Genomic DNA, 288,358 nt, shown 5'->3' on the forward strand with positions numbered 1-288,358 from the left:
AAAATGAATTAACTTTAAAAATAATTAAAATGTGCACTTCGAGGGGCCCCCTTTGGACTTTTGCACAGGGCTCCAACAGACTCTAGACTCGCTTCTGTCTATTTTGATGGTAAGGGGCTACTTTTGTCCTTTTAGAACTATTTTAAATGCAGAACTCTAAGAAATGCTTTTTTACGGTTGTACACTGAGGTAATGCTGTTTTTTCAGTACTACTTCCATCACTGGTCTCTGTTGAATTGTAACGCGCGCACACACACACACACACACACACACACACACACACACACACACACACACACACACACACACACACACACACACACACACACACACACACACACACATGCACACAGGACTGGACCACCCCGCCCCGGTCCCGCCCACAGCGGCCAGACCCCATGGAGAACAGACAGACCGGATCATGTGACAGCAACACTTTCTGAAGGGCTAAACCGGAGAGGGAGAGAGAGAGAGAGAGAGAGAGAGAGAGAGAGAGAGAGAGAGAGAGAGAGAGAGAGTTTCGTAACTTCGGGAAGTTTTGTGGAGCCATCGATCAGTGGAGCAGTCTTGTTTTCTCTGATGTCAGTGACACAGCGCAGCGCCGACCGTCGCCTGCGTCACCTTTTCACCGGAGTTGCCTAATTGAGTTTCCCACTGAGAGGAGCCTTTGAAACTGTCTTCCCTTCTGCTGGAATAGACCGTATACTCCACCTGAGAAGTAAGTTTCGCACCGTGATCTTCCTCTAATGTGACCCGGTCCGGCACGCTGCTCATATATCCTTTCGGATGTGCTGCGGTGAAGCTGTAATTGCTGCGTGGTCTTTTAAAAGGTAGATGTGTTGAAGCTGACTTTATGATAGGAAATAAAAGAAGTCCATGAATTCAAAGTTGTTTTGTTGTGAGATCAAGCTGCTCTTGCCTTGCCGATTCAATCGTATTAGACCTAGTTAATTACTCAAAGTTGTTTTCTTGATTTTTTTATTTATTTTTTGATAAATGGAGAAAATGTGCGTCATTTTAAAAAAATGTGTTGGCCTGGCGACTAATGGTCTGAACAGTGGCTGATCACTGATGCAACCCAGGCAGCAGAGGCTTTGCTATTTATAGCCTTGAGAGCCTTTTATAGAACAAAGTGTGGTTTAATTATTGAAAATAAAAAATAGTGGTCAAATGCAGGCTTGTGAGGGAGAAGGAGACTAACAGTGATGTATGTCTGTGCAGTTGGTTCCTCTCCTTTTTTTTTTTTTATTAATGACACATATATACATCCTGTTATTATACAGTGTAATATGTGGTTTTGGGCTGGTTAAAAATATCTATATTGAGAGATTTAATACAGATCAGTGTGATCAGTCAGGGCTCAGGTTTTTTTTTCAATTAAGACATTCATTATTCATTTTCAGAAATTAAAGAAAAGGGACGACTGCTTATTACAAGTTTTACTGAGAGCCCAATGACACGTGTCTTATTTTGTCCCACAATCTAAATTTACTCTAGTCAATGTAAAATAAAATAAAAACACAAAAGCAACAAAATGTCACTTTTGAGAAGCTAGAATCAGGGAGTATTTGCCTTTTTTTGTTGCTTGATTAAACAAATGAAGTGATTCATTGATTATCAAACCCCTCACAGGACTAAGTTATCAAGTCATTGCTTCAGCTGTAGATCTTATCAACACAGGCCGTCTGTAAAGGTTTAATCTGATGCTTTAAGTGTTGTGTGAGAGTGAGAGATGACCCCCAGAGTTGCTGCGTGGGGTCACAGCTGAGTGCAGTTACACACACACACACACACAGAGGAGCATTATGTGACAGGTGTGTGTGTGTGTGTGTGTGTGTGTGTTCTCAGTCACACCTGAGCGTCTTTGTCTTACCTCTGGTTTCACTACATCCTTCATAATACACACATCTCTCTCTGTTCCTCCGTCTCTGTCTCTCCCTGTTTCCTGTGCTTTGTTTCAAGGCTGAGGCTTGCGTCACACATTCCACTTGGCATATGAAGCTCTTATCCTGTTTAGAGCCCGGAGAGAGAGAGAGAGAGAAGGGAGGAGAGAGGAGAGAGGGATGTGGATGTGGGGGGTGGACGGGTGGAATGAGGGCGATCACTCCCTCTTTGCCTCTTTGTCTTACTTTACACTCTTCAATGTCTGTGGAAAAGTTTAAAAAGAAGATGAGTTCACTTCTCTTTTTATTCATTTCTTATTTATTTGGTCCTCATTAGAAAAACACCCCACCCACCCCCTACACCTTTTTTTTTTTCCTGAATCAACACGCTGATGTTATCTGGTGGAACAAAATGCGCACACACACTCACTGCTCAAAGGGCATGTCCGAGGGAACATTAGGGCTAAACATTAAGCTCCTGGATGCTGAACAGTTGGTGATTCTCCATTTGAAGTTAAGAGAATAAGGACACCGTTGTGAACAGACAACCATAAACATAAAAAGCTGTGACTCGTTACACAACTTTCACGTGCATGCCAGCGCACGCACGCACGCACACAGTCATGTAAAAGACACACTTGTGCAGTGTGTCTGTTAAACCACTGGATTGAGCCACTGTGACTGTGTGAGCTCTTTCTTACCCCCCTGCCCCCTCCCTGTGTTTGAGGTTCATTGAAATTTTGTCATATTTTGGTTGAAACCCACTTCTTTTTCTTCTCCGTTTCTGTCTCTGCCTTGTTCTTTCCACTTCCATTTTGACATAGTTTGGTCAGAGCGGCTGTTTTCTTTGCCCTTTCTCTCCTTCTATTCCCCCCTCTCTCCTCTCATTCTTTGGGTAGGGAGGTGCAGTGTTGGGAAGGAGGGGGGGTGTCAGACAGGAAACCGCAGGCCCCCCGCAGCATCACCCCCCATTTGGCTTCTCTCTCCTCCTCCTCCTCCTTCTCTTCTTTACACCCCCCGACCCATCATGCAGTGTGGAAATAATAACAGTCAGACTAAACTCTGAGAGCTTCCGCTTCTCCCTCTCCTTCTCTCTTTCTCTCTGGCAGCCTCTCTCCTTCTCTCTCTGTCCTCAGTTGTCTGGAAAGCCTCAAAAGTTTGCTCTCTTTGACATGTACGGCTTGAGGTGTGTGCATATGTGCGCGTGTGTGTGTGTGTGTGTGTGTGTGTGTGTGTGTGTGTGTGTGTGTGTGTGTGTGTGTGTGTGTGTGTGTGTGTGTGTGTGTGCGCCTTTGTCAGCACTGGAGTGTGTGATGATGGATCCTGTTTCCTCTCCCCTGCTGACGGCCCCCTCTGGCTTCCCCCCGAGGTCTGCAGGCCTGCAGCCCCACAGTTTGCTGGAGAGGAGCTGGGAGAGGGGCTACGTGTTAATGTGTATATATGTGTGTGTGTGTGTGTGTGTGTGTGTGTGTGTGTGTGTGTGTGTGTGTGTGTGTGTGTGTGTGTGTGTGTGTGTGTGTGTGTGTGTGTGTGTGTGTGTGTGTGTGTGTGTGTGTGTGTGTGTGTGTGTGTGTGTGTGTGCAGGGGTAAAAGGATGAGAGGACTGGGCAGCTCAAATGAGGGGATAGGAAGCCAAAATAAGAGGAGTGGGGGGCTTCAGCAGGGGCTGTTAAAGCGAGAGGAGTCAAAGTCAGGGCATATGAGGCGTTATCAGGGGAGGAGGAAGTGAGGTAAGGGGTTGAAATTAGGGGGCAGGGAGGTACAGTAGGGGGTGAGGGCTTGAAAGAAGGAGTACATTTGAGGGAGTCGAGGGCAACAGAAGGAGTAACTACATCATGAAGTGAGCTCAGAAAAAGGAAAAATTAAACACTGGAATATTAGCTCGTCACCTTGATGAGTCACATAACTTGGATCTTAAGTCAAGAACAATATGTGCGTTCTCTGAGGAGGGGGGTTGACAGGTAACAAGGTGAGAGTCAAGCTACGGTATGTACATGAAGTGGCACACTGCAGGCGATGAAGTGTGTCAATGCCTTAAGTCTTGCCTGAGTCAGGTGATCAAAGTGACAGTCATGGGGTATGATGGCAACCTGGGGTGAGACTGACAAGGTAAAAGAGGCGGGGAAGGAGCGCAAGAGTCAGGAGCAGGGAGCTGAAGGGTGTGTGTGTGTGCGTGTGTGTCTTGTGGCGTGTTCTTGGACAGAGCTGTTGTCTGGAGGTTTCTGGTCTCTCTGGTGATCTCATCATCTCCAGCCTGTTGCCATTAGTGTGTATGTGTGCGTGTGTTCATCCCTGTTTGTGTCTGTGTCTGGTTGAGCATGTGTGCGTGTCTGTAATAATTTAGTCCTTCAGTGATTTACTGTGTGTATTCTGTTGAGCTAGCAGAAACTTGGTGTGTGTGTGTGTGTGTGTGTGTGTGTGTGTGTGTGTGTGTGTGTGTGTGTGTGTGTGTGTGTGTGTGTGTGTGTGTGTGTGTGTGTGTGTGTGTGTGTGTGTGTTAGTGTGTGTGTGTGTGTGTGTGTGTGTGTGTGTGTGTGTGTGTGTGTGTGTGTGTGTGTGTGTGTGTGTGTGTGTGTGTGTGTGTGTGTGTGTGTGTGGTTGAGTCAGTAGCCAGGGACTCTAAGCCACAATATTTTCCCCTTCAGTCATGTTGTTTTATATCATTCATAGAGAGGGAGAGAAAAAGAGTGCGGGATGGTGTGCGGTTCAGATAAATACAGTCGTAAAGATGTGAGTGATTGCTGAAGAAGAGGCGTAGAAGAAGATCTGGAGGGTGAGTGCAGAGAGGGGGGGGTGTAGTGTTTGCTGAGTGGGTTGGCGTTGAGTACACAGTAGCTCTACTGACCTAGAAGGACAATATTTGCAGACCACACTTGACATGCACAAACACACACACCCACATGTAGAGCACACAGGGCCAAAATTCTCCTCAACATGTCCAGGTAGGGCTACTTATTTACCAAAAAGGTTCTTTCACGTCACATAAGTGTGTCCTCACGGAGCTGTAGTGCTTGGCAATGCTCTGATGAAACAGAGGTGCAACAGCCATCTGATTTCTATCCGACAGATAAGAGGCTGTTGTCCTCTGTTAGAAACTCAATCCATCAGAGAATCGACGCAACTGCAACTAACACTTTTTTCATTTCGTAATAGAATCAAACAGAAAGCCTTTATTGTCATTGGACAGAATACAACGACATTGCTACTTCCGATCAGCGCAATAGACAAAGGAAAAACACCCAACAACGAGCAAACAACAAACACCCACGGCCGACAACATAAACAAATAAGTAAAATAAATAAATAAATACATTGTAAATACATTGTAAATACATTGTAATTTTGCACTTAAATAAGAGATTGTATCATAACGATGAATGACAGTTTCCTGAAGCCGAATGCAATGTTTTCAGATGCCACCCAGCATTTCGGTATCCAAAGATATTCAATTTACTGTTACGCAAGACAGAGAAAAAGCGGCAAATCGTCACTTCAACTTTAACAAGAGAATTCTTTTTGCTTGGGAAAATTTACTAAAACGATTAATCCAAGTTGTTGCAGCTGATTTAATTTCTGTCAAGCCACTTAATGGATCACAACAAGCTGGAGCTGCAGATTGTCTTTCCCCTCCTGCGGCCTCCTGGTTTGTGTACTGAAGCGCACGCTGAACCGCTAAATTAAATTTCTTTCCTGTGATTGTCTGAACTTTCTGTGTGTCATCGTATTTATTCCGCTATGATACACCCCGAGGGAAAGTTTGTCTTTTTTCACACGGAAGGTCTCCCCTCTCACCATCCTGCTGTCCTATGTTTCCTGATAACCTCTGATCACTTCCCTGTGCGGTAAACCCAAACCACCCGGCACACACCTCCAGATTAAATCAACATGAATTATCTACTGCTGCTGCTGCTACTATGTGACCCAGATCACCATCAGCCTATGACAAGCACATTTAGCCCAGTAAACTACAAAGTACCTGTGTCTTAGACTACATTGATCCATGTGAGAGAGAATACTGTATGACAGGTGAACTCTTGAGTTTGAGAAGAATGGTATGTTTCCGTGGTCTTTCAAGGAACTGAATGTACGCCAAGTGCTGCAGGCGTTTGTTAGAAATCTTGTCTGTTCGTTATGCCGTTCTTGAACACGTGAACATTTACGTGCACAATACTGTAGAGGTACAAATGAGTGTTCACAGGTACACACACGTTACCTTGAATCTCCCTCCGGCTGAGCCCAGCCCTGTAGCGACAAGGTAATTTGCATGTCTTGTGTTTCAGAGTTGAATGGATGCGTGGATGTATGTTTGTTTTTGATGTATTTTAGAAGCACTGCGCCTTATTGAGCTGGCTTGTGACTCATTCATAAACTTACACAGTCACATTTCTGTGAATCAGGCTACACAAGGGAGGAGATGTTTGTTCATTTTCACATTAGTTCTTTGTTTTTTTGTTAGTTTTTAGTTTTTAAAATGCCAAAGTCACACAACAACACAAACTAATCGACAGAAGCAGCAGAGGCATTTTTTTACACTTATAGCAATTAATCAATATGAATGTTTCATAGCAGCCTTACATGTTGAATGTTGGGCTGGAAGCTGTGATTAATTCTAGTACTTGCTGCATCATTGTTTAATTAGCAGAGGGGGAACATTTATGAACATAGACAAAGGGTGTGGGGACTTCCAAAATAGCCACTGATTCTTCAAATATGCAAAACGTCTTTTGGACATTTGACGTTTAAATATCTCTACGCTGTAACAACAGGTCACTGTACTCTTACTCTTTCCTCCTTTTTCCTGTTTCAGGATCTATTTGTTTGTGCTTCATACCCGCTCTTATTGTCACCTCTGTGTGTGATTCACAACCACAAAAGAACAACAGCTTGACCTCTAGTTGAACTACAATACAATACAAAACCCATATTACAAAACACAAACTCCACCTGATTGCAGTCCCTTTGTTTCTATGGAGCCAGCTGAAGGGTGAGGCTTCATTCGTCATGTTCACACCCTTCCTGACCCAACAAGCCAGCATCCTGCTCTCCTATTGGTCTACTCCCCGTGCGTGCGTGCGTGCGTGCGTGCATGTGTGTGCGTGTGCGCGTGTGTGTGGGTGTGCGTGTGTGTGTTCGTGTTTGTGCATGCCCATTTGTTAATAATTAAAGGCTAACTTGTCTCCCGACTGTGGACTTTAATCAGGTCACACAAACACAGACTCCCTCGGGGTACATTCTTTGACAGTTCATGTTGCCTAAATGTACACACAGTCATGCTGATAAACACACTCTTTTAGGCACAAATACAGAGCCATCGCAGCTGCACCTGGCCATTCAAAGCCAAGGTAACTGGAACCAGCTTTGAAAAACGTGTGTGTGTGTGTGTGTGTGTGTGTGTGTGTGTGTGTGTGTGTGTGTGTGTGTGTGTGTGTGTGTGTGTGTGTGTGTGTGTGTGTGTGTGTGTGTGTGTGTGTGTGTGTGTGTGTGTGTGTGTGTGTGTGTGTGTGTGTGTGACACGAGTGAACGGGAAGAACTTCTGGTTTAGTTGCTGAGAGTGGAGAGGAGGAGAAGATGTGCTAAATCTTACACAAAAAAGATGTATGGTTATTGTCTGATGTCATTTACTGGAAGGAAGAATGAGAGTGCTCAGACATATTTCAAACACCTTAACTACAGACCTTGTCTAACGTTTCCCTCTAGTTTGGTGATTTACTTTCATTACTCCTCTGTGTGTGTGTGTGTTTGTGTGTGTGTGTGTGTGTGTGTGTGTGTGTGTGTGTGAGTGAGTCTACTTACTTAAAACTTCTCACATGGTTTCATTTAAACAACAGTTTAAACCGTTTTTTTAGGCCCAAAGAGGTAAAATATGGCCAATATACAACCATATTTTTCTTTCTTTTGACCCCATTAATCATCTCATGACCCCTGAGATTGATCTTGTGACCTTTTGGACTGTTCTTTTGCTGAAGTAAAGGATCTGAGTACTTCTTCAACCACGGGTTAGGGATCATTAATGGCTTCCATGCGAAGCCACACTGGATATAAAAGTTAATGATGTGATAGATGGGTGTGTAGATGCTTTGTCATGTATTAGATGTGTGTACTGATGGCTTTGTGTGCATTTTATTTTGTAGGAGATTGGCCTGTGCAGCCATGCTGATGTATGACTACCCTCTGAAGACAGACATGGAGACGGTAAGCTGTGTGTGTGTGTGTGTGTGTTTGTGTGAATGTTGCTTTGAGTGCTTGTACATGTGTTCCCATCATGCCCGAACATGTTTTTGATGCCATACAGTAACTCTGACCTACACATACTCCTGCTACGTGTCTAGACAAACTGGTTCCCGCATTCCAGCTCTTCCTGGACAAACGGGCTGCTCTACAGTGGACATTTGCATACAATGGTTACAAACACAGGCTAATGAACAGACACACACACACACACACACACACACACACACACACACACACACACACACACACACATACACACACAGTGTAATCTGAGACATAACAGTTATCCGCTTCCAAGCTGGGTTTAAAGTTTTGGCTGGCTGTAGTTGTTTGTGTGGTAGAAACATGTTTTCCGTGTTATTCAATGCAGAACGGAAATTTCTAACTGCTCTTTTGTTCTTCCTTCACTGCTTCCTTCTTCTGCATCCTCTCTTTCTCTCTCTCTCACAGTCATTCTTCTCTTCGTTAATGAAAACCCCGGAGCAATACGGAGTGATCTTCTCCCATTCCACCCACCTCTACCACCCAACGCAGATGCACACCTTCACCCAGTCCCACACCCCCAGCAACCCCACACACACCCAGCTGGAGCCCGTGGACCTGTCAGTCAGCAAGCGTTCCTCCTCCACCTCTTCTTCCTCCTCGCCTCCCTGCTCCTCCGCCTCCTCCCCAGCCTCCTCACGCAGCTCCCCGCCTTCCCCCTACAGCTTGGCGAGCCGCGCCTCCCCCCGCTGCTCCCCCCCATGCTCCCAGCTGCGCTCCTCGCCCTCCCATACTCTCCCGCCGCCCACCCCCTCACTTCCTTACCCAACCATGGTGGGTCCTCTGATCAGCTCGGGATCCGGAGTCATCCAGGGGTCAGGGGTCATGGTGTCTCCCGTCATGGTGCCTCTGTCCGTCCTCTACCCCTCACCTCTCCACCTGCATCAGTCAATAATGGTGAGCCCACCTGTCGCCAGTGACGGCGACCATCATCGAAGCAGGGAGCACAAAACAGGTGAAACCTTTTAATTCAGTCGATTTTGAGCTTCATTGTTTTTGTTATTTCTCATATTTGCTTTATGGCTTTTTATGTCCTAAAATTGTTTTTTTTTATCATTATCAGCTTATTTTTATTACTAGTATTATGCTATATATTTTTCTTTTGAGGATTTTATTATTGTATTGTTTGTTCCATTTTTAACAATACATTCAAGGTGCTATATAAATAGTGGTTATGGTTATTTTTACTATTATTAATATTATTATTTATTTATTTATTCATTTATGTAAGACCAGTATCCTATAATTTCTGAACTGGAGAAAAGTAAGCCAGCATTTTCCCTTGTACACTCATATATAACTCATATGCTCATGTCTGTCCTGTATGTTGCTGAAGTTTAAAAAAAAAAAAAAATGATGGAACAAACTATAATCAACGGTTTACAAAACAAACAAGTGGAACAAAAAAATCATTTTAAAAGATTAAATAAATAGAGGATCATAACAATAACATCAGTGTACTATTATAAATAAAAACAATGTGAACCAGTTTTTGTGAGAGAAAAACTTCCTCCTTAAATTAACATCTCTTTTATTGGAAATGAGGAAGTGCTTACCATTTCCTCTGTTTTAAGAATAGCAATTTCAGCAAATTCTTGTTTCTTAGGGAAGACATGTTTTTTGTTCTGTTTTCTGTGGTCAGATGGAGGTCACAGAGATTCACAGAGGTCACTGTCTCTGACTCTCCCATGTTTGATACACAAACAGATTGACAACACGCATACATAACTGACAGATACTTTTTATTAACATTGTTAGTTTGCAATCCGGCTGTTAAGTCTGACGTAACACCCTTTCAAAATAAGATTTCTGGGTCCAAATGCTCCGTTGAAACAAAACAGACACAAAGGTCAAACATGTGAACCATTACATGACCTCTTTCGTCTGTTAAACACCTTTTTAAATGATGAGAAAGAGGTAAAATGACAATTACGTTGTTTTTTAAAAACTCAGATCTGTTCAAACAACGGGGAACATGGCACTGCGGCGTTGTAGAAATAAAAGGCTTGGACCCGGGAATCATATTTTGAAAGGGCGTTACGTCACGACTTAACAGCCGGATGTCCTTCTATAGTAGCATAAAAATGATAAATATATTAATACAAATAATAGCGATTAGAAAAAGATAAAAAAAATGACATTCTGACCTTGCAGATTTAATCTTAATTGAATGTTTAAATATTAACCATACGTGAATGTGAATAAATCCTGATCCTACTGAATTACTATCTACACAGTTCACTGTGGTGACGCCCATGACCTGCACAAGCCAATCAAAACAGAGCCTCGCTCTGAGATCACTCATGACCTCCATAGCAGCCACGAGATGAAATCATCAGTCATCAGGATACCACACGAATACGGGTGAGTAACACTCATCCAAAGTTTCATAAGTGTCACTTTGTGCTGCTGCAGCGCTTCTCCTTTAACTTTATATGGAAGTCGTGTTCAGAGGATGCAACCGGATTCTCATTTTCACAGTCTGTATCAATGTCTCTATCACAAATATATCAAAGTAACACAATGGTGACTGATGAAAGCATGTGGGGGGGGGGGGGGGGGGGGGGGTACATGTTCTTGCACGCGAGGGGTCAACCCGCTCCGCAGCACCGCTCTGCAGCATCGCAGCTTGATGAGATTGTCACTAGCTGTTATCAATTTCTCTCCAATGACAAATAACTTAGGTTGCCTGCTCCCGGATTTAAGAATGGACCGACATGACAGCTAGTTTGGAAAATTTCTCTCTACAAAAATAGTTCACAAAAATGTGTTTCTGAAAACATTTTATTCAAGAAATAAGCTACGTAATCCCTGAATCTGTTTTCCTTTTGGATCAAAAACGGTGTGTTTAAAACAATTTATTGAATTTTGAGAGGCGCTGGACACCCCTGATTTGCATAAAGTAACCTGGACCTCAACTTGAGGAGCTGGTAACCCGACGCATCGTCTCTCGAAACTCGCCACCGTGCTACTGGAATGCGTTGTATGGCGGCTCACAGAATATGGATGGGAAGCGGGCAAGTGACGGTCCTTGTGGAAACGTACCTTCACTGACATTTGTGATATTTCACACAGGCGACACTGTTTGGATCTCTGGGAATAAAAATGCAAAAACAACTGCAATTACCACTTGTTGCCATTTGTGCCACCAAAGAGAACGCAACGGAGATCTTCAAGATCATAGCTTTACATCAGGAAATATCTATGAACTCTATAAGATTTTTAACAGTACATTTATTTCTCGTAACCACATAAGCATACAACTCTATATAACAGTCTCTGCGGTTTCCTCTTGTTGCTGCAGCACTGGGAATGTGGGTGAGCAGAAGTCAACGAAGAGCAGCTAAAAGACACTTGGAGATGAGTTTCTAATTCACACAGATAAGAGGACCAGTATAACAACTGTCATAAGCGATCCATGAACACACTGTACTGTGTGTTGGGTGTGTCTGATTCCCTCGTTCCACTGTGGCATCTTTTATTTTCTCATTCCCAGTCTCGTTGATCAGCCACACCTCTTATTACAGCTCCTTCTCCTTATCGCCTTCTAGTCAGCCACACAAGGTCAAAAACAGCCATCTTGATCTTCATCTTCCCTTTTCTTCCCCTCCTCTCCCTCGTTCGGCACTTCCTGTATTTTTTAGCTCTCATTGTCCGGCATCTCCCCCGCTCCTTCTTCCCCTCCTCATCCCTTCCTGTTCCTCCTCTCCTTCCTGTTTCCTCCATCGTCATCTGTTTTGCTTCCCAGTGGTTCTTCTTCTACAAAATAACAGCTTTTCCTCAAAGATATAATTGCATGTTGGTTATACATGTAATAGTCAGGGAATGCTGTGTGTGTGTGTGTGTGTGTGTGTGTGTGTGTGTGTGTGTGTGTGTGTGTGTGTGTGTGTGTGTGTGTGTGTGTGTGTGTGTGTGTGTGTGTGTGTGTGTGTGTGTGTGTGTGTGTGTGTGTGTGTGTGTGTGTGTGTGTGTGTCAGAGCGGTTGCCATCATAGGCCGTCGTTGTCCTTGATGATGGTGAAATAATTGAACCCTGAAGGAAAAAAAGCGGGCTGTCATCACGTTCCCTTTTAAAACGCATGAACAATGTAAATGTATGCAAACGGCAAATAGGTCAAGTTTGCTCAGTGTGTATAATAATGATGGGTTAGCCTAAGTGTGTGTATGTGTGTGTGTGTGTGTGTGTGTGTGTGTGTGTGTGTGTGTGTGTGTGTGTGTGTGTGTGTGTCTCAGGGGATTTTCTGCGCATTCCTTTACAAAGAACTGATCTGTGTGAGAGATTCATATTTCAACACTTGACACCTGCTCTCAACTGCCACTTACACACACACACACACACACACACACACACACACACAAACACACACACACACACACACACAATTTAATAGTAGTGCAGAAAGACAACTCCTTCCTGTTTTCTTTTTTGACTGTAAATCACTTGAACTCTATTGCCTTCTCTTCTGTTCTACTGTACTTTATTCTGTTGTCATTTGATGGACTTTAATTATGTACTTATGCACAGAAAAGCATGCACATGTGCACACACACACAGTGCAGAGTATTAGAAACATAATCTTCTTTGGCTCGTTGGAGTTGATACCACACTGGAAAGAGTACCAATCTCCTATTTCATAGTTTTTCAAGTTCTTGAGCTCATTTTTCTTATGGAAGCCGATTGATGCAAATGTGATGAAAATATAAAAGGATCCTGGAAGTCATTATAATAAGAAACTTAAATATGATTAATTTGAGATACTATTTTGTGGATTTGTTTAATTGCGAGGCAAAGTTTCCGTCTGTTTTTTCTTAGATTAGATAGCGCATCAAATTCCAGTGATTGAATGGTTGAATGGGTAAATGAAAACACGAGAGAGTTGAAAGGACAAAGCAAAGGTGTGGTTGACTGGAAAAGGGCGGGAGGTGTTTTCCAACTTCCTGGTAGAAGCTGTTATTGAATCGTAGAGTCCCTGCAACCAAACAAACTTGCCTTAGATTAGATTTCAACATCATGAAGGACATAGCTGTTACATGACACCGGCGCCCCCTCCTGGCTCAAATCACACAAAGACGGGTGAAGCAAGCAACTCTAACAAAATCCTCTCCTTTCTGTGTCTCTCTTAGGTGTAACAACCCATCTGTAATAGTTCATTCAGGCGTAAAGCATCCTCTCCCTGCTGAATCTCCCGACACACTGAAAAAGCGGCGAATTCATCGCTGCGACTTCAATGGCTGCAACAAAGTGTACACCAAGAGCTCCCACCTCAAAGCACACCGCAGGACACACACAGGTTAGACACTTGATTCATACCAAAGCTATACTTTAAACATTTATGTTGTCTATTATAAGCCTTCCTGTTGATCACCTTCTTATTTTTCTCCCTATGTGCAGGTGAGAAACCCTACAAGTGCATGTGGGAAGGCTGCACGTGGAAGTTTGCGCGTTCAGATGAGCTGACGAGACACTTCCGCAAACACACAGGCGTTAAACCGTTCCAGTGCCCAGACTGTGAACGCAGCTTCTCCCGTTCTGACCACCTGGCTTTGCACAAGAAACGGCATCTCCTGGTGTGAAACCCTCTGAAACCGGGCAGCTTGAAATAAACTTGGTGCTGGTTTCAACGTTGGGCTGTACCACTTTGACTTGAGGGGGGATTTTAAAGAGTTGGCCTTACATGTTTGACTCTGACAAGGAGCGGGCAAATGTTCCTCAGGGTGCAAGTTTAGACTCTTTCACCTCATTAGCCCCAAAAATGAGCTGGCGTCAGCCTATTAATCATCTAACTGTCACACCACCTGTTTGCAGATTTATCATCAGCTCATTTTGACATTATAATAGAAAACATCGTTGTACCAGACCTCTGTTCAGCTGTGGAAGGTCCAGACACTTTTTTTAAGAGGCTGCAGCATCTCAGCTGGCCTGAGAGCAGCGCCCTCTTGTGGCCGCAGAACCAAACTGCATCGACACCCACCACATGCAGCATGCTCAAGCTTATTTTTTGCAACATCAACTCTCATTTCTCTGCATGCATTCAAGTAAAGATTGTGGGGACACACACACACACACACACACACACACACACACACACACACACACACACACACACACACACACACACACACACACACACACACACACACACACATATAATGTGCTAGCTAAGCCAATATAATGTGAAACTTTCCAGAATGTATCATATCTCACCTACTGTGCATCATGCCATACATACTTTCTTTCCTGTGACATAACGCTAATGCTAATTCCTCCTTCATGGACCGCCACATCAAAACACCACACACCTCATCTGCCTCTACAAGCTTACATCATGAAGTGACTTAAAAAAAAAACAGGTAGCTATTGCTCGCTTTCTCTTGTACATACATGCACACGTTTAACTGCACACAGCAAGAAAACATGCACTTAATAAAAGCATCCTCGGCCTGGTGTGCTTTTGGTATTTGGGTTGGAAAAAAACGGGGGGACTCTTGGTCTCGTTCATTGAGTGAAGTGTTTTTTATATTTTCATTCAGAAATGTGAAAATTGCTGCACGGGCATTATTGTGTTAATGAGGAAAAGACACCACTCGATTGGTTTAAGGGTAGAAGCAATGAAATGTCTTATATCAACTTTATGTATCTATATGAACTATTGTTTGGTTTATGATGTGACACAATGGTAGCCTTTTTTATTGTATGACATGTTTATATGGGAAAAATACAAAGTGCAAAGCAGGGAAATTTGCTCTTTAAATTTTATTTTTCGGTAGCAGATGAGTTTTATTCCAGCCCACCACACATGATATGTTATTTTAAAGACATTTATTTCAACAGCTTTCTTAATAGAAGATCATAAGATACAGTATATTCGTCTTCTTCTTCTTCTACACCATCAATTGTTATAACACCATCCTCATTTTGGAGCACAACTTTCTACTTTTTTACAGCTTCAAAGTGGTTAGTTTATAGCTTCTTTGTACATATATATATATGTACAAAGAAGCTATAAACTAACTACTTTCCTATATATATATATATATATATATATATATATACATTCCCAGCCCTACGTTCTCTAATCACATCCGTTTTCTGTTGATACATCTGCTGGTCAGTTTGATCACAAACAACACAGGTGCTTTGGTTTGTCATTTTATAATCATTTATTGCCAGAATAAGGTGTGAGCCTTTCTTTTATTTAAAAACAAACACACACACACACACACACACACACAATGTAGCCGCTCATCTGATCTGCATTTTGTCCCTGAATATTCTTTGCGGTTTTGTACTTGTACATGTTTTTGTATTTCAGCAAATATAAGTTGTATTATATATATACTGTATATATATATATATTTTATAATTGATTATTAGACTGAAAGGGCAATTAAAGGTTTTTATTAAGCATGATTTTGATACTCTCATAATAATGGATATTATACATTTCTATAATGTTCTGTCTATAATAAACCCTATCTCTTTTTAATCTTAATGTTGGCAATTCAAAGGGAACATGTTAAACTGTGAACATATAACTGTACAGGTCTATCTGCAATTTTGCATTTATTTTAAGACAGAATATTCATACCACTTAATAAACTTATTGATAATATTTGCAGAATTGAATGCTGTGTCTTAATTTTTGTGTGTTGGTGCTAAAACTGTTAATGGAGGTGTTAAAAGATTAGCTGATTGATTTTCTTTTAATTAATCATTATTTATCAAGCAAAAATTAAATATGAATATTTCCTCTTTTTCCCAGTTTCATATCATTTTGAGTTAGATATCTAGGTTTTGCACTGAACTCATTTTTAACTTTAGTTTATTTATATATTTATATATTATCACCTTTATGATATTCTAAGAATAATTATTTCAACAGCAAAAACTATAGAACTGTAAATATTCAGCATTTTCTACTCGTGTATCATAACACAATTGTTGACTTATTTTATCCGTATCTCAGCAAAAAGCAACTTGAGAAATAGAATAGAAGAGAATAGATCTTTATTGTCCACCAGGGTGCAAATTTGTCTCCGGCTCATAGACTGTATTACATGACAAGAGAAATAACAGACTGCCAACTATTTTGCTTGCCACTGACACAGTTTTAGAAGGCTTATTCCTTGATCTACAGTTTAAATGACCGTACCATGCAGGAAGATGAAAAGTTAAAACGCTTTCAATGATAGCTTTGTACACAGTATGAGTAGAAGTCTAGAGTCTAGAGTCTGCTGATTGACACAGAGGCTGAGTTTCCTTATTAAAAGATATACCGTAAGCGCTGTGTGAGCATCTTTTGAACTTTTTTGCAGAAGCTCATCTGGGAGTCCAAAACTGTGCCAAGGTATTTAAAGTCATCCACAGAGTGACTTTAAGTTAATGACATGTTTGAAGAGACTATATTTTGAATATTTAATATTTAGGATATTTGTTTATTGATTGATATTTTGTATTTTCACTTCAAATGCGACACAACATTTCTCTCTGGATAAATTTTCAATAAATCTTATCCCATATATGTAAAAAGGTGGGCTCGTCCGGGATTTGAACCCGGGACCTCTCGCACCCTAAGCGAGAATCATACCCCTAGACCAACGAGCCGATGTACACTAACGGGGAAATACACATTAAAACAATTATCACACCGTACAGAAACGTCATTTATGTGTTGTATCTGGGTGGCTGTGTTATAATACATGCTTTATGGTTAGCTGTATTCTCTAACTCGACTCGAAATGCAGCGGCGCATAGACAAATAAACAGTATTTCCTAATATATGAGTATCCAAACGAAGCGAGATGGTTCACTCCTGCCAACTTCCGTCTTCGCTTAAAACCGCCTCTCGTGTTTTCACATCACATGTCAGAAAACCAGGATGAATTTAAAATGAATTAAATAGGGAACACAGTCAATTAAAAGACCATAGAGACCGTTTTAAGCCTGTGAAACCTAAGAAACACCACGTGGCAACAAAGTGTCTTAAATGAGCTTGTGTATGGCAAGTGGTTTTACCATTTCATAGAAACACACATCCGATCTGTATTTACATTTTAGATATCCATGACACCATTTCTCCTAATCAAAGTTTAAGATTTCAGATTCAATTCCAGACATCCACAAGGACCTTTTCCTGTCTACAACATTCATTTCAGATATCCACAACACGTAGTAAGAATTACATCACAGATATCGGATTTTTTCTTCTAGATATCTAAAATGTAATTGTGGAATTGAAAGCCCAATACTCATGAATGGCAAAAAATACGCAATTTGTACTAGTAAGCATTTCAATTCAATTTCAATTTCAATTCAATTCAATTTTATTTATAGTGCCAAATCATAACAAAAGTTATCTCAGGACACTTTACAGAGTAGGCATAGACCCAGCAATTCCCCCATAGAGTATGGTGGCAACGAAAACCTTCCCTTTAACAGGCAGGAACGTCGGACAGACCCAGCTCTGTGGAGGACGCACATCTGTCTTGACCGGTTGGGGAGGAAGAGAGAGAGAAAGAGAGAAACACAAAGACAGACAAAAGACAGAGAGACTGACACACTTCCAGAGATGCAAGCAGCCAGCGAGTAACAGTAACTATAACATTATCTATAGTAATTTGAACATGACCCATATGTTACGGCAGTCTGCATGGCAGAACAGCAGGAACACGCACATCCAGGGTGACAGAACATGAAAATGATAATAATTATGACAAACATGATCAATGATGAGTAGGGGCAATAGTAGCTACGATACAGCAAGACATACCACTGATGGTGTTTTTATGGCTACACATTTTATAATTTATAATTTGTAATTTATATTCCATTTCCTTTTGGATATCTGAAATGTTCTTTTTGACTAAGAACTGAATTACACATATCTGCAATACCTATCCAGTCTAGCTACTAAATGTTTAATTGAGTCGGTAGTTGTGTAGTAGAGGAGTCACAAACCAGAAACGTCAGCCAACAGTTGCTCCGGGGGCAGGGAACTTTCTTGTCCGCCGATATTCTTTGCCGCGGTCAGACAGCGTCCTGCCGACGTGGCGGGGCGGAAGAGGAGCCGCCGGCTGGCACCACACGGGTGAGCTGCACTGTCACTTTCACAAACACGAAACACTTTGAGCTTTATAACTTTCCTTTAATCTGGAATAACCGAAAGGCACAAATGGGCAATATAACAGTTTAAAGTTTTACTAATTTGTTTCACTGTTGTGAAAGATGTGTTTGTCTTGACCATAAACGTGCGAATAATAGTTTAATTGTCATACAAGCTTTCTAACAGAACAGTGGTCTTTGTTGAGTGTCTGCTTCACATTGTTGTGGATGTGGTCTCTGTGTAATAATGTGCTCAAACAATGTTAAGAGGAGCAGAAGACACTGATGTCATCAATTTTGTAAGATATAAGTTTGAGTAATTAGTCATAGGCTACAATTTGATATCTGCGTATTGTGTCAATAGTTTATGGATTAAGTACTAAAGTTGCATTCTTATTACTCCAGATCAGAAGAAAACTATTGTCACACACTTTGACTTATTGTCACTTGAAGTCTGTATTTTTTTTCTATAGACAAATGGTGGCTTTTATTATTGTGAACCGGTTTATTTACCATCTTACGCATACATTTTGTGAGTGATGTGTGTTAAATGCCATTTTGCTGCAAAGGAAACCGCCTTAAACAAACTTAACAGTGTTTGAAAACAGGGATGACAGCATAGACCGTATATATGTGGATAAGACAGCAATTGACCACTAGATGGTAATGTTGATGTGCTAAATCACAATGTTTCATTGTTCCATACTGTTAATTTTGCATGAATTATGCATCAAATTTATATATGTATATCTTTCAATATAAATTTTTGCAACTTGTTGTAAGACATCCTTTAGAAAACTTTCAATATAAATAATGTACTGTAGAGTCTGACTTTACACAAAATCTTAGACTGATACATGCAAAAATAATGATTGTAGCATAACGGATCAGTGTGCTTTCTCGGTTCTGTCTATGCCAAAGTTTGTGTTTTTATTTAAGACATTAAACATTAGTTATTTCTCTCTCCTGTGAGTTTAATTGTTGGAAAAGCCATCGGCAATGCTGAAATGCATGAAACATTAGAACCACATTTTACACAGAAGCCCAATGCAATATGGCAATTGGCAATTATGCTGCAATGGTGAGCATTTGAACTTTGTTCTAATGTGTGAGGGGTCAGACCATGTGATTTAGTGTTTTTTCCATTTGTTCGATGACATTTTGTGTTAAAAGTTAAGAACTCAGCTAGTCCGTTTAGCTCTTTGCATATGGAAATTAGAGCTTGTTATGGTGAGATGATTATGGGATTGGTTGATAGACAGACAAATAAAATCAGATAAGAATTTAAAAGTCCCTTTATTGTAAAAAAACAAACAAAAACAAAACAAGATTTGCAAACAGCCGTATTCAGAAACTGTGCCTTTTTTAATGATTAAGGACTTCTGTACAGTTGTGATGTGGCAAGTATAGAGCTTTTCTATGAATTTCCCTTGGTCCAACGTTTATTTTCACTCAGAGTTTTGTAGAGGCTTAATGAGACTCCCAACTTTGATATCATACTGTATATGCATTTTCACTTTTTATAGCTGTGTTTCCAATGGCTTTAACTTCCAGTCACCTGGTGTCATTCACATTCACTGCAACAGGAATCAAACTTGGACACATTTAGAACGTTTATGTGTACAACTTTGAAAAGGTCTATAGGTAGAAAGTGTGGTTACAGTTATTGGGCGATAGCACAGATGCAGAAGACCTGGAAACGCTGACCAATCAGGGCAGACTTTTTCAGGATGGGGTCTTAAAGAGACAGGCGCTAAGACAAACAATTCAGATAGAGGGTGAATACAGGTATATCCAGACAGTATGAGAAACATAATTAGTTGTTTTTTACCTTAAAACATGTAAGAATATTGTGGTAGAAACCCCAAATACAGGTATGAACCTGAAAATGAGCACAATATGGGACCTGTCAGCTATCAAGAGGGGTCTCTAACACGTCGTGACCCGTTTCTGAGCGGCTCACCAAAGATTTGTACATAAACTTGATAAGAGTCACTTGGTAAACCTGTTTACATTTCTAACCAATCAAATTACAGACATCATCAAATTACAGACATCCCACCTGTGAATTTGTTACAAAATAATTATTTGCCAATGATACACGTTATGTTGCTTCATGGTTGTTTCTCACAAAAAAAGTAGTTAGCTGGTTTTGGGTGTTTAGCTATGTTAATTAATATTAGTTGTAATATAAAACATGAGTAGCTGTCAGAGGAAATAAGGTTGGAGACCCCTGCTCTGGGTTCTAGCTTCTCCAATGAGAGAATCTGCTAGTTTCCTTCTGTTTTATTTCACTGTAAACTGCAAATGTTTGTTTTATTGGAGGGATAGTCGGATCAAACAGGTAAGGTTAATAAAGAAGCACAGATAAGCACTTTCTCAACTAAAACCACTAATATCAAAGATTTCTTCTCTTCCAGATCACCATGTCTCAGGCTGACGCAGACCCCTCCGCTGACATAACGGAGATCACCCCTCCACCAGCCCAGCACCTTCACACTGACCCTGACACCTGTCAGGATCTCCCAGCAGCCTTTGCTCCGTCTGCAGCACCTCTGCAGCCTCCTTTGATCCCTGACAGTTTCAACCTCCCACAGTCCGCCACCACCACAGAGGAGACCACCACCGATGAGACGACCGCAAAGACTAATGCTTCAGAGGGTCCGATTGACCAACCAGAGCCTGCTGCTGAGGGTCAGGTGATCATATGTGACCAACCAGTGAGCCTGGAGCCCAATGCAGAAGCTGCAGAGGAGGATGTGGAGGTTTGCCACACTAGTTTCTTCAGTTTCTTGACGTAGCCTACAGTCAGTGGCAGTGCATGATATAACCTGTACAATTCTGGATATTTGAGGCCATCACTGATTTTTGAGAGCATTTGGATATCAGTTTTTTCCAAGCAGCATCCTCCAGGCCTGAAAAATGAAGCCAACATGGAAGTGCTAAATGCTGCAATTCCTTGAGTGGCCACCTGAGGCTGGCTCCAAAAGGGAGTCAATCCCCCTCATGATAAAATGCTCAACGTTACAGCAGAAATAAACATCATTACATCTAAAGCCTTGTACTAAAAGCACTTTGTTCTCTTTAGTTAATTGCCGCCGTTCATGACAATTGTATGAGGGTGGGGGTGGGGGGGGGTTTGTTTTTATATAACTCACACGTTTAAATTATATTAAGGCTTAAAGTTATCAAAATTAAGGGAATGCAGCTTTGAGTGACAGGTAACTGGCATCACGGGAGACTGTAGGCTTAATTTGGCCCACCTCAGGGCCATGCGCCACCTCTTTGCCTATTTTTGGATCAGCTGGAAGTTAGGTGAGGATCAGAATGGCAACGGCTGCAGCCACTGGGACCCCTTCATATTATGGCTCTTATATTCCACTGAGCCTAAAGCCACTGTACTTGATATTCAGAACATTAATATAACAGCAAACAACTATTTTCTTTGTTAAAATATAGTGGAGCAGAGAATGAAGTCACTCTCCCTCTGTGTGTGTTGTAATCACGGTTTCTCTGTTGTTTGTTGTGATAGACTTCCAGCCGCGTGTTTATGATAGTGCATGTCGCTGTGAAAAAATGTCTGTTTTTCACGTATTGAGGTGAGAGCGTTTAGTGTTTCAGGTAAAGCATCTTTAATTAGCTTAATTCATTTATGACTTCACTCTGATTTAATTGATTTTAGAGTAAAAAATGTTTAATTATTCAAGCAAAAATGCCAAACATCTTCTCTGTAAAGCACAGAGATCAATACCAGTTGTTTTTAAATGTGCTCCCTAGAGACATTTGACCTGACTAGTTGTCTTCTCGGTTGTGGGGATTTGGTGCTTTTCATTGTCTTATGGTAGTAAGAGTTTAGTATGTTTAGCTTTGGAACTGTGAATCAAAATAAACAAGATGTCACCAGGAGCTTTGGTGAACTGTGATTGTCATGTTATAGACCAAAGGAATAATCGATCAACAGATCAGTTGGTTGCAGCCCTGACTAACTTCAACCTTTGAGGATAGTAAAAACAAATGCTGTATCTCTAGTCATTCTGAATAAAAATAATACAAACAAAAGTAATGTTTGATAACTATTAATGTAATGTTTATGTTTGTGTGCACAGAAATCATTTCCGGAGAAAGAAAAAGGTTGGGGAGGTTGGAGTTCATGGGGGAAATCTCTTCTGAGCAGTGCCACCTCCACAGTGGGTAGGTCCTCTGTTGTGTCTCATTCTTCTCTCTCTTGTCCTTACCGCTTTACACACTCTCCCTCCTGATCTCCTAACTCTTTACTGTATGTCTGTGTGTATAGGTCAGAGCCTGACCTCCGTTAAAACTAAGGCAGGAGAAGCTTTGCGTCTCCACAGGACCTCAGTGGGAGAGGAGGCGCACGAAGAGGAGGAGGAGGGAGAGGAGGAGAAGGAGGAGAAGAAGGAAGAGAAAGAGGGAGGAGGTGAAAGTGGAGAAACGGAGCTGTCCAGCTCTGGGGAGTCATCTGTTAGTGCGGCAGCTTCTGGCAGGGGCGTCTTCTCCACCATCACGCACGCTGTGCAGAACACAGTAAGTGCTTCTTGTTTATATTTACCCTGAGTATTTTTTGTTTGTTGTATTATTGTAAGTTAAAAAAAATATATATCTCCAAATTTTAAGGGCAAAAACAAGCCTCCATAGTTTGCATGAAGAGTAGATAAAGATGCTCATCAATTTTGTTATGTCTGCCATGATACTGTGCCAACAGGAGTTGCTACTAGCATAACATACAGTATCTATTGTTATTATAGATAGATAGATAGTAGATAAATCCACATTTAAAGATAGCATCTCATACATATAAATTCTGACAATTTATACTTTATTTTTTAATGTTTACAGAGGTATATGTCATCATTACATGTGAGATTATTTTGAGTATTATTATTTTTATAATTCCAATTTCTGTTTCTCCCTCTGTTTGTCCCTCGGTGTCTCTCTAGGGTAAGTCAGTGATCAGTGGAGGTCTAGATGCTTTGGAGTTCATTGGAAAGAAGACTATGACTGTTCTTGCTGAGAGTGACCCGGGTTTCAAAAAGACCAAGACTTTGATGCAGAAGACGGCATCACTGAGTCAGGCATGTAGACACACTCTCAGCTCACATACATATTCAGACAGAAAAGCAGAAATGACTCCTCCTATCATACATGATGCTAAACCAGTGTGTACATTGTGGTTTGTTATATTAAGGTTTCACTGTGATTTCTTCAGATGTTAAAGGAAGCCAAAGAGAAAGAGCGCGCCCGTCTGGGCAACCAGCCAATCAGTGCCCCCACAGCTCACTACGGTATTCTGTTTGACGACTACCAGGGCTTGTCGCATCTCGAGGCCCTGGAGATCCTGTCCAATGAGAGTGAGGCCAAGGTAAAGCACAAATGTGAGGAGTACTTTTCAGAAACAGTCTTTTTAGAGTCATACACTCTGTATCTGCTCCTACAGGTCCAAGCCTTCCTCTCCTCCCTGGAGGAAGAGGAGCAGGAAGAGGTGAAGAAGGAGCTGATTTTCATGAAGGAGATCTTCATAAGGCAAGAGGAAGAAGAGGAAGGAGAGGAAAAAGAAGAAGGAGAAGGAGAAGGAGGAGGACAGACGAAGGATAACGGTGATCTAAGTTCCCAATTACACTGTTCTACCCCCCTATGTGAGTGACCCAAACCAGCCGCCAGTCCTGCTGGAGGTAGAAGCGGACCCTGAGCACTGACCCAGGATCAGTTGGCCTTATTCACATTTCATGTTTGAACTCTGTCAGAGGGACATTAGTGCTGACATTAGATCAGATGGTCAGGAACAGAACTGATATTTCACTTTGGTTGAAGTAATGTTATCATCACATGCTACTTCATGAAGATCAGTTTACTCATGTGGAGTCTGAAAGTCAACAGTGTCTAATGAAAGACACTGTTGACTTGCATTATTGGAAGTGTAGGAGCCAGCGTTTTTGAGCTTGTCAAAACAATATATTTATTAATATATTTAAAGCAAACGTGAAAAGAATTATAAACAAAGCTGCATATAACTTTTTTTTAATTACTGTAACTAAATGAGTGAAGGAGAGAATATAAAAATATAAAATGTAAATCAGTGATGATGAACAAGTCAATAGACCCTCCCCAGCTCCCCTTAAAAAACTGCAGACGACCCATACTTCTGCCCCGAAAAAAAATCATACATGATCATTCAGCTTTTCTGTCCCCCTCTCTCGCCTTTAGCTCCTTTTGCTCAAGCTAATGAGCTTTCATAGGTAACTAACATGGGTGATAGAGTCTTGGCTGGGTCTCACAGTTAGTGCGCTGCAGCTGTCCGTCTTTAAAAATCCCAAATGTCTCCATCTGAACTAACAGCTGGAACTCAAACATATCTGTTTTTGACATTTTGTTGTGTTGGATTTATGTTAATTTGTGCAAGTGAAATCTTTTTTCGATAGTCCTCGTCCACAGGGGGCACGGAGCAGCCTCACAGCCAGCAGGGCTTCAGTTTCTTGGTGTCAATAATAGACTGTTAAGCATCCCAGGGTCTTTTTTGGTAAATTTAGTCATCAAATAAGTCATCCAGACAATTTCTGTGTATGAACGATTAACAGAGAAATCCGGTGGGGTCGCTAACAGCCGGACATGGCTAACCCTGAATAGATCGGGGCAGCACGGTGCAGACATTAATCTGATTCAATGTCAACATACACTAGGAAGGTTTTTGCAAAAGCCTCAAAAACCTTGGAACCTCATGGGAACGGATCTTGGGGGCGTTTTGTTCCCCATCTATTGTCATTGTCTCAGTTTTAAGGAGAAGAACATGTTCTGCCAAAGTGAAATTCAGTATCGAGGGGATATCATGTGATTCCAAGTTTTGTTTTTTATCATATCACACCAGCCACTTGTCACTTGACATTTTAAAGACTATTTGTAAACTCGTACTGTGAGATCGGTTCCCTCAGGTGACGTTACAACAGTGCATAGCTCAAAGCAGACTGGTGTCCTTTCACCTTGAGGGTTTTAACACTGTGCCTGATCCAGTGTTGGTGTTCAGGGATCACTGACACATTCACATCACATCACAGATTCAAACCATCTGCATGTGTGCCTTTCACATTAAGATCTAACTTATATGCAGAGTTTTAATTAATCTGGCACGAAAAACAAGAATCAGAAGTGCACCAAATCTCTGTTGTGCTGTTTAGCTGAAGGCGAACAAGAGTATATTATTTTTATGATCTCAGCATGGGGGAAATCATTGCACGTGCTACAAATCTGCTCTCATTTGACTACTGCATTTGTGTTTTGAAAAAATGCTGTGTAAAGTGAAGTATACTGACATGACATAGGTGAATGTTTGTCTTTGTGTATTTCTGCCAGGTGCCGATGGCGAGGAGTTTGTGAGCGTTCTCACTGAGCTGTTGTTTGAGCTTCATGTTGCTGCAACGCCAGACAAACTAAACAAGGTGTGTCGCACACACGCACATGCACACACACACACACACACACACACACACGCGCACACACACACGCACACACGCACACAGACACAGTCATTTTTAACATCCACTCTTTCCTGCTGTAGTCTTAGATGTAATATAAAAGTCACCTTTGAAGTCCTTCTGCTTATTCAAATTCACATACAGGTATATAGAACCCACATTAGCATATAATCGTGTATACGCATCTGATTAGCATACATCAGTATGGCGATCTCTCACCGCGCAGAACTGATGGGTTGTAATTATGCATCTCCAGGCTCGGATGAGGGCACATGATTGGGTGAATGAGGTGGAACAGCCTGTCACTACGGAGACAGTTGACAGGGAAACTCAGGACCAGCCGGCAGGAGAGGCAACACACGGAGAGAACGAAACGGAGGAGAAGAAAAAAGATGGAGAAGAGCATGAGGAGGGGTTTGAAGGAGGACAGGAGGAAAAGAAGGAGAGAGGGAACGACCCAAGATCTGTAGAGGTGAAGTCAACTCAATGTTATGTGACTCTAATTAGCAACAGTAGAGACATTTGTTTGTTATTGTTTGAATTTAACCACCGTCTCCATCCGGCTTTCACAGTTCTTTTTCTATTTTTGTGTTCATCTACCTCTCTCCAGGTTGTCTACCTGTCATCAGTTGGCAGTCTTGCAGAAGTGACAGCTCGCAGTATCGAGCAGCTCCACAAGGTGGCAGAGCTTATCCTCCACGGTCAGGACCTGGAGAAACCAGCCAGAGACCAGGCACACATCCTCACCAGGTGTGTGTGTCACTCTGAGATTAAACGGTTTTGGTACTAGGGAACAGGGAGGGTAAACACTGTTTGATGTCTGTTCCAACTGAATCAGATGTTAGTGTTCTCACATACAGCCCCTCCAAGTAATGTCTAGATAATTTGCAGTACATGTGTGAAATAAGCTAGAGTGAGACGGCACTTATGTGAGGGGAGTGTAAATGTTTTAAATTTACATTTTTATTCTAGGTTGACCTGTGCTATGTGCAAGGAGGTGGAGTGTTTGGCCAAGAAGTTCTCTGATACACTGCTTCTTGTTGGGGTAGGTGAGAGGGATTGTGTCTGTGTGTGTCACTATACCCTGACAGCTGCACATGCGACAGATAATCTGAGAATAAATCATGTTCCTCTGCCTCCATCTGGTGCTCCTAATGGCATCTGCAAAATTCCACTGCCTGATGGAAAACAACCAATCAGAGCTGAGCTGTCTCTAACGCAGTGACAGTGACTGCATGTGAACTACAATCAAGCTGTATAGCCTATTTCACGCCTCAAATGTTTTCAGAAACATATTTTAGTGCACTCCTTAACTGTAAAATGAGAACGTTTGTGACCCAGCTACCATGTTTAAAACAGTTGAGCCAAAACCTTAGTAAATTTTCTCATTTGACATATGACCAAGAAGGCATTGTAGCTACCATCTGCAGCCTTAAAGGAAAAGGGTGGTATTATTCTATGTTTTTTATTTTCAACAATTCCCATTAAAAGTGCAAAACCCAACAATGTATTAATCCATTCCTCAATATTTTCTTATATCCTTCTAGTCCCACTGAAGAAGTTAAGTTTTCACAAATAAATGAAAGTTTAATATCTAAAAAAAGAGGGCCTCCTAAAACAGCAGCAGAGTGTAGTTTTTACACAACATCCCTCAATCAGGAGTAAATAGCAGAACAGTATTTACAACAGCAGGGCGGCATAAAGGTGACAGGTAAAGGGTACACATATTCAGGGTGATGATCTGTGCCGTGCCCCAGGCCCGACCTGCATTCACATTACTTGAAAAGAATCGGCCTTGGCTCAATTTCTTCTTGCTCATCGCCATCACCCCGCGTTTTGTTCTGTCCAGCTGTTTTTTAATATTTTCATCTGATCAGATCTGCAGTAAAAAATCCACCTCTGCATCAGACCATCGCAAACACTTTTTAAATGTCCGTCACTGTGAACAGTTGCATATAAATAGTCTCAGGACTGCCGTAAATGCACATACTCGTGCTCGTACTTGTGCATCCGTGCTTTACTAAAGACCACCTCTCTCAACCGGGCCGTGGCCAGGAACAGTTGTACTCACATTTGTCAAACAAACCAGACTTTAGCTGTGAATTGCGCTCTGGCACGGTACGAATGGTAAGTGTGAGTAGTGACAGCCTTTAGTGTAGTGACAAAGATACAGTCATTGCTGTGTTTTCCCCACTCTGTAAAAACTTCATTGGAAGTTGACGAAAAAAAAGAGTCTTCCAGTCAGTCAGCTCATGTTTCCGAGTTGTTTTCCACATTTAGTCTGACATTTCTACTTGAATAGCTTGTTGGCTGGTAAAGTAGTGACAGCATATCTTCCATGGTAACGAGGCAAGATGCCACTTAGTGAAACGGTTTGGCTCATTTCTGTGTTATGAGTAGTTGTAGAATATAACAGGGGTCTTTGGCAGGGAGAAGCTACTGTGTATCACACCATCAGTACTTCTTCCTGGAATCGTATTGCCAGCTTTATCCTTAAATGCTTGTCTTAATATGCATTTTCCTGCTAAACTAATGATAAAGTATCATGATTGACCTCACATTTTTTTTGCTCTCTCATCTTTGTCTCTCAGGGCCAGAGGAAAGCAGAGCAGTTGAACCCGCTGGTAGATAATGTGCTGTTAGAGGTGAGATGCACAGATATGTCCTCAGATGACCTTGATTATAATCAAGTGACGATGAATGAAATGATTGAAGACGCAGCTCAGCATGATGACTGCCGTCAATATGCGTTAATAATCACTGTGACTGATGTGATAATTGCTCATGTTTGATTTGTTTATGGGGATGAGGTGGCCTTCATAAAATGTTTACAGATATGTTTATAAATGTAGAAACTGTGAGGTAGCCAAGGTGTTTAATATATTTAGTATGCTCAGAGTAAATTATGAAGTCATAGAAACCTCAAAAAACTCTCCTCCATGAATATCAAATCTATATGTTTTTATTTTCTGTATATTTTTAAATACACTTTTAAAATATAACCTACACAATTTCTTAAAAAGGTGAAATCATTTTATGTCCTTATAGAAGATGATGATGATCTTCTTAACAATGTTTACAAAACAAAAGAGAACCAGACAAGGTAGATAAAATGAGATAAAGGCAAAAGGTCATGAGCAAAGAGGAGGTAAAAACAATAAAATGGATAAGAGAGAGAAAGGGGTTGAGAAGAGATTTAAAAGAAACTAGAGACCTGAATCCTGCATTCAAATACCCATACTACCTTAATATTAGTATGCCAGAAGAAGAGTTTTGTAGTTTGCAAGCCAGCATGCTTTTTTGGCTCTTCTGACCCACAATCCTTTGCGCCGCATATATGAGCAAGAGGGGCTGAGTTATGAAAAAGCGGTATGTCCCAATTGATTAGGAGATGTAGCCTGAGTGTATCTGAGTTCTTTAGTGTGGGGGTGCTGAGAGCAAAAGCATAATCACCTTTTGTCATAAGTATGATGTTGTGATGATGTTCATGAGTCTCCTGTCTGCAGGGCTCCAATAGTACCAACTACATCGAGAACGCACTGCAGCTGCTGCTGCCTGTCCTGCAGATCTCCCATATCCAGAGCCAGCACTGTCGCCCCGCCACAGAACCAGCAGCACAGACACAACACTAACACACACATGCTACCTGCTCACCTGCTTGTCTTAATGTATCTATTGCTGTACAGAAAGGTATAAAAAATACAGATTAAGTGCTTAAATCTACAGTCTCTAGTGCCAAAGCAACATTCAGAAAATGTTATATATATATATAATCTTGAAGATAACATTTTATCAAATATATATGTGAAGAAATGACCCACATGCAGGTTGTATGTGTGACTCTTCCACGTTGTGTCTCTGATTGTTATTTTTGACTTAGTTGATATTTTGCTTTGGGGAACCAAACAGAGTTCAGAGCTGATTCAAGATCAGCTGTGACTCATTCTATCTGGCAAAAACAAACTTGAACCAAAAATTACCGATTGTGTTGAATGGACTCTAGGTTAATGTATATTAAGCTTTCTTTGCACTCCTATGGTCCTTTGTTATTTCAACAGGAAGAGCAATTACTAAAAGGATGTGTTTGATCGCAGGTGTGTTTATTTTTATTATACACAACAATTTTTGTTTTTTTATGTTAAATTATGTAAAGTAACACTACCTTATATTTCCCTCTCAGAAACAACTGATCTTCATACAAAATGTTTTGTTCCCCTTCACCCTTTTATGTACATTGAAGATGTACAGATCGTGACTTAATCTCTACAGTAATTCTGTTTTATTGTGCTGCTACATTTAAAAAAAATGTTAGACATTTTGGGTAATTTTCTTCCTCGCTGTCTTTTCGAGAGTTCAATGAGAAGATTGAGACCATGCTCTGATATATATGCTATGATAAATAACGGAACAGCCAGCAGCTGGTAAGCTTAGCTTAGCACAAAGACTTGAAACATAGAAACAGCTGGGGTCATCTCTATTCTCCCAGGGGCCTCATTGCAAGAGATTGGTAAACGCTACCTTTGCAAATGCAGCTTGAGGGGTGAAAATCCATCTAGCCACTATAGAGCTATCAATGTCTAAAGTCAAGAAAACTGTCTTTCCAAAAATGTAAGGGCTCTAGGTTTCAAGGAGTAACATCAGTAGGTAATTTCAACATATTGACCCGGAAAAACATACATTGAACATTTGATCGAGGGAAAAAAAAAACGTTGCTGAGAACATAATAGGTGATCATATTGAGTTGGAGAACATAGATATGATGAGAGAGAGAGAGATTCCTGGTTTTTATGCTAAGCTAAGTACAGAAATGATGGTGGTATTGATCTTCTGATATCACTCTTGGAAAGAAGGAAAAAGAAAATGTTGAACTTTGTCTTTAATAGCAAGATGATTTCATGCCCTCTGTTGGATCCTAATCCTCCTTGAATAATTTACATTTTATTTCTTCTTGCCCTCCTGAATACAGCCGTTTTATGCCGTTTCTGCCAGGTTCTAGATTTACACAGTTCTTGCTCCCCAGAAATGTATAAATCAATCTTTTCCCGCGTCATTATTTTTTTTTTCTCTTTCCTTCGACTACCTGTTGTGTTTCAGCAGCAATCCCAATGTGCTCACAGTGCATCTGTTTTTTAATATCCAGTTTTAAATTGGATTTTAGCTTCAAGCCAGCAGATCTCTGGAAGAGACTAAGTACTGTCTTTCCCTCCTACTGCTTCCCTTTTAGAGATAAATTGATGCAAGGAAAAATATATTAAGTAAAGAAGATATTAGTCTATCTGTCGTAATGTTTTGGCTCCTTTCAGCTGTATCCAGATTGGATAAGGCTGTTAATCAGCTGCACTTCTGCTGCCTTGGAATATAAAATGATTTGTAATGAGAAATGTTTGGAGGCAATTCATTTCTTCTCAGCTTTGGACAGTTTACTAATATATTATATTCCCTTCTAAAAAAGTGCCCTAAGACTGTTTGAGGAGGAGATGTCAAAATTAAACAAGTTTTAACCATCTTCATGTGTCATTTATTTCCAAAGGTTGGCAGGTAATTGAAGCAGTCGGTTTTTTTTTTTTAATCCAGTGCACTTTGAAGTCCATTTGTGTGCTCCTGCGGCAGCTCCACTGTCACCAGGACTCCTCCTCCGGGAAAGAGAAGGACGAGGGATGGATGCGATGATATAGATTTGCTAAAGATAGACAAGATAATAAACAAAATACAGTTAACAGACTGGAAATAGGCAGGGAAAAGAGTCAGGGCGGGACAATGTTAACTCTGCATAAAGTACATTTGATGTACAGTAAAGTCATTCAGGCTGCCTATTATATTTGAAACACTGAATTCTGTATAAATTACAGTATATTTTGGACCAGGTAGCATCTGTATGGAAAGTATCAGTGGTGGAAAGTAACTAAGTGGCCTGCTACTACTAAGTAGACTACTGAACAGTTTTCAAGTAGGCCTAGTCTATACTTTTAATTGCATTAATTTCTGCTACTCTACTTCTCCAGTGATTTACAACATTAATTGATTTAGTTAGGTTAAGTTGCTGATTTAGATTATTATAATAAATACAGTGAACAAATAAATTATGCAATTAGTAAACAGTATAGCCTACAAAAAATGATAATAATCAAATTAAGGATTACATCATTCTGAGTTAAGTTAGCATTATTATCCATGGGCATATTTAAAAAGATTGCATGTACCTTAATTGATCACTGCTCCGTCCGGCAAGAAAGCCCAGTGATGCAAATCAAACACACCTACTACACTGCGTCACCAACAGGTGATTTATGCTTCACTGAGGGACGTCTGACTTCAGTGTGGTGTGTGAAGACTTGCTGTTTGTCCTGTTCACAACTGCTTTATGCTCCATTCAGATTAAAACCTTTCACAGACTGACGTTCTGGCAGGTGAGTAGGCTACAACAGCCAAGGCAAAACTCTGCCACTCTCTTTTTGCTGTGTTTGTGGCTGCTGCATTGTCGATTAACCTGACGATCGTTTTCTCGATTAATCAATCTAGTCGTTTGGTCGGTAAAATGTCAGAAAATGGTGAAACATTTTGATCAGTGTTTCCAAAAGCCCAAGATGACTTCGCCCAATTGTTAAAAAAACGCTGCTAAAGTGCCCCCTGGGAGCCAAAACACAAAGTGCCCTCTTAGATAGATAGTTAAATAGATACGTAATAGTTGTTAAAAAAAGCCATTTTAATGCCTTCACCGTACTGCCCCAAGCTAATCAGTGTTAGACACGTCAGGCTGTTAGCTTCAGATTTCTCCGTTCATAGTTGTTAAATGAAAAAAACTGTCTCAATGGCTTATTTGATGTATGTAAGTGCCGTAAAAGACCATGGGAGGATTTTGCACCGGAATTACACTTTAAAGTTTGAATCTATAAGAATTGAGATACTTTGCTTCTAGTGGCTGCTTTGGCTGTAAGATGTAACTGCAGGCGCGCCTCTGGGGCCTCATCTCCCAGAGTTCCTTTGGAAACCAAATAGTGTCGACTGTATGACGTCAGTAGACTGGCAACTCTCACCTGCACTAAGTAGGAGTTCCGAAGAGAGAAGGAGAATAACGTAAAAGCGTTACTAACTGTTCAGTGCATTTGATTTTAGCGTGGGAAAGTCGCCACAGACACTCAGGTCGTATTTCTCGGCAAAGCGCATTCATTAGTGGGTCATATGATCAATCACCATTGTTTTAACTCACTCTTTGATAGATAGTAACTTATACAATAAACTAGATGAACATCATGCGGACTACAGCTTTAAGTAAAAGTTTGAATGCATATATGGTATTGCTACTTAAAGAACTGAGTAATATCTCACAATGGTCAACAGAAACAAATGAAGGAACAAAAAAACATACTAAAAGTAGCCTCTTTCAATTGCCATGTTTACCTGTGTAGCAGTGGTCAATATTTCCATCCAGCAGAGTGTCTGTGTCATCTGAAATATGCATGTGAAGTCTATAAACAAACAAAGTCCCGAATTTCTCTGAATTTGTTAAAGTGTGTGTTCACGATTTCTTACTTTGAGTGTCAACTTCTTGAATGGGTGGCAGTGCTGTCAATAAAAAAAAAGTTGTTTAAGGACTCAAGCAATGTATTTATCAAATTATTTTTATCCATACTGAGTTCATGCATTTAGAAACTGACCTGGCCGAGGTCTGGGCCCATTGGAGTGACGGACCATCCCTGTTGGATAATGAGAGCTCATTAGTGTCTAAATTATATCTTGATTAAAGTCATGCATAAAATATACCTTTTGTTTAATGAAGTATTACCATGAAATTTATCAAAATAATTTACCTTTGGAAATGATGATCTCTGTCTGCTTCTCACCATCTAGTTGAAAGATAATTAGAAACATACAGAATATCAGCATATTTATTATTATTTCATAAAAAAGTTAAGTGAACTTAGCTGAGTTTGTCCTGTTATAACATTTATTTTATAATTCCAACGTGCTTGTTTCTATGTGTGTGAAGTTAAGTATTTTAAATTGAATATTAAAAAACTTCATGTTAACTGTTAGATGACCTCTTGACCACAGTCTCTGAGAAAGAGAAGTGTGCTCTATAAGGTGTCCACGCACACTGTTATGAAGGAAAAATGTGTATTTAAGAAATTGTGTATTTTAAGAAAAGAAATAAGAAGAAACAAATTCACATTTACCATTCGACTGCTGGCCACTGACGTTGTTACCAGTATGGCGTAGCTTGGGATTTTCTGATAAAACAAGAAATATTTTTGGGTTAACTTCAAAAGATCAAACCAGCCGCATGCGTGCGTGCGTGCGTGCGTGCGTGCGTGCGTGCGTGCGTGCGTGCGTGCATGCGTGCGTGCCTGCATGCGTGTCTTACTGCATGAGCGGTTCCTCCAGTAGATTTGGCCGAGCACAGTTGTGACTATAGTGAGCATCACCACACACAGCAGAGCCAGCCAGAGCACCCTGAACAAACACCGCCACTCATCTGGAGGACAGAGAAGGTGGCAGATTGAGATCACAGAAAAGTTCCAGTCTTGCAACAATTACTTTCTTTGCAGATTAATCTGTCAACTCTTTATTTGATTTAACCATAACTTTTTAAGTCTATGCAGTGTCAGAAAACAGTAAATATGTCCGTCATGTCATGCCGTGGTGCGAGGTGTCCTGTCTTGGGGTTTTTGTCTTGTGAAATTCTTTTTTTATTTGAAAGATCAATCTTCCTCTGGTTTCAGGTCACTTGCCCTTCCTCCTGTGTCACCGGTCTTCCCCAGTCAGCTGTCAGATATGAGCGCCCTTAACCCCGAAATATGTCCCTGCCTGCCTGTAATCTTATGTGCCTTCATTTTATCAATGAACTCCCAAACTGTTCATGTCTTCCGGATTGCCTTCATTTGGGTGCTTTACCTTGTACAGTAGCTTCGTACTCACACACCTGACAGATGTAATTGGGGAGCAAGAAAGGGGAGAAAATAAACAGATTACATCCATCCGATGAAATATGCCAGAAATGAGAAGAAAATTAACAAATAATAGAGAGACAGCAAAAAATAGTACAAGCAGAAAGGCAAAGTATGGAAAAGTTTAGTGGAAAATTATGGTCAGATGGATATCCAGCTCACATTGGAAAATATGACTTAGTTGTAGCTTTAAGCTTGGGGGAGTGTTGGAGAGAGGAAGAGAAGGAGAGCAAGCCAGAATCAATGCAGCCTTGGAGATACAGTAAATTAAGATCTACTGTGAGTCTCTGATTACACAATACAGAGAGAGGAAGGGAAACAAAGTCACATAGCTGAGATTGAAGTCAAGAGAAGAGGAATTGAGGGAAATTTGTTCTATTGAAAAAAATGTCTACATTGTGGACAGAGAGAAGACGAGTTGGGATGAGATTGAATCAATTTAACCTAAAATGAAAACTGATGGGCCAATTTCTTTCCTCTCCTCTCATATATAAGAGTAAAGCCCCTCTGACCACTCAGGGAACAAAGGGCTCTCTCATCCTGACACCAACCTTTCTGTGTCTGTTTCCATGGCAGCTTTTCCTTTGCAGTTGCAATCAAAACTGTTTGATTGGTGAGCCAAAGGAGACAGTGGCTTTGATTGGCTGACTCCGAGGTGGACTGGACAGGGAGACAGCAGTAAAATGTATTCCCCTGTCCTCCGTCGTCGGTGTCCTCCTTCTCCTCTTCCTCGTCGTCATCCTCAGGTGGGTGAAGGTGTAAGATGCTGAGATTATTGCGGCCGTACAAGGTGAGATTCAGGGTCTCTGCATCTCTGAGTTGAACCTCCACTGACACCTCGAAATGTACTTTTAGAGCTGTGAATGGATAGATAAAATAATAGATTACAGGCATGCTAGGTACATTTTATGAAGAAAAAACAGCAATGTAGTTGAACACCTGCTTCGAATGTTATCAGCCAATTTAATGGACATTATCAGTTGTTATCAATACCATAGATATAAGGCGGTATGCCCTACTCTTTCCCCTAGCTGGCTCAGTAGGTCGTTATCTATTAGATGCTTAGAGCAACTGCTGAAAAACGGCGCTGTAATATCACATATGAAGAGCGACGATATAATGAGTAGTATACTTATGCAACAGTTTTAACTAACGCCGCAAATGTTAGTATTTTAACCCAAACCATGTTCTTTTTCTAAACCTTAACAAGGCATTTGTGTTGGCTAAATCTAACCAAGTAGCAGTCATGCTAGATGCTCTTTGTGGTTGTACTATTAGTGCTTAGGGTTAATTGTTAACATTAGCATGCTAACATGTTCACAGTGACAACGAAAAGGAAAAGTCAGATCACCAAAGGCAGTAGGATTCATCATCTGGGGACCATGAATGTCAGTTAAGTTGGTAATAGACCTTATCGCTGAGATATTTCAGTCTGAACGTCCAAAGACCGACTGACATCCCTATGGCCACATGACTAGCAGGGCTAAAAACAACCATAGACTGTCTAAAAGAAGTGGACGCAGCCACTGTGACGTCACCCCTTTGCTTTGTGGACCATCATTCTGAAGCCTGGAGTTTGATGTATTAGCCGTTGCCATTTTGGTTATTTGGCTGTCGCCATCTTGGTTTTCGGGCTCAATCCAAATGTCCGCACTTCACCACACTTGTTAGCTTTGCAGGCGTGTTCGCTTAAAGTCTGTGAGTGTTGAGTGATTTCCAACTCCACAATTCATCCAGTCCACAAGTGGGCCTCAAGTGATCATCGTGATTGTACCTGCCACTCAAATGTTTACACAGCAACAAGTAAAAAAAGACTTTAGGCCCATCTATCAGCGGCTTTGCAGTCTGTCGGCCTTGCAAACTTGACATGATGACAGTGAATACATATGTAAACAATACGTATGACTGAAGTCTGCAAAGGCACAGTCTGCAAGTCCAGCGGGTCAACATTTGGATTGAGCCATAGAGTTCAATATAATCAGACTTCTTTTTGCAACCAGTGGGGCTGCTCCCTGCCGGCCATCAGCCCCACTTCAGCGTAGGCTTCACTTCACAGACCTGGAGGTTGCCCCTTGAACATACCAAAAGCTTATCTTTAAAAACTGTGTAATACCTGAAGATGAGATGTTGCTATATAATTCTGCCATGTCCATATCTGTTTCACACATGAACCAGCTCTTTTCTCGGTCTTCACCACCTTTTCTGGAGTCTGACTCAGGATCTGTCGTGTTGCTCTGATGCTCTTGTGTGCAGTCCTGTTCCCAATTTTCACTTCCTGGAGTCTGTGAAGGGTCACACATATCCGTTCTTGTAATTTCAGCATCCCCAATCTTGCCATTTTCCCACTTTTTCACCAGATTGCCTCGCTCACAAGGTCGGTAGGGTAGACAGAGCAAGTTCACTTTTGATACTGAAAGGAGACAGAGAATGAAAAAGAGAAAATTGAGAACGATTTCTCGGCAGGAGCAGGCCTAGAGCGGAAAATACTGCTCTCAAATCAGAGCAAGATCTCAAAATGGAAGCTATTGCCTCCAGTTTATATCTGACACAGAAAGACACACAGGAGAGAAGGCTCAGACGCAGAGCAAAACCGTTGAGGGCAACACGTGCACGGGTACAAAGGCTAAAGCAAGCTGCTCTCAAAAAGCTTTACAAGGCAACACAATTTTTTTTTCAAAGAGGCTGTCAGTCACTGTTGTATGGCGCTATATTTATGAGTAGTTTTTGCTCAGAAAGATAGCGGTTGAATTAGACTGGGTCTACATGAAGAGGAAGAAGCGGGACTCAATAAAACAGTTTATTTCTTTTAAAGATAGACTTTTGGTATGAGGTTAAAACAAAACTGAGCCAACGCAAATACTTCCTTATTTTTTAATGCTTCAAATGATTATGAACTGATAGAGAAGCATTTGTGAAAGCATACAGATGAACAAACACACACACACACACACACACACACACACACACACACACACACACACACACACACACACACACACACACACACACACACACACACAGTCAATAAACCTCCATCTGAAAATGGTTTGGATGACCTACCTCTGTATAATGTAAAGAATTCTGGGAGACAGATGATGAAGGCGAGGATCACGAGGATAAGGAGTTTAGTCAGTGCCGCTCTTGTCATGGTTGCACCATAAGATCACACACACCTCTTCCTGCTGTTGGCATGACTTGTGGCTCGTGGTGGCTGCTTTTCTCCTTTCTTTACAAACATAGTCATTCACACCCTGCATCAGAGAAACCTTTTGTCATGGGTGGGAAGCACAGTTACGAAATTACTCTATAATTCTTGCAGAGGTAGGCGGCAATGCAACGAGACACATGTACGCAGCACTCAACTTCCCATAACACTTCCTGTAATATTCTCAGAAAGATTGAGAAATGGAACGCTGTAGATACAACAAAGCATTTCAATGTAAGTAGAAACATTGTGTCGGGGTGTGGATTATGGGAAGATGATCAGTCATGTGTTTATGTCTGTAAAGAGAGATCAGCTCATTGTTTAAATCTGTAAAACTGAGAAGGAAACAAGACTTTTCTTTATAACTTTGTGAAATAAACAGGGAGACCATGTGCGGTGTGAACGGTGTGACTGTGAACACTGTGTCAGTTGCTGATGTTAAAATGAAGAGGGAAACTACCCTCAATGTAACACTTTTTTACTCTTTTACAGAAACCCATTGCCATCATTATATGTTTTTCTTATAATTGTGACATAATTATCTTGTAAATGTGAAGAACTTTGGTATAATTGTGACTTTCTAAAAGTTATTTCTTAGTATCTGATAATTCCGAGTTTGACTCATATTAACGACTACGGGGGCCGAGATGTGTCGAACAAACTGCAAATCCAAAACATTTTACAAAGCACATTAACGGAAAACAACGAATGAAAAAGCCACAACACAAATGCATTTGGATTTTGTGTTTTATATTCTCAATAAATGCACTTGTTTTATAAATTATGACCCATATAATTACATTACGGGAACCATCAGGAATATCTATCTATCTATCTATCTATCTATCTATCTATCTATCTATCTATCTATCTATCTATCTATCTATCTATCTATCTATCTATCTATCTATCGTCCTGAGAAATTTTAGATAGATAGATAGATGGATTAGAACATTTTTTATAATAATGAAATTATAAATGTCTAATAATAAGTCAAATTTATGGGAACATTACATAACATACATAAGTCGTGTGTATGAGAAAGAGTTTCATAATTATGAAATGCTTAGTCATAATTATAAGATACTAATTGCTTTTAATTAACGTTAATGCAAAGAGCTGATAGGTGTTTCTGTTGCTGCCGAGAGGAAATTATTTTTATGTTTATCTTTTTCCATTTTACTCTGTTCCGAAAAAATGCGTTTTTCCTTTGCACCTTTTGACTTGATCTCTGTTGGGCGTTTAGTGTGGGTCAGATTTTTTCGGTTGGGTTCCTGTGAGCCACTTATCTAGGCAGACCTGGGACAGCAACACACTCACAGAGTCTTAGACAAACACAGTGATGAGCATGGCTGGCAGGTGGAGCCTTATCTCCACACCACAGCGGCGCGCCTCTCTCAGGGCTCAGTTGGCAGCTTAGAGCAGGATGGAAGCAGCCTTCATCTTTGATGTTGAGTCAAAGCTGCTTGACACTTGGAGTATTTCCAAATATTTTGAGTGTATGGCTGAAATGTATTTACTGTACCAGCATACTGCCTGTGATTGTTGATAGAGGTGTGTGTGTGTGTGTGTGTGTGTGTGTGTGTGTGTGTGTGTGTGTGTGTGTGTGTGTGTGTGTGTGTGTGTGTCCGTGTGTGTCCATGTGTGTGTGTGTGTGTGTGTGTGTGTGTGTGTGTGTGTGTTTGTGTGTGTGTGTATGTGTGTGTGTGTGTGTGTGTGTAGGGTATTGTGCTCCAAATAGATTTTCTGCTCACTGGCCAAGCCATCCAAACAATATATATCATATAAATATAAAATATAAATGTAGAGTTCTCAGTTCAACATGCCAAGATGTGAAATTTGTCAACAGGCAAGCAAATTTGTCAACATAAATAGTGAAAACAGTTTCCAATCATGACCTAATAATAAAGGCATATTTTCTTGGCTTTAAACTGAGCATCTCTTTCAAGGATATAGCTCTTTTGTGCATACTTAGGACCAAAGTACTGATTGGTTATTGGAAAGTGTTATGAAATAATTTGGAAATTACAGACCCTTAAAACAAAACTTCACTAAACATTTAGGAATCCTTCAACCTGGCTGGCTGTAGAGCTGAAATGGTAATTGATTCATTGAATAGTCGGAAAGCCGAATGTTAATCCACAACTATTTTGATGTAAAGCAAAACCATTAAATGGTTTCAGCTCCTCCAATTTGAGGGTTTGCTTCTTGTTCCTCTCTTTTTATAACTCTAAATAGAAAAGCTTGGTTTTGACTAAACAGGGCGTTTGAAGATGTCGCCTTTTACTAAGTGATCTATCACTTGAAGAGATATGTACCCATCGCGGCAAAACATGTCATCTGACGGATTTCTGCAGATCTCAGATGCTCTGTTCTGTGGGGATTTCCGTCACAGAGACAAGCCATACACTGTTCATTTGATCACAGTGCCCACATTGCCAGACCTGGATTGAAATGGGTAAAATATTTCACTTAAGTGGAAAAGTAATTTGATTATTCAATGAAAAAAAAAATCTTTAGTTGGATGATTATGAAACAGCACCCGATATTAGTTAACAACACGTCATGTTGATTTATTTTAGACATTTTTTTATGTAATCAAACTATAGAATATATCAAATATATTTAATAAAGGATTTGTCAGTGTCTTTCATGTTCTTGGAATTTGACCTTTGAATGAAACTGACTCAATACACATGTTTGAATGTCATTTAATGTTTGATGAAAACCTTCAGCTGAATTTATAGAAAAGATGTCTTTGTAAAGAGCTTCTATTTTATCTCAAAGCTCCACACGGGTGGAAGCTGAGAGTTAGAAGATAAGAGGATGGTGAAACGCCTGATCAGAAGAGTTTTATTGGCTGCAGTGAAATTGAAGTCTTCCACATTTTTCAGGGGACCAGCTGGAAACCCCTCCGGGATCCTCGAGAGTCCTTGAAACGTGGTAAGAAAACCACAGGTATGGACTCGCTCTTCTTTACTCATTGTGTTTGATTAGTGAAGTGCTCACTGATAAACCAGCACAAAAAGGAAAGAAAAATCCTTTTAGTCCCACACAGCATAAACCAAACTACAGAAATCTAATAAACCATAACTGGGGTTGATTTGGTGGAAGCTGCAGCAGATGGATTATAAATTCAAAACCTGACTGAAGATGCTTAGAAAAAGTCAGATCCTAAGAGGAAAGACAGGTGTCAAAAACGTTGTGATTTTTTTGATTAAAGGCTTTTTTCAGCAGGACAGCCTGTGTGTGGGGATGTCGGCTCACTGAAGTGTCTGCTGGTCAATACTAAACAAGATCTTGTCAAGTCGTGACCAGATTGTGATTACATTTTGTGTGTATTTACACACATATACTGTGTGTAATGTTGCATTAAGGAAATATATTGTGGAACTCCATCTAGCACCATCATCAGGTTCAGAATGTCCCCATCAATTACACTTTGGGCAAGCTTTTTCAAGAACTAATCGCCAGATTTTCATTAAAGTAGTAATTTTGGCTTATTCGCTTCCTTGCAGAGAGTGTGATGAGAAGATTTAAACCACTTTCATGTCTGTACGCTAAGTATAAAGTTAGAGCCACGATTGGACTGCAAGAAATCACCGTGCTCTGCCCAAAAAAGAGTCCTGTAGAAGTAATTTGTGTAAGACTTTGTTTTTTGTACGGATTAGATAAAAAAAAAAAAAATATATATATATATATATATATATATATATATATATATATATATATATATATATAAACATATATGTTAATTAATGAATATTAGAGGTGCTGGCAGCTTTTATGATTACCTTTGGACAGAGCCAGGCTTTCCCCCTGCTTTCTATTTCTATTTCTATTTCTATTTCTATTTCTATTTCTATTTCTTTAGGCTAGGTGAGTGCCTACCAACCCACCAACTGTGAAATAAGACAAACCAGTCAGTTTTCTGTGTGCTGCCTAGATCAGAAAACATAGGCTCCTGTTCTTGTGTCTTTACATTAAAGATGCATGTAAGATGTTCTAGCTTGCAGAAACACAAAATACAAGTATGAACTGTAAAATTAGTATAATATGTCTCCTCTATGACCCCCTGAAATACATCTTTATGTTTTGGGCCTTTCTTTTACGTAGATAGATAGATAGATAGATAGATAGATAGATAGATAGATAGATAGATAGATAGATAGATAGATAGATAGATAGATAGATAGATAGATAGATAGATATAGATAGGTAGATACTTTATTACATTACACTATTACAAATGTACATTATTACATTTTTCATTGTGCACAGGACATATCAAAAGCATTAAGTTAAAGATTTCACCCAATGGTCTTTACTCCATCCTGGCGCCATCCTGAAGATTTACATTTTTAGCTACTCTACTAGATGCCAAGAAAAGCAATATTTTGACTCAATCAAACAAGTGATTAGTTCAACGTTTTTGTGGCGCAGTCTTTCACTTATAGAGCCAAGGGTACGTACGCATCTATCAATTTTAATGTTGCTGTCAGAAGCTTAATGATGAACACATCAGTGCAGTATACTGCTGACTGGTGAGAGTGTGTTTTTGTGTTTCTGAGAGAAGATGGGTGTCCTTCTCAGCACTTAACTTTTCAAGACCCAGTAATTTGCTGAATATTATGAACATTAACCATAAATCCCGACCTGAAATCACTTGAGGGAAACTGAACGTGGACTATTTCTGGAGCTCTGCATTACTGCAGAATCTGATGTAGAGAGTTTAGAGACTGACTGTAACAGCATGATGAGATTAGGGATTTAGGTACACGAGAGGATATTTAACAACAGGCTAAGTGCAGGATGGTTTATGTATTTCAGGCATGATCTGCTGTAAATGGACACAATGATGCTCTCAGATATACCCTAGCATCAATAGCTGCAGTGATTTGAAATTCTCTTTCATCCTCTACATATTTTTGCGTTTGTGTTGAGAGAAAAGTGTATTTTGACCAGGGGAAGAGTTAAAATCATCCTACAGTTTCAAGGTTAACCTCTGCTTGTATATGTGTTTTGTTTTTTGCCGTCTAAAGTGGTCTAACATGCTCAGCAGAAAGAATTAGAGGTTCTTCTTTGCCCACGGTGGTGGAACCTTTGACTGGGGTCTGATACTTGCTTGTTTTCTGAGATGTGGGTTGTATTTTTGACATATTTTTAAGTTTTCCATTCATATGCGTTGCTACAACTGAATTTCACATGAATGGCCCATCACTTGAGATCGATTGTATTGACTACATTGTTTTAATTTAGTTGAATCTCAGGGCCCAGTATTTTGAAAGTAATCTAATTCAAATTTCGACTATCGGATTGGATCAAATCTTTAAAATTGGTTGTTCAAAAGAAAAAAAAGGATTCTGAAATCAGATTAGATAACAAAATCTCTATTTGTATTTGATCTGGATCAAACCTTCGGTATATGTTGTTAAAAATGTTAAGTAGGAATGGGATACATTTAATCCAAATAAAATGGGATGTCTATACCTGTGTCCACAAGAAAAATGATCAGGGTCTTGTGTGATTAAGAATGAAAGAGTCAGATAAATTGGGTTAACATTTGTGTTGTTGCACTGCTTCTTTAGTACAGACTTGCTCGGTCAATTTCCTTTCGAGTAGTAGTTTGTGTTTATTGAAATGGTGGCCCTTCAGTAGCGTACGTCAGTTCCTCTATGGCCAGGCAGCTTGAGAGACTATACAGCTAATGATGCACTGGGTGGTTGAGTTTTTCCTTGTCGGAGCCACATTTTACACAAGTCTCTGGATTTCTAATTAAAAGTGAGAGACTGCGGTGACACAATCCATTTATATTGCAACAATCTTGTATTAATGGACTGATATGAAAATGAGAAAACAAGACAACCCTTAACCTCAGATAAATATTTGATAAAAGATGTTTTATTTAATTCAGAAAGCTCGGTGTACAAACTTGGAACACACGTCACCAGTCTCTAACCTGAATGAGAGGAAAAGAACATTAGTCTAAGCTACATTTTATCAACATATCTTGTCCTGGTCCACTGGCTTGGGTGTCTATTGGCTGCCTTAAGTCTCCATGGGTTAAAGTTTGTAGCCCAGTCGGTCCATAACCAGCCCTCAAAGCTCTGGGGGGTGCAAAGTCACCAATGAAGGTCTTGATTTGCTGTTCAGAAGCAGTGTTTTAGGGAGCGTGGTATCGCTCATAGTGAACGTCTCATCTGTCACCTGCTCGTAGCTGCTACTTGACAGACTGTGCCTCGAGGAAACAGACTGGTCACAAATATGAAGTAGTAGTGATAAGGGCAACAGCTTCCAGCATGCTGAGGTTGGATGGTGAAACAGACTTTTCCATATAAGGAGGAGGTGGTGGAGGAGGACTCTCTCTTACCATGCTTCTGTAAATACCGAACAACTCTCCTACCTGGTACTCAGTGCAATAATGGACCCTGTGCAATTATGAACCTTATTCAATAACTGTCATGTTTCATTGGCCTTTTCTTATTTTTAGTATTTATTACATATTTTAAAATTGTGTGTGTGTGTGTGTGTGTACGCGCGCGTACAGAGGTCACATACCACTCTAACGTTTCACTTCAAGCTCTTTTAGGAACTGTTGTCTGTGTTGACATGGGATTCGAAGCAAAACACAGAATACATAAATATCACATAAAATGTTATAATACTGTAGGTTGTACAAACCTCTACACCAGAAGTTCAAAACTGACATAATTTTCAATTTCCAAGGTTATCAATACAAAATACTTGTGGATGCAATTGGATAGACCTACCACTTGGTCAGTGGGGTCACAGCCAAACAGTACACTAAAATGCATTTATGAAGGAAAACGATTTTGATTGTCTGCACAACGTCATGATGCTGGAAATCTGTCTGTATGGGAGAAGGGCCAGACCTTTCTGCCAGCACAAAAGAAAAGAGAGTGAATATTGGACTTACCAAGGCAACCAAATGAACTTAAAAGGTTATAATCAATGTTTGTACTGCCCCAGGGTGCCTGTTATTACCTGGTAACTCTCCTGGTAGTTCACCTGGTAGTTTACCTGGCATGCGTCCCGTATAAAAAGTCCTTACCACAGCGCCCCGTTTTTGACCCCGAACTACAGACCTTTGCTGCATTTCCTCCCTCCTCTCTCCCCCCTTTCCTGGCAATCTTCAGCTGCACTAAGAGAAGGTAAAAAAAGCCTCCCTAAAGTTTGTGCTGCCCCCAAGTGGCAAAAAAATCAGTTATTGCAGGTTTAATCTTAAGAGTACTAAGTCTTAAGTCTTAAGTCTTTTGATGCAAAATGTCCATTTTTAAATGGAGCTAATGCTGCACTGATAAACAGTGTACTGACTTTATTTTGAAATGATGACAAACAACTTAAAGGAGAGAAAAATGGAGGAGGAGGAGGAGGAGGAGGAGGAGGTGGAGGAGGGATAGCATGGTGATTTAGTGCTGTGTCAGCAGCAGTAAGGCGTCATCTGGCTCCCCAGAGAGGAAGCCACTGTGAAGCTTTATGACTCTTTATGGCAAAATTACGATGTTTCACAAAGAGATTATCGTTATGAGAGAACCCTTAAAGGTGATGAAGGTTTCCAGACTTATCTCCCTGATGGCTCTAATCTGTCTGTCTATCTAGGTGCCTGTCTATCTGAATCACTGCGCTTTATATTACTCGTGTGTGCTCTGAATGCAGTATGTCCTCAAGTCTTTGTCTTCTACCTGTCTCGGTGTTTTGTTCACCAGAAGAAATACGGTAGGGCCTCTTATGCCGTCTCTCTCAGAGTTTCAAGGTTTGTGTGTGTGTGTGTGTGTGTGTGTGTGTGTGTGCGTGTGTGTGTTGGGAAAAGCACTACTTCAAAGGATAGCGCACACTAAAGTGGGCTAAAGTGGGGGTGAATTTACAGGAGGAGGTGCAGAGCCATGATGGTGCTGCATCTCTTTTGTATCCCTTCATGTTTCACCTTGTCCCTCCCTCTCTTTTCTCCTCTGCTGTAACCTTTTCCGGTGAGAAAATGCCATGTCAATAAAAGCTTTTTAACATGAGGAAAAATCAATGTGCTCCAATTGCACCTTTTTTCAAGCCTGGCAACTGAACAGATGAGTGGTTCTGCTTCTGCACACATGGTGGTGGGTGGACAGAGATGCTGTTTCCTACCGTTCAATTTCTGTAGGTTTACATATTGAAATTGAAATTAAAATCCGTACTCTGTTTGAGGCCCTTAAAATCCTGTTTATGTTGACATAACTTCACATTAACACTTTACACTTTAAAGTGCTTTATTGGTCACAACTCGCACCATCAACTTTTATTGTCCTGAAAGGGAAAGCAGGTTTGCAGGCAGAGATGCAATAAAAATGCATCATAAAAACAATAAAAACACAATAGAAACACACAAACATAAGCTCTATAAAATGCATGATAAATAGACGCATTATATACCCACATCAGTTGTTAAGACCAGACAATCGATCTCGTTGAAAATTATAATCCAGAAGTCTTTGGAGTGATCCCTTAAGAATGATCAGATCCTCCATTGTGGCACTTACAATGTGTGCGACAGAAATAAATAAAACGAGGCATCTGACAAAAGTTCAGCCCAGTTAGGACATTCCGAAAACAATGTAATCAAAGTAATTTTGTCGCTGCCTCGAGTAGCGTGCTGTCAGGACACGGTGTGAAAGAAGCAATCGTGCCCTGGCCCGGATCTTTTAAAGCAGTGTGAACGGAGGCAGGGCCTGGCCAGCGGGGGAAGGGGGGGTTCAGGGTTAGGGTCAGAGTTTGTTAAACCTGCGTTCTGTAACAGGCCGCTGCTTGTCACATTGCTTTTTACCATGCATTTTTATTAATTGATATGTCAACAATCAAGCCACATTTTGTGTTCCAAGTATTTCATCACCACAGAGTAATATTCCACTACAGTCTGAAATGAGTCATTGTTGGTGGATTGAGAGGGTGAAGATGATTTAATGTTCAGACTGGTCTGCTTTGCTGCTGGTTTTGTGGAGATGTTATTTGTGCTGTGGTTGTGATGCTGCTATTCGTAGAGCTCTTTACCCATATACAGTAAGAGCTTGATAAAAGATGGACATAACATTTCTCTCTCTTTCTTGGTTTGTAAATTATTTCCAGAGCGGACTATTTGAGTCACGTCTTGTGGAGCAGCTTGTACAATGAGAATAAAATGAGCCTACTATCCAGCTCTAATGGAAAGCGGCACACACACAAGCAGAGTTTCTCATGCATGAGCGAATGTTATTTTAGGAATGTTATTTTAGGATAATGTGATTCATGAGTTTGGTAGAAAAGGAGCAAGCTGATGTTTTAGGAGAAAGCCAGCTGGTAGATTTGACATTTCAGTGACATTGGCTCTTGCATTTTCTATGAAATTCTGTTTTGTGCTATAGATAAAAAAAAAATATCCTTTCATTCTGAGGCCACAGGTTCATTCTGTATGGTTACTTGAACGAGCGTTTATATGTGGCGGCGTGGATATTTATAGTGATAACGTTCAGGCAGTTAGTGTGTTTGATTAACTTTACATCACCCATCTACTGTCTTCAGGGACACACGCCACACATCCCAAATGCTCTTCTGTCACAGAATGATTTCATTAATTCTCTTAATAAATCAGATGCATGCTAAAAGCTCCCTCGTGCTAAAATATTAAATACTGAGGGCGAGTTATGAGTTGATAAGCTGCAGCGTCAGCGTCCTTTAAATGCCCCCCCCCCCTCCCCCGTCTTCCGGTAATTACTGACAAGGCCTCCTGCCTGCCCCTCCTCTCCCATCGTTAAAGGCATAAGATGTAGAAAGTATTGTTTACTTGTTTGTTTATTGTAGGGAAGCATACAGCATTCAGAGTCAGCGCCTCCTCTCCTCCCCGCTCAATGGCCAGAGAGAGAGGTAGACCAGGCGTGCAGAGAGAGAGTTACCATGTTCAAAGCTTAAATGCACAAACCCGTTGGCAGGAGCTGCACTGTTGGGTTATGAATGAACGCAGAGCTTCATCCTGTCTGTGTGTGTGTGTGTGCTGGTAAAACAGACACACTGCAGCCTTGTGCCCTGCACGTTAATCTGAGATGCTGAGAGGGAAGGGCGTGACAAACATAGACTGTATAATAGAGATAGACGTAGCTACTGGGACGTCACCCATTTTGGCCGCCGCCGTCTTTGGTTTTTGAAACTGGACGTGACCATATTTGGACAAAAGGGTGGGGGCTGTGGAGAAGAGATAAGCAGCGTCAGGCTGCAGTCATTTCAATCAATCGACTTTATTTATATAGCACTTTTCATACTTTTACAGTAGCACAAAGTGCCTCACAGAAAATACAAGCATAGTAAAAAACAAAAACAAAGCAGGAACAAAGAAACACCATGAAAACCCAAACCTCCCACCCCCAAAAATATATACATAGAGATATACACAAAGACATACACACTCCCGCACATACACACCCACACACACAAACATAGTGCACACACACACACACACACACACACACACACAAACACACACACACACACACACACACACACACACACACACACACACACAAACATACAAACAGACACACACCCACACATATGCACTAGCTGTTGCTGAGGAGACATGGCTGGGCACCAAGAATCTACCTTTGGGGGCCGCACACACCGAGTGGAATCATGGTCCATGACTGCAGGGGGGGGGGTGCCACAGGGACCACCCAGTCCAGGCAGACAGGAGGCTCCACACCACGGTGTAGAGCTCTCAAGCCACCCAGGCCAGGGTTGTCCATGGAACAACACCCTCATCGATGGACCAGGAACAACTCCTGGTGTGGTAGGCCCCCAGGAGGAAACACCGGAAAACAGAGGGGCTAAAACATTAAAATAACATAAAATAAATAGAAGCTAAAACTGAGGGAATAAAAACAGTAAAATAGACCCAATAAATAAAACAATACAAAATAAAACAGGATAAGCTAAAATAAATAAAACAAAATAGAAGAATAATAAAAAATGTAAGAAGCATAAAAGGAACTAGAAAGAATTAAAGAAGTCAGTTAAAAGCCTGCTTAAAAAGGTGGGTTTTGAGCCTCTTTTTAAATTTTAGTGACGCTGCTCTAAGCTAAATGCTAAAAATGGAAACTGCCAGTTTTTCAACCGGTTGACAAGTGGACAATTGCTGGCGGGTGAGCTGGGAGCTCCGGTCGACGGCATCATTCGCTGTAGTAAGACGGAGCCTGTTGAAAATCGCCATTTTCCCTTAAGTTACCAACTAACACTAGCTAATGTTGGCTTTAATAGCAAGGGGCAACCGAACACTGATCAAGACAAGACAAGACCCAAAAACAAGTTCACAGTTCTTTTTATGTACACAGTGCCGTGTATGTGTAACGCAAAACCTCTGCCCTGTCACTAGCACAGCATCCTGTCAATCACAAGGTAGCCACGTCCAAACGCATCCCCTGCTTTATCATCTAATTATAATAATTCACAAAATGAACATCATGCTTTTATTGAAGAAGACTTGAAACTAGAGATTGAGATCATAAACTCATTAGGAAAATGTTTACTGGGGTAATAAATCAATTGGGAAGTAGGCTCCTAAGAAAGTGACTTCTTTTTGCAACCAGTGGAGTTGCCCCCTCCTGGAAATAAGAAAGAATGCAGGTTTGAGGCACTTGCTTCAGACCCCTAGCTCTGTCTATCTTTATCATACAGTCTATAACTGGGGATCAGTGGGCTGCTCACACTGTGTGCTGTTATTGGCTGAGGGTTAAACACCCATGTGGGCCAAGCGGACACCCAGAAACGTCCCTGTCTATCTCAAAATAAGAAAAGAGAAAATCCAGGCAGAAGGCTTGGTCTCTGCAGATGCAAACATCTACCACACACTTCTAGTGAAACAATATGTGATGATTGTGAGGGATTACCAGTATTAGTATTAGTTTATACATTGTTTTTAGGATTATACTGCATATTATACCTTTAACACAACTCTAATTCCTATAGTTGAAGCCATGTTCCTTTTATCCCGCACCATAACTCATATTTGGATGTTTTGACGGCAGAATAATTATTTCAAACAACATGTCAGAAACCGCCTTTAAATACTCTTTATAGGAAAAGTTAAATTCTTATAATTCTGACCATTCTGACTATGGGTCAGTCTAAACGAGTAGATCACAGCAAATGGGGAAAGCCTCCAAAAGCTTCCCATATAGACCTCAATTTGACCTTTCTGTTGCGTTTCTTTGCAGGACAGTCCTCTGCTGCCTTTCTTTGTCTTTCATCCTCTATTTCTGTTACCTCCTCTGAATGCTCTGATTTTAATATATAAAGTCATATAGTGTAATTCCTCATTGTTGTAATAGTCCACAGAACAACAAGCCATTTCACTTTGTTCGCTTTTTAAATTCCTTAGAGGACAATAACATAAACAAACATGATCTTGTTTGCTATAGCACACATACACGCTGCACCAACAGAGACCCTCAGCCTCACACATGTAAACAAACTAGTGTGTTCAGATTAACAGGCAAGCTGCAAGAATTGGTAATCCAGGGGGCTCATTTTTTGCGGTCTCACAGACAAGCATTTGAAATGATCTATGCAAAATGGGCTTTACAATGGAGGTGGGGAGTGGGAAATAGATGTGATTTGTCAAGAGGACACAATTATGTGATAATGTTTTTTGAGACAATTCATTCATTTTTTGGCAGCCCTTCTTTCCTCTCAGTCGGCCAATCATCTACGTCTGATCCAGTCATTTAGTGATTTGTGGTCTGCTGAGAATTTTACTCTGTATGAAAGAAATATGTAAAAGGAATCCGACATATCTGAAAGCATTTAAGAGACAGCTTTGCTTTTAAAGAATGCATTTTCAGATGTGTTTTTTGGTTATGATACCACACTGGTAATACAGATGTTATGGTATTGACAGCAGTAAAATAACTATTAATCAAAGATGCACTTGTTTCTGATGTTGGACTTGTGGAGGGGAGGGCAACCTCATGCCGACTGCTCCTTCTCTCCTCTATCTCTGTCTCTTTTCTTTTCTTCCTTAGAACGGCCAAAATAAAACACAGAGGCATCACTTTCAGACACTCGCACTAAGTGAGGAATTGATCCAGAATTGACTGAGTGTCGACTGGCTAACTAATTACTTTAGGATTGTGACTCGTGGGCTATGATTGGTTTGAGATTGGGCTGACATTCAGGTACAGAAGCAGCCAGCCCAGAACTGTACTGCATGTTTGATCACTATTATAATATTCATTGATGACATTTTAAGTCTCCTCTCTTATTTGATTTCTCTCTCTGTATATACCCGTTCTGTTGCCTCTGTGTCCCTCTGTTGTCTCATAGGTTTATGGATCAATGATCAGTGTGGGTGGAGGGAGGTTAAGGTGACCTTCCTTGGACCGACCAATCCGAGAGCTTGCTGGATAGAGCACTGCCTCATCCAAAGACGAAAAATGCCTCTCAGGCACTATCTATTTATTTCACACCAGGAGCAGAGTGGACCAAAGAAAACAGCACAGAGTGTGTGTGTGTGTGTGTGTGTGTGTGTGTGTGTGTGTGTGTCACACCGGGGATAAACCATGGAGTTACACAAGCTGATTAAAGATGGCTTTTCTAGTGGGGAAAAGCTGGTGTCCTCAATTGTTTTTACTAGGGCTGGGCGATAATTTTAATATTTGAATTTTTAATAATTTAAGTAGAATCGTATTGTGACAAAATTATATATAGAGATATCATGCTACACAATTATGTTATATAAATCGATTGATGATTGTAAGAACTTTTTCAGAAAATCTGATGGGAACTATTTGGAGTTGAGGTTTTGGACTAAAAAGTTCTCAATAAAATGAGAAAATTCATAGAAATATTTTTCCTTTTTCATGCATTTAATGCACACAGGAGTTGGCCATGTGGATATTTCATATAGACTATTTATTCATTGAATTACCAGAAAACACGCTATATCGTGATATCCATCATTATCTAGATATGAAATGATCGGGATAGAAGATTTTGGCCATATCGTCCAGCTCTAGTTTTCACTACAATTTCCTTCAGCACAAATTGGTTTCCGTATCCATTGGGGTCAAATTAATGGCTACATTAACTACGGAGCCTATGCACTTTACTGCAGTTGACGTGTGGCTCCTGAACAATGTAATAATAAGTCCGGCTATGATGGTACACAGAGGTACTGGCTGCTTTGATTTCTCCTACAAGTTTCTGTCTCCAGCAGAGATTGTTTATAGTGAAGACAAAGGCACTTTTCAGTAAGGCATATCTCACAAGTCATCTCCACTGCAAACCTTCTGCTCGCGGCGATCTCAGCTCTCAATCACAGTGAATGAAGGAACATTAACACGATCATTGTACCGAAGCGGTCTCCTATTGAATAATGAGACCAGGCGAAATACCTGTAAGTTATGTGGACGTGACTCCATTCTAAGTACTTGCATAGCCCACTGTCACAAAGTAAAGCCACAAGTGAAGTCAGTGCCAATAAGTCATCTGCCTCAGTAAACATGTAACTAATGAGTTTATGGTCCCAATTGCTCGTTTCAAGTATTTTTTAATACAGTAGTCCCAGCTCCACCCTCTCATTGAAATATGGCCACTTCTGGCTCCAAAAATCCAAGATGGCGTTGGCCAAAATTCTTTGAGGTTTCAAAATGGATGTCACTGCACCCAACTGGCCAAATATTCTGTAATTTGCAGTGCGTTAAGATCTCTTGTCCGCTCTTTAAATATATGTAAATATAAATCCAATCAAGTTGTCCATATTATAATTTCTCTGTCACATGCTCTCTCTCTCTCTGTCTAACCACTTGTGACTCTGATTTCTATGGGAACGATGGGCTGTGATGGGCTTGTGGCAGCAGGGCAGAGTAAATTATTAAGGCCTGCTCTTTATTTGGCTGTAACTGCTCCCTCTCTCTCTCTTTCCACATCTCCCTCGTGTTTTCCACTTCCTCTCCTCCCTCAGCACTCAGCCCATTTAGGAAGAGAGCGAACAGGATAACAAGGCACTGCAGCGTGGGGAGAAAAAGCAGAAAGGGAAAATAACACAGAGACTGGACTGGAATTGAGAAAGACTGTCAGTAAGAAAATGGGAAAAAGAGCTATGGAGCATTATAGAGAGAAAGAGGGAGGAGTGACAGAGGGGGAGTGCACAGCAAGCACTTTGCTTTCTTCCACCTGCCACCTGCCCTGCAGAGAGACCTGAGTGTACCATATAAGAGCAAACACACCTGCGTTATACCTAAGAATAGAGATAATTTGCTTGTGTGTTTGCAGTAGATGTGCGTGCAAGCAACACCAAAGAGAGACCAGTTGAGTGTCATTTGAGAGCTGCTAAACTGCTGAATGGGTGAGGGCGGAGAGAAAGGAAGTGAGAGAGAGAGGAAGAGAGACAGTTACTGACACAGAAAGAGACTAGAAAGAAAAAATAGAGTTGTTTTCATGTCCATCAATAATTCAGGATGTGTATTATCTCGTGTTGTGTGCATCGGCAAACTTCATGCCTCAGCGATTTTAGCAGCGGCAGACAACCCAACCTGTGCACGTACACACACACACACACACACACACACACACACACACACACACACACACACACACACAAACAACAGGATTAGTGATCGTTTTTGTCATTTTGCACACAGAGGTGTTATTTATGCAAATATGGGATTCTTGCTGGGAGACATTCTGTCTGCTGGAAATAAGTGGGTTGGTTATTAGTGTTCTTTTTATCTGTTGTTTTGTTTTTTTTAATCCACTAGCACCTACTGAGCATAACTCTACACTGCTGTTGCATAAAATATAATTTAATTACACCCTCTCTTTGTGCTGATAGCAGCTATCTTAATCTTCTGACTTTCTCACCTTCTGGTTATGACTTTGGTATTTAAAGCTGCTCTAATTAATATTTCCATAGTACCAGTGCATCATATGACTATGCCTAGTGTGACAGGGGTCGTTTGTACTGATAAACCCACCGAGAATTATTGTTTGAGGGCGGGTGGTGGGTTTTTGTTTACTTTCACTGTCCAGGCAGCTGTTTTGAATGAAAAATAGAAATAAAAGATAAACCCACTACAGCACCAAACAGCAGAGAGAGAAAATTAATTTGAACATAGCAGAGCATTTAGCAGCTAAAGAGCCAGACATTTTCTTCAAGAGTTTGTGGAGACCAAATTAGAGAAAGAGATTGAGTATTAGAGCCCGAATCTTAATGTCCTCACAGGAGTAATCCCAAAGGATCAATAAAGAGAAGTCTAAGTCTAAATAAATGCATTTTATGGCTCTGTGTCTGGACAATGTTTAAAAAGCAACTGTTTGTTAACAGACGTTGACCAAAGTACTGAATAATCTAAATACATTTAATTGATTAAAATAGTATGTGAATTGTGGTAAGTGTGATGTGAAGTTATGTGGTAATGGCTTTTAACAGCAGTTGTAAAAAGATACGTCTGATGATGGGATTTAAAGGAACTGATCAGAAGTCTGTGATATAAGATTTTGCTGATCACTGCAATGGTTTAAAACAAACTAAATATTTAAGTAAATTTCATATTTCACTGGTAAAAGATGACGGTATAGGAGATATTTCTTTTCTCATCTTGTTATCAGCGATACAGTCAGCAATAAAGATGTTTATTCATTAGCAGGACGGCATCCAAATTGGGAGTCATACTTTGCATTTTGGGGATCAACTGGAATTGTTAGAGCATGCTTTTCATGCTGTGTGGTTATTGTTGGATGGACTTGGATGGATGTTGGTAGCCATTGTTCAATTTGCTGTTGGTGCTGCTGCTGCTGCAGTGTGATTTGTCGGGGGTCATATAATCTCATAACATCTGCTCATAAACTTCTGTTTGTCCTGCAGCAGCAGAATTAAATGTCAGAGTTGAACAGGTGCACACAACAAGGCCAAATGTCAGACCCCTCCAGATCAATGGCTGCCTCTGCTCACAAAAGATGTATATGTCGGTGTGTGATTTTGCTGGGGCCGATATAACAAGGAGTATTATTTGACTGGATGAGAGCCAGTAGCCATTGCTTTTCAGCTGCGGCTGCTCCCATCATCACCATCGTCCTCCTCTGGAATTGTTCAACTGATGAACGGCTCAACAAATGTGGTTAAATTTGGCAGTTTGCATCCTGTTGTTTTTCTCTTCTCGGGCAATTAGTGGAACCAGAGCTAGCATGCCAGACCATAGCCACTGCACTGTATTTGTGTGTGCGCGTGCGTGTCCGTACCCAGGTGATGTGCTTTAAGGCAAAAACGGAAAAACTATTTTCTCTTCCCACAGCAACAGACATGGATAAAAGTAATTGGACGGATTGGTTCACACTCCAAAGCCTTGTGTGCATACTATAATGTGTGTGTGTTTTTTTTTTGTGTTTGTGTGTGCTTTCTCCTCCACCCACACCTGGTAGCATAATGCTTTCCATAAAGCTCACATCTTTTTAGCTACACACTCAATAACATCTTTTTCTCTCTACGTTTGTGTTGAATAAAACATGGCAGTAAAAGTGTGTCAAAGTCTCAGTGCAGAGAGGAGGTTTCTGCTCCAATATAAGATCAGATAGAAAGTACATGTGCCTCCCTCTGCCACAGCAAGGCTTAGATGTAATTGTGGGCACTGGGCAGTTTGGGTGTTTTGATCCTTGGCCGCTATTTCTCATCTCTCAGTTCACCCAGGCTTTCTTTTTTCCTCTCTCTGCCTCATTCTCTGTCTGTCTTTCTTTCTTGCTTTTCCTCCCACTCATTGCAATCTTCTGTATCCAAGCTCAAAACCCTCTACTAGTCGCACATACAAGACACCTAATTAACGCAGGACTTTCTCACACAGTAGATCCATCTTTTGAAGGGAGGAGGATAACAAAAGAAATGAGAGAACAAGGGTAATGGATGGGAGTGAAGTGGGGCAGGAAATTAAGTGGACAGAGGAGGTTATTACAGGATGTGATCAAAAAACGAACAGAAAAAAGTCGCTCCACTGAACAGCGGGCTCAGGCACCGTCCGCTCTGATTGTGGCAAGATTAAAACCTTCTCGTGAACTTTACTGCATATTTTTCTGCCTGATTACATGAATGTGATGAAAAAATAGAAGGCGGGAGGGGGAGGAGCAGCAAAGTGGGGAATATAAAATTTGCTGGACTAATGTCGACTTTCTTTCATCTTTCCTCCTATTAGTTACTTCCTGGGAAACTGGGATAACATAGTTCGTCTGAAGCTATAACACACACTCCCTGAATAGAGCCCAATACACGTACACACACAAACACACACACACACACACACACACACACACACACACACACACACACACACACACACACACACACACACACACACACACACACACACACACACACAAAGACCACAGAGAAAGCCGACCTTGATCTTTGTGGTTCTGCTATTGACTGATGTCATAGAGGATAAGAGGGAAATTACCAGCTGAAGGTGGTCTGCGTTTTATCCACATTAGACACACACAAAAGCAGTACTTCTATACTTGTGAGGACCCTCATTAATAATGCATTCCCTTGCTCCTATTCCTATCTTTGGGAGTCCTACTATGAGTTTGGAAAAAAGTTGTCCTTTGTCGGTAGGGATGCCACGGTGAGAAAATTTTCCAGACGCTTAATAAACTTGTAATAACACCAGCATTACCCCCAAAAAAGATATTCGTCGATGATGCTCAATATCTTTTTACTGCAGCTACAGCTTTTACAGCGTTCCGGCTGCAACACGACTGCCGTAGCTGATTGTGGCCACTCTAAACAAATGTTATATGCAGACGCTGCCACTTTGAGTGTTTACAGATTGTCTCATTAACATTATCAGGTTTCCCGTTAACATTGGGTTTATATTTGAAATTTTGCCAAATAGGCACTTTTGCTATCAGCTTTGACACCAAATCGGCGGACACTCACCCTACTCTCCGTCACGTGAAATCTGACTCCTCTTCTGATACTCTGTGCTAAGACCCTTAGTATTTAAAAATTCTACTATTCTGAGGATTTTTATTGGATGGACGTGGGCAGTGTTACGAGAAAATGAACTAAATGGGTTTTAATTATATATTTTTAAATAGCAAAACAATGGTGGGGGGGGGGGGGGCAAGAAAAGTAATTGCAGAGTAGCCTGACCATGATGTACCACTGACTACTGCGGCAAGCCTCATTGTGAGTAATGTAGGCACCAGGTTGCAACAAGGAGGAACAATGTATGGAATAAAAAACATCTCCAATGTTAGTGTTGTTAAAGGGTCTGTATTACTAAAAAGGTGGAGCACTCTCTAACCATTACAACTACCAAAATGTCCTAAAGGTCCCAAACTCAAATTGGTCCTCACAAAGATAGACATACAAGCAAACATAAACATAAACACACACACACACACACACACACACACACACACACACACACACACACACTTAAAAACACATGCTCAAACCCTGGGTCTCCCTCCACCCTGCAAGCCTCCTTGCCTGTATAAAATGAATTTACTATTCAATCTTATTGAAGATTGTGCCTTGAAATCAATTTAATTGCAATCACACACACTCCCTCCTTTTCGTTCATATGTTGGTAGGAGCCGGCGTGTGGAGAGGTAATTATTTGCTTGGCCAGTCTGAGCCTGCTCTGAGTCTCAAGGACAGACTCGCCTGCAGCTACAGTACTAACCAACACTGCCATTACACAACGGAAACAAGCAGTGTTGTGAGCGTGTGTGTAAAAGTGAGCACGTGTTTGTGTGTTTTTGTCTGTGTGTGATGAAGGGGCTGTGACTTGAATGAAAGTGTGTCCTTGTGTTTTTGTGTGTATGCATGCAGAATGCATAGCAGATATCGGGCTCATATTTTCCAGAGCTGTGTGTGTGTGTGTATGTGTGTGTGTGTGTGTGTGTGTGTGCGTGCGTGTGTGTGTGTGTGCGTGTGTATGTGTGTGTGTGTGTGTGTGGGTTTAAGTTTATGGCCATATGCAGGCGTTTGCACACAAGTCATGATGCATGTATGCCTGTGAGCATATATAGAGCAATGACTCTTTCCACCATCACACACACACACACACACACACACACACACACACACATTCCCCTGTGTGTCACATAGCACTGATGGGGAGCAGGAAATTGAGGTTTGGAAGGACATTTGGGAGGAAAGGAGGGAAGACAAGGTTTCAAAACAGAGCACCCAAAGTGAAGAAGAAGATAGAAAGGAGGAAGAAAGAGGAAAGATAAAAAGACACAGAAAAGAGATTGGAAGAAGGCCAATGGAGGATGAGCATCAGTCATGAGAGATGAGCTGATCATCACAGACGGGCCAGACAGATAATGTTTCACTTTCTGGCCCCATAAAATATTTTTTACGACAGCTCTCCCCAGATGACTGCTACCTGTTTTTATTTGCTGCTATTTGTGTGTGTGTGTGTGTGTGTGTGTGTGTGTGTGTGTGTGTGTGTGTGTGTGTGCGTATGCGCAGTTGAACGCTTATAAAGTACAAAGCGCGAATAAATGGGATTGCGTGCTGCCATTTGTGTGCGTGTTTGTGTGCATGTGTGAATGCACACAAACAGGATGAATATTGAGTGTGAAGTGTGTGTGAATGGGATTTCATGGTGTTTTTTTCTTTGGTGTGTGTTTGTGTTTATGTACATGTGTGTGTCCAGAGTGCTGTTGAAGTGTAAAGTAGTGCAGTGTTTTGAGTGATAGCCTTAGACTACCACAGCCAAGAGACCAATAACGGTAGGCGGCTCAAGGAGGCTTCTGCCAAGTGACCAATGATTAGATCCAACTGAAGGAGACCAGAGCTGAATGGCCCGTCATTCCTCAGCTTCATTCCCCCTCAGAGCCTCATACCCAGCCTCCCTTAGTAACAGGACGGCATTTCCAATGTAAGTGTTGCAGAAATGCATTGGTTTACTCTTTGGGTCCTTAGATTATTTTAGAGTTGCGGTCACTCTCTCTGTGCATGCTCTGTTTAGAAATAACAGAGTTTGTTCCATTCAGCCAGTTGGTGTTGTAACAAAAACCAAAACAGCTACACTGTTGTGAAGTCATGCTCCTGACTCCTCTGCTATGACCCTTTGTTTTTTCTTTGCCTTAACGATACTGCTGCCTGTCTTTCTGCCTCCTCGCAAACTCGGCTTGTGTGTGTATTGACTTATAGTATTGATCAGATGGCGCCACGGGGTGGTCCTGCACTTGGTTGTCAGTACATCCTAAAAACTGAAGAAAAGCCCTGTGTTGTCAGAGTCTGGCAAACAAAAGTTAAATTGGTAGTATTCATCAGCTCCGTTCAGTTATTTGAGTCCCCAGGCCTGGCTGTTAAGACTGCGTGGCCAATTTATGAGTAACACATCTTTCGTCTGTACAATTCACAAACTGACCTCGGCTGTCTGACTTATTGATTCCTGCTAGAGTGGGGCTCCTAAAGCATCCCTCCCCGTCCACGGCTGGAACTCCATCCAGAACACATGGACTGCGTTCCAAATTGGATGCTTTTTCTTTTTACTCTAAGCTGGTACTGCATCTGCCCAAGCATACAATTGGGACATACTACTTTACTTAATATTGCACCTTGAACTTTGACCCTCATTGTGGGCCATGAATAGCAAGAAAAAGCATGCTGGCTTCCATACTGCAAAATGCAATTGGATGCAGTAGGACATCCTGTTATTTTTGGCATAGTGTGTTCGACATACAATGTATTGGAACATGCTATATTCTTTTCTGGCATACTAAATAATATGGTAATATCCAGCGACTGTGTTCTGACTTTGTGGTTACGGCATAGCCTGTAGTTGTCCCCGGGTTACTGGAGAAGGTGAGGAAGGCTCTGGCTGGCTGGTCTGGGTGCCCGGGGCTTCTGGATGGTGATGGCTCCCACAGGACCGGCTACCACTGATCATTACTGTCTATGAATAGCTGCTGTAATGCAGATGGAGGGAAGAGAGGGAGGAGATGGATAGGTAGACAGGAAGGAATTAATGGGTGAAGAAGAGCAAATGGTTTGTGAAGAAACACAGAGGGGAATAAAGAGAAGTGTGTGTGTGTGTGTGTGTGTGTGTGTGTGTGTGTGTGTGTGTGTGTGTGTGTGTGTGTGTGTGTGTGTGTGTGTTTGTTTCCATGTGGGGAGAGCAGTTTCATTTTCAAGGACACTGAGGTCCCCCCACTGTGGTGATTCAAACGCAGACTATTTTCTGTTTTCAATATCTGTTGAGGAGCCTGGTTGCAATATGCTGCTGTGCCGATTTTGTTGTCGGAGCAAAGTGTGATTGTTAGGAGGCAATAAGATAGAGACAGAAAGGTGTGAGGAGAAGTGAGCGAAGACAGCCAGACAGGGTGGAAATTAAGATTATTAAGAGGATCTGTCCACTGCATCATTACATTTCATAGTCTGAATAACATGTAATAATTGCTGCTGCTTCACAAACCTGCATGGTCACTCGTTCTAGCATACAGGCACCCACACAGTCACAAAGAAATGTTTTTGTAAGGACGTTGCATTTATTTGTTACCTAATGTAGCCTACTTTTCGAGTTTATTCCCCATGTGATGTGAGCACATATATTACCTTTGTGAGTAAAACAGCTAGGGTTGCAGCTGCGGATTATTGTCATTGTTGATTAGGGTGATTCTTGATGAATCAGTTATAGTGCCATCTACGAGAGTAATAACCCCAACTGAAGCCCACAGATACTCAGTTTACAAAGGTATAAAGAAAAGCAACAAAGCTTCACGTTTGAGAAGCTTGATCCAGAGAATGTTGCAGAGTTTTTGTTTGAAATATAATAAATGTTGATCAATTATCAAAATAGTTGGCAAAAAAAGCTGAGACAATCTCAATTTTGAGATTGGATTTGCTGCTTTTCTATATAATTAAACTTCTTCATGATTTTTGGACTGTTGTCAAACAAAACAAGCAGTTTAAAGGCAGACTTGTCTGTAAGTTATGACAGCATTTTACACTATTTTACATTTAACTTTCTGACATTTCAAAGACCTTTCCTTTCCGCTCCAGACAACACATGAAGACTTGCACAGAGAAAAGAAAAGAGAAATGTCTTGCCCAACAGATTTTATGTTCCATCTATCCTGAGTAGTTATTATTGATCAATTGTCAGGCTGTTGAATAATTATGATGATGATAATGATCATTCCTCTCTGTTACTTCCTGTGGTCTGCATGGCAGAAATGTGACATTAATTTGTCCTTGTGGCAAATGTTTGTGGTTTGGTTTGTGCATGAAAAGTATCTCTCTCTCTCTCTGTCTCTCTCTTTCTCTCTCCATCCATACACTCCGCTACAATACGCTCACTACATTCAGTCGTGGTTAACGGGCGTGCGGTTGCCAGGAGAGACGCGCGTACCGTACAGTGTGCATTTTTAACGGCAGAGCGGCACGGGCTCTCCCCCGCCATTTCCTCGTGTCGAGCCCTGGAATGTCGAGTAGCGGCTCGGGCTCTTCCTCGCGGAAGGAGTTCGATGTGAAGCAGATCCTCAGGATCCGATGGAGGTGGTTCGGTCACCCCGCGGTCCCTCCGCCTCACTCCCCGCCGCTCGGAGACTACTTCGCTGGGCGAAGGACAGGCGGCAGTTCGGAAGACGGACCTTCAGTTAGCGGCTGTAGCACCTCAAATTCAGCCAGCGCAAACCCCAGCACCGGGGGTAACAGTGGACTGGTGGCCAGCGGCAGCGCCGGGTCTAACCTGTGTAACGGAAACAGAAAGTTTGCTGATCCGGCCGGGAGTCGGGTCGGTCCGGGAGGAGCGGCAGCTGGAGCAACGGGGAGCTCCTGCCCCCGCTCCTTAAGCCAGCCAGAGTGCAGGAGCTCCGCTGCGGGGCTGTCGTGGGTCTCCCCGCCGCCTCATCGTCGCTCCCGTCCCGCGACGAGCATGGAGCTCCCCGGCGGGGCACCAGTGCCCCAGCTGGTACCCGAGCCACCCGCTCATGTCGGGGTTGAGGAGGAGGCGGCAGCGGCACCAGGAGCGTCGGGCTCCGAGGACAATAACAACCTTCCGGAAACCGACTCCAGCTCCTGCAGGTAGGGATGACGAGGTCTGATGTTTGTTTTAGGACCTTGTGGGTAAAACTGAAGTTAGTCAGTGAAATTCACTAAACACACACACACACACACAAACTAAAAAAGTTAGGGCAAGTGTGGACTGGTTGAGTTAGCTTTTACAGTTACAGAAAATCAAATGTTGTATGTATAATTTGATGAATCAATTCTTCTTTATTTAACCACCTTTTTAACTGAAATCAGCATGTGGAAACTGTGAATATGCCCCTCCGGAATATAAGGAAATGGGGGGATAAGACAGTACAATATGCAACAGTGGACCTCCACTACCATATAAACAGAAAGAGGGAGAGAGAAATGAGGGCTGATACCTTTGGGACAGCATGTGGTCCACTGATTTCTCCCTCAACCTCCTAATGAGACTCCAGCAACCAGGCTCTGTTAGAAGACACAAACACACTCTCCTGTGAATATGGGATTGTAAGAGTCAAATTAACAATATGACTCCAGGGCTCAGCATGCAGCAACATACTGCACTTGACATTTATACTGTTTTGTCTTCAGCGACTGATTCTCTTTCACTCACAATCCTCAGTGCTCTGCATGTTTCTGTGCACATGCATGATAGTGTGTGTTGCATTGGTGTGGCCATCCAGCTGCTGTGCTGTGAAAGAAGATTTAATTAATAGTTGCCACGGAGACAGCAAAACAAAGCAATTAGGGCATCTTAACCCCTATCCCAGATTTATGTTTTTTTATGATGCAGTAATTGTGATGAAGTAAAGGGAGACATATATTTTGTGTGTGTGTGTGTTTTTTTACTATACTGGCATAATGATGCATCTGAAAGCCTCCTATTATACCCTGTTTTCCCAAGACACACATCAGAAAATATCAATGATTCATAGGACGCACACACACACTCACACTTAAAAACAGCTTTCAGTGGGAGCAAGAGCTGATGTAATTTTTAAATCGATTAATGTCTGATGTGCTTTCGTTCTATGCCTCATTTGTTTTCACCACAAATGTGTATGATTGTGTGTATGAGAGAGAGAGAGAGAGAGAGAGAGAGAGAGAATATGGTTTGCTGTCATATTTTCAGTGATGATGAGGAGTCTGGCAGCACTTAGACAGAAAATTACGTCTGCCTATTAGTAATGCACATGTATACACACACACGCACACACACACACACACACACACACACACACACACACACACACACAAACACACATAAACACACAGCAGCCTCGTTAGCATAGGTAAAGACAAAATAATAATCAGAGCACGAGTATGCATTGTGCATGGATACAGCCATGTGTCTGCACGTTATGGTTGCCATACCAACACAGCAATTATTTTTTGCAGCATATATGTGCAGCTCAAGGCATGTATGTTATGTGATTTGTATGTGTGTCATTCTGTATGCAATCCATCCTCTCTCTCTGAGAGCTCCTGAGTACAGTATGATACTCCAAGAACACAAGTGGCAGAATCCCAAGAGGGATCATGGGAAGGGATGCGTCCTGAATCCCAGAGTGGCTGAAGGCTCGGCTCGGCTCGACTCCACTGATATCCTCCTCTTCTTTTTTACTTTCTCACCCCGCCCAGCTTCTCCCCCCTTTAATCCTGGTGTGCCTCCTTTACTCTCTCTCTCTCTCTCTCTCCCTCTCTCCCTTCATCTCATGTTCATCTCTGCCCACCCTTGTCCATTCATTTGCCCTCTCTTTTTCACTCCTTTCTAATGTGTTGGGAAACAAAAGCGTTTGTATGTGTGTCACGGAGGCTGTAACATGTGACCAGGCAGGCACCGTGGCTGTATGATCACATAATATATATCAGCTAACAGAACCAAGTTTAATTTACATTAGCTGTTAGCCTACAAGCTAATCAAGCTAGATAGTTAATCATAAGGGAGTGTGCGTGCAAATGTGTGTGTGTGTAGGGGAGAGAGAGAGAGACGCACTGAATATCAGTGGTGTGAGTGTCCTTGCCTAGTGCAGGGGTTTAAAAAATTTGGCTGCATGCTGTTGATTCGCCCCAGACACCCTCTCTCTTTCTTCTCTCTCTCTGTTTCTCTCTCTGTCAATGTTGAGTGCCTGCCAGGCTCAATTAAGGGGACTGGAAGGCAGCGTTCCCCCACTTCAAAGCCATCTCCTTTGGCAGTATTTAGCCACGCCATTCGTGTACACACACACACACACACACACACACACACACACACACACACACACACACACACACACACACACACACACACACACACACATACACACACACACACTCAGACTAGAGGACAGGAAATATAGCCAAAAAGCCTCCTTTGGGGGTTAGATTGGGATATAGGGAAGAGAGGAAATTGAGGCAAAGATGGATGATGGGATGAGGTGGAATGAAGTGAGTGATGGATGATATTAGCTGAAGATATAAAAGTGAGGACAGGAGACATGTTTAGAGGACAGAGGCAGAGAGAGAGGCAAGATGAGTCCTGTTATAGTATATCAGCGGCAGCACACATACAGCCCTGAATGTGAATGGCACTTACTCCAGCCTTTTTAATAACTTTAGCCATTTCTGAGATTTAAACTCAAAGTCAATATCAATGTCTAAAGCCTCAAATCACTAATTTACCTCAGAGTTGTTTTACAGCAGCGGAAAGAGGCTATGAACTCAACACATCCGCAGACATAGGAAAACATTAGCATTTATTTGGAGTCGTGTTTCTGCATGGCTACCTAATGTGTAAATCCAATATTATTTTTAGCTCTGTTTTTTGGTCTTTATCAACTGCTGAGACAAATATATCAAGTCTGCTAAATCCTCCACTATGTTCACCAGCTGGTGCTGGGTATACAGCATACAGTGGTTTTATCAAAGCTTTTTTTGCATTAAAGCAGAACCAAAACAGTGAAGTTGCAGTTGTTGTCATGTGATCCATCATTGATAAAAATGATATAAATAAATAAAAATATTGATTAGAGTCGATATAAAATCTATAATCGCATAAGGAAAAACACAGAAAACTCCTTTGACTGGAAACCACAAAGCTAACAGAGGAGGAATCCTTTCCGGAGAAACAGAATGACAATATTTGGTAACTGAAGGGGAAATGTGTATGTGTGTAAAATGTGTGTAAAAAATATGGATCATCAGAGAAGATGGCGAGCAACTCCCAGGAGCTGCTAATAGGACCTGGACCAGAAAAATCCTTTTCCGTACCACAAAAACCAGACGACACATTTATAATCCTCTTTTAGATCATTGAGTATTTACATTTAAAATCCCATTTTGTACACAAGCCGCCTTTTCCGCTGTCTTCTCAGATTCTGCCTTGCTTTCTCTCTGTTAAGTGCTGAGAGAATATGCATGTGGAAAATTGTGATTTAGGACAGTTTGATTTGCAAAACCCCGCACACATCCACAGTATGAGCTCTCTTTAACTGTAGAGTTGGATCTTGGAGTAACAGTTCAGTTATCATTTACATCTCTGAGCTGTCGGGCCGGCTCTTCCATTTCTGCTGTAAAAGTAAAATGGAAGTACAGCCCTGGCTCTTCTAAATTAAATGCTGGTTTGGGAGCCATGATGGCTGATAATTCACAGGGTAGCTATACTTTGCTGCTTGTCTATGATAAGCACACATGCACACACAGACTCACACAATTAAACCTCATCAGCTCAGACTGGAAGAATAAGACATAGCAGCTCCTGGGCTACAACACTTTCACCAGTGAACAACGAATGTTGAAGTCTTCCTGGCCCCAAATTCTGCTTCATTTCTGGTTGTTGGTATAGATACAAGGAAACTGGCTCCATTTGGGAGTACCATTACAGAACATCCTATTGGCTTGTCTGCCATAGCTATTTAATTGGCAGCTTCTCTTTTAAGTGGGCTAAATTTATCTAGCCGTTTACTCCTAGTAATTGGACCATTAAAGAGCTTTTGTCTGCTTCTGGCGACATACAGTACAGCAACCCTGTTAAAGTGAAGGAGAGAGCGAATACGTTTGGCACAAAGAAAAAGATGGCACATGGATGACACAGAGCCGCTGGTGTAACTCTCCACACATCTGTCTCTTTGTCTTGAAGAAAAGAGAATCAGAACCAACACATGCACTCAAAGCTTCTGTCTTCTTCTCTTTTTGTCCATTTGTCCTTGTGTTTGTGTGAATGACTGTCTCCGTACAGGACTTCTAACAGCAGCGCCACGCTGTCCTCATGCGTGTCGATGGAGCCGTGCGCATGTCCTGAGGAGTGCATGTTCACCGCTCTCTCCCACGCCGACGTCACCTTCCGCAAGATGGAGGGTTACCTGAGGTCCCGACAGCTGTGTGATGTCATACTGGTGGCTGGAGAAAGGCGGATACCTGCACATAGGTAGGAGAAAAGAGACACTATGATATTACACAGACATGTTGAACAGATGTCTGCCATTTGGGCTGCAGATAATGGTTATTGTCATTATTGATCAGTTAGATTTTAGTTGTTTGGGTCAAAAAGAGTGAAAACCTTCCATTTTACGTATTTCTGAGAGCCAGGGTGATGTCGTGTTTTGTTGACCAGCAGTCCAAAACATAAAGATATTCCATTTATAATTGTAGAAAACCGAGAAAAGCACAAACCCCTTGCATTAGAAAAAGTTGCATCCAGTCACTGTCACTGTTGACTCGTCGTGTTAATTTATCAAAATGAATTTTTTCATATTCAATCAACTGCATATTTTAGCACTATACATGATGAATACCCTTCACCGCTGTGTAATACCTGTGTTATAGTGGTAGAATGAAAGATTAGAGACAATTGTTATCATGCAAAATGTCTTCTTACGTAATTTTGAGAAATGTAGGCGGACATGTTATTAGGAGTTTCAGTTTGATTTGATGATTTGGTATTGTACAAATGTTGTTTCTTTGGGGTGGATGTTACTTTTACCCACTTGGTTTGCTGGTTGCCCAACACTTGCTCTGTTATTTGTGAATCATACACATTATGACATATTCACACACACTGCTGTGCAACATGAATCCATCTTGAGCTAAATTAATTATCGAGAAGTCCATCAATAAAAAATGAATCTGCAACTATTTTGATCTTTGAATAATCGTTTTTAAACAAAAATGCCAAACATATATTGGTGTCAGCTTCTTTGAAAGTATATTTCCCTGTTAGTGGAAAAAATTAGTAACACAAAGACGTCACCTTGGGCTATTGTGGTGCAAAGTTCTCAATATTTGATGACATTTCAGACAAAACAATTCACAGATTAATCAGAATTTTTTGTTATTGATTTATCGAAATTAATTGTTGTTGCAGCCCGAAATCCAACAAACTTTTTATTAGATTTCACGATATGAGGAAAACATCTAAAAGTCATTAGTCTGTCTTACTACTGCTATTGCAATATTATTGTCGGTATTGGAGGGAAAGATAATTTTTGCATCATTGTTCTCATTTTTAATAAATAAATACTGTATATTAAAATAGTCGTTGCGAAATTCTGTACCAAACAAAGATTTTTTTCTGTCTGTAGAAAACAACTTGTTGGTCATCTCTGCAGTACCACAATATTTAATTCAGAATGGTATTTTAACACATCTTTTGCCTTTGACAAATATTGCGCCCCCCTACGAGTTAGCACTGTCGCCTCACAGCGAGAGGGTTCCTGGTTTGAATCCCGGCTGGGGCCCTTCTGTGTGTTTGCATGTTCTCCCCGTGTCTGCGTGGGTTTTCTCCGGGTTCTTCGACTTCCTCCCATAATCCAAAGACATGCACGTGTTAAGGTTAATTGATGACTCTAAAATTGCCCGTAGGTGTGAATGGTTGTCTGTCTCTGTTTGTCTCTGTGTGCCCTGCGATAAACTGGTGTCCTGTGTAGGGTGGACCCCGCCTCACGCCCGAAGTCAGCTGGGCTCGGCTCCAGCGACCCCGATAGGGACAAGCGGTTGAAGATGAATGAATGAATGAATGAATGAATGAATTACCGTATTTTTCGGATTAAAAGTTGCTCCGGAGTATAAGTCTCACCAGCCGAAAATGCATAATAAAGAAGGAAAAAAACATATATAAGTCGCACTAGAGTATAAGTCGCATTTTTGGGGGAAATTTATTTGATAAAATCCAACACCAAGAATAGACATTTCATCTTGAAAGACAATTTAAAATAAAAATAGAATAGAGAACAACAGGCTGAATGAGTGTACGTTATATGACGCATAAACAACGAACTGAGAACGTGCCTGGTATGTTAACGTAACATATTACGGTAAGAGTCATTCAAATAACTATAACATATAGAACATACTATACGTTTACCAAACAATCTGTCACTCCTAATCACTAAATCCAATGAACTCTTCTTCCTCTGTGTCACTTCTGAACAACTCCGCCAACTCATAGGTACGGAAGTAGCAGGTAGCTTACTGCTCTCACAAGACACTGTCTGGAAATAATCTTTTACACACAGCAGAACCACAGTCCCACTAATAGTCTCTCTGAACCACACATAGTCAGCTAAGCCTCTGAATCATCAAACCCACACACACACACACACACACACACACACACACACACACACACACACATACACATACATATGCACACATGCACACACGTGCTTGTCACCCACCTCAAAGCCCCCACTATGCTGCTCTGTCGCTGTTGCTCTCTGGGCATGTGGCCACGGGTGCAGCAGCAGGTTCCATCTGCACAAGGATGAGAAAGAAGAGCGGTTCTCCACCAGCAGAAAGCCTCCTTTTCTCTCCCTGCCTTCCTTCTCTGCCTCGTTTGATTTAGTCCTCCAGGCACAGATGGTGACAAACAAAAGACCCTGCTGTATGAGAATCCTAATGGTGTATGTGAATGAGTGTGTTGGCATCTGAAACTGTGTGTATGAGTTGTGTGTGTATGTGTGTGCGTGTACTAGCAAGGGGGTGGGAGTAAGTTCTTTGAAAGTGGGTGTTTTGTTTGCGATTGATTTATTGTATATGTAGGATAAAACACTTTTCTGGGAACAAAACATACACCCTATTTCACTCTGTGTTTCTTTGTCTTACATATACACACAAAGAAATGCACTGTACGTGCTGAATAGGCCACTTGTATTGTGTGTAGCTGCATATTTCTGGTGGAGTTTGTTGCAAGCAGCGCACTTTGAGCAAAACTCAAGCACCATAGTACTTTAAAAAGCAGAGCACAAAAAGCATTTGTCTCCAGGGCAGTGCCCTATACAATACATTATCTTGCAGAGCTATTTTTGTGCCCCTAAGTGGACACCTCTGTAAGAATGCTAACTCAACTGATTTGAGTTAAAATATCTTTAGTTCAGAAACATCTGTTTAGCATTGCTGTAGATTAATAGATATGCATCTGTGACCCATTATGTGCATATTATGGTTTTGTCTGTTTTTACTGTGTACTGAGGCACAGCAGTGCTTTGAGCTAAATGCTCGTCAGCATGTAAACAATGCTAACATGTTGATGTTCTGCAAATATAATGTCCATGTTCATCGTCCTAGTTTAGCATGTTAACATTTAGCATGTTAAATTAGCACAAAGTACAGCTGAGGCAGGTATTTGGTCATAAACCAAAATCTAGTTAGCACAATAATGCAAATTTGCCTCAAAGGCAATCAAAGCAGACAAACTCAACAGCATACAGCACCTACTCTCCAAGATTTGGATACGGAAAAACTACTCCAAAATGTGCTATTTTCATGTTCGGTCTATGACACAAAATACTTCAATAAATATCCCTCTTGTGAATTTTGAAGCCTCTATGTTTCTAAAAAAAGTCAGTTTCTAACAGGTGGCTGAAATAGACTACAATTGTCATCACGCCAAACACACAAAATCAGTTGGAAGTAGTAGCTAGTGGGGGTTAGGGATGTTTATTGTTAGGATTTTATCGAAACTGATAAAGATACTGTAACTGCTTATCAATACTGATACTTAATGATACTCTTATCGATTCTACTCCCAGCAATTTGGTGCAACAAATAAAGAAATGTAAAGATTTTAAAAGCGTCAACAGTTGGTCACACACACATACACTACAGTGCTACGTTCAAACCTTCTCTATTGATCACTCTTTTACATTACATACACATACGTTTGCATTACACCTAAAAGGAGTTTACTACTTATTTAACACATTTTAGTTTAAAAAACATTCCAGATGCTTAGACCCGTCGGGCGCCCCGGCTGCTAACATACACAGTTGGAAACACTGATCTTTTTAATTAATTATTATTACATAAATACAGATAGCAGCACGACTGCTGGCCAGTCAGGAACCAGTATCAATTAAATACTGGTTCTCTATACCCATCCCTAGTGGTGGTGACGTTGCTGTCATGCAACTTTGGTGTAGTTTGTTTATAGCCTAGCGTTAGCTTTTTACTAATGGCAATTGCATTTACGCTTCTAAAACCGTAATAGCGATTTTTATTTGTGAAGAAAAAAGTTTCAAACTTTGCCACAGATCTTATTTTCTGCAATAATCCAAAATCCAGTGGAACAATCCGGTTTTGCTTTTTGTCAAGGGAAGCAGGTCATTGCTACATTTTTGAGTATGTGTGGTGAAAAGTCAGAATAGTTGAGTAAGTCTCTCCTACCAGCCCTCCTGTTGTTTTCCCCTCTCTGTTTTCCACCCTGTGTCTCTGCACCAAGCAGCACATCAACACTCAAATACAAACAGACACAGTGTTCAGTTTCCAGCTCGCCCTCCTTTCCTGAGTCCAACTCGTCTGTTTCCTGCTTTCTTCACTCTGGCATTTTGTCTTCTCTGTGCTCTTTCCATTTCAGAGTGACACACTGCCTTCTACAAGGTGCATTTATGTATAAATAACCTGGTACTGTATACTATATACAGTAGCCTGTGTCGCTTACTGCAAGTTAGAGTGTGTGTGTGTGTGTGTGTGTGTGTGTGTGTGTGTGTGTGTGTGTGTGTGTGTGTGTGTGTGTGTGTGTGTGTGTGTGTGTGTGTGTGTGTGTGTGTGTGTGTGTGTGTGTGTGTGTGTGTGTCACTCACCACTCTTCTCTGCTTCAGGCTATCTTTCACGGTCCCCAGTGTCACTCAGTAATGAGACATAGCACACACAAATGTACACATTCAAGGCAGTTGACCATGCAGTCAGAAAACACACACAAGGACAACCAAATGCAAACAAAAGTGGAAGCAGAAAGATTTTAACATATGAAAATCTGTTCACATAGCTGTCACACAGAGCTATGTGGTGTGTATTTAACATTAAAGTGACATGAAGGGGTAATGGAGTTTTTACAAATGACCTCAAGATAATTCCTTTCTGTCGTCCTTGCTCTCCATTATGGCGCATGTCTTCTCTCTCACTCTCGCCTTTTGCATTGACCTTCCATTAAGAATATTCCTCTCTCTTTCCCTTTGAGCTGACTTGCTGTGATTGACACATGCAATGTTCTCTGACTGCAGGGATTGGCTTTGTATCTTTTACAGTGCATACCAGGACTTGATCTGGGTAGGGCTGTGTCTACGGATTGACCAATATGGTTTTTTAGGGCCGATGTCTGTAAATAATGCCGGGAAAGCTAATGCTGCATCGGCCGATACCATACCTACGCAAATATTGGCCAATGTGTCGGTTTATCACTAGTTTTGTCTTCTTTAATATTGTTTTGTGTGGATGCTTCTGTGTAAAACTATAGTAGTTTTTTGAAAATAATGAGCCATGTGTAAGTAACGAATTGACAAATATAGAAATAAAAATCATTTTTTTACATGCGATAGTCAGGCAGCATAACAGTTTATATAGACTGTAATAGTGAAATTACAGTACAGTACTGACCTTCAGGCAGCATGTCCTTATGTTATTTTCACCTATTGTTTTGCCTCTCGTAGTTTAATGTACGAGTTGTCATAGAATCTCACTGTATCAAGACAATAATTGGCTTCAATTTGCAACCTTGTAAAAAGCCAGGAGATGTGTGAAAGCATTGTTAAAGTGTGTTAAAGTCAGAGAACCTCCCGGCTCTTCATGGCATTTGTGTGTACATTCTTCTGCCAACATCGTTTCCAAATATCAGTTCTTTACTCTGATGTGGCACTGGTTTCAAAGATAAATAATCCTAAACGAATACATTAGTTTAGTCTCCTGTATGGCAGATATTAAAAGATATTTAAAAACTTGCTCACTGGGAGAAATTTGCTCTGCTGAATTTGACTATCAAGCATTTAAGCATCTGAGCTCTTTATCCTCAATATGCTCACGATGTACTAACATCTGGAGATGCCTTAGGCCCATGCCAGACTGTTGTTTGCACAGTTTTCTTTTACCTAATCACATCTCTTCAGAGAGACGAGTATACGATGATGGTGCCATTCGGAGGAGATTCATTTCAAGTGGTTTTAATATTAAATGCCCAAATGAGTGATTTTAATCCTTTGTAGAGCACAAACATACAGGGCTTCTTTCTGCCTATCACGGTAATAACAGTCCGATTAATCCTGGTCTTTTTCAGATTGCCATTGGGTACTTTTACGTTAAAGCTATCAGGGTGTTTTATGCAGACATGAGAATGACATGTTAAATTGGCATCAGATTGATGTAAAGGGGTCTGAAAGTCTCAATCCACATCTGTCAAGCAGTTTAGAATAGCAGTCGGTTAAAATCTTTGATTATTCTTTGATCATTTTTGTATGAGAAGAGTGGATAATATCAGCATGTTTCCTAGTTGTGTGAAGCCCCTCAGTTTTATGCTGTAAAAACCAAAGAACTTTGTGATGCGACATTATTCTTGATGTCCTGGTTACTTTTTTCGGCCTGAATTTGACATTTCTGCTATACTTTCCATGCTCATAATGCTCCACGCCCACCTCGTAAACCCACCTTCCTAAAACCATCCTAAGCTTGCCTGTGTATCTACTGTGATATACCGTATTTACAGAATGATAATGTTGTGCCTTGTTTCCAGGCATCTCTGTTCTGCATCTTTTCCCCGTCAGTCCAGCAAGTTCTGTCAGCAAGGTCAAAGTTCTTTGCCCCCATCACAGCTGTCCGACCTCTCTGACTGACGTCTGACACTCTCTCCGCTCTTAGACTGGTACTGTCATCCGTGTCGGACTACTTTGCGGCCATGTTCACCAGTGATGTGAGGGAGGCCAAGCAGGACGAGGTGAAAATGGAAGGAGTGGACCCTGATGCATTGTGGGTCTTGGTGCAGTATGCATACACAGGTATACTGAACACTTCCTTTGAAAAACATCAGTACGTACTGTCAGGCAAAAATCAATGATGTTATATGAAATGACTGCTTTTTTTAAAAAAAATAAGCATCTTCAGTGAGAACAAATGGCCACAGACAGGGTTGGAAGGTTTAAAAGTTTTGAAAGACTGATTAACGCATTGTTCCCATCAACATAACAGTAACTTTGTTATTGTTAACCTGGTTCCTAAGGGTCCTAGTTTCCGCGGCGTCACCCACAGGTTTTCCCAAAAATTGGCAAAGCGGTAGAGGGTGGATGAAGCTGAGGGTCAATGCTAGCCACCTGTGATGGAACCCACCTGTCATTCAAAGATCCAAGCCCTTAATTATGCATTCGAGCTTAGATACAGTATATAGATAGATAACTCTAATTATTGGAATTGACTCCCTTTGGGAGCCAGCCTCAAGTGGCCATTTGAGGAACTGCAGTTTTTGGCACTTCCATGTTGGCTTCATTTCTCAGCCCCGGAGGTTGCTGTTTTCCATACTTTATAAATGGATTCCTTTTCGTCTCAGGGCTATAAAATAAATGAGGGACTTTTATTGACTAGTTTCTTGAGTTGAGGGTTGTGTTACTCTTGATCTCAATAACCTTTTAAATTATAAATCTTAGACACTTATAATATTCACTTTTGTGATGTCTTCCTTCCTCTTTCACCTCTTTGTCTTCCAGGCCGTCTCGAGTTGAAGGAAGACACCATTGAGTCTCTGTTGTCAGCCTCCTGCCTGCTGCAGTTGTCATCAGTGGTTCAGGCCTGTTGTTCGTTCCTCATGAAGCAGCTCCACCCTTCCAACTGTCTGGGTATCCGGTCCTATGCCGACGCTCAGGGCTGCAATGACCTGCAGAGGGCTGCTCACGCCTACACCATGGTGGGTACACGGCCAGTTCATCTCTACAGTTCATCCAGCGATTGTAGAGCCACCACGAAAAAATTAAGGAAACAACTGCTTTGGAAAATGAGGATGTAGATTCAGGTAGATCACAGGTGGTGTTATGGTTTTAAAAATTAATTAGTCAAGTAAGAACAATAAACAGCTCTCTGCTTCACAACCCTCTATATAGTTTTATAGTCTTTGGTCATTTTCCAGCCTTGATGTTATTCTTGGTAACAAATTGGTTCCTGATTCGCAACGCACCACACATCATTATCGCCACAATAACTGTGTTCAGCACAGTGTTGCTATGGTGACTGTGAAATAGCTCCTCCATCGACTTGATTATTCTTTTTCTTTTCTTGTTCTCCTGCCTTAACGTGCCTTTTTTTCACCCTGCCTGCCTCCCTCTGTGTGTCTGTCAGTGTTACTGTTCCTCTCTTTCTTCCCTTCCCTCTAAGTGGATTATTGTTCAACTTTAATGTGTGGTAATTATGTCGTAGAGGTGGCTTTATCAGGGTGTGACTGTCTGTAATTCACTTACAAACACACTTATTCACACGCACATACACAGCTCACAGGATTATTACAGCCAACGTGTAAGAGCTTTACAAAAGACTGCATATAGTGAAGTCTAGAATGTTTTTAATTTATTTTTTATGTATTTAAAATGTTTTATTTGTGTGGGAATCAGGTCACTTTTACATGCTTTTCTTCCCGCGGAAAATACCTCCCTCAAACCACTCTCATCACATTCCTTATTGTCTCAGCTGACTGGTCTGACACTGAAGACATGTTTGTATTCTGACCTTTATGTTGAAGAATCTAGTTCTTGTTTCTATCTCATTTGCATTATTTTCATCCCATCTGCTGCTAAAACGATTAGTTGATTTTTCAGTAAAAACCCCACAGATTTGGAATACTCTCCCATCAGAATTAAAAACAATTACTAAATATAAAAGCTTTCAATACCAAGACAGATCTGTGATCCCTCTTCTCTGTCTGCCTTTGTCTATGTCTGTTTTCTTGTGAGTTTCTCTGCCTGTATTATACTGGTGTATTGTATTGTAAAGCCTAGCCAGACTGAAGCTCTGCAAATTAGCTATAGCTTGAAATTCCTATATATACTGCATATGTTGCACATTATTTAAATGTAACAATGTCTATTGTGTTGTCAAATCAATTAAAACTGTTTTTTTTAAATCGCCCAGTTGGTTGTCAGAAATTGAAATATGCAGATGAATTGTTAATGAAAATGATTGTTAGTTGCAGCCCTGCTCTCTAAATCTGAAGCGACCGCCTCATCTTTCCAACCTTTTCTCATCCAGACCCTTTTTTCTCTCCAGCTTTTCATCATCTTCCTCTGACCTTTCTCAAGCCCTCATTTCCTTCCTTTTTTTCTCTTTCCTTGCCTCCTTCCAACCCCTTGATCTATCTCCTCTCTCCACTCTTATCTTCATATTGTTTTTTCCTCTCATCCCTTTTTCCATCTGCAATCCATTAATCATTCAACCTTCTTCTTTTGAGACTAATTAGACCGTTTCCTTCTCGGCTCTTATAACATTTCATCCCTATGTCTACCAGGAGCACTTTTTAGAGGTGGTGGGAGGGCAGGAGTTCCTGTTGCTCCCAGTGGAGGAGATGCAGAGGCTGATCACATCTGATGACGTCAACGTGCATGACGAGGAAACTGTTGTAACCTCTTTGCTAACGTGGGTCCATCATGACGCCTCTACGCGACAACGTCACCTCCCCTTGCTGCTGGCTCACATCCGACTGCCACTGCTGCAGCCTCAGGTGAGAACTGCGAAGAACTCAGACTGTATATAAAGATGGACAACATGTCTCTGCTTCCTCCCACTGTACTAAAGTAGAGCCGAAATATCCCGGACACGGGCGCTGCCATCTTGTAGTTTTCGGACCAGAGTCTGTGCAGATGTGATTGGGTAGTGGAGTCGCTGTATCGAAGATCCATCCATACATGCTTTGGTTTACTATTTGTGCTCTCAAAACGTTACCACATAAATACGGTATTTGGAGCTTTGCCAGAGTTGTTCATGTCTTAATATCTCTTAAAGCAAAGTATGAGGCAAAAGTGATGTTGATGTCTTCCTCCTGCAGGTCTTTTTCCATGGCCAAATTTGTCTCGTGGTCTCTCCCTCCCTCTTCTTTTCTACCTCCTTCTGGCTCCAGTGTCTCTCTGTCTCTATCCTCCTTAGGCAATTAGAGGGACTATAATCATTACGCTAAGAGATTGTAGATCACAACCATTACTCTGTCACATGTGTGCTTGTGTTGGTTGTGTTTATGTGTGTTTAAGTGTGTGCAAGTATCTCCTCCTCTCTCCTCTTCCTAGCAGATTATCTTGACTGGTAATGTGATGCGGAGAAGTTTATATGCTAGGCAGAACCTCAGTTACTGCCTAGGGCGTTGGACACACACACACACACACACACGTTTTAAACCTTAATTAAGTGTGATATCTCTCTTAACTGCAGCTAAATTATCTGCTCTCTTCATCTCCCTCATCAGTCATTTCCCTTTGCTATTGTATACAGTATAAAGAAACTGTAAAGATAAGACTCCCCTTGTGGCCCCCCCTCCTCTTTTTCATCTTCTCTGCCTGTGTCTATACATCACATACAGTATGAACACCTCAGATATACGACTTTGCTCTGGTCAGCTGAAATCACAAGTAGCTGTAACATGTAATCAGACGAGGTTGATGGATGGCGGAGGAGAAAGCAGTAGTATAGCACTCGAGCCGAGAGAGCAAAAGTAAGGCAGACATAGAGCTCAGGGTTGATTCAAACAGCGTATATTATCACCACAACCACCACGCTAAACTGATTAACCTCATGAGCTGCAGCATAAAACCATGTATGAACCTCACACACACAACTGATCGATATTCATCAACCAATTAGTCAGCTCTCCATCGAGGCCGTCGTGCGATTACTCATCAAGAGGATGTCACTGCACCAAATTAATACCTTTTAATCCCTCCTCCCCATTACCACTGTCACACACGCACACACACACACACACACACACACACACACACACACACACACACGCACACACACACACACACACACACACACACACACACACTAGGTCTAATCTTCTCAGAGGACCATCTGTTGGCTGTAAATCGGACATTGTGCACCAGACAGTGTTAGTTGAGTTGAGTGTTTTCATCAACAATCAACATTGATTAATCTAATGATGAAACTCAGTTAAAATCTCAAAAATAGCAAAAAATAGTTAAAGAAAAATACTGGGGATGCACCAATCAGACTTTTTCAGTCCTGGTACTGATACCTGGGTTTTGGTACCGATTTGATACCAGCGTTTATTTCATAAGCTGTATGCTTCACTGTGTGGAAGCAGTGTTGGGGAGTAACTAGTTACATGTAACGGTGTTAAGTAATTTGATTACAAAATAAACATAATTATAATCAGTTTATTACTGGAGAAAACTGTGTAATTAAATAACATTTATTTATGATTACAATTTTAGTTACATCTGAACAATTCCTGCAAAAAGCTAAGGCTATGTTTCATTTTTGTCGCTTCGCAAGGTTTCCTTGTGCACTAGCATGTCTAAAAATGTGGGAATTGGTTATCAGTTGATAACATTGATTCAAAGGAAGTAGGAAGTAAGTTTAGAAAAGTAATAAAATGTAATTAGTTACATTACTTTGATAAAGTAATTGAAATAGTTAGACTACTGTTACAATTTCAAGAGGGTAATTGTTATTGTAACCAGTTTTTACAAAGTAATTTTCCCAACTATGTGTGGGGATCTGGGATCATTCATTTATGTGTAAGGCAACATCAGTGACATTTCCTAACGTTACAACTAAATATACACATACAAAAGTATTGAAGTGTTATTTAATATTAAAATAATACAAGTTGATTCCAGCTCTGCCCACTGACAGGCACCCCGTGCAGTTGGGGGTTCGGCACCTTGCTCAAGGATACCTTGGCAGTGCCCAGGAGGTGAACCCCCACCTCTCCGACCACCCCTCTTCCATGTTGCACCTTGGGGAAAGTGAGAGGACAAAAGTCAGGATGGTTCATGGGGAACAGGAATGTGAGCAAACGACGTTGCCATGCATCTAAATTGACTTAAATGATTAATGAACAATCACAATATTTGCAGATAATAACTAACTGCAATCAGTTGACTGAATAATAGCTCTTGTGTATAGTTGTGAGTAAAAAAAAATCATTGAACACTTGACCTGAAGCTTTTCATTCTAGGTCTTCACCCTGATAAATATTATTCACCATTCATTTAGAAAAATATTAAACAACACACTAGAAATAAAAATAACCTGGCATTAATGAAAGATATTGTTGCTAAATCTTTGTTTACTTTATGAAAAAACAGTTATCACACACTGGAAAAGATTACTTGCATTATCAAAGGTAAACAAAGGGTCCTTTTTGGTGAGGTGTAAATGTAGGTGGTGGTTTGCAGTTGCCTATTTGAACTTATCCTGTTCCATGTGAGCTGTGTATTTGAACTTGAAAAATAATGAAAGTATGACATGATTAGTATTATTATTATTATTATTATTATTATTATTATTATTATTACTACAACATGGGAACCTTTGAAGAACAGAGTATCTATTATTTTCTTTTCTTTCCTTATCATGATGATTTTTTTATTGTTGTTCACATTTTGTTCTCTCTTTGTTGTTGGAAGTAATTTAAAAATGGTGAATGAAGATATTGATGTTTAAAAATGTCCATCCTGAAACAGAGGAAGGACGACTTTCTCACTTCCCACTGTGTTGTGAAGAGAGACAGAGAGAAGAAGGTGGGACGCCTGCAGGATTTAGTCTTATCTCGCCTTCCACATTCAATCCTTCACCGCGGGATAGATAAATAGTACAGTAGAGGATAAACATGGTTTCTATCTGTGTCCTTCTTTATCACACACACACACATATGACTGCTGAAATAGGGTTCACACTAATTTGTCCCTCTGTGATTGTGTGCAATGCAAGCGTGGCTTCGCCCTGGCGTGTGAGCTGCTTATCCATTTACCATGCTTTATTTACGCTCTCCATGTCTTGCTGGGAAAATTGATTTTATATTCAGTGACAAAATTGAATTATTTCTGCCGAATTTTTCTTTTTGTGGCGACGAACAGTAAAGAGGAAAAATTGTGTTTAAAAAATAATTTTGCTTTTTTTTCTTCCCCCTTTTATTATACTTGTTTTCTGTGATTGAATCTTAGCAGCCCTGTCAGAATATCCCTACTGACTTATCTTCAGCCAACACACATAGTATATGTGTAGAGGTATGCACACAGTGTGGAAACGTCTAATCATTTTTCTAAAAAAAAAATAAATCTGGCTACTCTTCAAGCTCTGGAGAACTGCAGAGAACACACACGTAAACAAACACACACAAACACACTCCTATCTAAATGTAAATCATGTAATTCATGTCTTCAGGGAAAACTTTCTGCACACCACCCTGCTCCTCTCACACAGGCAGCGATTTCCTATGGATGTATTTTAAGGAACAGACGGGTGGATTGAAGTGCTTCTTGCTGCAGCTCCTGTGCGTGAACCTGTGCGTGTGTGTGTGTGCGTGTGTGTGTGTGTGTGTGTAATCATAGATGAGGTTAGAGGGCATGGGCTAGAGAGCTGATGAGATCTAGAGGACCGATTAGTCCTCTAGTGTGTCAGATGATCAGTCTGTGTGTGCGGTTGTGTGAGCACTAATGGCTGCTGGTCTATTCTAATCTCTCAATCAATGAGTGAACAGCTTTCTGTCGACCCTTAGATCTCCTCAATCAGTGATAACGTTGTAACCTACACATGCAGCAAACACGTCCCCCGCTTTTGTTTGACTGCCTATTGATAAGAGTTGTCACATGTCCTTGTATGTGTGTTTGTAGTTCTTGGCAGACCTGGAGTCCAACCCTCTGCTCCGGGACAGTATGGAGTGTCAGCGGCTGCTGATGGAGGGGATGAAGTATCACCTCTTGCCCCAGCGCCAGCCCCTGCTTCAGAGTCCCCGCACTCGGCCCCGCAAGGCCACTGTTGGGGCCATGTTTGCCGTAGGGGGCATGGACGCTACAAAAGGTAGAACAGTCACACATTACACGTATATACTATATATATATATATATATATATATATATATATATATATATATATATATATATATATATATGTATACACCTGTATATACCTGTATACCGTATATATGTTAGTTAGTGTTTGTATCCTTATTATTATCTGGTCTTTTATTCAATATTACACAGTAGAACGTTGACAAGAAATCTGTTTTGACAATCATTGATTACATTTTTCAAATTAAAAAAAATCACAAAATGATTTGGTTCCAGCTTTTCCTTCTTTTTTTGCTCTTCTTTGTCTTGTTGATGATAAACTAAATATCTTTGCATTTTGGACTGCTGGTCAAACAAAAAAAGTAATTTGAATAAGCCGCTTTCAGCTCTGGGAAGTCATTGATGGGCATCTTTCCACTATTCTGACATTTAACTGACAAACGATAACTGAGAAAATAATGGGCAGAGTAATGACATAAAATAATGAACCTGTTGCAGTGTTAATGTTAGACCCTTAGGCAGCTGGATGACCCAGCTCAATTCACAGACCTTTTCTCTTAATACTGGCTTGATGGAATAACTATCGTTTAAAATAATAAAATTATCGTGTTTACATTACAACGAAATTTGGAGTCTTTGTCTCTATGGCAAGAGTCTACTGTTGTTGGGGAGCAAATAAAAGTGTTATAGTCCTACCTTGACCTTACGTCTCCAGTGTCTGTATCCTGATCCGTTTCTTCAAAGGTGCAAACTTTGAGCACATCAAGGGCCGCGGTTTAATTTGACATGTTTTTCTGTTGTTTTCTCTAGGTGCTACCAGTATCGAGCAGTACTGTCTGCGTCGGGACACATGGAGGCAGGTGGCCACCATGAGTGGACGGAGACTACAGTTTGGTGTAGCTGTCCTCGACAGCCGTCTCTATGTGGTGGGCGGTCGAGATGGACTCAAGACCCTGAACACTGTGGAGTGTTACAATCCACACAGCAAGGCCTGGAGTGTCATGCCTCCTATGTCGACACACAGGCATGGCTTAGGTGGGACCATTTTTTTAATAGAAATGTAATGTATGTTCATTACAAGATGAAAAAGGCTTGGAATGGTCAATAAGGGCAGCTGTTTTTAAGAAGGAAAGATTATGGTTTGTTTGTTTTTTAATTTTGAGTCAGGTGATCCTTGTGAGGTCAAAGCTACAGCTTTCAGCTACACAGTAGCACCTCAACAGCAATCATTTTAGTGTACATGCTAAAAAGCTAACTTTTAGCTAGGCTAAAGATTCCTTTACCATTGCCAGTAGACGAGTATGTTTGTTTTTTGTTTTATTTCTAGTGTCACGTTTTGATGGCACAAACACACTGAGAAATATATGGTTAGTAAACAATATAAATCAGCATGGTGGCCAGTGACAATGTTATAGTGGATTTTTTTTATATCTGTTACTTATTTAGTCTCTCTTTCATTCTTGTTGCCGACTCATTTTGAACAATGTCTAATTGCTGCTTGCACAGAGACTGAAGGAATGTTTGACTTAGATGACCACAGAACTGGGGACAGCATTATAGCATTGAGTGAAAATTAGCGTGTCAACCCGGATGTCATGTTTCCGCCAGTGCAGAACGGAGCTGGAGCCGATAAATACCTACGACTAATGCAGAGTTATTTGTGCTGAAAAAGAATGTGGATTGTGACCTTTCGCACTTATGACAATAGCCAGATGTTAGTGGGTTTTTGTCCAGCACAAACGTATGTTCAGTCCAATGCTCAAGAGGACCTCAGGAGACTGAACCTGTGTATATTGTTCAAAGGACAGTCTCCCCACTCACTGTGCAAGCCAACTATTACTGTACAATGACAAAATGTGATAAGGCATGCTGTGCTGGTGCTTTATTCTTACCATAAACGTGTGTGTGTGTGTGTGTGTGTGTGTGTGTGTGTGTGTGTGTGTGTGTGTGTGTGTGTGTGTGTGTGTGTGTGTGTGTGTGTGTGTGTGTGTGTGTGTGTGTGTGTGTGTGTGTGTGTGTGTGTGTGTGTGTGTGTGTGTGTGTGTGTGTGTGTGTGTGTGTGTGCGCGTGTGTGCATGCATGTGGCACCACAGATGTTCTGGCATAAAATGTCTTGAGTACGGAGGAGTCAACATGCTGCTAACTCTGCATGCTTGATGTCCAGCACACAATGAGAAACTCACACTCCCGTCCTAAACGTGTGTGGTTTTATGAACTTGTCCAAGCTGATAGTGTTTTGGTAGCTTGCCATGATTAAATCATGCACATGGTTGTGTATCACAGGCGTAGCTGTCCTTGAGGGCCCCATGTACGCAGTAGGAGGACATGACGGCTGGAGTTACCTCAGCACAGTGGAAAGGTGAAAAGGATACTCCACACAGATGTCTTGTTCTCTGTTATTTACTCTGCTCGAAGGATCCGTTCACTCACTTTATACAATATATGCTGTAAATATTATATAATGTTCAGTATACATTATCTAGCCGTGCAGATCATTTAGTTTCTATTTAATCAGGTTTTGAGATATTCACTTTATCCAAATACAATGAGGTGACAGTTCATAACGTGGACTATTTCACAGAAAAATAGTTCAAATAAAAACTTTTGACTAGTAACATAGAAACCTCTTTTAGCTGCACTGTATATTACATCCATCTAACATTGTTGGAACATTTTTCAAAGTTCAGGTAACCCATTTTTTTTTTTGATGTGCAGAACTGAGAAGTCGTTTACATCCTTTTTTACCAGGTGGGACCCCCAAGCTCGCCAGTGGAGTTTTGTTGCAAGTATGGCTACACCCAGAAGCACAGTGGGAGTAGCTGTACTCAATGGCAAGTAAGTAAATCCACTCGCTACATCTTCACATCTTCATATATCCAAGAGTTAAATATTCAATCTAAGGACATGCACTGGTTGAGATACACTCCACAGGAGAGGAAAGAGGAGGAGGGGGCAAGATGAAGAACTTTTCCTACAACTGTGACATTGAACATGCTTTTAGTAGTTTATTTGGGTTATCTGTTTATTGACATCTTGCTCTTGCTATTATAGATGCCGTACACACTCATTGCAATGCTTTGGACAAAAGGGTCAGCCAAACTGATGTCATTTAATAGATTATTTACATTTTTAGTAGATGCCTTGCTGTACTTTACAAAAGACAGTGTACTACTATACTGTATACTGCATCACCCCACCTCATTAAAGTACATAGCCACGTTATGCCATAGAAAGTCAGTTAATAAGCTAAAGTCTAGTGCTCGTGGCTCGGAGAGCAGAAACCAATAGAGAACATTTTTTAAACAGGCTTGAGACCAAAAAACACTTGCAGGAGAAAAAATATGGCTTTGTTGTTTGAGAACATTCTTAGGGCTTCACACTCTAGTTGTTTGGAAGATAAAGGTAACAGAGGTAAGTTTATGTCAGTGTAACTGCTGTGCTTTCCTGCACCACAGTCCAGCATCAAACAGTGATTGAAATGGTTACATTACTCACAGTCCCACAGCACACATTGCACACAAATGTACATATGAATAGAGGGATTTGATAGGTTCGGGACTTGAATCTCCTCATTTGTCTCATTGGCAGCAGAAGTTCTAATTGCAGTGCCGCTACATAGAGACGCTACAGAGAAAGGCTCTTTAGATGCTAATTAATACAGAAACAACTGATTTGTGCTAAGCATACCTAGCAGGTGTGTGTGTGTGTGTGTGTGTGTGCGTGTGTTTGTACGTGTGTGCGTGTGCACACGTGTGTGTGACTGCCTACAATTGTATGTGTGGTGCACTCTCTGGATTATTTGCCTGATGGAGCTCATTTCTTGCTTGACTGGTTCTGGTGCACTTGTTTCTTTGCCCTACCAGCTCCACATCACTCACACACACACACACACACTCACACACACAGGGACACACATACACACACACACACACACACACTGACTGCTGGGAGCTGTGATGCCCCCAAGAGTTTTGGCTGATTGATTTCACATCACTTTGTCCTCAAATCCTTTAACACGCACGCGCACACACACACACACACACACACACACACACACACACACACACACACACACACACACACACACACACACACACACACACACATCCTTGTACCATCTGTTTCAATGTCACTAAATTTAAAAGGGTCCAGAAGAATCCAGAAATGTGTGCAGTGTTTTGTGTGCGTGTGTCCAACACCATCTTCCGTCTTCCTCAGGCTGTATGCAGTTGGAGGACGTGATGGCTCATCCTGCCTGCGTTCAGTGGAGTGTTTCGACCCCCACACCAACAGGTCAGAGACAGGGGTCATTTGACCAGCATTTATTTGTGTCTTCTGCTTTATTTCCTGTCTGCCATACTTTCTAGTGAAGCACCTCATTGCTTTTTCTAGGTTATTTACCCACAGATCAAAGGAGACCAATAACCCTCTCAGGATGATAGAATAGACCACTTTCAAACAACTTCTGTTTATCACTACAAGTGCTTTCATTAAGCCCAGGTCAGACCAAAAATTTGTGAGGAGACATTTTAGAATGTGACAGGTAAACGTTGCAACGGTGTGATTTGGCCCGTCTCATCTCCACTCGACGTGGCTAATGTTGTTCCCTACGCCTGTGACTCTGCTTGTCAAGTTGCCAGAAGCTGGTTTTAGAGCGTGAGGCACATCACCTATTTCAACAGCCAATCGGCTCGTAGCAAAGTCAGCTAGTCAGGTTTGTTAAAAGCTGTCAGCTGGTCAACATGGCAGTTTTGGACGGAGGCTCAACAAGCATGTGCAAGAGAAAGAGATGGAGAGAGAGGGCCGAGCAAGCAATAAAATAAATAAGAACCAGACATAAAAAACGAGAACAGTGAATCTGGGAAATAACAAGTTCTTTTCGCAGTTTCATCACTACTAGAAATGCAGGTGTAGTATCTTACTCTCTCCTCTCATTCATATTTTATGATGCTACAAATTACATCCAAAAAAAGACTGAAATGTCAGAAGATACTGTAGAACAGATGTAAAGAGAGGCGTTGCTATGCAGGCGATATATCGTGTCATCTCGCATTGGTGTGAACTGGCAGGTTTCAGAACTTTGCAGACCTGTGCATTGCAAGTAGTTGCAAGTTTGAACTCTTCTGAACTGGGCTTTAGTCTTCACTGGAAAGGCGGAAAATATAAGATAATAAAGATTTTGAGTTTGCCCAGTTTTTTGGTTTCTGTCACTGCTGGAGACCATGTGAAAGGTTACTTTTCTCTGTTTTTCTTCCTGATGCTTACAACATCCATCTACAGGTGGAATGGTTGTGCTCCTATGGCTAAAAGGCGTGGAGGTGTGGGTGTGGCCACATGGCATGGCTTCCTGTACGCCATCGGAGGTCATGATGCTCCGGCCTCGTCCCTTGCGTCTCGGCTGAGTGATTGTGTAGAGAGGTTAGTCTATATGATCTGAATGCGTGTGTGAGCAATGTAAACGTTTAGTGCACAATTGACTATGTGATGTAAAACAATGCATATAGTGTATTTTTTTCTGTCTTTTCTGTGATTTGTGTTGTATTTGATGTATTTTAGATGATGAATTATTATATATATATATATATATATATATATATATATATATATATTATTGTGTCCTTTAAATTGTTTTTTGTTTATAGAAAAAATGAGACGGTCCCAGTGAAAGTTAGCACAGTCTATGTGAAACTTTGTGTGCTGCTGTTTGTCACAGTGTTATTTTTATATTACCACTGGGGGGTGCCAATGTCTGATATTCAGTGAGAAATACGCTTATTTGACTTGTTTGCTCTCTTGCCAAGAGTTATATTGAGCTGTCAGGACATGATTAGCTTAGCCGGCTGCAGGAAACAGCTAGTCTGGCTCTGACCAAATTTCCAAGTTGTTATAGTTGCCACATGGCGGAAGAACAACTTCCGTGTCATGTGAGTCGCATTAGCACTACCCAAAGTCTGTGCGACCAACAGTGCAGTTGGAAGTAAGTTGAAGTAATGTCGATCATCCAAGAATTTTTTGTTGAACTATCTTTTGGCTTATTGCACCAATGAGCATCTTTAATATGAAAGAAGGGGAACCCGCATCGAACGTTGTATCCAGTTCTCTTTATACATCAACGGTGCCAGCTGTTAAACTTTACCCTATGATTTTACCCCTATCTGGCTGTTAGGTCGTGATGTAACGCCCTTTCAAAATGTGATGAAATGTGAAAATGTTGTTTGAACAAATCTGAGTTTTTAACAAACAACTCAATTGTCATTTAACCTCTTTCCTATCGATGAAAAAGGTGTGTCACTGAAGAAAGAGGTGATCGTATTTGTTCACCAGTTCGGCCTTGGTTGTCTGTTTTGTTTCAACAGAGCGTTTAGACCAGGAAATCATATTGAAAGGGTGTTACGTCAGACTTAACAGCTGGATAGAGCATGCAGTTATTTTCACACGTTTAGATAAACTTTCGATGTTGTCTACCACTGCACATTTAAAGAGCTGCGTCATAAGTCAGAGGCTAACCTTCTCTATGGACAAGAGAAAGAGATTCATGAATGTAAATCCGGAAACAGACTTTCTCTGTGCAAGAGTCTGATGGTGGGGAGGTTTGCGTCCTGACGGTTCATTATCTGACAGCGATCCATAGCCTCTGCAAAAAATGAGGCCGTCCCATCCCTGTGTTTTTATTTTGTTCTTCTTTATCTGCTGATCTTTATCTGTTCTGTATCTGCTGTTCACCTTGAAACCTCGTTAAAAAAATAGAAAGAAAGAGTATTACTAAATTATTTTATTGTTATTTTGTGAGTAGCATAAAAGGAATACAAAGACATTATACAACCATGTGTTGTAGAGTGATAAATAACTTTACCTTACCTTGTACCTTAAAAAATCAGTGCATTCTAGCGGCGTGCATTTTGGTGCCCGTGGTGGTTTTAGGTATGCGACCCCTGGCGGTTGGAGAGATACACCATGTTACCTAATAAGCTTAAGTGGTGCTTGGTGTGTTTTTGAAAATGCACTGATTGATATGAATTGAATATCATGTAACTCTTGGAAAGAAGGCGAGTAAGTGTATTTCTCAAAATGTTGATATATGGACCATGGTCTCTAACAAATCATATATATTTCAATGTATTTCTAACTTGTATGTTGTCTGCGGTGTCTGTGTACAGGTATGACCCTCAGACAGATGTGTGGACGGCAGTTGCCCCCATGAGCATCAGCAGAGATGCCGTTGGTGTTTGTCTCCTTGGCGACCGTCTCTACGCTGTGGGCGGTTATAACGGGCAGGCGTATCTCAACACTGTGGAAGCCTACGACCCTCAGACAAACGAGTGGACACAGGTACACATAAATGCAACACACACATAAATGCAGTTTATATGATTGGAAGTCTGTACTATATGTCATTAGAGCTTATTAAACTGTACACATGTATGCATGTATCCATGTATCCATTTGCTCATATGTACATAGACACATTGACTGTAGTTCAGTAAAACCACAAATAAATCATGATGTACACCAATACATTTTTTATATAAACATACACCAGTCCCAGTCTGACCTTCTTCCAGCTCCTCATGTGTCATGTGCCTAGGCACGTTTTCTTTGTTATGTAAATGTGTGTTTTCTTCATGCCGCAGCAGTAGGGTAAAGATTAGACTATTTTTTCAAAGTTGAACGATCTCACTCAACACAAGTCTATCACACTTCAGTTTATACCTCATCTCCTGCATAACTCCAGCGGATTACCAAGCTAAGTCACTGGAAATCTGCTGTTTTGGAGACATGCACCATGCTGAGAACAAGAGGGGTGTAGATGGGCAGATACAGAATATGAAGACTGACAAACTGAGATGTGAGGGGACATGTTGAGACTGTTAAACGTGTCCTCTGTTCATTGTCAGAAACTAAAACAAACAATCCAGTGGATGGATTGTCTTTCCTGTTTCTGTAGCACCAATTTTTGTGCTTGCCAAATCTGTCAATCCTTTTACCTTCAAGACGAGTAACGTGGGTGGTAGGTTTTTGAAATTAGATGACAGACAGACAGCTTTGACTATCAGTGTAGAAGCAGTGGCTACAAAGACTAACAGGACTAGACATTACAAAAGACACAAAGCTTTCCTTAGAGCCAAAGGATTATCATCACTCCCACTACCTGCTGTGCTGAGCTCTGTTTCCCTGTGGGGAGTGATGAGATCAGAGTCTACACACCAAATATTGGTATTGTAGATATACATTCATAGAATAATCCATCCCCTTCACTCACCTCAAGATCCATTTAGTGGTTGTTTTGGAGCTTCCCTAATATCACATGATCTTTATCAGCAGAAGTGGCCATGGAAATGTAGATTTTTGCAGGTACATTTTATGGGGCACTTTATGCCTGCAATAACAGCGGACACAAGCTGCAAACGCAAAACTCGCAGCTCCTTTTAGCCACATTTAAGTTAATATGTTGAACTTGTCAGTAAACAGTTGCTTATTTAAACATCAAGCAGACAAGCCGTAGACAGGCTAAATCGCAGTTACCGATTGGCCACTGTCAGCCCAGCAATCAGCGTCTGCTAATATATTTGCCTATAGCAGACCATTAAATTAGCAAAATAAAATGATCGCACAAAAAAACACAACCAGAAATGCTCTCAGCCATCGCCGAAATATTCGACCACTCGTCCAACAGTATTACGGAACATCACTGGCATACTGCATAGGCGTCAACATAGAGATGGTTATTGGAACCCTGCTACAATGTTACTTTGTGGTGAGGGAATATGAGGCCAGATGCAGCAATAATCTACCTGTATTATCTACCCTGTATTTTAACCTTAAGCCTTCATAGTTGTCTAGCTGCTAACTTAAGTGTAAACCCTGCGCAGTATGCCACTTACGTTTGGTAACCGTGTTTGGTAACGGTAGTCGTGTTTCTGGCCATCTGATGAATGTCAGTCCAGTAATAACAAAAAAAGCAGGTAGTGTATGGTTGTTTTTTGGATGGCTGGTTGTTTTTTTTCACTGAAAATACTAGAACAAAAGTGCACAAAAACAGTGAAGTTGCGGACCGGAAGAGTTAATGCGGGAACTGGCTATAAAGCAAGTCATTATTAATATAAAATATTAACTTTAATGACTTCTCATCTACGTTGGCTTACAAATTAGTATGCATCCAATAAGTTTACAAAAGATGGTGTAATGTGATGAAATAGAAGGAGCATGTACTCTTTTAATTCGACTGAAAACATGACATTACTTCAGGGGACTGTACTGATTTATAGATCTAGACAAACTCATTGCAGAACCTTTAGTATCCAGCTGTGACTGTTGTTTTTTCTTTTTCTATCTTTGCAGGTAGCATCTCTGTGTCTGGGCAGGGCAGGAGCATGTGTGGTGGCCACCAGACTGTGAAAACGCAAACGGCGGCATCCTATATGACGCACCGTGCATGTAGCCCAGATCCTCTGTGTTACATCTGACATGGTCTCTACAGTCCCACCGAAAAAACCATCTGCCTTGCCAGCATATGACAAACACCGGGAAATGAGAGACTCATTTTATGTTTATGGTTCCTGATAAAGTTTTCATATTTGAACAAATCCTGATAACTTCTGCCACAGAAGTGAACCGACACCAAGGAATCTGCAGTGTTTATCTGAGAATGACAGAACACCTGTCTTGCAGATTTTTTTTCTTGCCTATTATTTTGATCCTGTAGACAAGGTGGGACACACACACACACACAAAAATCTACATGGTTGCTTTCAGCTTCTATTTCTGCTGACAGAAAAGTGAGAGAGATTGTCAAGACTGTGCCTCATCACTTTAGGCTCTCGGTTCTCCTAACAGTATCAGATAGCATGTATTGATGCTATTTTAATATATCCCCTATTATTTTATGCTGCACTTGGCGAGTTTCTCTCCTCCTCCTCCTTTCCCTTTTCTCACCCGCTGACAGATAAAAGAAAGACTTTTGACATAATCAGCACAACCTTCTGAACAGCCATACTGTAAGAAACTCAAACATATCATCATGCTTTATCTAATATTTCTGTGTGTATGTCTCTCATGTTGCATCAGCTCTCATCTGAAGCACACTATACTGTGATGTGCAATTTATTATAGCTTTTTTTTTACAAGCTACAGAAGCAGGCAAATTACCCAACTGTGGGTAACTGTGGCCCTTTGTTGATCCCTGTAGGGAAATTTTGTTTTCAATTTCCCATAGCGCTCAGGGTCTGCTATTTACAGTGCAGTCTGCTGTTTCATACAGGGTCAGTTGAGCGTTTCTGTCCTGTCCCACTTTTCTCCGTTACAGATGTTTCCTCAGTGTTTGTGTGGGTGTTCAGAGATTGCAAGGAGTATATTTTTATCTCAAATGAGAATCTTCTCTCTTCCCCTCTCCACATCTTCAATTCCCTGCTGCTTTCTCTTCATCCCCATTTTCCCATTTCATCATCACACACACATACACACACACACCACTACGGTTTGCAGCAGAATAGGATACCCAGACAAAATGAACAACAGCCCATATAATGAGACCATGAATTTAATAACGTTGATTCAGCCGGTGCCGACATTTTGTTTGATGTTGAGTTCAAAGCGTTATTAGATTTGATGCCATTGCAGACAAAGTGCTATATGAGACATTAGCGGGAAATGAATCCCGTGAAACGGCCTCGTGTGTTGTATTTGCAGTCCTGTATAAGTAAACTTACATGCCAAAAAACTTCAAGAAGACAAAGAAGCTGACTGCAGGTTCAGTACTGACATGCCGCAGTCCTTTTTTGCTCTAGACTTAATTGTGTATTTCCCCTGTGTCTCCTGACAGTGAAAGGCATCCTGTCTGAACTGACAGATCTAGAGCTAATGTAGCCCCCAGGATGCACTTCACAACAAACACACACAGCCATATCACAACCACACTCTCTCTGTGTCACACACACACACACACACACACACACACACACACACACACACACACACACACACACACTTAACCATACAGCTGTAAGCCAAGTGCCCCAGGAGCCAGTGAAGATTGAAAAGTCTCCCAGATTCGTCTGCATGACATCTAAAAAGAGACAGTGCAGGCTAGTGATTTCCCCACAGCTGAGCGGATGTTTATTCAAGCCTAATGCACTGCTGCATTATTCTATTTTCTTTCCCTGTTTATTTAGAGAGTAATTCTTTTTAGATCAGAGCAGAAGTGTGTCACCTCCACTGTGAAGAGGTAGTCAGAGAGTTTGATTTCAGTCAGAGGTTAAAAACAAAAACAGACATTCCAAATCAAAAGAAATATTTTGTGCACATTATGTACATAAAAAAAATAAAATCCTTATGTAGTCTTATTGTGTTATGCTGTATATTATACAGTGCCCACTAAATCTACCATATGTTATTGTGCGTTTCTTTTTGTACCATGAATTAAAATGAAGAGGTGTAATAAAATGAGTAACAAATGGTACAGCTGCTCATCTCCTCTTTTTGTACCAGAATATTACACCTCCTCTTTTACAATATATAAATTATGTATGTAAAATATATGCTTCTGTAATATGCTGTCATGGGTCTTTTATACATTAAAGTCACAATGTGATTTAACGCTTGTTTCTGTTTTTTTTCCTCTTTGTAAAATATGAACGTACTGTACAAACAATTTAACAATAACAACTATATCATGTTTATGGTACAGATGTTTTTGTATTTTCCATTTGTCACAAAAGCAATATAAATGCCATTATGGTGTGAATATGTTTGATTATATGAGGTTCTTTTTTTCTAACAACATCCCCATCTGAGCAGCCCTAGTGATGGCCTTTGCAGTTCAAAGTTTTATGTGGGTTTAATGCAGATTTTTCTACTCTGAATTAATTTTCTGGACCTGAGGGTTAATATGAATCCTTTATTACTCTTTAGTGTGGAAGCCCTGACTTGAAAACTGCAGCCTGAGCCAGAGGCAGCAGTGGGTTGAGATTTTTAGACTGAAACAAGTGTATGAGGATGAGGAATGCTTACAATTTTCAGATACCTTAACCCTAGGACAGCAGCCAGTAGCCAACTGATTCACTCTGTTATTTATTGCAGGGGAAGCTTTTAATCATAACCAGCTCTGACAAACGGCTCCCGGTGGAGCTGAGAAATGACGCCGGTGACCTTGTCTTGCCGCCTTAAGAGCACCTGGGTCCATTATGCCTGACAGGAACGAGAAGGAGACAGAAAGTGTTGGACTGTCTAACCCCACATGTTCGACATCCAAATCTGAGGTTACCTGTCAACTGATCCGACCTGCAGCTGCACATCTGTCAGTGCTGTACACAGGTGTACACGTCTGCATTTATCAGACAGCTTAATTACCCCGCTTACCCCTCAGATTTGAATTACAAACTGATGCTGTGAAGACAAATCTAGTTAACACCCAAACAGCTTTAGTTGAAATTCTAGTTTCCAAACTTCTGTGTTTAAATGTGTATAAAATGATTGGTAAGACTTTTAGAAAATTTCCGTTTCATTGAATGCTACGGCCATAAATAACTGGGAGCCTTGGGTTTTAAAGGTCCCAAATTGTGCTCATTTTCAAGTACATATTTGTATTTTGGGTTTCTTCTAGAACTTGTTTACATGCTGTCTGTCTGAATAAACCTGGATCACCCTGTCTGAAACGCTCCATTTTATCACCTGTCTCTTTAAGCCCCCCTCCCGACAAAGCCCAGTCTGCTCTGGTTGGTCAGTATCTTTCTTATATCGTCGGGTCTACCGCATCTTCACTCTTGGCGTCTCTGCACCATAATTGCAGCCGGGGATCCTTTAAAGACAGTTGCTGAATACGGGCTGTATGCATTTTACTGTGGATTGAGTGATTTATATGGGTTATTAAGCCAGTTGTTGATACTGTAAATGCAAATTTACTCAACTGCAACACTGTTGTTTGGTCCCCAAGGAGACATAACTTTGGGGGATTCAGGCAGTTCCCATCATTGACCAGTCATCTATATATTCCAGAACATTTCTACAAAAGGGAGAAACCGTATGACATTACCCTAATGCCTGTATGTACGTATCATGTTTTATTTCCAGTCTTTAATTAGACCCATTGTATTGAGTCTTGTAGGGCTGTAATAAAATATATTGAATAAATTTGCATCTGGCTTCTTCCCATTGTTGGAAAGAATCATCTCCCATGTTTCTTTGCCAAGGGCACAGCCCAGTTCTTCTCCCCATATCATCAAAATGTTTTTACAACCATCATTATTTATAGTATTTATATTGTATTTAAAAATGACCGCTTCTTGTCACTCTGGTCATCAGAATCAGGACAACTGCAGTTTGCACACTAGAGTATTGTTGTGTTGCTCTGTTCTGGTTCTGCGGTATTACATGATGAGTTACTGTACAGTTTGAGTTAGCTGATTTAGCATTGCTGTATTTGTTTTCATTACCCTTTATTTACCCAGAAATATTCCCGTTTAAAATCTCTTTTCCAAAGGGAGTCCTGGCCAAGACAGCAGCATAAACATACATGTTTCACATTTAAAACAAAAACAACACCCAACTAAACATGACACATAACTTAAATGATAAATAAACAAAATAAAACAGCATTAAAATTTCAGTGCTCAGAGACAGTGCATGTGCAAATTGTATTTTAAAAGTCCTTAATCCTGCTTTTGAAATGACCCATGCTGATGAGGGATTCCAGTTTGAAATGATCCTGTAGTTTATTCCAAGATAGGGGTGCTAAATATTTAAAAGCACTTTCACCAAACACAGTGTTGATTTGAGGAACATTAAACATAATAAGGCTGCTGGAGCGGGTGGTGCAGGTTCTGGTGTTTCTGTATGTATAGTATTAAAGCTAATAAAATGATTTGCTCATCAACATATGCTTGAGATTTTCTTTCTAATTTCGGTAGCAATAATTAATCCAAAACAGGTACAGTACAGGACTTCTCAAAGTCCAAGTAGCCTTCATATGAGGCACATTGAGTTGTTGTTTAATTAGTAAAACATGAAAAATCAGAATCTGCTGATTCAGCACATACTGCAAAATGTCCTTCAGCAGTCCAATGGGAATTAACTCCCATACAAGAATCTTACAGGAGTTATGTCCTGTAGTACTGCCATCATCTACAGAATCCTGCAAGACAGTGAATGCTTCAGTAGGACTTTATAATACCTTCACAATACCTGTATAATTCCTACAGGACTGAATCAAAGGCCTATTCTTGTTGGACACACATTAAAGTTTGACTTCAACACATTGAATCTGATTACACAGCACATCACAAAGATTCATTGCAGGATTACAAGATGAATTGTATTAAATTCCTTTTCCTTATGTATTGCATGACACGATTTTTTAAATGCAATGTGCTGTATATGGCAAAAATATTAAGTCACTCTACTCCCCTGGGGTTTATTGTCTTACAGGCAAAACACTTTTCACAGCATTCATTTTTTTTTTATCTCATCTCTCTGGTCTAATTTTACCATTTTGCTTGGAAATCATACAGCGTTTCCCTTCAGTGCGTCCTAATGAGATCTGAGTCAACATGGTGCTTTCTGCGTCAGCATGCTGGAGCACGGTGAGGAATAATTGTGTCACACAGTTGGCATTTCATTTCTAGCTCACAGGTTTGTACAGCAAAAATAAGCTGTCACCCTTCCCATCAGTATATGGGAAAGTACAGAAGGTGCTGTGTCACTAGATTGTCTTCCTCTGCCTTTCATCAATAATGAAATAACACGAAAGACGCAGCAGTTGACCTTGATGTATTTCAGATGAACAGTAGGATAGCACTGTGAGCCTCGTCAGTGTCGGAGTTGGAGACACCGAATATGGTGTTTCCTCTCTCTCAAAGAATATCGTTGATTGCTCACAGGACATCAGAAAGATTAGATGGGACATAGCAGATGTTAGAGAACTGTAATAGTGGATGAAGTCTTAAAAATTGTGCAAGTTTGCCATCTACTGGATGTGAGGTGGAAGCACACAGTCTATTGAGAACAGAAGTGCTACGATGCTTCTGTAGTGTAACATCATGTTTTCATTTCCTATCTACCATGTAGGTTTAGCAGTGGTGGAAGAAGTAGGCCTCTTCAGATCTTCATGCATTCAAAGCTTTACTTTAGTAAGAGTACAATAGTATTTGCATTAAATGCACTTAATAAAGTACAAGTATTTATTTGGCAAAATGGCTCATGTCATAATAACATGCAGCTTTTTATACACATATGCTTGGATTATAATTATTGATACATTAATTTATAAGCACCACTTTTATGTTGCAGCTGGAAAAGGTAAGGCTATGTAGAATTACTTTCTATACTGCAGGGTAGCTCAAAGGTTGAATATGGAGAATAACAGAAAACCGCCATCTAGTGTCTCAAGATCGTAGTCGCAACAACAAAAAATAATGGTGGGTGTATTTTTTTGCTTTTATAAATACAGCTTTTAATGAAGATTCTACATATTCTACCTTTAAGTAATAATAATACTACAGTATAATGTAGTTTAGTATATCTTTATATATATATTAATATTCTGATGCTGTCATAATAAGTAACGGAGTTAAAAGTACAGTATTAAAAATAAATATAAAGTAACATGGGTGGGTAACTACTATTCTCTAACAAGCTATGAGACAAAATGTTAAAACTGAATGTTAAAGGTTTCTTAAATATATTTCATTCAATTTCATTGTTTTGACTCGGGCTCTGCTTTGGAGGCACCTCATTGGTTGACGGCTGTTGCTATGACATCGCCGTAGCTTCAGAGTGAAGCATTGTGGGATACACACAACAACAGTAGTGTTGAAGATGTTTTGAGCAGAAAATATTATTTTGAAGTTTAAATGATTTAAATGCGACCACGATGAAGGTTGGTACCGCCGAGTTGATTTTAAATGCCAACATTGCTTCTGGTTATTTTTAGCGTTGACTTTTATCACATGGACGCGCTTCAGGTAGCTAACGTTAGCTGCTAACGGTAGCGTTAATTATGGTTAGGCAACTGCTGTAAACCATCTTTCGTTAATGTAATGTTATCGTTTTACAGCGGGCCATGTTAGCTCGTTGGCTAAACCAGCTAATATGTTGGTTATAGCGTTAATGAAGTCAATTCCAGCCGCAACCTATTTAAACTTAAGAATGCAAATGATCCAAACGTCAGGGTGTTAAGGAAAGCATATTGTTAGTAATGACCAGAAAAATCACAACAGTGTACGGCAAGCGGTTTTAACGTTTAATCGAATCACACTCCTATCTGTAATTACATTTAACATATCCATTATACCATTTCTCATAGTCAAAGTTTCATTTTCACTAGTCAGAATAATAATTCTAGATATCCACTATTACATTGCAGATATCTCATTCTTATTATGGAAATTACAGTTGTTCATATCTGTAATTACATTTTTACTTGTCAGAATGTATTTTGCATAGTCAAAATTACATTATGGATTTCTGGAAGGTTTTTTTCATTTGGTATATCTGAAATTAAAGTTTTTCCTAGTAGGAATCCAGAAAGCTCATTCTGAATGTTAATCTGGATATCTAAAATTCAATTATGGATATCTAGAATTGAAAGTCCAATACATGAATGGCAAAAATTACATGATTTGTACTAGTGAGAATGTCTTTGTGGATATCTTAAATGCTCTTTTTGACTAGGAAGAACTGAATTACAGATATCTGCAATACATATCCAGTCTTGCTATTAAATGTTAAAACTGCTTGCCATGCACAGTGTGCTGAAGTGGCAAAGTTAGCTTTCATATTTCACACAGCTGTTAGCTGAGGGAGCTGTCTATAATTTGTCTGTGTAACATTTGAAGCAGCTTATATTTCAGCGGTTTTGGTCAAATATCAACTTCATAAATGACTGAAGACAGGTTTTGGCCAATTGAAGAATTATGTTTGTCACTCTGTTCATTATAATGAAAATTGCCTAGATCTATATACATTTTTCTGGACACCTGTTGCAGATAACACACATACTTTTGTGAGGGATGCCGCTAGCACTGTCAGCAAATGTTATATACATACACTGACTGTTTGACATTTCTATGGCTACCCTTACCCTACCCTTAATGAAACACACTATTTTATAAGACAGTCACAAACTGCCCAAAATTGAGTTAAGTTAGTGCACCTAGTCTGGAGTTTGGACACGAAAGCTTCTGCAGACCAGCTGTGTCAAGTTGTGGAGCAAGAGAGGCTGTGGTGCCCTGATTTTGAGTCTCTAGTATGGATCAAACTCCAACAAAGCTGAATCCTCAATTTTTGTCATAATACAAAATTTGATTGTTTTTTCATCAGATCTTTCCTGCAGAGAAAATGCCACACCTTTCAAACTCCAAGCTTCCAGTTTGTATTGTACTGCAGGCTCTCTGTTCATAACTTGCAGTTTCCTAGCCTAAACCAAGATTACTCAAGTGATGTCACTCTCAGACTTGACCCCCATGAGAACCAGACACTGCTGAGTAATGCTTCTTATAACTACTAAATTCCCTTTGACATGTAAAATTGGTGGAGTTACCTAGCAAAAAAACAGGGATAGAAAGAGTGCCCCCAAAACAAATCCGAAAAACGACAACAATTAGGTAATTTTCTGTTACTGCATTTAATGTGTTTACTCACACCTACACTTTCTATTAGTCATAGCTAACATTAAGTATTTTTTATGGTTAGGATGATTAAAACTATTGTTGAGTTTGGTACTTGTGTCAAACGTATCTGTAGAACACTATGAAAGAAAGAATTCCTTATGATACGTTTACTTTATTTTCAAGTATCTGCATGTCTTTTTCCAAATAAAACTTACTTAAAAAGTAATCTTTTTATCCACAGAGCGTTTTCATCCTCTCCGACAAAGCGTGGGCAGGTTCTAGCTTATTGTATAAGTGGCAGAAAACCCTTGGTAATTATATCGCTGTTGCAGGGTGAGTAAATCCCAAAGAAAACTGTGTATTCATGTTCTTTTCTTCATACTTTACACGATTTACATCAGCACAGTACCTAAAATGAGCATGATATTTCTAATCATACAGACAGGACAACTCTGTGAAAATATATGATCGACATGGACACAAGTGGACTGAACTCAGCCTTCCCGGGTAAGTGCAAGAACATCACTTTTTGGCTCCAGTTTTGTCTAATCAAAAAGGTTTAGGTGAATAAGTCTCGATGTTAAAAAGTATTTTACAGTAAATTCCTTTCAGCTTTCTCTTCTTTCTCCCACTCCCCTTAGGCGCTGTGTGGGGATGGACTGGGATAAAGACGGGGACATTTTGGCAGTAATAGCTGCAAAATCCAGCTCCATCTACCTCTGGGATGCTAGTGTCAATAAAACATCCCAGATAGAAAGCGGCATGAGGTATGACAAACGTGCATCACATTTCCAAAGATGGAGAAGTGTTGGATTCATCCTCTGCAAATCTGGTGCAAGTGTTACTGCATTAATAAGTGCAGCCTGTGTTTGTCTTTTTTTCATCAGTAGCTGTGAAATTATTGTTAATCACTCCTAATAATATCTGTCAATTGTTTCAACAGAGATCAGATGTCCTTCATCTTGTGGTCAAAGACAGGCCCATTGTTAGCAGCTGGGACAGTCAAAGGAAATCTGTTGATTTATAATCAACAGACCTCAAGGAAGATCCCTGTATTGGGTAACACACACAGAGACACACACACACACACACACACACACACACACACACACATACACATATACACGCACAGACACAACACAACAGCACAGATACTTGTTTATGGTTTATTCTCTGTTCTTTTATATTGATTGAATCCCCCTCTCCCACCACACATGCCAGGCAAACACACCAAGAAGATCACTTGCGGGTGCTGGAATACTCAGAATCTACTGGCTTTGGGAAGTGATGACAACACTCTGACTATCAGCAATCATGAGGGGGACACCATCAGACAGGTAGCCACACATATGCATGAGTGGTTTTAACACAAAGGAAACATCGCCCATAAATGCATATGTTTCTAGCTCCTTCATATTATAAACCACTGATAGTATGTGCTAAAAGTAATCCTACGGTGCTCATACTGTATGTGATAGAGAAGTACAAGCGAAACAAAATTTCAGCTGACATATTTTTGAAAGGTTACAGAACAGCACACTAGGTAACACCCAGTAGAGGAAGACGAATAAAAGAGAATAAAATATCTGGAGAATAAAAGGGTTCAGTTTATCATTCTATTCTTTTTTTCAGACAACACTTCGCGGTGAGCCTGCTGAGATGCACTTTTCAGTGATGAAGACGGATGAAAGGTCCGGTCAAGGAGAAAGCACTGTAAGTTTCTGTTTTTTCACGCAATCTTTTACTAACTTTAGTTGATCGACATTCTTCTATGGAATTTTTACTTTACACATCTGTTACTACATGTTTACATTTTAGTGAAGTTTCACCTGTTTGCTTGTGTCATACTGGGCCAAAATATTCATATTGGCTACTTTTGGTACTTTGAATGTGAAAACATGTTAAAACTGTTGAAATAAACAAAAAATAAAGTTTACAAACATGATGTAATTGTTTGCTTCCTACAAATATTGACCCTTCAGGTGAGTATGTCTGTGGACAAGAAGTATCTGATGCTCTTCAATATCAACGACCCTGATAACCGAATAGAGTTGAGCTTTCAGACCCACTACGGACACATTGTGTCCTACCGCTGGTACTGCACATGAACACACGCTTATGAAACACTGGTCCTGAATCATGGCAGTGAGATATTTGTGCTTAAGTTAGCTCTCTTCCTCTGCTTGTCTTTTCAAGGTACGGTGATGGGTATATACTGATTGGCTTCTCCCATGGGTACTTTGTGGTTATTTCCACTCATGTCAGGGAGATTGGGGTCGAGCTCTATCAGGCTCACAACCATAAAGATAGTCTCTACAGTGTGGCCATCTCGTCAGCATTAAACAAGGCCGCCTCCTGCGGTGACAACAGGTACTCTAAGGAGGCTTTCAAAAGAAAAAGCACAGCCAATCCTGTTTTTTTGTGAAAGTAAAAAACTAATGATCCATGTTTCTCTTTGCAGCATAAAGATCCACGAGTTATCTGAGCTCAAAGATATCAGCAATGTTGTTAAGCTGGATGATGAGACTAAAGGTGAGACAGAGTCCTCTTTTGCAGCTGTTCTGTCAGAAGCCCATCTTGAACGCACCACCCACTTCTCCTTCATCTGCCTCTTGCTCTCCTCCTCCAGGTCTGGACCAGCTGAACTGGACAGATGACGGCCAGCTGTTGGCTGTCTCTACGCAGAGGGGGACGCTCCATGTTTTTCTGACCAAGCTGCCCATCCTGGGTGGCAGCTATGGTACCCGGCTGGTCTACCTCACCTCCCTGCTGGAGGTCACTGTGTCCAACCAGGTGGAGGGGGTGAGAACACACTCCAATGCATACACTGTATTAAAAATAGTTTTACTGTACATTAAACCTCTACTTTATATATACAGTATATATATATATATATATATATATATATATATATGTATATATATATATATATTTATTTATTTTTTTATTACTATTATTTGTTTTAATTCTTTTTTTTAAGGAATCTTTTTTTATTTGATATTATTATGTATTGTTATCTAACAAGCCAGTAGTTTATTTTTGTCCATTTCATGTACATGTTAATATTTTGCCTGTGTGACATTTTGCACATGTTGATTTTACTTTTTTGTTGTTATTTCTAAAATAAAAGAATATCAAGATATATATATATATATATATATATATATATATATATATATATATATATATATATATATATATATAGTATTGCCATTCAGTTAAAGAATATCGAAATAGAGTTTTGGTCCATATCCCCCAGCCCTACCATGAACTTGCGTGGACCTCAGCACATCTGGGTCCATTCCCCCTGTTAAAATTAACAAGTGGTGTGTAAGACTGAGCCAGCAGTGTTACAGTTAGCAGTAAACCACCTTCAATCCCTCTTTGATGCACCATGTTTTTCAGGAGAGTCCTGTAGCCATAGAAGTGGAAGTTGAGCCTACTTTCATTGCGCTGGGACCATACCATGTGGCTGTTGGAATGAACAACAGAGCCTGGTTCTACGCCTTAGTAGACCAAGAACCCGGTGTGTGTGTGTGTGTGTGTGTGTGTGTGTGTGTGTGTGTGTGTGTGTGTGTGTGTGTGTGTGTGTGTGTGTGTGTGTGTGTGTGTGTGTGTGTGTGTGTGTGTGTGTGTGTGTGTGTGTGTGTGTGTGTGTGTGTGTGTGTGTGTGTGTGTGTGTGTGTGTGTGTGTGTGTGTGTGTGTGTGTGTGTGTGTGTGTTAACCATGTTGTCAATTAATATATGCTTAATAATGTAAGAGTGGGTGACAAAGAAAAATCAGTAAACAGTTTTGTTTGTCACTCAGGATTTAAAAAGCTGAAGGACATTGAGTATTTGGGGACGATAGCCAGCATGTGCCTTAACACCGACTACGCAGCAGCGCTGTTTGAGGGAAAAGTGCAGCTGCACATGGTGAGTCAGTGCTTGTTCCTCTATTTATCGAACCAATGATTGATTATTCAATCTTAGCCATTTTTTTCAGTGGGACTATACTAAAGGTCTGTGTATCCATGTTTAGATCGAAGGCAAAGACCAGGAGGAGAAGAAGCAGATGAAGTTGTTTCCAGATGATGACAGAAAAGGTCGGATCCTTTGCCACGCGCTCACCAATGACTTCCTCTACTACGGTACTGATGTAAGGCTCAGCACATCGTTACCTCAGTCATACCACCACATGTTTCCTCAAGATTTTTCTGCAGCCTTGTGAATGTAAGCTTGTGTCTCCTAAAGCCAGTTTACAATGAAGCTGCTCCACAAATAATGAACAGAAGCCTGACTCCCTCTAATGCTGCCTCTCTTTTAATAGATGTTATCATCTCTCTGTCTGTCAGTCAGGTAATGTGGTGTGTGTCTTGGTGGAGGGCTGGGAGACTGTGAGCAGCTACAGCCATTCGGTTGGTGTTAGGAAAGTGTTCCCAGACCTAAACGGCACACGGCTGGTTTTCATTGACGACAAGAATGGCGGCTTCTTGCACTCCCCGGCACAAGTCAGTACATCTGGTTGCTTGACAAATCTATGCATGCATAAAGCTAAACATACAGTACACATGCACAAGAAAAAAATCAGTATGATTACAAATATCAGATTAACAAGAGTCTAAATGTGTGTGCGTGTGTTTGTGTGTGCCTGTGTTTGTGTGTGTGTCCAATCCAGGCAACAGATTCCTGCTTAGAGCTCCCCAACTTCTCTCCCACCATCACAGGAGTGCTGTGGGACAACTGGCATGCTGACAGAGGAGTGTTTGTAGCTTATGATGATGACAAGGTCTATACCTATGCCCTGCACAAAACCACCATATATGGTAGGGTGACGCCACACCATCAGACCATAAACACAGACACACACACACACACACACACACACACACACACACACACACACACATCCACATCCACTAACTGTTTTTCCTCTCTGACATTTACCACTAGTGTATAAACCAAGTACTGGTCCTTGATTTTTCTTTCTTTTGCTTTTTTTTCTTTTCCTATCCAAACAGACTTGCAATAAATGCAACAGCGTACATTACATTACATCTAACAATACATAATGCAAAACACAATAGTCCTGTTCCCACATTAATACTCCTGTAATGTAAATGTAGGTGAGAGATAACAGGAATGTAATTAAACTTCTCTCTCACTTTCCACTCAGGCCCTCGAGTGGTGTTGGTGGGGAACACCCCACTCCTCTTTTCCCAGAAGCCTTTGCTTTTGCACAACGGGGAGCTGACATGTCAGACGGCGAGCGGCAAGACCAGTGAAGTGGCTCTGAGCACACACTCCTTCCTCAAGAACTCAACGACGGAAGTACCGCAGGAGCTCATCAAACCGCTCGCCCAGGCGCTGCTGCTCAAGAGGTCAGCCATGCTGGAAATACTGATGATGGACAAGCTTATCTTTTCTGTGTTTGGCAGTTTTGACAGTCCAATCTGTAGTTGTTATTAGGGTACGTATGGGTAAATTGAATCGTTACATATCAGGATAGATATTGAACAGCAAAATTATTAATTCTCCCTTAACAAGGTATGTCAAGATATAATCTAATGGTAAAAAGAAAAATGTAAAAACTACACAAAAACACAATAAAACACTGCACAGCCTATACCCACAGTATTTTGAATTGGGTAAGCCTGACAGGATTTGAGATAGCTCAGTATTATATAGTGCCGTTTTTATGCCTTACAGGTTCCATTTTAGTTTGTTGAGTTATTATATTTAAGAATAAGAATTATATTCAGAATAAGAATAATATTCATGAATGAATTAATGTAGTTTTCTAAATGAAATTTATTGTTACAATTATTGAATGAAACAACATAGTGGCGCCGGTTTTATTTGTGTTTAGAGGGGTTTGTCCAAATCTGTTTGCAAAAATCATATAACACTATAAAATTGTAGGGTAAAATACTCCTGTTCCTGTACCCCCCTTTTACACAGTAATTAGAGTATGTGCAACATGGTGGGTTTTACGTGTTCACACAGTAAATGAAAAATACAAGTGATAAATTGGTTTCTTCTGGACATATTTAAGAAGATGCCCTGATGCCGAAACAGGACTCGTTTTTATTTATTTTATTTTTATTTTTTTACAATGCTTTACTTGTCTTACTGTGCAGAACATTTGTTTTGTTTCATCCTACATTTCTCTCACAGCACAGCACAGCACCTCACCAACACCTTTACATTTTCTGTCTAAATTAATCAGTGAGATATTCTTCACTTATAAATTCTACACAAACATATGTATGTGTGTGTATGTGTGTGTGTATTCCTGCCCAGGTTCCATGAAGCCTGCGGACTGTGTAAGTCTGCGGGTAGTTCCACAGACTGGGCAGAGGTAGGCAAAGCCTGTCTGGTCCACATGGAGGTCGAGCTTGCCATCCAGGTCTACCGCATGAGTGGCAATGTGGGCATGGTTCTGTCACTGCAAGCCATCCAGGTACAACTCACACTAAACATGCTTCATATGTCACACCCTCTTGATGACAGTCTGACCATTGTGATACACCCACTCACCCCCTTCTCTCTCTCTCTCTCTCTCTTCTCTCTCTCTCTCTCTCTCTCTCTCTCTCTCTCTCTCTCTCTCTCTCTCTCTCTCTCTTTCTCTTTCTCTCTCTCTCTCTCTCTCTCTCTCTCTCTATTTGTCTCTTTGTCTCCCTCTGTCCAGGGTATAGAGGACATGAATTTGCGGGCAGGACATTTGGCCATGTATCTAGGTGACTACAACCTGGCCCAGGATCTGTATCTGTCCTCAGGCTGCCCAGTCGCTGCCCTAGAGGTATAAACGTGATTTAAGCCAAAACTGTCTGTGTATGTTTTTTTGTGTGATTTTGAGGTGTGTAAGAGACGAAGGGCCTGTTGCACAAAACCAAGATAAGGGATTAAGCTGGGATATGTTGGTTATTCTGGCTCAACTTTTCTGTGATCTGGTTGCACAAAAGCAGGATGATAAAAGTGGGATATTTTATGACATAATTTACCATGGAGATTTATTCTAAGGAGCTAGCCTGTTCCAGACCAGACTTAGTTCCAGGATCTATTTGATCTCATCCCTTATCTCAGTCAACAGTTACCACAGATGGAAACCAATATTAATTTCACTGCCCACTGCATATTGTTATCACTTTCAACTAGACCCATTGTCTATTTTTTTTTTTATCATGAAATCATTTGACAATTGGCTATTCATAAAATACACATCGCATATAAATATGCATACACATCAGAGATAACATGATGTTCCTTTATTGAATAAGGATAAATCAAAGCAAGTAAATCATCAGCTCCTTTCAAAACTGAAGTCACACAGTGCTCTACAAGATAGAAAGAATCAAAGCATATGATACAACACAAGAATAAATACACATTCACAAAGATCTGTATACTTGCATGTCTGCAGCAAATCCCTACACTACAAATGAATGTATACAGTATCCTCCCTGTAGGTCTGTATACACACACAGTATACAGCACAAAAAACATAATAGGCCCAATTTAACCTAAATTTTCTGGATGCATTTAACTGAAATAATCAGACCAGCCAGAGTGTTGTTATCTGGGAAATTGGCAGCTCCACGTGTGATGGCACTCTGGGGGCCCTCTCCTTCCTCAGGCAGGCTACATTGTAGAGGACCACACAGGCCAGTGATCTCACAGGCCCTGGGCTGACCCTGATCACAATCAAATGAATGATGAGAATGTGTGTGTGTGTGTCTGTTTTTGTTTTAGATGAGGAGAGACCTGTTGCATTGGGACAGCGCTCTTATGTTAGCCAAGAGGTTAGCAGAAGACCAAATTCCCTTTATATCCAAAGAATATGCTGTCCATCTGGAGTTTATGTAAGCACACACACACACACACACACACACACACACACACACAAAATTCAGTAGACCTGATCTATCTACACTGTATCTAAACCTCCCCCTCTCTCCCTTTGTAGCGGCGACTATGTGAATGCTCTAGCACACTATGAGAAAGGCATGACACACAATAATAAAGTAAGTGATAAAGTGGTGATATGCCTTCTTCTGAAAATATTTTTTCCGCTAATGCGGTTTAGTTTTCATAAACATTGTTGTTAGGATACCAAGCTGCTGTAGGACAAAGGATCAGAGCTTCACCGCTGATCATATACGGCTTATTTCTTTAGGCATCAGTTGAATCTATTATATTCTTTAATAATCAATGTCCAGTCCATGTTTAATGTCTGATGCTTTCTAGCTGAAAATGCCACATAGAGTCTTATCTACTTTTGTCCTTTACACTTTGTTTGTATTGACAAAGAACATGTAGAAAACAGGTAGATTTACTGTATGTCAGACTTAGATTCTACTCCTGTTAGTATTTGTGGTAATCTACAAATACGGTTTAAGTATGATCGGAAATCTCCTCTTTCCTCTGCCCTCTCCTTTCTCCCTGTCTCCCTCGCTGTGCAGTTCCAGGAGCATGACGAAGCGTGTAAAGCCGGTGTAGCCAGGATGTCTATCAGGATGGGTGACATCAGGAGAGGAGCCGCTCAGGCAATTCAGCACCCAAGCAGAGTCCTGAAGAAGGAATGTGGAGCCATACTGGAGAGCATGAAGGTAGAGGATCTGTTCTGCTAAATTCCCATATCACAGGTTAATGGTAAACCACAGTCATCTGATGGGTTTGTTTTTTTATACTGTGTGTTTCTAGAGCGAGGTTGCCAGTATATGAGCATGAATATCTTGTTGTTCATATTTTCTTGTGGTTTTCTTCTCTCTCTGGCAGCAATTCTCTGAAGCTGCTCAGCTCTATGAGAAAGGACAATATTATGACAAGGCTGCATCAGTCTTCATTCGTTGCAAGAACTGGTGAGACAAAGGGCAACACACTCAGACCTGCAAGATTCTCTCCTCCTTTATACAATTCTTTACTCTACTTTTATTCCATTCTCAGGGCGAAGGTCGGAGAGCTGCTCCCACATGTCTCTTCTCCTAAGATCCACCTGCAGTACGCCAAGGCCAAGGAGGCGGACGGAAAGTAGGTTCTTAGTTTGAATGTCCGCCACATTGGGGATAATGATATCGTTGAAGAAGTAGCCGAGGTAATGTGTACTGTGTTCCCCAGGTATAAGGACGCTGCCCAGGCCTTTGAGAGCGCGAAAGACTGGGATAACGTGATACGCGTGCTGCTCGACCACCTGAACAACCCTGAGGAGGCCGTACGCATCGTCAGGGAGACGCAGAGCATTGACGGAGCAAAGATGGTTGCCAGGTAGACAAACTTCTTTTTGTATTTTGTACTCCTAATTTGGCTTTTCTACACATCCCCTAAATGTAACCCATAACTTTAAATTGTCATGGAATAGGTACAACTGGTAAAAATGTTTGTTTTTTTATTATTGTTTTATTATTAATTATCTCTGTCCTCATTTAGTCTCCTTGATTCCACTGAATCTGTCCAAATGAAAGGGGATGCAAATGTTTTAACACATGCACCCTGTGCAACTAATTTGTTTAATCATTCTCAGTATGACATTTCAGATAATGAATATTGAACGAGTTACAGACATTACCATTTCTATTTTCGTCTACCATTTCACCAGCATATTAACATTCATTACTTTCTTACCACTTTGTAGTGCTGAGCGACTCGTGATTATTTCTACTACAAATTTATTTTTCAATTAATTGTTTAGGCTATAAAATGTCAAAAAAATGTGAAAATGCTCATCACATTTTCCCAGCTGTCTTCAAATTGCTTGTTTTTGTCAAACCAAAACTCCAAAACCCAACAGCCCAAACATATTTAGTGTTCATAACCCAAGCCCAAAGTATCTAAAGTCCAGATCTAAACCCCATAGAGAATCTCTGGAAAATCCTCTGCGACAAAGTAATGTTTAAGAAACCCACTACAGTTCCTGAACTGTGGAAGAGACTGCAAGAAGAATGGACCAAGATCAAACCAGAGAAACTAGTGATGTCATTCAAAGCTGTGGCCTCTACACTTTCTATTATGTTTTTAATCCCATAGCCCTAAGAAAACATTGTTTAAATATTCTCTTCTGACACTGTAGTTACTGGTGTTGTTTTTTTTTGCTCACTGCCTTTTACAAAAAATAAAGGTTTTTGTTGAAGTGCGTTGGTTATTTAAAAGAAACCATGCCAGTACAGCAGTGGTATAGCCACAGAGAATATTCTATCAAATTCTGAACAAAATTTCAGAATAAATCAAGAATTATGCTTCGTTCTCTAATTCTGATCTTCAGTGTAGAACCGAGACGAGATGCAAATCCTCCAGTTTTAGAAGCTGGAAGGAGCACATGTTGGCATTTTTGACTGAAAAATGACTTAAACTGTAATCGACCGTATTGTTGCCAGATAATTTTCTGCGGAACAATTAATCAACTATTTAATCTCAAATTATTCTTCCCATTTGTGTAATAAACCTTTAACATATGTTTGCGTGTCTCAGGTTCTTCCTGGGGTTAAACGACTACGGCTCAGCCATCCACTTTCTGGTGCTGTCCCAGTGCAACGATGAAGCTTTCCAGCTGGCACAGCAGCACGGACAAATGGAGGTCTATGCAGACATCATCGGTCAGTCTGTGTGAATTTTAAAATGGACCATTACACCATTTTAAAGTTTAATGGGGGCTACTTTATTTGCCTTGGCAGTATTTAGTAATCGTATTCTAGCACTGCAGTTCCAATAAAAACAGTCTGAAGGTTGAATACTAATGCACGACTTTGTTCATCAGGTCCTGAGGCGACGCAGGAGGACTACCAGAGCATCGCTCTCTACTTTGAGGGAGAGAAGAAACACCTGCAGGCTGGCAAGTTCTTCCAGAAGTGTGGGCAGTACAGCAGAGTAAGAACGCCTCCTTACTTGACAGACATAGACTCACTCTGACCCATCCAGCGGTTCAGACAGTTTGCCTGTCTCTTCTTTCTCTCAGGCCCTGAAGCACTTCCTGAAGTGTCCCAACTCTGATGACAACCTGGCTGTCGAGATGGCTATAGAGACGGTGAGAGCTGCTTGTTTCAGACTGAATATCCCAGTGCTTGTAGAAAATGATGTAACCATTCATCCATTAATTTAAGTGTGTGTGTGTGTGTGTGTGTGTGTGTGTGTGTGTGTGTGTGTGTGTGTGTGTGTGTGTGTGTGTGTGTGTGTGTGTGTGTGTGTGTGTGTGTGTGTGTGTGTGTGTGTGTGTGTGTGTGTGTGTGTGTGTTTCAGGTGGGTCAAGCCAGGGACAGTTCTCTGACCAATCAGCTGATAGATTACCTGATGGGAGAGAGCGACGGTATGCCCAAGGTAATCAATCACACTGGAGCCTTCTCTCTTGGCTTTGTGTCAGTGGATGTGACATTACAAGCAACTGATTTTCTCTTGATATATCCAGTTTACATCAGTTTTATTGTGTGGTTTTTTTTTTCATATTCATCACTGGTTGTCCCTCTCTGTGAGTTTGTGGGTCATGTTTTTGCACAGACACTGGAACTTGTTGATCAGCAGATATAACAAAGAAAAACACATCTGATAGCTTCTTTTCATTGGTGTGTCATCCTAAGAGAGGGTTTATTGTCAGTTGCTGTGTCTCAAGTCAAATAGCAATCTAAGTGACCAACCAACAGATGGTGGTTTAATAGGAGATCATTATTTATCACAAAATATATAAACACAAAACTGCTTTGCTCGTTCAATCTTGTTGTGCCTAAGATATGACCCGGAGAGACACTGTTAGTTATACTAGTGACGGTTAGTTGACCTTTCTTTCCTCTTCCCAGGATGCCAAGTACCTGTTTCGTCTGTATATGGCGCTGCAGCTGTACAGGGAGGCTGCTCGCACCGCCATCATCATTGCCAGAGAAGAGCAGTGTGCAGGTTCAAACGCTGCACCAATGACAATAAAACAGGCAGGTCATACAACTGTAATCATGCATGTATGTCAATGAGGTCATGCTTCTTGCTACTACTCCTACAGGGAACTATCGTAATGCCCACGACGTGCTGTTCAGCATGTACACAGAGCTGCAGGCCCAGAAGATTAAAATCCCTGCTGAGATGGCCACAAATCTGATGATCCTCCACTCCTACCTACTGGTCAAGGTCAGTACACACCTGTGATGTGTTAGCTCAGGGTACTTTTGCATGAATACATGTTTGATTAAAAGTGTACTATTACATGATAAAGGTTCTCAATCTTAACATTACATAAGTTCGTTGTGTTCCTGACTAAATTATGTAGGTCCATGTAAAGAGGGGAGACCACCTAAAAGGGGCACGCATGCTTATTAGGGTCAGCAACAACATCAGCAAGTTCCCTGCACGTGAGTCCAGGGAGAATGACCCTAACTTTACTTTACTGTCCATGAAAGAAAATCTAAGAGAAGCTTTAATGTCACTGAAATGTAAAACTTGTCCAAGTCTCATCAGTGTGTGTGTGTGTGTGTGTAGATGTTGTTCCTATTCTGACGTCAGCGGTCATCGAATGTCACCGTGCCGGACTGAAGAACTCGGCCTTCAGCTTTGCCGCCATGCTGATGAGACCAGAGTACCGGAACGAGATAGACCCAAAGTACAGGAAGAAGATCGAGGCTATGGTTCGGTGAGTGATGAAACTGTCCACACCTCCTGTTTTCTTGGTCAAAATCCCTCCACTGGGGCAACATGTGTAGATTCATGACCGAAACTAAGTACACACATGTTTTCGGCAGATTTATAAAGCTGCACGTCCGATTCTGTATCATAAATCATTGTGGGACTGGGCACACATGCAAAAGCCTTCTTTACACACCCACAGTTTACCACAAATGAAAGTAAAAATGCCAATTCCTGGCCTTTCGTTGCCATCTGTGGCAACTACTTTTTAATATATAAAGTTCAATTAACCCGTCAACAGCATAAAAAAATGTGCAAATGGATTCAACAGACAAAGAAGCAGATGAATCTGATTTTTGGGTCTTTTGTCACATTTTCATGATTAGGCTGACATATAACTGCATAGTGTCTTAATGACTCAAAATGTAAGGTCACAAAAAATGGCAAAACTTTCCAACCTCTTAAAAGTTAGTATTGAGCCCTGCATCTGTGGTGATGAAATGAATCTCTCATAAATAAAATTAAGTTTAAAAATTTGCATTTGATTGACATATTTGGCTGTGTAACATGCAAAATGAAATTGGTAAAACAATGTTAACTAATGTTATCTCAAATTATATTCAATCTAATCACACATCGTCCGCAGCATATCAGCTAAAACTGTGTATTGTGGTCTGAAGTGTGCGTGTTGTGCACAGCCACAGCACATTCTTCCTATATAAATACCAGTTTGTGAGGGAAAAGGCATGTGCATAGTTTTTGTGCGTACACATCGATGCATGTGTACTTTATAACGTCTGTCCTACTTCATCCTCTCTTCTCCTCCTCTATTGCAGACGTCCAGATACATCAGAGCTGGAGGAGGAAACCACTCCATGTCCCTTCTGTGGCTTTCAGCTGCCACAGAACGAACTGCTGTGCATCTCCTGCAAGAACAACCTGCCCTACTGCATCGCCACGGTACAAACACAGAATCGCTGACTTATTCATACACACACTGAACAAAATAGTTTTATCATTTGATCCCCACACCTTTTTCATTTTATCAGGGTCGTCATATGCTGAAAGAAGACTGGTCTGCATGTCCTCATTGTGAATTCCCCGCGCTCTACTCTCAGTTCATTCTGTAAGTGATGCATTGATTTTCATCCTTTTTTTAAAATGTCCAAATACAGATATATGAAAGGTTTAGGCACTTCTCTTAATTCAGAAAATAATTTTCCCCCCGCAAGACATTTTGGATGTCAGATTTTGAAAAGTGCTCAGCTGGTTTAATAAAAAATATATAAAATTAGACAATAGCAGTGTGCTTGTTTAGAGTATTGGCAGAAAAAGTAATAGTTTGACTTTTTGGGCTTTCTTGCAGAGTTGCATGAGAGGGTTGTAAAATCTTGACATTTTTATAGTTGAGGTTTTATAAAGATTAAACAGTGTGTTGATTAGAGGTGCTTTGCTGAGTTAAGCATCTCTTGGCTGTAGCTTCATATTTAATGAGTGTCATCGATCTTCTCATCTAACACTCTGCCAAAAAGCGAATAAGTGTATATCCCAAAATGTCAAACTATTCAGTATAAGCACTGGTGGGTGACTTCTCTGCTTCATTGTCACATTCACAAATCTACGCTGAACTGTTTGTGTCCAGGCTGCTGGAAACAGAGACGATGTGTCCCATGTGCTCCGAGACTCTGAGTGTCAAACAGTTAAAGAAGATTCCTGATTGTTCCAAATACCTTCAGACTGATGAACTGGATCAATGAAGAGAAAAACAACCAGATTAATTAATCACATGTATATAAATGTCATGTAATTTTCTATTGGTTTAAATACGTCAAATATATATTTTGGATGGATTGTATGCAGCGTTTAGTTTTGTATGACATGAAAATCATAGGAGTAACTGAATTTCAAAGATAGAGCTGAAATGTTCATATTTCTTTAGCTCGTGTTTTCTTTTTTAAATAACACTATTGTAAAAACAGATCTCAAGAGCCATTCTTGTCTTTTTTGCTCTGGATGTTGATGTAATATAATTATCTATAATATTCTGATTTTAAATATATTTTTTAGTGTTAATAAAAAAAAATCAATCACCAACACTTATGAGTGACATATTTCTCTATTAATCATGACATTTATTTATTTTTTTTTACAAAATTGCAATTTACAGGAACATCAGTGCTAACCGTAGAACTGAAGCATTTCTGTATTGTAGCAAAAAGAACAGTCTTGTACATTGGAGACACATTATTTACAGCCTCGATACAAACCACAAAGTGATGACGGAAGAAATGCACTCAACTCCTGAGAGACACGTTACTACAGTACAGAGGTGTACAGACATGATATGGATGGAAGAAGTGGATAGTATACATCATTTGTCAGGTATAGACACTCTGATGGAAACATGACAGGAAGTTAAAAAAGTGGAAAGACATTTCTTAGCTTGGTGTGGTTAGAGTGACGTGTTTGGATGAGGGACAGATGAGTTACCTGCAGAGGTTAAGACCAGTCTCGCTACTTTCTGATGCTCATTCAAGGGTTGTTACAAGTGCAGGGAAAGAATATTACAGTCTGAGGGAGGCAGACCAGGACAGTGCTCCTCCTCTGGTCATCTCATTTCTTGACCTTGCCTTTGCCTTTCCCCTTCCCAGAATCCTCCTTGCCTTTGCCTTTCCCCTTCCCAGAATCCTCCTTGCCTTTGCCTTTCCCCTTCCCAGAATCCTCCTTGCCTTTCCCCTTACCCTTCCCAGAATCATCCTTCTTCGACTCCTTGGTGGCTCTGGCCTTCTTCTGCTGCAGAGAGGGACAAGACAGACAAAATATAAACACAGTACGATATGTAGACAACCTCTGGCATTGAGTGTGCAGTTCACAGGATGAAATGGGTTTGCACGTAGTTTATCTGGTGATTAATGTTCTTACTTTGATCATGGCATCAGTTTTGAGGCCCTCGTCCTCAGACTCCACTTCGTTGTCCATGTCATCTCCTCCCAATTCTGACTCGCCTCCACCACCGCGACGGCCCTTCTTCACAGCTTGCAGAGAGTATGGCGTCAAGTGAACTTCTTTGTTGTAGGCCCTTGTGAATGCTGCTTTCACCTGCAAGAAATCAGACAGAGGTGTCAAAATTCACTGCAAGTTGCACTTTTAGATCCAATTTTATCAACAAGAAAACACTAATATTTCTTACAATGTGAAAATATTACTTTATTTTCATGTCTGATTTTTACCATAATCAAGTCACATTAGGGTCAAGTGACACCCATTTGAGCTACACCACGTACGAAACTCTGGAGCTGGTCATTAGTGAGAGTAGATCAGCATGTAAAGTTCAGTTTTCTCACAAAAAAAAAAAGATTGTAACTGTTGTGGTCAATATTTAGCATATCGACTTAAAGGGTGATCATGATCTTATTACACGACTTTGTTGAGTACTCAATTCTGATTGGTCAATTACATCTGAATAACAGACCGTTGCTATAGATGCAGTTCTGATCGTAGACTCTGAAAGGGCCAATTTAAAGTAAATTTTTTATGTCAAATTATTGATTTCTTTAGTTGGTAGCTGTGTGAAAGGCGTGATGTGGAGCGAGTGGGTCATTATTGTGAATGAAACTGTCAGGGTGATAAAAAAACAAACATTTTCAAATCCACAGCATTGTGCTGAAGAATTATGGGTATAATTGTGGAAATAAAGCAGAGATATAGTCAGAGATGCTGTAATGCTGAAAACACACCAAGCAGCGGTGAAGTGCAGCTGGCACTGAGCTGCCATCCAATGTCTATGAAAATCTGGGGCGGCCGCATCGGGCTCGGTTTGTTACGGTAAAGTGCAGCAAACAGTAGCTGCTGCTTGTTTTGTTTTTTTTGGCTGTTGTATAATTATGTGTACGTCACTTTCAACCACTGTTTCCAGTCCAGTCACCGAAACCTAAACTATACACGCCTCCTTCTGACCTTAGAGTCCAGTTTGGAGTAAGGGTCTGGTTGTCCACCCCAGATGCTGATCTCCATGATGCTGTCCACGTCCTCCTTAATGAGCTGGTAGTTGTCCAGCACCTGCACAGCTTCACCGGCGCCCTCTGCTCCGTGCCTCTGCAGCGGGCTCAGCAGCGCCTGCCGCAGGTAGTACAGGTAGTCCAGGTTCACCGCCTGTCTGCTGCTCATCGTCCTGCAGGAAACAAACAAATCAAACGTTCAGATACTCAAATGTGATTTTGTGTAAGGCAACTAAATACTTAAAGGACATTGATAAAGGCCTACTCACTTAAGACTCATGTGTGAGGCCAGCTCCTGGACGATGCGGGAATGTTTACTGGTGGAGGAGTTCTTTCCGAGCCAGCTGGGGAAGCTGGGGAACTGACTCATGTAGCCCTTCATGAGCTCCCCTGGTAACACACTGGCATAGATGGCCTACAAGCACATATACACAAACACGTGTGTATTTAATTTACTAGAATAATCTTGTGATAGATTGTGTGTTAACTGTAATTAAAAGATCAAAAAGCCAACATTACTGAGCTTTAACACAGATGTTTAGAGAACATGGTTAAAATGTCGAGGCGTTTTTTTTATTTTGTCTTGAGAAAAATATGGCATTAACCGGAAGACACTTGTTTATGCACATTACTGCTGTATACCTTACATGTAACTACACCGCAGTGCTAAAGCTGCTGCGGAGATACAGTACGGACACTGAGAGAACCTGTCTTTAACTGGCAACCAAGCTAAAGACAGAGTCGATGTTTGTCGGGTTGCTTTTTAGCCTTGTTAGGCCCTGAGACAGAGCGTGTTTTGCACGTTGCAAACGCAGGGCATATCACGCAGCGTTTTTTATTGAAGATGCCCCAGTCAGTCAAATCAGCAAAACTAGTTGCATTTTTAAAAAAAAAAGTTTTTATGCACCCACCGAATCATCTGTCCTCACCTGACCAATCTGTTGCTGTGACGTTTAATGACGTTGGGTGCTTTTCTGCTCCGAGTAGAATGAATGAAAGGATGTCAAATGTTTAATCTGAGTTAATAAATAAAGCACGTTGTGGCCTGATAATGTACTGCACATCTAGAGCTGTACCCAAATCAGATACAGCAGTGTGTGTTAGAGATAGCTAATTATTCGGCCAATATCTCTCCCATACCCCCAAACTGCAGCCAACAGCCACTATCGGAGCCAAGTTCCGCCAATTCCAATAGTTTGTAAAACGTCCTATCGGCACCTATTAATCGGCCAAAACGATTAATCGGTCAACCTCTAGTGTGTGTGTGTGTGTGTGCGTTACCTGGGTGGGCAGCAGGGACCAGTTCTGCCCAGAGCGGATCCGTCTGTCCACAAGGTCTCCGTCAGAGATGGAATCAGCTGTCTTGCTGAGCAACATCAGGTGGGACTTCAGGTCACTGCTGTAAGAAAGACATGGAAATACAGAAATAGTTTGACTTTGTAGCAAATATTTGTTTTGTTCACTTTTTCTTCACTCACTCGCTAGAGCCAGGAGGCGATTAGCTTAGCTTAGCAAAGAGACTGCAAACAGGTGGAAACAGCCAACGCCTCTCACCCCGCAGCCTTTGGTCGAACATGCAGGTAGTTCTCTTGCACAAATAGCGGCGCTAGCGAGTAGTCGTGGAAGAAGAGGTCAGACTTGTCGATGAGGCTCATGTGGGCAGTCTCCTCCCCTGCGGCAAACACCTTCCTACAAACATCAAATGGTCCAAGTTTCATGTCCTTGCGGGCGCTCGCTGCGTCAGACTTGCACTGGTCGTACGTCATCACCTTGTCTTTGGCCGACCACATGCTCAGGTTGTGGATCACCTGGAGAAAAAAATACAGCCAGCATGGTGAGAGCGGAGGTCGAGGGTGGCGAGTAAGGAAGACATAACTTCAGTGTGAATTTAATATGCGTTGTCTTCTTCACCTGTCGGACATCCTGATTGGAGGCTAGGATAATTTCGTTGAGAGCTGGGGGGGGGATCTTGATTCCCTCCTTGAAAGCCAGGGACATCATGGCTCCCTGGAAAATGAAAATGAAAAAAACAGAAGTGAAGAAGCAGGAAATATTAACATTTAAGAGCTCACTTTACTCACGCACTTATGTTTAACTGCTTATCCAGGGTCGGGTCCAAAACGTGGCCTCAGAAGATACGATCACAAAATCAAACATTAACCTTCGGCCTTCCCGGTTCTCTGATACTACGTACACTTATGAGCATCCTTATGTTTGAATATGGTGTTTGTTATAGACAATCCATGACTAGCACAGAAGTCAGACGAGGCAGTTCCTCTAAATCAAGCCTCTCCAGGTGTCTTCATCGTTTCCCACAAGTTGAAGTCTCCCAGCAGAACTATAGAGACCCCTACTCGACTCCATTCAGGGTCTCCAAGAAGGCCGAAGGACAGGACAGTCACACAACACAACAGTCAAAAAGCAGATGACAAGACAGACAGCAGTTACTGTTTACTACTGGTGTGTCATTATTAGCTTTTATTATTAGCTTGTTTACTAAGCTTACAATTTGACATTTACATGAAAGTGGTTGGATTCATTCAGCCTATCTGTGTGTCTTGTTTCCTGAAGTTTTCGACATTTTATTTTAACCCAACTTCTAGAAAACTACTCATTGTCAAATGTGGGACAGGGTGTGTGTTTACCTTGATTTGTTCCACTCGCGGCCTCTGGAAGCGTAGGTCGAAGCAGTAGTTGGCCAGTGACCGGATCTTCTGATGGTTACGATCATTGCACATGCAGATGATGGGAATCTTTGAATTTCTGATCAGGCCGATCATCTCCTGCAGGAGGCGACAGGTCAGAGTTCAGTAACAGGAAACACGATGTAGCTGTCCACCTTTTTATTCTCATTCTATCAATTGTTCACATAAATATGACGATTTGACAGCCATTATTTCTGTATGTTAATGTGTAAACAGATGCACCAATCTCATCTCAAATCAGTCATGTGAACCTCTGAACCTGAGGTTTTCCTTTAATCATCCGTATTTCTATTATTATTATTATTATTATAAAAGTTAAGAAGTATCACTGACCGCCTCTCTAACCTCTTCAAAATGTGAGAATCTGTTCAGACTATCAGAGAAACAGGTTTTGTTTTTTTGTTTTTTACCTGGATTCCTCCACGATCCTCATTGCCAGCCATGCCATCAACCTCATCCATGATCAGGACATGTTTACTACTCACTTTCTGAGACGTGCCTACAAAACACACACAGTTACAGTTACACATACAACACCGTATTCACCTCAGTTCTGGACGGATATTATCTAAGGTTAATTCTCCAAGAGAAAGTAATTTAACATCTGTAGAAATAAAAAAATAGAGTAATTACCTTTGTAGAAGCTCTCGATGCTGGTGTTGTTCAGCGACTCTGCAACAACTTCCTTCAGACTATTTTTGCTGCGAGTACAGCTGGCGTTCATCTCTACGTAACTGAAGCCCAACTCCTACGTGCCGACACACAAACACAGTGGAGAGGTGGAGTCAAAAAGAGTGAGATCAAAGCAAAATGATCAAGTTTAAGACACTATTTGTCCCATCTTGAAGTCACAGATGGAGCAGTACTTACAAATACCAGTGTGAGTAGATAGAAAATATGAAGAAAAGCACCGAACAACATGCCTGTGTGTTTTCGGACTGACCTCACAGACCAGAGCAGCGGTGGTGGTCTTCCCCACGCCAGGAGGTCCAGAGAGCAGGGCAGCTTTGAATCCTGATCCATCATCTTTCCCTCCTCCAAACTTACCAAATCTTGCAACTACACAGCACAAAGCAATTCAACACAGATCAGATTCACTGAAACAAAATGAGCTCTGGCATCCGTTTTTTTATCATTACTCTGTGTTTTGAGGTGTGTGGGCACAATTCAAAGAGAGATAAAACGTCTGCTACCTGGTGGCTTGGAAGAGCCCCCACCGTGGTGTTTGTACCAGTTCTGCAGCCAGCGGAGCAGCTTATTGGCACAGCTTTGCTCTCCCTGCTGGCCAATCACAGTCTTCAGAGAGCGCGGGCGGTACTTGTCCACCCACAGCAGACTGGCTTCGCCTGGCGCTGATGGGGACGGTGGTCCTGGGGCTGAAGATGAAGAAGTGGAGGAGGAAAGGCCCAGCTCCCTCCGGGCTGTGTGACCTGAGCCTCTACCTGGTGGAGTGCGGCCATCTTTGGCCCTGGCCCCGTGGCCTTGTGCCAGGCCGGTCTTTGACGGACTCGGGGTTTGAGGGGACCTTGAATTACCTTTGGAGGGAGACATCTTCTGGGCATTGGGGGTGCTCTTTGATGTCTTGTTGGGGGGAGTCCTCGTCTTTGAGGCTTTGCTCTAAAAAAAGAAAAAGAAAAAGAAAAATGAAAGAAAAAAAGAAAAAACATCCCAGATTAGGTACAGCTCGCCAAAATAAAATTCACTTATGTGCATGATATAATTGCAGTTAAAGACCATCTTAAATTACACTGCATGTTTCTGCTGCTACAGCATTTCTGATGCATCTTTCAGTGTTTTTTTCTTTTCTTTCTGCTTTTTTCAAGAATAAAAATAATAAAAAAGCAATGTGAAAATCACTTCTGCTGGGTTGAAATTATTCCACTGCTAATGAAATCACTTTGTAAAGAACATGATTCAAGTAAAAATGTGAGCGCTGACCTCAGCCTCTGCAGCGATTTCATACTTGGACTTCTTTCCTGGTTTGGTTCTGATCAGCTCCAACAGATCATCTTCATCCAGGATCTTGGTACCGAGACTCTCCGCCTGAGTAGAAAGACAATTGTACGAACATTCTCCATTATTAGATTGATGGAGGAAAGGGAAACAGTAAAGAAATGTGCTTTTCAGAGTGCAAACAAACAAAGTTCAACTTTTGGAACGCACTAGCACCTGACCCACACACCTCACATTTTATAGGCGGTAAAAGCCACAGCATGAGTACCACCCCAAAGGCAGAAAGTCTCAACTTAGTGAGATTGCTGCTACTTTAATACCTAAATGTGCCGTAAATCAATCATAAAGTAATTTGTCTCTGCACTTTTAAATTTACTTTGCATATTCAATGAACAATTCCTGAAAAACATGACACTTGGTTCACATCTCCCACAGTTTAAAGGTTAGAAAGAAGATCTGCATGTCAAACATTCGTAGTTGTGTGTTAAGTCTTTTCTTATTGATAACTATTATAGGTGTTGATTTTAGTTTTAAAATCAATCCCATACATCACCATTATATTTATAACAGCACCTAATTCCGTTGTTCTGTTGCATGTATGTTTAAGCTACCATTGCATCCATAACTCAACACATCAAGATTCATTCGTTTTCAGATGATTGTAAAGTCAAAACCATGCAAGTCAGCATCATGGTTTTCAGCGATCAGACACATTTTGTTCAGGAAAGGACTGGTTAGTCTGGACTCCTTGCGGGAGAATAAAAAGAAGTTTAAGTCGATCAAAACGGTCACCTTCTCTAGCTTCGAGACGCCGCTGTCTCTGCCCTGCACCAAGTAGGTGGTCTTTTTGCTGATGTTGCCCGTCACCTTCCCTCCGTAGCGCTCAATGAGGGTTTTGGCATCGTCCCTCTCCATGGACTCCATGACACCCGTCAGCACAAACACACAACCCTCCAAACAGTTCTCAGCGCCCTGGAAAACAAATACAGGCGTCAGTGATTGAGAAAAACACACAGGTAGTTCAAGGGAAGATCTGAAGGCTGGTGGGTGTGGGTGTGGGTGTGGGTGTGTGTGTGTATGTCACCTGTGGGATATCCTTGGAGCCCAGAGCTCGCGGTCCATCTCTGTTGAGAAAGTTCCTGTAAGCCACAGAGTTGACCTTCTTCTTCTCTGAGTCGTCAGGACTCAAACTCGTGCTCTGACAGGATTGAGAGAAAGAGAGGACATTTAACTTGTGCAATCATTTTTGCTTTGTACTTATATGATGCGTTTATGTACTTTGCGTTGACAGGAGGTAAATAAATTGATAGATAATCTACATAACATTGAGACTATGTATTTTAACTGACAGATAATGCATCTACCTTGCTGGGAGAGGTCTTAACTGTGGTGGGTGTGTTTCCAGTTTTGGGTGTGAACTTCTTGTCTGAGCTTGGCGAAGCGAGGGGCTCCTTTTTAGGAGAGATTTTTATTTTTGTGGGCGAAATTGGAGTTTTGCACTTTGGCTCTTCTTCCTTTTTCTTCATCATAGCCAGTTTGGAGCTGGCTTTGATGGGCCCGGGGTTCTTCTTAGGAGAGGGGCTTATCACATCCTCCGACATGCTGCCCCTTCGGTTGGTCTTTGACGAGCTGCTCGTGCTGCCAGCAGCAGAGTCTGTACTGGGCTTCTTGGGAACTGCAATAGCGGCTGGTTTTTCATCAGAGCCTTTACGAGCCTGGATGAGGACAAAATTATATTTAACAACCACTAAAATCCAAAGCGTATGTGCTTTATGTTGTTGTTTTTCTTTCATCACCTTCTTTGCTTGAGGCTCCTCGTCAAGCATGGCCAGAGTTCTGGCAAACTCCTCGTCCTCATGGACCAGCTTTTCCAGCTGAATGAAGTCGAAGCAAGAAAGTATGAGAATGAAAAAAATTAGACAAGCTTAACTTTAAATAACAACAGAACTAATACAGTTTCTGTGCTACTCCTGGGAATTTTTATATTTAAGTATTCAAGCAAACATTATATCATTATTTAGAATTTCAGTAATTTTTCAAAACATATTAATCTTTGTTCACTTTCGAAAACATATACAGGCCAAGGAGAAATAACGTTTAATGTCTTGGTTTTCTAAGACCGCACCAGTCTTCATACTCCTACATGCATGAACACTAAAATATTATACTATCACTTATTTCAATCCACTGATTGAGCCACTTCTTTTAAAGATTATTTGTTTCTCTCTTAAAATTCAAATTAAACAATATAAAAGAAAACAGAGAGAAAAATATGTATAAGTTCTCAAGGCCAAACATTACATGTTTAAATGGATAGTTTCATCCAACTAACAGTCTACAACCAAAAAATATTTAGTTTATAATTATATCAACTATCACTCCTTTTCTGTCAACCGACTGCTTGTTTCCAATTGTGTAATTACTCGTGCAGTGAACGAGCAGCTGTTGTGTTGCTCTACCTCCATGTCCTCATCCATCTGCAGTTGTTTGGCGATTTGCTCATCACTCATCACATCATCTGCGTCCTGAGTCGGCTGAGGAGAAGATGAGTTTTTACAAAGTAAGTTTGTTGTAGAAGGGTTCTTGTTTGATAAACTAATGAAAGGCTGAAAAAAAAGGTTTAGTGGGCCATGAATCTTGACAGTTTGGATGAAAAAGCATTAGAAGAATGAAGAGAAAACATAAAATAATTCACCAATACTCACAGCCTTTCGTTTGGTGCTGGCCACAAGCTTTTTATCAGAACGCTGAACAGACGCACTGCCGAAGTAGTCGAGTACTGAGGTGGAGGGTCGTTTGGGAGTAGAAGGCGGGGCTGACTTAGGGGTGACGGGCACAGGAGGAGACTTCACCGCAGATTTTCCCTGTGTGGAGGAGGGTTTGACAGGAGACTTCAGCCTCTCTGTGGCTGCTGGACGAGAACTGCGCGCATCTGACTTTGTCTGTTTGGCCGTGCCATTCTGCTTGGGTTTGGAGACCTTCTTCAAGGACTGAAAGTTGTCACTGTCCGAGTCTGCAACCAAAAAAAGAGAAATATCCTATAAAATACATTTTCCTTAACATGACGACATGAAAAGTTGTTGTGAAAAGTGTTACACTTATTTATTTTCTTTTTAACTGCAGAAATGTATTTTACATTTAAGTGGTCATCATGTGTTGTTTTACTGTATATGTGCTTGTTATTGTGTAGATTAATTGACAGACTCAACTTGACAAAGAATGAATTAGATAGTCATCGTGAGGATGGGAAAATCCTGAGTACAGGTGTATATAAAAACATATCTTCTCCGTTATTGTCAACATGGTAAATATGACAATTAATAACATCAATACCAGGTCATGTTGCACAGCTCAAGCATGTATGTCATATGATGATGAACCACAGAGACATTACCTGTTTCAGAGATATACTGCACAGGATCTTTTTTAGCAGGTGGCTCCGTTTTGCTCATCTTCTGTTTCTCTTTGGGGGATATCTTTGACTTCCTCACTGGCTCCTCATCCTCAGAGTCTGGACAGACAGAAAAACATGCTGCGCCATGAATGAAAGATGCAGGGAGGATGAAGAGCAATGTCTTAAGTCCCACATAGCAAAGCATCTATTTTTCTGAGAAATACATTCTTGGAAACACTAACTATAGTGAAGATATTTCTAGAATCCTCAAATACTCTTAAATCTGGCTAAAAATGTTATTTTGTCCACTTCAAAGATAGCTTCAAAATACCTTTTTCCTACAAAAAACAGATGCCTCGCTGAGTGACTCAAATTATAACAAATGAGAGGCACAAACTGCATCATGGTGTGGGGAGATTGTGTAGTAGTTAAAAAAAATCATACCTGATTCTATGACTGCCTGCTTCTTTCGTTTTTTCTCTCCATCCTTGCGTTTCTCCTCTGGTTTGGAGCTTTTCACCTGAAGCATATAAGCCACAATAAAATTGCGATGAATAGGATGATACTGATCACTACAAGAAAGAGGACAGAAGGTAACATTATTTCCTTGCCTTAGTGGTATCTTTCTTTTTCTTCTTCACTTCCTCGTCTGAAGATAGAGGATTTTTCTTCTTCTTCTCCTCTGTTTTGATGTTTGGAGACGGATTCTGCACCGCAGGCTTGGCTGAAGTCGGTGCAAAGAACCGCCTGATGTCCTGTGTGCACACACATCACATGTATGATATGGTAACCTAGCAACACAATTATGGACTACACAGATTACAGCACTACACTGTTATCTAACAATACATTACTTTACTGGATGCACTTTTTTTTTTTTTTTTAACTTACAGTTCTCAAAAAAGTACTTGTCAAAACGTTGGTAAATAACAACAGAATTCACAAACAGAAATGCAGGATATTAGTACAATAATAGAACATTTAAAATATATTTATATATAAAATGAAATATTAAAATATACAAAAATTTGAACAGTCATGAACACACACAAGGATTAACCTAATTCGTTATACAATTATAAGATTTGCATAAATGAATCGCTTGGTTACTTTTAAATTTGATATCGTTTCAAAATATAAATTCAGATCTGAATTTTTTGAAAGAGTTACAAAATTACAATTTCTTTAGATATTTATTTTTACTACTGGATGCACACTTACACAATTTTAACAAACAAAACAGCAGACAGTAAAGTGACCCGACCAATTTTATTGTATTTATTTAATATGAACTTAAAAGACTTTTCTTTGAATAATCTTTTTGCCGTCGACGCTACTTGTCTTAACATCGTATTATATTGTTATGTGTTTTGGTATACTATCTGGCTGTGTTAATAAAGATTAAATACAATAAAAGTAGCAGGCACATGTCAACTGTTACAAGACAACAGAGCCAAAGATGATATCATATATAACGTGTTCCTCGATTAATTTGCAACTTTAATCAGCGTTGATAGTGACTCGTTCTTCATCTTTAGCTGTAACTTAGCAACACTGCGCACTTGACTTGACATGTTTCTACAGCAGCGAGCGGATTGAACAAGACACCAGGATTATTTTAGCCTTTTATAACCTCTTTAATTGTGTAGACAGCTTGCAGACAGAGCGAATAAGTTGTTTCAAAGGGTAACGTACCATCGTGAACAGGCTTTCTCGCAGTTCAGTTGTCAGAGAAGTACTGAAATCCTTCAAGTGATTGGCGCGAAGTTGGATTCTGCTGTCGCCTGGAGATGACGCACTACCGGTAGTGGTTGGTGGGCGTCACTGAGCGTCCGTTTAGATTATTTCCTAATTATAAAACTTGGTTTAATAATTACATCATTCTGGTATCCTAACTGCTAAATGATAATGGACGGTTGCTGAATTCTTCTGAATTACTTCACACTTTTTTGCGTTCCTACCACTTCAAAAGGGTTTGCAATTGTTATGGATGCCTTCCCATCTGGTATTTTAACTCTCTTAAAAGGGACTAGAAAACCACAGTGTTTATCATTTTTGGACCCTAACTTGACAAGTTGTTGGAAATGTATGTTTCGCTACCTCAGGAGGAATAATTATCATAACATTCACTCTTTATTCCAGAGAGATGTCACAAGTATCCCTAATGTTGTCCCCTATTGGTCTAATTTTATTGATAACCTGAACTGGGGAAATATGTGGAACCTTCTATAAATACCTCCGTACGAACAAAGTAAGATACGTCTCTTTCACAATCATACATAGGTATTACCCTGCTAAGGAATATCTCCTGAGGTTTAAGTTGACATATGTGTGAACTGCTCTTTCTGTGGAATATGTCCAGAAACAAAGGGGCACCTGTTCTGGCAATGTCTCTACAGCTGGAAAGATCTGTCCCGATACATGTCTGATAAACTGGTTTCCATGACACCAAAAGTAAAAAACAGAAAGAATTATACATAATTTTATCGCTTTTAGTAAGAAAACTGAACAGTACATCAAAACCATCTATGACTCAAAAAATAAGAAAGCTGCTAGAACCATTCAGATATGCTCTATGTTTAATGTATATGTATTAATGACTGCTTGTTTGTTATTATTGTTTCGTATAAAAATAATTCAATAAAGACAAAAACAAAAAAATATATTTTTTCTAAATAGAAAATTAATTCATGCAAAAAACAAATTAATCAACAAAGAAATAAACCAAAACACAATGAAAAAAAAATAAAATGAACAGGAGCAAGGGGAAGTAAGTAGAGTCGTCAAGAGAATAAATATGAATATACTTAAAGGTAGAATATGTAGAATCTTCATTAAAAGCTCTATATATATGTATATATATATATGTATATATATATATATACATATATATATATGTATACACACCCACAGGGCGTTTTGATGGGTACAGAATAAAAACATTGCTTTTTCATAAAAACATATATTTAGTCTGAATTAATATTTTATTTTTGACTTTCTGTCACGTTCTGTTTACATTTTACCAGCCACTAGCGGCCGGCGTTGTGGGTTGCCAGGGTTGTCTGTTGTTGGGTGCAGCTACTGTAGGCTGGCACTGGGTGAAACCGAGTTTGCCAATCCTGCAGCTTTTGTCCCAGCAGCTAAGTGAGTAAGTAAGTAAAAACCAGAGTCAATGTAGGCCAAGCATTCACTCGATGTACTGAGATAGAGGAGTTCAACGGCATTAAAACACACGCTGAAATGGCTTCGTTTCTCCTTGATCTGTAAGCTAACTTTCATCTTTACTTAGCTGTAACAATAACAGTACCTGTCAGTCAAATCCTCTGCAATACTTGTTTTTATGATGCGATTTGCTGGAGGGGACTGGTTCAAACAGGCTCAAACAGACTCCTCCTGTAGGCTCCTGGGCCGGGTCTAAGGAACATGGAAACCCGACTGCTGGAATAATTTTTTGTTGTTGCGACTACGATCTTGACACACTAGATGGCGGTGTTCTGTTATTCTCCATATTCAACCTTTACATATAAAATGGATATATAATGGATATAATTCAAATATATTTATATAAGTTTTTCTATTCCAAAAGAATATGGGAAATCTTAACGAAACGCTCAGATATTAGTTAAATGAAGAGCCTGTGGTAAGAGGGCTCTCATGAGCTAAATATATATAACTTTATTTAACTTGTCAAGAAATATTTAACAGGGGTGTCCTGGCTAAGATAACATAAAGCTAGATAAAACATTAAGCTCAGATTACATGTTAAACAAACATATACTGAAATAGATCAAATATGAGAATAATTAAGTTTCACATAAACACATTAGATCAAAAGGATTATGTAATAATAATAATAATAACAATAATAATGGAGATTTAGATTATTAGAGAGTGAGTTTAGGTTATATTTGAAAAAGTGTATGCAATAGAGAAAAGGGGGAACTTTGTTTATGCATATGATAAGAAGTTGCATTAAGTGATATCGCATATTTACCGTTCAATGAGTCCTAATACAAGAATATTATCCTCTTTGTCAGTGTCAAGTGCATGGGACATGACCTCTGACTATTTTTATAACTGTCTGTTTATCCAGATGTTGACACTATAATATGTATATGTAATATTAATATGAGCACAAGAAAATGTCTGACACAGTCTTGCTTGCAAACGTGAAGGTCTCTACAGCATTTGGATGATCAAGGATTAATTGTGTTCCTTTTTATGTAAATGTTGTACCAGTTGCCCTGTGAAGCAAAACCACAACTTAAATATGTGCTTTGAGACGCTGTCAAGATGCAAAAAAGCTATACCTATAAAAAACAGTAGACTTCTGACAGATTCACAGAACAGTTCGTTTCAATGCTACAGCATTTTAATTTTACAATATAGACTATTCGCTCACTAGAATAAGGTGTAATCATTCATAATCATTCAAGCTTCTCTTCTTCAGCTTCTGTGTACATCACTTGTCTCATCTACCAAGTGTTTGTTTGGTGCACATATACTGAATATAATACAATAACATCTGTATACAGATGATGGTAGTGCATGCCTGCGTGTCAGTTCAGGAATCATTCAAGGGTTTTTGCACAGATTGATGGGAGGAGATTGTAACACAATGAGTCTTCCCAGCACTGTTCATCTGTAAACATAAAAAACACCGATATCAGGCAGCGATACACAAACTATAACCTGTAACTGTCTAAACAGAAACATGTAAGACACACATTTGTTCCGCAAACAGGATTACATTATAAGCAGAACTTGTTGGTTGTCATTATAATAGTGTGGTATTTGGAGCATATACGTTCATAAGTGCATAAATAATTTACTTATAATATAAACTCAACCAATATTTTATCACAGCAACTATCAAATACAAAAAGGCCTCCAGGTTTACTCTACAGAGATAAAATCTAGTTATAAAATTGATTAAAATGTGAAATCAAAATACGATCTGATTATTTACTCAAAAAGAGTTACCAAATATTTAATTTTGTAATATTTATTCTCTAAAATGAATCGCTTACTATTTTGCTATTTATGACATACACAAACTAATGGACACATTTAGCCAACACACCTACCTTTTGTCATTCATCCTCACAAGCTACATACTGTATCATAATTTACCTCTCGAAGAAATGTGTGAACAGCAATTTTTTTGGGGACTCTCTGGTTTTCCTGCACACCAGTATGTGAACTTGAACTTTGTTCCATCGCCCCAGAGCCAAGCATTTTCCTACAGTATAGAACAATACATTTGTAAATCTGCTAAGTACAGAGATAGGAATTAAAATGGAGCGTTGAAAGCGGAGCGTTGAACACAGGTCAGACAGTATGAGAAAAATAATGTGTTTATTGAACACAAATACAAAAATACAAGTATGAACCTGATAATGAAGATAATGTGGGACCTTTATGGCTGACCTTATGTATACTTGGGGTCATCCCTATGTTCCCCGGGTCCTATGTTTCCTGGTCGCTTAAGCCTAAGCTTTGCTGATTTAATTTGGCATTTTGTTAGGATTAGGGGTTACAGTTAGGGTCAGGATTAGGGTCAGGGTTAGAAAATTACAGACTGGGTAACAGAGGACCCTTTCTGTGAAAAGCGGGGAACATCGGACCCCTTTTTTTTTTTTAAAGGGTCCCATGTTCCCCGGTCACATACAAACATAGGACCAGGGGAACATTGGACACACTTCCAAACACTTCATGTGCCAATATACATTTCAGAAACATTTTTGAAATCCATTTGAATTAATTTAGGTTCACCTTTCAACATCTGAAAGAGTTAAATACTAGACTACATGTCTATAGTCAAGCCAGCAGCTCTGCAAGGTTGTGCTCAGGTACTAAACTATGTCACAATGACAATGCTTACATGCATTGCTGATTTAAGCACATTTAGGGTTTACCATGTTCATCATTTTATGTTTTTGCGTTATAAAGTTCACTTAGTTTTGCTAATTAGCATTTAACACAAACTATAGTTGATGTTTGAAGTTCTTACATTCCTTATCACCCATTACAATCATAGAGCACACAGATTGTCTGGTTTTATCAGACAATTTATGTTAATAAATTGGATTTTGGTGTTTGTGTCCTGCAGCCCTTAGCAGCTAAGGACGAAGCAAATATCATGCTGGGGGTGGATTTTCTACAACATGGCAACCCAAAAGATGTTTTTCGTTATAGCTTATACATGTCTAATCATTAGTAAACAATATTTATTGCTAATTAATAAAGCCAGCAGTTGCTCATAAAAGCTTTATTTGAAAGTGGTGCAAAATAAATGTATAAAAATACTTTTATTTTATAAGCACTATGAAACAGTGTGGTGATAAATTACCTCTTGGCAATCTGAGCCTCCAATCCATACTTTTTTCCCCTCAGTGCTGTTTAGTATAATCCCCCGAATCTCTGAGACTTCCTTAGAGCTGTGTATTGATGCAAGGTTTCCACCCTTGGATTGACAGTGTTTCTACATGGGGTAAACACAGAGACAGAGGGAGTGCTATTAGGAAATACATACAGACTCTCAGATGAAATTGCCATTAACCAAGTGTGCAAATCCTCCTGATTACCTGAGCCTTAGCCCAACTGAGTGTTGTCTCAACAAAGTGGAAACAGCGATTGTCGCTCTGAGTCCAATTGGTGGGACAAGTTATGTTGGCAGACAAGTTTTCTAAGGACAAACAGAAAAAAGAGGACATCAATCCCAAAGGCCCTTCTCATCAAGACCCTTTTCTTTATTACCTGCAGAGCGTAAGAACAACAATTATGCTCTACAAAGACAGAGAGCAGTAACTACAGAAGCAATGAGCTGAAAAATGGCTCAAAATGTTTAGACTTGACTGATAGAAACGATTTAATGCTGCATTTGAAGCCTGTTTATGCTGTTAAACCTACATGACAATAACTATCTTCAGGGACAACGCACAATCTACACAAAGTAGTGTTTTTTCAACCTTCTTTTCCATTTAGAAAAAATCTGTTTTATTTTAATTTGCAGTCCAAATAAAACACACTACTACACTACTATTAATATGTACAGTTCAATAAATCTAGAATGTAGAAGTATCAAGACTGATACCCACCGTCAACATTAGCTGTAGTCAGAGCCATCGTGGCACAAATGATTAGAGACACAGTCAGCATCCTCGTGGTGGACATGATGCAGATGAAGATGATTGATTTCCTTCAACAGAATACAGAAGTGAGAAATGATCACAAAGAAAAGTGATGTGAGCAGGGCAGCCACAGGGGCTGTGGTGCTCCAGAGAATAAAGAAGATGATGAAACAAAAGAGTAGGTTAAGAAAAGAGGCTGAGAGTAAACCTGCTGGAGAAATATCTTCTTTCAGTGTCAGCCTGTTGCCCCCTGTCTTCATATGTGGACCTGCGGGACCAGAGAAAGACCAGGACATCAGTTTGATTACACAAATCAAAGGGCACCACATTGCACTGTAGTTTGAAAAGTAAATATTTAATGGGAGGGACTTCCTGGCAGTCTATCGCCTGAGCAGAAAAGGTAATTTATATATATATATTATATATATATATAATACTCCCTCCTGTCTCCCTCCAGCCAGCTTTATTATGTACTTAAAGCATAGATTCATTAATATAAATGAGCATGATATAATTAGTTTGTTTGTATTTTACAAAAAGCTTCATAGTTCAAAGAATATTTTAATTTCCAAAATTTCTATTAGTTCATAGATTACAAATCTACAGGTCAGCGATGGATGGTTCTACATCCCTCCGTAAAATGTATTCATTGAACAACGTCATACGTCTCATAAACTACAACAGCCATCCTTCACGTAGGCGGACATAACAGCGCCTGTCTGTGAGCAGCACCAAAATAATGTTTCGTAATGATAATGCTTTAATAGGCTAATTTCAATGGATAAGTTCTAATTTTAGGGAAGAACAGCCAAAGCTAAATAAATAACGCAGCCCTTTTCAATGGAGTTCCATTGCTAGGCAACAGCCTCAATCCTTGTTAACTTCCTGTCATTCACATACACTACAACAGGAAATAAACTTTTAGACACATTTAGAATGTTAATGTTTACAACTTTGAAAAGGTCTATACATTACATAGGCTTCACTGTACAGTATGCAGTAGAACAGGGTTCTTTGACAAAGGGTCTATTGTCGAAGTTGATGAAAGATGAAAGGGTCTGCCACTTTGAAGATGATGCCAAGGCAATTTAAGGCGGTGTCGTTATGGTGATCGGCTGAGATTTCCACCTACACTGAGTGGGTAGGCTACTATTCGCAGTGGAAAACAAAAAAAGAGAAAAGCACCAAAAGTGAGCTGAGTCCAGTTAACTAGCAGCAGTGGAAATGAGGCAATACATGTCCATCACATTCAAACTGAGGTAACCCTGTTAACTTTACAGATACAAGCCTTTATGGTTAAAAAGTATGAGGCAGAAACTACTTTTTTGATTGCAGGAACTTTTCCAGGACTTTTTCATGAATCCACAGAAACAAGGCATGTTTATCTCACTGCTCCAGTAATCATGAAGCAGCCCTTTTCCACGATATGATTTCATTGAGGTTTTATCAACAAGAAAAGATGATCAATATTTTTAGAACAAGAGGACCACCTCTTCTCTCTCAAACTGTCTGAACACTTGGCATTTTCAGTAAGTCGGCTGGTCAGTGACACTGTCTTCAGTCAACATTGCATCACTGCCAGTAAACTTCAGGTGATTTTCGATAGCCCTGACCCTAAGCTAACAGTTTCACAATTTATCATCAGCACCCACGCAGTAAATAAAAAAAAAAATCAGCCTCTCCTCTCGCCTCCTATCACCCACATTCTCATTATTGCCATTACTGCAAGTGTTTGGACCTTCAGTTACATTTCTTTCCATTCACAAACTGGCCCTTTTCCTCATTCTCTGTGTTGCTACCCTCCACTTCCAACTTCACCTTCCACCAGAGGCCTTAAGCGTGACAGCTGGCGTGTTTCAGTCTGCCTTCCAGTATGACACTTCAGCACAACAACACTTAGGATTTGACACTTTGACACTTATGCTGATCCGTCGTATCTTAAAGAGCTCATAGTACCGTATGACCCGACTAGATCGCTGTGCTCTGAGAATGCAGGGCTACCCCTCGTTCCTAGAGTCTCCAAAAGTAGAATGGGAGGCAGAGCCTTCAGCTACCAAGCTCCTGTGGAACCAACTCCCAAGTGTTATTTGGGAGGCAGACACTGTCCCCATATTTAAGAGTAAACTTTAAACTTTCCTTTTTGTATAAAGCTCACTGCTAGAGCTTACAATCCCTTAACAATGTTGTAATTTTTTAGGCTGATTTTGTTCTGCTTAATAATGCTGCTATAGGCCTAGTCTGCCGGGGGATAATGCTTTTTCCAGATACTCTGAGCTTCTCTCCTCTCTGTCTGTATCATTAATGTCTCATCAATGCAGGTTACTAATTCAACTTCTTCCCTGGAGTTGTTTGTGCTTTGTCGTCTCGCAGGTCTCTGCTCACCGTGGTGGTGCCTGCTGCCGTGGTCGTTTGTGATGCCCATATTCACATTACTAAAGATATTACTGTAGGAACTGTTACTTTTGTGGTTGCTTGCATCTCTGAAAGTGTGTCTCTCTCTGTCTGTCTTTGTGTCTGTCTTTGTCTCTCTCTGTCCATCTAACTGCCTTTTCTCTCTTCTTTTCTTCCTCCAAAACAGGGGCAGACAGATGTCCGTCCTCCACAGAGCTGGGTCTGTTCCACGTTCCTGCCTGTATAGGGAAGGTTTTCGTTGCCACCGTACTCTATGGGGGAATTGTTTGGTCTATGTAAATCATAAATAAGTCATAAAGTGTGGTCTTAACCTACTCTGTAAAGTTTTCTGAGATAACCTTTGTTATGATTTGTCACTATTCATAAAATTGAATTGAATTGAATTGAATTGAATTGAACTGATTCCTAGTTTGGTTCGAGCATGGCATGGGCTGACATTAAACGGACTTCCATAGGGGACAGGACTCCTGCAGTGTGCTCTCCACAATTAGCTCCCTCCAGCCTCAGTGTTGCAATCCATAAAATCTGAGTCTGCACCAAAACTTACCCCAGTGGTGTATAAAGTACTGACATGATATGCTTAAGTAAAAGTAAAGATATCTTTGAAAATGACTTTGGTAAAATGTTAAATTACCCATAAGAAAATTACTTATTTGAAAGTCTTTAAGTAGCTTGCATCAAATGTACTTGAGTATCAAAACTATTTGTCAGGTATTGAACTGCACTTAAGTATCAACAGTGCACAAGTCTGCTGTTTATTTGAATCCGACACTGGGAGATTTAAAAAGGCTCCAGTCTGCAAGATGCCGTAGTACAGATGTTAGTCAGTTTGATCCATATAAGAACAGTTAATGTGTTTGGCAATACTCAAACATAACAAGATACTCTGGAGATCAAAATTAGAGAACAAAGTATTAATTCTTGATTTATTCTGAAATTCTGTGATTTTTTTTATTGTTCAGAATTTATTAGAATATCCTCTGTGGCTACACCACTGCTGTACTAGCATGTTTTTTTAAATAACCAAGGCACTTGGTTTGTTTTGTGGAAAAAAGCAGTGAGCAAAGTTAGAGAACAGTTACCATTGTGTCAGAAGATAAGATTTAAACAATGTTTCCTTAGGGCTGTAGGATTAAAAAATGAATAGGAATCGTAGAGGAACCTGCATTGAAGTGCACTTTGGACCAGTTCTCCTCTGTCCACACTACATGCTCCTCAGCAAAGGCCAGTCTAGACTTTTTATTCTTTCTGCTGTTGAGAGGTTTGGTCACTGCAGAGTGGGCATTCAGTCCATAAAGTCTTAAACAAAGACACACTGTGCGCTAGGACAGATCCTTGCCCTAAACTGGCGAGCAACTCCAACTGCAGTGTTGAACTGATTCCCCATTGAGAGGCTTTGCATATTCCTGTCCTCTCGTGCACTTGTTTCACTCGGACGACCGAATAAATCTGTGCCATTGTAAAGTTTCAATATTCTTGAAATCACAGTCTTGGAACGCCCAACCTCTCTCTGATGACTGAGAGGGTCATCCCTTTGGATGTAACCAGGAGAGCTAAATAGGGTGGGTCCAACAATTAAGTAAATAGTCACCAGGTGCCAGATTAACACCAATAACTGGGAGGTATCTGAGAGTGTTCTCTAATTTTGCCCACTTTCTTTCCCACACAATAATGGCTTTTGTTAAAGTGACTCGGTTATTTAAAGAACATGCTAGTACAGAAGTGGTATAGACACAGCTGATATTCTAACAAACTATGAACAATATAAAATAACAGTATTTTAGAATAAATCAAGTGTTTATAATTTGCTCTCTTATTTTGATCTTCACTGCATATATAGAGAATTCTGATCTAGGAAATAACAGACACGTGGGCTTGAATCAATGTGACTTTGACTTGAGTCGACTCAAGTCACTGTTTTGATGACATTCAACCTGACTTGAAGAAAGGTACAGTAAATGACTTGAGACTCTACTTGGACGTTAAAGCCAGATACGGTCAATTCTCTCACAACTCCTTAGCGTTAGTCTGATGATGATGATGATCTGATATCACTGATCGACCCAATCGCCAGAATAAAACAATGGCATTTTGATTAAGAAGAAATGAAGAAATAACATTTTATAGCCTTAAGTTATTTGATTACATTTATTTAATATATATTGCTACAAAACTTCTTAGGCGAGACAGGATTGTCAATCAATGAACAGGTTATGTATTCTTGCAAGAAGGAGCAGAGTTATCGCACATACAGTTATGTTCACAGCTCAGTAATGCTTGAAGCTTTCCTCTTGTAGCATTTTTATGCGTATAGTCAATACTCAATAATTTTAATACTAATTCATTTCATTGTCATTGTCTTTTTGAACAGGTTGGATAAATTGGCCAATAATATTATTGTTAAGACAGGTGCTAATATCTTGTCTTTGCTCTTTATAAGCTTTGGAGCATTATTTAGCGATGGTTGGTACCAGTGGGTTCATTAGATGTAGTTTCATGTGATACCAAAATCATCACCCTATCCCTAAAACTGAGCCTGCTGCAGTCTCTTAAAGAGAAAATACGGCCAAGGTTAATGCTCAGGTGAAAGCTTCCAGGAATTCACTCTTTTTTCATTTTAAATATTTACTTTGAAGGCACAGTGTATGGTGAACTTTGATTTGTTGACACGTTTCAAACTGATAACAGTGTCCACATTAAAAAATAAAAAAAAATCAATAAATGCATGAATGAATAACCTTGTGAAACGAGCGTGTATAAGAGCTGGTCTTTCTCTGGTCCAGCACATGAAGGCAGAGGAAACAGGCTGACACTGAAAGAAGAGATTCCTCAGGTTTGTTTTCAGCCTCCTTTTCCTTGCTCTTTTCTCTCATCATCTTCTTCATCCTGTGGAGTACCACGGTCACTGTGGCTGCCCTGCTCACATCACCTTTCTTTGTAATTGTTTGTAACTGTTGTGATTACATTTCCATATTTACAGCAACCAACCATCATCTTTAAAATCTACATAATATCCACCACAAGGATGCAGACTGTAACACTACTTGTTTGTGCCATGATGGCTCTGTCGAGAGCTAATGGGGACGGTGAGTATTACTTTTTGTGTAGTTATAAGCAAGCAGAATTTTATTCATGTGTGTTTTTTGCTTTACAGAAAAGCAAAAAATCACTGAAACCATACATATTTAACTAGTATTAAATGCATGGATACACAATGTGCTGACAAACATGAAATAAAAAACTAAATCAATTCTGTTCTACAACAAGAACACAGTAACTGAGAGAATTCAGATTGGTATCTTAATTGTTTCACAATATAAATGATACAAGTCCGATAATTACACATGTACATAGAAACAGCATGTTAAATGATCAGAGACTGACAGCTTAGCAGCTAAAGCAGGAGAGATCTTATCTAGTCTAAGCTAACACTAAATATACTTATTTATTTTGAGAAACCAACCTAATGATCAATTCAATAATTCAGTTTGAGTTTCAGTTACTTGTGGTAACTCTTCTCTGTTTGTCCTCAGAAGACACATCTGCCAACGCCACTGTGCATGTAGTACACGATGCAAACAACACTGTCCTATTTGCAGCGAAAGCTTGTCCGGGTGGATGGACTACATTTGAGGGTCGTTGCTTCTTTTATGAGACGACAAAAAGGAGCTGGGCTCAGGCTCAGGTAATCAGGATCATATGGATATATGGATTCAGATTGCTTTTAAACTGTTCTGGTGGTATTTGTCTGGAATGCCTGTGTAATTGACATCTCATTTGACTCTGCACGTCAGCTACACTGTCAGTCCCTGAGTGGAAACCTTGCATCCGTCCACAGCGCTGCTGAGTATAATCACCTTCAGCAGCGTACATCTGAAGTAGCGTGGATTGGAGGCTCGGATTGCCAGGAGGTAATATTTCACTACACATGGTTTTGATGGTGCTGACAGAATTGAGTCATTTTTTTTGCTATTTTTTTTTATTATACATATATATTTTCTTTTCTGTCTTCTAGGCAAGTGCTTGGTTCTGGGTTGACGGAACACCTTTGGATTATCCCATCTGGTGTCCATCGCAACCTGATAACACTAGAGAGGAGTGCTGTATGGCGATGAATACTGGAGGTAAAGTTAAAGACTTTTTTGTTAGTTAAATAAGTGACTGTCCTAAGAGATGTATGTACCTAAGAAAAAGTACTGGCATCTAGCTTAATCAATAATAACACATCATCATGTTTTTGTTGATTTTGGTCTACTTTGTATTAATAGTGTTACACTGGAAAATACCTAAAGTTATTAAATAAGTATTTCCCTTTGAGATGTAGTGGAAAATGGAAAAAATACTGAAGTAAAATACAAGTACCTCTAAAATATATATTTAAGTACAGTACTTTAGTAAATGTATTTAGTTACCTTTCCTCAGTGAACAACACACATGGCTCTGTTTAGAGTAATTATAATCTCATTGTTGGGATTCATCTTGAAATCAACTTTCTGATTTTCACATTTGAACCACTTTTGTTCTTCAGTTCATATGTAACTTTTTCTCTCATCAGTGTCTATTATATTATCATGACATGATCATGACAGTTTAAATTTTTCTGTTTTAATTGTGTGGTTCTGACTGACTTTTCTGTTTTTCATGTTTGCAGATGGCAAATGCTGGGATGACGTAAACTGTAGTAACCTGCACCCATCATTTTGTGCCAAGAATCCTTAAAACTTCCTGCCTGCACCACCATCAATCACACAAACACTTTGGTGGGCGTGTGATTGTGTGTACGTTTGCATACTCGTCTGTGTTGACAGCCTCATGTAGACCCTGATGGTTCACACATTTAATTATTTGCTGTTGTAAAATGAAAAGTGCTTATAAAGTATATGAGTGATGTTGACAGGAGCTGGAGACTTACTAAGTCCTTTTAAGGAAATTGCATTGTAATGAAAATTATGCTTTCACCATTATGGCAAATTAAAATCCTGCATTGAAAGAAACTGTCTTGAGTGTTGACCTACTTTCCTTTAACTGCACACTTAGAAGAATTACTTTATTGATCCTGCAACGGGGAAATTTAATTTTTTCACTCTTATTATTAATCATGTTACACACACAGGTCTGAAATACACACATGCACAAACAGGACCTATACATGCAATTAAGGAGAGATGTTAGAGTGAGGGGGCTGCCAGTGACCAGCGCCCTGAGCAGTTTGGGGTTTGGTGCCTTGCTCAACAGCACCTCGGTAGTGCCCAGGAGATGAACTGGCACCTCTCCAGCCACCAGTCCATGGCGAATTGATTATTGATCCATCATCCAAATGTGATGACTTTTTGCTGACATATTTTTGACCAACTACGTTATATACATTACTGCATACCAGGGACAAGGTTACTTGTGTAAAATACAAAATAACATTCCTTAAAAACGATGTATAGACCTCTTCAAAGTTGTAAACAAACATTGTATATCTGTCCAAGTTTATTTCCTGTTGCAGTGAATGACATCAACTGACAGGAAGTTGAAAAGGACTAGGGCTGTTGACTAGCAACTGAATTCTGTTAAAAAGCTCTATAATTCAATTCAATTTATTTACAGTGCTAAATCATAACAAAAGTTCTCTCAGGACACTTTGCAGAGTAGGTATAGACCACACTCTTTAGATGCCAAAAACACGTATACTTCCAAAATATCTGTCAGGAAAGAGTTCCCCCATTAAGAACAGTCAATTTATTGTTATAAAACAAACATTGGTTATAATTTTAGTGTGTACACAATAAACCAACACACTTGAGAGAAATACATTCTTATAATAGCTAATTTTGTTGAACATGAAAACATTGGCACCTGGAACGCAAAACTATAAATGAAAACTAAGGCCCACACTGACCTATTAATGGAGTATTTAGTTCATCTTTCAGGCTCATATTTGTATTTAAGGATGCCTTTTTCTAGAAAGCTCACTGGACATCTACAATAGCTAGACCATGGGTGTCAAACTGATCCAGTAAAGGGCCGTGTGACTGCAGGTTTTCATTCCGACCAAGCAAGAACACACCTGACTCGACTCAATCACCTGAACTGTCTTCACACAGTTGATTTGTTGGACCAGGTGTGTTTTTGATTGGTTGGAATGAAAACCTGCAGCCACACTGCCCTTTACTGGATCAGTTTGACACCCATGAGCTAGACAATCTAATGATTTGAGGAAATGATGCTAGCTTTGACATTCAGACAGCTTAAATCATGCCTCAATCTTCTGATCAGACAGTACATATACTTTTATTTTATACTTTAAACCCACTGTGGCCTGCAGGTCAACAAATCAAACGTGACCAAAAAAACAACAACAGAGGACAGTTGAATTGGAAAAGTTTGTATTTTTATTGGTCACAACAGGACATGATGAAAAATTACTCAGCTTCTTGCTCCACCACAGTGGTCTTCTCGCTGACGTATATGCCGTCCAGGAACTTCCTGATGTCCTTCTTCCTGACCGTGGTGGCCTGTTGGATCAAGGCCGCTGAAAAGAAACAAGAGCCGCATGTGAAGGGAGAGACCTGATCACATGCAACGATAGGCGGTTTACTGAAAACCTCAGTACCACAACAAATTTTGAATGTTGTATACTGAGGCCTGCTGGCCTGCAGAACATGAGCACTTCTGAAGAAGAGGTATTGTTTCTTCAGAAAACATCTAAGTAACTAGATGTAAGATGTAACTACAACGAGCATGCTGTTGATAATGACAAACTGAAGTCAAAAACAAAACACCTGGAGCAATAAAAACATTTGGCTGGGCAATAATGCCAATATTAGACTTTCAGTGAAACCCTTTTGTGGTGATAAAATGTTTCACTAAACTGTGGCCAAAATTATAAACGTATTGTTATAAACATGGGTTGCTAACTTACATGTAGACCTTTGATGTCAAGTATTGACGCCATTTACTGTACTTAAATCTCTTTGAATACACCTGACATGTTGGGATGCCATGTGTCATTACTGCAACAAGAAGTGAGCATTTAAGTTGATCCCTCCCAAAACAACTGTAGGTGTGTTATTATAGTAGTTAGTATAACTACTATTGTACCATTTCAGAAGTTACACAATTATACAAGTCAGTATCTCAGTTGAGATATGAATTGTATTTTCCAGATGCCAGGAAAATATCAATTAGAGCAGTCAGTTGCTTCAGTCATTTTACAACTATTGCTGCTCCTTCTCAATGTTATGTTTTTATGCTTTTCTGTGTCAGTTTTGTATTGTTTTAGTTACGAGGGCAATATTACAAACAATATATTTTACTTAATTCTTTTAAATAAAACAATTTGATATCTTTTTTAGAAAATAATCAGATAACTGGTTGAAAAACATTGTATTCTATACTGCCATGTCATAGTAACAATGAAATGTGTGTTTGCATTGCAAAAGAAAAAAAAAGCATGCAGAAATCTCTGAACAGAGACATTTAAGAAAAGAAACATCTTCCCCACCAAGACCGCACACAGTAAGCAACATGCAAAGAAAAGGAAAACGGAGAGGCTGCAAGGGAGGCTGCGACGGCATCATCTAACCTCAACAAGTGCAGTGGTATCTTTTATTGAGTTGATTCCACTACTGTTCCTTTCTCAGACACATAAATACCGTCCAAGAACTTTCGGATATCCTTATTTTTGACTGTTGTGGCCTGTTGGATCAGAGCAGCTGGAACACAGAAGGTTGGGATGATGAGCAACAACACACATGGGATCACAGTCATTACAGAGGAGGGTGGAGGAGAAAAAGATCAGACGAGGAATGGATATACACTAAGCTGGTTTTGGTTGTTTTGGCTCTGTACTGTTTCATTTTCAGCTTTAATTTAAAAAGGTGTTTACAACAACATATGAAGTGATTTTTATAGTAAAGCCCACACATTTTAGGGGACCAAAATGTATTTGACAGTACAAAAAAACTGTTTATTTGCCAGTACTGGTACTACTGCTACTACTACTTACTGCATTTGGTCTGGCTACAAGCTGCAAAACATCAGTTGACAATTTCTGCCCTGGCGATGCTTTGTCAGGCCTGTACAGCAGCCAGATTTACTTGCTGCTGTTTCATCAAGTAAAATGCATGCTCTGTTGGGACTGAGGTCAGGTGACTAAACCACTCAAGACCATTACACTGTAAACAAGTTTCTTTGTTTACAACTATTGTGTTGTTGGATTCATATACTGTAGACCAAAGCACCTATAAAGCTCAAAGTCCGCAGTCTGACTGTTAAATTATTACAAATCCAATGTTCTGAGCTAAAAAAACTAAAATGTGTCAGAGCTAAAAAAAACTAAAATGTGTCACAGTACTTACTTAAAAAAACACTAGTGTATACCAGTGCTCAGAGACTGGGTTCATGAGTCAGAGTGTAAGGGTGCTGTGATAGTATTCTGTTAAATACGTTTCAATGTAGAGAATAGAAGGGTGCTGGACATTGTTCTTGACATTATAGATAACTGAATTCAGTAATTGGCAAAGTATATCTGAGGCATTAGATCATGTATCATTTTTTAGCTTTTTTTTTTTTTACATTTAACTTTGCTTCTTCCTGGTTAAAACATTATTTTCCAGGATCAAAACATTATTCAAGTAACTTTTGCTCTTGGTGTTTACATGTCAGCACATATGTAACCCAGACTTTGCTTAACTGCAACATGCCAAAATAGTGTGGGAACCACTGCCTTCAGTCATCTGTGCATTAAAATAGTGCTCTGAAACTATTAATATAATTTTATCATATACATTTTACATAAATAATTGGCTGCAATGTGAGACTTCACAACGTGCATCAATGGTAAAATTATGACAGCACCTAAAATAGTAATACGAAGAGTACTTCTTAATATGTCAGGAAATTGTCAAATTCATGTTGAAAGTTAAGGGGAATATTCCATTTTGTCTGTAAAATGGAAGAAGGGGTTTTACATGAAAACAGGAGGTGACAGGATTGACTACAACACCATATGACTGATCTTGAACTAGCAGCACATAAATGTTTATAGATTTGGGGACAAGGTACCAGCCAATCTGCCAATACAAGGATTCTGTGTTTGAGTAATGCTACATTGAGCTTTAATACAGTATCAGTGAACTGAAATGATTATATCTGGAATCCCACGAATGAAATAAAAAACAATCCCCATCTTAGTTCAGAGTACAACTAGAAACGGAATATTTGGGTTGAAAACATTGGGAAGAGTCTCAGCGCGGGCAGTGTTATAAATCATTTCACTTCAATGTGTAGAAAAGCTTTGGAGAAAAAAAAAGGCACACTGTACCTGAGTTTGACACCAGCTCAATATCGTTACCCTCCAGCACCAGCTCGTCCTTCTGGGCAGCAGAGACGGCACAATTCACACCTGCGGAAGAAAGCGATTTCATTTTTTATTTGTACTATTGACAGACATGATACAATTACTGTCACACATTATCAAATCTAACAGGAAGTTTTAAAACAGGCTGCATTTCTACAGGGCGCTTTTAAACCTGAGGACAAGTCCATCACAATGTCTCATTTACCCACACAGATGGCGATGGGGATGCTGCATTTGGCATTTTTCCCCATTGTAATTCTGTTCTCCAGAATCTACCACATCACAGAAACTTCTACTTTCCCTAAAATATTTCAATATTCTTGGACCGCCCCCCACTACAATATTTCCATAACTTGCAGCAGACTCACCACCCCTCATTCTGACACGGCGGATGTACTTCTCTCCCAAGAAGTTCCTGATCTCCACCAGAGTTCCACTCTCCTGAATGACGACGTTGATGGGGAAATGGGCGTACACAGAACGCATTTTGTACCGGAAACCCTGCAGTCAGATTGAGATAGAGGCATTGAGCCAAAACATAAAAGGCAAACAAAAAAAATTGTTGAACCAAAAATAACCAGCCAGACAAAGGGAAACCATGACAACAACAAAAACTAATCCCTCCATAAAGGCTGGGCACAGATGTTAATGTAACAGTTCTGCAGCAGTACAATTAACCTTTGTCTAAACCGCAGACAAACTGAATTGAAACCTCACCAAAGTGACTCCCTTGATCATGTTCTGAACGTGGCTGCAGATGGTGCGGACTGTTGCCAGCTCCTTCCTGTTTCCCCACCATTTATCCACACGAAGCTGAGGAAACAGCAACTCACATCACTTTCATTGTCAACATCACTGAGACCTCTGGGATATTGCTGAGGCCATTTTAAACAAATTAGACATTTTTAGATAAAAATGGTCAGATGTACCTATTATTATCTGATAGAAAATAATCCTGGACTGCATTGAGCTGCCTTTTATAACCATTTAACGGCTGAATATTGTTATCCAACTTCCTATTGATTGTGTGAGTAGCAATTTTTCACTCTACAAAACATCACTTACAGTTCTGATTAGACTGTAATTGACAACCAGGACGAAGCTTAACTGAACATTCAATGAGCACATTAGCGGTTGTCTTTCTCACATCACGTCAGATTCATCAGGATTAAATAAACACAGAATCCCACAACTCACCCACTCCATTAGATTCATGCAAACTTTAGCTGCACCCTCTTTAGACAAAAGTATACATTGTAAACAAATGAATGAATACCATGCGAGCTGTGGTTTGAAACTAATATTTTCAAGGGCCTTAATTGTTGCTCTTTCAATACTTTAAGACACTGCTGACCCCCTGATATTAAAAGAGAACAACCCTTCATACCTTAGGACATAGACCAGTGCATTGTGCATCTGTTTGTTTATAATGAATAATTTTTCATGTGTTATTGTGGTGGTAGCAATATCTGATCTTGCCTAAGTATTGTAATACTTCAGTTTTACTTTATGAGTCACATGTGTGTTAACACAGGGTCAATGGTACAATGAAATGCACCAGATGAAAGAACACTCCATCAGTTTGAGCAAACAAGCCTCATTCCTCCTTACCTTCTTCTGTTTCTTGCCCAGCAGACTGAGCTCTAGGTTGATGTGGTTGAACTCCCTGACAAGTTTGCCACGGGGTCCCTTGACCGTCACCGTCCGGCCCTTCAAACTCACCACGACTACCAAAGAAAACACAAAAGGGTGAGAAGTCACACTCTAAACAGCTTAAATACCAGGTACATCACAATTATTCAGATAATGTGCATAAAATAAGTTTCTTACCATTGTCGGGGATGTCGACAGACTGACTGCTGAGAATGGTCTTCATTCTGTTAAAACAGACGGACAGGGTTTGTTTAATGCTCTGATGCTTGTTTGTTCCGCTTATTTGATATACAGAGCTAACGTTAAACTTCTGAAGTTGAGATTAAATGGTACAGAGTATCCAGTGATGACAGGTTGTACATCACACAACCACAGGATATTTAGTTTGATTTTAACAGATTTCTGACTAGAAACGGGTCACTTTTACGTTGAGCACTGAACCATTCAGTGTCTATCATGAGCCACTCTGCGTTATCTCAGCTAGCACTGGCGCTAACGGGAGGCTACAGCAGGCAGCTACACCGGTGACACCCATGTGTAACACTACACAGGAGCAGCTCTGCTACATTTTAACGGACGTAATAAACAGCTGAAACTACACCAATATTATCTTTTAAAAACAATAGCGTTGAACGCGCTGCGGCGCTTAACGCGTACACAGATACAACGCCAGGCCTCAGAAACAGCCCATCTATGGAAAAACAACCAACATATTTCTCGACAAACATAACGCAAAGTCAAAATACAGCTTTGGTTGTGTAACATAATACTGCCCGCATCTGGTAGATCAAAGTTAACCCAAATATATGTTTAATTGACACAGATGAAGTTAGATGAAACCTAGCAGCTATTTTTCAGCTATCCTCACCTCGCCGGTAGCAGAGGAAAGGAGGACGGAAGGACGTCACCACGCAATTGTAGCGCACGCACGTGCCGTCATCAGACATTACAAGTCAATCAAGGAGCTGCGTGATTATTTTCGTAGTAAATGTCGTTTATAATTATAACAGACATGTAGAAATGAGGAAAACACTGTAGCTCTTAAACCGGGAACACATCCCTGGTATACAGAAGATGGAGGACTAAACATGTCTAGATAAATAAATAAATTAAATAATAAATAAATGCATAAATGAATAAAATGATAGATAAATGCATAAAAACGAATAAATAAATGCATGAATAAACGTATGAATAAATGAATAAACAAATAAATGTATACATAAATAAATGAAATAATAAATAAATGCATACATAAATAAAATACCAAAATAAATGCATAAATAAATGAATAGATAAATTAATGCGTGAATAAATGTATAAATAAATAATAAATATATGCATAAATAAATGCATGAATAAATAAATAAACATGTAAATAAAATAATAAATAAATGCATGAAGAAATGTGTAAATAAATGAATTAAATAATAAATAAAGGCATAAATAAATGAATAGATAAATAAATGCATGAATGAATGTAGAAATAAATGAACAAGTAAATAAATGCATGAATAAATGCAGAAATAAAAACATTAAATAATAGATAAATGCATACATAAATGAATATATAAATGTATAAATGAATAAATTAAATAACAAATACATGCATAAATAAATGTATAAATAAACGAATAAGTAAATATTTGCATGGATACATGTATAAATAAATGAAAATAAATAAAAGAATAAATAAATAAATGCTTTACATTTATTCTCACATTTTTGTTCCCCTACATTTATTTATTTCTGTGTATGTATGTTAATGAGGTAGGAGGTCCCATTTATTCATGCGTTTATTTAACTATAAGTAAATAAATGCTTACTTATGCATGATTTGTATATATTTATACATTTATTTATGCATGTATTTATTGAGACTTAAGTCATGTTCAGTCCTCCATAACAGAAGATGGTTTAACGTCAGCGAGCTCTGCCGCGTTCAGGTCCGTTTGTAAATTACCGCTTTTACCATCAGCCAAGTTACACATTTCAAAATAGTCTTCTTTGCACAGGATATTTTTTACAACTGCGTTAGGGCTTATTGTGGGGTTTCTCTTGTTAAATAAACGTCTTTGAAAAAAAACAAAAACGAAGGATTCCCTTTCTTCCTAGTTTGCGTACATCTTCTGAATGCAGCACCAGACCAAAGCAGTCGCTCTTCGAGTGTGTTGCCAATGACAGTCAGCTGCTGGCTAAAGTCATGGCGCTGCTCAAACAAAGCTGCTGTGTTGCTGGACGTTTCTCCACAAACCATCTGTGGCTGAGTCCCAGATGCGTCTCACATGTGAGTATTTCCAACATTGAAATAATCTCAAACTAACAAACCCTGACAGTGTGGACAATCCAGGGCTAGCGTCTGTTGTGAGCCTGGTCACGGGCCTTGAATTGCGCATGTGTTGTTGTGACTCAGCTACAGGGACAGTTAGACTGTTTCTAACTCCCCAAATATGTGGTATGGTGCATGTACTCCTCGTAAACATCAATACAGTTTGTGATTGTACGAGGAGACTGACACCTGGACCGGCGAGTCTAGAGTCTGTTGGGGCCTGGGCAAAAACTCCCAGGGGCCCCTCGTTGGTTTTGAAGCGGCTTGAAGTGTGACGCAACAAGAAGCGACTGTTCAGTGTAAACAACGGCGGCTTCCGCGGATAAGATGAGAGCAGCTATCCAGCAAGCAGCTCACTAACACTTTTTCTCTTGGATCCCTCTGTTGGAATATGGACCGGGCACCTGCAAGTGTGCCTTTTATCCGTAAATTCACGTTACACAAGGGGCAAATATCCTTTACTGACATGTTGTGTACTTTCCCTTGACGCTCTGTTAGTACATCATACGCTTCGTTGATCTGATTGGTTGATTTTGCCTGTCTCTGACCAACATAGATGATAATTGATGATTATCCAATCAGCAATCAGTATTTCTGCCTCTTCCCAAAAGATCTCAAACCGAGAGTTCCCAGATGGATATGCTGAGCAAATGAGAATTATGCAAATCAATCCATCTGGCAGAGTCAGGTTACCTCGAAGCAGCTTTCATGGACATTATGTTATTATTAATCTGACACCAACAAGACAATTGTGAAATGTAAACTTTTTTTTATTTCAAAAGTGCACATTTTAGTTCTTTTTAAAGTTAGTTATTTCCAAAATCTGAATATAAACAATGAAGAAAAACGTTTATATATTTTGAATTAATATGAAGAACAGGTTAAAACAGGAAAGACAACTCGTGGGTGGAGTCAGGTCTCTTACTTTCATTGAAAACTTTGCACATTGTCACTGTTGTAGTTTAAAGTTTGTCCCCCTACTGACCTGAGGCCCCGAGCAGTTGCCTGCCTTGACTGCTGGCACGTGGCGACTCTGTCTAAACTAACCATCAGTCATCCTTCTGCAGGTTTACACCAGCAGTCTGACAACTGCGGCAAAATCCTCCCCAGACCGGGCTGACAGAAAGAAGGAGCTTCTGGGGGATGACGGGCCCGATCTACAAGACTTCATTTCAGGGGACTTATCGGAGAAAAGCAAGTGGGCCGAGTACAGAGGCAGGCTGAAGAGAGAGAAGGGAGAGAGGTGAGACAATGCAACTGTGGCAAACAAGAAGTTCCCTATTCTATCTGTGAGTGTTATCAGAAGGGTTCAAAGATTAGACTGCTGAAATTAATCAACTTGAGGTTTTTGCAAATGTCCTTGTTGTCATACTAGGGAAATTGTTAGAGATGGCATACTTACCAGTTTGATCCACGTCCATCTTTGCTGTGTGTAATAGTAGCAGTAATAACGGTGTTTGTTAGTTAAAGTGTAATACATTTGTGTGATGTTAATGGAGGTGGCTGCGATCTCAGACCAGCTGCAATAACCTCTTCTGCTGTAAAAGACTGCAGGACACCCTGCTTTTACATCTCTACTGTTGCACAGACTTCATTGATTCACTTGAGCCAAGAAGTAGTGGTGTTGTCGATGGTGTAACCACAACAACTGGTCAGTGTAAGAGACAAGTACAGTAAAAGTAAACACAAACAGTGACAAGACTGTTACAGAAACAGTAAACCGTGAAGAATGTATACTGCATGATGATTATAGCGTATGTACATTGTGTATTATTCCAGGTTTATAGTTAAAGTGAATTCCAGCATTAAACTTGTAAGTATATAAAAACATACTTTTTAAAATGGTGTTTTAAAAAAAGTATATTTAAACAGAATCACAATCGGCTTTATGCGCCAAGTATGTGTCAGCATACGAGGAATTTGACTCACACACTAGTCTCTTGTTGCCAGACCTTCAGTATCTCCACAGCGCTGTGTCAGTGGTCTCTCATTCTGCGATAGAGGAAAAAATGTTTTTACTCTTTTGCATTTCTCTAAAACACCCACAATCGTCTTGGGTAATGCTAAGCCCCCGATACAGCGACGGTACACTTGCAAAATAGCTAGCAAAGATAGCAGAAGGGGAGGAGAATACGGGCTGAAATAGGCAGCCAATGACATTGTTTATCCCAACAGTCTACATCTGGTGAGTAAGACTTGTTACACAATGAACAATTTACAGGAAGAGAGAAACAGACATACAGCTACAAACAAGGTAAACAGGCTGTAGCAAGATAGGTTCATTTTCCCCTACAACTGTACATTCAGGTGTTGTGTTGTGGGTGTGGGGTGTATCATGGTGATCAGATCTCATATAAGTCATGGATTTGATCTACACTTCACAGAGGATCTGCTAAAGTGTAGTTTTGGTTCTTAGATGAGATTGTGTTTTAATGAGATGGATAGTTAGCCGGCTGAGCAGCAATTTTTTATGATTGTTTACTCACCTTGAAGTTTTACTGCTTTATAGAAAGGGCAAAGCAAATCACTGTGAAGGTCGCGCTAAGGTCCCTTTTATGGTTGTTTTAGTCTACTTATGCAATGTTGCATTATACTCAGTAGGACTGCTTTGTGGTTAAATGGATACAAAAAGTATTTTTGAGCAATAAAAAATGCCTAATTGATTTACCTGTTGATGTTTCAGGTAGTATTCCCATGTGGTTATTATATCTAATGTATTTTCAGTTAAATTTTCACAAAAGTTCCTGTATCGTAGGGACATATACAGTGGAGGCACCTACATAGAGACAAGACCATTCTTCCACAGTCAGTGAACGGCTCTGCTTATGTTTTGTGATAGGCTGCGCCTTCCTCCATGGTTGAAGACGGAGATCCCCATCGGTAAAAACTACAACAGGCTGAAGAGTACACTGAGGGACCTCAACCTGCACACGGTAAGTTGTGAGGAGTTGTGTTGAAGGAACAGTCTGCGTAGGCCAGTGGAGAAGCGTAACGCGTGCAGATGCTTCAAACATGGTGGGAGGAACTGACACAACATGTGTGGGTCCACCTGTATCCTTTCATGAAAGGATCACAACAAACCAGTGCAAATTAGTTTTTTTAACATTTTGAACAAACTTTATTTACACGTATCGAGGCATATACATTAGAACATAATAATCGGTTAACTTGTCTGAAAGAAGAGGAAATTATTTCAACATTTCTGACATTGATAAAGAAAAACATGTAATGGTAGTTTATACTGAATTTGGACCTATGGCTGTTTTATTTAGCGAGAAGCAAAATAAGGTGACCCACTGACATCTTGAAACCGGTATGCAAAAAAAAAAAGAGGGATGAGTTTAATCTGGGGACGTGGGGTAAAATAGTCTTACTTCAGGACTTCTGTAATATAAATGGCTAACTTATAAGGATTAAGAAATCCCTGTATTCTTCCAGAGGTGGGAGATGTTACTCGATTTACACACTGCCGTCACCTCCTTGTCGCCATGTGCGTGCTACGTTAACTTCCTGATCTCACAAAATTAAGTAAACACCACATTCTATGATAGAATCAAGTACCTAAACAAAGTGATGAGTGCTTCTTCAAGCGCCTCCATGCTCAAAAAATATGTGGAACTACATATTAACAGGATATGACGCAATATCAATATATATGTTTTACAGAGTGTCGTATTCAGACAGGATTAGTTTACCTGAGGCAATTTTTTCCGGACCTTTTAACAGTAGGTGAAAATCAGCGTATTTTTTACTGACACTAATTACTGACATGGCGCATTCAGACACAAATAAAACCTCTGGTAAAAACGACCCTACCTCACGTCCCCACATTAATGTAATCCCATCCGAATAGGGCTTAATATGTCTGATAAATACTCCTGACACTGAATACAAGTCCAATAACCCTGTATCAGTCAGTTCTTGTGCATTTGAATACTCTAGTCTGTTTTATTCTCAGGTGTGTGAGGAGGCCAGGTGTCCTAACATCGGGGAATGCTGGGGAGGAGGAGAGTACGCCACAGCCACAGCTACCATCATGGTAGGTCTCCTGGCACACTGTGCTAAATGTTTAATAAAATGTATTTATTTTTCACAATAGAGAACATCTTAAGATATGATTATTTGCTCCAGTCCCACGACATTCATATAACAAAGGTTTTTTTCCCCATTCTCTTTGTTTATAGCTGATGGGGGACACATGTACTCGTGGGTGCAGGTTCTGCTCCATAAAGACAGCCCGTCAGCCTCCACCTCTTGACCCAAACGAGCCCTACAATACAGCCAAGGCCATCGCTGCCTGGGGGCTGGACTACGTGGTTCTTACCTCAGTCGACAGAGATGGTAATGGCTCCCTAACTCAGTGTATCGACCTGGCTAGCAATGAAACTTTAATTTTTAAAGTAACTTTTTAAAAAAAACACACACACACACACACACACACACACACACACACACACACACACACACACACACACACACACACACACACCTATAAAATTTTCCTCTTTTTGCAGATATTGCTGATGGAGGGGCAGAGCACTTTGCAAAGACCGTCTTCAACCTGAAGGAAAGGTATAATAGCTCATACCTTTTGGATTCCTCTGGCGTTAGTATCTTAATATCCGTGCACAATGAATAAATAAGCACTTTTGTCATCCTCATCTTAGGGACTCTCATATCCTGGTTGAGTGTCTGACCCCTGATTTTCGCGGTGACCTGGCAGCAGTAGAGAAGATCGCCCTGTCAGGGCTTGACGTGTATGCCCACAATGTGGAGACTGTGCGAGAGCTGCAAAGGTGCTAAAAGAGCCTCAACACAGTGCTTCTGTATTTACCAGCCCTTTATATATTTGTTAAATTGGTCATTTTGTATAAGATAACAACAAGCTAAAAAAGAACACGGTTTTTGATTACGTCTTTTGCCGAGGTATCAGTAAAAATGGCAGACAACAAACTGTTTCACTATTATAGGAAAATATGTTGAATGGTATGCAAGAGGGACTGACAAATGTGTCAAGCTGCTATCGAGCAAAGTTTTGAAAACACATGTTATAATTTAAATACACAGTTAACACAAGGCCCTTCCTGAGGAAACATGTCCTTCAAATCTAAGTCCAAAATGTACTTGAATTGCATTGACTTCCCTATTTCTTGTTTTTATGCTTGTTTTTATTTTTTTCTTACTGTTTTTAATTTGTATGTTACTCTTTAATGCTGTAATTTTGTTTTTCTTGTCTTTTTCATTTCTCCTTTTATGTAGAGCATTTTGTGGCTTTGTTTGAATAATAGTTATTATTGTCGGCAGGGGGACAGTAGTACACACATTGACCAGCAGGGGGCACATCAGAGCCATTTCTGTTAGTATAAATACTCGAACTGCAGAAGTGTAAAAACGGAGACATACCGTTGAAGGTTTAATTGTTTATTTTAATGTGGGTATCCATATTTACCTTTTATGATGATAAATCAGGATGTCCATCGGTCTCATCTGTTTGCAGGTTTGTGCGTGACCCCAGAGCCAACTTTGACCAGTCTTTGAGTGTCCTGAAGCACGCTAAAAAGGTCAACCCCACTGTGCTCACCAAAACTTCCATCATGCTTGGGCTGGGGGAGACTGACCAACAGATACTCAACACCTTGACTGGTGTGTACACACAGACATACTTCTATACCCCTGATGCAAGGTATCAACAATTTCCTGACCACAGTGTTCTGGTGATGTTGCAGAGTTGCGAGAGGCAGGAGTGGACTGTCTAACACTGGGCCAGTACATGCAGCCCACTAAACGCCACCTGAAGGTAAACACATTACACGTGATGCAGTAAGGCAACAGTATCAAACACAAATTCACATTTGGTAATTTAATGCACACTGTGAATGTGTGGGTTTGGGTTTAGGTGGAGGAATACGTCACTCCGGAGAGGTTTTCCCACTGGGAGAAAGCTGGGAATGATATGGGCTTTGTTTACACAGCCAGTGGGCCACTGGTGCGGTCCTCCTACAAAGCAGGTGAGAAACGTGCTCCGTCCTATATAGTTTTAACAAGCAGAGAGCCTGAATAGAGAGCCCATTTTCTCACTAACTTGCTAGTGGTATCTGGACATGTAGATGGATTTGGGTTGAGCTCTGTCTCTTAGACATAATACAATGGTGAGAAATTTACATTAGAAAATCCAGTAACAGTAAGTTTTTACACTTTTAAGTTTTCGCGCCCAAAGACTGTGGAAGTCCCTGCCTCTGGATATAAGAATGACCCTGGCTTTGTTATGACCTTAGTTTTTAAATCTAAATAAAGTGACCTTCACATTATTATTTTTTAATCCCTGGTGTTTATTATACTTAATTCTGAGGGCTTTTATTCTGTTTTTCAACATTTTGTTGTCCTTTTGTAATTGTTAGTCTTGTATAATTGATTTTATTATTGTCTGTTTTTCAACTCTGCTCTGTGAAGCACTTTGTATGAAAGTCGCTTTATAAATGAAGTTGAGTTGAATAATAATGATAAACCACAGAACACACTGTCAGCAGTTTACAGATAGACTGATTCTTCTTCGTGGTCTATCCAGAGAAATCCAGTGAAAAGGCCATTTCACTACTTTGAAACTTCGACAAATCAAAACATCAGCAATTAAAATGGGTTTGAAGGAAGTGTAGTTTTTGGTGAACTGACCCTTTAAACTCTTGTGCAAAGATCAAGGCTTTAGTTTTCGTACTCAATGCTCTTTCAAGCACATAATGATCATGTGAAACTAAGATAGGCTGGACAGGTTCTGGTCACTGCTGACAATCAGCTAGTGTAATATTTCCACAGTATAAATTCATCATTTATACTGTGGAAGAAAAAAGTACATGCATTTGTTAATATACAGTAGTTCATATGACTCATGCAGAATACACATTTTCTTTTGTCCTTTTCCAGGCGAGTTCTTCCTGAAGAATCTACTGAAGAAGAGAAAAGCTGAAGTCACTATGGCAGAATGAAAAGCACTAAACCAGCATCTTCTAGAGGCTTTCACCCTTTAGTTTCACCCCCACTTGCAGTAATTCGACCTATAACTTAACACATTTACAGTGACAAATCAGCTTTACTACTGCTGTACAATTATGCATAATTGTGAGCTTCAGCTCAGGAAACACTTTTAATGTACAAACAAGTTTAAAACGAACGGTATATAAGAGAACAGAAATGACCTCATAGACCTCATGTAAATACGGGGACCATTCTGTTCCTTTTCAGTGCACTTCTCGTCCTCTGCTGTTCACCTATGGTAACCCACAAGTAGGACGTTTTAGGGAAAGCACATCAAAGAGAAGACGCAGTAGTTACAGATATGCAGGCTGTCCATGTACCCGTCAGGAGAAAATACAGCCTGATGTTAGCAGTGGCTGTAATTTGCAACCCCTGCACCTCAGGGGTCCCTAAATCAGATTCCCCACGAGTCCCTCCCTCTTCAGGGGCCCTGGACTTCAGGTAGAGAGCTACTGATCTTTAACCCCCAGCTCTGTGTGAGCTCTTTGATGTCTGCTGCTTCAGGACTGATTTAATGAAGCGTTCAAGAGGTTTTTTGTTTTTTTTTGTCTGAGGATTCTTTTAGTGGCTCCATGATACAAAAACAAATCTTTGGTTGCTGAGGACTTGTAACACTGGTGAGCAGTTTTAAATTTAGATTACATTAGTGGAAGTAAAATTTGAGCCCGAATTTGCCTTTTGTCAGCTAAAGCTGCAATAATTAGTCAATCGACAGAAAAATAATCAGCAACTATTTGGATTTTCAATTAATCGAGATTTCCTGCTTTTCCCCTTTATATCATATTAATCTGACTATCTTTGACATTTAAATACATCACCTTTGACCCTGGGAAACTGGCAAGGACATTTGACTATTTTCTCACATTTTATAGAGCAAAATATTGATTACCGGTAATAGATTATGAAAATGATTATACGTTGCAGCCCTATCGTCAGGTACACAGGTATAAAAGGGTGTTAATGTTATCTGTATCTGATAAAGAGCAAATTTGGGCTTTGACTACATTATCTGACGTAAAAAAAACAAGATTTTGCACACTGAGTGTTTGCAATGTGACAAAACAAATCTTTAAAATGGACATTTATATTTAAAGAATTAAAACTCTTCAGTCCACATTTGCTTTTTGTGGTATTCTTCTTTCTATTGATTTGGAATAATCAACAGCCACAGATTACATGTGTCACATTTTATTGCATCATCATTTTTATCACAGTCACTGATACAGAGGAGGACTGATTATAAAAATATTTTTAGAAAATAGTAGAAAATTATATTGCAATTTAGCAACAATACTTAATTATATAGTAACTCCCGTAAGAAAGACTGTTCTTTTGAAATGGACGGCACATGTATGACTGCATTTTTAATGTTTGGTTGATAAATGCTATTCAACATTAAATGTATAAAATATACTGTTCAACGATGGTTTATCGCTTTCTTCCAAAGACTCAAACACATTCATGGATCACATTCACACAATTTTTGACTGAAGGCTCAACTTATTCCTCTCAGACGTACTGCAGGGCAGCAGTTAGTCACGCTCTTTGGCCTTTTGATCATTAGGCGTGTACCAACAACAGAGGGGGGTTGGACCAGAAATGAAATGTTTCACCAGCAATAAAAAGGTTGAGAGAGGAATGTGTTGCATGTCGTGTATGTGGAGATGAAGTGAGTTTTAGACTTTGGCCTTCTTGGTGGGAGGTTCACTGGCAGTGATGCGAGGACAAACAGCTGCCGGGGTGTAGGGGATACGTGTTGCGGTCACTTTCTTACCGATGGTCTCGATCTGCGGACAGAAAAGGCAGCGAAATTATAGAAGCTGAACAGAAGCCTGTTCTCCAACTTTCATTTCGATTTTGTACAGTGCATTTGTGGTGCGTTTTGTTTCTGCTCACCTGAAAGCCGATGTTCTGGAGGTGAGCGTGGAGGTGGTCCAGCACTCTGCGACCATCAAATATAAAGGCCGGCTTCAGCATCTTCTTGTAAATCTTCTCATAGTCCAGCTCCTACGGTGGGATCATAGTGGTACGATTATTTCAAGGTTGTCTGTTTTTCCCCGAGATTAAGCAATTTATAAGGTGGTATGAAAACAATGTGCGATTGAGACCTTAAACATGTCCCACTCGGTGCAGATGACCAGTGCATGTGCACTCTGGCATGCCTCGTAAGGGTCTGAGGTAACAGTCACTAGCTCCGACACTAAGAAGAAGAAGAAACAACAAGACTGTGAGCGAAGAGTTGCAGGTTCTCATCTCAGCTAGTGAGCCCTGCAGCGTAGCTTTCAAAAGAAAGAAGGAATTCTCTTTAAAAGAAAACATACAAAACAAAGCATTCAAATGTATCAGGAATAAGTGGGAACTACTCACGCAATCCTGTTTTAAATGTTCTTATGAGTTACCAGTAAATTACTTTATCAAAGAACATAATGTCTTGCATATCTTAAATAACCCCTAAGGCTGAGGTGTGCCACTAACTTATCGTATTAGTATTAATCTGTCTGTTCTTTCTTCGGTTTGTCTATTAAATGTTTAAAAATATGAAAACAAAACCCAAAGATATTAAACTGATTATCATAGAGTGCAGAGAAAACTAGATATAATTTTGTACACACCCAAATATTGTTGATATTTTATATTTGTACTTTTTCCTATTTTTTACTGCCCAACAATTTCCCTCAGGATAAATAAGGTTTTATCGTATCTTAAACTAGCATATACTGACCATTTTCTCCCTAAACATTACTTAAATATTAATTATCAAAATAGTTGATAATGTTTTTTTTGTGGGTTTTACTGAAAGCAGCCAAGGGGTTCAAGACACTGACCATGTAATCACAACTTTGAAGCTACTCTCTCCTCATTTCCTGTAAACTCTTCTGTATGTGACAAAAGAAGGCCGATACATTCCCAAAAATATTAAAATAAAAAAGCTTTCTAGAGCTGCATTTGATCCTTGGTAAAAACACACACCTCTTTCTGGGTTGTCCTCTGAGATGTTGGGCTGGGAGAGGTCATGTATGATTTGTTCCTTAAGGACTTTGGGGTCGTAGATGAACAGCTTGGCTCCCTCATCCATCAGGTACTTTGAGATGTAAATACTGGAAGACTCCCTGGAGTTGCGACACAAATACACACTCTTGTCTCAACTTTGATCAGGGCCACAGTTCACCACGGTATGTTGGCAGGTGACCGTGTGGAGTGAAGTGTAATCAAACAAACAAACCCAGGTTAATGAGTGACACAACAAAGCTGTTGGAAAGAAATATAAAAGAAAAAGAACTTGGAGGTGACAAATGTCTACAGGGGAGTGGAGGGGAATGAAAAAACAAACATGAAATGAGACTAACCTTGTGTCCCCTGTGTCTTTTTTGAAGGAAAAGCCCAGCAGAGCAAGCTTTTTACCAGTAACAGTGTTGAAGAGGCAGTCAATGATCCTGCAGGCAAACCGCCGCCTTTGGTACTCATTCATGTCGATCACCTGAGAACATCACAAGCGGAAGTTAGAGAATAAGGTAAATACAGCGAGCATAGAATAAGGTAATTAGGTGCTATGTGGTGTAGTTCTCACCTGCTGCCAGTAGGAGGCTACCTCAGGCAGGTTGAGGGCCTCGCACAGGTACACCAAATTCAGCACGTCCTTCTGGAAACAGCTTCCACCAAATCCTGTCCAGGGAGTCAGAGAAGCAAAGAGATAGAAGGCGACACTTAGTCTGTGTTTAAATTAACCAAACTTGACATAGATGCTCACTTCAAACATCTTTCGGACATGTTTCTTACCTACGCTGGCCTTAAGAAACTTGCTGCCTATTCTCTGGTCCATACCAATCGCTTTGGCAACCTCCTCCACATCAGCCCCGGTGGCCTCGCACAGAGCGCTGATACTGTTGATGCTGCTGATCCGCTGCGCCAGGAATGCATTGGCTGCCTACACAAGCACACACCATGTTTCTTTTAAGACTATATTTATAACAAACCACAAAATACATAGTAGAGGCCACTCAAAGGAACAAAAAAAAGGAAACACATAGTGATCAGATAGTCAAGAGAAAATTATTCTAATTATTTTAGTCAAAAGTGCCAAACATTTGCTGGTTCGAGCTTCTCAAATGTTTGATACTTTGTCATTTAAGATATCAAACTGAATATCTATATATCGCAACTGATTAAATTAAATGAAACAATAAAAATCATTAGTTTCCACCGTGCACTCACCAGTTTGGACAGCTCGGACGACCAAGTGTTGGTGGTGATGATGCGTGCTTTGGGGACCCAGTGTTCATAGACTGCACACAGCGCTCTGATTGCCCTTTGACCTTCGGCTGTTTCGTCTCCACCAATCAGGACGCGGTCTGGCTCCTTCAGATCTCGCACCGCTGTACCTTCTGCAAGGAACTCTGGGTTGGACAGCACCTAAAATCAGCAATACCACAACTTTTATTTAGAAGCGTGCAAAAAAAACAAACAGATATGAAGAGTTTCATTACAATAATACAAACATGTAGGTTGAGGCTGGGTTTGGTGTTGGCATCAAATATCCGTCTAATGCTCTCAGCAGCTCGAACAGGGACTGTGCTCTTCTCTGTGACGATCTTGTAGCCATCAGACACCTCCACAATCCGCCGAGCACAGGCCTCGATGAACTTTAGATCAGCCGCACGACCCTTCCCCATCCCATAGGTCTTGGTTGGAGTGTTCACCTGCGGGGGTGGAGGGGGTTTCACTTATGTGTCATAAATGTCAGATTTATTTCTAAAGCTACGTTTGTGTGTGTGCGGGAGTAAATGATGGACTTACAGAGATAAAGACGAGGTCTGCGTCCCTGATGGCTGAGTCTATGTCTGTGGAGAAAAACAAATTTCTCCCTCTGCATGATTCAACCACCTCTTTCAGACCCGGCTGAAGTGGGAACACGAGACAGGGAGGGTGTGTCAGTGAATGTGTGGGACAAACATGGCACAAACAGTAAGATGACTTCTCACTGACTGGTCATTAACTGCCCTTTACGCTAGTCATGATGATGTAATACCCTGTGGTCTCGGCTGACGTAGAGAAGTTGCGACACAGAGCAATCTGGAACTAATTTATGTTCCATTCTGCCCACGATGGAGTAATATTGTACAAAAACATCTGCTGGAGATGTTGCTTAGCTACATTTACTCTTTCAACACTGTTATTAAGTTTAACAAATGAAAGTGGAAACTCATGAAGATATACACCGCTCAAAACATAGATAAGAATGTAGGGGAAGAAACACTTATTCAAAAACTTTTATTAATCCTGTTCTGATACCTCAAGCTTTAATTACTAGATTGATATGATACCTCATATATGGGCAGAGTGTCCGAGTTCCAGGCTTTGATGCGGGACTCATTGACATCCACGACAGTCACTGTGATCTCTGGACACATGTGGGCGATCACGCTACATGTTGGGCCTCCTACATACCCAGCACCAATGCAGCAGATTCTCTTTATCTGAAACATCTGCAAACGGAGAGAGAGGGGGGGGGGGAGGGAGGAGAGAGAGGGGGGGGGAGAGAGAGAGAGAGAGAGAGAGAGAGAGAGAGAGAGAGAGAGAGAGAGAGAGAGAGAGAGAGAGAGAGAGAGAGAGATACAGGCAAGAACAGGAAGCATGAGTAGGTATACTTTTCACTACAGTAGAGTAGAGTTTTTGAATGACTTTCTGAATTATAGCCTGAGTGATAACGGGTTTCTGAGGTCAGTAGTGAATGCATGCATTATATTGTTTTTATTGTTTTGTTCATCATACCGAGTGAGACATTTCATAGTGTAAAAACCGAAGTGCCAGTGCGGTGGCCAAATGTTGTACTAGAGACACTGTTTCTAGATTACCTGAAACATAATTTAGCATTTCTGTACTGACATTTCTTACTGCCATATACACCCATAATGTAAATCTGCAATAAAATGATATCAGCTGGTGTATTCTGAATATACTGCCCTGTGCAGATAAACAACATTAAATTAAAATGTTGAGAAGGGGTCTGTGATGACAAACCACTGAATTTGCTACAAGATCTGCTCAAAACCTCTCACATTCATCAGATTTTATATTTTACAATGCTAAAAAGCGTCTCAATTTTAACAGCAAAAAGTTCATGGGGTGGTTTGCTGTAAAAGGTAAGACCCAATCGGAAACTTTTTTTTTAATCTAAGAATTAATATTCCTGCTCAAATCAAACAGCAAATCACTTGGCAAGATTTTACAATTTGGTCAATTGTTCAATTAATCATTTAGTTGGTCAACAGAAAAATGATTGGCAACTCTTTTGATTCAAACAAAAAAGGGCAAACATTTAGTTATTCCAGCTTGTCAATTATGATTATTTGTCTGCTTCCCTGTGTCTTATCATGACAGTTACCAATATAATTAGGTTTTGAATTGTTGGTGGGTCATGAGCTATTTGAAGACACCTTGGATTTTTTGATTGTGGCAGATTAATTGATAATAACAGTTAGCATTGGTTACAGCCCTATTCCACACTGAACACACACATTACCATTCATCTGTCCATATATTTCACTGTGCTAAAAAGTGTCTAAACTGTGATCTTTAAAGCTCCTGTTCAAGTCTTCACATGCAGGCTGCTGGTTCACCAGCTCACACAGGACCACAGTGCTACAGCACCGGTCGCACCGTTACAGCCTGGGAGGAAAGAAAGAGCCTTTCATTGCAGCTCAGCCACGTCTAACAGGGCTCACAAATCACCCTTTATCCCAGATACCTTTCAGCTAGTTCGCGTTAGCTGTGTTTTACAGCCAGTGTCGCTGTTTTTAGGATAACGTTACACATTAACGAGACCGTAGTTACGCGAACTAAACACACGACACAAATGAATGGACGTGAAACGTTAGCTGACGTCACATTACCTCTGCCAACGCGACAGTGGGTCAACTTCAGGAATGCGAAGATTAGGTTTCTCTTAAATGTGTCCAATGCGTCGCTTCCGGAGCCGGGTATCCCTTAAAAAAACGAGTATTGTCTTTAACTCAAATTAAAACCAGTGCTGGACGAAAAAACTCACACCATTTGTGCTTCTCTGACAACTTTGCCGCATTACCTTCCCCTAACTGAGGTACGTCTGTGGCCACAGTAACGTTACCAACCAGAGTAAAACAGTCCCACCTCAATGAACTGAGACCGAGCAGCCCACGACACACTTCCGGTGTGCTATTTTCAGAGTAAAAGCACTGCATTTTCCTTCTCTCGTTAAGAGAAAATTATAGAAACTACACACAAACACACATGTATATATATTGTGATATGCCTAAGTCATTCAAAGCAAGGCTCACTGAATACTATAGCCCCAAGAAAACATTGTTTAAATATTTTCTTCTGACACAACGGTTATTGTTCTCCAATTTTGCTCAATGCTTCTTTTTTTTTTTTTTTTTAACAAAATAAAGGCTTTTGTTGAAGTGACTTGGTTATTTAACAATCATGCAAGTATAGCGGTGGTATAGTCACAGCGGATATTCTTTCAAATTCCGAACAATAAAAAGTCAAAATATTTCAGAATAAATTAAGTAGAAATACTTTGTTCTCTAATTTTGATCTCCAGTGTATTTGCACAGACAGAGTTGATTTTCTTTCCTGTTTCATCTGTGCAGTCTGGGTTGAATTTCTGATTATAGATCTGCTTATCCATAAACAAATGTCTTAACAGCTCTGGCTCATTAACATAATTTGATTTTACTGTCTGAGTTGGAAATCCAGAATTATTCATTACTAAGTAGAAACCTGTTTGAAGTGTCACCCTCATTAGTTTATGGTGTTTGGATCCTTTAAGACATTCTCAAAGATTTTGGGCCTCATTCACCAAACAGTCTTCAGAAGAAATTTAAGAAAAAAACCTCAGTCATATATTAGTTAATGAGTCCCAAATATAAAGTAAATGTTTTGGATGATAGTAAAAACAGTGAAAATGAATAAAAACCCTGCAAATAAAAACAAACAAATTCACCAGATAAATCATGTTTAACATAAAATAAGTGCTGAGTATTAAATGGATCGGTTACTAACAATGATGATCTGGAGCCTCTTAAAGCTAAATACAAAAATAAACAGTGTGTGGAAAAAAAACAGCAGTTCAACAATAAACAGACCAATAATATCTTTTACATTAATATTCTTCTTATTGCTGTTTTACATTCAGATATTTCGGATCGGTATAATAGGGTTATAAAAGATCACCATATTTAGTTTCAGTATTTGTACTGACATGTCACTGTCAACCCAACTTTTTCCAACTATCTTATCATACTACAACATTTCATCAAAAAACAACAAACTAATACAAAACCTGACAAAAGTCTAACAGCTACCATCAACTGCTTAAAACATAACCTACAGCCTGAAATGTAACATATAACCCACTGATTTAAGGGTGGTATGGGATAATTCATGTTACATTCAAACATCATTTTCGAAATGGTATCGTTTTGTTCGGAGGGCTCCACGGAGGAGGTGGACTGTCTTGGAGTATCGCTTGCATTCGTCTTTCTTCTCTTCGTCTCTTCTCTTCCAGATGTTTCCGTACCTGTTTGAAAAAAAGAAAGTCAATAATCAGAAATATGAACCCTTTCACAGGTCTTCAATATGAACACTTGTTTGAGGATTGGCAGATCACAAAACTGTGACCGATGTGGCAGAAATTACCGCCAATAATGAGTGAGACCATTTGTTTAAAAAACAAATAAATAGCCTCCACATCTGCCGCCATTAATCACTGGTGCCACAAGTAATTCTCCTTACCAGCCAGTTTTCATACATCTCTAAAGCCATTTTATCTCTCTCTTCTTTCATGTAGCGTTCCTCCTCTGCTTTATTTTTTATTTCTTTGCGCTTCATCGTGTCTTTTTCATGGAGAACATCCTTCTTCTTTCCACTCCTTAAACATTTTAAGAAAAAAAAAAGTAACAAGTTAAGATGACAGAAATACAGCTTATGAAATGTGACTCAACATCAAGTTTTGGCTGCCATCTAGTGGTTGATTATTTTCACACCCAGACAGGTTTGAGTGTGATGGGACAGCTAGTTAAACAAACTGTTGATCGCCCTGTAGAGCTAAATCTCTATTTTTATTTTGTGAAGGTTTGAATGCTTAAAATGCTCCCAAATAAAATGCATTTATGTTAAATGCAGTTTTATGTTAAAAAGAAAATGCATGCAATCTTGCCATTAAATAAAGTAACATGTACATTTTGATTGTATTCTGGGTAGACTGTCAGACTCTATTGGCTCTACTGTTACAGTGAAAAAGTGATACACTCACCAGTCAGAAAAGGCAGATTTACTGTCTCTCTTTCTTTCTTCCTCCGTTTGTTGTTTTCTGAACTGAAGCTTACTTTCCGCTTCTTTTTGTTTCCTAAACTTTTCTTTGAGTAGATGATCATGCTCATGTTTCCATTTTTCAAACACCTGTAATGTTAAAAACATAACTGATTTGCATATGGTCACACAGAATTGCTTATTATAGCCTTCAGAATAATGCACAATAAATTAATCAATATACCTGTTTAGCAGATTGCTTTTTCTCTTCTTTCTCTTCAATTGCTCTTTGCTCTTTTGTGATTATGTCTTGCTTTTCTTTGGCTTTGGCTTTGAGACTCTCTGCTTTCTTTTCTTTCCAAGCCTCATATGATGAAACAGCATCTTCCTCTTTAGCCTCTTTTTCCTGCTAGAAGATGCATGTATGTTTTCATTGAATGATTTTAAACTCTATCAAGCCAAATTAAACAGGACGTCCCTTGAGATTAAAATCTCTTTTTCGAGGGAGACCTGGCCAGTACAGCACACCATTACAAAGAAAATAAATCAATGTCAAAATTGGACAAGGGACAACAGACAAAATAATACAAAATGCAGTTCAGGATAAGCTTTTGCACTCAGTTATATTTTTCAGTTTTTATAGTTATTATTCTATAACAGTGTGATCTGTATTTCCAATTTACAAAACAGATTATTCACCATTTTCTTTTTTTCTTTCAGGGTTTCCTCTTTCTTCTTTAGCTGCAAGTTCTCTCTTGATTTTTTCTTTTTCTTTTGAAGCCATTCCTGTTAGGAGTACATGTTAGAGGGCAGGGATTTTAGTTGATTTGAGGACTGAGGCTAAATAACAACACTAAGAATATTTAACAATAATAATAATTATTATTATTAGATTTAGAGTTATTAATATCTTACATAAATGATTTGATTAGGTTTATAAGAGTATGTCTGAGTCTGACGATTAGATGGAGCTCCTCTAGATAGTGCTAAGGACAACCACACTAATTACATATTAGCCTTCACCATAAAACACAGGAAAAACTATTTGGAAACCTAACACAGGCTCATTATGACACTGACCTGGTAAACTGCAGCTCTGAGTGAATCTGCTGCTGGAGGCTGAGACTCTTGTAGTGAGACTTTACGATCCAGGAGTTTGAGAGTTCCCAAATACTTTGATTCCACTTTACTGGAGCAAACACTCTGAGATCTCTGAGTGGTCATAGAATGAGAACTTGAAGGCCTAATTTAAATTAAAATGAGTAAATCATTTAAGTTACTGCACTGTTCAATCCACAAAAGAAGTATCTGCTGTTGCAGCTTGTTTACCAACCTGGTATCAAAGGATGTTTCATGGACATGAGAAAGCTGATGTGAGTAATCTCCTGAGTCTGCCTGAAATAAGACAGTGAACACATTTACTGACACCTGTGTTTTAAAGTACAAACCTGTATTGTTTTAAATGACTGAACAAGCACCAAAAGCATTATGAGGCACATCAAATTGTTTTGACACCTCTACTGCTTTTTCTACAGCTGCACTACCTCTTTGAGTGAGTGAGAATAAATAGCTGTGGATTTTTCCCCCAGAGGACAATATTTTATCAAAGAAAAAAAAATTAGACTAAACAAATAAATAAATTTAAAAATAAATTGATAAGATATATCCATTTCAAGCAAGTTTTAGGTGAGTTCTTATTATGGAAGCCAGGCCAAACATTTCTTGATCGGCAGCTGCAGCATCTGTAGGGTCCTAAAATACTGCTGGTTCTGTGGTGTTGAAATTTCATAAAATAGAAATGTTAAGAAAATGAATGGGGGTATCTGTATTATACATAAATGTTGCCTAAATAACGACATTTTCACAGACACATCAGCTAATGCACGTCAAATGAGGTGCATCAATTATGGCTTTCACTGGGTGAAGAATGATCAAAAGGCAGCGCATGTCTATCTAACTATCAAAGTCATACCTGATAATGAATGACTTACATTAAACTCTTTAAATGACGTGGAGTCATTTCTCTCCTGCTCTTTGCTGTCATCCGAAATAAAGCCATCTAAAAAAATAAAATCAATACCAAGAAAATTAACGAGTTAAAAATACAATAATAGTAATTTAAAAAAAGGTTATAGTGCTGTCAATTATTACCTCTGGATCCATATTCAACCATGGACTTGGTAGAGATCTGTGACTGCTCACTCTTACTTGAAAAGGATTTGCTGAGGCTGCATGAAACTGTGTGATCTCCATCTGTCCACTACGGTGAAACAACATAACAAACACATGCTCCAATGAGTGTTTCGACTTAAAATACTGAATAACTAAGCCACAAGACATGCATGTGGACAGCATCTTCTTACAGCAATGTTGCTGGATGTGTCAGTGGATAATGGAATGGATGCAGAGGATGTCTGCGGCCTGCTGAGATCCTGAGATTCAGCATCTTCAGCTATCTTCTCTGCAGTGTGTATGCTCAATCCAAGAGTCCTTTGCCTCGGTTTAGGCCTGGGTGGCTCCCTACTGGCATCTGAATAATGATAGTTTGTGGAAATATAGATTCAAAAACAAATAGCAAAAGTAACTCTTGTCCTTTGTGACTTCTACATGAAACGATGCAAACAGACCTGTTGAGGAAGCATGTTTGAGGTCAGCTGCTAATAACTGTGGAGTCTGGGAGCTTTCTTCCAGAACAGAGTTGCTCTGCTCCTCGGAACCTGGAGTTTCCGTCACACTGTTGTCAGATGGTAACGGCAATGGCATGTTCAGCAGGGTGTCATCTGATGTTTGGTACGACAGAGATTTACTTGAGCTCTCTCTTGTGATTTGAGGATCAGTGGACTCCACATCACTGCTTTGCAATCGTATGTCATCTTCACTGACGTTTGTTGAACGTTGCGAGGAAAATGAGCCATTATAATTGTTTTGCCGAACGGCGGAAGAGTCGGGCAGATCATTTTCATGCAACTCTGATGCCGTTGTGTCTTCTGAGGGAGAGCTGATTCTTTGGGTTTTCAGAAATGAAACCCTCTTTGTCCTGCTGTGTTTGTCGTCTGAAATCTCAAAGTCGTTGATTTTGGACTTACTCTTTCCAGCCTTAAATGCACCAGCCCTCTTTTTTCTTGATTTGAGGAGTTCATTTAAAAAATCTGTGAAATGACAGAACATGACAAGTCAATGACAAGAGGTCCACTTAGAAGAAGTTTTTTTTTCTGGAGCTTTCAACTGCATCTTAGCATCCTTTGTGTGGTCGATGGCTGCTGGCCAACTGAGAAAACTCCGTCAACTGAGCAAGATGTGGTTGGAAACGAGAGGAAAAAAAAATATAGAATGTAATGTTGAATTAAGGTTTTTCTGTCAATTAACTATTTCCAACTTTCAGACTGTAAATGCATCTATCAAAATTGAAGGTGTCTGACAGACAATAACACATCATATCCAAACCCTGACATCAGCTAGAGGAAGTGCAGTAACTGTGTCTTTTTTTTCTAGTTTTTAGAGGTAACTAAGTTTAGTTAAGGTTACATTTGAACTACAAATATATACTAAAATTATAAACAAAAGCACCAACGGGCCCTGCGTCTCGAGGATGCCACACACAACCCAGTTTTATCAAGATAGCTTGATGCTCTACCATCTTACCATCTTCATCATCATTGAAGTCATCAGAGTAGGAGTATTCATCTGTTTTCGTTTTGCTTGCCCTGGCAGAGACAGCAGCCTGAAGTTCATCCTGCAATTCATCATTTTGGATTGATTTGATTAGACTGACTTTATAGTCCTCCTCAGGGGAAATGTGTCTGCTCCCAATTATAAGGTAAGGACAAGGTAAATAAAAAATACACATGGCAAAGTTACTATTACTACATTTATTTGGCTACTTTAGTTACTTTACATATTTAGATTATAAATACAAAACAGTATCAACAAATGAAATAACATATTGTTAAAGATCAAGTTGCACAGCAGTAGACAGTAAGTAAATCACATTAGCCCCGCCTTTATCATCTGCAACATTAAAGTGATATTAACATTAATATATGAGTACGTTAATATAATATATTATAATGAGTACGTTTGTTTTTTGTACTTAAAGTACATTTTATTCAAATGCTTTTGTACTTTTACTGAAATAACATTTTGAATTCAGGACTTTTACTTGTTACAGAGTATTTCTACAGTGTAGTATTAGTACTTTTACTTAGCAAAAGATATGAGTACTTCCTCCACCACTGCAAATAACTAATAACGAAATATAGTAAGTTAACCATGGATTCGCTCATAGAAATAACATGACAGTTGATTTAACTAGTTTAACGAATCCATTGTTTTCTCATTTGGTAACGTTAGGATATCAACACTGCAAAGCTTTTACCTGAAATGTTGTTCTTCTCGATGTTTTAGGGCTTTTCGTGTAAGCCAGTGTCCTGACCGGCTGATTTGTCATTCTGAAAACTAGCAACAGTTTCCTCGGATCGCGTTCATTGAGATTAGCATGCTAGCTACTGCTCGCTACGTATTTTTGTATATACAGCTAAATTACCATTATGCTAAGTTTGAGAGCCACGGGGCTGTTGTCTGATTCAATAACATACTATGCTGGTTTCCATAAAGGATACAATCTCAATGCAACCTGACATAACGTTTAGCTAGCTACAGTGGGCTAACTGACTTGTTGATGGTAACCCTGGGAAACGTGGTAAGTTCCGTTTCACCACTGCGCATGCCCAGGGCCTATTCAAAACGCGCAAAGTTACTGGACAGGAGATCCAGGTCGGTACTCGTGGTTGGTATATCACATTTGAATCGCTGTGAGAAGAATAAGAAGCTCCAGAAGCTCCTGAAACCTGCGTGAAATGAGTAGCTCTGCCCAGAGGAAGACAACAGAAAGTCCTCTGGTGTCCAGACCCAGGACGAGAGCCGCTTACGCTAACAGAGCGGCTAGCAGAGCCGCTTACGCTAGCAGAGCGGCTAGCAGAGCAGCTAACGCTAACAGAGCGATTAGCAGAGCCGCTTATGCTAGCAGAGCGGCTAACGCTAACAGAACGGCTAACATGACGTCTGATGGTGACCCCGCCCCCCCGACAGAGACCATCGATGTGATGGACACCACAGATGACAGCGTGGGCGAGGTCGTGGATCTGACCAGCGAGGGATCAGAGGCCGCCGCTGCCGTGGTCGACCTGACCAACAACGACTCTGTCCTGCTGGAGAACGAAGGTCCACAAAACCGCAGAGTCGCCATAGCTGAGAGTTATGTCGTCAGCAGTGATGAAGACGACACCACGCTGCCTGTCAACCCCGCAATACTGCGCTCTAAAGAGAGCGCCGCAGCCAGGTCGATTTCGGGGACGTTCAGCTGTCCCGTTTGCCTCGACTCGTACTCTGAGATCATGGCCAACCGGTTGATTGTTTCCACCAACTGTGGTCACGTTTTCTGCAGCAAGTGTCTGAAAGCCGCTTTGTCGGTATCACCCACCTGTCCCGTCTGCAGGAAGAGGCTGACGCGCCGCCAATACCACCCGCTCTACTTCTGACTTTACTGTGACGTTGATATCTTTTTCTTTTCGATCGGAAACAAAGTACTTTGAGTTGCGTTTCAATTAAAGAGGGATTGATTTATATTGTTGATACAATGAAAATATTTGATTTTATATTATTGATACTTTATTCTTCGGGTTAATTTTTTCTTTGGGCTGTTTTTCTTTTGTGAGGGATGTCAAGTGGAAATAAATTTTGTTTGACATTTGAGTCGCTACGTTACATAACATGGATGTTTATTTAAAAGATTTTTAAAATAGATGATTGATTTATATATATATCAACTGGTGCGTCCAGTGTAAAGATATTATTATAAATTTTGATATTACATTAGATGGAAGTTTTGCAACCAAAATCCTGATTTTGGCTTCAATATATTAATATAAATGAAACAGAAGCAGCACTGAAATTCTTTATGCACAGGTTCAGTGTAGTGATGTATTGGTATTACATTTGAGTTGCTGGGACACGTTAAATTGAAGTTTAATCAGTTAATTTAAAAAGTGTATATATTTATATAAATGATAAAAATATGTAATAAGTGCATTTATATGTCCTTTATGTACAGGTTCAGTGTAGTGATGTCTTGGTATTACATTTGAGTCTCTGGGACACGTTACATGGAAGTTCAAGCGGTTAATTTAAAAAGTGTTTATATTTATATAAATAATAAAAATATGTAATAAGATCATCACAGGTTTCACCTCTAAAACCTAAATGAGCAAAGTAACAACTATCTGGAAAACGTAGTAGAGGAAAAAGTAATAAGTAAGTTTCCTAAAGCATGTGGTGTTCATAAAACTCAAACAGTACATCAAATTGTATTTTTTTAGTCACCACTATTTTTGCGTGTGTTTAAATAATATTTTCATTGACAACACAACAGATAGTTTAAATCTGCATTAGTAAATGTGGGAATGTAGAAACAAAACACAGGCAGTCAGTTAGACATAAGTCTTTATTTGTTTTGTTATAGGAAAAGTGCATAGTTGAAGCCCTTTTTCTTAGACAGAAACAGTGTGAATCAAGGTCTCCTGTGGTAGCAGATATTCCACTTGTTCATCCCAACAACTTCTGGTTTACTTAACCTTTGACATCTTTATCTCCTCCCTGCCATCTGCTTAGTCAAAAAAAAAAGTATTATTTTAGAGGGCATTATTTGCGGATATGGAAATCAAGAGTAGCTAACCACTTAAGACTGTTGGGAGGGACTCGGCCTAAAGTTGTTACAGATTATATCCAGGTCCTGAACTCTTACACAATGTATTTGAGAAAGACACTTCAATTTTAAGACTAATCCATGTAACTTCTGATATCACTAGTACTCATAACATAGGCCCCGATAGACTTTAATTTAGCCATGACAAGAGCACAACAAAGATACAGTCAGTGACAATATAAACAGGAAACCCCTGATCATGTACCGTAATCCAATAGCCAAGAATAGACATATACTTACTATACTAAAACACCTATTATAATGATAAATCTTTCTTGAGATTGTATCAAAGAGGGTTTATTCTCTTCTATAACATTGAGGCTTTAGTTTGTGGTGCTGTTGTAAATATCCACCCACATTTACATACATGGTTAAGGAACAACACAACATCCACCAGTACATTGTTCTGCATTAGGTTTCCATTTTTCTGGTCGATTATATTTCAACTTTTAATCTAGTTGACAAACCTTCTATAGCATTCATATTATACCATACTTTTTTTAGCAAGCTCTGGACTAAGATAAATCCTGTAAGAAAATAGTCCTGTAGTGTAAATCACAGTAATGAGACCATAACAGAAAACATATACTGCAGATCACCCCCTTGTCCTCTTATCTCAACTTAAAAAAAGTGCTCAAATATTGCTGTTCTTTAACAAGAAGTTGTTTACTTCATTAGCATTCAATGAACTTTAAATTGACATTGGCACAGCTTTGAAGTTTCCTTTTAATTGGTTTGACATTATTATAAAGAAGTTGCAGAAGTGGAAACTTTGGATGCTCCCGTTAATTTCACACTGCTGTGACCCTTGGTAAGAAAAGAAGGGGGCCCTCGTCATCTAGACAGCTGAATCAGTACAACACACCTTCATAAGGAAACGACATACCACAACAAAAATGCGAATAAAATATGATTCTCTGCTACTAATAACTGAGTATACACTTCAGATTTTTATCATTTAACCACAAAACAATTACAGTACACAGAATCATCTCAATATGATTAAAATGCATGTGCTGAATATATTATTTTACATCGACCACACTTAATACACCCTATCTGTGTGCCTGCAGTTCTGTAAAACCTTTCAGATCCATCACTGCCGACTTAATCACTTAAACTAAAGTAACCAACAGTTACTTAAAGGGACAGACATGTTCTTGGAAATATAGTTTATATAGCAGAACGCACTACTTGCAGGAATGTGTAATATAATTGAGGCCTGGATGTAAACACAAGAGGAATTCAATGTGCCATGTTATTGTAATCCTAATTCAGAATGCAATTCATCCATGTAAACCATAACATTTTAATCATATTGCTGGTTTATATTTGTGATTCACACTTCACATGATATGACATCATTACTGGCAGCGTTTATAGTTTAAAGTGGAAAGAGAGGAATGTTTCAGAGAGTCTGAAGAACCCGCCAGCTTTTATTACTCAGCATGCACCCGAAACATTTTAAATACCCCTCCCATCTCCACCAACACATGTGCCACATTCCTTCATTTTGAGTTCATGTAACTGCAGAACAGACAGCACCAGAGCTGGGATCAGGGACGCCTGCTGATTAAAGACTTGGTGAATACCAAAAAGAGCCCAACTGATGCAACATGCTGATAATGTCGGCCAATGTGATCAGCTGAAAATGTCTTGCATGTCTGCAGATATACAAAAAAAGACCAATTTCTCTTATTAACCTCTTATCTTGTGGTGTTTTTAGTGTAAAGTTTTAAATTGTGTTTTATGCATTACATTTCCCATGACATTTTCTGATCAATTATGTTAAGTTGTATGTTTATGTAAAAAAAAAAAAAAATCCCATTTTATCTGTATTGGCCTCATCAATCCAGTATCAACTGGGCTCTGGTAACAATAATTAAAGTCAGATATACCCCAAAACACAATGTCATTAAAACAAGAGAAAAGCAAAATATATTTGAATGAAGGGAAGATGGCGCTGTCCTGGTCACAGTCCATGGCTTACTGTGCAGCTCCAGCCAGAGCAGGTGTGTGAGTGCTGGTGCTCTCCACTGCTAATCAATAGGTGGTGCTGGAGGATCTCTTCTATCACTCTGCAGACCAAGACAAGAACATATGAAGTCGTTACAATAAAAAAGTGTTGACAGTGTCGATGATGCTATCAAGAAGCACTTCCTGAAACCAATACTGTCATGATGACAATAGTAATAATAATAATATGATGATGATGATGAATGAGCAACGATATGAATCATTTCTTCCTTTGGTAGATTGTTGCTTGCTGTAACTTGACTAAAGGTAGAAAAAATAAATATTGGAAAAGATTTGTCTAAAACCAATTCAAAAGTACACTATCCTACAAAACCAGAGCTCAATAAGGCAAACATTAATATAATGACAATATTGTAGCCGCCTATCTCTGATCAGGACAGCTGACATTTAAACTGCACAAAGAGATTTTCTGATGTTCAACGTGAACCAATAGGCCTTTTTATGGAAGACATTTTGATGTATGTTTCATATTCATTCATTCTCAACCGCTTGTCCCTGTCGGGGTCACGGGGGGGCTGGAGCCGAGCTGACATCGGGCGTGAGGCAGGGTAAACCCTGGACAGGACGCCAGTCTATCGCAGGGCACAAAGAGACGAACAGAGACAGCCAACCATTCACACCTACGGGCAATTCAGAGTCCTCAATTAACCCTCTTGTTGTGAGGCGACAGTACTGACCATCACAACACCATGTCGCCCAATGGCATATTCAGCCCATGAAAAACCATGATTCATATAATACATAATATAATTATAAAATATATGACATGGGATGTTTTATTTACAATAAGAACACGCTTGATCATATACTATTGTCTGTCACAAAGTAAGTGAAGTACATGCTGTGCGCAGAGGATTTTTTTTCTAACTATTTCAGTATTTCATCTTTGAAATCGAGGCAGTAAACCTTGGAAGAGATAGGCATAATAACCGACATGCAGCAAGTTAAGTACCAGCTTAGCGAATAACATTGTTTCTTTCTCATGTTCACTCATTTATATTTCTTAATCCAGGCTTATAGTTTTTATCAAATGGGGCCTCTGTAAATCCACATAGAGGCGTGCGTGCGTGCGTGCGTGCGTGCGTGCGTGTGAGAATATCAACAACCGTCCGCAAGAATCCCTAGTTCACTTCTATGGTGCGATATCCATGTGGTGCTTTGTCGTGAATTGCCGTAGTAAACAAAGGCAGAACTATACTGAACCTCCATTTAAAATATCATTTTGTAGGTAGAGTGTGATAATTACTGACATTGTGAGGTCCAGTAGGTTTGCCTGTGGGACGGGAACCCCTTAGACCGGATGGACGCAAAAGGAACAGGAGCAGAGCCACCACCGCCCATCCCATCAGAACCATCGGGAGGGTCAGGTCATCTCCTCCGCCGACTGAACCACTGGGACCGGGCACTGCAAACAAACACAACTTGGCACTTCCCATGTGTATTCTACGCAAACATTTGAGTGGAAAACATGATATGATCACATTATGAAAAAACACAAGGTCTAACGTGGTCATATTTACATTCCTGAGGGCAGCCTGTGTCTGTGCAGTAGGACTGAGATTGCCTGAGCTGAAAGAGAAATTACAGAATGAAGCTGAACAAAAGTCACATATTTTGCTCATTTTCAGGTTCATACCTGTTTTTCTACTAGAACATATTGACATTCTTTAATGTTCAAAAAACACATTATTTTTGTGTGGTCATACGGCCTGTCTGAATAAACCTTTATTCACCCCTTCTATAACTCCAGCCCCTGCAGTCTGGGAACTACTGCATTAGGCATACGAGCAAATGACCCACTCACATCTTACTGTTACCAGCCGCACATATTCACATGTGGATGGTGCAAAACAACCCTGTGAGCTCTGTTTGTCTCTCCTGAAATATACTGCACAGTTCTGACATGCAAATGCCATGTAGATTCTTTAGTTATTTGGGTAACACCCTTTCCTGCTGTGACCGAATCAGAAAGCCCCAGGGTGGATTCAAGCTCTGAGCCAACTGCAGCTCGCCATGCAAGCTACACCTGTGCACAAAGAGCCAATGACGTCACCTGGAAACTGATACAACATAATAATACAAGCTGTAGTTTATGTTTTTTTTAGTTTCTCAATAATTTTACCTCATCATTTTTCTAACAGACTTTTCCGTTAAGGTGAGCCGGAGACTATTTACAAGCACAAAACAAATGTAACAGTAAACAGTGCGACAGAGTGAAACTTCTATTTGTGGCAGAACTGAGAGGCTCTCAAGATAAACACTGAGCAGGAACCAGGATGTGTTGACTCAGTTTCAGCTGGTGGCATTTCATTTCCTTCTCTCTGGCGGAGACTTTCATTTACTCGCTAGTTGTTTTGAACTAGAATCTCTTTGCTGCCTCCGCTCGACTTCGGCAGGAGATATTTTTGCTTTACACTGCATACTTCGAATACTTTGACCTGTCCCTGCACCTCAACTCTGTTAAAAGCCTGCTACTGAAGATCCATGACTTACCAGGTTGATGAGGCGCCTCATAGCATACTCGTGTGTGCAGATGCACTCACACGGGTCGAAGCCCCCCTCTGCCATTTCTCACCAGATTGCGTCGCCTCTGGAACAAAAAGAAAGTACTGTACATGAACAAGTGAAAGAAACCTAATGCTCCCTCTTGTCAGTGCTGTGCTCTATTCACAGGCACACACACATTAGAGGGAGGAGACTGCTCCGTTAAGGACAGTCAGCAGACTCTGTGGCTGCAGGTAATCTAGGTCTTTGACAACATTAGGACTGTCAAAATTTACTTTTTATTTATGTTTGGAGTTTGGCAGGAAATGCCTCCTATGAACACTATGTTATTAGATTTTTCATTTTAACTTCACCCTTAAAAGTGAAAAGTAAAGCTAGGGAAGAAATAAAAGTGAACTCAGAAATGTGTGTGACTCCAAAGGTCCAGTTAGACCTTTATTAACAATGTACTGGTTATTTTATATGAGTTGGTTCTGGTTCCATGTTATTTCTGAGAAGATTGAACTGGTTTAAATTTAAAAGGTACACTTGTCTTTAACATAATAATAAGCAGGAGTCACATGGTAAGCCAAGAGCCGACCAATGAAAGCTTCTAAGCAAGAAATGAATATTCAGAAGAATAAAGATAGTTTTGCTGAAAACTAGCAACAAAAACTTGACGATAAAACATAAAGACGAAGCTTTCAGTAGTTGTAGGACAAATATATGGTCAAATGGACAGATGTCTGCTACAGGTGCCTAATCAAAGTTATCCGGGATTATACCGTGGCATTTTTAAGGGCTGATAACAGAGTTGTGATGGTTATATTTTCCATGATTTTTCTTAAGAAATCAGCACATGTGACATTAAGACAAAAACAGAAAACATTTAGGCCTCATACTCTTTAGGCTCTCAATAGGACGTGACAGCTGGACAAAGGCAAAACGTCATAAAGTAACAAAGAAAAGACAATTATATGAAAACTTAAGGGTAATTAAGGGCTGGGACTGCTTCCACACAGCTGTCACAGACCATTTTCCGAAACCTGAAATACAGACTTTCTGCACGCCCAGCTATCAAAACAAACAGAGAAACCAGCATAGATATAGTTTTTGTTTTTCCCCTGTAGCATAATTTATAAGAGAAGAAGTATTTGGATAGACTTCCAAAATCCTGACAGGCTCAAACAACAAGCGAGTTGGAGAACTTGGCTCGACGATGGGAACTTGAAACAGAATTCAAACAGAATTTGAAACTTGACAGTCCGCTAAACTTTCTGCTTTTTGTTTCATAATTTGATTTAGAGATGCACCGATCCTGTTTTTCCGATCCAATCTGATACCTGGGCTGAGTGTATTAACCGATACCCGATACTGATCCAATACTACTGTTGAATGAAGGAACTGTATACCTTGCCATTTGAGTGAAGGCATCAGGCTTGACATAAAACATTTAGCCTTGTTAAAATAAAAGGTAACAAATTAATATAGATATAAATGTACTTAATATTATTTATAAACAAATAACAAAGTGTACATTAGCAGCAAAAACAAATAAAGAACACTTCCGTGTAAAGTGCACTGCAAACAGTTATTTTAAAATGTAATATAAAACCCTAACTGGTGTGGAAACAGAATTAAAGTGACTTGATCACTGTAACTGTATTGCTGTGTATGATATTAATAAAAAAGAAATTACTGGATCGGCCTCATTCAGCTAATTAGTCAATATCGGAGCTGATATTCGATATCAGAAGAAAGTCTCACGGTTGTGATGTCATCAAGTATAAAGTGTGCAGCTGCTTCATAGACAATAAATTGGAGACTCATTTTTGAGTTTTAGTTTATTTTACCTCCAACTAAGCTTTATGCCGTCGTCAATTCTGAAACAGAAGATATACTAACGTTCCACACTTGATGGCATCACAAATTTGAGTTTTAGTCTCCTAGTTTTGGATTCGGGGTAGAGTTGTTCATGTCTACTAATATTTTGGGTCTGCCTTAGACCACAGGAATACCATGCATGAATATAGAAAATGGCTGTAGTTCCTCTTTCACAGAGTGATTGGTTTAAGTGTAATAAAATAGTCTTTTTGAGGATCTAAATGTTTACAGATGTTCATAAAAAATATTAATTGAATTGTTTCATCTTAATTTGAAAAATATTCAAATTTCATATTTTCCATGAGTGTCTTGCACATATATCTGTGGAGTGACAGTTTATCTCGGCCCTGCTGAAATCTACGGGCAGCTAACGGTACCATCACTTCTATTAGCGCTTACCCACCAATGATAGACAGGGTTTTGGTACCAGACCAGCCTTAGATTAGGGGTTTAACCTGCCTCTGACCAAAACCAATGCACTAAACGGTAAGGTATAGAGCTGTTACTTATGGGAACACACTCCCCCCACATTTAATCCTAATGGGAAATAGTTCAAGCTTCAAAAGGAAATTAAAAAATATGTTATAATTGAGCAGATTAGGTTAAAACCAGTTTGATTCTGTTATTCGTTTTTGTTGCCGTCTTCTTTTTTTACTATTCATTTTATGCCACCGTTATTGTTTTACTACATGAGAAACTGTGCAACTGTGCCTTTGTGTTATAAAATGCTACTAGGTTCCCATTGTTTTGATATAATAACAATATGTATGGTGCTTTATAATGTTTGTATGTTTGTCTTGTGTTGAGAAATGCTGCTACACTTTTAACACTTATCACTTAATGCTCCTTATCACTTATTTAGTTTGTACTTATTTTATTCAATATGCTGCTAAACTGCACGGTGCGTGTTGTTGTATATTGTATAAACCTACGTTTAACCACAATGTCTTTTGCACTCTGCCACATCTAGTTAATTGTTTGATTTATTTTATGTTAGCTTTATTTTTATTTGATTTATGTCAGCTTATTGTTACTCTGATCCTTTCCCACCTTTGTATCGAAACAGTTTTTTCCCTCGGGATAAATAAAGCTTCTTGAATCTTAAATCTTGAAAGAAAGGAAGATTAGTCTTCACTACGTTGATGACTAATGGGGATCCGTAAAAAACAAAAAACTTCTTAATAACCGGCCCCTGAGTTTTACATTCATATATTGTTGCTCTCGAACTAATGCAGCTAACCTTAGACTAGCTAACGCAGCCAGCTCACAGATAACCCAAAGAAAACAAAGAGCGGCGTCTTTTTGTCTGACTTTTAACAATGACGTGTTCATTATTAGAGGCAGGCGTGACAATATAATGCATCTAAACAGGACTTACTTGAGCCTGGAGGAGGTGAACCGGTCAGATGTTTGACAGAGGCCCGGGCTGCTGTGCTGCAGCTCTGCTTTTGTGCACAGAAACCATTAAACAGCAGACATGTGTCAACCTACCGTCTGTTGTGTTTGAGCACGTGACGCATTCTTCACGACACACATCCCGGAAGTGGACATAGACACTCACGGGGCGGTTTGTACGTCTCTCATTGGTCGATAAATGTGATGGGCGGGCCTTAGAGCCAATCACAGTACGAAAGGATTATAACAGTGATGCAATGTTTACTTAAAAATAACAACATCTTAAAGGTTGAATATTTAGCTTTTAATCTTTATTAAAAGCTATATATGTGTAAATAATAAATAAACAATACACCCACGGGGCGTTTTATGGGGTCAAAAATGAAAGTATTGCTTTTCCATAACATATGTATTTATATATTTAGTCTGAATTAATATTTTGAATTTTTTTGACGAGTTTGAAAATGACTTTTTGTCACGTTCTGCTTACGAGCCCTAAGCTTTGTTGTTATTAGCTTTCAATTTCTCTTAGAGCCTGAATGTACGGGGCCTAAGCTGATTTTGTTATGCTTACTTAATGATGCTGCTATAGGCCTAGTCTGCCTAAATATAATAATACTGATAATACTGTTCCAGATACTCTGGGCTTCTCTCCTCTGTATCCTCCATGTCTCATCAATGCAGTAATTCAACTTCTTCCCCGGAGTTGTTTGTGGTCTCTGCTGATCGTGGTGGTGCCTGCTGCCATGGTCCGGCATTACGCTTCCTGCTTCTATTATCACTATTACTCATATATACTATCATTAGTTTTATAAATTATACAATTTGTAGCCATAAAACACCATCAGTGGTATGTCTCACTGTATCACAGCTGTTATTGCCACTACTCATCATTGATCATGTTTGCCACCATAATTATTATCATTGTCTTATTCTGTCACCTTAGCTGTCCTTGTTTCAACTATTCTACTATATTAACTGTCATAACATAAAAGTCCTATTCACATTACTATAGATATTATCATAATTACTGTTTTTTTTGTGCTTGCATCTCTGGGACTGTCTTTGTGTCTCTCTGTCTATCTGTCCGTCTTTTCTCTCTTTCTCTCTCCTTTTCTTCCTCCAAAACCGGGGCAGACAGATGTCCGTCCTCCATAGAGCTGCGTCTGTCCGAAGTTCCTGCCTGTTATAGGGAAGGTTTTCGTTGCCACTGTGTACTCAAGCGGGGGATTTGTTGGGTCTATGTAAATCATAAATAAGTCATAGTGTGTGGTCTTTACCTACTCCTTATGTAAAGTGTCCTGAGATAACTTTTGTTATGAATTGGCACTGCAAATAAAAATGCATTGAAAATTGAAGTGAATTGTTTACATTGTACCAGCCATTAGCGGCCGGCACTGCGGGTTGCAAGGGTTGTCTGTTGTTGGTCGCAGATAGGTGGTTCAACTCTGTATTTGTCAGTTTACCCGTCTCTGTTTTTAATATCACCACACCACTGCCTGATTGTTATATTTGTGCAACCCTCAGTCTGCCTTCAGTCACTGCTGTGGAAGTTGCTGGTCTGTGCACGCCTACCAGGCTACAGAAACACAGATTCATTTGAGTTGAGGGCTAGCTAATCGATTACACACCACTCAAAGAAAGACTTCCTGTTGAAGATTAACGTTAAGTACTGTTGTAAAATTAATTGATTAGTCGTAATTAGTCGTTACCCTGTATGATTCATCACTTGACATGGCGCAGACAATAGTACGCTTTGTTCTGCTCATTCTCCATATTCAACATTTAACATTGTTCTCGAGTATTTAAATTGTATTCTACTTTCTAATTCTACTCAAAAATATCAGAGGGAAATATTTTACTTTTACGCCACTAAAAATATCTAAAAACTGCAGTTACTTGATTATTAACATTTAAAACCTGTGATCAGTTTATGCCCCGTCACTTATCAGTATATAAAGTAATTAATAGTCTTGCCTACATAAAAAAAACTGATTAGACAATAATCCATGAATAATAATAAATATCATATAATACATTAAAATATAAAACTAAGAAGGTTTTGAGATCAAAAAGATTTTGAATGCAGACCTTTGACTTATTATTTAAGGGAAGGTTCATTATGTTAAACTCTCGTCACAGTTTGCCCATCAGCTGGCTGTGGTTTTCTCCCTATTACACAGTTAAACATTTCTTACTTTATCTAATAGAATGGATAATTAATGAAAAAGTAAAGTCGTAGTTAAGTTAAAGTAGTAGTACCACCCTATATAAAAGCAGTAAAAAAAAAAATACTGATGATTTATGTGTAAATAGCATTTTACATTGTATCTGACCAAGAAGGAGTTAAGGCTGTTGGGTGGGTGTCATACTTTAGGAACATAATGTACGCTTTGTATATAAAAATCTGCAAAGTACTAAAGCAGTTAAGCTGTGAGCACTGGTGATAGTTGTGTGTGAAAATGTTTAATCTGGTATATTTATTATTATAACTTTTATATTTTCTCCATCATCCAAATATCAATAAAAAACAACAAAGTAAAATACCCATTTTCCGTCACAAACTGTGAAGTTTATTTCAGACTGACTTTCTTCAACAATAAGACCAAGCAACACTAACATATTAACAAATCATATCAGCGGTCTGAAGCAGGTGTAGGCTGAAGCTCTTGCTGTTAATGCCTACCCTTCAGGTGATTGTAAACAAACAAGAATAAACAAGACAAACAAAAGATCAGACCAGATCACATTGTACCTTTTTTTATTATTATTATTATTATTATTACTTTCAGCTCAAAACATTTTCATATTGTTTTAGTACATTATTTTAGTTTTTTATTTTTAAAGAATTTTTTTTTTTAACTAACTAAGTGTACAACATGTCTTCAATTCCTTGTGGCAGCTGCTCCATAGATTTACTTCAATAGGTGTTCACAGGTGAAGGAAGGTGCTAGAACTCAGATGTGTTCAGCACCACATGATGAGAAATGTTCCTGAAGGCAAGTCTGAAAAGAACATAAGCCCATGTGTGTACCAGAGGTCTCATTAATGAAACTTCCAGTGTCTACTCCATTTAGCTGCACTGTGTGTGTGTGTGTGTGTGTGTGTGTGTGTGTGTGAGTGAGTAAGTGAGAGAGTGAGCGAGAGAGAGAGAGAGGGAGAGATAGAGAGTGAGTGAGTGAGTGAGAGAGAGAGAGAGAGAGAGAGAGAGAGAGAGAGAGATCCACAAATATTGGTTGAGCTTTCCTAGGCCATGAGGATAATAATAATAATAATAATAAGGTTATATTAAACTAGAGATGCTCCGATATTGACTAATTAGCTGAATGAGGCAGATTTCTTTTTTTATTAATATCATACACAGCAATACAGTTACAGTGATCAAGTCACTCTAATTCTATGTTTCCACACCAGTTAGGGAATAATATTACATTTTAAAATATCTGTTTGCAGTGCACTTTACACGGAAGTGTTATTTATTTGTTTTTGCTGCTAATGTACACTTTTTTAATTTTTAATAAATAATAAAAGGTACATTTAGAGAGAGAGAGAGAGAGAGAGAGAGAGAGAGAGAGAGAGAGAGAGAGAGAGAGAGAGAGAGAGAGAGAGAGAGAGAGAGAGAGAGAGAGAGAGAGAGAGAGAGAGAGAGAGAGAGAGAGAGAGAGAGAGAGAGAGAGAGAGAGAGAGAGAGAGAGAGAGAGAGAGAGAGAGAGACCTCGGGTCTGGCTTGTAGGCAGCAGCAGTCCAGCAGACACAGTCATGGCGAACATTGCTGTCCAAAGGATCAAGCGGGAGTTCAAAGAAGTTCTCAAAAGCGAAGAGGTGCGGTAACGTTTCTGTCTTTTTAAACGTCAGCTCAGCTCCTCGTTTATCACTGTTGTCCACTTCATTATAATGTAAAGTGTCAGTAGCCTTCACGGCACAGAACAACATTGCCTAACCACAGTAGTTCAGGCCTGAAACAGCAGAACTTTAGCTATTAGCTTTAGCTTCCAACCCCTCCTGTGATGTCAGGTGGTGCGTTCAGGAAACACCGGGGATTCAGCGTTGTCAACTCACAGGCCCTCTGTTTTCTAACAAAACAGCACGCGCATACCTGTGGGTAATTACCTGACTTTTATAAACCATGTCAAAAATAATGAATAATAACACGCTTGTATGAGCAATAGTACACTCATATCATACAAGGTACCGTAGATGTTTACTAACCTGAATTAGTTGCTGACACTTCGGGTGTTTTTGACATCTCATCCACAGTTAGCATTATTAGCCTGTTAGTGTTATTATGATACAACGTTCAACAACTAATCACATTTGTTAATCAGCTGTTTGTTTCAACAGGGGGGGCTTTTTTAAAGGTTGCATTGTGTCATGCTGCTGCCTGTCGAGTCTTGTTATTGTGGGTTTGTAGTCATGTCAATGCTATCTGTGTTGCTAACGTGTTTATGTTTATGTGTGAACGGCTCCTGTTGACAGACTTTGTTTTTGTAGAAAATGTCAGTTGTTGTCGTTGTGCCTTTTTAAAAAACAAACATATGTTTAGTTTCACATTTGTTTGTACAAGTATGTGGTTTCATACTTACCAGACATGTCAAGACACAGACTGAGTATGGCAAGTGTTTTTTAACATTTAATAAAATCAGATTACAGATATCTGCAATACATATTCAGTCAAGCTATTAAAGGCTGAAACTGCATGCCACTGATTCCTTGAAACACCAGAAGAATTCATTGTGTCCCTCTCATTTGTCCCAACTCATAGACAAGTAAAAACCAGATAAAAGTAGATTTGGTGGATGAGAACTTCACAGAGCTGAGGGGGGAGATTGCTGGTCCTCCAGATACACCATATGAAGGTATTGTCACAGGCCTGCTTTAAGTACCTGACAAGATATTTGCCACAAGACTTTAATGTTATGATTCCTCGTGCTGAAACGTTTTGTTGTTTTTCTTTCTCACCAAGGTGGCAGATTTCAGCTTGAAATAAAAATCCCAGAAACCTATCCTTTTAACCCGCCAAAGGTACGTGCTTCAGTTGCTCCAAACGGATCTGGTACTTGCTGTCTGTCATGTCTGCACTATCATCCTGGTTAGCATCATGCTTATGGAGAAGAAATATTCTGTTTTTAAGAACTTTGATATGCTCTCAATCCTGTTTTGAGTAATCCAAAGATGCCAGCTGAAGTAGAGTGGCTTGAAAACATCTTATTCAGGGGCCGGTTTTACAAAAATAGACTTTGACTTTGGCATAGTTCTGACTGCTAGTTAGACTTTAGATATATGTCTAAATTCATCTGAATACCATGGGTCTAAGTCCACACAGTTAGCCTGGAAGCAAGGCAGCAAAAATGTCTAGACTAATATAGCAGCAAAATTACTGTAAGACTACAGACCAGTCTAAATATATGTGTGAAAAAGGCCCCAGGTTTCTGTTTTTGGCTTATCCAGTGAATTAAATACCTGAAAAATCAAGTATGTTGTCACATTGATGCAAAAATCATAAAGATTGGGGCTGGGCAATAAATCAATAGTGAGGTATTTGGTCCAAAATATTGTGATATTTTATTTTACTCTTTATCTCCCAGCCCTACTGCTCATTGATTTGTGACATTGCCCACAACAGCATAATTCACCCATATATCCTAAAGCAATAGTTATCACAGCATAAAGGGTGTAACAAAATCTGACAGTAGACTAATTTATATCGTTTTACGATGTATATCGTCATACTGCTCAACTCTACCCAAATATGATCAAAACAAGGATGACAGTCAAAAGCAGGATACTAGTGTTCATGTAAATGTACCCACTTGCCCCCTTTTTCTCTATAGTCAACCCATTTTTATACAGATAACCTCTCACACCTGTCTTTCTTAGGTGCGTTTCATCACTAGCATCTGGCACCCTAATATCAGTTCTGTGACAGGAGCAATATGTCTGGACATTTTAAAAGACCAGTGGTGAGTGAGACCTATCTGAACCTTGTGATCGACTTTGCTCAGTGTTCTGGTGTGCCCCTTGTCTCGAACACCCTCCGTTTATCTGCTCCAACTTTTTAATCTGTCTCACCCAGGGCAGCTGCTATGACTCTGCGGACGGTGTTGTTGTCTCTACAGGCTCTTCTTGCTGCAGCAGAACCGGATGATCCACAGGATGCAGTCGTAGCAAACCAGGTGAGAAACACACTGTCTGTTTCTCTCTCTACCATCCTACCTGTTTGCTAACTATTTTTTTAAATATTCCACCTCTGCGCTTTCTCTCTGTATCCACAGTACAAGCAGAATCCAGAAATGTTCAAACAGACTGCAAGGCTGTGGTCTCACGTCTATGCAGGTGCCCCTGTCTCCAGTCCCGACTACACACGCAAAATAGCCAAACTCTGTGCCATGGGCTTTGATAAGGTCAGAACAACTTTTCTGATTTCGTGTACCATAACATTTCTCCCCTCCCGCGTACAAGCAGCCAAAATGGGTTTCCTCAGGAGGGTGGCTGGAGTCTCCCTTAGAGATAGGGTGAGAAGTTCAGCCATCCGCGAGGAACTCGGAGTAGAGCCGCTGCTCCTTTGCGTTGAAAGGAGCCAGTTGAGGTGGTTCGGGCATCTAGTAAGGATGCCCCCTGGGCGCCTCCCTAGGGAGGGGTTTCAGGGGGCATCTAGTAAGGATGCCCCCTGGGCGCCTCCCTAGGGAGGGGTTTCAGGTACGTCCAGCTGGGAGGAGGCCTCGGGGAAGACCCAGGACCAGGTGGAGAGATTATATCTCCACACTGGCCTGGGAACGCCTCGGGATCCCCCAGTTAGAGCTGGTTAATGTGGCCCGGGAAAGGGAAGTTTGGGGTCCCTTGCTAGAGCTGCTGCCCCTGCGACCCGACCAAGGATAAGGGGTTGTAGACGAGTGAGTGATGAGTGATAACATTTCTACATTGAACAAAGGATGGTGTGGGTCAGGAGAGTTTGTTTGATAGTGAGTTGAAACGGTTAGTTGATTACTGGATTGTCAGAAAATGAATCGGCAACAACTGTGATAACCGATAATTGGTTTGGGCAATTTTTTTTTTCAACTTCTATTTTCTTGTTGATTTAATACCACAGAAGAGTATTTTCAGGTTTTGGACTATTGCTCCGACAAAACAAGACATTTGAATGCGTAACCTTGAACCCTAACAACTCTGGATAGGGATTTCTTTTACTGAATTCTGATATTATTTATGATAATTAAAATAGTCATTATAATTGTCAGTTACTGCCTTATTTGACAGCATGTTTGTCAGAGCATGCAGGGCTGTGAAGTTTCACTGTAGTAAATGTCAAATGATTTAGTCTTAATAAGACACAATTTATTCAAACTTTTTATATAATTTGAGTAAAAAAGCAGCTCAAAGGGTTGATATACATAATATCTTAAAACACACTTTAACTTTTTATTAACTTGATCTTGCAAATGTTGCACATTTTTACAATATTTCTTTTTAAATCCCCCTCTCATACAGACTGCAGTAATAGCGGCCTTGTCTTCAAAATCCTGGGATGTGGAAACGGCGACAGAGCTGCTCCTCAGCAACTGAAACACAGCCAGGTGTGAGGATCCCAAACTACCTTCACCATAGCATCAGCTCCTCCCTGGCATCCATTCCATCATTGCCTTTTGTTAAACAGACAACACCCCATTAACCACAGCAGTCTGAGCCTTCTTTTATAACAAGTTTGCCCAACACCGGTAGCACCACAATCACTGATATGCACACCATCCTGTTTACTGTCTCACCCCATCACTCTTCTGTCTTTACTTCCACCAACTCAAAGTATGTATATCCTTGTGATAAGCCACCAAAAACTTTCAATCTTGCATCTTGTCTTCCATGCCCTTTAATCACATTGGCTTTAAAACTTTTGTTTATTTGGCAATTCCTTGTTCCTTATTTTAAAGAATCAAATAACTGCCACTGCCTGGTGGATTTTCCGGGGTAAAATGTGAAGGAAATCCTGCATACAGCTCTCACATTACAACACTGTTTACTCTGTCTGATTATTCTTTTCCATGGACATTTAATATGATAAAGGTCCAGCTGGATTAGATTTACCCAACTGAATAGTGTCCTGCAATGAGCAGTTTCATGGATTTTTCCCGATCACTTTATCATAGATGCTTCAATCAAGTGCAGAATTTTTTTTTTTAGCTGTAGAATAAACATCTGCCACAGACAGACAGCTAAGGCCCCTGAAGGTCATTCATTACATGCCACCTTTTCTGCTCCACCCCAATCAGACCTTTTCTCGCCCTTGCATGTTCTATGCTGCCTTTAATTTTATTTGGTCGAATGATGTGGTGATGGGGGGCGTCTGTTTCGGTTTCAACATCTCTTCAGACTTATGGAACTTGCGAGACTCATCCGTGGAAAGAGACACCTGGATGCTCAGCAAGCCACTTAAGCACACACACACACACACACACGTCGGCGCGTAGGGAACCAAAGCCTTTTTCTGCAGAGTAAATTGCTGGAAATTTTCTCTCCTGTTCTTGCCCGGCACCAACGGGAAACAAACCTCAAGAAGAAATGAATGATTCTGAATGTCTTTAAGGTTTTTGAATTTGAAATGCTGTGGATTTGTTTTTATCTCATTTTTCAGAGCAATCACTTTTAACCATAAGGAACGTCACTGTCAGCCACGGATTGATGTATTCGCCCTCTTAGCCCTGATGTTGATCATTAAGAAGGGGAGCTTGACCACTGATTCAGTCAAGCAGTACTCAATCAGAACTTTGGCCATATATAAAGTGTATGGGTGACGTCCTCTATCCCCAAACATGCTTTACTACACAGCCAAATAAAATGCTCATTGAGGTCTTTGAGTGATGTTCTATGAGTAGTAAAAGAGGCTGGAACTCCTCTGAAGCAGATAGCAGGCCTGCACAGTGTTTTCACACACTTTAATTTGAGGTACATGGGCTGTAAAGAAATGCTTAGGTTATATAGAGAAGTGGAGTGTTGATGAATCCTCATACATGGCCTTTCTTTTAAAAACAAACTATCTTCCTTTTGCTTCCCCTCCAGCTCGTCCTGACCAACAGTGGCATATTACAGTACTACGTGGAGTTATTGTGTGCCCTCTAGACTGACAGTGAACTGTTTCCAACCAGAGCCACAAGAAAAAGAAAAAATAAGGTTCATGGTCAGAGGTAGAAGGCACGCACACTATCTCCTTTACTTGTAAATAATCCAGTTCTTGATAAAGAGCTGTGTCGTTATCACTAAAGTTCACCATTGATTGCTGGATCTATATTTTGTAAGAAAAAGAAGGGACAAAAGAGGCCCTTTCCTCCCATCTTCCTGGTGTTCTTACTATGTACAATATTGCACGATGACGCATAGAAAAGGGGCTGTTGCATCTTAGTTTCTCCGTTTGGATTGAGACTTATTTTACTCTTGTTTCCTTGGAAGCGAGCATCAGCAGTATAAAAAGTATAAAAAGCATGGTTATTTATTGTGACAGTGTCATGTTTGATTAAAAAAAAAGGTTGAAAATCAAGTTGAGCTTTTGTGGTGTCTCGGTTTCTGTAAACGACACTTGGTGATCAAGACAAATGCACTGCATGGTAACATCTAAAAAGCATTTATTTTCTGGAAAAAAAATTAAATATGATCATGAGAATAGGCATTCTTTAACTACATCAAAATTAAGTCATCAACACAACCCGCACAATTTTCCAATCACTCAATGCTTAAAAAGCAGGCTTTACCCAGCGAAATAACCAACAAAAGTACAAAAAATATTTAATTGTAAAAGATGAACAAAAACCTGAACACATACTTGTATAGTAATATATCATTTATGCATTCCAAAGTGAAGTATTGTTTCATACTTCTCCAGTAAAAAATCAAAACGGTAATTCAAACCCAGCTCAATTTCAGAGCCCCTGACCAGTCCAGGGGATGAGCTTTGAGCAAAGTATCAAGAAATATTTGAATGCTTAAATTTGTCCAATTACACACTGGAAATCAATTAAAAGGCCTTTAAAAGCATTACAGGTGGCAGTAAAGAGGCCACATAGTTTCTACTGGACCTTGTGACGCTATAAACAAGCTAAAGCACCTCAACATACATAGAAACCTAAACGTACCAAAGTTTATAAAATTTTGGTGTCGGTACATCTTTTAAAATGCACAAATCTTATGCTACGACGTTCCCATATTTCAGCCATTTGCTGCAATTTCTAACTGTCTTGGATATTCAAAAAGTTTCACTACAAAGTTGCACATTGGCATTTACAAAATACAACAGAGTAAAACTGGTGAGCTCAAAGTAAAGATAATGTGCAACGGAGACAAGGAGGAAGAGGTCAGGAGACATACGGTAGGATTTTTCCCAGGGAATTTAATAAGCAACAATCATAACCAGATTAAAATGTTTGTAAAATGTCCATCCTGTTTTTTTTTCTTAAAAATGGCTCCACAAAAGAAGCAAAGAGCAACAAACACAAAGGAAAAAAATAACATGTTTTTTGAGTAAGACCTACATATATAACTATAAGGTATTTTAAACCTTCTAGGATGTCAGTGGTTTGTGTCTGCATTTGTATGTGTTGTGTGTACATGTGTGTTTTAAGAAAGGTCCATAATGTGTCCAGGAAAGCTTTAGAGTCAGAGGAGCGTGTACGTAGGGTTGGGGAGGTGTGAGGAAAAGCCAGGCCCGTTCTCTACAGTCTTGATTTCACCTTCACTGGTTTCCTCTTTACCTGAAAGAGAACAAAGTCTGACTCAGTGTCACTGAACTCCATGCTCACTTATGTAATTATCTGTGGCTGGTTGCTTGCACAATAAGATGTTTCTTAAAACATAGAGGATTTCCTTAAAAGTAGTCAACTGTTGCAGACGTCCGTTGAAACTAAAACCAAAAGGAGAAATTTAACAGCTGCGTGGCTAAAGAGCTAAACAACATTCAAACGTACAATAATTACGGTGATATCCTCTGTGTGTGTTGACTGAACAAACTCAGGACTCCCTAAAACGTATCAGTATGTATACTATTATTAGTATTTCAACCAGATGGGCGTGGCTTTGCAGGACGTAGCAGTACACGTTTCAGTGAGACCCGTACCCGTCTCCCCCGTACGTTCGTACCACTTATAAGTGACGAACGTAAAGTAAGAAGGCAGAACTAAATTATTTTCATTTGCTATCAGTCAACTTCTCATTTTCATCAAAGTAGTTTCCCTTCTAAAGCTCGGAAAACTAGACTGAGCAATGCACGCTTACAATATGAGTTCTGTTTATTTAATGAATGTCAAGTATGAAGGCATATACGATTCATATTCTACTATAATTTGAATCTTTGTTCAGTTATCAGTAAGGGAATCAAAATCGCATCGATTCCCATCCCTAGTCTTGGGTACAGTGGCTACTTGGAGCAAAGAGTATCTTTGTAAATCCATGAAAACAAAATAATTAAATATCATCCCTGTTTGAAGTTACGATCAGGCATGAGGTTTCATGGACGTTCATTCTCGGGGTAGATAAGGTTAATTAACAACTTTTTAGGTGACGGTTTTGCTAGCTTATCCAAAAAGAGACAAGACGGCCCAATGCAAACTGACAAGAACATGCACCAGGTAAACTCTGTGTGACACAGGACACGAAGGCACCACCCCCGGGTGAAATACCAAGTTCTGCAAGGAGTCCAATACAAATACAAACAACAGCCATGAATGGTGAACTTCCTGGAGTTACTTTTCATCACCGTGAATTTGCCAGGCGTACACTCCAACCAACGTTTACTGATTATGTCTGGCAATCAGTGCTATACCTATTATTCATCAGGGAACAGTTACAGCGTGTAACAAATAGTTCATTTTTAAATTTGTGGGTTAAATACAAAAATAAATAGTATGTTAATTAGTGAGAGCTAGAGCCAGGATATCTGTGTCCAGTCTTAATGCTAAACTCGGCTAATCATCTCCTGGCTCCAGCTCCACTTTGTCCAAATGTTTCTTAAACAGAAAAATTTGTTGACTAAGATAGAAGAGACTTAAGACCCAGACAGTTATATTTTGACCTGTAGCAGGAAACACTGTGTTTAGATCCTGGACAAAACCAACTCACTGCCAGCCCACTATTGGGCTCTCCCTGCCTGCCAGAAGGAACTCCCTTCCTTGTAGACTTGGTATCTCCCTGGTTATACGTGTTGGACCAGGCTGCACAGCTGCTCTGCCCTTGTGCGAGGAGAGGTCTTTCTCTGTCCTTCCTGCCACAAACAACTCCCTCCGGGCTGGACTCCAGCTCCATCTCAGTGTCCCCCTCGCTGCCCAGGAGGAGGGCGACTGTCCCTAATGCTCTCCCTTTCTCCTCTCCAGACGCCAACTTTCTCACTTTTTCATTCTCTCTGCTTACATAGAGACAAAAGGAAAGAGTTTACATTGGAAGGATGGTGCGATTTCTGTACAATCTAAGGATTTGGGTTAGCTATCTGTGAAACTAGGGCTGGGTGATTCCATATGATTATGTATCGCCTTTCAATGGAATCGTATTGTGATGAAATAACATTGATGAATGATATCGTGATTACAAAATAACGTCATCTTAATTAATAATAAGCACATACAGACTCATAATTTTCTGAAAATCTGATGTAAATGATTGTGTTTATATTTTGCACTAAAGTTAAGTTCTTAATAAAATGAGAAAGTGCTCTAATTTTTAATTTGTTAGGTATTTCATTTTCATAGGAGTGAACAAAAATATATGTGATATATCATATAGACTAGTTATTGAATTACCATGAGAACATGCTATATCTTAATATATATCGTTATAGAGATATGAAATTATCGGGATACAAGATTTTGACCATTTCCTCCGGCCCTAGTTGAAACAGATAGACTGGGGAGATGATGTTAAAAGCAGCGCAGCCTTTTCTTGTTTAATCATTTATCTGCCAAAACTACAATAAGCTACTAATTTCCATCTCAAGTTACTTTCTGCTGCACCTTTCCTCTTTCCTCAACTCCTCTCTCACCTCTGCAAGTCGATCTGTCTCTTCGTCCCTTCGTCATTCTGCAGCTGCTGTTTTGACATCTTCATGTTGATTGACTCTGTCGATGGGTTGGAGTCAGCTGCTCTCTTCCTGCCTCTGCCAGCTCCACCTCCTGTTGGTGCCGCTGCTGCCTCTTTTTCAGCCGCCGCAGGAGCAGCAGCTGTTTTAGGTGGGCGACCTCGTCGTTTGACGGGCGACGCTTCTGTCTCAGTGTCAGGGGTCGCATTCTGACTCGGCTCCTCCTGAGAGAGACAGTTCGGAAAGCTCGGTCAAGATAATGTGCTGCAGCATGCGGTGTTCCTGCTGACGTCCGATTGTCCTCTCTGAGCTTACCTTCTTCCCCTCGTCATTCTTGATGACTGGGTTCTCGTTGTTTTCCTGCGCTTGGCTCTCTGATGACTCAGTGGCAGCATTGCTGTTACTATAAGACACATTCAAAAAATTGAAGGAAGCTTTATCGTTGATAATGTGTATGTGCGAGTGTGTGTCTACCTGTATACCTGTTCTTATTGACGGTCGAGGAGCTCAGTGGGGAAGAGTTGGTGCTGGTGTTACTGGCTGTGTCTGAGGCTACGTTGGTCTTGTTTAAAATCCTCCTCCCTGGTACGGTCAGAGGCTTGTTCACAGCTCCCAACACTGGAGCTGGTTTAGGCTATAAAGAGAAAGGGTGGGGTTAATTTTATTAGGCTGGTAAGCATTTGATAGTTTAGACCCCAGATGATTAAGTTGTGTGTAAAAATAATCAGCAATATGGCTTCTATTTATTACTCAATTATCCTCTGCTCACCTTTGCTACTATGTGTAGATCTTGTCCTTTTGTTCTTTAAAGTAATTTGATAAGGGCTAATAATCCAAGAATCATACTCGCATACTGAGAATACAAATATTTATATACAGATGTTTACTCACAATAAAATGACAAATCTTTTTTCCCTTCTCAGCTAAACAATTAACCCCAAAAAGTGTTCACAACCTCTTGTATTCTGCCCTGCCGCCCTTTTTAAATTATACTCTACTCATTACAGAGATAAGCATTACTACCTATAATGTGGATTGCTCAGGAAATAGGAGCAACATTGAGTGGTGCTCCTATTTACAGCATCAAATGTTTTGCATTTACCTTTCCAGTGAGCAGCACTTGTCTCATCTCCGTCGACAGATATTCTTTATCATTTTTGAAGTCCTGTTGAAATAAATGACAAAAGAAAACTTTGATTAGCACAAACTGCTAAACCACAAAGGTCATGATTTTGTCTTAAATCAAGTGTGCCCATATTCATCTACTATACCACTGAGTGGGTGTGAGTCATTTTAAAGAAGGTTTTGAAATGTCCCATCTCCGAGGAGAGGAAAAGATTGAATCCATGTTTCAGATCTCTGATACGTGTCCGTTTTGAATTGATTTTCCAATCCCAGAAGCATTAATACCTAAACTACATGCTTGCGTGCGAGTAAGTGTGTGCATGTATTGCCTTGTCCTGTATGAGGAAGAACTTGGAGGGTAGGACAGGGTCTTTCGGAGAGTCCAGGTGACATGCAGTGCTCTTGTTGGCAATAACGAAGAGAGCGACATCACAGACAATATACAGCTTCTGTAAACAAGAGACACACTGTTAGGATTGTTATGATAATAGGTGGCTCGTCCCTTGTTTGTTGTCGTTTGCTTGTGTTTGTGTACCTCGTTGGACTTTGTATCCTCAGGACACTGTGCATCCTTGGTCTGTTTAATGTTCTCTACCATCTTCCTTAGAAAGGCATGACTGTTGTTCTCATTCTTGGTCATCAGCACTTCCAGCATAAACCACAGGCACCTACATGCATAAAGTACATTAAAAACAATAAACACAATAACCTGTTACAGCGTCAGTCATCACAACTTGTATCTTATTAGCGTTATAAGTCAAGAGTATAAAATGTCTCAGCTGTTTCATCAGATTAAGAGATATTTTGTGACTCAAAACCAAAATATAGTACATCAACACTCACTCTTTGATGTCTTTGAGCTGTTCATATTCCTGTGGTTTTGTGAAGTCTGGGTCATGGGCCAACAGGTGGATCATATAGGGAACAACATACTCGGGAAGGAGCGAGACAAGTTTTTCTGTGGGAATAGAGAAAACTAATTTTAATGCCTTTAAGTGTCTTTCAAGCCAGTTGTTTTTGTACACAATTAGCAAGTAAAATAAAAATGGATATTTCGCGAAACAATCAATAATTTGCACTTGGCTGATCATGTTTAGCGCATAATTACAAACAGATCAGATTTTCAGAGTAAAGACCTCTGCCCAGGCATGCCCTATATCCCACAGTTAATGCAATGTGAATGTTCCCAGTCAAAAACTTAATGCACTACTTGTTTCACATTTTCAACATTGTTCACGTTCGTTTGAGGTTTCCCTGCTGTCCGCACCACATACTGTTGTCATCTATATATATATAACGGTAGTGGATGGAAACGGGCATTAATGAGGTTATTCTCTTTGCAGATTTTGTGGAAATTGGTTCAAAATTTCTGCAGAATTGGATGAAAACTTGGCTTATGTGATCTTTCATTGTCTAAAATGCTGTTCAATAAAGAACACATTTAAAGAACTATATTCACCAAAATCAAAAACAGCAGTTAATTTTGGAGCACCAAAAGTTTCAACATGAAAACATCAATAGGTTGAACACCCACCCTGAGCGAGTGGGTTTTGTTTGATGTACTCTCTGCGGACGGAGATGTTTTTGAGGAGGCACTGTCGGGCGTGGGCGCGGCGCTCCTTCACTGGGTCCTTGGCACACAGGGCGAAGACGGCGAGGTACTCAAGGGGCAGCATCAGTTTGACAAGAGCCACGTGCAACTTCTGAGCAAAGATTTGACGAACCTGGTAGCACTCGTCCTGTACGTAGGAAAGAACACTCTTAAATCAACCATACAACAGAGTGTAGAAGATTATTAATGAGAATGTTTTCTTATATTCATATAGTACATTGTGACTGAATTTACTAATGGGCATGACATTGTGCATATTATAAGAGGCCTTTTTCATAGCGGAAATTTTGACTTGTCAAAGTAGGAAAAGTACAGGTGTTACTAATGCCAATAATGACTGCCTTCTGACTGTAAAAAAGTCAAATGAAAAAGGAGGATTACAGAAAAGCTTTAAACTTAAATTATGACCAGTAGCATCATTTCAAATCTGTATTTCAGTAATAGTAATTTATTACACTGGGCATCGTACTGTAGGATATTTTAAAGTCACCTATGCACAACACAAGGGCGTAGCAGCTAAATAGCCATCACCGATTTGATTCACATTTACACTTGTGCTTCTCCTACCGTGACAGGTCAAAATTACTTCTTTCAAAAAGGCCTATAAAAAGTGATGTAAAGGTGAGACTGACATTGATAACGAGGCCGCAGAGCTGAAACTGTTCAGGTGTGATGATGTCATGGTAACAGGGCTCCTGGGCCAGCTTCATAATGGCTCCACCTGCGGCCAGCCTCAGACGAGACATGTCTGACTTACTATGAGGAGGAAGAAATAAGAAAAAGGGGAAGAAGGATAACTTTAAGAATAGGATAAGGATCATTTAAAAAAAACAAACAATTTATAACTGGCAATTTTCCCCTCCAACTGTACCCCTAAATCATTTGCCCTCACTACATCTTGACCCTCTATCAGATCTCCTGTGACATTCAAACCCTGAGTTACCTGATCTTCTTCTGCTCTGTGAGGTCTCCCTCACTGACCAGCATGGCTGACAGCAGACGCAGGGTGGAGTTCGCTGACTTGGATTGGTTATTTTTCATTCCTAGTAACCAGCGCACTAGCAGCTTGATTGCCTGAACCTGGATGAAAAGTGTGAATATTTGGACAAAGTGAGGTCCCTGAAACTTTAAAACATATCATCTAACAAAAAACAAATTGTTGTCGTCAACACAAGATGATGGATGTGCATGTCTGAAGTCAAAATGGAAATTTAATTTGCACTAGAAGTGAAATAAATACAACAGATGTGTTGGCCTCTTACCTTAGCTAGGACCTCAGGTGAAACTTCCTCATCAGTGGTCCACAGCTTCCCATTCTTGTTTCCCACTGACTGGAGACATAAATGGTAAATCACAGTCACATTGGAGTCACATTCATACTCTTTTGTTGATTATTAGCTGAAAGTTGTAATTTATAAAGCAGGTGTCAAAAAAATATTTTTAAAAAGTGTGCAATTATGTGTGCAACAGTTTCAGTACACAGTTGGATCTCCACGTACCCTGTCGTTCATGAGCAAATCCTTGACGATGAAGTTAGCCACGATGGACTTCATTGGTGAAGCAAACTGATCTGGGGCCAGCATGGAAATATGGCCCAGGGACACGAGGGGAGTAATGAGCTGCTCCGGGACATCGGCATTCAGACTACGGGACAGAGGCTGGGAGTGAAGGGATAAACTGTGTGAGTGCATCCCAACAAAGAAATGTCAGTTCAAGAAAAGATGACATACAAGACAGAAAAACCGGAGACAAGCGAATTATGTACAATGTGCGTGTCGTATATTTAAATCAGTAAGTTACGAGGTGGTACCCTACCTCAAATATCTGTGCCAGCTGCACTTCCTTGTTGTTAAAGATGGCGTGGATACAATGGACGGCCTGCTTGGCCTGGTGAGGTGTTCCCCGCTTGGCTTTCTGATGCAGGACAGGAATCAAAGTCCTGATGGACACATAGGAACAAACATTAGGAAGATTTACACAGACCAAATTCAAACCAGATGTGGAGCAGTATGGCAAATGCCAAAAGTGTGGACCCTTGGTCTGTAGAAGCATTAATCAACAGACTAATGTCCAATAGAACGTCCATTGAATGAACATATCATTTGTACTTATAAGTATCATGTCATGTCTCTCTTACGATCTTATCTGTTGTAGCTCTGTCTCAATCTTCTGCCCTGTGTTTCTGAAGATCTGAATGGCTGCCTCGGCCACTTTTTCATCTTCCATCTTCAAACACTGGAGCAGAGACTCGTAAGTTTCTGCTGAGTGGAACGCTAAGGGGTGGGTGAACGACAGAACCTAGCAGGAGTGAAAGATCCGAAATGATTTACTTTGAAAAATAATTTGTTGGAAAAAAGCACAATCTAGCCATAAAACCATAAAGCCATAAAGTAACCGGATTTTGCTACAAATCACACAGTCATACATTTTGGACATTGGCTTCCATTAATCACAGTGTGCTTGGCCATGTTATGTACCTTGAGTAGTTCTAAGCCAGAGCGGATGGCTGTATCAGGGGTAACGCCCTCCTCATCATCGTCAGCTGTGCCTTCAATGGACTTGTTCAGCAGCTTCACCAGAGCACTAAAAGAAAACAAATAGGCTATTACAATCCATTTGTCAAAATAATCTACATCCAGGAGGACAACAGGTTGTGTGAATTATCTGAATTAAGTGAAGTTGAGATGAACCACATTTTCTTCTGTATTGTCCTTAACATGGAGTAGTAGAGAATATGATATAATAATATTAATTAATTCATTATAATTACATATAATATGTTCAATCAAAAACTGTTTAGAATCCAGAACTATTTTGGTGCGCTGAGGATGACAGAATGCAAAGTTTTGAATTTCATTTAAATTCTTATACGTTGGCTATTTTTGTTTCTAAAGCTTGGAAAAAACGTTTGGTTTATTTGTTTAGTATTATTTGTAATTTATGTTGTTACTGGATTCTTTCTTCTTCTTTTTTTTTTTTTTAAATAATGGTGTCTTTTAAGCCTGCTTGGGCTGGACATATTATTTATGCACCACATAATAATAAAAATCCATCAACCAATCAATTATAAGGTAATTGCCGAAGTGAAGCACTTGTGGATGTCTTAAGTATTAAACATAACAGAAATTGTTGCACTGCCTAACCTATGCACTAGAAGTCATTTGGTATGTGTGATTCCTCTCTCATGGTGTTTTTCCATAAAGCAGAAAGGGTTAAAATCGTTCCCTATCTAAGGCCTGAAGGTACACGTCACCACCACTAGGTGTCTCAGTGAATGAGAAAAGCCTGTTAATGGTGTTACACAATGACACAGAGAGGCAGGGAGTACATGAAGCTCCCTGTCACTGAAGATAGGGAGGGCTGGCCTGTCGTTTTTGTGTATCACAGAAAAGGATTTATAATCCTCTTCCAATTTGAATCAAAATGTACTCTAATCCATTTTATTGGTATTATTAAAACATGACTGTGTTCTAATATGTTTGGTCTGTTGTGAAACTTAAAGAATAAAAAAACACTTTGTGTGTTGAAAGTGTCAGGCATTTTTCTGACCTGATGGCCTCAGAGTCGATGTGGACGGGGGCAATACGCTCCAGCAGGAACTTAACCATCTCAAGGAATGGGTTGGTGGGCTGTTTGGGGAACGTCAACTTCCGAGTGATCTCCCTCTGCACACAGTACAAACAGTACACTGTTAACACCAGCATTCATGAATCTGTGCTATATATATATATATATATATATATATATATATATATATATATATATATATATATATATGCATTTATGTCACATAAAGGTTAGTGTTTGTATCACTAAGTCTTGGACAACCTTCTTTAAGGGTTACTTTAATATTACAGCTTAATTTTTCATTAACCAAAACTCTATAATATAATACATTTATTTTCTTAATAACTGCACCTTGAAATAAAATTAAAAGGAATATTTTTCAGTAATAACCAAAATGCCGTTCTTTGTCTAAAACATGACACTGAACAACAGTCCCCAGGGATTCAAAGCTACCGTGAGTGATCTGTGACTGTGAGTGTAAATAGAGGCTCAAAAACATGCTCACAGCTCTGAGCTGAGAGCAAATCAGCCTGGAAGCCTGTCTGCGAGTGAGAGTGTATGTGTGTGTACTAAATGGATGAGTGTTCTTCTCACCACACAGATCTCAGCCTGTTTGCAGGAGCAGGTTGGGCTGATGAGCATCTCCAGCTGGACTCTGAGCTTCTCATCTTCACCCAGAACCTGGTTGAACCTCTTCATGAAGTCCTGGGCCTTTCCAGCATCTGGCAGATTCTCTGTGAACATAAAGAAAAGTTAAAATACAAGCTCAGCTACATTAAGTGGAATGGATCTTTACCACTGAGAAGAAACAAGTGTGTGGATTGAAAGTGTACTGTACATGTTTGTGAGGTTTCCAACAACTTACTGGCAATACTCATCAGCTTCCCAAACATGGCTGTGTTATTGGGCTCAGACTACCAGGGGAAAGGGAGAGAAATATGTCAAATGCTTTACATCTAAGACATGGACGACATAGTTATCCTTGTATATTTATGTGTGTGTCAACACACCACTGGCAGCTTGTGGAGATCAAGCAGCTCTTTGACGAGGCCTCTGAGCATGTTCTGACACTTCCACATCTCATTCAGGGCCCTGAAAGCAAAGAAGAGAGAGCAGAAACAGGTGAGAGGTGACAAAAAAAACAGAACGATCAATAAACTGTCCTTGTGAAAGGTACATGTTTAACTGTTAGTGTGTTGTTTGAAGATTCAGGTTTGCTTTTCATTGTGTAGTTGTTGTTTTTCTAAAGCACTGTGTTTATAACAAACATACAGGTCAGTATTTAGACAGTGTACAATCCGAAAAATGTGTTTTTGCTGAAAAGAGACAATATTACAGGTTTACTGACTTGACAGCGTTTGTGTCCAGGCAGGCATACAGGTAGTATAGACACTTCATCTTCTCCTCTGTGTCAAGACTGTGCGGGACCATGTACTGAGCAAAGATCTTCTCTACTAATAACCTGGAGAAAGGAGGGGAGGGTTTCTGTGAATTGTGTGAACACAGAGAGAACAGAAACCACAAAAATTGACTGTACTTATAAACTTTAATGCCGTGATCCTATTTAACTAGTGGTCTCATCCAGCCCACAAGCAGCCTCCTAGCGGCCCAGACATCAGGTAATTTTATATCATATATGTAAAACAGGTTAGTCTTCACAAAAGATTATTGGTATGTTTTCTTGCCAGAGAAATATCAACCAAAATCTGCAGGTTGCCAGCTAGCCAGGGAGCTTCTGGCTGCGGCGCCTCTGCCTCCTGTCTGCCCATACACTACATTTTGCTGCTCTTTGAGATTGAATTTGTAATTGAATAGCCTTACAGAAATCATTTATACACTGACAGAGCTCTGTACTCACATAACCCATTCAAAAGAACCATTTTGTTTCCTAATGTAACCTCACTATGAAACCCAAACGTTTTTTCACAGACACATGCACACATGGCCGGACCGTCTATCACAGCAAACAGAGAAACTCAGATTACAACACACACGCCATTACTCCACTATAGCTTTCATTAGAAAATAGTTTTCTAATGAATAGTAGTATGAATAGTAATTTGCTGCTATATTAAATGATCTGAATGTCAAGTACAGTGGCTTTAATCTATTCATACATCCATGTATATGCTCACTTGTCGTCAATGCTGTTCTGATAGTAGATGTGCAGCAGTTTGTCTTTGATCCAGCTGATCTTCAGGGCAGACTCTTTCCCAGCCTCATGGTGTAGACAGTATTTCTTAAAAAGCTGAGCAAGACCCATCATGGCCTCTTTACGCACACGCCACTATAGGGGGAGGGTAGAGTAGGGAAGAAAAAAAGATTAAGAAGGAAAGATTTTAATTAGAATGAGGACAGCCAATTTACATTTATTGACGTATGAATCAACTCACTGAACGTACACAATGTTAAAGTTGCGATAACAATTTGAATGAATGACCTGAAGATCACAAATTTGAAAACCAAATCAATACATCCAGATGCTACGAGTACCCAAAAGGCCATTTGACTCATTTGCTACATTTGCATAATAACATCTGCAGTACCGATGCACCGCATGCGAGTTCATATTTGTCTCACCCTCTTGTCTAAGGTCCTCTCTCGTACGAAGCCCAACAGCTGGTCATTGACCAAGTTGAGGTCTTTCTTCCCGGCGTTGATGATGGTGACAATGACATCGTGACGGATGGCTTCCTCTGGGTCATGGGAACGCACCTTCAAATACTCTGATTGATAATAAGGAGAAAAGCATGTAACCACATTTTTTGGCATAATGTGAAATACATGAATGAATTAAGAGGGGAGAGGAGAGTGAAGAAGACACTAACTCACCCGTCAGGTCTCTGGCCAGGTCTGGGTGGTTCATGAGGCAGTGGCTGGCAAACTTTACACACTCTAGCCTGACTGGAACATGGATGTCATTGAACCTGCAGAAAAACATCATGTAAACACAAAGAAATCAACTGGATTATGCATCATTCTCTGAGAGAGAAAGTGAGCAAGGCAGGGACATTTAAAAAAAATAAAAAATTGTCAATTCAGACAACTTATTTAAATGTTAACACTATCACTGATATTACTTTTTTATAACCTATGAATGAATGATCTATTTTCATGCTCATGGAGTATGATCTCTTGATTTTGTATGGCTTATCAATTGATATATATTATTTGTTTTAGATGTTTTTGGCAAATTTAGTTTTCTTTAATTATCTTTTTGTTAAATGTTATGCCTAATTTTGCTTATATTGGGTTATTTTTGTGTGTGGGACCCCCTAGAAGATGAGATGGTACATCTCAAAGGGTTATTCCTAATCAAGAAACCAACAACGTTCCAGCTATTTGCTTCGACAGACCTTTCCCTATCGATTTTAATTTCAGTGCTGTATAGAGCTGTTTCCGTTTCAGGAGTGCGGTTGCCATAGTGACTGCAGATGTTAAAAACAGGAAGAGAATGCATAGCGGTCTTTGCGGGTGACTCTTTTTTTGTTTATTTTTTCATGTCAATGTTAAACATAACATAACGTTTCCTACCTGATCCGTGTTTATAATTTTGTTTGAGTAAATGTGTCAGTTGCGTTATGTGCGTTGCTTGTTGTTACGGTAAACAGGAAGAGAGCCAGTATATATATATACATATATCTTTTAGTAATGGTGAGTAATAACGCAAAATTCGAATTATTTTTGGCAACATCTTTATTTTTTCTCCCCTCAAATTTTTTCTTATATCGGATTACTCGATTAATCAATGGAATAATCGTCAGCCCTAGCGCTGTACAGAAATGCCCCACCTTAACCACCTGATAAGAGTACAGATCAGATTCCCGTGCGCATTTTTCTTTGCCAAACCGTCTCCTGATCTTTACAACCATCAGCCTCACGACTCCACCAGGGGAAATTTCCCTCTGACTTCATGATTTTATACCTTTAAAAAATTATAACGAGGGAGTCTATTCACAAAAACCTTTTTTTACAACGTATAGTTTCTACTGAGAATTCCTCAACAAATAAATTATATCACTCATTGAACTGCAAAAGCTTAAAAAATCTCTTTGTGTGTGTGCATATGTGTGCATAGTGTTCTCGTAACTCACCGTCCTAAGAAGCACTGCCACAGAGGTCTGTTCTGTGATGCCAGCTCTGAGTCTTTGGCCCCAAACAACTTAGCTAGCAACCGCACAACAGCTAGACGCTCCTCGCCATCATTGCTCTGTAGACACAAAACAAAAACACAAAAGTTGCCCTTTTTGTACTAAACTTACTTTTGAAACTAATAATAAACTGTGAGAGCACTTTGGTTCTGGAAACTGCTCAGAGACCCCCTTACTGTCAGTATACCTAAGAAAGCCATCTGTCCTCTGAATGTTACAGGTATCTGGCTTGTGGTTGTAAAGTTTAATGAGGCTGTGGTTATCCTAGAGGTCAGGTCTCGAGGACAGTTTTATACAGTGAGCTCAAGTTTCAAAAAATGGTCTCACTACATTGAAATAACTGTATGAGGACTTACATCATCACACATGAATACAATTGAGGTCATTGAATGCTAAAGAGTCTCAGCTTTCCAGTCTTACCCAATTTATGCAATTCAACACTGTCTGCAGAAATATTCAAATAATTAATTTCAGAATAGGTTTAAAATTGATTGTGATGATTGTCTAGTTACATAAGACACCAATATCTTCACCCTCTCTGTAAGGGTGTGTGTGTGTGTGTGTGTGTGTGTGTGTGTGTGTTAACCTTAAGTTTGAATTCCAGCTGTGGCATGACAGAGGTAAGCAGCATCGGGTCGATGGCAAAAAGTTCCTGGATGAGGTCAAAGACATGCTCTGATAGGTCGCTGACTGATGATTTGCCCATCACTAAAACCTGATTGAAGAACTGAGGAAGGAAAAAGAACATTGTTTCACATCAATGCTTCATTTAACAAAATGTACTGTAGATACAGACAGCACTTTATGTATGAGTCTGAGGACAACAGTGAGAAAAACCATAACAAAAGTGGCAAACTAAATATAAATAAGTGAGGATTGCTACTCACGTTTGCAATACACGTCTCGATGGTCTGGACGGTCCTCTTCAGCAGAGTCTTGGCAAGATCGTACGCTTGCTTATTCAGATTCTGTTCCAAGGAATGTTAAACACTGATTAATTAGTTTAAACATCAAACATACACTGACACGCAGAACTTTAAGCTTGCCGAATATGATGTCAGCTGACAGGGGTTGAGAGACCTTGTTGAGAGGCTTGTATACTAAACTGTGCAATATCTCCTTGAGTAATACTGTGAATTAAACCAGTCAGTCTACTCAATATTTAGCTTTTTTCTGTTTTTCCTATTTATTATATCCTGCCTTTTTTGCGGATTCTTCTTGTTATTAAAAATATCCCCTTTGCTGCTGTAACTCTTTTTCTGATACCATTTTTATCTTCCCAATACTGATTCTGATACTTAACATTGCATCCCAGCTGATACAGAGTACTGATCAGATAACAGTACGTTAAAAAATATATATTATTAGTATTCTTAACAGCTGTTTTCTTCTAACCCTGTGTGGATGTGATATGATTTCTATCATTTGGCTCAGGTTGAACCCTTAACATGAACAAATACACACAGAGAATGAATGCCATAAAACTTTCTTTTACATGAGGGAAAAGGAACATGTATAAATTTCTTTTAAGTAGATTTTTTCCCCGGGCTAAATTACATGGTATCGAGCAGTGCATAGACTTGCATACTCGCTGATATGGATAACAGCATTTTAGGCATTTCTGACACTGGTATCTGTATCGGAACGTTTGTGTCCCACCTTGTGTGCAGGGATGAGGTTAATAAGAATTGTATCCAACAGCTCCTGTGTAACTCCATCGCCCTCCATGATGATGGAGCTCATCAGGTCTATCATATGCATCTGCACCTTCTGGTTATGGCTGTTACTGTGGAGGAATAAAAAAACAATAATAAATACAAAAACAAACAGTGTGTTTACATCCATATCAGTAACCCGAAAATGTCCTTACCCCAGACTAAGGAATGATCGGACTATTAAAGTTCCCCTCGTATGCATGAGAATGGGTTGAATGGGAAAATGACGGTGTAACTCGACCTCCGGTACAGTAGGTGGCGCTCCGCCAACATACAGCTGGACTGAATACGGCTTTTTCCCGGTTCACCTTTGGACAGAATTACGACCGAAACGGGTATTCTTGATAGTAATGTTACTTGACGTTGCAAAGTCCTCGCTTGGTTTAAAGGTAACGCTCTATTATTGTTGCTTCCAGGTTTATTTTATTTCCGGGTCAAAAGCCACTGCCGCGGAGTGGGGAGCATGCGCAAACATGAAACCTGATAATAATCAGGGAGCGCTGTTTACATGCGTGAATAATTGGGGGAACTAAAGGAGTTATATAGGTCTGTTAACCAGGGTATTTTAACCGCGATTTTAACCGGGGTACAGTGTTTACATGGTGTTTAAGAAACCAGGGTATGCCCTTAACCCGAATATAATCAGGTTTTTAAACTGCATGTAAAGGCACTGAAAGAGTGATTGCTTATTGTTACTCCCTCTACACTGAGTGTTAAAATGGCTCCTAGTGGTTATGGGCATATCTCAAAGTTCAACTGTATGAAATATGGATGTAGTGAATTCACCCATAGGTTTCTGAAGAGCCAAAATGAAGCCCAATACGGCTGGATACGGCCATTGCCCTCTTTGCAGTGCCAAACAGCAAGAGGTGGAGCATGTATGGAAATGGCTGAGTCAAGAGAATAAAGCCTACAGTCTATGCTAGCCACCTGTGACAGCACCAACCTGTTACTCAAAGCGGCCATACCTTTAATTATGCAGAACTTAAAGCCTTAATATAATTCCAACCGGTGAGTTATATTAAAATTCACCCCTTTGCAGTTGTCATGAACAAGAAAATCAGCTATAGAGACCTAAAGCAGGTCTTTATACCAGGCTGTTGACATGTTTATTTCTGCTGTAAAGTTAAGCTTTTTAACAAGAGGGTCTAAGGGGATTTGCTCTGTTTTGGAGCCAGCCTCAAGTGGCCATTCGAGGAACTGCAATCTTTGGCACTTCCATGCTTAATTTTTCAGCGGAGGTTGTCACTTTGATCATATTTATCAGTCTGCCGGTTTCTAGGTGAATGAAATGTGTTGAAAAGGGAGCAAAATGTGACCAATTCAAGGGCTACCAGTAGGACTGTGCTGGAATATGAAAAAGGTCTGATAAACGGGGATGTTAAGAATGGCTGGGACAAAAACAATGTAAAGTAATATGTTATAATATAATATAAACACCACAAAAAGATTTACACAAAAGGACACAGCAGCAGATAACAATGGCCTTACTTGATGACAGAGAAAAGACTTTTGAAAAGCTGGATGAAGATCTCGTTGCAGTCCTCCAGTTCAAAGCAAATGTTGTATGACTTCACCCACGCCAGGTTCTAGAGAAGCACATAAAACGCGCATTATTCCTTCATTGGCAGTTTGTTGTACTGTCCCTTGAACTAAAATCAACACAAGTTTAGTCCTTTGCGGTTTCTACCACATAAGCACTTTACCTCCAACAGGTAGAAGTATCTGTTGAACTGAGGGCTCTTTGTGTCTTCAAGTCCCTTTAGCTGTCTGGTGATAAACAGGAAGATTTCCTGGAGACAAGACAGGAAAACACTTTAGCATGTGATTGAGGTAATTCTTTTTATGTCAGTTTTAGTGAGTCCGCAAGTTTCGTGGCAAGTGGAAACCACTCAGAGCAGTAGAATTGAGAATTGAGTGAGAGCTAAACGCGATGGTTTGCAACGTCAGCTTACACTCACCTCAGGTAACGTTTGAATTCTCACAGTGATGTTCACTGTGGTTTTGCAGGAAACACTTGTTAGAGCTAGATAGTCCATTGATGTGGTAATCTTGCTGGAAACGTACCAATGTCTCTTAATGTACATTTTAATGTTGAGAGTTCACACCGAAAAACAACGAGATGAGTTTTAAACACATATTTTCTTCGAAATTGCCAAAAGATGAGCTTGAATGAATAGAAGACTAATGACTTGGAGGCAGTCGGGGATCTTTCACAGATTATTATTAGCATTATTCTGTAGCAATATACAGTTGCTTTTTATTCTAGTTTGCTCATGATCATGTTAGTCAACTGGACTGCTTTTAAAGCCATCCCCCTTGAGGATAATGTACAGGAACTTAATAGAGGATTTTATATCATTGTCAAGGGTCAGTTCCTAACCTTGAGTTTGTCGTGGGAGGTGTAGGGGGCCTCGGGAGCATAGATCCTGAAGATGTCAGCCAGACAGCAGGCCACCAGTAGCCTTACATCTTTATTGGGGTTCCTGAGGAAGAAATCTGAGGCGAGGTGAAGCGCCAGGCCAAGATACTGTTGCTTCTCCTCTTCAGAGTCTTGGTCCATGTCCATGTAGGTTTTAACCACCATCTGTGAAACAGAGTGATAAGGGAGGAGGCTGAGAAAGGAAACATCTTGGGCAGGTCACAATTACAATGAGTAAAGCAATATTTGAACGTTTGACAGTACTGTATTAAGAAAATATAGCCTGCATCACATCTTTTGTTTGAGGGTTTCCTGTAGTGCTTTGTATCGAGAAATCTAGACTAGGGTTCCAAAGGGTTGTAAAGTTTCAGCTAAATTTCCATGGCGTCTTATGTGTAGGCTGTAGTTGTCCTTCTTGTCATTGATCATGTTAAGCCTATATATTGCACTGTGTGCACTTCTACTAGTGTATATGGGCATGTGCAATTGATGGATGAATGTATTTGTTGTCGTCTTTACTGATCTTTTTTGCTGTGGGTTTAATACTAAATGTCCAAGGCAAATTTCTCACTGGGACAAGTATATCTCATATATCAAGTTCAAGTAGCTTTTGAGTCATTACATTGAATGTCAGACAACAATGTTATGAAGTTAGAGTGGCATTCCCTGAGGCATAAAAACACAATAATATTAAACAATTTAAAAGACAGTTAAAAGAACACACAGCAAATCTATCTTATGGTATGCAGGATTTCCCCTTTAATTGCACAGACTTGGCTTGTACTGCCGGGCCAATTGGAACCATGTCAGGTAAGAAAAAGCCAAAGTAATATCAATTCCAGTGTTTCACCTATCTTTCCACTGTGAGTCAATGAATGAAGAAAGGCAACTGTCTGTGATTAGATCATATGAAACAATAATAAAAATAATAATAAATAAAAAAAATAATAAAAGGACAGCAGAGTGTGTCATCTCAGGAAATACTAGGAGTAACAGGTAAACCAGTTCTAAAGGTGAGGTACCATTCTTTCTTTTTAAATAAGTGCTGTGTGGTGGATCTAATTCCTGTTGATATGAATTTGAAAAAATACCTGGAAAAGTAGTAAGTTGTAGCATTTGAGAACAGACTTGGAAGTGGTGGTAACTGTGGCTATCATTATGTGTAGCTAATTAACTTTATTTATATAGTACCTTAGTACAAGATTTTGGTTGCCGCCGTACTCTACAGGGGAATTGTTGAGTCTATGTTAATCATAAATAAGTCAGAGTGTGGTCTTTACCTAGTTTGTAAAGTGTCCTGAGATAACTTTTGTTATGATTTGGCACTATAATTAAAATTGAATTAGTGCTAGCTTGAAAGGTGATTTAGCATAGTTGACACGGCAGTTATTGCATTTCAAATGACAACTGCTGGCCCAAAAAGATTTTCCCCCATACAAAAAATCATTACTAAATAAACTATTGCAAATTGATGCATCCATTTTTGAGCTTCAAAATTAATGTTTGGGGCGTTAAGGCCCATTAATAGTCTCCAACAGCCACATCAGTAAATTATTTATGTGCAAGGAGTCAACAGGAAGCCCTCAGCTTAAGGGCCAAAGACTCATGTGCAACCTCTACAGACTCAAAAACATAGAAATGGGAAACACTTTGGAAGCAGCTTTCAATGGAGGGAATCGAGCGACATATTGGAACGCCGGATTCATTTTTTTAAATATATGATAGTGATGTACTGAGAGTGAGGAAAGAACATCAAGGACATTGGGTACGGATAGAAAACAGTGGCATGTAGCGAAGCTTAAGAAATTTTCCAGAGCACCTCATAATCCGTCTCAGTTACAAGTCACTTGGCTTGTCAGAGCTTGTTTGCTGGAAACAGCTGCATCCAGTTTTATGTGAAAACATAGATGAGAGCAGTGACACTCAATCAGTATATATGTACGATCAGACAATGAAAACTAAGAGTGAAACAAGCCTAAAGCAACGTAGAGCTTCAGAGCACATGCAAACCTTTATCATTAAAGAGTTACTGAGTTCAATGACGAGTTTGAGATTTTCTTACACTTACACACACTAACAATGCAAGGTAAGAAGCACATTACCCGGATAGAGTGGAAAGGTTAAATAGTAAATGACACGTTTCCCCAGTGCTTGTCTTCTAATTTCTCCTCGCCCATTTGGATTACATCGTAGCAAACAAATATTGTTAAAATGACGGGAAAGATAACCTTAAATATATTATTAAAGATGTAAAACATGAACACTGATTCTCTCTCTCAATGAGTTGATTGCACACTGATTCTATGAAACATCTCAGTTCTTATGGATGGCACCATGCCTTAAACTACCACTTCCTCTATGAGAGATGAGTGATATGAGAGAGAGAGAGAGAGAGATTAAGCAGAGCAGTGGAGCTCACTATACAGCCAGGCAGTCAGCAGGGTGGGGGATGGGCCAACAGCTCCAGCAGACCACTACACACACTCCTACATAAACACACACACAGACTCGCTCGCTCACTCCAACTCTCCTCTGTTCTGAGCTTAAACAGTCTCAACCCAGCTGGTGAAAGCTCTCTACTCATAGTTAAGTGCGTGGGCCTGTTGAGCTGTGAAGTATGTGCATGTCTCTGCACCTTCAATATATTGTTGTTTATTTGGACAGAGTAAATAAGTAATAATAAAAAAATTGCTCAGCGTGATGTGAAAATATGAGAGGATTTCAAATGGCTGCTGATGTAACGTCTAAGCAAACATCTGCTTAATGCTAAACTGAAATTGAGCCACAACTTAACCCTGTAATTCTTGCAGGCAGTTCTCATGATAACATGTAATAAACTGTAAGCAGATAACGATTTCATTTCCCAGGGAGTCAAAAACGTACATACAAACAAACAAACAGATTTTACATTGGTTGTGCCAACCAAACTTAAGCCTCGTCATAACCATGCCCTGAATGATGCACATTCATGTGAATGCCCATGTGACTATGGCGATACATGGTTAACAATTAGCTAATCATTAATAATTTGTAGAAACATTATTATGGAGAATCGAAGAAAAAGAAAGTAAATTTTACTGACATTGAAATACATCGGTGTAGTTTACAACTAATAAGGACCAGAACAGCGTCTGAATGGACCGAAGAGGCATTAGCAAGTTAGTTCATATGCTGTTACTGCAGCCGACCAGCTAATTAATTAGCCATCTAGCTTGACAACTGACATTAGAAGTGCACTTTTGTGAAGGTTTGTCTGGTCACTCGTTCAACAAGCTGAGGTGAAGGGCAGGACATGTGTTCATGTTTGCAGTTTAGCTATATAACTTGCAAACATAAAAGGAAAGGATTGTTGTTCAAAGTTTGTGGCTCCTGTTTTGTTCATCGTTATCAGACTGCTGATATATAAAATGAACAAAATTTGGACTTAATGCTGGCTCCTGACATAGAACAAGATGTACACCCAGTCTTAAAGAGAAGAAGGCTAAAGCCTAAATGATGCATCCATGGCATATAACCATTAGCTCGGACTTAGAACGCCAAGTTAGTATCGCCTTAGCTGGACACCAGCTGTAAGCCCTGTTGGCAGGGCTGTAAACTAGCGGTCGCCACTCACCAAATGCGCCTAAAATATTCCTCTGGCAACTTAATTTTAGTGGGCTACATGCCACAGGGCGGGTAAATGTCGTGCAATAGGGCTATAGCGATACACCGATATATGATATTAAGCTCACGATGCGATACATATCACGATATTCCGCCAACAATACGATTTGATACGTTATACTTAATTTGTTGTTGAAATGTTCCATTGACTGGGATTGACTTAATAAAAACTGAAAGAATCAGTTACACAATATCTGCCTCTAACCGGACAGCAGAGATGGTAACAAGTCATCTTTTGCAAGTCCAAGTCAAGTCTCAAGTCTCAGCAGCCAGTCCTTATCAAGTATCTTATGGTTTTAATAAATAATAAAATAGAGTTAACGTTATGTGGTAAACAATAAACCTGCAATGTAACCTTGCTAACATTAATAATTAACGTTGGTTTAACGTTGTTAGCCAGCAGATGGAGGCAGCTACAGCCCTATTGTGCAATAAATTCTGCATGATAAAACAAAACATTGAAGTAGCTATAAAATGATAAATTATGATGCTAGCAAACGTTAGCGCTAAACAGGTGATTTGTTGTGTGTCGCAGTGAAGTAGCTCCCCCAGCATCACCACTGTAGAAAATAGTTCCACTCAGAGGCAACCTAGCGTACGCATCAATGCTCTTTAAAAGTTTTGTGTAGTGACTTTGATCTGAGCACAGCTACAATGCAGTGGCACGAGTGCTCAGTTAGAAGCAGGCAGCCTGACTATATGGATGGTGTAAAAGACGGTGTCTGGTGAAGACAGTGATGAGGAGTTCCGATTAGAGATGCATGCTGGATCGAATCGGCCACATCAGAGTATGTCCTTTGTCAAAGTTTTGCAGTGTTTAAGTTTTCAATTTGCAATATTTTGAAATTCAATCAATAATATTAAAATGTATTTCTAAGCATGTATTGCCATACAATACTGTTAAAAAGTACTGAAACAGATGTATATGCAACAAAAAGAGGCAATTATTTGGCTGGGGAAATAATTTACTTGGCCGGTAGATTTTTTCATCTACCAGTCCCCTTGGCAGGTAAGCCAAAAAGTTAGTTTACAGCCCTGCCTGTTGGTGCAACTGGCCCCTGGTTTGGTTAAAGGCTACATGCAATCGCTATAGAGTACAGTGAAAGCCTAACATAATTTGAAATGTCAAGTCTTAATATTAGAATTAGAATTAGATGAGAAGATCAATATCACAGGTGAACAGCTAGCCTGATTATATCAAAAGGTTACAAAATATGCCTGGTGGCATCTAGTTCATTAATTAACACAAGTTGTTTCATTATATATTCATTCATCATACAAAAAAAAAGGGAAAATGACAAGATGCGGTTAGAAGGCGGTTATAGGGCATTATTTCTTGGCCGGCTGGTTGCCTAGTTACCTCTTGGTGATGGCAAGACTCCAAACAGCTTCTGGCTGTAGCTTCATATTTACATACAGACATAAGGATGGTGTCGATCTTCTCATCTAACGCTCAACAAGAGCAAGGGCATTTCTAAAATGTTTAACTAATCCTTTCTGCTTAAGGAATGTTGTCCCTCTAATGTGGTTTGAAACATTAACTGCTACAAAACACACCTTGATTAAGCAGATGTCGTGTCTCTCATCCTTTGTTCTGTTTTTGTACAAAGTGTTTTCTTTGATAGATCAAAGACTACATGACCAGTCTGTGCTGGTGAAAATACTTTGCCACTGGGTAGGCTCAGTTAGCTATTATTACTGCCCTTTCAAAACTATAAACACCCTTATTTGGCCTATTTCACTAGCAATATGAGCTCTGATGACTGCTGTTAAAGGGATAGTTCAGATTTTTTGAAGTAGGGTTGTATCAATTACCTATCCATAGTCATTGTTATTGTGTGCAATAAGGGGGTCTTATCATATAAATAAAACAAGTAAAGGTATTATTGTACATATTCTGTGAGTTCAATTAAAATGTATCACAAGATGAAATACCTATTTTACATTGATTTATTTTTGAATGACTTGCTAACACAGACTCAGCTTTTTAGCTACTTCTACACATTCCTGAAGCACACAAAGTGAATACAACTACTAGTATGTCTAAAAGCATAGACATAGATATAACACTGTGTCCCAGACAAACCTAAAGTTGAACAAATTCTACTAAACTCAGTGAAGACATTCGGGACACAGTATTAAACTTAAGCCTAAAATTCTACAGTAACAAGTGTTGTGTATTTATTTATTAAGGCCAGGACATATATTCTCATGAATACGTATGTGATGTTCAGATAAAAGACATTGAGTATTAATTTGTAAAGTTAAAAAAAGTCTAAAATAAATGTGTGACCAGCCTGGTGATATATGGGGTTGAACTTCTTTTGACCTACAACATGCATTAGACCAAACTACAGAATTGCTTTTTATAGTAGCTGACTGCAGATTAAAGTGACTGAATAACTGGGACATCACCCTTAAAAAACAGACTGCCCACTGGCTAATAGCTTTGCTGGCACTACAACACAAATTAAAACTCTTCCATCATTGGGTTAATTGCACATGCAATTAGTGCCCGCCTTTCCAACTCATCAGTATACAACAGAGGTTAAATGGATCTGTAAACATCTGTCTTGGACAGTCAACAACCTGCCATTCAGCAGATTTGTGCAGCTTGCCAAGGATTGTATGCTTTATGGTCACAGTGTTACTCTATAAACAGTTCTAGGATGTCAGGAAACCATTTCAGTATTACTGTAGTAAACAATCTAATGTAATTAAGAAGAGTCACAGGATCCCTATAAACAAAGACGCCAACATTGAAACTGAAGGACTGAAACGTACGGGATGAGTAGGGGTGCATATCAGGATGAGAATGCAGTGTGATAAGGTTTAACACCCATGTTATAAGTACAGCTTTCCCATCTAGGTTGATAAGTTAACTAATTGGTCTTTTTGGTCTTAATTGACTAAGATTTCTTTGACGAATTAGTCTTTTTTTTTTGTTTTTAACATGCCGAATGTCTGATTTCCAAGATACATATGAGCACATCTTTATTAAACACGATATGTAAAGTGCTTTAATTCTTTGTGGAGAAACTCAGGTTTAGAAATCTGTCGATTAAATAAACTAACCTATTAGTCGACAAAATCATGAGTGTTAGTCGATTAAGAAACATTTTAATCAAGGACAGGTCTGTTTTTAAGTGAGAGTAATCACTAATTTCATAATAAATGTTTGAAATGCTGTCCCTACTTTGGTAAACTCTTACTGCTATCATAGTGTTTTTGGCCGCAGTGGGCAGCATTGTTTTTGTGTGAAAAAGCTCTAAAGACCTACTGTACATTACCTGCACAGCAACGGCAGACAAACACCATTTGTGCGTCTAGCTGGTGAAATTTAGCAGCAAAAGCCAGAGACATATTTCCTTTAGGAGTTGGTAGAGACCAAAAGCAGTGAATAGAGAGTGAATATTGGACTCGACTCCAAATTAATGATAAGAAAAACTCCTGCATATTAAACTTAAAGGTCACAACTAAAAGGTAACAACTAGTTTCTCCTACCCCCAAGTAATCAAAAACAATCTGGTATACACAACATTATGATAAATGTATGCAAATATATATAAAAAAAGTTGTGCTTGGACAAAGATGTTCTTTTACTTTGTTCTTTTGCAGTAAAAATAGCTTAGGTGTGTAATGGTTGCTTTTCGTGTATTGACATTTTGGGATCATCCATTTTTTCCACTCTGAAGGGGACAAAATTAACGATAACCCTGGAGACATCAATACTTCTGAACTATAGTATCTCCCGCATCATGTCACTCTAAAGTCCAACAACATTGTACACCAGCAGTGAAAACATAAATGTTGTTCACAGTCAGAAGGGCCTATTATGACTTAATATATAGTAGTTTACAAAGTTAGGAGGGGTTTGGCATTGTGCCAGGGCAGTACACTGATAAAAAAGGTAGAGGCTGGGTGAAAATGTATCTTGACAGCAGGAAACTCCATCAACATACCTTCAACCGTTTGACCACCTCATCGTTGCTGATTTTGTCCGTAATCTCCTTCACTCCGGGAGGATATATGATCTTTCCTTCCCCCGCCGGTTTCTGCTGTTGCGGGAACTCCATGCTTGTTGATGTAATGGTCCACACGGTCTTCTACTGGCCTCTATGGGTCAGAAAACAAAAGTTCAACACAGCCATGCTATCCTACTTACCAAAACCTCGTTTTAAGCATAGCTCTCATTTACTAATCATTAATACCACCCACTAAACTTGACAACACCGTACCTGTTTATTTAACGATATTATAACCCAGAAAACTTTTCAGACAGAAAGCCAACATTGAAGCAGCATTGTGCATATTATTAGCTCGCATGCTAAAACACCCATCAGCTCCATATTTTTACGTGAATTTCTCATCAAACATGGTATCAAAGAGAAACAAGCTCAACTGCTATTCTGGTCCCCTCGCAGCTATTTGAACCTTTAAACGGTTAGAAAAACACTTTAAAACAACACGAGGGTAGCCGGTGTATGTCTACTGTCATACGAACATCATTGGCTAGCGGGTTAGCATTGTGCGGGAAGGAAGTAACGTTAGCAACGAGCAGCTAATGCACGTTAGCAATGCGAGCTAACTGCTAGTTTAGGCCTCAAACTCTTGAGGTGCCCATCACATCTGCAGCTACACACAACCACAGAGGAAGTGAAGTATCCCACCATCTCTGTCTGAAACAGCCATGCCCGTGACATGTTCAAATTCTTTACAACAAATGTAACTACTTTGCGAAGTTTAAAAATCAAGCTAATTTACTTGTTACTGTCTTTTTTCAACTTCAACGCATCGCTCCGCCGCTAGTTTACATGCGAAGAAGAAGGCTGCTGCTGCTACCGTCGCCTTCTCTCTCACCAGCAACTTGTCCACACAATTATTAACACTAACAAATGCAAAATGGATCTATTTTCAAATACACAACCACGACTTAAACAGCAGCATATTTCCCAAGCGTTTCCTCGTTTGTATTTACCTCTCAAGTGGGCCGTTTTAATTCATTAGTCTGACACAGGTTGGGTTTAGTTTTCGGCACAAAGCTCTCTGTCCGTTCAGTCAGTGCTGTCTGTGTGAATGCTGAGTGCACAGCGCCCCCCTCGGTCTCACAGAGGCACTGCAGCACAGTACATGGCGGGAGTCACAACCGAACCGCTCACACACTCAAATCACTTTCTGTCCCAGGATGGTATTTTCTGTTAAATATCTCATTTACATGTCAACATTGTTTTTCTTCATCAATGTCATGATTGTCTTGTTCAAAATGGCTTTTGTCTCATGTTTGTAATTTTGTGTTTTTAAGTTTTTTTTATTTTTATTTCCCGTAGTATGTTTTTTTTAATTGCTCATCTTACTGTTTGGGTCTTATTTGAAATATTGTATAATGTAAAGAGCTATGTGACTTTGTCTGTAAAAGGTGATATATCAAATCATTATTATATTATTATGTTTGTATATGAATTCACATACTGTAATTTGTGTGTTTCATATATATATGTATGCATATATATATATATATATATAAATATATATATATATATAATTTTATTTTAAAAGGCTAAAGTGATAGTCTGCAACGTTTATTTCTGCTACCAATACTTTTATTAATATTACTATTTCCTCTTACCATTGTTACTACTACTACTACAAACAAATTCAGCACGATAACTTTCTCTATAAAATAATGAATTATGAAAATAGTGATACCTGGTGGTCAACTGATGTTAACACATTTTAAAAAAACTGTTATGATATGATTGTGTATGATATAATATTCAATAGGTTATGTGCATAAATGATATTAGGGTATACCTGTTTTCTATCTATCTATCTATCTATCTATCTATCTATCTATCTATCTATCTATCTATCTATCTATCTATCTATCTATCTATCTATCTATCTACATTAGGAGGGGAAAGTTTTACAGTTTACTCCACAACATTTATCTGATTGTTACAATTTTACACACAATAGAATCAATTTATAAAAGATGAAGCATCGTCAATTTATGTAGTTGAAATTCTTCTTACATGTTAATGTATCACTAATAATAATAAGTCTGATATGGTCAACATTATAATAATTATGGGTAAGTATAATATTGATTCATGTAAATGGGAAAATCTGAGAGCGTCACACATGGTTTAAAAATAAATATCTTTCTTCTTGACAAACATTAATTGATACAAACTAGAGACAAACCAGCTATTTAAAAAAAAAGTCTGATTTATTGATAGCGTCTGAAATTGCAAATAATGTGCGATACATTGATTTATTTGTGTATAGAAACCTATTTGAGGACTATTGGATTAACTGCTAGAGGGGGATAATGCCTTAATTGTATTGTAAGTAGTTTTACTTTATTATGTATGTACCTTAATGTATTGTCATGTCAGTTGTATTTTTCACTTTTTGTGTTTTACAGTCACGTGTCGTTTTTCTGTTGCTAATTTGAACTGGTTGTTTTTTTACGGTGTACATAGGCTATTATTATATTTTGTATTTTGCATCTGCTGTTAATGCTTTTGTTATGTGCACTCTCCTTTTTGCTGCCAACATTGTACATTTCACACACAATAAAGGATGATCTTGTCAATAGAGACTTGGCGTTTTAAATATGTTTAAATAATGTTTTGAGAAATGCAAATATATTATTCCTACGAGAAGTGAACCGTTCTAAATAAAGTTTTGGAGAAAAAAAAATCCTGATGTAATTCCACCACTTGGGGTGCTGTTAGATATCATAACCTTCTACCCGACACTTCAGAGGCATGTTTTCAGCTCCGGGCCACCCTCTTATTTATTTTTTTAGCTCCTCGGCTACAAAGTTAGTTCCGTGTCGCCGCTAAAGAGAGCAGCCCGGCGGCTCCAGCCACGGAATGCCTCGGAGAAAGAAGAACGGCCAGAGCCCGGCAAGAGTCCCCGGCGGGCCGCCAGAGGGGGGAGCGAGCCTCAGCCACAACACGGTGTACCGACTCGACGGTGCCATGGCGAGCAACTTTCCATCCAGCAGCTCCGCCAAGGAGACAGTCGTCAAAAGCATGCAGGAGATGTTCTCACACCTGGACCCCGAAGTCATATACATCGTGCTGTCCGAGTGTGATTTTAAAGGTAGCACTCAACACACGGAATACAGTTGACCGACCTGGTGTGTGTGAGACTCGTGGAAATGCTATTTTTGTAGCTTGTTAGCTTTGTATTTCTGACCGCATTTCAGAGATTGCTGTGTAGTGGCGGTCCCATGTGTATTATTAACACTATCACCAGGAAACTTACTGCACCTTGCATTTGTTGCTTCACCAACCCACGCACCCATTTGATAAGGTACCCGCACTGCCATGCTTACTGTAAAGCAAAGTGACAGTGGAGTTATTTAAAACACTAGAAGGTATTAGAAGTGGGACAGCCAGGTCTGTGACAGCAGTTAACCAGAGGGCGCTCATGTCCTACTCTTACTCCACCCACTGTCTTCTTGTTCTTGTCACTGTAATGGTATGAAAAAGTTTGTCATTGCTAGTTTGTGGTGCTGATGACATTGCTACTGTATAGCTAGTTTTGCTTCCTCATTTTATATTCACTGTACTGTTTTAATGCACTTGTTTTTACCACTTTATATGTCCCGTATTGTAAAAATGTTTTATGTATTTATTATAAAGCAGGTTGAGTTGCTATATAAATACTTCGAAAGTATCAAAATGCTCGATCCACAGAGAAATGCACCCTACTTGTATCCAGAAACTGTCTTTAAACAGTTGTCAGGACTTGTGTACGGTTGTGATGTCACAACTATGACGCAATGGGCCTGGAGCTGCACTGTTGGAGGGTTATAGTAGGTGGCGCTAGTAAATCAGGGGAGGATTTCTGCTCAGGTGCTCTTTGGTTGCATTCAGTCTGACAGAACTTTTTGGAAATGCTGGATGGCAGATATAAAACAAATGAGCTTTTTTTGGTGAAGGAAGCTCAGGAAACAGTAGGCTTTTTTGGATGGGGCTTAAAGAGACCGGCACTAAAACGGAGTGTTTCAGACAGAGGGTGGCTAAAGGTATATTCAGGCAGACAGTATGACAAAAACAATGTGTTTTTTGAGAATTAAAGTGTGCCCACGTGTTCTAGTAGAACCCAAAAATACAAGCATGAACCTGAAAATGGGCACAATATGTCCCCTTCAATGTTTTTACTTTATGTGAACTCATCAATTCAAATCCCTCTCAACTGCATTAAAATTAAGTATTCTGACATTGAATCATGACTTAAAAAAGAAGATTGACCCATTCTTTTTATTTTTCTTTGTGTCTGTCGTTTCCGTGTTTGCGTCTAGTTGAACATGCAATGGACTCTCTCTTGGAGCTATCTGTGGCTGCTGAAGTTGCAGCCCCTACACCTTCTCCTGTCTCTGGCTTTGAGCGCACTGCTGCAGCGCTGCTCAGCACGCGCCGCTATTCTGAACCTAGACCAGACCCGGACTCTTCCAAACCATCACAGCTGCCCTCCTCTCCTCCCTCTACCAACCTCCTGACAGAAGAGCTGGACCTGCTAGTTGATCAGGAGCTCGAGACACTAACTGCACAAAAATGTGTGGAGCAACACAGCGACCAGTATTTATCAGTTGGTACGTCCCTTTCCTCTTTCCCTCCACCACCGTTCCCGCAGCAGGTCCTCCCTGAACTGCTTCAGTCCAGCTTGCCACCTGGATCTAGAGGGCCCTCTGTCGAGCATACTTCTGGAGCATCCTCTCCGCTTGACCAGCTCAGCTCTTGGGATGACGAGATCGCTGAGGAGCAGCAGTCGATGGTGGATTTCACACATCTGACAACCGAGGCGCCTCCAGACAAGCTGAAACCTCCTTTGGACCTAGCAGCTTCAGGGCGCCCCTCTGCTTTCCAGGTGTATAAAAAGCAAGAACCATCGCACGCTCTTTCAGACAAGGCCGGGATCACAACCTCTGAAGAGATAGTTGGAGGAGCAAGATCTAAGGTGAACATGGCGAATCAGGAGCCGCTTGGCCACACACCATCGCGCTGGAACCTGCAGGCACCTGTGTTTTCACCCCACATCCATGGAAACCAGGGGCCAGCCTTCATGACCCCTGTTGCTCAAATGCCATTCAAGTGGCCCAGCCAAACCAGGCATGACTCTCCCTGGCTGAGTCAAGGCCCCCCCAGCCAAGCACCTCTCAAACCTTTTGCTACTATTCCAAAGTCCTGGGCACTGCCTGCTCCACATCCTCCTGCCCAGTACAGCAGGCTGCGTTTGGTAGGGAAGGTCCTTGTGCTGCTGCGTGGTGCTCCAGGATCTGGCAAGTCGACCTTGGCAAGGTAAGAATGCTGGGATACTGTGTACACTGTAGCGTATTCTGTTTTTCAGTTGCATCACAGCTATACCCAGCAGACTGGAGTATTGGTTGCTTGCCAAAAAAAGTATTAATTTGTCTTGCAAAAATACTGACACTAAAGTTTTGTTTTAAAAAAAAAGTAAAGAACATAGCAAAGACATGCCTATTTATTTATTTATATATATATATATATATATATATATATATATATATATATATATATATATATATATATATATATATATATATATATATATAAAGATTATTCACTTTGTTGACTTTCTGACTTGCTTTGTTTGAGCTTTTATGAGTGATTTTAAAATTTTACTTTTGACCTACAAGGCATTAGGTCGTCAGATGCCTCTGACCACAGAGCGGGGCCTCAGGTCTTTAGAGCAGGGCCACCTGGCTTGACCAAGGTCAAGGGTGAAAACCAAAGGTGATAATGCTTTGGCTTTAGAGAAGCCAAATGAGGGTCGCCACTTCTTAGTTGATTTACTGGTCGATTTAATCTTAGTCTGCTTGAGTTTGTCAGTCATTTTTTATGCTTCCTTAAAGCTGAATAACCTCTTTCCAGGAAACTTATGAGCACATCTTTGGTAAACACAAGATTCAAAGCGGTGCTTCTCTTTGTGGAGAAACTCTGTTTTACAGATGTGTCAATTAAATCAACTGATTGATTAGTCAACAAAATTGTACAATGTGTTATTGTTTGTTAGTTATTTAAGGACAGCATATAAAATAATATGTTTATTTTATATAAAATATTTTGTAACTAAGGTGCATTTTATATTTCAAGTTTACTTGCTAATGAAAAAAAAAGCATCCAGTTGATAAAGAAAGACGTTTGAGGAAAACCGTTGCTAGCATTATGTGACTGAGTAATGTAAACAGGTAAACAGTCCAATAAAGTAGATGCTTGCAGTTTAAAATCCTGTGGTTGTTGCAGCAAAGAAAGAGTCAGTGGTTGTTGTTTTTTTTGCTTTACTCAGCCTGTTCAAATCAAACATGTTAAACTCAGGGCAGTGGTGATTCGCTAAATGAATAGCTACCTCACAAGATCATATTATCTAAAAACAAAGTAAATCAGATGTGTAAGTGTTGAGATGATTAACCATAACATTAAAACAACAGTAGTATTCTATCAAGATAGCAGTGATACATTAAGAGACACTATAACAGCCCCTGCTGCTCAAGAGTCATGAACTTTTACTGCAGCCGTCACAACCCGTGTTATATCACTGTGAGTGTGTGTCCGTGTCCGCAGAGCCTTGTTGGAGCATAACCCAGGGGGAGTAAAACTGAGCACTGATGATTACTTCACTCGCCATGGACAATATCGGTTTGACCCCACTGCTCTTGGGGAGGCCCATGAGTGGAACCATAAACAAGGTAAACAACAAACACGCAGTTCTGATAAGAAGTCACGCAGCAGCAAATCAAAAGATTTTTTTTAATCTACGTAATTGATTGCCATTGTTTCCATTTAAGTGCCACTGTGTGTACAATGACAAGTGGTTTGTTTCTCTTGTGCTAACTTTGTTCCATAGCAAAGGAGGCTTTTGCAAGGGGCGCTAATCCCATCATCATTGACAATACCAACATGCAGGGCTGGGAGATGAAACCCTATGTGGCTCAGGTCAGTCAGTTTGAGTATAAATAAAGCATGGCAACAGCTCTCATGTGGCTAACTCATTCTGGAGAAGAGGTTCATAAAAGTCCTCTCAAAAAAAACATTTAAATGGATAAGGTAGCATTCAGGCAGACGTCAGCCCTGTGAAAAAATACAGTAATCATGAATATAATCATTCAATTGGCCATTTTTTAGACGTGGAGTAGGTGACAACAACGCACAGGGAGAAAATAAACACAATGTTGTCAGTAAAGTTGAACCTGGCTCAACCTTTGCTGCATTTGGCGCACATTCCTGGTAGATTACTTTGTAATGTGAGTACTGCATTTCTCCTGCTTTGGGTAGTATAAACCGTTGTGTATTGTTTTGGTGTCTGATTGGCCTTTAAACACATTAATGTTACTGTACTTCCTGGATTGCTTTTTATTGTCTCTCCGTTACCTTAACAACATGCCCCCACCGATAAAGCACCCTTTTAGTTGCAACGGTAAAAGTGTCCATGGTCATGGCCGTGGACTCCAACTGATTCCACCACCGCTAAGCAAGAAAACAACAACCACAGCAGTATAAAATTACTAAAAAGAGCTTCATAAGCTAAAACTGAACATTGCAATGTAACGCTGTAGAAATGGGGTCACCTGGGGAGCGAAGATGCATCTGAGTGTGGTGCAGATCACAGACCGTGGATGACGGAACTCTTTTCTGTCTTTTCTAGGCACTGAAACATGAATATAAGGTGCTTTTTCGAGAGCCGGACACTTGGTGGAAGAACAAGCCAAGAGAACTGGAGAGGTGAGAGAGGCGGGGGAGGGGGCGCCTACACTTGATCAGCGGTTAATAATGCTCTGCGCAGGCTGTGCTATTTGTTTTCTTATGGAAACTGCCATCAAGCGCTGTGCTAACAGTTCAAATGACTTAATAGACTTAATTACTTAACTTAATTACAATAAGAAAACATGCAGCTACTTTTTGGTGACCTTTTTTGCGCCTTACCTCAATGCGAATATCTTATCATCTGAGGGCGGCTTTACAGTAGCATCTGTTTTTAATGTCAACTAAATAATTTTTTTGTCGTTTTGTATCTTGTTTGTGTTTGTTTGTGTTTGTCTATATTCATATGCAGACGTTCCACACACAATGTGCCGTTGGAAAGAATCAAACACATGCTTAATGGTTATGAGCGCTATGTGACAGTCCAGTCCATCATGGGTTCACAGATGCCTGAGATGAAACGGTGCCCCCCTCTGGAGAACAGAAGCTCACGGTGAGTTCCACCTACAGTCGTTCGTATTTGAGAAGAGACATCTGCTTTGCATCACTTTGAATTGTATTTGGATAAAGAAGACCCAATTGTACCTTGCATAACCTTGCGGGTGGAGGCCACGAGTTGAAATGCGTTCTTCTTACGATAAAGTTGTTCCAAGTACTGTTGCTTGAGTTTTGACCTCTTTAAACTCCTTCCCCCTCTCCATGCCCCATGAAAGTAGGTGTAGTTGTGCCAGAAACTCCCTTTCCACTTAAAACTTATGTAGAATGACATATTTTACTGAAACATAGGGGACTGACTGTTGACTCGGGATGCAGAAGATTTAGATTTTTACTGAGAACTGATGACAACTTATCAATCGATCAGTCATATCATTGTTTCATTTCTCAAAGTTGTTTTCATAAAAAAGTATTATTTCATTTGGCATATATTGATGTAGGGCTACACGGTAGTGTAGTGGGTAGCACTGTCGCCTCATCCCGGCCTGGGCCTTTCTGTGTGGAGTTTGCATGTTCTCCCCGTGTCTGCGTGGGTTTCCTCCGGGTTCTCCGGTTTCCTCCCACAGTCCAAATACATGCATGTGTTAGGTTAATTGATGACTCTAAAATTGCCCGTAGGTGTGAATGGTTGTCTGTCTCTGTATGTCTCTATGTGCCCTGTGACGGACTGGCGTCCTGTCCAGGGTGTACCCTGCCTCACGCCCGATGTCAGCTGGGATTGGCTCCAGCCCCCCCGCGACCCCGACCCCTGGATAAGCGGTTGAAGATGAATGAATGAATGAATGATATATTCATGTAATGTGTTTTACATTTCTTTCCACTACAGATAGCTCTCCATCACTTTGTTGGCTTAAGTGGAAAAAATGATTTTATAATCATCAAAATGGAAAATGGTTTCTGTAAATGCATGTTTGAAAAAAAAACCTTTAAATTAACGAAAATCATGAGATTTATGCTCATCTAATAAACATGAATCATCATACATCACTGGGTTAAATAAATGTTGATATTGTGCGCCCATCATTAGGTATTATTAGTTATTATTATGTTAACTGTACCATCCACATCTCTCCTGTTTTCTCTAGGCTGGAGTTTTCTGAAACACCTTGTCCTGATCTCGTAGGGCAGCCTGGATTGACTGAGGGATGTAAGACATCCTGCCCTCAGCTGTATTCCTCCCTCCCCGACGTGTCATCTATTGGTCGTTCTAGTGAATTGGGAGCGCTCGAAGACGGTGCCCACAAATCTACAGAGTCCCTCAATTTCCAGCCTACTGGGACACTCTCGGAAAACCCTGAAATGTCCTACGGGGATGATGACATGGATTTGGGGGAATTAGATTCTGAGTTGGACGCCCATATAGAGCTGAATAGTCCAACAGGACTTCAAAGAATCCCCGACTGCATTGTGGAATCGGTGATAAGTGAAGATCACCGTGGGGATGAAATGCCTGTGGCTTTCTCTGAGTCCATTGCGCAAAGAGTGATGAGAGAAAAGCCAAGCAGGAGGTCTGGATTTGACAAGTCAGAGCCTGTCGATCTGGTGAAAGATACTAACCAATCAGATAGCGAGGCAAAGGAGAAAGAAAAGAAAAAAGAAGCAGTAGGTGTCGAGATGGTGAGGGATGGGGTAGAGAAGGGAATGCCCAAAATTTTGGATTTTGTGGGAGATTGGCCTTGCCAAAGGTCCATCGAGCAGCCACAGAAGACCAGAAGAGAAAGGCATAAAAATGGAAAGGAAGATGAAGGTGTGTCCCAAGAAGCTAAGAAAAATCAATCGAAAGTGCAGTCGGGACCCAACGGGACAGAGTTTCAGAAGCTTCTTGATCTTATTCAGACAGGAGGAGCTAATATTCAGACTGACTCTTCCCATTCGTCCTCCCTTTCCCCGACCTCTGGAGAGGAACTGGAGAACGAAGAGGAGACAGTTGGTGGGTTTGAGGAATCCCTTGGCATCAGATCTGACAGTGAGGAAAGTCAAGAAGACATGAATAGGGTTAACAGCAGCAAAGTTGAGCTGCCTGACTGTGTATTAGACTGGATGGCAGCTGACTCCTTTGAGGTCAAGGGATCGAGAATTGATCATGGGGAGGGACTTAAAACTGAAAATGATGCGAGTAGTACCACAGGAGGAAATGATAATGTGTTAGAGTCTGGCAGAGAAACAGGGTCTGTGGATTTGAAATCAACCAACCAAACAAATCTTCTCCCAGTGGCACGTACTGTCAATTCCCTTGTTATCTCCAAAACTGTGGAGCAAAATGTATGCCATGATGGAGTGGGTAGCCACAATATTGAAGGTGAGGTTGGTACAGAGCCCGCTGCTGGTACAGAATGGAATAACTGCACAGAAAATGGCAGCGAGACGAGAGTTGAGGGTGATGGGAGTCATAGTAGTGAGGTGTGTCAGAGTCCTGTGTGCGAGGACTCCGTTGAAGCAGAGAGCAGTGCTTTCAGCGGAGGCAGTCAGGAGAGAAAGCAGCGTCAGGGTCGTAGATCGGGGAAACAGTGTAAACTCGCCCTCACCTTCACTCAGAACTGCCCTGCTTCGTCCCAAGGTATAAACAGCATTCAGAATAGCATGAACACCGATGTTGAAGCTACTTGTAATCCTGATTGTAACGTCAGCCTGAGCCTTAAACCAAACTTTGACCTGTTGACTGAGTCCAAATCTGACGCACACCTGCAGTCTCCTTCCCCACTTCCTCCGGTAGAAACAGGCATCCCCACCCAGACAGAACCTCAAGACTATGCCCAGCTCTGGCGCCTCAATCATCAAGAAAACCTTGATGACGCAGTCGTTGCTACAAGTGGCCACCCTAGCGGCGTCACAGTCCTGGCTGGAGACTCTTCTCGCTTCGTGCCGGAGCTGTCCTCTGCTGTCTCTGCAGCGGTTGCAGTTCACCCGTCCAGCCACAGGGAGGTGCCCTACCGCGTGATGCACGAGAAAGGCACGCAGGTAGAGGAGAAAGAGCTTGGGGCAACTCAAGATCGGCTTGAGTGTCTGCGCATTCTCAGTCGCCATTTTAAACTGGTTAGCTTTGACACGCTAGAAGATCTGTACAACAAATGCAATCAGGACCTAGAATGGACGACCAACCTGCTGCTGGACTCTGGAGAGAGATTCTTCAGAGATGACGATGGGGAGAAAGAGGAGGAGGAGGAGGTGGAGGATGGCCCTGGAGTGGAAGATAAGCAGAAAACATCCAGTCTGCATGGAGCTTTAGGGAAGCTAGTAGGAACTAGTTTATGTCCCGATGTGTTAGATGAGCATCACCCCGAAGGTTGGCCAAAGGGAGAGCCAGCAGGGTTTGAGGAGGCGAATCAGCAGGCAACCTTTGGGTCAGCTACTGAATCTGGTGAGAGATGCAATAATAAAGATCTGCTAAGATTCATAGGTGCAGCTGCTCCAGTTGGATACAAAGATCATCCCGACACAACATCTACTCAAACAGAACTTAGTCCGCCTCATGCGGTAAATGAAGGAGAGAGATGCGGGGACACTGGACAGAGAGTGACATCAGAAGCTGACGAAGGCAGCGCTTGGGGCGGAAGCTTAGATGACGCAGTGATAACTGAAGAGTCAAGAGTTGAGATCGAGGAGGAGATTGCAAGCATCGACGAGGTCCACCGGCTGCTGCAGGCTGAGCTAGAGGAGATGGAGAGAGAGCAAAAACGCAAGGAGAGGACTGAAAGGAGGCACGTGGAAGAGAGAAGAAGCAGACACCTGGACATTCAGAGTGTGGAGCTGAAACTACCCACTGAACTGGCACTGCAGCTGATTGAACTGTTTGGTCCTGTCGGAATAGACTCAGGTAACGAACACACAGGTATCACGCTGAACAATACCCTTTTCAACTATTCTATGTAATACACGGATGACAATACAGCCCATAACAGCTAAAAACAAATTACTTTTGTGAAGAATGAGAGTAGCTTTAACAGAAGTTTAGAGACTTTTCACATCTGGAAAATCAAACCTGTTGTCACTGTTTTAATATGTTCACTGCTGCTGATCTGTTGTAGTCTGTTATTAGTAGTAACAGACTATTATTAGTTAGTATGTCCCTTTGTGAAAATAAATAATAATTAACCACACATAAATAAATCTCCACACCTAGCCAGTCGCTTCACAATAAGGGTGTGATGATCTGTTTCATAAAACATTTTGAACGCAGCCCTCGAGATTCTGTCAGATGTTCTGATGAGCAGCTTTGTTTGAACGTACTGAGGCCTTTTGTTTGTTGGCTTTTTATAGTTCCTGGGTACTCAGAACTGACATAAAGGTATCTGCTCTTCCCGGTCCAAAATATTCAGGTACATGCTCACCTGATGACTATGCAATGCAGATGGACCTGAACCTGGCTAAACTGCTCCACCAGAAGTGGAAGGAAACCATTCAGGTGAGCTCTTTTAAAGTGACTATATTGAGTTTGTTAATAACAACTTAACAAGTGATAATGTGTGAGGGTTCGTTTGTGGTGATGAACCTTCAGAGAATTATCACCATTATCTGCCGCTCCTCTCGAGCTTTATAGCCAGTTTCAGCTCATTTTTGAGCTGTCTAATATGTCAGTGTTGTGTTAGTAACTTGTCCCTTAACCCCGCTAGTGGGTAAAATACTGTATTTGGCAGTGACACTTTACCAGCATCAGTTCTCTCCATGCAATAATAAATGTACCCTGATAGTGTGACTTACTGTGAGTGGGCCTCTGTTTACAGGAAAGGCAGAGACAAGCAACTCTTTCCTTTCATTTGCTTCAGGAAAGTAAGTTGACACACACACACACACACACATACATACATACACGCACACACACACACACACAGGTTTGTTTCGTGTGTGAGAATTCACGCCTCTTACCTGAATTGTCGGATAGAAGAGCTGTAAAAATGTCAGAAGGAACTCCAGCCTTATAGCCGCCAAATTAGTGCTGTAAAACTTCAACGCTGGAGCATTTTGGATATCTAAAAAATTACCAGGGAGTCATAGAATATTATGGATATGCAAAACGTGCCGTTAAAAGTGTCTAAAACTTCGAATATGCCCCAACATGTTTAAGACAATAATCCTACCACTTTCTGAAAAACATGAAATGAATAAATTATTCAAAATTGAACAAATGTATTTTCAGACTTCACATTCTTCACTTTTGAGATTCACATCTAAAAAGAAAAGAGTGAAATGGTGGAACAAATAATCCGTCCATCTTCAACCCCTTGTCCCTATCGGGGTCGTGATTTAAAAAAAAAGTAAAATAATAATTTTCAATATGTACGTATTACACATTGGTATCCAATCACTCAAACCACTTGCGCAGTGGCCTTTGACCTTCTAGCAGAAGTGACATGGGCAGCAACGAAATCTGAACACAAGTGATGCATGATAGACACGGGAGATTATTTCACCCTAATTTCAAAAGCCTGACCAGTAATGAGGGCTGCCATTAAGATTCAGAAAGGAATACTAATGGGAATGACATTTTTTACACATAATTGTTTTGTTTACAAACCTTTTGATTGTGTAGGTTCGGTTCACTGGGGTGAGTCACAGGTGGCCAAACCTAGATCACAAGACTGGACACAGCCAGCAGGTTTCCTGTTAAGTGCGGATGGTTACGCCTCTCTGGACAACCAATCTGAGGCCCGTGGTCAGATGCCGGTAATGGACCACTGGAAAGTGTCCCGTCCACATGTGTCTCTTAGAGATATTATTCAAGAGCAGCAGGCTATGCAGAAGAACGTTGAAAAGGTAACACATACACGCGTATCCCTACATATCCGGGTTTGTTCCTCTCTCTGTTCCCCACATCCTAACCCTCTTTCCAACCCTCCTCCTTTCAGCACAGACAAAGTTCTGCAGACCTCGACCGCCGTGATGGAGCTGCCCTGTTGAAGGAGGACCAACTGTACTCCCTCTTCCCCAATATTGACAGGCATTTCCTCCAGGACATCTTCAGAGACCACAAGTGAGGAAACGGCTTGTTTGACACGTCATTATAATATTGATGCAGGTTGATAATACAGCAAACTTGTTGCTTTTTATGTGTTTGAGCACTGTTCTATACGCGTAACTAACTTGCGTATGTGTTTATCTATGCATAGTTACAGCCTGAGCCAGACAGAGCTGTTTCTTCGCTCTCTACTGGACCAGGAGCCCGTCAAGACAGTGGTCGCCCCAGAGGCTCCTCGGTCCGACCACCTCAGAGCAGCCAGCAAGGAGAGGGAGAAGGTATTCACAAACGCAAGCAGAGAGGAGCAAAGAGTGGGACAGAACTGTAGTCTCGTGTATAATGTCTGTATCTATATTTGTTTTTCCTCATCATTCCCTTTCAGCATTTATTCGTCATCTATAATTGATGAGTTTGGAATCACATTGTGTTATCACCATACAGGCAATTTTGTGATTGGTTCACAAAAAAATTCAATTCTGTGTTTTTCTGTCAAAATGGGGTGCTGTGTGTACATTAATGAGGGAAAAAATCAACTTAAATGATTTTAGCAAATGGCTGTAAATTCACAAAGAGTGAGACATTTAAGGGGGTCTGAATACTTTCCATACCCACTGTATATCCTGACCTCTGTACGAGCACTGCTCTCCCGCAGAATCCTGGCCCGGCTTGTGTGCAATGCAGTCAGCTCATGGGACATGAACACAAAGGGAGGAAATAACAGGAAGGGCCAAATGAACAAAAGTTTATGATACTTCTTGAACTATAATCTTCCCAAAGGGACACAATCTTTTTTTTTTAAGCATAACTGCAGTCGCCAGGTGTAAACATATCGTAAAAATCTGCAATCAAAAGAAAATATCACGTATCAGAATATATGTTACTGATTACTTTTTCACACTTAACTAGCTGTCTGTTTCACTCTGTCCCTTTTTTTTTTTTATTTGTCAGAGGCAGAAACCCCCGGAGTCAACCATACCCCACTATCAGGATACGGAGGACCCAGAGTATGAGGACTTCAGGGCCGAGGCCAGCCAACAAAGGAACCGACAGCTCGAGAGTTTCTCCAAGGCTGCTGAGGCCTTCAAGCAAGGACGCAAAGAAGTGGCCTCATTTTACGCACAACAGGTAAGGACCTCAATGTTTTACTATATATTTTATATTTCTGTTTTTATGTAACAACTTTCACCCAACAGGGTGGGGGGGAAATACAGTTTTTTTGCACATATTTATTATGGGGGGAAAAACTGTAACTAAATTCTGTATTAGAGGTATTGTCTCAAACTTTATCGTTGAGCTTTCCTTGAATTATCTTTTTTGAAGGTGCAGCTCTTATTTTGTTAATAAATTCTCTGCTCACAGTGAATCACTTTGCATCAACTCTTATGCAGGGACACCTGCATGGTCAGCGGATGCATGAGGCCAATCACCGGGCAGCAGTTCAGATTTTTGAGAGGGTGAACTCCTCGCTGCTGCCCAACAACATCCTGGACCTCCATGGGCTGCATGTACATGAGGCCCTGGAGCATCTAGCCCAGGTCTTACAGGACAAAAGCACAGGTAATTAACATTATACTGTACTGTACAAACAAATAAAATATAGAAAGCCAATAAACAAACAATGAATATGTGGAAAAAAAAACTTGAGGCTGGGCCCATGGGCCAGTTAATCCCCATAGACCCCATAGATGTTACAATGCCCAACTTTACAGCAAAACAAAACATACTTTCTATAAGAAGGAAGTAAAACTCCAACACAAACAAAAGTCTGGCTATATACAAGGTCTGTAGAACGACTATAAAGTACAGCAGCAGCACGACAGATCTTAAATGTACATGTCTGCACGCTTAAACACGTGTTTTGAGCTGTGAACTAAATGATATGAGTGCACTGAGATGAAACACATCATTGCTGGTGTTAATATTTCTCACCAAATTTATAAAAAAAATCAACATTTCATGGGTTGAAAATGGCTCAACACGCCATCTACTTTTTTAAATCAGCCCTAACCCTCGCAAGTCCAGTGCTGAAAAACAGCGTTGTGACTCGAGTCTAGACTCACACCAGGGACAACACTCAAGTGTTCCTGTACTTTGTCAAAGTTTGTGCACACTGCTCCTCCTAACTGTGCTCTCTCTCTCGCTCTCTCTCTCGCTCTCTCGCTCGCCTCTTTCTGTGTAGATTGTGAGCAGGGTCTATGTCGACCTCAGCTCTCTGTCATCACAGGAAGAGGGAACCACAGCCAGGGGGGCGTGGCCCGCATCCGCCCTGCCGTTATAGACTACCTCACCAACAAACACTACAGGTATACAGAGACACTCACACATGCAAACACACATGCATAACATGTTCATCATCACCAACCTTTTCTCCTATCTCTCTATCTCTTAGGTTCACTGAGCCAAAGCCAGGTCTCATATTGGTCTCTTTGAAGTGAGAGGAACCTGGTTTATTGGATTCAAGCTAAAGCTGCTACAGAGGGCAAAAGAAACACACACACACACACACACACACACACACACACACACACACACACACACACACACACACACACACACACACACACACACACACACACACACACACACACAGTATTACTGCCTCTCCCCGTCTCTCAAATCTACATATCTTACATTACTACAGTATAGAGTATGATATACAGTATGGTACATTCCTTGTTTATTCTCTCTCTCTCTCTCTCTCTCTCTCTCTCTCTCTCTCTCTCTCTCTCTCTCTCTCTCTCTCTCTCTCTCTCTCTCTCTCTCTCTCTCTCTCTCTTATGAGTATAGGTGTGAAAAACAAATAAGGTATTTTTAAGGAGCTGTAAAGCTAGAATGTATGTACGTTTTAAACTTAAAACAGTTTTATAGTGTGGTATATTTGGCTTTATGTTGATCTTTATGCCATTTCATAGAGTATGAAAAATCCCTTTGTTTTGAGTGTTCATGTTGAAATAATGTTCAGATTTCTTTGCTGCCTATGTCATTTAATCATTCTTATATTTACTAATCTGGCAGACATAATGTGAGAATTTTATGAAACTTTAATTGAATAATGATTGCATGCTGTCTGAAAGTTGCTCTCTGGGAATTTAAGTAATAGGGTATCATTTTGTAAACATAATTTAAGCATTTTATATGACGCTAATTCTACATTAAATGCATGCCATCTAAATTGAGACGTTATCACCAAACCAAAAGCTGAGTAGGAAGATCGTTTTTTTTTTCTCTTGGTATGTAGTGCTCGCTCACCAAAAGATGAGTTTGAAACTCTTCAGATGATAGATAGGCCAATAAATGGGTTGAACAACCGTGTGAAATATTGTGAACATCCTCGTCTGTGAGTTTTGCAGCATACAAACGCTTTGTCATTGTGTTAGCAGATGCCTCAGCAACATACTGCAGCTGTTCATTTACTTAAGGCCAAGCTCAGATGCAACAGTAATACATTGATATTTAAACTCAGGTAAAGAATCGTCATTGTTGGGTTTTCTCCTTCAAGGCCAGTCGATTGTTTCTAGCCCTTTTTTTTAACTCATTGTGCCAAATTTTGTAGCAGTTGTATTCCTCAGGATGCTACATTAGTTTTGTAGGCTGAAAAAGCTTCTGTTTTTCTACCTGTGCTATTTTTCATGAATTTGCAACAATAGTGTTGACATTTTAGTGATTGTAAATAATGTTATGAACATATGAATTATGAAGAGAAATTTGTATTTTTGTATTCATTTGTTCAGATGGTTTCACAGAGAATAATGTATTGTGGAATAAACTGTTTGTGTATATGTATGGATCAATGGATATACTGTATATCACAGCGAAAAAAGGTTTGCGTGTGTGTATACTGACATCTTCCTGAGTCTTCTGTAAGCTTAGTTTAACCTGGTAAGGTGGGACAAAGTACACTTTTATCATTCTTATTGCTAGACGGACATTTATGAACTCATAAATTCCCATCTAATTCTCATCAAAGCACCACCCACCTTCAACCCAAGCAGAGGTCTAATCAGCCAGAATAACTGCAAACACCTGTATGGGTTTTCAGGGCTTTAACAAAACAGACCATCACAACACTGATGTCTATTATTGTCATGCTAAATTACTCTGTGCATCAAAAGACCTGCCAGTTTGAGTGGTATTGCCTAAACTTTGCCTTTTTTAAATGTGTAATGGTGCTGATAAAAATGGACAGTATAATTTATGTTTTCTACAAGCCAATGCAAAGAGATGATGCACTTTAAATGATAACTACTGTTTCATAGCTTCCCCAACATGTACACCATGGGCAATTTGTGTATAAAGGCAGATTTAACAAGACAGATCTCAAAAATCTGACCTATTCACATTTTTTTTTTATTGGAATGCACAGAGGTTTGGAAACTCCTGTAAGAGACTTTATGTGTCAGGGATTCAGTAATAAGTAGTAGTAAAAACATGAATTGGTGCACATTTCAAAACGAAAAATTATATTTACTCATTTGGATTTTAGCAGATCATGAGTTACTCGTTGATTAAAATGCAGAATGTTTTATTGACATGACCATAGTCTGATACAGTATTGTGAAAGCATTGTGTTCATTTTGACATCACCTTACAATGTTTTAAAAACATTGCTAATTGAGGTCCATTAAAAAAAGGAGAAAAAAAAGTATCAAATTCGCTACACAATTACCAGAGATATATCTTATATTCCACTCAGTCTTCTTTCTTGTCAAAACCTGGCGCATACATTCCCCACAATGCAACTCCAGTAAATTAATCAATCACCCCCCATGTTCTAGGATAATTTTTCTTTTCTCAAATTTTATTTAAGAGATTCAATATACATTACTTTTCTTAAATGTTCCAGTTATACAAAATACAGAAAGTCTATTTCTAATGTAGAAATAATATCCTAAATTAAAATGTACAAAGACAGTAAAAAATAGAAAAGGGAATGAAGAAAAACAAAAATTATTCTTGTTCTATGATAGCGTGCCAGCTATTGAGCCTCTCTGCAATTGCACATCTGATTTAACTGCACATGCATCATACCCCAAAACTCAAGACCATGCCTTTCCAAACCTGCTCCTGGGAGGGGGCTGCCCTGCATGTTCTAGGTTTCTCCCTGCTGAAACACACCTAGTCCGAGTCTAAACGATGATCAAACCTGTGACAAACTTCAGCTGCTTGATGACGAGCAGAGCATTAGACTCAGGTGTGTTGGCACAGGCAGAACATGCAGGTCAGCGGTCCTCCAGGAGCAGGATTGGAGATGCCTCCTTCTATAGCCTTGAATTATCAGGGATTTGTTCAGCCCTGACAAACGTAGCAAAACGTTAAGGTGTTTTAACTTAAACAGTGGTCAAACACCCACAAGAACACTGTTTGTTTTTTAATACCAGGAGTTTACATGCATGTCTGACACACCATCAAGTTTGATGGAAGACAAGATGAAAAGTTGCACACGTTTCCAAGCAACATGTTCAACCCGGAAACTGTAGCAAAACGAAAACAGCGCATACCATTTTACAAATTTTGCATACTGTAGTATGTAATAGATATTAAAACTTTAAAATGAGTTGGTCATTTTACCCTGAGCTCACTTATCAGTCTAAATCAGCAACAAGTGTTACAAGATCTTTCTAAAATACTCGATTTGGGCCAGCTGCAAGCTCTGCTGCTTTGTAAAATAACAGATAAAATGGCACAACAGAAGAAAAAAAACAACTATATTAACACAGCTGCTGTGGGGGAGGTGAGTAGAAGATTGAGTCACACATTAGCGGATGTCTTTTACTTTTCTTTTCTGTCGTATTGTCTCACTTCCCTCCTCTTCTACCAACCTCACTTTGTTAGGCAGGTGCTAAAATATTTCATCTCTGTGACCGTTTTGTCTCTCATCAATACAATACTTTAGTATTCATGGCCTTTGGTTCGTCATATTATAATTATTAGCAAACTGTTTCTGGAGTTTAAATGCTCTTTTGTTTGTTTGGTTTTTGTGTTTTTCAATGGGTTTTCTTCAGAGGCGGCAGCAGCCCGTTATAGATTGAGAAGACTGACAAGAAAGGTAATTATCTTCTTCTTTGTCTTGATACACCACCGTGTTGCTGAGGTTACTATTCTATTCTATTCTATCCTATTTGGAAATTGAATTAAGACTCCATAATATGGGAACAAACCTAAACTTTATATATATTAAACCTTTAAAGTGAACAAGCGAGATGTTCAGGGTGTATTCATACTCTCATTAGAACAAAAATATAACTGTAAATGGTTAAAATAAAGAAATAATAAAAGAATAGAAGAAAAAAAATGTCACATGAAGTTAAGGGAGTATTTCTATGGTTTAAAGAGGGTTTGAGCCTTGTTTTTTGACTTTATATGTATTATTTATTTATCTATCTGACTGTAGACTAAGTAAGACTCAATTAGATCATTTATCAAGATGAATTGTGGAAAAACACTGATTAAAGTGTCCCATCTCCGTTTTAGGGGTCTTTCCATCTATGTGTATGTGTCATGGCAGGTGGTTTTGAGGTTAGGACTTGTAACCTCTGCTACTTTAATACAATTGTCAAACTGTCCATTTAATGTGCCAGAGAAGTCATAAAAAACTATTACGTTGATCATAATAAAAAGAAACATCAAGATTGGTATCTATCACTATATCAAACAATAACGCATATCTTCTTCCATTATAAGATTCTAGTTTATGGTGCAAATGGCAGAATCAGGACTGGTTTTGAGAGAGATACATGGCAAACAGGTCATATTTTTGAGCCTGATAATACAGCAAACAGGGATATGTTGTTAATGTTAAAGTCGGCAGGATCAAGCTGTGAATTCTGGGTCACACCCAAACACACATCTTTACTTCCGTGTTAAATCAGTACTTTGCTATGCATGTAATTCTCAACACTTTAACCTTTCTCTGTAAAAAATAAAATGTCTATTTCAAAAACACACACTTATATGCCACATGGAGTACTCTAGACATTGAGCATATTGTGTAACAGATATGTCTTATTTGTCATGCGAAACGTATTATGTTAACAACCATGCTGCTGTCATTTTCTGCGTTAGGCTGCATGTTGTATGAGAATAATCAGTCAACTGTATGGAGAAACAACAAATGTTTCAGTTCAGTTCACATTTGTTTAAAATACTACTGTTTACAGATAACTCATGTACGTAACAGATCCTCCCTTTTTCCTCAGTAGATTTCCCTCTTCAACTCTGAGAGGTCGGACCTTTCTGGATAGAAGGATGGCCATCATTAAAGACGAGGACCAACACCTGACCACACTGCAGAGACCCAGCACAAGCGAGCTGAGCCGAGAGGGCCTAAAGAACTAAGACGTTATGTGAAGCGTTCGTGAATCACTGCTGGAGAACGGCTGACAGTTCATACCCACTCTGTGTGAGAGACGTTTAGGAATCGTGAAAAGAAAGACATTATAGGTCCGTTCAACAAGCTGAATGGCCACCGGAATCTACAGGAATGGAGTAACCACAAGGCAGTGCTACAAATCACCTGCTATGAAAACCACTACCTGAACACGGAAGTACAGCACACACAGATGAGCGATCGCCTACCTCCTGAACCCTGTGCCTCTCCAGATTGACAAGTTCCAGAGAAACTACCCCTAAGGACTTTACCACAGAACCACAAACATCTAGAGGGGTGAGACTGTCAGAGGCGACCATGAACGGCCTGGAAGAAATGTCGTTGAAGTGTGTCCTGGTCGGGGACAGTGCCGTAGGCAAGACGGCGCTGCTGGTCCGCTTCACCTCAGAGACGTTCCCGGACAGTTACAAGCCCACAGTGTTTGAGAACACAGGGGTGGAGGTGTACATGGATGGGGTTCAGATCAGCTTGGGCCTGTGGGACACGGCGGGCAATGACAACTTTCGACAAATCCGACCGAGATCCTACCAGCAGGCGGACATCGTCCTCATCTGCTACTCTGTGGCCAACCCTAACTCGCTGGCCAGTGTCCAGCATAAGTGGATCGCCGAGGTACGAGAAAACTTGCCCAAGGTGCCAGTGCTGGTTGTGGCCACCCAGACAGATCTGCGGGAGATAGGGGCGTATCGGGGCAGCTGTATCTCAGCAGCGGAGGGGAGACGCGTGGCTCAGGAAGTCCACGCTAAAGGCTACCTGGAGTGCTCCTCCTTAGGTAACCGTGGCGTGCAACAGGTGTTTGAGTATGCAGTGCGGACGGCCGTAAACCAGGCCAGGAAACGGGCCAGACGACGGATGTTCAGCATTAACCAGTGCAAAGTCTTTTGACATTCCACCTTTGACCTTGACTTGGTGGGCGCCCGAGCCATCAAGAGATGACTTAGTGTCTTAGCGAGCTGTTCAAACTCAGTGAGGGCCTGTAGAGGTACAAGAACCCAAAGCTGTATTTCTCTTATATATGTAGGGTTCATCTTCAATAACTGGGCGTCCTGCCAGCCCGAAAGACTCCTCTAAACTCAAAACATATTTAAAAATAAGAATACTTTTAGTATTAGGAAAAGTTCTATTTTTGTGCGATCCAACGATGATCTTTGATTCTTCTGCTCTGTTTGTGAAGCGAACCACAGCAGGTCACACAAACATATTTAAAATGGGGCATCAGGTCATTTTTGTGTTTCCAAAATACTCCATTAAGAACTCCTGTTGTGAAAGGCTTCCTTAAAATAAAGCATTTAAAGCTTTAGCATTGACACAACCATGGCGCGCTGGCACAACCAAAGTGTAACAAAGGTGTGGAGCTTTTTACAGATTTGTCAAACTCAAAACTGAAAAGCCTATTCTTATGCTCCTAAAATGTAATTACTATGGAATCAGTAAATAATGGTGAGTGCATGACTTAAACTCTTTGCAATAAGAAAATGTGTGTGTGTGGCAGCTCAGGGAGTCCAGTGGGTCCATTTTTGCTGCACCGAGCTCTACGTATAGCATGTTTTCTATTATGACTCCAAAGAGGGTAACATTTCATTAGATAATAAAGTGTCAATAGGTCAGAGCAGGGTATTTATTTCCCTAGGTTATATATATATATATTTTAATTATATATGTCAAATCTATTCAAAAGAAAGCCTACCTGTATTTATATTTTTTACTCAGACATCATTTACATTGAAATTAAATTTGACTAATGCATAACAGTCAACACACATCAGTCATTTAAAAACCTTAAAACATTTGTAAAATGTCGGTAGTAATATATACAAGATATAATTGATACGTTTATTTTATAAACAAACAAAAAAACTAGAATTAAAGTAAAGGGACATGAAACATCGACATTATCTGACATTCTTATTTTATTGAAACCATGCGCCACATGTGTTTTTTTTCAGAATTGTATTTTTTTAATTTAACTGTATACCTCATTTTAAATATGATAAAAAATATGAAGACATGGCCTGCTACATATGTATTTCTTAAACTGTCCCCGTAAGTTAAAACTAAGGATTCAACAGATTAACACAGTATTGTTTTATTCATACCTGTAACTTTTACCCATAGCTATTATTATTCTTAGTGTTAAATGTATCTATGCATGAAATCAATTTTTAAGTACACATTATATCAGATGTTTAATAATTTAATTTGTACATTTTGACAACATATGATATCAAAAGTTTCTTTTGGAGGTGTATCATATTATCTCAGGCTGTTTGTTCAATGATTTGTAGGTCAAACTATTTTGTTTACAAAACGTGTCCTTGAAATCTTTGATAGGTTGTGAATTTGAGGAGGGGGATCAAGGCCGGAAATTTATTGAAAATAAACACATAATTAGACATGGGACATTAAAAGTGCTTGCATTTGTATAATTTGTGCAAGAATAGAAGTTCTTAAATAGACTACATGCCGCTGTCTGCGTGTGTCTTATAGTTCTAATTATTAACCTTGATCCGTATCTCAAACTGTGCCTTGGTTCCTTGAATTTGAGGATAATGGGCTGCTAAAGTCCTTGAAAAGTCCTTGGAATTGATGTTTAAGAAGGTGCGGTAACTGCTTCAGATGTGCTGTGTGTCTGTAATACAGTATTCATAAATGCTTAACTGAGTAGAAAAACATGAAATTTACTGTGCGAGCCTGTTCCTTTCCACAGAAGTTTCCCCCTCTCTCTTTTTCATCCTATTCCATTTCCCTCTGCAGAAGATTGCGAGGAGCAGCTTAGCCAATGAGAACAACACGTAGCATAGCTACACGCACACACACACACACACACACACACACACACACACACACACACACACACACACACACACACACACACACACACACACACACACACACACACACACACACACACACACACACACACACACACACACACACACACACACACACACACACACACGGTCTATCCTTAGAGCCTAATAGGTTACACACAAGTGCAGAATTTATGTTAATGTGACGTGTTTGTTAGGGGCTTTGAATATGCATATGAGAGGTTGCCATGAGGAAATAAAGGCTGTATATCAAATATATGTGTAGCTGAAAGCACAAAAAACACGACCAGGAACAGCAAAAAACAAGGAAAAAGCTCAGAAAAGCGGTTACTCCCACTCTCATGCTTTTCTCCTGCTCATTTTCTACATTCTCTGTCTTATGTGGTGTTCATAGCTACTGAGGATGAGAGATACAACACCGGCTTTTCAGTGATATGCTAACAAACACTTAACCACATCCCAACACGCACATTACAAAGTCAAATTTGTGCAAACACACAAAGCGATTCTAAGTTACTCAGTTCACTCTTTCAGTCTTTTATGCACACACTTACAGTAAATGTGATCATACATAAGCTTACATTTACAATCATATTACAGAGTCATATAGATAACATGCACAGGACAGACCACATGAACGCGATATGGACTTCATAAAAGCCTCTTTAGCTTGATGTAGTATAACATCCCCAAACTTATCTGCATGCTGATGAACAATTAAAGTATTAAATATTATTTTTTACTACAATAAAACTTTAAATTATTATTTTTACATGTTGTAGAGGACACTAAAGAAAGTACCATCTGACACAGACACCCTGTACAGGTTCATTCACAAAACAGCTCTTTTGGGGAGTTTACTACATAGAATCCAATAATAGTTATAATCCAAATGTAGTATTCGTTTAAATACTGTTTGCATGTTTGCCAGTTTTTGTTGAGTTACAAGTGACAAAGAATTTTAACATGTTTGAATACCTGCTATGCTGCGGCCAGATCTTTCACCTTTTTATGCTCTCTCCCACAACTACCGCAACGCCTCGTCCCTCACTCACTATGTCTGTCTCTCTCTCTCTCTCTCTCTCTCTCTCTCTCTCTCTCTCTCTCTCTCTCTCTCTCTCTCTCTCTCTCTCTCTCTCTCTCTCTCACTATGTCTCTCTCTCTCTCACACACACACACACACACACACACACACACACACACACACACACACACACACACACACACACACACACACACACACACACACACACACTTCTCAAGACCTCTGATGTGTTTGACAGGAGCACATGCAGATGTATCCAATAACTATAAAGGCTGCATTTCATTTGTGTGTTGTTGTTCCAATTTTGTGGTACAGAGCCATCGTTAACAGTATCTGCCACAGCTGTGCTTTTCTTGACTAGTCCCACTTAAATCAGCTAAGTACATTTTCTCAATTACCGTATTTAATGTACTTGTACTTTATTTGAGTATTTCCATTTCATGATTACATTTCAAAGAAAATATTTTACTTTTATTAATTTACATGTATTTGCTAATTGTAGTTACTTTGCAGATTACGATTAATAATACAAAATATAACTAACTCAACTAATAACTTATGATGTAGTATTATTATATCGTTATTATTATTATTATTATTATTATTATTATTATTATGACAAGATGAGATAAAACATTGTTTTTTGCCGTTTTCATTGATGCAGCTTACGGTAGACAGGAAAGGGAGGGGACGTCATGCAGCAAAGGGCCACATTTACCAGCTGCAATATTAAATATGTAGACATTAATTCATTCATCAATAATAATAACCCAGTAATCAAATATACATTATTCTGAAATGAACAATTCTGCATAATAAGTGTGTGCTATCTTGTGCAGATGACGATATGAAAATGTGATGTAGGCAAAGTCCGATGCTGTTCTTTGTTGAATAAAAATGTTTATTACAGAAAGTATAGCATCTTTCAGGTCATCTAGGAAAACCTGCAGAAATGACCAACACCTCAACCTTTATAGGAGTGAGGACAAAGAGTGGACCCAAACACATCTGGTTCTTCATGATGAACTGACAGGGTAAAGGGAACCGGGGGATGAAAGATATACTAACAGACATAATTCAGAGGCCCTTCTCTGGATATTTTAAACCGAGCCATATATATTTGGACACTTGAAGTGCTTTTACTTTTTTACTTTACCTTAAGTAACATTTTGAATGCAGGACTTTTACTTCCGGCAGAGTACTTCTATAGTCTATACACTGTGGCGTTGCTATTTTTACTCAAGTAAAATATCTGAGTACTTCTTTACCCACTGCTCATTTGTACTCAACCTTGTATTATAATTGTTTGTTGGATCAGTTCATTGCTCACCACAAAAGCTACTGGAAACTAAAGAAAAAGCCTAAAACTTACTTCTACTGCTGCTTATTCACTAGACACTGCTGATTATCATACACACACTTCCTTAGCTGTTACTACTACACCACTGCTCTTTGCTTCTACTGTCAATCTCTGTCTCTACCTCTCTGCCTTTCTTTTACTGTCTAACCCTCTGAAGCTCCTTCCCCTTCTCTTCCTCGTTTACTGCATGAACACCGGCACACACACCCCTGTCAGACGCCATCACCGTTATCCACACACTCACGGTGCCTCTTCTTTTTGTAAAGTGCATGCATTATATTATACTTTTTCAATGTTCAGCATACAAACAATGGTTCTATCCGACACACACACACACACACACACACACACACACACACACACACACACACACACACACACACACACACACACACACACACACACACACACACACACACACACACACACACACACACACACACACACACACACACACAGGAAACACCTGTCCTATGTGAGCTCAGGACCACAGAAACTTAGTGACACATTAACACATCACCATGTGCAGCAGCACTCTGCAGAATAACAGAGAACAATGTCAGTAAAATTTCTTACTGATGTTGTTTGACGTAAAAATTTGATTTACTGTAAGCTACAAGGCACCTGTCTGCTTCTTTTGAAGTGGTTTAATCCAAGCACTGATTCAAATGAAACAATGAGTAAAAAAGGAAAGCCTTTCAAAGACGAGCTTGAACTTCTGTCTTTAAGGTTTTTTTAACACAAATGTCTCATAAGCAAATGTAAAACATTTGGCCTTGACGGTTCGCATATTAAAGCTATTCTGAGTAACATGTATGGTGATCACACAAAAGTTATTTTCTCAAACAATAGTCTCTACAAGAGTGATGTCTCTGACCTCTGAATATTTTCCCACATATTTAAATATATAAAAAGTTATATATCTACATTCTGTATCAATGCTGTATTATTCCCCTTGTTGAGAGAATAGAGAGTCTCACTCCAGAACCGTTTGGTTTACTGGTATGCTTCTCTGACCTCTGTGATGCAGTTTTGAATAATTATTGAACATTTGAAGACAATATACACTGGAGATCAAAATTAGAGAACAAATAATTAATACCACTGCTGTACTAGCTTTTTTTTTTTTTTTAATAACAAAGGTACTTCAACAAAAACGTTTATTGTGTGAAAGAAAACACTGTAATCACTGTGTCAGAAGAGAAGACTTAAACAATCTTCTCCCTATAGAGAATCTCTGGAAAATATTTGGCGACAAACTAATGACTAAGAAACCCACTACAGTTACCGAACTGTGGAGGAGACTGCAACAAGAATGGACCAAGATCAAACCAGAGCAGTGTGAGAAACTAGTGATGTCCTGTGGGCACAGATGTGCTGAAGTCATTCAAAGCTGTGGCCTCTACACTTCCTATTCATTTTTTAATCCTATAGCCCGAAGAAAACAGTGTTTAAATCTTCTCTTCTGACACAATTGTTACTGTTTCCTAATTTTGCTCACTGTGTTTTTCACAAAATAAAGTTTTTGTTGAAGTGCCTTGGTTATTTAAAAAAACATGCTAGTACAGCAGTGCTATAGCCCCAGAGGATATTCTATCAAATTCTGACCAATAAAAAATAACAGTATTTCAGAATAAATCAAGTATTGATAACTTGTTCTCTAATTTTGATCTCCAGTTTATATATTTATTATTTTCACTACAATAATAATGCTGGTTAAATATGTTTCTTCTTCTTTCATAAAACAACATAACACATGTTTCCAAATACACACACACAAAAAAAATAAAACAAAAAAACAAACACAGATTCGATCCAGCATGGGACTTGCTATAAGTATAAATAGCATGTAACACAAACAATATTTTATGCATGTAATGGAGACATGATGATGGGAAAAAAATCTGCACATTAAGACACAGCTTACAGACACAGAGAGTCTGTAAGCTGTGTCTTAATGTGCAGACACATGAAATCTACTCTTATCACTGATCTATAACCAGTGTACAGCTTTACTGTTCATATGTTTACAGGGTGAAATCTGACCTTAGATCTGTGTGAAGTTCATTGCCATGTAGTGTAGTGTAGTGTAGTGTTTGTGACATGTGTCATGACATGTGTGTGTTCATCTTGAATGACCTGAGCATAGGTAAGAAAGTGTCACTGTATGTGTGTGACTGACACATGTCATTAGCTGTGTAATGCAGTAAGGTCCAGAGTGTGTGTGTGTGTGTGTGTGTGTGTGTGTGTGTGTGTGTGTGTGTGTGTGTGTGTGTGTGTGTGTGTGTGTGTGTGTGTGTGTGTGTTCTGAAGTACAGCTGGTTGTGGTTATGTAGGGGATAGGCCTGCAGATATCACATTTCACCTATGTGCTTGTGGGCTACGTGATACTGCAGTCTAACTGTGTGTGTGTGTGTGTGTGTGTGTGTGTGTGTGTGTGTGTGTGTGTGTGTGTGTGTGTGTGTGTGTGTGTGTGTCTGTGTGTGTATGTGTGTGCGTGAGTGATAGCCAGAGGTCCTGTTCCAGAGCAGTGATCACACGCAGAGAGACAGTGACAGAGAGGAGAACTGCGACTAACAACTAGCGAAGCATTATGAGCCTCTGACAGGATGTAAGATTTCAAGAAATTTTTTGGGTTCTCGACGTCGGCACCATCAGGAGAATGGAGATCAGAATAGAGTGACACTCTGGATTTGGACCCGGTCTCTCTCAGTGACTACTTTGCTGAATAATTGATCCCTCAGGTTGTGACCGGATGAAAATGAGGAAGGCAGCGGTGATGGTTTGGGTCAGTCTTTTGGTGCAAGGTCAGTTTTACATGATGAACCAATTTGATCCCAACTCTGACTTGTTTTTCTGCTCTTGTCTCTGCAATTCCTAGGAATTTCTCTATTGTTACCTTTGCTGTTGTACCCACCCTGTGCTCTCCTCTTGCCCCCTCAGTGTCCCACGGTGCTCAGGGTCATTATGCCCGCAAACTTCTATCTGACCTGATGGAGGACTACTCAAATGCTCTGAGGCCAGTGGACGAAACAGACAAAGCCCTCAATGTCTCCCTGCAGATTACCCTGTCACAGATCAAAGATATGGCGAGTAGAGAGGAAACTCAAATATGCATCATTACTGGGCATAGATTTAAACACCCTGGCCACATGTACAACCATTTGCACACAAAATGCTCTCTTCAGATGGATCTTTTGGATCACTTGTACCCACATTCTGTACCTTCTTGTTCCAACACTTCATTAAAGCTATAGGACGCCTACACTTATATAACCACATACGTATATACACAAAACAGATGTATTTGGCTGCTGCAGAGTTTAACTGCCAAATGATTACAGTGATTATAGGAAGATAAAGATCAACATCTGTTGCTGTTGTCAGTTATCATATGTTCATGGGAGCATTATCTAATGCACTCACTATTTTTCTCCACCTCTTACATGCTTTTCTCTCCAGCACTTTGTAGCCTATTAAACGTCTGGATGCGCATGCTTTTTTTGGCATGTTTATTTGTCACATTCTTGTACGATACATACAGTAAAATAAAGGGTGGCACACTATATGATTTTATTTAGATTTCTGAATATATACAGTCTACTGTATATCATGTATGCTTCCTTACATCAACCAAACCAAGAACCCACAATCCAAAAAAACGTATGGGCTTTTTCAGGAGACAGGCTGTTAGAACAGAGGGTGAATACAGGTACATGCAGACAGTATGAGAAAATTAATGTGTTTTTGAACATTAATTCATGTTACTGTATGTCCATGCAACCAAGTCTTACAAGAGTGCTCCAGTGTTTCAATACTGCACTTTCATAAAGTAGGGGACCTGCAAAAGAAAGAAAAAAAAGAAAAAGAAAAAGAAAGGCCATAATTGATGCAGCAAAAATTGGGTCCCACTCAGTCACTTTATGCAACTCTAAGGCCTGTTTTGTTAGATCCTCCCTGACTGGTTAATTTCTAGTTTGTAGCTCAAGCTCTTACATATCTGTTCTATCCATTTCCGAGCTGAGATAGTCGATAAATTAACTCGACAAAGCTCCTCCAGAGTCACAGGAGACGGCAGTTTTCACAGGCTGTGTGGTCCTCCCAGTGAATTGACTTTGATGTGTAAATGAGTGGAGGTCTCTTTTAATTTGCTCAAGCTTAAGGCAAGTCAAGTTTATTCATATAGCACATTTCAACAACAGGGCAATTCAAAGTGCGTTACATTAAACATTATAATGCAATTACAACAACTAAAATAAAGAATATGAAATAAGAACAAACTAAAGTAGAATAAGACGGGCATAAAACAAGCTACAGAACAAATATTGTGGCTCACATACTGTACAAACTGTACTGCCTTCAGTAATCTGTTCCTGTAAAGACCACCAGAGGCCAGTACTGAAGAGCACTGTGCTGGATTATAAAGAATGGGCTGCATCCAGTCTATTTGAATAGGTTATTCGGGAGGACAAACCTTTTTTAATGTTACCACGCTCTCTCTTAAAATATTTCTATGTGTGTAGGATGAGAGGAACCAGGTGCTAACCACGTACCTGTGGATCAGGCAGGTCTGGAATGACGCCTACCTGAAATGGGACAAGGAGGACTATGACGGCCTTGAGATGATCAACATCCCCAGTGACCTGGTTTGGAAGCCAGACATCGTCCTCTATAACAAGTCAGTAACAAGAGACAGTTCACAGTGCACCTATAATGCAGCAGTGTGTGTATCTGACTGATGTGTCCTTTCCTCTGTACGCCTGTGTAGAGCAGATGAAGAGTCTGCAGGTGCATCCAGCACTAATGTGAAGCTGCGTTATAATGGAGAGATTGTCTGGGACTCTCCAGCGATCACAAAGAGCACATGCGTGGTGGATGTCTCCTACTTCCCATTCGACTGGCAGCAGTGCAAACTCACCTTCGGCTCTTGGACCTACAATGGCAACCAGGTGTGTTTAAGAGAGACATGGATCATACCTTCTTCATGTTTGAATCAGTTAATATTCTGGATTAAAGCCTGTCTTAAGTCTAATGACTGACACTGGGTTCGACCCCCTTAAAAGCGATATTTTACACACAGTCATCCCCTTTAAATGTGGCTCCTAAAACGTTTTTAATTTAAAAGTCAGTTTGAATTATATTTCAGTACACACTTGTCTGTGTGTTTGTGTGTGTGTGTGTGTGTGTGTGTGTGTGTGTGTGTGTGTGTGTGTGTGTGTGTGTGTGTGTGTGTGTGTGTGTGTGTGTGTGTGTGTGTGTGTGTGTGTGTGTGTGTGTAACGAGAATGACAGGGAGAAATAGTTATATGCGGAGATGAATAAACAGAACTATATTCATATTTTAAAATCGCGTTGAAAGAAACAAAAAAACCTGGAATCAATACATTGGTCTATGTTTGGGAAACACTGCAGGTAGCAACTAACTGGGGAACATGCTGGAGCATTTAGCAGCTACAGAGACACATATTTCCCTCAGAAGTTGGTAAAAGTGAGTGAATACCGGAGTTCTTGAATACATCAGTCCTCTGATGCACCTAAACACATCATCAGTGATGGTACCTGAGATCATCAGATGTTTCGGGTCTTTCAAACATCAGACATCCTACTCAGGCGACCCAGCCACGGGTGATCAAACCGGGCTTGTGTTCAAGTGACATTCACTTTTCCCCATGGTTCTCCTCTCCGAATCCAGAGCCATCTCGAGGCTTTCTCAACTGCTTCGGTGATGTTCTTGATGGCTCTGCTCATTGCTTTTCCTGTGATGCCCAGGGCACTTAGGGCTTTGTGGAGCGAGTGCCCCACAAATCCTCTACTACCAACTTCGGAAGGCATACACCTAGCCTTCCAGCCCTGTGCACGACAGTCGGTGACCAGGTTATCATACTTGGTCCTCTTCCTTTCATGGGCCTCCCCCAAGCGGGCCTCCCATGGCACCGTCAGCTCAATGATTACGATGTTCTTTGTGCTCTCTGAGACCAGAAGGATATCTGGCCTCAGGGCGGAGTGGACAATGTGCTGAGGGAACTGCAACTTCTTCTCCAGGTCTACAGGGAGCTGCCAGTCTTGTGCTGATGCCAGGATCCCGGCTGGTGGCTTTTTACGGCCTGCCTTTGGCTGGTCTCCTGCTTTGACAAAAGCGATTGCGCAGGTGGTGTTGCACACTCGGCCAGAGCTGCTGATCCTTTTGCTGATGGCTCCTGCAATCGGCTTCAGGACCTGGTTGTGGCTCCAGGTGTAACGGCCCTGGCTGAGCGCTTTTGGGCAGCAGCTCAGGATGTGTTCCAGAGTGCCTCTTGCTGAACACAATTGGCAGTTCGGGGTCTCCACTTTCCCTCAGATGAAGAGGTTCGCCGGACAAGGGAGGACATCATAGACTGCCCGGATCAGGATGCTGATGCGGTGTGGCTCAGACTGCCATAGGTCTGTCCAGGTGGCTTTGCGGTCCATGGCGTGCTTCCATCTGGTCCAGGCCCCCTGCTGCCCCAGACCAGCCGCTCTGCTTGTCCTTCTTTCCTCCCACTGCAGTCCTGACCTCATCTTGTATCTGCCTGCTCTTCTCCTTCCCCTTGCACTCCCTGTGCAGAGGTGGTGTTGGGAGCATCCCCAGGCCTGCTCTTCCATGGGCCACCACTCCCACAAGCTCTCTGTGGCACAGTCCTGATTCTGCGTCCAGCAAATCAGACTGGGCACTCCACATCCTTCCCGTCTTCACCACCACACCTGCCTGCCTGGGCCAACTTTGGGTCCCGTGAGTCTCAGAACCTCTCGTGTCCGTGTCACCTTGAACTCCTCTTCCAAAGACTTCGGGGGCAACCGGAGCTTTGTGGTGTTCCCATAGAGGGCGATGTCGCTGAGGCTTCTGGGCAACCCCAACCATCTCCTGAGACAGGTACTGACCTTCCTCTCCAGGGTCTCCACCGTGGAGATAGGGACCTCGTACACAAGTAGCGGCCAGAGTATCCTTGGCAATATACCATGCTGGTATATCTACGCTTTAAACTTGCCCGGGAGGCCAGATCTGTCCAGTGCTTTAAGCCAGCTGTGCAGTTCCTGGCAGGTTGCCTGGACCAATGAGGAGTCTTTGAGGCTGCTATCAAAGACTTTGCCCAGGCCCAGACTTTGCCTCTTCACAGGCTTCTCTGAGACTGATGATATCAATGACCCTTCGATGCTGAAACTGAAACTGTCTGTGACCTTCCCACTTCTTCACCACTAGACTTGGCTGGTTTAAATCCTTTCCAGCCCTTGAAGGATCCACCTGCATTCTGGCACAGATTCTGTGGTGACTGTCAGGTAGTCCATTAAAGCCCTGATTGGGGGCTGGCGCATCCCTGGTTGGGTCCGTGGGCCCCGGCACTCTGGCTCCGCAGACTTCACAATCATGTTCATCGCCAACGTGAACAAGGTCACGGAGATGGTACAGCCTGTGATTATCCCAACTTGCAACTTGTGCCACTCTGATTTTACTAATCCCACTGTGACTCTCATCCTGAACTGACCATAGTAATCCAGGATCAGATCTGCAACGTGGTGTGGCACATGGTGTTTGGTCATAGTGGTTTCGACCAATTTGTGTGGGATGGAGCCATATGCATTGGCTAGGTCTAACCACAGCACAGTGAGGTCTCCCTTGTTCTCCCTGGCTTCTCGGATGAGTTGGGTCACCACTCCAGTGTGTTCTAGACACCCCGACACTCCTGAGATCACTCTCTTTTGCACCAACGTATCTATGTAGTTGTTTCTGGAGAGGAAGTCCGCCAGCCATCTTGCTACTATGCTGAAGAAGATCTTGCCTTCCACGCTCAGCAGTGAAATTATCCTGAACTGGTCGATCTTCTTTGAATCCTTCTCTTAAGGGATCCAGACACCTTCAGTGAATCTCCACTGCTGAGCCACCTTCCCTCTCCTCTATACGACCATCAGCATCCTCGAGAGTAGCTTTAGTAGCAAGGGACAGTTCTTGTAGACCTTGTATGGGACACCACTTGGTCCAGGGGCTAAGCTAGTGCTGGCCTTCTTCACAACTTCCTGGACCTCTTTCAGTTATGTAATGTGTAAACAAGTAAATGTTTGCTAACAAGTTTGCTGGGTTTATTCCCTCAAATGACAAAACCTTATTTGGGTGAACCAACATTTAATGGCTAAATATGTTGACAGAATAGTTTTAATCTTTTGTGATTTGCATTTTACCTCTGATTTGTGTTTGCGTTGGTTTCCGTTTTGTTCTTTTGGTGGAACTGAAACTCTGAATTGTTTATAGTAAGTAAGTGTCTGTTACTGTAGAAGTCTATACCTATAATATATATATTTTTACACTGGACAGTAAAAATATATGGCCTGGTCCACAAATTGAGACGGACCGAGGTATATTGCTGGCCAGATTAAGCACCCTAATGTGACGTAACCTACCCATATTGGCAGCTCGATTTCCATGTAAATAGAGTACTTGTGGCTTGGCGGTAAAGGCGTGACTTGGGTGGAGGTGTCAACGTGAGCTGTAATGCTACCCACAGGAAGGAGTTTTAAAAGTAGATCACAGAAATGAGAAACTGAAAATGAGGACTGTCGCGATGTGCAACTGGAAAGCCTGTAAAATCCATGACACACTGATCATCATGCCGTAAAGTCGTGAATCATCAGATCACGGGGCTAACTTCTGATGCATATGTAGTACGACACTGTGCGCACAACTCTACGCTTTACGTCACATGCTTACGTGCTTACGCTTATCGCAAATACAGTAAAGGATAACCAGTAAACTCTTAGTAAATAAATACAGAAAGTATAAAAAACCCCGCCTCAGTTTCATATAGACAGGACATAGCCTTTGCTAATGTGACAGATTTTCTATATAAAAATCCCTCATGTTCAGTCAGTAAGGAGTTCCTATGGTCAGATAAATAAAGAGCGAATAACTTTTTCTTTTCTAAACTATATGTAAGGGTCATTTCTGGTTGCTAGTTTCTGCGTCCATAGGACTTTTGCATTTTTGCATGTGTGTTGATACCCACAATGTGTTCTCTCTACACAGGTGGACATCAGTTTGGGGATGGACAGCGGTGACCTGTCTGACTTTGTGGAGAATGTGGAGTGGGAGTGTCACGGCATGCCGGCAGTTAGAAACGTCATGATGTATGGCTGCTGCTCCGACCCTTACACTGAAATCACCTATACCCTGCTCCTGAAGCGTCGCTCCTCTTTTTACATCTTCAACTTGCTCCTGCCCTGCTTCCTCATCTCGTTCCTGGCGCCTTTGGGCTTCTACCTGCCGGCCGACTCGGGGGAGAAGGTTTCCCTCGGGGTGACGGTGCTGCTGGCGCTCACTGTGTTCCAGTTGTTGGTGGCTGAGAGCATGCCTCCTGCAGAGAGCATGCCCTATATAGGTTTTAATTATTATAATTCTCTCTGCATTCAGTATCCCCTCATTATTAAACTATTTAAAGGTCTCATATTGTAAAAAGTGAGATGTCTTTTGTGATTATAATACAGGTAAACAGGAGGTGCTATATGAATACTCTGAAAGTAACAAAACGCTCAATCCACAGAGAAATGTACACAGCTCGTATTCAAAAACTGTAAACTTTAAACAAGCCATCACAACATCTGTACATTTTTGATGTCAACTATACTATTTATAGGTAGAAAGCGCTGCTATAGTTATTCACTTGCTGCAAAGATGGTGCAGAGAGCACCGATGCTGGAGACTAAATAGGTTGACATGTCTTTGTAGTATAAAGATGCGTCTGAGACAACAGATTTTCATGGCATGTCTTTCCAGATAATTGCTTTTGTATGTGATTATGTGAATGCCTCGTAGTCTACAAATCTGCCCTGTCCTTTGTCCTCTCTTCTAGGGAAGTACTACATAGCCACCATGACTATGATCACAGCCTCAACCTCGCTCACCATCTTCATCATGAACATTCATTTCTGTGGTGCTGAAGCCAAGCCGGTCCCCCACTGGGCTAAGGTGCTCATCATAGACTACATGTCTAAAATCTTCTTTGTCTATGAAGTGGGGGAGAACTGCACTACGCCGGAGAGTGAGAGAACCCCGCTGTACCCAGAGGAACCCTTCAACGATAAGGACGGCTTCCGCGATGATAATTTCCCTGACTACCATCACGACAGCGACCCGTACAAGTACAGCAATGGCCACGGTCTGCATCATCACAACAAGCATCACAGAAGCCAGGCAAACGGCAACGCCAACAATAGCAGTCAGCATCACCACGCTTCCAGACTGGAGAGGGGTGAGGGTAAGCGAGAACCCACACATCGCTACCACCACATCCGGAGGGACGAACTGGACTACCAGGCCCCTGCTTATCCACAAAACCTTCAGCACCTGAACGGAGGGCTGAAGGAGCAGCTCCTCTATCCCCTGGAGAAACTTCAAGTCCCAGCCTGCCCCTGCTGCTGCCCCTGCCTCCAACATAAACAGGTTCACCACAAGAGTATCTCTGTTTACTCACTTTACCCACTTATCTGATTACTCCCCTTCTTCTAAAGTTTCTTTAAGTGCTCTCTTTAGTTAATCTATCTGTCTCTTTCTCAGGTGGTGAAGAACATCCAGTACATCGCCAACTGCTTCCGTGAGCAGAGAGCAACTTGTGTCAAGGCCGCAGAATGGAAGAAGGTTGCCAAGGTGATGGATAGGTTTTTCATGTGGATCTTCTTCTTCATGGTGTTCCTCATGAGCATCCTCATCATCGCCAAGGCATCCTGACAGCCTCCTTCTTCATCATCTTTTTACCATTGTGATAACATTCATTCTCCATCACTGCTGGACCTCAGCATTAATCAAGAGTCACCTTATTTTTACTGTAATGCAACACATCAAAACTGTCTCATATGTGTGTCAGCATTGTGTTGTGTGTGTGTATGTGTGTGTGGTTGTGTAGGTTCATTGTTTTTTTTTGCTTTCACATAAAGAGGATAAGGTCACTGCACGCAAATCATCCGTTTAGCCACACAAGTGCACAAGCACGGAAATTCATCAAAGCCTCTTGGTTAGTTAATGTCAGGTGTGCTTGCATGTGTGACGGAGCAGTGGAGCGGTAAGACAATCTAGGCCTCGCTTTGAACATGCATGGACTCTCCATTATGGATGAGCTAACAGCCTGACATCCAGCTATAGGCATTACATTACTTACATTGCGTTTTAGGCCGACCAGATGATGCTGATTTCCAGAGTCAGTTACAATGAGAGCACCTTAAAGGATCTGTACTAGAAATATTGAAAAAAACAGCGGGCTAGGGTCACTTCTGCACCGCTATCAGAGACCGCACATATGTGAAATACCAATGAACTGGCTATCAAAACAAGCAAAGGAGAAACTCAGATTACAACACACACACAGAGTGACTTCACCTTCTGCTCAGGACGTAATTACTCCACTCTATCTTTGCACATTAATGGTCTGACTGTTGAGTATAGCTCCTTTAAATACTTATGAAACAATCAAAAAGGGGGCAAACCCCAAGTGTTACAATACCTTACTTACTCTCCTTTTAATGTCATATTCAGACCATAAAGTTTACCCCTGGAGCGTGAACAGTGTATGTGTTGTACCTTTGGCCTAACTTGTGCTTTGCTCATTAATAAACCTTTTATATCTTCAGTATAAAATATTAATATTAAATATGGTTTTAGTCACTGTCCCAGCAGTTTGTGTTATGGTACAAAACCTATTTGTTACATGATGTATGTATACTACATTTTACAAAACTGTCCTTTTCTGTTAGTTTTTTTTCCACATAAAATCTGTTTTCATTGCTTTATACTTTTTCTGTAAAATCATCTATTTTGCATATACAGGAAGTAATTTCCCTCTATTTGTTAGATAGATGAGCTAATAACCAGCATTAATAAGTGTACACACATGAACACACACATCACTCAGAACCGGGAAAGTGAGTGTAGGCAGATATAAATATAGAAAAAGAATTAGATAACTTGACATCAGCTTCTTCTTATTCAAGATAAGAAATAAGAGCATTAGTGATGATAACCTATAATAGTCATATATGTGTACCTAATATTAGCATCAAGTTATATAAACATCTTAGTGCTCAGTATTGTGAGATTTGCAATATGATTTCTAATTAAAAAATAACCACTAATAACATCAGACTATATTTAGAAATATATCAAAGAAAAAATACAGAGAAAACCGCTTGGGAAAGGCAACTGTAACAATACTCACTGGGTTAGACAAAGACATAGTGACAATGAGACAGGGTAACATGTGGACACAAGGAGTGCAAGGTGATTGGACTGTATAATAAAGATGGATGTAGCTTCTGGGTCTGAAAAGTGAAGCCAATGCAGAAGTGCCTTAAACTGCACTTTCTATAGAAGTCAATGAGAAAATGATCGTACTTCTCACTTGATTTATTACCTCAGTACACATTTTCCGAAAGAGTTTATGATCCCAATCGCTAGTTTCAAGTCTTCTTTAATATAGCATGATGTTCATTTATGTAAATGATGGTGAGAGTAGAGTAAAATAGACAATAAAGCAGGATATTCTTTAGGGTGTGGCTACATTGTGATTTACAGATCGCTGTGGTAGCGACAGGATAGAGGCTTAGCAATGCGTATGGCATGAGGGAAACTGATGATTTTCAACCAGCTCTGTGTCATTGCAGCACGAACAGTACATGCAGATGAACCGTGCCAGCACCCGGAGCTGCCCACTTATTCGCCTATTGAAAAAACAAGACATGACACATTAGGTGTGTGTATGAAAATAAAACAAGAAACACAAAACAATGAACATGAACTGAACACCCCAAAATATATAAACACTGAAGTAAAAACACAGATAAACCAACATTCTTTCATTCATTCAGCTTCAACCGCTTGTCCCTGTCGGGGTTGTTCGGGGGCTGGAGCTAATCCCAGCTGACATCAGGCGTGAGGCGGGGTACACCCTGGACAGGACGCCAGTCTATCACAGGGCACATAGAGACAAACAGAGACGGACAACCATTCACACCTACGGGCAATTTAGAGTCATCACGAGCATGTCTTTGGACTGTGGGAGGAAACTGGAGAACCCGGAGAAAACCCACGCACACACAGGCAGAACATGCAAACTCCACACAGAAGGACCCCAGCCAGGATTCGAACTGGGAACCCTTTCGCTGTGAGGCGACAGTGCTAACCACCACATCACTGTGTCGCCCCTTAAACCAACATAATCAACCAAAAAGATACAACACCAGATCAGTCTTGAAAATCACAAAAAACACAGACATTGGAAAGACCATGACATATTGGATAGATTCCTTTTCAATTTTGTTCACACTTTCATGTCCCACTCACAAAGTATTGTAATAACTTTGCAACCATTAGGTCCAAATTTCTAAGTGTTTAATTTATGGCCAAAGTGTGTAATTTATGGCCAAATCCCTGCAAAATGATATTCCCATCAGTCTCAGCTGTACTTTGTGTTTAGTGCTAATTAGCTAATGTTAGCATTATAATTGCTCAGGATGTGGCATTTGTGGCTCAGAGGAGCCATTCAGAAGATCAGCGAATCCCCGGCTCCTCCGGTTTGCATGTCAAAATCTCCTTGATGAAGACACTGATGTTAGTGGCTGGGGAGCGTACCTATATTCCCCGCTTTGTATGCGACCAGGGAACATCAGACCCTTTTTGTTGGAACATAGGACCCGGGGAACATAAAGATGACCTCGGTGTGTGACTATGGTTTGAATGATTCTATTAGATTACATTAGATGATGGGCAGGTAGCCCAGACATATGAATGTCTGTGTGAACGTGTGAAAGTGAATGTGAGTAGTGTAAACCTTGAGTGGTCAGAAGACTAGAAAAACGCTATATTAGTACAAGTCCATTTACAGTACCATTGAATGCCTGTTAGCTTGTTAATATCAGCATTTAGCTCAAAGCACTGCAGTGCCTCCGTACAGCCTTACAGAGCTGCTAGCATGACTGTAGATTGTAACTCTTGTTGTGTCATCAGACAGTTTGTCTGGGCTGTGGCAGTGTGTCTAGTTTGTTGATCCCCAGTGGTTCCTAAAGAACTGCTAATTACTTTTAAGATAGAGACCCACCATCAAATGATTAGTCTGTTGGACACTGATCCCGCTGACCTCTCAAACAGTATTTCAGCCTGCCTCCTAGATCATTGCCTCTGCTGGACTATGACCTCTTGCTGGAGTGTACAGTAAACTGCTGTGCTGAGTGTTTCAGAGACAGACTATTGTGCCACACTTTCTCCAGACTGATATTAGAGACGTGGTGATGCCGATGGTTAGAGTTCAGAGTTCATTAACATGCCATAGGACCTGACACACCCACCATGTTGGGATCTATATAGTGATTTGCCGTTCTCCTTTGCTCTTTATTTATGGAGGCAAGTAAGCAGAATCAGCATGTCATCCATAAACAAGCAGCTGTTTTCTATCAGCTGTGCAGGTAGGTTTGGATTTCTATTTATTTCTAAAAAAAAATCATTTTTTTTCTTTAATTTGAACATAACTTTCGCCTCTCCTGTTTCATCAGGTAGGAAGCCTGCCTCCTCTTCCTCCTCTGTTGAGATCAGACTGGTTTTGCTAGGGAAGACAGGCAGCGGAAAAAGCTCCACTGGCAACTCCATCTTGGGCCGTAAGATCTTTGACTCAAGGGTTAGTAGCTCCTCTGTCACCCAACATTGTCGCAAGGTCTCAGGAGAATTTCGTGGGCGACATCTGGCACTCCTGGACACTCCAGGGCTTCTGGACACTCACCAGGCTCCACAGGAGGTGCAGAAAGAGTTGAGGAGGAGTGTTAGCCTCCTGTACCCTGGGCCCCATGTGTTCCTTCTTATTATTCAGATTGGAAGGTTCACTCGGGAGGAGAAAGAGGTGGTGCGGCAGATTAAACAGGCAATGGGTTCCCATGCTTTGAGTTTCTCTGTGGTGGTTTTTACCCATGGAGACCTTCTGGAAGAAGGGGCGTCTGCGATACAGTGTCTGATAGACGGGTGCAATTATCTGGTTGAGCTTGTGGCCGGATGCGGTGGCAGGTACTGTGTCTTCAACAACCAAAGCTCCAAGAACAAGGAGCAGGTGACAGAGCTGCTTGCCTTAGTGGACAGCACGATTCAGGGAAATGGAGGAACGTTCTACGGAAGCAGGCTGCTCCAAGAAGCAAAGGAGGACCTGGCTCAGGAGCTGCAGGAGGAGAGGAGGGTGCTGGGCGAGATGGAGGAGCTGAGGAAAAATCAGGAGCTTGAGAAGACGAAGGCAGAGAAACTAAAAAGAGATCAGGAGGAGGCCTATAGACGAGGGATGGAGGAGAATGACAAGAAGGAGAAGGAGAGGCAGATACAAGAGATGATTAGAGTGATTAAGATACGTAGAGAGGAGGAGGAGAAGAGGGTCGCTCTTCAAGAAAATCTTCACAAAGTTATCAAAACTCTTGAGGAGCAGGAGGGGCATGAGGAGAAAATGAGAAGAGCAATGGAAGAGCAGATCAGAAATGACAGAGTGGAAAATGACAAGAAGGAGAGTGAGAGGGAACGTCAGCAAATACAGAAAGAGCAGGCCATCAGGCAGAGAGAGGAAATGAAGAGTGATGCTTTGGAGAAAGAACTGGAGAAACTCAGCCGCAGCTTGGAGGAGCCGAGGGGGAAGGGGGAGGACAGGAAAAAGAAAATGGAGGACCTGCTCAGACATGAGAGGGAGGAGAACCAGAGAGAAAGGGACATACAGATGAAGAATCAGAGAGCGGAGAAAAGGAGAATCATTGCCCTCCAGCAGGAGCTCAAACTCACCAGAATGAAAGTCGAGCAACAAAAAGCAGGCCATGAAAAACTCAAGAGACAGCTGGAAGAGAACCTGTGGAAGAAGAGGGAAAAGTGTGACAACGAAATGTCTATGTTGACAAAACAGTGTGATGAAAAGTGTTCAGAGAAGACTGAGAACAATTCTGCAGAGAAACACAGCACAGTGACGACTATGGCCGGATTTGCGCAAGAAATGGGACTGGTGGGGCTTAACGCAGCTTTAGAGAGTATTGGAGCTCCCTGCTGTATACAGTAACAACATTTCAACTGTGGATTAATTATTTTACAGGGCAAACACAGTAATAATATCTGTATTTTCATGCATATGTGTACTGTGACCTTACTACTAATTATTCAGGTATGTAAAGGTAGAATATGGTGTGACTTTTGAATTACTATTATTAGATTCAACCGTTAACTAACAGTTAGGACAAAAATAATATGAAAGCAATTTACTTTCAACGATTTAATTCCAGCCTGTCCTAAATCAGTAAATGCACCAACAGTACAAACTCTCAAATATGAAGGAGATAATCTGATTATCAACTCCCTGCCCTCTACTTTGGACTGTCTGTCTCTGTCTCATTCATCTAAATTTGTAGTCAAACAAAACCCTGTTGCCATTAATAAAGATAAAATAGTGCTTGAGTGCTATTTCAATGTTCCTCACCAGTGCTCCAACTTCAGCTGTGCCATCTGGTTCTGTGCCCGGACCAAAAGTCTGCTTTTATCCCTAGCAGCATGTTCTGTGCGTGAGTGTTTCTTCATGTCAGTGTGTGTGTGTGTGTGTGTGAGAGAGAGAGAGAGAGAGAGAGAGAGAGAGAGAGAGAGAGAGAGAGAGAGAGAGAGAGAGAGAGAGAGAGAGAGAGAGAGAGAGAGAGAGAGAGAGAGAGAGAGAGAGAGAGAGAGAGAGAGAGAGAGAGAGAGTGTGTGTGTGTGTGTGTGTGTGTGTGTGTGTGTGTGTGTGTGTGTGTGTGTGTGTGTGTGTGTGTGTGTGTGTGTGTGTGTGTGTGTGTGTGTGTGTGTGTGTGTGTGTGTGTGTGTGTGTGTGTGTGCGTGTGTAAGAGAAAGACCTGGGAAGAGGCAGTATTAAATTTAGAGTGCACTGTCATGGCAGTATGTTGTTTGAACAATACTGCCTAGGTAGAGAAAGGGCAATACGATACAATTGTAATATAAAGTCTTAGGTAAAACAATGATGAAAGGAATAGTTAGACATTCTGGGGAACACACATGAGAAGATCGAGACCACTCTGATGTCTTTACAGTAAATATGAAACTACAGCCAGCAGCCGCTTAGCTTACAGTAGCCTAGCTTAGCTTAGTTTAACATTACTTGTGGCTATTTCTTAGAATTAAATAACATAATGTGAATAAAATGAATGCGAATAAAACTTGATGTGTTACTATGACATGTGACTAATTTCATCCACTAAGAATATTGCTATCCTCCAGATATCAATACAGCAATATATTGTGATATAGCCCACTCCTTGCTGATACGCATAACAATGCAGATGCTGTGATGGCAGTTTTGAAAAAGAAAATTCACCCACGGTTGGTTGGTTCAGTGCACAGTAAAGTCTCCATTCAAGGCAATCATACATTCAAGCTTCTTGAGTTTAAAAATGTAAAAATATGTAATTTGCATTTAACTCAGGGATTTAAAACAGAAGATCGCTATGGGCCCGGATTTTTAAGTATTTTAGCAATCCCTGTTGTATATAATAATAAAGAATAGCTGTGGTTAATTTTTTGTAGGACATATGGTATAATATAATGTATTAAATAGCTACGGAGTCCAAAATCTAACAAAAAAACCCCAATTATTTTATTTTAGATTATTTTCAAATTAAATATGGTATTCAAACAGAATAATATAACTGCTAATGATTGGTTGATTAGTTACCAAACTATTTAAATAATAGATAATCGGTTAATAGTTTTGAGTCATTTTTACTAAGTTTCTTTAGTTTTATGTCAGTAAAGTAAAATGTCTTTGTGTTGAGGGCTCTCATATTCCTGTAATTGTATAGACCAAACAACTCATGGATTAATCAAGGAAATAACTGATCGATAGCTGCAGCACTGCAAAATTGTCAATTGAGTGCCTACATTTCTTCCACCTAATCATGGATTATACCTAATGAAAGCAAACTGAGCAGTCTAACGTAATACCACCTTTTTTTTTAAAAGAAACATGGACCACGTAGGCTCTGTTATTTGTATACCTTTATATATAAGGCGATTCTTGGTGTGCTTCCCTTTTCCCTGTATAAATGTTCTCTCATTAAGCAAAAAAGTGCTGGCCAGTTCTCTCGGTGTTCTCACACTGTCATTATGCTTTCTATCCCACATGTCTGTATAGAACAGGGACAAAGTGAGTTTGTTTACTTTGAACCCTCAACATGGAATTTGCTGCAGAATTACTTTAAACTTAATTAATTCATTAATTCCTTTAAGTTGTCAAAAATGAAAGAAATCGAGACAAACTGCTTGACATATCAATGTTTTTAAACTGTTCATGGTTGCAAAAATGTCTCCTTTACTTTTGATTGTAATTGATATGATGTATTGTAAATTGCGTTGCCTATTTTTTATTCTATAGATTTTGACCTTGTGATTCTGTTTGTTACTGTGTGTTGCAACTCTGCTGCTGCCTGTCATCTCCCTTGAAAAACCGATTTTTCTCCTAGTTAAATAAAGGTTATAACAAATATGTTGTGTCTTCAGATGGAGAAGTCTGAGAAGTGGGAGATCACACTGCACACGAAAATCACTAGCCTGTAATTGAGGTACATTCTCTATGGTTATTTAGTTATATAATTGTGCATTTAAAGCTGAAGTTGGCGACTGTGTGAAAAATAAGTTGTTTTTTCCCCCACATTTGCTGAAACTGTGACAAAGTTCAGACAATGAGACGGCCAATCTGTGAAAAAGTCACATATCTTACCTTCACATTCTGCTCCTATCTCCTCCTCCTACCAGAGCTGATATCGTCACATAATTGATTCATATTTGATAAGCGCTGTCTAGTTTCATAGTTTGATCAGACTTCAAAGCAGTTATTGACACTGTGTCAGAGACTCTTCGTCACTGACTGGTTGTTGAAGATTCAGTCACCAGAAGATGACAACTTGCAACATTGAAATGATCCACTGGGGAATGGAGTAAACATAGATATGGACTAATCAATGATAGCCACAGGTACAACATCAAGAGGCGTTACTGATGATCATGACCCGTGCTGCAAGGCATCAAATAACTGGATCTGCCTGTGATGATTTGCTAAACTTATCATTATCATTATTTGGATGTTATACCAAGGTCAAAGTATGCCTTTGAACAAAGCGTTTCAAAATAACATGGACCACAATTGCAATGGCCCCTTCCCTACTTTCTAGCCCCCTACTTCCGACTCCCTTGCTCAGACCACACCCATCTTTGAATTTGGCCTTAATTTTTATCTCAACTAAGCATCTGTATATTTTTATGTAATGTTTTTTGACTGTATCTTGCACAGTTGCAATGCTATTGCAGTGACAAAATGTGTTCACAGACAGACAGACAAACAGACAGACAGACAGACAGAGGTACATATAAAGTTGCTACAGTGTTTCCAGGACAACACTGACAAACATACCAAAATGACTGACAAGGTGATAAACACAGTAGAGTAGACTAAGGAGGTGGACGTAGCTGGAAGGCTTAGTGAGAAGGTGACATGTATACGGGAGTAACAAAGGCACTTCAGTACACATTGTCGGCATTAAACATATTTGTATACACCCTTGAATCAGATTTACATTTCTAGGAACAAACAATGATTACAAAGAATAAAACCAAATAGACAATAGACCTTCGGTGAGAAAATGTATTTAGACAGTCTGTATAAAATGATTGAACTGGCCACATAACATAGTAGAGAAGATGAATAATAATAAAAATAATAATAATAAAAAAATAAAATAAATAATAATAATAGTAATAATAAAAAGGTGGAAAGAGGTGGGAGTGTGTGTGGGGGGATTACAGTGTCGCAAAAAAGTCCATAAACAGTTGCCATTTACCGTAGAATTTGTCCAAGCTCCCCCGTCTCAGATATCTAATTTTCTCTAGCCTCTTTAATCCATTGTGTGCCTGAAGGAGCTGCTGTGGTTTTCTAGTTGAGAAGGAGGTGGCGCCTGGCAATCGGGGAGGTAAAGGCTATTACTTCCAATTCTTTAGTAGAATAATGGGTATGCTCTTCCGGAAGACCAATAAGGCCAATGTGTGGTGAAGTGTGAATAGTCCTTGAGAATACCTTAGACATGGTACCGAAGTAAGTTTTCCAAAAGTTTGTCAGAGCTGGACATGAGAAAAACATATGTGTAAGATTACAGGGTTAGCCTCCACATCTGCCACAGACATCTACTGTATTCGGGAAAATCTGCACCAACCTTATCTTTGAATAATGACATCTAAATACAACTTTAAACTGTATCAAGGTCAGACAGGCACAAGTAGAGGTTTGGTAAATGACCTGTAGTGCGGAGTCCAACCAATATTCATCACAAACAATTCAAGTTCACGTTCCCATGTCTCTCTAGTGTTGAGGGTCAAATGATCATCATATGACTGAATAGAACTGTATATTTTTTTAGATTAAAGACCTTTGTGAAGGATTAAATTGCAAGAGTTCACCCCACGGCGGTTTAGGTGGAAGGTGAGGGAAGTTGGAGAATAATGACTTTGCAAAGTTCCTCACCTGGAAATATCTAAAAAGATTGAATTCAGTGAAGTATGTGAAATTCAATATAAAATGCACGCCAGGTGACTATCGTACTGTGAAGCATTGCCACACAACCCCACCAAGAGCCCGCACATGTGTAGAAACTTCCTTCTAGTTCTCTCCCTAGTAGCGAATAAGCAGGAAGCCATACAGTGTGACAGGGATCTGCAGCCTCTCAACCAGGCAACTTGAATGTCTGACTGGTTGAAATAGTCCGACATGTTTGTTGTTGTTTAAATGAGAATCATGCAAATCACACTTCATGATATGGATCATTTCTGGTGACCTTAAAGATTTCTTATACTAACTGTTGCCATATCACCCAGCTGTATAACCTCAAGAGCTATACTCCAACAACATTTTTCACATGCAGACTTTATATGAATCTCAAATTGTCTAAATACCAGGATATCTACGGTGACCCTGAAGTGCAAATCACTACAGCAAATAGAAAACACAACGACAAATCGTAAAACACAACAACATTAACTTCTACCGGAAAGGGTAGGTCTCTCTAATCAGAGGATGGACCCTCCTGATTGGACAGACGGACTGTCTGTCTTTTAACAGGAAGGAGAGGTGGAAACCCGCTGCAGCTGTACATGGCCGCTATAACGTTAGGGCGCTCTCTGATTTTCCCGGTGATATGACGGGTTCCACAGTGAGATATTGAAGCCGACACTGACACACATGTGAGGCAGACAGCTGGTGCACCTCCTTCAGTGCAGCAGCTTCGTCAGCCTCCGGTGCTGTTGATGCCTCCGGTGCTGTTGATGCCTCCGGTGCAGCTGACGCCCCCGGTGGGAGGGATGGTCATGGCCATGAAGACTCAGCTGGACGAAAACATGAACTGTGCATCGTAAGCTTAATTTTCTAATGTTTGTTAGCTTCCAGATGAACCAGCATAAGTGTCTCAGTCATAAGAACTGAGGTGTGGTTAGTACTCTTGCTGTAAAGCAGCCGAAACACACCAGCTAACAAGCTAACAGTATTGTTAGCCTGCATTAGCGGTTAGCATCGAATTTTATCAAACCTAGCGTTACAAGTTGTAGGTACTTTAGGTTAATTGGATCAAAAGTGTGACTTCCAAGTGAAATATTTGAAAAAGGAAATTAATAAAGAAAAATTACTAAAAATGAATAACTTTAATTTATTAAAACTTCACAGGGAGAACCAATTAGATGTAGGGCCTTGACTCACGTTCAGATTATGAGATTGAGTATTCTCAATAATCTTATTGTTAATCAAGTAAATATTAGTTATCACCAATAATTATCATAGATAATAATAAAAATTACTCTAGTTAAAAACCAGAGTTCCTCGGGGCACCACCGTCATAGACGGAGTGACAACTAATATAAAAGTCTCATTAAATATATTAAACTACCAATTAAGGGTTGAACACCGATAAATGTAATAGTTTAATTAGTTGAAGGATTTAAAAGTTCTTTTCTTAGTAGAGGCTGGCTCGTTCATCTTTGTGTAATAGTAAATTAACAGACATATGGTTAACACAAACATTTATTAACAAATTAATAAATGCAACAAAAAAACACAATAAACTAACTAAAGCATACAGCAAATGTGTGTGTTTGTGTGTGTGTGTGTGTGTGTGTGTGTGAGAGAGAGAGAATAAGACAAAGAGGAGAGGTGGGGGCTTGGACCCCTGCAGAGAAGGTGTGAACATTTAAGTTACACAAAGGCCAGCAGCTGGAGGTCTCAGTTCTTATTCAAGTTACAACAAAGTTACATCTATCTAGCCATTCATAAAGTCCTATAACATGTAGTAATGCCCAGTTGGTGATAAGTTACCAGTCTATGAGATGGGAAAGATACGTCTGTAACATCAGTTAATGTTAAAACCCTGAAGTGTAGTTACAGAGCGTCAGTTTGAGATTACAGTATGTTTGCACAGCTAATGTATTTATAATTTGTGGTTATTGCCTGGGCCCAGACAGCCCACAGACAGTTAAAACGGAGCTATCAGGCACGTAACGTTAACAGCGATGTTGGTGTGTTAGCGTCAGTTTCTAAGTTTAATGGAGGGACTGTCGGTAACGTTAATGTAGGGACAGATGCACCTACAGTTACAGAGCTGTTAGTGTTGTAGATTCAGAACAAAAACATGTGCATTTACTCTGCTATCTAGCATGAACTGATAGCTGTACATGTTCTATAGTAAACAGATATAGCCACTCCACTGACATGATGCTGTGTAAAATAACACCACTGAGTATAATGCAGTCAGACACAACTCTACTAGTCCCTCTGACCTCAATGATATTATATGATAATCTTAATGACATAATGTGATGAACTCATCTCAGTAAAGCTAGACTTATTAACACCTCAAATACGATTCAACTGCAGACTCATATAAAACAATAAAGTTAAAGGATCTCTATAACAGTTTGAACAAACACATTATAAACGTCATGCATATTGAATTCATTGCAGGGCCCTTGTGTTTGACTATATTATTTATTTATTGTCAGTGTTTAATGCAACAGTTTTATCAGAGTGGTAGTGATCCCCTAATCTACAAAATACAAAAACATGTGTTTTGTTCTACATACTAGATTTCTAGACAAATGATCACATTGTGAACTGCATAATGTGCTTTTTCTCCAGGCTTCTCTTGGCAGTCCTGCTTTTAAACCACAATGGCAGCTGAGAAGTTGATGGACCAGTGATGGTGACGTCTGATCGCCCTATCAATAAGACGCTGAATCACTTAATGTGATCTAAAAGCAAGTGTTTGCTTCCTCAGCCTTCACATCGGCCCTAACAGAGTCACAGAGAGGTCTTCATCACATCATCACCTCATCAAAGACTGCTGTACCAGAGAGCCGTGCTGCCTGCCCTTTCCACATCCTGCCAGAACATCACCGGGGACAGCTGGACAGCCTGTCTCTCACACAACATTTGCAGTTTAACACAGGACATCAGTGTGAAAGTTTACAGCTTAAGATTATTATTCGTCAAGAAAAAGTCAGATTAAAGTCAGATCAAAGTCTAAAATTCATATGAATAAAAAAATGTTTTCTAAACATTGCAAGATGTTTGGTTTTACCTTTGTCACTATTCACGTTTGCATATTTTACTAAGTTGAGAAAAAATGTTGACAAATTTAAAGATTTTTTTTTTAATTGTGAAGCAAACAACAAATAGGACAAAATAACAGAAAAAAAAAGTCAATGTGCATAACTATTCACCCCCTTAAAGTCAATACTTTGTAGAGCCCCCTTTTGCGGCCATCACAGCTCCAAGTCGCTTTGGATAAGTCTCTATGAGCTTTCCTCATCTAACCACTGGGATTTTTGCCCATTCTTCTTTGCAAAACTGCTCCAGCTCCTTTAAGTTCCACGGTTTGCGCTTGTGAACAGCAATCTTTAAGTCTGGCCATAGATTTTCTATTGGATTGAGGTCTAGGCTTTGACTAGGATAGTTTCCCCTAAAACCACTCAAGTGTTGCCTTAGCAGTGAGTTTTGGGTCATTGTCCTGTTGGAAAGTGAACCTCCGCCCTAGCCTCAAATCACGCACAGAGTGGTACAGGTTTTGCTCAAGAATATCCCTGTATTTAGCACCATCCATCGTTCCCTCAACTCTGACGAGTTTCCCAGACCCAGATGCTGAAAAACAGGAAATGGGGGTGAATACTTTTGCAAGGCACTGTAGTTTCACTTCTATATGCAGGCCTAACATAAATGCAGTAACTGATCTTAACTGCATAAAATGTTTTTATACAGTATGACACTTTTGTAGATTGTCACCTAAACGGGACATTTCATAATCTAAAGTCCTCCTCCTTCTGGAAACTGTCTCCTGATGATGGACCTAGTGAAGGTAAGGGCTTTCTGTGCTGGCCACAGTCCGAGCAGACGACCTGCATCTTAGCTGTGTAATAATAGTGCCTGGTTATATGGACACAATATCTACAGTTAATGAGAGAAACATTTCAAAGGTAGATATAGGTAATGGTGATCTCATACAGAAAATAACCAGATTCAGTTTTAAAATGGTCTTAAATTTATTGTTTTATTTATAGGATACCCCTTTTTTAATGTTACTATTCCTCAATCAGCATTTTTTAAAAGCTGCTGAACACTCAGCATCAGTGTTTATGTTAGATTCACTTGGTCTAGAAAATGTGATAACAAAGTAAAAATAATAAATGAGTTCTCTCTTAGTCAGACTCTGTCCTTGCTCTCCTGCGGTTCGTTACAGCCCCATACATGTAGTGTAGCGGTAAATAATGAAAGTCACATTTGAGAGAATCAGGGTTGTATAGAAGGAAAAACTGTTCACATCCAGATGAGGTGAGACGTGCCTTCCTCACAGAGCTGCGTGGACCAGGGCAGCTACTCGGCTATCTGCTGTGAGCAAAGGTTGAGTTTAACACGCAGATAGTGTTTTTGCTGAAGTACTTCCCACATAGTCAGATATACTCATCCTGATGTTTAGGTTGGTTAGCAACATATCATCTTTCACGCCGTACGGATGCCCTGCATCAAAAGTAATTCTTAATAATAGCGAAAGTATCTTCGGAAATACTCATGCTTTGAAAATAGGCTCTTTTCCGGGTTTTCCCATCTCTCCTTCTTGTCAAAAGACAGACAGTCTGTCTGTCCAATCAGGAGGGTCCATCCTCTGATCAGAGAGACCTACCCTTTCTGGTAGAAGTTAATGTTGTTGTGTTTTAGGATTTGTCGTTGTGTTTTAGGATTTGTTGTTGTGGTTTTTGGATTTGGCGTTGTGGTTTCAGATTTGTCGATGTGGTTTCAGATTTGTCGTTGCGCTTTATGATTTGTTGTTTTGTTTTACGATTTGTCGTTGTGCTTTAGGATTTGTTGTTTTGTTTTAAGATATGTTGTCGTGCTTTCAGATTTGCTGTTGCGTTTTTCTATTTGCTGTTGTGATTTGCCCCTCAGGGCCACTGTAGTTATCTCCTCAGCTATCAGGCACTTAGCTCAGACTGACAGGTCAAGCTGGTTCCCTGGGAAAATGCATTACCTAAACTTGTCCACACAAGAGGGTGAGATTTTTTTTGTGCACATGCAGATAAACTTGCGTTCACATGTGATACAGTTATAGGAGTGGTTTATGAACATGCCTGTTAAATAGTTGTATTTCCCTTTTGTCAGACACAAAGCCAAATAACACAGTCCTGGAAATGGTTCAAGCAAGCTAGACCGAGAGAGCTAACACCTCAAATTAATTTTATTTGCTGACAGGTGAGAACAGGAGTATAGTCTACCTGACTGCTGTTCCTGCTATTCACCCTGATTATGTGTTTTTTTCCCTCTTGACAAGATAGGTGGGCCTCATCCTCTCATCAAACTTGAAACATGAGGAGAGGGGTGGTGCCCTTGAATCGGCTGCAGGGACCTGTTCACAGCCTGTGCGTCATGCATTCACCGATCAGGAGTGCATATCAGCATATCCTCTGGAGAAAATCCTCATGTCTTTCCAATTTGAAAGCCATCGGAAAACCAAGAGGCACTTTCTGTCTCTTACAAAAGGTGCAGAATGCCAGGTGACATACATTTGGATTGAGAAAACTGGAGAGTATCCACAATGTAAAACCAGGACTCTGGACAAAGAACCAACAGGAATCAGAGGTATATTAGAATGAAAGAATGGACACTTTGTAGCCGACTGTAATCCCTTTCGTTATTTTAATGGTAGCATTGTTGATTTCTTTCTCACTCTTTAAATGTTGTGCCCGATGTGTTCCTGTTTCATGTATAAAGTGTAACTCCTTGACAGATATCCCAGAGTGGAATATTCCTCGGACTAAAGGGGACGTAATAATCGAACTCACTTTGGTCCCAATGAGAATGTTTCGGGATCCTTTCAGACTTGACCCTGAGAAACTTGTTCTTTGTGAAGTGCTTGACAACAACCGAATGCCCAAAGGTAACATATTACAGTACTGTCTGAAAAATCAAAGGTGTCTGCTTTATGTAAATATATACAGTGGACCATAAGTTTTGATGTGTAACATCGATTGATGTTGAACATTGATTTTGAACTTTTTCTTAAATTTTTCCCACACAGGAAATAGTCAGCGTTTACGGTGTGCGGAAGTCTTGGAGGAAGTTCGAGAGTTTCAGCCCTGGTTTGGGATGGAACAGGAGTACACACTGTTTGGTTTGGATGAACATCCCTCTGATTGGTCACCTCGGGGATGCCAAACGACAGGTGTATTAAGAGTATTATAAATCAATGTGCAGTTTTTTATTGTTTAAAATGTATAATGTAATGTTTGAAGTAACTCTTACAATTTTATAATGCTTTTTAATTGGTACGGTTTTCTCACAGAATCTTGTTTTGTGTTTGTTTTATTCTCAGTGAATTCTGCTGTTCAAATCAGCAAAGTGTATGGAAGAGACGTTTATATCTGTCACTACAAAGCCTGTCTGTACGCTGGTGTGAAGATCTGTGGCACCAAGACAGAATCATTTGACCCCCAGGTATGAACTTCTTGTTTGACTGGTTTTGAAATATTTTAAACTAAACAGGTTTTCTATAGTCTTAGACCCAGCAGCGCCTTGGAGCATGTGAAAGAAATTCTCTGGAGTCCTCAGTGTTTCTCAAATCATGTCTTTACTAAATACTGCATGCATACAGGAGAGAGTCTACCCAACCAGGTCTCAAATGAGCTCTGCCTGTCTCCAAATCTCTTCAGCAGATATACACTCACATCAAAGCATCTTACAAACACAAGGACATCAAAGTAACAAAAACACCCTACCCAATGTTTATGACCCCAGTGGGTGTTATCAGTGTTTTACGACACCCCAAATGTCACCATTTGCAAACCCCCTGTGACTCCTATCCACAATCCCCCCCAGCAGTCATTCACAGCTTGACTGTTATGGGATTTACATCATAGATAAATAAAGAGTTTTTTACAAAAGAAAGTTAGGTCAATCTTTGGTTATTTCTCACAAGCATGAGTTGGCAACTGTACATATTAGTTAAAATGTTTATGTTTACCTCTGTTCATTTTTGTAATCCTTGATTTTAGCTGTATGTATATTACTGCGTTTGTAAATTGAGAGTGACAAAAAAAATTCCTTGTATGTGTTCACACTCTCTTGGTCATTAAAGCTTATTCAGATTCTGACTGGTGGTACATGTATTAGCTTATATTAGCTTATAGCTCTCATGATTAGTGTTTTGTCTCATTAGGGGAAATTCCAGGTCGGCCCATGTGAGGGGATTGAAATGGGGGATCATCTGTGGATGGCACGCTACATCATGCACTGTGTCTGTGAAGACTTTGGGATCGTTGCCTCCTTCAAACCTAAACCCATTGAAAACAACATTTGTACATCAAGCTGTCACACCAGCTTCAGCACCAAGGAGATGAGGAGCGAAAGGGGACTTAAGTAAGTTTAGACTAAATGTGCCCTCGGTGCACAGCAAAGAGGCACAATGTAATGTGTTTTTTTTAATCCAATGCACTTGTAGTATTTTTTATGTTGTTTTACTCTAGGATGACAACAGGTGAAGAGACTACTGATGAAAATTAGCCTTTAAGCAAACTTGAGTGCATTAACATTATTTTAAAGAATGTTAATTAAAACAATTCTTACCTTTCTTACATGCCTCACAGCAATTCCCTCCAAAGTCCTACCCTCTTCCCCCTGCCTGACCTGTAATGCTCCCAACAACAGCTGTGCTGAGAGAAATGCTGCTTTTGAGTGCAATGGGAAGTCCGAAGTTTCGGACCTCTAACTCTGCAAAGGGCACTGAAAAGACTATCAAAGTAAAACTACGTACCCTGAATTCGTACGAGGTTTCACTTTGACAGGCATTTCACTTTGCCTAGTTAGAGGTCTGAGACTTTAGACTTCCCATGGCACTTGAATGCAGCGTGAAACAGAGCAAAATAATTCTATTTGGATCAAATAAAATGATTGGTCAGACTTTTATCAGAAATATATAAGAATTGAATATCGATGAGTTTAAGCGCCTGGGGGATTTATTTTACATTTTAGTGTACCATACGCTTATTAGGAGCATTTTTAGATTACAAAAGAAAAGTTTAAAAATGCCAGAAAGGTAAGAATTGCTTATGTACACTGTCCCATTTCTTAAATGATTCTTATTATTATTTAAAATACTGCAGACCCATAAATAAAGATCTGTTCTCTTTAAAATTACAGGTATGTTGAAAAGGCAATCAGAGGACTGACCAAGCATCACTCTCAGCACCTCCGTGTTTATAGTCTACACAGTGGTGCTGACAACAGGAGTCGCCTCACGAGTGGATGCTCTACCTCCAGTTCCCATGACATTTCTACAGTCATAGCCTGTCGTACTGGTAGCATGTGCATCTCTGACCATGTCAGCTGCGGGTACTTGGAGGACCAGCGTCCTGATGGCAACTGTGACCCTTACGCTGTAATGATAGCTTTGGTTGATACCTGTCTGTTGGGAAGCCATGGCAAAGATGATGATGTGCAATAATGCAACTCCTGTAGTCATGTGCATTTATAAAAAAAACAAAGAGATCAGACTTATTTGCAAGTTCACCTGCAGAAATGTTTTGTTGCATGAACAAGGTGAAACATTAAAAATAAAATGAATTATATTTCAGGCCTGTTTTTTTTTCTCCCTGCAGAAACCTGTTAGGTCTTGAGTTTATGTGTACACTTTTCCACCCTGAAAACAACTTAAAAATGTAAAAAAAGCTGTAATAAACATGAGAAACAGAGATGGTTGAATAACTTGCGCAAAAAGACATGGACTTATTGGCAATGGAGCCAGCAGCATAGGCCCGCCAATTAAATTGTACAGAATGAAATGAATTTCCGCCAAATATAAAGACATATAGGATGCTAATAATGAGAAGGAGCTGTGGCAATGGACATACACAATATGTGAAAACAACCCAATACTGTATGGCAAGCCGTCTAATTCAACAACAGTATTATAGGTCATATTAATAAAGCCACAAAAATAGATTCAGTGAAATTAGTTAAATTAAATAACTCCTTAAAAAAGACCATTCACAATTAGTCCAATGTACCAGGTGGATGGGAGAGAGTCAGAGGAAGTGAGGCGTGATGGACAACATCATCTTGGATGACTTATTGTTTGTGACTAAATTATCCCTTTTAGCTCCTCTTTTCTGAACTACACCCTGTGACATGTGTAGTAAGCTGAGTGGATAAATACTATGAACTGATGGTTTTGCTCCCACTTTGTTCATTCTTACCCTTAAATGATTTTCTAGTTCTAATATCATATTATTTGTTTTATTTCATTCTTATAAAAAATATTCGATTGTGGACTGATTTATTCTATTTAATTTCTAGTAGCCATACTTTATTGTGCTTGATTGTATTTACTCACTTGGGCCTGTGAATGTTCTCATTTGTCCTCATTTGTCCAGGTCATAGTTATCCCCAAAGTAATTTCAGTCAGTAGCAACTGGACTTGGTTATTTGTCTAGGAAGACGTTTCACCTCTCATCCAAGAGGCTGAGATGGTTGGATGAGAGGTGAAACGTCTTCCTAGACAAATAACCAAGTCCAGTTGCTTTTGACTGAAATTGCTTTGGGGATATTTACTCACGTCACTGAAATGAAACACACTTTGCATCATCTAAATATTCTGACGTCTGAATATATGTAGTCAGAGATCGCCCTGTTCAATACCCCTGATGACACACCTGAATCAGTTTAAATGGGACAAAACATTGGGAAAGGAGCGGAATATTAAACAATAATGCTGAATATAAATAAATTAACACAGAAATTGCGTGACATGTTTGTATTTTTCTTGGATATTAAACTTCTCTCAGCCTCGCGCGTCTCTGCGCTGTGTTGTCAGTGAGTACCAGCTGGTGTGGTCCCCAGTAAATCTGCTCTGCGCTCGGAGCAGCAACACAGTTCAGTCCTACTGGAGCAGGACGCGCGCTCTCCACTCTGACTCTTGTTTTTTCTGATAATGGTGCAAATGGATGGCTTTCTTGTCCTTTTTGTTTGGTATGTGGCCGAGCGCATGACCAGGCAATGAATAACACAACTGGATTGACACGAGTAGGAGCTGGCAGTCGGGGGGAGTTACCGGCAGTTTTAACGGGCTGCGTCCTGGCGCTGCTTATTATTTGGACGCTTTTCGGCAACTTCACGGTGTGCGCAGCCGTTTATCGCTTCCGACATCTGCGCGTCAAAGTAACTAACATCTTCATCGTGTCTCTGGCTGTGTCGGACCTCCTGGTCGCCGTGCTGGTGATGCCGTGGAAAGCTGTGGCTGAGGTAGCCGGTTTCTGGCCGTTTGGAGGGTTCTGTAAGACCTGGTTGGCCTGCGATATTATGTGCTCCACGGCATCCATCCTCAATCTGTGCGTCATTAGTGTGGACCGATACTGGGCCATCTCCAGCCCTTTCCTCTACGAGAGGAGTATGAACAAGAAAATGGCCTCTGTTATGATCGGTGTGACCTGGACAGTGTCCGTGGTCATCTCTTTCGTGCCCGTGCAGCTGAACTGGCACCGTGCGGAGACGGGTGATCCGGTTGGGGAGGATTCGGATGGGAGCTGTGACTCCAGCCTGAGCCGGACATACGCCATCTCTTCCTCCCTCATCAGCTTCTACATCCCTGTGGCTATCATGATTGTCACATACACCCGCATTTACCGGATAGCCCAGATGCAGGTCCGGTTGATATCCTCCCTGGAACGGGCGGCGGAGCACGCGCAGAGTTGCCGCTCGGACGAACCCGAATATTGTCCTCACTTGTGCACGGAAATCTGTGCCAACTCATATCACTCTCATATAAATCTTCATCCTGGTTCTCAGCGCTCTAGTCAGTCACACCGGGACCTCAAAGTCTCCATCAGAAAGGAGACGAAAGTCCTAAAAACTCTAAGCATCATCATGGGTGTTTTTGTCTGCTGCTGGCTTCCATTCTTTGTCCTGAACTGTGCTCTGCCCTTCTGCCCCGGACCAGAGGCCCACCGTGGCCCTTACTGCGTCAGCGAAAAAACCTTCGATGTCTTTGTGTGGATCGGCTGGAGCAACTCATCCCTCAACCCTGTCATCTACGCATTTAACGCGGACTTCAGAGAAGCCTTCCTGCGCCTGTTGCGCTGCCGCGGACCAAGGTGCTGCGCCGCGGTGAGCGCAGCAGTGGAGACGGTTATGGCGAGCAACGAGGCCGGACACCTGAAGCAGGAGAGCCCGCTGAACGTGAAGCTGGACGTCTCCTGTGCACTGAATACCAGGGGAAGCGAGGACAGTGGAAACACAACGGTGACTGTGTTTTATCACAGAGGGACTTCCTCGGGGCAGGTTACAGACACTGAGGAAAGTAAGGACAACGACAGACGGACGCAGATACCTATGTGACACCATTTATGAAATCTACGTAGGGGTCAGAGAGCAGGGGCAGGAAATAAGAGGCTTTGAATCGGAATTCACTACCAATGCGTAGTCAGTCAAACATCCATGGGAAACAAAAGCAGCTATATAACATTTGAAAAATATATGTTTCACAAGCATAGTCAATCTTTGGGGATCATTGTTAGTGTTGGAGCTGTTTTTTATGTGTACTATATACAGGTTCTTTGTATTCACAGGCTGTTTACCCAAAAAGGGATTTGTATTCTTTGTAAAATGCATTGTTACACTTCGGGAGCTTGCAAAATTAAAATGTGAGAACAACTAGCCCTTTTCCTTAGCAGGACAAATTAGGTCCATCTGGGTAAATCAATCCAGGTCCACCTGCATAGATGACTGGGTTTTTCCAATAGTCATCTGAAGTTAAATCAAGTTAAAAAGAAACTTACAAGAAAATAATTGTCTTTTTCCACCATATCGCAATTATTTGAGTCATTTTCTATGAAACAGCCATGAAAGTTAAATAAAACAGAATGAGGCAATCAGCTGTACGATGGTCAAAGTCTTGGATCAAGCTGAGACAGCCTCAATTTGAATTGATGTTGTACATGGATGATAAAACACCCTAAAGTTGTAGTCCATAAGATTTTCATCTAGTTTATTGTAAGTTATTATCTATCAAGAGTGAGTTAAAACAATGGTGATTGATCACATGACCCACTAATGAAAGCGCTTATATTTGCTGCTTTACCGAGAAATACGATTTTTCCGCACTAAGATCTAATGCGCTGAAAATTAAGTGACGCTTACGCACGATGTTACCCTTCTCTCTCCGGACCTCCTATCAGTGTGAAGTATGTTAAAGCAGGTGAGAGCTGCAAGTCTACTGACATCATACAGTCAACACTGTTCGGCTTCCAAAGGAACTCTTGGAGATGAGGTCCCAGAAGCGTGCCTGCAGTTACATCTTACAGCCAAAACAACCGCTAGAAGCAAAGTATCTCAATTCTTACAGCTTACAGCTTCAGGTTCACATTACTGAATTAATATGCCTTATTTCGAGCCTATACTCAAATGAAATGCTACTGCAAACGAGTGAAATATTTCATCCATTTTATTAGGAAAACAATGACATTTAGATTTTTTTTACAAATGAGGGTCGGTATTGTTGCAGTGTGGCTTCCATTCAAGGCCCTTGCCCACCATGAAGAGACAGCTATCAGAGGCCAGGGTTTCTCTGAATCTCTAGAAATGGGATTATGTAACTAACTCACATTAGCACCTGTCAGCTGTACATCTGTGAATGCACTGTGCACTCTGTTCCACCCCCCCTCTATCCCCGGAAAGAAACAAACATGAATAATTTGTAAAGGTTGTTCCTGTGAAAGATGCCCTGACCAGTGAGAACACAGAAGCTTTTACAGTGACAACCCTGCTCTGTGATGAACTCTCTACAGATTAACATCTGTTCATTTTTGTTTAATGAGTCTTCCTTGTTAGTGTTGAATATGAAAGTGTGCGTTACTGCCTCAAGGAGCCATGAGCCTTAATGGAGCAAACAGGAATTATGATTCCATCCTGAGCTGCAAATATTTTGGTGTGTTTTTGGTGACTAAATTACTATTATAGGATAAAAAGAAACAGTTCTTTTGGGAAACACTCTTTTTCGCTTTGTGGCAGAGAGTAAGATGAGAACACTGATACCACACTGATGTCTGTCTGTTAAATATAAAGCTACAGCAGCAGATTAGCTTATAGCTTTGCACAAAGACCAAACAGTGGGAAACTAATAGCACAAACTAGACCTATGATGACCCATAACACCATTGTTGTAAAGCTTTGCAAAGAAATTTACGTGTAAGGTATTTATAAAGCCACTACTAATTCTTGCAGCAGTTAGCACATGTTATATCATATTTCTTTAATTGGTATAAAAAACAAGGTATAACAATAACAATACAGTGTGTTACAGGAGTTATGTGTCGACCTATTTCTTGAACCAGGAGCAGTTGCCAGGCAACCAGCAGAATTACTGTAGCCTTACTCTTAAGTTCCAAGGAACAATGTTTGACATAGCGGCTAAACAGTGAATACAACTTCTGCTTCTGTTACCTTATGCCATTGGGCCCAATCTTTTTTTTTTTTTTCCCATTGACTTACATTGTGAAAGTGGCATCTGTAAATTAGTACATCTTTATTTTTTAAGGTACACCAGCTTCCCATTAGAAAAAAGTAAATAGCCCTGATTTAAATCAAACAAAATTCCCAATAGCCTAATCCAGAGTTATTTTCCACCCTCCGTTCATGCGAAGCAGTTAAGCAACTTCACAGTCCTACCCAGTTCTCTGGTAATTGGAATGTGGTATTGATAAATGAGCTTTAGAGGGACTGTGAGGCGGATTTTGTTACCTTTGGATAGCCAAGGCTGCCAGGTTTTTTGCAAAGCTAAGAACCCAGCTTATTTACCGACAGGAGAGCGGTATGGGTCTACTCATCTAACTGCAAGAAAGGAAGTTATTGTATTTCCCCAAAATGTCAAACTTTTCCTTTAAATTACACCATCAACAACTAATAGACAATAATAATAATAATAATAGTCTAACAGTCTTTATTTCCAATTTCACTGAAACTGACATGTGCTGTCTCTATTAGGCACCGGTGGTAACATGTTTGTTTTTATCGACAATACACAGGAATGAGAAAACAGAAATGGTAGTGAACACTTTATAACTGTTCGCAGAGGGGAAGCATGTGCAGCCTTTTGGTGCTCACTGTGTAATGGGCTTGTAACCTACATAGGACATCCATCAGCTGTAGGAGTCTCCGACTGTAGGTAATGTAAGAATAGTCAAATAGGATTAATAAAACATAGGTGAAATACATTTTTTAAACTGTGTGAGTCTCCCATTTACAGCCATTGCATGTAGGTTACTGAGCGATAAGAGTAATTACAGGCCTGACTGAAGTGCAATTCAGACAGAGTGTGTGGTCCTTTCTCTGAGGAATGATAAAGATATGATAAGAGGATGATTAATGATGAGTAATGTCTGTCCTTGTTTCATTCTTAAGTCACCCAAAAAGAGCAAATTTTGGAACACTTTATCCAGTTTAACAAGGCAATATTACCTAAACAGACAACAACAACAGAAAAAATATCCCAATGTTTAGATTGTAACTTACAATGTATTCAAGGCTGCCAGTCCAAGAAAAACATCCATCGTTTCAGGAAATAGTCAAAAACAAAATGTTTACATTGAAGTTACAAAGTCCTCTAAATTCTGACTTTAGCCCGATGTTGCTACAGAGCCACACCTAAGTTAACAGAGGGAGAAGGGAGGGTGGTTGGATGGATCAACAAAGCATCACAGACCGCTCATTTTCAACAGTCGACAACTGGTTTCTTTTTTAAAATGACTGTTCGCTAACCTTCAAAAACAGTTTTTACCAAGTAATGTGATTAGACACGAAGCACACCATAAGTGCTGATACACATTACAATAACACTGGGTCTTTCAACTATAAGAATAACTCTACTTGTCTAAGTATTTACCGTCAATTAGCTTACATTCAGGGTCATTCTTTGTATCTTTCTTAGATCGTAGCAAACTGTGCACTGCAGAGATTAACATATTTCAACCAAAGCATTTAAATAAACAATCAAATCATAATCTGTTGTTTTAATTGACACCTGTACTTATTAAATGGAAAATATGCATTTCTATGTTACTAACTGATGGATTTGCTTTGTCCTCCTGCATACTCTCTTTTCTCCCCTGATCCAGTTTGTGAGACCTTATAATCCCCTTCAAACTCTGAGGGGACACTGGATCAGATCCTTGCATTATTTGCAATAATCCTGGTACTCTGGAGGGAGAGGTCACTCGTCATTATAACAGATAAGACATTTAGTCTGGTTCAGTCCTGGCTTACAATCATGTCTATAATCACACAACACATATATAAATTATCCTCTATATCCTTTTTTAGAAATCTCAGAGCAAGTCTGAAAAGTGTACACTGTGTATGTTTTATTTATGAGTGTGTGTGTGTGTGTGTGTGTGTGTGTGTGTGTGTGTGTGTGTGTGTGTGTGTGTGTGTGTGTGTGTGTGTGTGTGTGTGTGTTCAAGTCAATGAATCTGAAAGTTTCCGGTAGAAAAGTGAATTAGGTCAGATAAGATTAGATTAGGACACTCAGAAAGAAAAAAGGAGAGGCAGGAAGGAGAGAAAGTGTGTGTGTGTGTGTGTGTGTGTCTGTGTCCTTTCATGTATGCATGTGTGTGTATGTGTGTGAGTGCGTGAGTGAGTGAGAGTGAACTATAAACTATGAATAAAAGAGGGCAGAAGAAACATGATGATTTAGTGGGAAATACAGAGGTTTTTAAGGTCAGGAGAAATGCAGGTTCATAAACAGGCTACAGGGAAACCTAAAAAAAAAAACAAATCAATTGTATGGGCATTGATATATCACACTCAGCTACCAAACATCCTTTAAAATGTGACTCTGGCTGAAACTAAATAGCCTAGTTTATATTTAACAAATTCATGTCACAATAGAACAGAGTAAGACATGACAGAAGACCAGCATGGCAGATCATTTACGATACTAAACTAGTGATATTAATAGTTCATTTGCAGCTTTTTTACCCCTAATAGTCAAGTAGTATGATTATTTACTACAGTAGATAAACTGTAGTAAATAATCAGTTTATCAAGTAAATGTATTATGATACATTTGGTCAAACACGCATCTACACCCAAAGGACCCCAAGGTAATGTTTGACAAATGTACAAATATATCAAAACTCCCGGTCAAAGTGTTTATATTATTTAGTGACAATATTTTAGCTATAAAGTATGCGGCTCAAGAGGTCATTGTAGGCCATTTACAAGGCAAGGCAAGGCAAGGCAAGTTTATTTGTATAGCACAATTCAACAACAAGGTAATTCAAAGTGCTTAACATAAAACATTAAAAGCATTGGGAGAAATAACATATAAAACATATACATTTAAAACACATAAAAAGTCATTTCAAATTGTTCATTAGTGAAGTGTCTAAATTGTTGTTGTTTTTGACTGAAATTGCTTTGCGGATGTCTAAATTGTTCTTTTTTAAGAGAGGCTTGCAGTTTTCAGGGCATGTGGGAAGACACCTGAAAGAAGAGACGTGTTTACAATCTGTAGAAGATCTGAGGCCATGCAGTTTGATTCTTCTTTGAAAAGGCCTGTTGGGAGAATATCGAGGCAGCAGGAGGTCCTCCAATGTCCTCCAAGGTCCTACGGTTAATCACATGAAATTGTGCCATGGTATTTGAGTTAGTGGTAGGTGGGCACATGGACTGCACGTCCTGCGCCTGATGTGGAGGCACTGACTGTTTGCCTAATTTTTAAAATTTTGTCATTGAAAAAGGAGGCAAATTCATTGCAGGCCCTGGTGGAAAGCAGTTAAGGGGCTACCAATACAGGAGAATTTGTTAGCCTGTCGACAGTAGAAAACCAGGCACGTGCATTATTATTGTTTTTGGCAATGATGTCTGAGAAGAGGGATTGGATTTACAACCACATGAAGTCACTCAACGTCTAAACCACCTAAGTATATTTACGTTTTGACAATAAAAACATGACTTTAAACATTTTGATCTAGCCTCATTTCTGCAGGAGATTGGACTAACAAAACTGAATCTCAAGAGTGGAAACAAATAGCTCTGAAGGGTTTAAATTCAGAAACTTAGGGAGAGACAAAGCGAAGAGAAGACACAACTATTCATCAAAAATAAACATGTGCAAATACTTCCAGCAGGCAGCCACATGTGGGTCGGTGCAGCTGGGAGTGCACAGCTGGCCTCCGGGTCTCATTCCTGCTGCTGTGTGAAGCAGTTTAATTATTAGTGAACACCTCGCACAATGTCCGTCTAGCCTCTAGATCACACACGCAAGCACGCACGCACGCACGCACGCACGCACGCACGCATGCAAGCACGCACACAGAAATAGAGTAGTCCTGGTCTGGTTTGTGTCTTACTGGTCAAAAAATGATCCTGATGCATTAAAGAAAAAAGTGAAATCAGGACCTATTCACCAAGTTGTATTTGAGGATTTGAGTTTAATACAATAACCCAAAAACTACACTTTATGAGAAATAAAATGATTAATCAAAGAAGATGTAATACAGCGATCTATTTGGGCATGAGGCGGGGTACACTCTGGACAGGGCGCGAGTCTATCACAGGGCACACAGAGACAAACAGAGACAGACAACCATTCACACCTACGGGCAATTTAGAGTCATCAATGAACCTTAACATGTGCATGTCTTTGGACAGTCGGAAGAAGCAGGAGAACCCACGCAGACACAGGGAGGGCATTGCAAACTCCACACAGAAGAAGACCAGCCGGGATTCGAACCAGGAAGCCTCTTGCTTGCAGTTTTGTTGCTGTGTTGACTTGATTTATTCAGGTTTTAATGTTTAAAAGCACAGTGATGATAATATTTAGTTGAGAGTGCAGTAGGATATTTTTTCACAGCCCCTCAATATTGTCTCTGCTGCTTCACGCACTAGAAATGGCACCTGCACATATAATAATGTATTTCCGGCTATTACAAAAATAGTACAACAGTTAAATGCATATATTTAGTAGTGAGACACTGTTCAAGCCTTTCCACACTGGCTCTCAGATAAAAAGGAAAATATATGGTTATGTGAAGCAAAGGTTTTGATAAATGGGACACAAACAAGTTATACTAGCAACGTGTTATTATCAGCGACCCTTGTCCCTATAATTAGTTTGGAGACTTTATGGCAGTTAATAAGCTAAGTTAAAAGATAATTTGCAGGATGTTCTTTTCAAAAAAATAGTTACAACAAGATAACAGAGGACCTTTGAGATTTATTATGACTATATTTAGTATATTTTCACTGAATAGTTTACTTGTCTGAGTGGTGTTTTGGTAAGTAATGCAATAAATGTGGATGAAATATTAATCAATGTGCACTTTGAGCGTTGAGTCTAATGGATAAGGACATATATATACTGTACATATAGTTGTGAAGACCAAGAATAGACCACAACACATCTTACAGCAAACAACACAGGTAGGACGCAGATATTTTGTTACAAAAATACAACTACAATACAATTTAGTAAAGTGCTGTGTTATAATGTACTAAACTAAATATAGGTTAATGTTCCTGTCTCCTCAGCTGTTACTTTATATTTCTGAATAATGAAATAACAACAACAGAAACTCAATGCAGGTTCTGAAACCAGTCAGACGTTTAGTCTCTTTTTTTTGGTCTTAAACTTCTGTTTTTCTGGAAACACAATTTAACAGTGGGAGAGTGAAAAAGTTCTGATTTAAATAATACTTGTTGTATAAGGGATAAAATGCTCTGTACTAATAGATACAAATATGCTTCTTTAATATTTAAATACATTTAATATGTTTCTTTCGCCAGACATGTTATATCGTACACTTTTGTTTTTGGTGGTGTTGGTGTTCGTGGAAGATGCTTTATTTGCAGCTGCTACTTTACATATAGGTAAAACAACACAAACATACAAGAAATATAGTACATGATTTGCTCATGCGTTGTTTGTTCCTACTGTATATATCTGCTATCTAACTTTCGTATTTTATAAAATTTGGTTTTATATTCAGAAAATGAAGAGCTCGCCCACACGGACACCATCAGTGATTTTGAGACGACTCAGAACCTCACCAGGACGGACTTCGAAAATTTGGAGAAATTAAGGAACAGGTCCAGATATGTTGCAAGGAGCTGTAAGGAGATAAGGGACAGATATAATGAGCAAGAAGGTAAGCAGGCCCAGGGAGAAGTTTCTCTGTGCAATACTTGGACATTGAACCAGGTTTATTTTATATAAATAAGCAATGACCCCTTTAAGCAGAAGGCTGCAAATTGTCCAGGCTCGATCAGTGCATGACTGTGCAGATTTCATTTATATGTGTGCCTCTGCCCATATCGTCAAGCCCCATGATGCCGTGTATCATGCTGGAATATACCAAGTCCCCACCACAGCGACTTCCTGGTTGATCCGATAAGGAAGTGCCAAAAACTGCAGTTCTCCAGGTGTCCACTAGGACATTATTTGCATAATATAGCAATTTCTCATTGACCCCCATGTTGAATAGGTAAATAGTTAAACCTATTTAAGGCCTGGTACATAAAAACATTCTAGTCCAGGGGTCAGCAACCCATGGCTCCCAGACCGCATGCAGCTCTTCAGCCTCCTTGTAGTGGCTCCCATAGGTCTTGACAAAAAAAAAAAGTAAAAATGTATTTATTAGTTATATATTATTTTATTTTTGTTTATTTTGTTGCACAGTTATCTTTGGGACTTCAAGATGATACCTAAACATTTAATTTTATATAAGTTTTTATAATTTGTCAACTAAAATATGCGTCACATCTACGTCTATAGCACTCGCCTTTACTTGCAGGCAGCTTATTGAGTGTGCGACCCCCACGGTGAGCTAGTCTTTTAGAAGAAGAAAATAGAGAGTTTAATTCTGCATGGACTGATTTATATACCTTCACTGCCAATGATGCTGGCTTAACTGTGTGCTTCATATGTGGGGCGAAAAATTAGCACACAACAAAAAATGTAATGTTGAAAGACATTTACAAAACAAGCACGCAGCATTTGCTGAAAAGTACCCAAGTGAAGATGAACGACAGTGAGCGATTTCTGAACTGCTATGAAAAGCTGAGCAGAGCAAACATACTTTCAAGAAGTAAATCAAGTCTCCAAACTCTACTACAGCTGCAAGTTTTGTGGCAGCTCCAGAGATCGTAAGGAGGGGGAAGCCGTTCCCGGATGGAGAATACGCGAAAGCTTTCATAAAAATATCGGAACATTATTCTCTGATTTCAAAAACAAAGACGAAATTGTTCAGAAAATTCACCATCACCAGCAAGCAGATTGATGACATCAATTCAGCCCAGGCATATTCAATCGCTTGTGATGAGTCAAGTGATGCAAAGGATATTGAGCAGACAGCACTGTTATGCAGATATGTGAACTCTGACGGGCCGCAGGAAGAACTGATCGAACTCAAAAAGGCCAAACGCGGGGACAGGGCATTTGTGAGGCTGTTGTGAGTTGTCTAAAAGCCAAACAAATAAACACCACTCACCTGGTGTCAGTGTCTTCTTATGGGGCACTCAGTATGAGAGGAGCACAGAAGGGCTTTGTCAATTTACTTCAGAAGTCGCTGGATCGAGAGCTGATGACGTTTCACTGCATCTTGCACCAAGAAGCACTGTGCGCTCAGACATTCTAACCTGAATGTGTGGAAGTGATGAACTTCGTTATTTAGATAGTGAACAAAATAATTGCAAACGGGTTAAACCACCGACACTTTTGTTCATTGTTGGATGGAGTCGACAGAGCATATTCAGATCTCTTGCTGCACAACAGAGTCGGTGGCTGTCCAGAGGATGGCCGTCCTCCACAGAGCTGGGTCTGTCTGAAGTGCCTGCCTGTTATAGGGAAGGTTTTCGTTGCCACCATACTCTACGGGGGAATTGTTGGGTCTATGTAAATCATAAATAAGTCATAGAGTGTGGTCTTTACCTAGTTTGTAATGTGTCCTGAGATAACTTTTGTTATGATTTGGCACTATAAATAAAATTGAATTGAATTGAATTGAATTGAATTGAAACGCTTCGCTGCTTGTCTTGCTTGTCTTGTCAGCTATTCCGAACTATATGTGTTTCTATTGTATTTGTGTTTGTTTAAGATTGTTGGCTTCATACTTTTATTGTATAATTTTTTGAATACGTATCATTACCATTGTAAAAGAGCTTTTCTCTCAGTTGGTTGATTCAATACACGCTATGAATGAATACATGTATATGTATATGAGTGATGACCAAGAAATCAAAACATAGATGTGTATTTTTCCACTCATTAACTCTAAGTATAATATTTCCAGATGGGCTCTACTCTCTGACAACTGCTAACGGCATGGTCTATCAGACTTTCTGTGATATGACCACTGCGGGAGGTGGCTGGACACTAGTGGCGAGTGTCCATGAGAACAGCGTTTATGGAAAGTGCACAGTGGGCGATCGCTGGTCGAGTCAGCAGGGCAACAATGCTGAGCTGCCTGATGGAGATGGGAACTGGTCCAACCGAAACACCTTTGGGGCAGTAGAGAGCGCCACCTCGGATGATTTTAAGGTACACTGATGCACTGCGGTAATGTTCTCTGTCGTGGATCATTGACACTCTTATGGAATGGGATTTTAAAGACCACTGAAATGACCAGTGTGTAAGATTTGGGTTTCAATTCCAACATGAAATATAAATATTGGATTTAGTAATAATACAATATGTGGTTGCAGTTTTAAACACATGATTAATGTTGTGAGTTCAAACAAAAACTAGTAGCGTTTCTAAGATGAGGCATGAACGATAGAGCGAGTCCTCAGGCAGATAAATGAGCACTGCCTGCCACAATGGAAATGTAATCTAAACCACAGTAAGAGTTACAGTGACAATTGTGTGCAACTTTCACAGAATCCAGGTTACTATGACATAGTAGCAGGAGACATGTCTGTGTGGCACGTTCCCAACAACTTCCCACTGGAGCACTGGAACCTGGCAGCCTTCCTTCGCTACCACACTGACAACCGCTTCCTCCGCCTGTATGGAGGGAACCTCTTTGAGCTCTTCCAGGTAACTTAGTTGTGTACTTATGTTAAATTTATAACTTAGGTAACAAATGTATACGGTATAGAATATGACAACCATACAAAAAAAATAAGCAAACCTGCATGTCTACATTCTATGCCCTCATGATGAATGATGATATAGTTACATTAATTCTTCCAGCAATATCCAGTGAGATACAACATTGGCTCGTGCAGCAACAGAGGGCCAGCTGTTCCCATTGTGTATGACCATGGAGACAGAGAGTCCACCAGAATGTTATATGGCCCCAATTCAAGAGGTAAACAGTTCATGTAGTAAAAGAGAGTTGGAGATAGTTAAGAGCTTTTTCACCATCGTGGTGAAAAATGTGTAACTAGTAATTTAATCACATTTTCCATAATATTATACATTTTCTACAAAAACAACAGTAATTAAATTCTCAATTAACGTTAAAGGTTATCCTTGAAATATATCCTCACTTATTGTGTTTTTCTCCTGTTTATATGAAAGGGGAGTTTGAACCAGGTTACATCACATTCAGACCAATAAACAATGAACGTGCAGCCATGGCTATCTGCTCCGGGGTCAAACCGACTGGATGCAACAGCGAACACGTAAGTCTGAATCCATTGTTACACTTCTGCTGTCAGTCAGTCAACACATAATGATACTGTTGTTGCCGTGTGTGTGTGTGTGTGTGTGCGTGTGTGTGTTTCCAGTACTGTATAGGAGGAGGAGGATATTTCCATCCTGTGCAGTGCGGGGACTTCCCATCGTTTGACTGGGACAGACTGGGAGGCTCACAGGGCTGGAGCGCCTCTAAAGAGATGACTGAGGCTGCTGTTTTATTGTTCTACCGCTGAGAGGACTAGTTACAATATTTTGCAAATAGTGCAAATGGGACCCAACAATTCATATATGTCCTCTGTGGTTGTCATAAAACTGAGTGCTTTATTTCAAACACCATGCATGCTTGTTTTTGTTTAGGGTTTGATCAACAGAACACATCTTTTCAAATGGCAGGGAATAGGAAGCAAATACATTTTATTGTAGTACGGGGGATAAGTGATGTACTGTTTCTGTTCTTCATATAGATGTTACTCTTTTAATTACGAGAGCCTTAACTATATCATATTAAGGGTTTTCAAGTGTATTCAATTTTTAAGCCTTTAAAAATACACATTTTAACCCATGTCCTTTGTGGAGTACAGAAGGACTTCTTCTCATTTTAAACCATATACGGCAGGAAACAGAGGACTAAGTGAGACAGAGGAGATTTGGTTGAAAAGTATTGAAGAAGAGTCAGGTGTTGACACACACACACACACACACACACACACACACACACACACACGCATCCACAGATAACATATAACTACTTAAAATTGTATACAGTACCTTAAATATTATATTTCTTAAAAGTGAATTTTATCATATGATGTACAGTACTTTTTGTGGTAAAGATTGTCCACTAAAGGGGAAATGTTAATGTTGTAAAAATAAAAAACATACACTTTTTCTGACATCCCAATTACTTACCCCTCCACTCAAAAATGGGTTGTTTTTCTGTTTCTGTCCTCTAAAATGTCTGACACTGGCTATAGTGACTTGTATTATGCACATTTTGTCACTACAGGGGTGTTTCACATTCCTCTCCTGAAGGAGGAGATGTCTATGCATTTCTCTGAAATCTGAGATTCAAACGTATTTGGAAAAAATTCTATTGGTACGTCACTAATCCTTAAACCAAATGCTGTCTATAGCCCAGTTCAGACCAAAGATTTTCAAGGCAACACGTTGAAACTTGCAACTACTTGCAATGTGCAGGTGTGCAACGTTCTAAAACCTGCCCGTTCAGATCAATGCGACAAGACGAGACGGTGTATCATCTCCATAGCACGGCTATGGCTGATCCTCTCAGATGTATTTAATCATCTTGTACTACTCTTTCAACTCTGTAGAAGCTAGTAGAATGCAGTTAACAAAGAGTCTCAACCTAGCATGAACACGAGTGCGAGCGTGAGCACAAGCATGAGCAGTGGTGGGCGGGACGAGCCCAGATGCAAATTCCTCAATGAGGGAGAAAGAGTAGCTGTGCTTCCAGCTCCATTTCTGAGTTAATGTTGTTTTTTTTAACTTTCTATGCGGGAAAACCCTGTTAATGAAAATATGAATAATAGCAGAGTAGTTTTTAAATATTTTAAAAAGTGTCTGGAGTGGGACTTTAAATTATATAAAAACAACATTCATGTCAACCATCACAATTTTAGCCAAATAGATTTCAGTTTAGGTAAAGTCAGGTTTATTTGAATAGCTCCTAATCACATTATTTCACGTTACAGAGCACAGGCCTTGTGTTTATGCATGTGTTGTTGACCATAAAGAACAGACCTAATATTTATACATGTATATAGCAGTCATTTGTAATTAAGATGCACGCCAGCAGGTGGCAATATTGAACTGCATGTCTTAAGTATTTATTGGGTATTTTTATGCCTTGTCAGTGTTTGTAGTTGGATTTTGCATCCTCTCTGCCTAAAGGGATGCTCTTTATCGAGCCCCCAACTGACCTCCCTGCCTGTCCTGTGTACCACCATCTCCCCCATAATCTACCCACTGAAATTTTATTGCCAACAAATCCCATGAGAAGACCAAAATTGATTGAGTCCTGCTTGTTTTCACAAGAATTTGGCAGCTGTGCAAGGTCAAGCCCTATCGTAATCTAGTAGGAGTGGACTAAACTGGGTTTACTCTTATGTGCATTTTTCAAAATAGCTCAAAAATACTAATGGAGTGCCGAGGAGCATATGAGATCCGGATTAAAAATGTAACAGAAGAAGGTTAAATGTTTAACTAGTCCAAGAGGGGATGAAAAGAGGTAAAGGTGTAGATGAAGACATATCGCACAGTTCCTGCTGTCGTCTCCATTTAATTCAAAATATCTTTAAGGGATAATGATAGATTAGTGTCCCCATTATTGTCCTTAACTTTAATAATAATTATCTTCAGGATGTGGATGGAAACATTCCTGACTCGTACCTCTTTTTTACCTCTAAAAAAAAAAAAAAGCAAAAGTAAGAAGTGTGAGGTAAATATTGTGTTTAATAAACAAACATCAGTCAGGGAACTGACATTAGTCTGGGGATGGAGAAGAGGGGAATATAAAGCACAACGCACATTTGTAGAGGTGGGGGTGGGGGGGACGTATTTATCTGTTACACAAGATGCCCCCGTACAGTAGGAGCAGGAAGTTCTATATAACATACAGATCAGGATCCAAGTCTACGGTACAAAAACTTAGCAGCAACATGTTAACATCGGAGACCAAGGGGCTAACAAAGTAGTTTCATTTAGAAAAAGTCACAGTATTCTTTAAGCATAAATTTGTTAAAAAGGTAAAAACAGTTCTAAGCATCCTCTAGGGTCAATGCTACGCACAAGATTTGTGTGTGAAATACATAGGAAGGGAAATTATCTACACATTTATACTCTAATATAAAGACCTTCTGGTAATGGCACAGTACAAACTCTCAGGAAACGCGACAAAAATATACAATGTCTTCACGTCACATTTGCAGATTAAAATGTAACTATGGTCTCTGGCAAGCACAGTGATCAGTGATAAGAAAAAACAACTTCTCTTTCCCATTTTGTTAGTTCAGCTATCTTGACAGATTATGTCTTTTTAATACAAAAATAAGGACAAATATAAATTAATATATATTAAAAGAATCAGATTGATACATAGGGGATCTACTGAATAAGTACAGGTATTTATGATACAATAAATACTTGTCATTCATGACTGGGGGTAGATAAACAGAGAGTACTGTATTTAACCTGGCAGGTATTATGTATAACTCTTCTACAGGTGAGAGCGTGGTATTTGTAGGTGAGAGCATGTGTGTGTGTGTGTGTGTGTGTGTGTGTGTGTGTGTGTGTGTGTGTGTGTGCGTGTCTGTGTGTGTGTGTGTTGTTCAGTAGCTGTAGAAAATACTACAAGTTTGAGCACAGCTGTGTGTAAGATCGTGCACACAGTCTCTCAGAGGGTTCAGGAGTTCAGTTGAGGGAGTCTGCAAACTACAGTGGTGGTTTCTTGTGCTGTAGGGGGTATTCACTGCCCGCCGTCTCCTGTGCATTTATACAGCTCCTCCTAGTGGTGAGTCTGTGATACTACCAGTTAAAGTTACTCCTAAAATACACAACTCACAGACAGGAAGCAGGAAGTCTACAGGAAGCGGTCAGCCGTCAGTGACTGGTCAGTCCTCCAGGGAAGAGACAGTGTGGCACACCATTGGAGTCATCATGACCAACAAAAAGAAGTAAGGAAAAAGTCAACTCTTGTAGTTTTTTTTTGTCTTTTTCTCCACTTCATAATAAAAAATAATGTTTTTGTACTTTACAATACAATTCAACATCCCCACCGAGGAAGCATCAATCATCAGTTCAGCACTGACAAAGAAAAGAAACTCTTTTTTAGTTGTTTCTCTTGTTTTTTTTGTTTTTTTTTGCCTTTTTTAAAGGGTTTTTAAAAAACAGGGAAGGTGGGGGGGAAGGGACAGTGGAGGGTGAAGGGTTTTCTCAGGAGGATTCGGGACCTTGGACATGGGGGACGGAGATCAAGTAAGGCAAGCAAGAACATAAAACATATCTGCAGGGGTGGAAATCTGCCAAGGGTGTTGTCTCTTTGTTGTTGTTTTTTTTCTCTTTTTTTATGAGGAACACTTTGTACAGCCACACTTGACCACTTTCTCCACTTCCTGGACAAAAGAAGAGCCATCAGTGCACTGGAAAGTGTATTTCCGGCGTTTGCTGCGGAGGGGGGTGCAGCAGGTGCCCTGTCCTTCTGCGCCCCCCGGGCAGCTGCCCCGACACTCTAGGCGGGAGACCTTCTCCTGGGTTTGGCACGCCGCGTAGCCTTGCTGTCTCTGGTAGACATCTCGGACCCGTTCCCCTCGGCAGGCCACCTCTGCAGGCATGAGGAGGGAAAAAAAAGGTTACACTTTATCCACGCTTTTAACAAATTTGAAGCGACAATGTCACAGAAGCTGTGTTTCCATTCAATTTTCAAGTGAATTTTAAGAGAAAAGAGAAAAATGCAAATTAGGTGTGTTTCCATCAAGTGGTTTGAAGTGTATAAACTAGGCTACAGCGTGGTTTGGTCAGAAGTTGAGGTTATAGTCTATGCATGGCCGGTAAACAAAGTAGAAGAAGTAGTAGTTGCTAACTGGAAACATAACATCTAGCCATCTAACCCCATTTACAAGAGAAAAATAGAGAGAGGTTTCAGCAATTTCATTTCAATTGTTGTCTCATGTCTGTGCGTGCAGATGAAGACGTTATAGGAATATCTGGGAAGACATCTACAGCGCATGTGTCATATGAGTTAAATGTCCGCTACGTCAGAACTTGAACAAAGGTGTTTCCATATCCCATTTAGTGCATCAGCTCTTTTTGTGTCAAAGGCAAAAACCACCTGAAGTGAGCATAAAAAACGTATTTGCACCATTGAAGAAGTTTTATTGAATTTTGCTTCTCTAATGTGAAACAAAATATGTGAATGGAAACACGACTAATGACGGAAGTGATCTTAATGGTGAAAACGATTAAACAGTAACTCAGCGTGCAGTAGACTGTAGAGAGGACACACCAGGACAGTAAAGTGAACAAAGTGACACCATGAGGGATGCTTGGTCAGTGTTTTAGGACACCAAAAACACTGACCTTTAACCTTGTCAATGATACGAACAACAAATCTTTTGACATTCAAATGAATGCTTATTGAAACTAAACAAATTAATTTGTTAATGCAGCAAAATGTCAGAGTTAAGACATTCACTCTTTACACATAGATTCTGCTGATATAGCCATGCAGGCCCTCTATTCAGGCATGTTTCTTGTCAGCTCTAGTTAAAAAAAGAAAGAAAAGTCAAGAACAGTTACCTTTAAAAGAGTTTAACACAAACATTGTCTATCTTGGATGAGAAAAAAGAATCATTCTAAAATAAGACCATATGACTTTCTTAAATTGTCCTATTGCGTTGTGTTATTTGAAAGCTGACAAAACAAAAAGCCCTAATTTACTGGCATGTAGTATGAGGTGAAACAGGGGCAGAGGGTGGACATATTTTGGGATTGCATTATAGAGGAAAAAAAATTGGAAAATTGGAAAAACGATGGCGACAGTCAGATGTAACCAGACAGTCTCACCTGAGTAATCCCCTGTGAGGGTTTAAGAGGAAGCTCAGGAGGCGCTGAGTTGAAAAAGCAACGTGTTAGAAGCGTTAATGCAGAGACATTAAACATTGTTAGAGATACACACACACACACACACACACACACACACACACACACACACACACACACACACACACACACACACACACACACACACACACACACACACACACACACACACACACACACACACAGTAACAGACAGCAAAGCAAAAGCTTACTGTATGAGAGATGCTGTTAAGAGAAACATGCTTTAGTGTCAAAAGCTTGGTCAGCAATAGATTTTTTTTTTTTAAAACACAGGTAATAATTAATACACACACACCCAAGATACACTTGTAGCCCCTCACCTCTGTCACAAGCCTCTCCTGTATATCCACTGTTACACTCGCAGTATGCCTTGCCCAGGCCCGACACTCTACATTTGCCATGTTTACAGCGAGACAGACTGCAGGGGTTAGCTGCATCCTGGTCCTGTTCATCACAGAGTACACCAGCAAAACCAGGCTGGCAGCGACAGGAGTAAGAGTAGGAGTTGATTGGTAGGCAAGTACCATGGATACACCTGAGGATGGAGGAGGGAGAGACAGGAAAGATAAAGTTGTGGACAGATATACAAATCTCCTGGACGTAAATCTGGCGCTCACTGTGGTTTTAAACTCATACCAATACTGTTGAGAAACAAAAAAGCACTCACTTGTTGCCGTCACAGGGGTTGTTGACTTGCTGGTCACACAATGTTCCTGTCCAGCCCGGGTGGCAGGTGCAGGTGAAGCCACGATGCCCTGTTGGGTGGCAATCACCCTGGACGCAGGTGCCTCTCTGGCAGGGCTGGCAGCCCGGCTCCACCCCGTGGCCCAGCCACTGTCTGGAGGTGCTCTGTGCTGTCCCAGAGCCTAGAGCTCCTGTCCCCAGCCCGGCCCCAAGGTCCTGGAGCTTCCCGTTGATGTAGAGGTTACGAAGACAGCCGTGGAAGCTAGTGCCATTGCGTCCACCTGAGCTATGCTGCAGAGATGAGAGACCCCCGGAGGCTGAGGCACGTTCTGGCATACCTGGAGGAAGAAAGGATGAAACATATTCAAGTATATAAGAAGAAGAAGACTTCCTTTATTTGACCCGCAATGGGGAAATTCAATTTTCACTCTAGTATTAACTGAACTGGCACCTCTCCAGCCACCAATCCACACTCCATTCATGGTCCACACAGGGACTCAAACCAGTGACCCTCTGGTTCCCAGCCAAGTCACCTATGGACTGAGCTACTGCCGGCCATATATCAGAAGTTTTC

The 288,358-nt window shown here is 40.2% G+C and overlaps 22 protein-coding genes across 26 annotated transcripts in view; 14 read left to right on the plus strand and 8 right to left on the minus strand.

Moving 5' to 3' along the window:
- Positions 1–492: 492 nt before the first annotated feature.
- Positions 493–15,761, plus strand: klf3 (Kruppel like factor 3 (basic)). Its single transcript, XM_083931766.1, has 6 exons — positions 493–718; positions 8,015–8,075; positions 8,565–9,111; positions 10,394–10,520; positions 13,280–13,446; positions 13,548–15,761. The coding sequence occupies exons 2-6, from the start codon at positions 8,034–8,036 to the stop codon at positions 13,727–13,729; spliced, it is 1,065 nt and encodes a 354-aa protein (XP_083787892.1). The 5' UTR covers positions 493–718; positions 8,015–8,033; the 3' UTR covers positions 13,730–15,761.
- A 2,391-nt stretch (positions 15,762–18,152) lies between these two features.
- fam114a1 (family with sequence similarity 114 member A1) lies at positions 18,153–31,244 on the plus strand. Of its 2 annotated transcripts, none has more exons than XM_083922328.1 (13): positions 18,153–18,243; positions 20,678–21,022; positions 22,364–22,448; positions 22,552–22,799; positions 23,213–23,347; positions 23,482–23,634; positions 23,710–23,908; positions 25,617–25,702; positions 25,995–26,210; positions 26,349–26,488; positions 26,711–26,783; positions 28,330–28,383; positions 29,245–31,244. In XM_083922328.1, exons 2-13 carry the CDS (start codon positions 20,684–20,686, stop codon positions 29,368–29,370), a joined length of 1,854 nt encoding a protein of 617 aa, XP_083778454.1. In that variant the 5' UTR covers positions 18,153–18,243; positions 20,678–20,683; the 3' UTR covers positions 29,371–31,244. The 2 variants fall into 2 exon arrangements, with proteins under 2 accessions (XP_083778454.1, XP_083778455.1); XM_083922329.1 differs by having other exon boundaries at positions 23,710–23,869.
- LOC310953340 (uncharacterized protein) lies at positions 31,234–37,909 on the minus strand. Its single transcript, XM_083922349.1, has 10 exons — positions 37,744–37,909; positions 36,797–37,093; positions 35,235–35,540; positions 34,101–34,211; positions 33,913–33,966; positions 33,547–33,582; positions 33,394–33,432; positions 33,269–33,301; positions 33,137–33,184; positions 31,234–31,418 (listed from the first exon to the last, which is right to left on the minus strand). Exons 1-10 carry the CDS (start codon positions 37,829–37,831, stop codon positions 31,357–31,359), a joined length of 1,074 nt encoding a protein of 357 aa, XP_083778475.1. The 5' UTR covers positions 37,832–37,909; the 3' UTR covers positions 31,234–31,356.
- Positions 37,910–38,091: 182 nt separating this feature from the next.
- Positions 38,092–91,548, plus strand: klhl5 (kelch-like family member 5; the record flags this gene model as incomplete). 2 transcript variants are annotated; one of them, XM_083929498.1, is made up of 14 exons in its annotated part: positions 38,092–38,122; positions 40,783–40,831; positions 66,106–66,294; positions 72,990–73,126; positions 73,829–74,025; positions 75,613–75,825; positions 79,958–80,144; positions 80,945–81,169; positions 82,418–82,493; positions 82,883–82,969; positions 84,353–84,427; positions 85,415–85,552; positions 87,292–87,463; positions 89,474–91,548. In XM_083929498.1, the coding sequence occupies 12 exons, from the start codon at positions 66,146–66,148 to the stop codon at positions 89,528–89,530; spliced, it is 1,713 nt and encodes a 570-aa protein (XP_083785624.1). In that variant the 3' UTR covers positions 89,531–91,548. The 2 variants fall into 2 exon arrangements, with proteins under 2 accessions (XP_083785624.1, XP_083785623.1); XM_083929497.1 differs by lacking the exons at positions 38,092–38,122; positions 40,783–40,831 and adding an exon at positions 61,336–61,937.
- A 4,367-nt stretch (positions 91,549–95,915) lies between these two features.
- Positions 95,916–112,190, plus strand: wdr19 (WD repeat domain 19). The gene is made up of 36 exons (XM_083921758.1): positions 95,916–96,002; positions 97,976–98,067; positions 98,176–98,241; positions 98,376–98,501; positions 98,678–98,793; positions 98,956–99,071; positions 99,367–99,447; positions 99,717–99,829; positions 99,931–100,104; positions 100,196–100,266; positions 100,364–100,536; positions 101,140–101,260; positions 101,543–101,649; positions 101,756–101,872; positions 102,069–102,224; positions 102,392–102,539; positions 102,890–103,094; positions 104,017–104,176; positions 104,405–104,515; positions 105,466–105,575; positions 105,680–105,737; positions 106,176–106,322; positions 106,492–106,574; positions 106,660–106,743; positions 106,831–106,977; positions 108,178–108,302; positions 108,464–108,573; positions 108,662–108,730; positions 108,943–109,020; positions 109,494–109,590; positions 109,691–109,815; positions 109,955–110,036; positions 110,164–110,314; positions 111,144–111,267; positions 111,357–111,433; positions 111,950–112,190. The coding sequence occupies exons 1-36, from the start codon at positions 95,997–95,999 to the stop codon at positions 112,062–112,064; spliced, it is 4,041 nt and encodes a 1,346-aa protein (XP_083777884.1). The 5' UTR covers positions 95,916–95,996; the 3' UTR covers positions 112,065–112,190.
- Positions 112,191–112,490: 300 nt separating this feature from the next.
- On the minus strand, positions 112,491–124,116 carry rfc1 (replication factor C (activator 1) 1). Its single transcript, XM_083931661.1, has 23 exons — positions 124,053–124,116; positions 122,969–123,112; positions 122,802–122,877; positions 122,358–122,474; positions 121,669–121,976; positions 121,423–121,497; positions 120,760–120,837; positions 120,328–120,678; positions 120,048–120,161; positions 119,756–119,935; positions 118,949–119,053; positions 118,204–118,627; positions 117,954–118,069; positions 117,644–117,758; positions 117,421–117,509; positions 116,951–117,088; positions 116,217–116,312; positions 115,860–116,113; positions 115,587–115,704; positions 114,575–114,720; positions 114,265–114,478; positions 113,230–113,406; positions 112,491–113,100 (listed from the first exon to the last, which is right to left on the minus strand). The coding sequence occupies exons 1-23, from the start codon at positions 124,053–124,055 to the stop codon at positions 112,921–112,923; spliced, it is 3,618 nt and encodes a 1,205-aa protein (XP_083787787.1). The 5' UTR covers positions 124,056–124,116; the 3' UTR covers positions 112,491–112,920.
- Positions 124,117–134,960: 10,844 nt separating this feature from the next.
- On the plus strand, positions 134,961–138,463 carry LOC310964238 (type-2 ice-structuring protein-like; the record flags this gene model as incomplete). The annotated part of the gene is made up of 5 exons (XM_083937296.1): positions 134,961–134,988; positions 135,436–135,587; positions 135,697–135,813; positions 135,918–136,026; positions 138,339–138,463. 5 exons carry the CDS (start codon positions 134,961–134,963, stop codon positions 138,461–138,463), a joined length of 531 nt encoding a protein of 176 aa, XP_083793422.1.
- rpl9 (ribosomal protein L9) lies at positions 138,260–143,792 on the minus strand. The gene is made up of 8 exons (XM_083937749.1): positions 143,773–143,792; positions 143,082–143,128; positions 142,863–142,978; positions 141,969–142,064; positions 141,620–141,752; positions 141,216–141,296; positions 139,476–139,605; positions 138,260–138,422 (listed from the first exon to the last, which is right to left on the minus strand). Exons 2-7 carry the CDS (start codon positions 143,125–143,127, stop codon positions 139,499–139,501), a joined length of 579 nt encoding a protein of 192 aa, XP_083793875.1. The 5' UTR covers position 143,128; positions 143,773–143,792; the 3' UTR covers positions 138,260–138,422; positions 139,476–139,498.
- A 1,268-nt stretch (positions 143,793–145,060) lies between these two features.
- Positions 145,061–153,903, plus strand: lias (lipoic acid synthetase). Its single transcript, XM_083931576.1, has 11 exons — positions 145,061–145,191; positions 146,301–146,476; positions 148,073–148,166; positions 149,192–149,272; positions 149,418–149,574; positions 149,748–149,805; positions 149,901–150,029; positions 150,731–150,876; positions 150,960–151,030; positions 151,130–151,241; positions 152,152–153,903. The coding sequence occupies exons 1-11, from the start codon at positions 145,108–145,110 to the stop codon at positions 152,211–152,213; spliced, it is 1,170 nt and encodes a 389-aa protein (XP_083787702.1). The 5' UTR covers positions 145,061–145,107; the 3' UTR covers positions 152,214–153,903.
- A 17-nt stretch (positions 153,904–153,920) lies between these two features.
- Positions 153,921–159,379, minus strand: ugdh (UDP-glucose 6-dehydrogenase). Its single transcript, XM_083931564.1, has 12 exons — positions 159,153–159,379; positions 157,584–157,745; positions 157,057–157,158; positions 156,759–156,959; positions 156,475–156,672; positions 156,040–156,187; positions 155,831–155,925; positions 155,610–155,740; positions 155,233–155,372; positions 154,371–154,462; positions 154,159–154,269; positions 153,921–154,049 (listed from the first exon to the last, which is right to left on the minus strand). Exons 2-12 carry the CDS (start codon positions 157,743–157,745, stop codon positions 153,939–153,941), a joined length of 1,491 nt encoding a protein of 496 aa, XP_083787690.1. The 5' UTR covers positions 159,153–159,379; the 3' UTR covers positions 153,921–153,938.
- A 1,119-nt stretch (positions 159,380–160,498) lies between these two features.
- Positions 160,499–166,000, minus strand: map9 (microtubule-associated protein 9; the record flags this gene model as incomplete). Its single annotated transcript, XM_083936037.1, has 13 exons — positions 160,499–160,822; positions 161,038–161,173; positions 161,558–161,703; positions 161,798–161,959; positions 162,253–162,339; positions 162,634–162,796; positions 162,887–162,948; positions 163,545–163,612; positions 163,705–163,813; positions 163,917–164,083; positions 164,181–164,702; positions 165,196–165,286; positions 165,929–166,000. The coding sequence occupies 13 exons, from the start codon at positions 165,998–166,000 to the stop codon at positions 160,703–160,705; spliced, it is 1,905 nt and encodes a 634-aa protein (XP_083792163.1). The 3' UTR covers positions 160,499–160,702.
- A 409-nt stretch (positions 166,001–166,409) lies between these two features.
- rnf4 (ring finger protein 4) lies at positions 166,410–167,440 on the plus strand (the record flags this gene model as incomplete). Its single annotated transcript, XM_083932271.1, has 1 exon — positions 166,410–167,440. The coding sequence occupies one exon, from the start codon at positions 166,410–166,412 to the stop codon at positions 167,088–167,090; it is 681 nt and encodes a 226-aa protein (XP_083788397.1). The 3' UTR covers positions 167,091–167,440.
- Positions 167,441–168,045: 605 nt separating this feature from the next.
- Positions 168,046–176,230, minus strand: smim14 (small integral membrane protein 14). Its single transcript, XM_083923722.1, has 5 exons — positions 176,097–176,230; positions 172,844–172,940; positions 171,871–171,919; positions 171,601–171,755; positions 168,046–170,391 (listed from the first exon to the last, which is right to left on the minus strand). The coding sequence occupies exons 2-5, from the start codon at positions 172,916–172,918 to the stop codon at positions 170,353–170,355; spliced, it is 318 nt and encodes a 105-aa protein (XP_083779848.1). The 5' UTR covers positions 172,919–172,940; positions 176,097–176,230; the 3' UTR covers positions 168,046–170,352.
- Positions 176,231–179,805: 3,575 nt separating this feature from the next.
- Positions 179,806–185,620, plus strand: ube2kb (ubiquitin-conjugating enzyme E2Kb). The gene is made up of 7 exons (XM_083922677.1): positions 179,806–179,935; positions 180,876–180,969; positions 181,077–181,135; positions 181,991–182,073; positions 182,187–182,286; positions 182,386–182,514; positions 183,599–185,620. The coding sequence occupies exons 1-7, from the start codon at positions 179,873–179,875 to the stop codon at positions 183,671–183,673; spliced, it is 603 nt and encodes a 200-aa protein (XP_083778803.1). The 5' UTR covers positions 179,806–179,872; the 3' UTR covers positions 183,674–185,620.
- Positions 185,621–185,807: 187 nt separating this feature from the next.
- On the minus strand, positions 185,808–212,472 carry pds5a (PDS5 cohesin associated factor A). Its single transcript, XM_083934104.1, has 33 exons — positions 212,389–212,472; positions 211,373–211,526; positions 203,709–203,912; positions 203,032–203,118; positions 202,817–202,914; positions 201,270–201,396; positions 200,498–200,578; positions 200,197–200,337; positions 199,554–199,669; positions 198,292–198,386; positions 198,040–198,185; positions 197,595–197,746; positions 196,808–196,921; positions 196,470–196,551; positions 196,325–196,373; positions 196,054–196,193; positions 195,442–195,557; positions 194,370–194,475; positions 194,030–194,190; positions 193,708–193,831; positions 193,392–193,550; positions 193,155–193,223; positions 192,836–192,972; positions 192,525–192,648; positions 191,815–192,019; positions 191,124–191,238; positions 190,816–190,948; positions 190,610–190,729; positions 190,258–190,320; positions 189,638–189,789; positions 189,471–189,558; positions 189,120–189,379; positions 185,808–186,843 (listed from the first exon to the last, which is right to left on the minus strand). The coding sequence occupies exons 2-33, from the start codon at positions 211,484–211,486 to the stop codon at positions 186,840–186,842; spliced, it is 3,882 nt and encodes a 1,293-aa protein (XP_083790230.1). The 5' UTR covers positions 211,487–211,526; positions 212,389–212,472; the 3' UTR covers positions 185,808–186,839.
- A 1,819-nt stretch (positions 212,473–214,291) lies between these two features.
- On the plus strand, positions 214,292–229,383 carry n4bp2 (NEDD4 binding protein 2; the record flags this gene model as incomplete). The annotated part of the gene is made up of 16 exons (XM_083937307.1): positions 214,292–214,523; positions 215,731–216,727; positions 218,012–218,136; positions 218,295–218,383; positions 219,093–219,169; positions 219,501–219,641; positions 220,729–223,457; positions 223,960–224,045; positions 224,365–224,410; positions 225,171–225,394; positions 225,487–225,611; positions 225,748–225,874; positions 226,545–226,721; positions 226,985–227,153; positions 227,776–227,899; positions 227,986–229,383. The coding sequence occupies 16 exons, from the start codon at positions 214,292–214,294 to the stop codon at positions 228,029–228,031; spliced, it is 5,514 nt and encodes a 1,837-aa protein (XP_083793433.1). The 3' UTR covers positions 228,032–229,383.
- Positions 229,384–233,280: 3,897 nt separating this feature from the next.
- On the plus strand, positions 233,281–233,931 carry rhoh (ras homolog family member H; the record flags this gene model as incomplete). Its single annotated transcript, XM_083935228.1, has 1 exon — positions 233,281–233,931. The coding sequence occupies one exon, from the start codon at positions 233,281–233,283 to the stop codon at positions 233,866–233,868; it is 588 nt and encodes a 195-aa protein (XP_083791354.1). The 3' UTR covers positions 233,869–233,931.
- A 7,049-nt stretch (positions 233,932–240,980) lies between these two features.
- On the plus strand, positions 240,981–248,947 carry chrna9a (cholinergic receptor, nicotinic, alpha 9a; the record flags this gene model as incomplete). Its single annotated transcript, XM_083929752.1, has 7 exons — positions 240,981–241,026; positions 241,163–241,308; positions 242,743–242,897; positions 242,988–243,168; positions 247,250–247,601; positions 248,073–248,662; positions 248,777–248,947. The coding sequence occupies 7 exons, from the start codon at positions 240,981–240,983 to the stop codon at positions 248,945–248,947; spliced, it is 1,641 nt and encodes a 546-aa protein (XP_083785878.1).
- A 15,343-nt stretch (positions 248,948–264,290) lies between these two features.
- LOC310964261 (glutamine synthetase-like) lies at positions 264,291–267,273 on the plus strand (the record flags this gene model as incomplete). Its single annotated transcript, XM_083937320.1, has 6 exons — positions 264,291–264,413; positions 264,562–264,711; positions 264,853–264,996; positions 265,147–265,268; positions 265,990–266,189; positions 266,970–267,273. Exons 2-6 carry the CDS (start codon positions 264,627–264,629, stop codon positions 267,271–267,273), a joined length of 855 nt encoding a protein of 284 aa, XP_083793446.1. The 5' UTR covers positions 264,291–264,413; positions 264,562–264,626.
- A 1,550-nt stretch (positions 267,274–268,823) lies between these two features.
- LOC310964269 (D(1) dopamine receptor-like) lies at positions 268,824–270,161 on the plus strand (the record flags this gene model as incomplete). The annotated part of the gene is made up of 1 exon (XM_083937332.1): positions 268,824–270,161. The coding sequence occupies one exon, from the start codon at positions 268,824–268,826 to the stop codon at positions 270,159–270,161; it is 1,338 nt and encodes a 445-aa protein (XP_083793458.1).
- A 6,175-nt stretch (positions 270,162–276,336) lies between these two features.
- Positions 276,337–281,696, plus strand: LOC310964277 (intelectin-like; the record flags this gene model as incomplete). Its single annotated transcript, XM_083937344.1, has 7 exons — positions 276,337–276,346; positions 277,811–277,969; positions 280,112–280,359; positions 280,699–280,857; positions 281,014–281,131; positions 281,344–281,447; positions 281,553–281,696. The coding sequence occupies 7 exons, from the start codon at positions 276,337–276,339 to the stop codon at positions 281,694–281,696; spliced, it is 942 nt and encodes a 313-aa protein (XP_083793470.1).
- A 2,284-nt stretch (positions 281,697–283,980) lies between these two features.
- The window catches only part of slit2 (slit homolog 2), a 95,562-nt gene continuing 91,184 nt past the window's right edge, over positions 283,981–288,358 (minus strand). For all 3 annotated transcript variants that reach the window (XM_083925812.1, XM_083925813.1, XM_083925811.1), the window contains 3 exons: positions 287,768–288,122; positions 287,421–287,635; positions 283,981–285,802 (listed from right to left, as the gene is read on the minus strand). In XM_083925812.1, the coding sequence (XP_083781938.1) occupies positions 285,546–285,802; positions 287,421–287,635; positions 287,768–288,122 (827 nt within the window). In that variant the 3' untranslated portion in view covers positions 283,981–285,545. The remainder of the gene's footprint in view (positions 285,803–287,420; positions 287,636–287,767; positions 288,123–288,358) is intronic.

This window comes from Echiichthys vipera (assembly GCF_963691815.1).
Source record: "Echiichthys vipera genome assembly, chromosome: 2".
Taxonomy (NCBI): domain Eukaryota; kingdom Metazoa; phylum Chordata; class Actinopteri; order Perciformes; family Trachinidae; genus Echiichthys; species Echiichthys vipera.

Coding starts and splice junctions, on each gene's coding strand:
- klf3 (XM_083931766.1), top strand. CDS start 8,034: ATGCTGATGTATGACTACCCTCTGAAGACAGACATGGAGACG. Junction 8,076..8,564: donor TGAAGACAGACATGGAGACG/GTAAGCTGTGTG, acceptor TCTCTCTCACAG/TCATTCTTCTCTTCGTTAAT. Junction 13,447..13,547: donor ACACCGCAGGACACACACAG/GTTAGACACTTG, acceptor CCCTATGTGCAG/GTGAGAAACCCTACAAGTGC.
- fam114a1 (XM_083922328.1), top strand. CDS start 20,684: ATGTCTCAGGCTGACGCAGACCCCTCCGCTGACATAACGGAGATCACC. Junction 23,909..25,616: donor ACACTGTTCTACCCCCCTAT/GTGAGTGACCCA, acceptor TATTTCTGCCAG/GTGCCGATGGCGAGGAGTTT. Junction 26,211..26,348: donor ACGACCCAAGATCTGTAGAG/GTGAAGTCAACT, acceptor ACCTCTCTCCAG/GTTGTCTACCTGTCATCAGT.
- LOC310953340 (XM_083922349.1), bottom strand. CDS start 37,831: ATGACAAGAGCGGCACTGACTAAACTCCTTATCCTCGTGATCCTCGCC. Junction 34,212..35,234: donor ATGGAAACAGACACAGAAAG/GTTGGTGTCAGG, acceptor TCTGTCCTCCAG/ATGAGTGGCGGTGTTTGTTC. Junction 33,302..33,393: donor TGGGCCCAGACCTCGGCCAG/GTCAGTTTCTAA, acceptor TTTTATTGACAG/CACTGCCACCCATTCAAGAA.
- wdr19 (XM_083921758.1), top strand. Junction 105,738..106,175: donor GCATGACACACAATAATAAA/GTAAGTGATAAA, acceptor CTCGCTGTGCAG/TTCCAGGAGCATGACGAAGC. Junction 109,816..109,954: donor ACTCCTACCTACTGGTCAAG/GTCAGTACACAC, acceptor TAAATTATGTAG/GTCCATGTAAAGAGGGGAGA.
- rfc1 (XM_083931661.1), bottom strand. Junction 119,936..120,047: donor GCTCCAAGGATATCCCACAG/GTGACATACACA, acceptor TTTGTTTTCCAG/GGCGCTGAGAACTGTTTGGA. Junction 118,070..118,203: donor GGGCTCTTCCAAGCCACCAG/GTAGCAGACGTT, acceptor TGTGCTGTGTAG/TTGCAAGATTTGGTAAGTTT.
- rpl9 (XM_083937749.1), bottom strand. CDS start 143,127: ATGAAGACCATTCTCAGCAGTCAGTCTGTCGACATCCCCGACAATG. Junction 142,979..143,081: donor TGTCGACATCCCCGACAATG/GTAAGAAACTTA, acceptor TTTCTTTGGTAG/TCGTGGTGAGTTTGAAGGGC. Junction 142,065..142,862: donor TGGGCAAGAAACAGAAGAAG/GTAAGGAGGAAT, acceptor CTGTTTCCTCAG/CTTCGTGTGGATAAATGGTG.
- lias (XM_083931576.1), top strand. CDS start 145,108: ATGGCGCTGCTCAAACAAAGCTGCTGTGTTGCTGGACGTTTCTCCACA. Junction 149,575..149,747: donor TACCTCAGTCGACAGAGATG/GTAATGGCTCCC, acceptor CTCTTTTTGCAG/ATATTGCTGATGGAGGGGCA. Junction 151,242..152,151: donor GCGGTCCTCCTACAAAGCAG/GTGAGAAACGTG, acceptor GTCCTTTTCCAG/GCGAGTTCTTCCTGAAGAAT.
- ugdh (XM_083931564.1), bottom strand. CDS start 157,745: ATGTTTCAGATAAAGAGAATCTGCTGCATTGGTGCTGGGTATGTAGGA. Junction 157,159..157,583: donor ACACTCTGCCCATATATGAG/GTATCATATCAA, acceptor TTCCCACTTCAG/CCGGGTCTGAAAGAGGTGGT. Junction 154,050..154,158: donor TCCAGAACATCGGCTTTCAG/GTGAGCAGAAAC, acceptor TTCTGTCCGCAG/ATCGAGACCATCGGTAAGAA.
- smim14 (XM_083923722.1), bottom strand. CDS start 172,918: ATGGCAGAGGGGGGCTTCGACCCGTGTGAGTGCATCTGCACACACGAG. Junction 171,920..172,843: donor TGAGGCGCCTCATCAACCTG/GTAAGTCATGGA, acceptor TTTCTCTTTCAG/CTCAGGCAATCTCAGTCCTA. Junction 170,392..171,600: donor AACCTACTGGACCTCACAAT/GTCAGTAATTAT, acceptor CTTGGTCTGCAG/AGTGATAGAAGAGATCCTCC.
- ube2kb (XM_083922677.1), top strand. CDS start 179,873: ATGGCGAACATTGCTGTCCAAAGGATCAAGCGGGAGTTCAAAGAAGTT. Junction 179,936..180,875: donor AAGTTCTCAAAAGCGAAGAG/GTGCGGTAACGT, acceptor CCCAACTCATAG/ACAAGTAAAAACCAGATAAA. Junction 182,074..182,186: donor GACATTTTAAAAGACCAGTG/GTGAGTGAGACC, acceptor TGTCTCACCCAG/GGCAGCTGCTATGACTCTGC.
- pds5a (XM_083934104.1), bottom strand. CDS start 211,486: ATGGAGTTCCCGCAACAGCAGAAACCGGCGGGGGAAGGAAAGATCATA. Junction 203,913..211,372: donor AGGTGGTCAAACGGTTGAAG/GTATGTTGATGG, acceptor TCTGTTTCACAG/ATGGTGGTTAAAACCTACAT. Junction 200,579..201,269: donor ACCTCATCCCTGCACACAAG/GTGGGACACAAA, acceptor TCCTTGGAACAG/AATCTGAATAAGCAAGCGTA.